The 261,222-nt window shown below is 36.8% G+C and overlaps 7 protein-coding genes across 22 annotated transcripts; all 7 read left to right on the top strand.

Annotated features, from left to right (window-relative positions):
• The first annotated feature begins 19,353 nt into the window (after positions 1-19,353).
• LOC100661029 (natural killer cells antigen CD94-like) lies at positions 19,354-55,152 on the top strand. Of its 3 annotated transcripts, XM_064284618.1 has the most exons (8): positions 19,354-19,712; positions 20,552-20,652; positions 42,159-42,253; positions 43,630-43,722; positions 43,870-43,932; positions 45,135-45,286; positions 47,381-47,484; positions 48,331-51,356. In XM_064284618.1, the coding sequence occupies exons 3-8, from the start codon at positions 42,247-42,249 to the stop codon at positions 48,449-48,451; spliced, it is 540 nt and encodes a 179-aa protein (XP_064140688.1). In that variant the 5' UTR covers positions 19,354-19,712; positions 20,552-20,652; positions 42,159-42,246; the 3' UTR covers positions 48,452-51,356. The 3 variants fall into 3 exon arrangements, with proteins under 3 accessions (XP_064140688.1, XP_064140690.1, XP_064140689.1); XM_064284619.1 differs by lacking the exons at positions 19,354-19,712; positions 20,552-20,652 and adding an exon at positions 42,016-42,081; XM_064284620.1 differs by lacking the exons at positions 19,354-19,712; positions 20,552-20,652; positions 48,331-51,356 and adding an exon at positions 51,363-55,152 and having other exon boundaries at positions 41,969-42,253.
• Positions 55,153-58,327: 3,175 nt separating this feature from the next.
• LOC100661313 (natural killer cells antigen CD94-like) lies at positions 58,328-81,660 on the top strand. 14 transcript variants are annotated; one of them, XM_064284610.1, is made up of 14 exons: positions 58,328-58,485; positions 60,149-60,246; positions 61,609-61,716; positions 61,858-61,893; positions 62,818-62,969; positions 64,725-64,828; positions 66,084-66,184; positions 72,873-73,021; positions 73,868-73,956; positions 75,322-75,414; positions 75,564-75,626; positions 76,836-76,872; positions 79,143-79,246; positions 80,094-81,660. In XM_064284610.1, exons 2-14 carry the CDS (start codon positions 60,240-60,242, stop codon positions 80,212-80,214), a joined length of 1,164 nt encoding a protein of 387 aa, XP_064140680.1. In that variant the 5' UTR covers positions 58,328-58,485; positions 60,149-60,239; the 3' UTR covers positions 80,215-81,660. The 14 variants fall into 14 exon arrangements, 9 of the variants coding, with proteins under 9 accessions (XP_064140680.1, XP_064140687.1, XP_064140686.1 ...); XM_064284609.1 differs by lacking the exon at positions 58,328-58,485 and having other exon boundaries at positions 59,497-60,246; XM_064284612.1 differs by lacking the exon at positions 58,328-58,485 and having other exon boundaries at positions 59,498-60,242.
• Positions 81,661-91,739: 10,079 nt separating this feature from the next.
• LOC100661596 (natural killer cells antigen CD94-like) lies at positions 91,740-102,476 on the top strand. Its single transcript, XM_023542157.2, has 6 exons — positions 91,740-92,041; positions 93,391-93,483; positions 93,627-93,689; positions 94,919-95,070; positions 97,207-97,310; positions 98,154-102,476. The coding sequence occupies exons 1-6, from the start codon at positions 92,035-92,037 to the stop codon at positions 98,260-98,262; spliced, it is 528 nt and encodes a 175-aa protein (XP_023397925.2). The 5' UTR covers positions 91,740-92,034; the 3' UTR covers positions 98,263-102,476.
• A 19,056-nt stretch (positions 102,477-121,532) lies between these two features.
• LOC104847222 (natural killer cells antigen CD94-like) lies at positions 121,533-132,757 on the top strand. Its single transcript, XM_064285176.1, has 6 exons — positions 121,533-121,664; positions 127,892-128,024; positions 128,142-128,201; positions 129,130-129,281; positions 131,041-131,144; positions 132,409-132,757. The coding sequence occupies exons 1-6, from the start codon at positions 121,533-121,535 to the stop codon at positions 132,527-132,529; spliced, it is 702 nt and encodes a 233-aa protein (XP_064141246.1). The 3' UTR covers positions 132,530-132,757.
• A 7,111-nt stretch (positions 132,758-139,868) lies between these two features.
• On the top strand, positions 139,869-146,773 carry LOC104847223 (natural killer cells antigen CD94-like). The gene is made up of 7 exons (XM_023542154.2): positions 139,869-140,143; positions 140,222-140,310; positions 141,676-141,768; positions 141,924-141,986; positions 143,194-143,345; positions 145,451-145,554; positions 146,396-146,773. Exons 2-7 carry the CDS (start codon positions 140,304-140,306, stop codon positions 146,502-146,504), a joined length of 528 nt encoding a protein of 175 aa, XP_023397922.2. The 5' UTR covers positions 139,869-140,143; positions 140,222-140,303; the 3' UTR covers positions 146,505-146,773.
• Positions 146,774-174,376: 27,603 nt separating this feature from the next.
• On the top strand, positions 174,377-180,790 carry LOC135231240 (natural killer cells antigen CD94-like). Its single transcript, XM_064284608.1, has 4 exons — positions 174,377-174,836; positions 176,448-176,483; positions 177,412-177,563; positions 179,318-180,790. The coding sequence occupies exons 1-4, from the start codon at positions 174,830-174,832 to the stop codon at positions 179,423-179,425; spliced, it is 303 nt and encodes a 100-aa protein (XP_064140678.1). The 5' UTR covers positions 174,377-174,829; the 3' UTR covers positions 179,426-180,790.
• On the top strand, positions 179,322-205,782 carry LOC135231239 (natural killer cells antigen CD94-like). The gene is made up of 7 exons (XM_064284606.1): positions 179,322-179,421; positions 187,493-188,582; positions 190,601-190,693; positions 190,849-190,911; positions 192,119-192,270; positions 194,376-194,479; positions 195,321-205,782. The coding sequence occupies exons 2-7, from the start codon at positions 188,576-188,578 to the stop codon at positions 195,427-195,429; spliced, it is 528 nt and encodes a 175-aa protein (XP_064140676.1). The 5' UTR covers positions 179,322-179,421; positions 187,493-188,575; the 3' UTR covers positions 195,430-205,782.
• Positions 205,783-261,222: the final 55,440 nt, after the last annotated feature.

Here is a 261,222-nt window from a genome sequence, read left to right as displayed (position 1 = left end):
GACTGAATACAGAAAGCATAGATCTTCCATATGGAGAGGAAAACAAGGCGATATAGGAAGATACAAGTTAGGTTTTTACTTAGAAAAATAGGGGTAAATATTAAGGTAAACACAAAGAGGTCTAATAATTCCAAAACTCAAAATAAAAACCAAGAAAAACATAACGACTCAGTAAACATAAATTCAACTACTATGAAAATGAGGAACACACAATTTACAAAGAAAAACTTCTCAGCACAAAAAAGTAAGTGGAAAAATGAAATTGTCCACAACACACACAAAAAGGCATCAAAATGACAGCACTAAACTCATACTTATCTATAATTACTCTGAATGTAAATGGACTAAATGCAGCAATAAAGAGACAGAGAGTCTCAGACTGGATAAAGAAACACGATCCGTCAATATACTGCCTACAAGAGACACACCTTAGACTTAGAGACACAAACAAACTAAAACTCAAAGGATGGAAAAAAATATATTTGAAGCAAACAACAATCAAAAAAGAGCAGGAGTGGCAATATCGATTTCTGACAAAATAGACTGTAAAGTTAAATCCACAAAGGGATAAAGAAGGACACTACATAATGATTAAAGGGACAATTGACCAGGAAGATATAACCATATTCAATATTTATGCACCAATGACAGGGCTGCAAGATGCATAAAACAAACTTTAACAGAATTGAAAAGTGAGATAGTCACCTCCACAATTATAGTAGGAGACTTCAACACACCACTTTCGGAGAAGGATAGGACTTCCAGTAAGGAGCTCAATAGAGACACGGAAGACCTAATGGCTAAAATCAACCAACTTGACCTCATAGACTTATACAGAACACTCCACCCAATAGCTGCAAAATATGCTTTTTTTTCTAGTGCACATGGAACATTCTCTAGAATAGACCACATATTAGGTCATAAAACAAACCTTTGCAGAATCCAAAACATCAAAATATTACAAAGCATCTTCTCAGACCACAAGGCCATAAAAATAGAAACCAATAACAGAAAGATCAGGGAAAAGAAATCAAATACTTGGAAACTGAACAATACCCTGCTCAAAAAAGACTGGGTTATAGACGACATTTAGGAAGGAATAAAGAAATTCACAGAATGCAACAAGAATGAAAACACTTCCTACCAAAACCTCTAGGAAACAGCAAAAGCAGCGCTCAGAGGTCAATTTATATGATAAATGCACACATACATAGAGAAGAAAGAGCCAAAAACAGAGAAGTGTCTCTACAACTTGAACAAATAGAAAGCGAGCAACAAAAGAATCCATCAGGCACCAGAAGAAAACAAATAATAAAAATTAGAGCTGAACTAAATGAATTAGAGAACAGAAAAACAATTGACAGAATTAACAAAGCCAAAAGCTGGTTCTTTGAAAAAATTAACAAAATTGTTAAACCGTTGGCCAGACTGATTAAAGAAATACAGGAAAGGAAACAAATAACCTGAATAAGAAACAAGATGGGCCACACCACAACAGACCCAACTGAAATTAAAAGAATCATTTCAGATTATTATGAAAAATTGTACTCTAACAAAGTTGCAAACCTAGAAGAAATGGATGAATTGCTAGAAAAACACTACCTACCTAAACTAACACAATCAGAAGTAAAAAAAAAAAACACAATCAGAAGTAGAACAACGAAATAGACCCAAAACAAAAAAAGAGACTGAAAAGATAATCAAAAAAACCCCAATAAAAAAAAAGCCCTGGCCCAGACGGCTTTACTGCAGAGTTCTACCAAACTTTCAGAGAAGAGTTAACACCACTACTACTAAAGGTATTTCAAAGCATAGAAAATGACGGAATACTGCCTCACTCATTCTATGAAGCCACCATATCCCTGATACCAAAACCAGGTAAAGACATCACAAAAAAAGAAAATTACAGACCTATATCCCTCATGAACATAGATGCAAAAATCCTCAGCAAAATTCTAGCCGGTAGAATTCAACAACGTATCAAAAAAATAATCCAGCACGACCAAGTGGGATTTATACCAGGTATGCAAGGTTGGTTCAATACGAGAAAAACCATTAATGTAATCCACCATATAAATAAAACAAAAGACAAAAACCACATGATCTTATCAGTTGATGCAAAAAAGGCATTTGACAAAGTCCAACACCCGTTCATGATAAAAACTCTCAGCAAAATAAGAATTGAAGGTAAATTCCTCAACATAATAAAGGGTATGTATACAAAGCCAACAGCCAACAGCCAACATCTTTCTAAATGGAGAGAGCCTGAAAGCATTTCCCTTGAGAATGAGAACCAGACAAGGATGCCCTTTATCAACACTCTTATTCAACATTATGCTAGAGGTCCTAGCCAGAGCAATTAGGCTAGACAAAGATATAAAGGGCATCCGATTGCAAGGAAGAAGTGAAATTATTTCTATTTGTAGATGACATGATCTTATACACAGAAAACCCTAAGGAATCCTCCAGAAAACTACTGAAACTAATAGAAGAGTTTGGCAGAGTCTCAGGTTATAAAATAAACATACAAAAATCACTTGGATTCCTCTACATCAACAAAAAGAACATCGAAGAGGAAATCACCAAATCAATGCCATTTACAGTAGCCCCCAAGAAGTTAAAATACTTAGGAATAAATCTTACCAAAGATGTAAAAGACCTACACAAAGAAAACTGCAAAGTACTAGTGCCAGAAACTAAAAGGGACATACATAAGTGGAAAAACATACTTTGCTTATGGATAGGAAGACTAACATAGTAAAAATGTCTATTCTACCAAAAGCCATCTATATATACAATGCACTTTGGATCCAAATTCCAATGACATTTTTTAATGAGATGGAGAAACACATCAGGAACTTCATATGGAAGGGAAAGAAGCCCCGGATAAGTAAAGCATTACTGAAAAGAAGTAAGTGGGAAGTCTCACTGTACCTGAATTTAGAACATATTATACAGCCACAGTAGTCAAAACAGCCTGGTACTGGTAGAACAACAGACACATAGACCAACGGAACAGAATTGAGAATCCAGATATAAATCCATCCAAACATGAGCAGCTGATATTTGACAAAGGCCCAGTGTCAGTTAATTGGGGAAAAGATAGTCTTTTTAACAAATGGTGCTGGCAGAACTGGATATCCATCTGCAAAAAAATGAAACAGGACCCATAACTCACACCATGCACAAAAACTAACTCCAAATGGATCAAAGACCTAAACATAAAGACTAAAACGATAAAGATCATGGAAGAAAAAAAAAGGGACAACCCTAGGAGCCCTAATACAAGGCATAAATAGAATACAAAACATTACTAGAAATGATGAAGAGAAACAAGATAACTGGGAGCTCCTAAAAATCAAACATCTATGCTCATCTAAAGACTTCACCAAAAGAGTAAAAAGACCACCTACAGATTGGGAACAAATTTTCAGCTATGACATCTCCGACTGGCACCTGATCTCTAAAATCTGTATGATTCTGTTAAAACTGAACCACAAAAAGACAAACAACCCATTTAAAATTTGGGCAAAGGATATGAACACACACTTCACTAAAGAAGATATTCAGGCGGCTAACAGATACATGAGAAAATGCTCTCAATCATTAGCCATTAGAGAAATACAAATCAAAACTATGATGAGATTCCATCTCACTCCAACAAGGCTGGCATTAATCCAAAAAACACAAACAATAAATGTTGGCGAGGCTGCGGAGAGATTGGAACTCTTATACACTACTGGTGGGAATGTAAATTGGTACAAACACTTTGGAAATCTATCTGTCGTTTCTTTAAAAAGTTAGAATTAGAACTACCATACAACCCAGCAATCCCACTCCTCAGAATATATCCTAGAGAAATAAGAGCCTTTACACAAACAGATATATGCATACTCATGTTTATTGCAGTGCTGGTTACAATAGCAAAAAGATGGAAGCAACCAAAGTGTCCGTAAATGGATGAATGGATAAATAAATTATGGTATATTCACCCAGTGGAATACTACGCATTGATAAAGAACGGTGACAAATCTGTGAAACATTTCATAACTTGGAGGAATCTGGAAGGCAATATGCTGAGTGAAATTAGTCAGATGCAAAAGGACAAATATTGTATAAGAGCACTATTATAAGATCTTGAGAAATAGTTTAAACTGAGAAGAACACATTCTTTTGTGGTTATGAGATGGAGGAGGGAGGGAGGATGGGAGAGGGCTATTTACTGATTAGATATTAGATAAGAACTACTTAAGGTGAAGGGAAGGACAACACTCAATACAGGGAAGGTCAGCACAACTGGAATGGACCAAAAGCAAAGAAGTTTCCTGGATATACTGAATGCTTCAAAGGTCAGCGGAGCAAGGGCGGGGTTTTGGGGACTATGGCTACAGGGGACATCTAAGTCAATTGGCAAAATAAATTCTATTAAGAAAACATTCTGCATCCCACTTTGAAGTGTGGCGTCTGGGGCCTTAAATGCTAACAAACAGCCATCTAAGATGCATCAATTGGTCTCAACCCACCTGGATCAAAGGAGAATGAAGAACACCAAGGTCACAAGATAATTATGAGCCCAAGAGACAGAAAGCACCACATGAACTAGAGAAGTACATCATCCTGAGACCAGAAGAAGTAGATAGTGCCCGGCCACAATGGATAACTGCCCTGACAGGGAGCACAACAGAGAACCCCTGAGGGAGCAGGAGAACAGTAGGATGCACACCCCAAATTTTCATAAAAAGACCAGACTTAATGGTCTGGCTGAGACTGGAAGAATCCCAGCGGTCATTGTCCCCAAACCTTCTGTTGGCCCAGGACAGGAACCATTCCTGAAGACAACTCATCAGACTTGGATGGGACTGGACAATGGGTTGGAGAGAGATGCTGATGAGGAGTGAGCTACTTGTATCAGGTAGACACTTGAGACTGTGTTGGCATCTCCTGTCTAAAGGGGAGATGGGAGGGTAGAGAGGGTTACAAACTGGCAAAACGGTCACGAAAGGGAAGACTGGAAGGAGGGAGCGGGCTGACTTCTTAGGGGGAGGGTAAATGGGAGTATGTAATAAGGTGTATATAAGTTTATATGTGAGAGACTGACTTGATTTTTAAACTTTCTTTTAGCACAATAAAAATCATTAAAAAAAATACATGTAAAAAAAAAAAAAAAGATTACAGCCAAGAAAATTCTATGGAGTAGTTCTACACTGTAACACATGCGGTTGCCAGTAGTCAAAATTGACTTAATAGCAAGTAACAAGAAAAACTGCATCATAAAAATTGCCCCCTTCTTAACAAAAGGTGGAAATTTCTGTAGCGGTGTGAAGAACTTGTGTGGAGTATAGGTTTAGTAGATTATATCCATATTTACTCCTTAAGATAACTTTTGATTTTCAATCAAACTTCAGTGGTGATCCTCTATGAAGAAAGTGTTCCATGAAAACTCTGACTCCCTTTATAGCATATTTCACTCCAGTGTGAAGTGAGATTTTTTGGTATTGTTTTTTTCTTCATAAAGGTATGTGTCTTTTAAAAGAAATATGAGTCCTGCAACTGCACCTTCTAAATTAGAAGTTAAAAATGAATTTGGTTTGTGTGATTGATAGGCCAAGTCTGATGCATATTAATCCTACGGTTGGTTCAGGTTAGCTTGTTATGTCTGTCTTGTTTCCAAGCAGGATTTTTTGAACTGCCATCAACAGTTTTACTAGCTTGGGATCTCTTTTAATGGAACAAGCGGCACCTGGTTGTGGGAGGACAGTTCTGCTCCCTCCCAGGATCTGTATGTTTCTGTACTCAGATACATTGTCTGTTCTTTGTGATCTTGTGTGTTCTTGTGGATCTCATCAGTGCAGGTACCACCTAGGAGCACTACAAGAAAGGTAAACTGTCTAGGGCACAACATGACTGAAAGGAGAACGGTGCAACTAAATACAATTTTAGCCCAACTCAGAAAATCCAAGTCTTTGCTCAAGTGACATGAAAGTTGGTGTCCTGATGTCAATGAAGAACTTTTAATATATGACTTTTTGTGTTTACAGGCACACAAGCTCACATACACAGCAGAAGCCCACAAAAGTGGTATATTTCTTATTTTGATGGAGTCCAATATTCTCAGCATCCTCTCATGTTTCAAATATCTTGGTCTTGTTGTTACTCTTGTTGTTAGGTGCCACCAAGTCAGTTCTGACTGATAGTGACCCTATATACAACAGAACAAAACACTGCCTGATCCTGTGCCATCCTTACAGTCATTGTTACGCTTGAGCTCATCAATGCAGCCAATGTGTCAATCCATCTCATTTTTGAGTGCCTTCCAACCTGAAGGTCTCATCTTCCAGCACTATATCAGGCAATGTTCCGCTGCTATTAATAAGACTCTCACTGTCCAATTTTTTAGAAGTAAATTTCCAGGTCCTCCTTCATATTCTGTCTTAGTCTAGAAGCTCGCTTGAAACCAGTTCACCATGGGTGACCCTGCTGGTATTTGAAATACGTGTGGCATAGCTTCCAGCATCACAGCAACACGCAAGCCATCACAGTATGACAAACGGACAGATGAGTAGTGGATTCTGGGTTTATCTTCTATATTCATGTAAACTTTGAACATCACTGTTACTTCTAAACATGGGACTTGCAACATCATGCAGTGACAAATTGCTCACTTTGATTTATCCTCCTAGACTAGATTAGCCAATACATCTTTAAACAAAATGTAAGTAAATATATCATACATCAAAACCATTAAAGACAACAGAAATTACAACCAATCAAAAAAATCCCTGGCCTCAATCCTATGATTATGGAGATGACTCCTTTTTATGTAACTTTGTATTCTGAAATCATAAAAATTGTGACTATTAAATGAAAAACATAATAAATGAATACCTTAATATATTAATGTCTCATTCAAATACTTAAAAAATTCTATTGTTTAATCGAAAACAGCATTATCATAAATATTCTCATTTCCTTTTCTTACGTGTCAACATTTTCTTCTTCATTGCAGATTTTCCTTGTTTCAGGCTTTGAACCCCAAGAACTGTATAGTGTATAGTCCAAACAAAGAGTTTTAGATGAACCCTGTGGGGAAAAGAATCCTTATATCTGTAAGCAACAGCTTATTTAGTGTTTCTTGTTTTTTTGAGGGGGGACATGGCAGGGCAAGGGAAGCAGGGAGGTGTAATGCAGATCCAGGATTAACAAAATTAGTATCTCCACTTCCTACATAGATACCAATTTATCTACTTCTGGGGTCTGCAAAATGTTCACATTTATGTCTTTTCATACACTTTACGTGTATTTGAAGCCACATGCTTTAAAATTGTTAAAATGTCTTTGCCTATACCTGAAATTATAATGTAACAAGGTAAAGAATTTTGTGACTATTTTTACATTATGGTATGGGTTTTTGATATTAAATTTTATGTAGTTTTATGTATACATTCCTGTAAATTCCCTCTAAAATTTTAAATAAATTTGACTTAATATGGAATAATATATATCAATCTCATTTTAGTTCTTTGTATGGCATACTATATAGTGAAGTCTCATTCTCACCTCGCTTTCCTGAAAGTTAGTGTTTTGAGCACACACATACATAAATATATACGCACACACATACATACACGCATATATACACACACACACACACACACATATATGGAAACCCTGGTGGCGTAGTGGTTAAGAGCTACAGCTGCTTAACCAAAAGGTCAGTAGTTTGAATCCACCAGACGCTCTTTGGAAACCCTGTGAGGCAGTTCTACTCTGTCCGATAGGGTTGCTGTGAGTCAGAATCGACTTGACAGTAATGGGTTTTAAACATATATGTATGTGTTTGTGCCATATGTCAGTTTTTTCATAGGTATCATTGAGGGGAATACTTTTATACTTAGATGTTTACAGGGTTTTCATGACATTTTCCAGGGTAACATGACCCACAAATCCCTTTTTTTCTCCCATAAACAATCATAGGAAAAGGGTTGGATTACATGTAAAACAATTTGTAGATAAGGACTGTCTATAAAAAACGATTGTTTGCTAATAGGTTTGTTATTGACAGGTATACAAAGACTCTTAACCATGTCACAGTGCTTCTTTCTTTCCTTGAAATCCCTTCCCCAGCCTAAAAGGAGATAATAAACTGCAGCCCAATGCAGACAATTTTCTTTTACTCTGAGAATGCAAAACTTTTCTAAACACTAAGATCAAAATAAATTTCTCATTTGATGCTATTGAAATATTCATTGTTACTATGTTCTGAAAAATGTTGTTATAAATAAGTAGATGGTGAAAAGATACCAGATGTCACTGTACATGTGTTAAGTGGACCTCAGTTTCCTTTCCCCAGGTGTTTGCTCAGGTTTGAATGACGTTGTAGTTATTGGACTCACCATTTGCCTTGAACAAGGGCACTGGATAAGTAGGAAATTTCAGGAAAGAGAGTATGGTGACCTTCAGTGGACACTAGAGGAGGGGAGGACACTTAAGGGGAGATATCTTGCATCTTTGGGAAGGACATAATATTTTAAAAACAAATTTATAAAAGGAATCAAACTTGGTTTGCTGTTTTCAAAGAATCAAAGGAAGAAATAAAAAATAAAAACAATGAAAACAAATATACATAAATATGCCACTGTTGTCAAGTCGATTGCAACTCATAGTGAACCCATAGGGTTTTCAAGGCCCTCTATGAAAGTTGACTGCCACATCTTTCTTCCACAGGGCCACTGGTGGTTTCCAACTGCTGCCATTTCAGTTAGAAGTTGATGACTTTAACCACTGCGCCACCAGGACTCCTTAGATACATAATGTGTACATGTAGGTGTATGTGTGTGTGTGTGTGTCTGTGTAAAACCAAATCCGTTGCCATCAAGTCAACTCTGACTCGTAGTTACCTTATAGGACAGAGTAGAATTGTCTCATAGGGATTCCAAGACTGTAAATCTTCACAGAAACAGATTGCCACATCTTTTTCCTTTGGAGCACAGCTGGCAGGTTAGAACCAGCAACCTTTCATTTAGCAGCCAAGCACTTAATCACTGAACCACCAGGGATTGAGAGAGAGAGAAAGAAAGGGAGAGATCTTGGGTGTGCAATTCTAATCTGATACACATGAGGGCACGATAAGTCAGAACTGACTCAATGGCAAATATTTTTTAAATATGTATACATAATGAGTCGGAATCAACTCGACAGCACTGGGTGGGTTTATACATATATATGTGGTATGTGTTTGTGTGTATGTATATACTTGTAACCTGAGGCTAGAGTTATTCTATTGGGAATGTCTTTGCTGACTTTTTTACTTCTGAGTCAATGAACTAAGAAAAGAATGAATGATTTCAATATCACAAAGCATGGTTCTGGAAAACTAGAATAATTCCCTCAAAATAACTGATCCTGATAGTATTAAAAGTATACTCATGTCATGGATACAATTATGTTCCCCCCCCCCCAGTATTGTATATCAACTTGGTTAGTCCATGTTTCTCAGTATTTTATGGTTGCCCTCCATTTTGTGATTGAAATTTTAGGTTGAGAGCATTAGGGTGGGATTGTAGCAGCACCCTTACACAGGTTAACTCCCTGATCCAAGGTAAAGGCAGTATCCCTGGGGGTGTGGCCTGAACCACCTTTTATCTCTCAAGAGATAAAAGGAAAGGGAAACAAGCAGAGAGTGGGGACCTCATACCACCTAGAAAGCAGCACCTGGAGCAGAGTGCGTCCTTTGGACACGGGGTCCCTGCGCCTGAGAATCTCCTTGACCAGGGGAAGATTGAGGACAACGACCTTTCTCCAGAGCCGACAAAGAGAAAAAGCCTTCCCCTGGAGCTGATGCCTTGAATCTGGACTTTTAGCCTACTTTACTGTGAGGAAATAAATTTCTGTTTGTTAAAGCCATCCACTTGTGGTATTTCTGTTATGGCAGCACTAGGTGGCTAAGACAAGGACTAATCCCTTTCTGTGTCTATTCTGTCACAATTCTCACAAATTTGTTCCATCCAAATACAAAAAAAAAAGCTGTAGGAAAAATCTTAAAAAAAAAAAAAAATCTTAAGCTCCTACCAATTAAGACATTTTCAATATTGGACAAAAAATGAGCAAAATTAGGCAGGTTTCAGCTGATTTGGTGTTGTCCAACACTAAAACCAGGAAAGGGTAGATCTTCTGGTATATAGATACAATGAGACACCATGCAATGATAAAGAATAATGACTAGTGTGTGAAAATTAACGTGGATGAATCTGGAGGGCATTATGCTGAGTGAAATAAATCCATCACAAAAGAGCAAATGTTGCATGGTACCACTTTATAAAAATTCAAGAGTAAGTTGAAGCACAGAAAGCAGTGTTCTTTGATGGCTATCAGCGATGGGAGGGAAGAAAGGGAGAATCACTAAATAGTAGACACATGTTAATTCTGGTAAAGGCAACAGAAAATATTGGAGAAGTCAGCACAATGTGACCAAGGTAAATGAAGACACTGAGGGATAGATATCTACGAGTAAAGGACAACCATGGTAGATGGTATAACATACACAATCCTGCAACAACAGTAATGACAACCAACAATTTGTGAGTGGTTATATAGGTAGTTATGTACGCTACATAGGTGTGGAGGGTGTATGGGGGTACATGTGTGTGCATATATACGTATAGTTGTGAGCCTTTGTATATACATATTTGTATGTGCTGCATGTATATTCATACACGTAATAGAGCACATAGAAGGCACAGTTATGGAAACTTCTTAGACATACGTCCAAACACTTGGTGGGTCTAAGTTACTGGGCTTGAGGCTCAGGACCGTAGTGCTGGGGGACAACTAAGTCAATTGACCTAACATAGTTTATAAGATAATGTTCTACATACTTGTTTGGTGAGGAGTGTCTGGGATCTTAAAAGCTTGCGAGTGATCTTCTAAGATACAACTATGGGTCCCTTCCCATCTGGAGCAAAGGAGAGTGAAGGAAACCAAAGGCTCAAGGAAGCAAATAGTCTATAGGACTAATGGCCCCCATGAACCACAGTCTCCTCTAGCCTGAGACCAGAATGTCATGGAAAAAATTGTGCATAAATTGTTCAATGGGAAACTAATTTGTTGTGTAAAATTTCACCTAAAGCACAATAAGATGTTCAGAAAAAAAGGATGGTAGATTTCAAATTAGGTAAGGAATCATATTTATAAACATCATGTCTTTCAACTTGGATTTGCATAAAAGCTATGAAGCAAATTTCACATTCACATTTTCAGTGAGGATCTAGATTTTAGCAATTATGGTGGTTGAGTAAAGGCAACTTTATAAACACAATGTACACAAATTAAAAAGATGGAAAATTTTTGAATTCATGGAAGCTGAGAAATCAAGTTGTTTTTTGTTGTTGTTGTTTTTGATGAAAAGCTCGTCTTTACAAAAAGGTTCATCTATAGGAATAGTAAAAAAACACCAAATCAGCTTATTGTTGGAGCCCTAGTGGCAAAGCGCTTAAGAGTTACGGCTGTGAACCAAAAGGTCAGCAGTTTAATTCCACCAGCTGCTTCTTGGAAAACCTATGGGGCAGTTCTGCCTTTTCCTGTTGGGTCACTACAAGTCAGAATCAACTTGACATCAATGAGTTTGCTTTTTAGTTTTCGTTAGTTATGGCCAAGGTGATTCTCACTCATGGCAACCCTCTGTGTACCAGGGTAAAACTATGCTCCATCGTGTTTTCAGTGTCTGATTTTTTGGAGTAGATTGCCAGGACTTTCTTCAAAGATGCATCTGGGCAGACTTGAACTTCCAACCTTTCAGTGAACAGCCAATTATGTTAACGTTTTGCACTCCCTAGGAATATTATAATGCTTTTTTTTTTTTAAAAAAAAAAAAAGGCAGCAAAAAACCCATGAAATTATTTTGGATGGAGTTTGCTTTTATATGAGAATGAACGACATATTGTATGTCCAGAGACATTATAGATCAAGGTTCCTGCTCTCAAGACACGCAGTCTACCTATCTATCTTATATTTGAAATTCCCACTAGAGTTCTCTTTTGAAGACATAAAAGTGTTAGTGAAAATAACAGAATATTATCTGAATGAGATAACACAATAAACTACTACAATACTTAACAAACATACTAGTAAAAATAAGGTTTATTAGAAGAGCTACAGTCATGTTCAAAGGATCTTAAGGGACTGGCACATTGGAGAGTAAGGTGTTGAAAGCAAATTATAAGGCAAAGTGAGTGAAGCACTGAAGTTTGGACTTAAGCGGGTGTTTTAGGCTGCGGTCTCTACAGAAGCAAAACCAGTGAAGCATGTATACGTATACATATATATGGAGCCCTGGTGGTGTAGTGGGTAAGTGCTACAGCTGCTAACCAAAAGGTTCTCAGTTTGAAGCCACCAGGTCCTCCTTGGAAACTCTGCAGGGCAGTTCTACTCTGTCCTGTAACCCCACTGTCCTATAGAAAAAACAGAATCAACTTGATGGCAATAAGTTTTTTTGTTTGTTTATATATAGAGAGAGAGAGACAGAGAAACAGATTTATATCAAGGAAATGGTACACATGGCTGTAGAGACTGGAAAGTCCCAAGTCCATGGGTCAGGCTGGAGGCTTCTCCTGCTGAGATCGGCAGGTCAGACAACAGGCTTCTGGCTTACAGGCTGTGGACGCTGACAAATCCCAAGATTGGTAGGTATGTTGCTAGCTCAAGTCCCAAGAACTGGAGGTCAGATGAACAGAACAGGAGGCAGCTGCAGGATTCAGAGTGAGGAAAAGTCAGCCAGCTTGCCAGCAAGTCCACATATATTGAATGCAGGCCACACCTCTGAGGAAATTCCCTTTCAACTCATTGTCTGCTCATAGCAGATCTCACCATGAAGGTGATTACATCATTACATAGGTGTTGAACTATATCATAACTGCCAAACCACCGAGAATCATGGCCCAGCCAGTTGACACACAACTTTAACCATCACATCAGGTAAGGGAGCTTCAAAGCACAGATGTGTATGTGTGTGTGTGTGTGTGTGTGTACAATCACAGTAATGAGAGGTCTGATGTTTAATTGTATGTGTCAACTTGGCTAAGCCATGATGGCTAGTGGTTTTGCCAAATACTAGACTAGTTGCTGCTCTATAACATAATGTAATATAATGTGATGACCTTGTGTAATGTAACCTAATGTAATCAATCAAGCAGTTGAAAGTGGTCTTTCCTTAGGTTATTGTCTGCCTTCAGACTATGAATAGATACCTTGTCAGAACTCTCTCCCTCTTTCTCTCTCAACTCTGTAATTTTCCCTCTTCTGACCTACAGATCTTGGGATGCAAGCCCGCAGTAGTTTCCACCCAGTGCTTGACCTATGGGTTTTGGACTTGCCAGCCCCTACAATCCCGTGAGCCAGCATAAGTCTCCAGCCTGTCACCTGACCTATGAATTTTGAACTTTCGAGCCCCACAATTGTGTGAGCCAGTCTCTTGAAGTAAATCTCTCTCATATATTGCTCGTGTGCCCCCAGGCAAGATTGCTTAAGTTTCAAAATGAAGTAACCTTGGACAAGTTACTTAGGCTTTCTAGGCCTCATTTTTCTCACTGGTAAAATAGGATTTTTATAGTATCTTCCTTACCCAGTCATTTTTATAAACATATGAGTTAATATAAGTAAAAAGATTTAAACTGTGTTTTGTGCAAAGTGAATTTTTATTATTTTTAAAATAGGAAAATTACATGTAGAATTTTATTGCAGTGAGTACATTTAACTTCTGTTTGTTCATTTTTTGAATATTTTCCAAATATATTTTGAAGATGACTTTGATGTTGAAACACTAAAAGTAAAAACAAAAAACACAAACTCCCTCTCATCTTCTTTTCTGCTAATCAAAGGGTTTCTATTGCAAAAATACAGTGAGTATTTCCTGTATTGTGATATCCGGAACATTTTAGAAGCTGGTAGTTTTACTGCTTCTTGCTCAGTACTACACATATGTGGCTCACCAATAGATGATTCAGGAACATCCTGTAAATACATATTTGTTTCTTTTAAGTTTCTTCATGCAGAACTTTTGGATTCCTTTGCTTCCAGCCCAGCTCTGTGATCGAACACCACTCTTCCCCAACGAGCACTCCTCGGGCCTTCCCTGCATCCAACTGGGACATCATCTCTCATGGCAGGTACGTGTGCCTCCAGTCAGAAAATCAACAGATAAAGGGACCCAAAACAGGCATCCCATGGACATGGCTAATTTTAGGGCAGAGCTTTAAGAGAAAGGGATATAACTGACAGTGAATTTTTTAGTCTTTCACTATGTCAGCACCTTCTACATTTACTTTAATTTCTTGATTTTTTTTCTGTAATTTATAAATAGTCTTGAAAGCTTTTCCAACAGAGTTGTTTCTGATACAGATACGTCTAAATTCTGAATGAGAAATGAATTCACCTGATTATATTATGATCAATATAATTCTAACACAGGAATAAATAGAAATGCTAAATATAAATGATACCATTGTGAAAAGTGTTTATTTATTCATTTATTTATAGCACTTGTCTTGCGACTCCCAAATCTCACCCAGATTAACGTTTTGAACATTGTACTGTTGTCAGTGACGTTACTCCTTGGAAGTGTGCTAAAGTCAATGCAGAATCTCCTAAAGTTGAATTGTCCAGGAAAAAGCCTATAACCAAGCAATTTTGGGTAAGAGCAAAAAAATGGGTTGTTTCCACATCATAATTCAATGTGCTGGGAAGTGAACTCAGCTCTCCAGGGAATTACTCTCTACATTGGATTTGGAATCTCTCATCCCCAGTTCCAAAGTGCTCCTCTCTCTTTGTCTTATACTACATCTACAGAGCTATGAGCAGCAAACACTTTTCAAGGCAGAGTCTGTACTGAGATTAGCAGAAAGACATACTACCAAATAGTATTATTGTCAGTGACCATGGTGGAATACGTTACGTGGTAGACACTGAGCTTGGGCTGGATTGAATTTTATGTCTGACTTGCACACTTGCCAGCTTTGATACCTTGAGAAAATGATGTTATTCTTGGACCCTCAGTTTTCTCATCTACCTAGTGGGAACCAGTCTATTTGCCTTGTGATTTTTCCTGAGAGGATAAAAGTAAATGCCTGTAATGTAAGCATATAAAACAGAAGTTGGAGCCCCTTGATCTCTTTTTATGCTAGATCTCTAAGTTTCTTTGCCAGTTAAAAACAAACAAACAAAAACTACTGTTAAATTTACTTTACACCGTTGGTAGAGATGAAAATGTGTGGATAATCTCACTGTGGAAAAATTTACCCCACCAAAAAAAAAAAAAAAAAACAGTTGGTATTGGTTGAAGTTTTAAGTGGACTTTTCCAATTGCTCACTGGTAGGATGATTGTGTTAGCACATAAAAGACCTAAAGGCTCAAATATTTCTCCACCTATCTGTGTGTGGATCCTGACTTCTGGATTTTCTCTCACTGGTTTTACTTTTAAAAAACTACCCAAAAAACCCACTGCTGTCGAGTCTATTCTGACTTATAGTGACCCTAGAGGACAGAGTAGAACTGCCCTATAGAGTTTCCAAGGAGTGCCAGCGGATTTGAACTGCCGACCTCTTGGTTAGCAGCCCTAGTACTTAATCACTACGCAGCCAGGTTTTCCTTGAGAACTATAGTGACTGCGTTTGCTCTTTAAGTCATTGCCTTTTCTCTCTTTTTCTACAGCTTTTCGGAACAATTTATGGAACCTGATTTCTGGAGCCTTGGCAGTAGTGTGCCTTTTGTTGATGGCTACTTTGGGAATTTTACTGAAAAATCGTAAGTTTTTCTAGGCATCTTGTAAAGATCAATGCTATGACAAAACTATTTAATAATATAATAATATACGATGCATTTTGGTAGTGTGTAATATTATATCATGGATACACTTAAACCTGTACTTAATTATATAAATTTCTTAATAATTTCTTTAGAATTTGCCACAGAAAGTACTCAGCCAACGTCCTCTCCAGGATCCACCGTAGAACCCCAGAGAGGTAGGCCCCAATGTCTGAAAATGTTCAGTTTTGTTAGAATTTTAAATTAGACAGTTTCTTGTTTTTCTTTACAAAGAGGAGCATGATGGCATATCACATATGGAAATATTAGTTTACTTCCCTAATTTTCGGACAGTCTCATTCCATTGTTCTCTAATGTAAGAATGATTAAATTACATTGCAAACACATCATTTATATGTAAAAGGAATAAGGATAATATTAGCATGAAATAACGGATTTCTGTCCTCTATAATGAATGCACATTATTAAGTAACAAATTATAAATAAACTACAGTAAATATTACAGTTAACCCTAACTCCCTGCCTGTGTCTGCTCATAGCCCTTACTTTCCTATCTCCATTACAGAAAATCCATCCTCTACGTACCTTTACTTGCATTATTATTTGTCTCAGAATATAGCGCCCAGATTTCTGCAGTTATAAAATCTACTCACACAGTAAGAGCCAGCTTAAAGCACAGTTTCTCAATGAATATACTTTCCCCCAGTGCACTCCAAGTTATCTCTCCTTCTGTGACCACATGGCATTTAATTTCCCTCTTATGCAATTTCACCACTGTTTATTTGGAAAACATTCAAGTATCTACCATGTGTCATGTCTTCTGTTACTGAGGTTAAGGAATGTTGAAGTCATTACCACTGCTAAACCCTATTATCAGACTTCGTACTAATTGTTTTTATTTATCTTCATTTCTGAAAAAAAAAAAAAAAAATCCCAAACATCAGATTCTCATCAGTGCATGGTATTTTTGTTGACTCAGAAAATATGATAAAATGCTTTCCTCTTTTAAATCATCTCTCTTTGATCTGGTTAACTCCTATTTGTACTGCCCAGCTCAGCTTTGGGTCACTTCCTCAAAACAGATTCTTTTAACCTCACTCCATCCCATACCCTGTTATGCGCTCTTTTAATATACTACATTTCCTTTGTATACTTACCGGAATTTCACGAAATATAATTGATAAATGTTTGGTGATTGTATGTCTTCCTCTCTCTAGAATATAATCTCCATGAAGAAACCAATCATGTCTGACTTGCTCACATTTATAATCCTGAACGTAGCACACCACAGCACATGTAGTAGTGTGTGCTCAAAGACTATTTGTAGAGAAAAAAATAAGTAGCAAATGGTGTTTGAATGAATAAGCAGCAATAAAAATAATAGAAATCTCCAATGTCATCAATCATATTTTGTTTTTTATCTTAGGCTCTGGCTGCTGTCCTTGCCAAGAAAAGTGGATTGGGTACCGATGCAATTGTTACTTCTTTTCCGATGAAGAAAAAACTTGGGCAGAAAGTAGGGATTTCTGTGCTTCTCAGAATTCCAGCCTACTTCAGTTGGAAAGAAAAGATGAATTTGTATGTACTCGTTGTTCCACATTTTCTTTGTTCTGGAAAACATAATATCTAAGTAAGCTGAAGATTTGAACCAAGTCTTTAATCAGAGAGTAAATGGTGGTCATATTTAAACAATGATCATTAACTCTCTGTACTTTGAAGCAATCATTATAAAACGTACATAAAATTTCTCAAAGAACTACATCTAGGAATAAAATCAATGTGCCAGATGAAGTCAAAGGAATTTTCTGGATGGCTTCAAAGTAATAGATCATTGTTTAACTCATTTTATTCAAAGAACAAACTAAATGACTTTGGAATATTTAGTTCTTTAAATTGAGTTTATAAATTATTTTATAATTATATAGCTTCTTTCTTGTTTCTGCAATACAACGAAGGGCCAATATAGAGGGTAATGGTCATAAAAATTACCAATTCCTAAGAAAATTCCTATAGCCCCATTCCTAAGAAAAGTGATCCAACAAAATGCAAAACTTGTTGAAAAATATCATTAACATCACATGCAAGTAAAATTTTGCTGAAGATCACTCAAAGGCGGTTTCAGCAGTACATCAACAGAGAACTTCCAGAAATTCAAGCCCAATTCAGAAGAAGATGTGGAATGAAGGATATCATTGCTGATGTCATATTGGTCTTGGCCAAAAACAGAGAATACCAGAAAGATGTTTACCTGTGTTTTTTTTTTTTTTTTTTTGACTGTGCAAAGACATTTGACTGTGTGGATCGTAAGAAATGGTGAATAATATTATGAAGGATGGGAATTCTAGAACACTGAATTGTGCTCATGAGGAACCAGTACATAGACTAAGAGGCAGCTGTTTGAACAGAACAAGGGGATACTGTATAGTTTAAAGTCAGAAAAGGTTGCATTCAGGCTGTATCCTTTCACCATACTTATTCAAGTGTATGTGGAGCAAATAATCTGAGAAGCTGGAATATATGAAGAAGAATGTGGCATTAGGATTGCAGTAAGACTCTTTAACAACTTGTTATATGCAGATGACACAACCTTTCTAGTTGAAAGTGAAGAGGACTTGAAGAATTTAACTGATGAAGATCAAAAACCACATCCTTCAGTATGGATTATACCTCAGTATAAAGAAATCCAAAACCCTCACAACTGGACCAGTAAGCAACATCATAATAAACAGAGAAAATATTGAAGTTATTAAGGATTTCATTTTATTAGGATCCACCATCAACGCTCTTGGAAGCAGCAGACAAGAAATCAAACGACATGTTGCATTGGGCAAATCTTCTGCAAAAGACTTGTTTGAAGTGTTGAAAAAGCACAGGTATCAGTTTGAGGACTAAAGGGTGCCTGACCAATACCGCAATATTTTCATTCTCCTCACATGCACATGAATACAGGACAATGAATAAGGGAGACCCAAGAAGAATTGATGCCTTTGAATTATGATGTTGCTGAAGAACACTGAATATACCAGGGCATCTCAGAAGAACGAACAAATCTGTCTTGGAAGAAGTACAGCCAGAGTGCTCCTCGGAAGCGAGGATGGCAAGACTTGGTCTCACATGCTTTGGACATGTTATCAGGAGGAACCGGTCCCTGGAGAAGAGCATCATGCTTGGTAAAGTAGAGGGTGAGCTAAAAAGAGGAAGACCCTCAGCGTGATGGATTGACTCAGTGGCTGCAACAATGGACTCAAGATTAACAACAATTGTGAAGATGACCCAGGACCGGGCAGTGTTTCGTTGGAACCAACTTGACAGCACCTAACAAAAAAAAAAAAAAAGAAAAAGTATGAATTGCCCTAGATGTATGCAGAGACTGAGCTGAATAAAGGCTGAGTAGGTATTTTTTTTTTTTTTTTTTTTAGGTCATACCCAGGAAATTTACCCCTTGAGATGGTGTTGATTTTACAGGCTTTCAGGCTGTGGTTTCTGAACCCCTGTAAAGGGTACATTCACGAGAACCCTAACTCACGGAATAGATAATGTTTTCTATATAATTATAACAATGCTTTTAGACCTTTGGTGAGATTTTGTGGTATTTTTCCTCCATAAATGAATGGGTGTGTTAAATAAGAAATATGAGCCACAGAGCTTTCCTTCTAAATTAGAAGTCAATAACGAATTCCGTTTGTCCCATTGATAGGCTGATTCTGACGCTCTGACATTAACTTTCTTAAAAGCACACTGTTCCCAGAGTACATTTAAATTAGATTACAGTGTTTGTCTCTGTTTCCAAACAGAACTCTAGGATCTCCGGTGGACTTTATTACTGGATTGGACTCACTTATAACGAAAGACGTGGTGCGTGGCTGTGGGAGGACGGCTCTGCTCTCTCCCGGGATCTGTAAGTTTCTGGCAGCCTGGTGCTGCCTTTTCTATGCTTCCTGAGTTTATGCTTAGACCACATCAGTGCAGGTAACACCCAGGAGCACTGCAGTAATCACATGCCCAGGGCGTGAGGTTACAGAAAGAGAAGAGTGTAGCAGAATACAACTGCAGGCCAATCCAGAAAATTCAAGTTCATGCTCAAGTCACATGAAATTTAGTGTTCTGGGCCCATAAAATAACTTTTGACTTTTTGTTTCCATTTTTCCTTGGAGCAAACACATAGACGTGCCCGTACAGGCACACATACTCACATACTCACATACACACGAGCACTGACTCAGCAGTCCCGGCAGTCCAGATACAGCAGGATATGCCTTCCTTTCTTTTTTCTGGTGGAGCCAAAATTCTCAACATACTTCCAATGTTTCAAACATTCTGAGATTATCTCCTGTACCTTTGTAAACTTTGAATCTTATTTTCATTCCCAAACATGTATTTCCCACATAATACAATGGTGAATTATAAGCTCTGATTTGTTTCTCCAGACTAAATCAAGTAATGCATTTTTAAACAAAATAAAAGTTTATTATGCATCAAAATGATTAACAAAGGCAAGAACAATAACAAAAAGTCTCTAGTCCCAATACTATTTATTTAAGAGGGAGTAACTAAGGTTTGTGCAACAGCGTAATCTCAAATCTGAAAACCATGGTTATTAAAGAAAAAAGGATGATTCAGTATGTTAATATCTCATTGAAATGCTTCTGAAAGTTCTATCATTAATCTGAATCATCATCGCACCTGAGCGTTTTCATACCCTTTTCCCAGATGCAAATTTTTTTGTCTTCATTACAGATTTCCATTGTTTCCACCTCTAAATCCACAGATCTGCATAGTGTATAATCCAAGCGGTACTATTGTGGATCAAGATTGTAAGAAGAAACATGGTTTTATCTGTAAGCATCGGCATATTTAAGTGTTTCTTGGGGTCGGGGAGCAATGCAGGTTCAGGTTTACCTTTTATCTCTTATATTGTTACTAATTATCTACTTCTTAGGTCTAAATATTTTTCAGTTTTTGACTTATCATACAATTTGTACATATTTGAATCCATGTGTTTTAAAATTTGATTAAATTTCTGCGCCTATACTTGAATTTATTAAGCATCGAAATAAAGAACCTTATGAATATTTAGATTTTATTTTATGTGTTAAATATTAAATGTATTGTAATTTCATAGTATCATGCATCTTTTCTTGCAAATTAACTCTGCACAAATTTAAGTAAAACTTACAACACCAAATAATATATATCGACATTATTTCAGTGCTTCACATGGCGTACTAAATTAGGAAGGCCCGTCTTCACCACTCTAAAAGTAAAAATATTTTTAATGCTTTTTGTTAGATCTTTCTGGAAATTAATTAATTAATTAATACGTTTGCTTAGAGCTGAAAGTTTTAGTGCTATATGCTAGATGACAGTTTCCTCACATGTGTTATCCAGATTCAGAGCAAAACAAATTTTGTCTCTTATGCACAATACTCTAAATTCTGAAGAATAATTGAAGTTTTTGGTCATTACTGTGAAAAATGTGTTTTCAATATGATTGCTTCCACATTTTGCAAGGGGAATGAGAATCCAAGTAGTCGAGGGTGCCCAGAACTTTCTTGCCTCGTGCTTATCCATCAGTCAGAGAGTCATTTACACGTGCATTGAAGATCTTATTCTCAAATCAATCAAAAAAGTTTTTTCCTAAAAGTTTTGCATCGAATACTACATAATTCACCTTTTTTTCTTTTCTTTTTTTTTTTCGTGAGTAGATCAAATTACCTTTTGATGGTTGTTTGAGAGAGTCAAAAAAAAAAAAAAAAGGGTGGAAATAATGATCAGGTCTGATGCTGGGACCTGGTTGGTATCTTCCTGATCTAACAGCCACCAAAAGCAATTTCTTTTCATGACTGTTGCATATGCGTTTTAATCAATTTGGATTGACATGCTTTATATTTTTATATTTCAATTAAATGAAAACAATCAGTATCTAATAAATGATCTCAATATAAAAAGGATCAAGTTGTCTTAGTCATCTAGTGCTGGTATAACAGAAATACCACAAAGAGAAGTTTATTCTCTCACAGCCCAGTAGGCTAGAAGTCCAAATGTAGGGCACCAGCTCCAGGGGAAGGATTTCTTGCTCTGTTGGTTCTGGAAGAAGGTCCTTGTCCTCAGTCTTCCCTTGGTCTGGGAGCATCTCAGCACAGGAACCTCAGGTCCAAAGAGGCTCTCTGATCCCGGTGCTGCTTTCTTGGTGGTATGAGAACTCTATGTCTCTCTGCTAGGTTCTTTCCTTTATATCTTCGGAAAAGGTTGGCTTAAGACACTATCTAGTCTTGCAGATCCCTTCAACACCACTGCCACTAATATATCTCACTAACATCATAGTGATAGAATGTACAACATATAGGGAAATCACAGCAGATGACAAAATGCTAGACAATCATACAGTATAGGGAATCAGGACCTAGTCAAGTTGACAGGTATTTTTGAGGGACACAATTCAATCCATGACACAAGGAGAGGAAAGAACCTATTAGATTTTATTTCTTATAGTATAAATAAATAGGACTACAATACTGAACTCCTCATGCTCTTCTATGATGATTTGCTTAGGAAAAATGCACACAAATTGTCTAAAGAAAGATGCGGATTTTAAAATGCTTGACATCTGACTAGAGAAATTATGTATGACACTTTCTGAATATTTACAGCCTTCTGGTTTTATTGCTTATGTGTTTTTAAAGTAATACACTTTTAAAGTAAAAACCAAAAAAATAATATAGAGGCATATAATGAAAATCAATTGCCACATCTCAAGTGTACCATCTTCCTGTCCTCCTCCCATGAGGCGGTGTTTTCTGGTTTGATTTTGCTGTTTATAGTGGTTTTCTCTGTAAGAGCAAGAGAAATATCACTGTTTATATTTAGCCACATCCAAGTATAGGTGCAAGGTTGTTCTCTTTCATGTCATTACTCTGTCAGGTGTTTTAAGCCATATCTGAGAGCTCACAGACATTTATTACAGTTCCAAGAGGAAGGGGCAACAGAAGGTGTTAAATAGGATGGGAGATGTCTCGTTTTAGAGGATAATTCATGCTAAAATTTATCTCCACTGGAAGAAGAAAATTCCTCTTGCCTCCCAGTTACAGTTGAGACGTTTCTTCAGCTTCCACATCACTTCAGGGCACTGATAACAGAAGGTGTTGACTTGAATGTAGACATTGGCCATTAAAGGGAGAGTATCTTTCTCACAGCCTGATCACTTTATATTAGATGCATTCAATCCAGGCCCACTTGAACGCTTCCTCTCATCTTTTATGGTCTTCAGTAAGGGGGGAGGGAGGATTTTTTTATAGGCAGGGCTTTCTATCAGCTGTTTTTTTTTTTTTTTTTCCCCAATGTGACATGAAATCTCTCATATATTCTCTGGGCAAAGGCAGTTTATTTTTTCCTCTTCTTTACAATGGGCTAATGTACATTGTAGTATCTAGTTGTGTAAATATCTCTGTGTTGGGTGTAGGACAAAGCGAAGAGAGGTTAGAAAATGTGGAAAACACACTCACACACCCAAAATAAGATTGCCACATGTCAGGTTACACTGATGTAAGTTAATCCTGTTGTCCCCACTGTGTCTATTTTGTGTTGCCGTATAACAAATTACTGTATATTTAGAAATTTAAAACAGCATGTTTGTTATTACAGCTTCCATTCAGCAGAACCAGGGAACAGCTTATCTGGGTCCTTTGCTCAGGGTCACACAAGGCTCAGCTGGAGGTCTTGTCCAAGCTCATTCAGGTTGTTGGCACAATTTAATTCCTCGTGTTTTGGTCTTACCCGTAGCAACCAGTGGCTACCTCTCTCCATAGGCAATTCACATCATGGCTGCTTGCATCTTCAAAGCCAGAAGAAAAGTATTTCTGATTTCTTCAATCTCTGACCTTTAGAATCTCTTTTAAAATGTTTATCTGATTAGAGCAGGCCCAGCCAGTATTACCTCCCTTTTGATTAAGTCAAAATCAACTTAATTATATCTGAAAAATTTTCTCACCTTTGCCATGTAACCTAATCTCGTTACAGGAGTGACATTCCATCCTATCCACAAGTCCCACCCTCACTCTAGGTGGGGCAGGTGACAGAGGGCGTTTATACCAGGAAGCAGGACTCTTTGGGACCATCTTAGAGTATTTCCTACCACATCAGCTGTCTTATTATCTAGAGCCGCTATAACAGAAATACCGTCAGTGGGTGACATTAACACACAGGAATTTTTTTCCTCACAATTAGGAGGCTAGAAGTCCATATTCAGGATGCTGGCTCTAGGGGAAGTGTTTCTCCGTCATCTCTGGAGAAAGGCTGCTGTTCCTTCAGCTTCTGCTTCCCAGTTCCTTGGAAATCTCCATGTGTCTTGGTGTATATCTTACCCCATCTCTGCTCACTGGTTTGCTTGTTTTATCTCTTAGATCTCAAATGGGATTGACTCAAGGTTCACCTTACACTAATCCTGTGTCATTAACATAGCAAAGAAAAGCCATTCTCAAATGGGATTATAAGCATAGGCATAAAATCCACTGCCGTTGAGTGGATTCTGACTCAAAAGACTCATAAAAAAAAAAAAAATAAGACTCATAGCGACCCTAAAAAAAATAAACCTTTTATTTCTCATTTTATTAAATTTAATCACTGCCTTTTGAATCTTGATAAGATAGCTGAGAATTGAAATCACCTATGCTGCAACAAGTAACTCTATTCAGTTTTTCCAAATATATTAATTCCTAGCTGGTCCACAGTGACATCTACAACCTCACATAGTGTGCCCAAGAAGGATGGAGTTATTTTACCGATATGAACTGCGGCAGTTCTTTGCTTATCTTTAGGGATGCCTAAAATCGTTCTCTGATTCCTGGTCGATACAAGGGCAGTGGACTACTGACTAACCATCTAACTAACTAACTAACTAAGCAATTTATAGTGTGCTATTTTTTTTATTTAAAGGGGCCAATTTGCTTATTGATAGCTTGTACCTGAGACAACTAGTTAGATACCCACTCTTCACCACCTGATTAGATGGGTATAAGAGACTGCTGGACACTGCTGGAGCTCTCCTGAAATCAAGTTTTATCACATAGACATCAGCAGCTCAGTCTAAAGATGAAGCATGTCTTGGTGCAATTAAGAAAGACATTGGGAGCCTATTCCTGAATGTCTCTTGGATCCCCACTGCTTACATAAATTCCCTTTCTCATGTGTATCACTTTTTTTTTTAATTCATTGAAAGTTTATCTGAGTATGTTCTGTTGAGCTTTATGATTCCTTTCAATTATCTTACCCTGAGAAATCTTTGGAACACCTAAACATCTTTTTCCATTTTCATAGTTTTGAGCATTTTCTTTATACCTTAGCGCAAGGATTAAAAACATTTTGTGAAAATGCTGTATAGTAAATATATTCAGCTTTGTTTGCTAGTCTCTGTTTTGACTTCTTAGCTCAGCCATTGCCTTGCTAAAGAGGTCATAGACAATAAGTAACTAAATGGTGTGGTTGTGTTCCAAAAACTTTATATACAAAAACAGATGGTAGGTTGGATTTCACCTATAGTTTGCGGCTTGCCAACCTCTGTCAAAAAGTACAAATGAGGATATAAAACCACAAACCCTATTCTCCACTTTGCCTTACCTTTTTCCAGGTCATTTCTTACCAGTTATAAATGGACCTGTACATTTTTCAGTAAAAAAACCGTTTTGTCTTTGATTATCGGTCTGTGGTTACCAGGCTGCAAGATTTCACCAATAATCCTCACCTTCTGGTGTTTGTGTCTTTCTATAATTTTCTTCCACATGGTATTAGGTTTGACCTGTATGACCAATAGAACAGCAGTAGAAATGATGGCATGTTGCTTTTGAGGCTAGGTCATAAAACCAAGTGTGAATTCTGCCTCTTTTCTTTCTCCCAGATCACTTGATCTGGGGGAAGGCAGTTACCGAGTTGTGAGCAACCCCGTGTAGGGGACTGTGTGATGAGGAATGGAAGCCTCCTATGGAAAGTCACAAGGAAATGAGGCCTCTTGCCAGAAGCCGTGTGAGTGAGCCTTCTTGGAAGCCGAGTCTCCAGCCAGAGTCAAGTCTCCAGGTGACTACAGCCCAGCAGACTTCCTGACAGCAACAAGAGATCCTGAGCCAGATCCATCTCCCTAAACTGTTTAAGGATTCCTGTCCTTTAGAAACAGTGTGAAATAATAAATGCTTGTTGTTTATTTATTTGTATACACTTAGGGAATGACACCTTATGAGTCTCATCCAAACCTGAATCTCATGAGTTTCTGGACTTTAAGCTGATAATATAATAGGTTGATACTTTTGGGGGCCACAGAAGGGGATGAATGTATGTTGCATGTGGGAAGGGCAGAAATAATTGGTGCCCAAGGCTGCACTCCTATATTCAGCCTCCTAGGTGGTCCTTAATTGTTCCCACCTCCTGATATTCACACCCTTTTAAAATAATCAACCATATTCTGTTAAGGTTGATCTGTATGAGAAATACAATATGGCCAAAGTTATGGGATGACACTTACGAGGACAGGTCATAAAAGAGAGTGAAGCTTCTATATTCCAATCTGCTTGGGAAAATTTATAATCTCTCCAGCAGTTTATGTGAGTTCATGTTGCTCCTTTCCTCTTCAACACATACTAAACAAACAGATAAACGAACACACCAGTTGTGGTCAAGTTGATGCCAACCCATAGCAACCTTATAGGGCAGAGTAGAACCGCTCCCTAAGCTTTTCAAGGCTGTAAACTTTACCGAAGCAGACTGCTACTTCTTTCTCCCATGGAGCAAGACCTTTCAGTTTGTAGCTGAGCACTCTATCCACTATGCCACCCAGGCTCCTGTTAGTGAAGCTCTCACACATCACCTTCATCCTTCATCAATGTAAATAACACACTCATCACCCCAGAAAGTCTCTTAGTGACCCCAAGTACTACTTTCCTCCTGCTCCTACCCACGCAGATGACCATTGCATGTCATTTTGTTAGTATAGATTTTCATTTTCTAAAGCTTTTTGTGTATATATATATAAATAATATATAAGTAAAAAACAAAAACAATGAAAACAAATATATATATAACCCACTGCTGTCAAGTTGATTTCAACTCATAGTGACGCCAAAGGTTTTGCAAGGCTCTTTATGAAAGTGGACTACCACATCTTTCTTCCACGGGGCTGCTGGTGGTTTCCAACTGCTGACCTTTCAGTTAGCAGTCGATGATTCTAACCTCTGCACCACCAGGACTCCAGAGATACATAATGTGTATATGTAGATGTATATGAGTGTGTGTGTGTGTGTGTGTGTGTGTGTGTAAAACCAAACACATTGCCGTCAAGTTGACTCTGACTCATAATGACCTTATAGGACAGGTTAGAGCTGTCTCATAGGGTTTCCAAGGCTGTAAATTTTTTATAGAAGCAGACTGCCACATCTTTCTCCTTTGGAGCATGGCTGGTAAGTTAGAACCACCGATCTTTCAGTTAGCAGCCAAGCACTTAATCTCTGCACCACCAGGGCTTGAGACAGAGACAGACACCGAGAGAGGGAGAGACCCTGGGTGTGCAATTCTAATCTGACATGCATGGGGGCACCATAAGTCAGAACTGACTCAATGGCAAATGGTTTTTCACATATGTATACTTATATATGTGGTGTGTGTTTGTGTGTGTATGTATACATTTGTAACTTGAGGTTAGATTTCCTCCACTGGAAATGTCTTTACTGACTTTTTTACTCCTGAGTCAATGAACTAAGAAAAGAATGAATGACTTAAATATCACAAAGCATGGTTCTGAAAAATTAGAATAATTCTCTCAAAATAACTGATGCTGATAATGTTAAAAGTATAGTAATAATCCCTTTTTGTGTTTATTCTGTCACAATTCTCACAAACTTGTTACATCTAAATTAAAAAGCTGTAGGCAAAACTTTAAGCTCCAACCAATTAAGTCAGTTTTAAATCGGACAAAAAATGAGCAAAATCAAGCAGCTTTGTGCTGATTTGGTGTTGTCCAGCACTAAAACCAAGAAAGGGTAATTCTGTGGTATGTGCTTGCAATGAAAAACTTTGTAATGATAAAGAATAATAAAGTGTGTGAAACATAACGTGGATGAACCTAGAGGACATTATGCTGAGTGAAATAAGTCAATCGCAAGAGAGCAAATGTTGCATAGTACCACTGAATAAAAATTCAAAAAGAGTAGGTTTACACACAGAAAGCAACATTCTTTGATGGCTATCAGGGATGGGAGGAGAGGGAGAATCACTTACTAAATAGTAGGCTCAAGTTATTTCTGGTAAAGGCAACATAAAAAATTGGAGAAGCCAGCACGATGTGACCAAGGTAATTGAATACATTGAATGATACTTAAGAACAAAGGACAATTATGGTAGATGCTATAACATATGGAATTCTGCAACAACAGTAATGACAACCAAAAATCTGTGAGTAGTTATACAGGTAGATATGTATGATACTATGTGTGGAGGTTGTATGGGGGTACATGTACATGCATATAGGTATAGTTGTGAGCATTTTTATATACATATCTGTATCTGCCCCCATGTGTCTGTCAGTTTGTCATACTGTGGGGGCTTGTGTGTTGCTGTGATGCTGGAAGCTATGCCACCAGTGTGCAGATGCCGGCAGAGTCACCCATGGAAGACAGGTTTCAGCTAAGCTTCCAGACTAAGACAGACTAGGAAGAAGGACCTGGCAGTCTACTTCTGAAAAGCACTAGCCAGTGAAAACCTTATGAATAGCAGCGGAACATTGTCTGATATAGTGCTGGAAGATGAGCCCTCCAGGTTGGAAGGCACTCAAAAGATGACTGGGGAAGAGCTGCCTCCTCAAAGTAGAATCCACCAAAATGACATGAATGGCGTAAAGCTTTCAGGACCTTCATTTGCTGATGTGGTGCAACTCCAAATGAAAAGAAGCAGCTGCAAACATTCATTAAAATCAGAACCTGGAATGTACAAAGTATGAATATAGGAAAATTGGAAATCTTCAAAAATGAAATGGAACACATAAACATCGATATCCTGGGCATTAGTGAGCTGAAATGGACTGGTACTGGCCATTTTGAATCGGACAATCATATAGTCTACTATGCTGGGAATGACAACTTGAAGAGGAATGGTGTTGCATTTGTCATCAAAAAGAACATTTGAAGATCTATCGTGAAGTACAACGCTGTCAGTGGTAGGATAATACCCATCCATACGCCTACAAGGAAGACCAGTTAATACGACTATTATTCAAATTTACGCACCAACCACTAGGGCCAAAGATGAAGAAATAGAAGATTTTTATCAGCTGCCGCAGTCTGAAATTGATCAAACATGCAATCAAGATGCATTGATAATTACTGGTGATTGGAATGCGAAAGAAACAAAGAAGGATCAGTAGTTGGAAAACAGGGCCTTGGTGATAGAAGCAATGCTGGAGATCGAATGATAGAATTTTGCAAGACCAAAGACTTCATTGCAAATACCTTCTTTCACCAACATTAACGGCAACTGTACACATGGACCTCACCAGAAGGAACACACAGAAATCAAATTGAGTGCATCTGTAGAAAGAGATGAAGGAAAAGCTCAATATCATCAATCAGAACAAGGCCAGGGGCCGACTGCGGAACAGACCACCAATTACTCATTTGCAAGTTAAAGGTGAAACTGAAGAAAATCAGAGCAAGTCCACGAGAGCCAAAATACAACCTTGAATATATCCCACCTGAATTTAGAGACTCTCTGAAGAATAGATTTGACGCATTGAACACTAGCGACCGAAGACCAGATGAGTTGTGAAATGACATCAAGGACATCATCCATGAAGAAAGCAAGAGGTCACTGAAAAGAAAGAAAAGGCCAAGGTGGATGTCAGAGGAGACTCTGAAACTTGCTCTCGAACATTGAGCAGCTAAAGCAAAAGGAAGGATTGATGAACTAAAAGAACTAAACAGAAGATTTCAAAGGGCCTCTTGAGAAGACAAAGTAAAGTGTTATAAAGACGTGCAAAAAGCTGGAGATGGAAAACCAAAAGGGAAGAACACACTTGGGGTTACTCAAGCTGAAAAAAATGAAGAAAAAATTCAAGCCTCCAGTTGCAATCATGAAGGATTCTATGGTGAAAATATTAAATGAGGCCTATAGGGTCACTATGAGTCTTTTTTTTTTTATAGGGTCGCTATGAGTCAGAATCTACTCGACGACACCGGGTTTGGTTTTTTGTTTTTTGTTTTTGAAGCATCAAAAGAAGATAGAAGGAATACATAGAGCCATTATACCAAAAAGAATTAGTCGATGTTCAACCCTTTCATGAGGTGGCATATGATCGGGAACAGGTGGTACTGAAGGAAGAAGTCCAAGCTGCTTTGAAGGCATTAGTGAAAACCAAGGTAACAGGAATTGACGGACTATCAACCGAGATGTTTCGACAACCAGATGCAGCACTGGAGGTGCTCACTCGTCTATGCCAAGAAATATGGAAGACAGCGTCCTGGCCAACTGACTGGAAGAGATCCATATTTATGCCTACTCCCAAGAAAGGTAATCCAACCGATTGTGGAAATTACAGAACAATATCATTAATATCATAGGCAAGCAAAATTTGCTGAGGATCATTCAAAAATGGCTGCAGCAGTATATCGACAGGGAACTGCCAGGAATTAAGGCCAGTCTCAGAAGAGGACATGGAACCGGAGATGCCATTCCTGTTGTCAGATGGATCCTGGCTGAAAGCAGAGAATACCAGCAGGATGTTTACCTGTGTTTTATTGACTATGCAAAGGCATTCGACTGTGTGGATCATAACAAATTATGGATAACATTGCAAAGAATGGGAATTCCAGAACACTTAATTATGCTCATGAGAAAACTTTACTTAGATGAAGAGGCAGTTGTTTGGACAGAATAAGAGGATATTGATTGGTTTAAAGTCAGGAAAGGTGTGCATCAGGGTTGTATTTTTTTTTAATAATTTTTATTGTGCTTTAAGTGAAAGTTTACAAATTAAGTCAGTCTCTCACATAAAAATTATATACAACTTGCTACATACTCCCAATTACTCTCCCCCTAATGATACAGCCTGCTCCATCCCTCCAACCTCTCTTTTCGTATCCATTTCACCAGCTTCTAACCCCCTCTACACTCTCATCTCCCCTCCAGGCAGGAGATAATGACATAGTCTCAAGTGTCCACCTGATCCAAGAAGCTCACCCCTCACCAGCATCCCTCTCCAACACATTGTCCAGTCCAATCCACATGTAAAGAGTTGGCTTCAGGAACGGTTCCTGTCCTGGGCCAAAAGAAAGTCTGGGGCCAATGACCACCGGGGTCCTTCTAGTCTCAGTCAGACCATTAAGTCTGGTCTTTTTATGAGAATTTGGGGTCTGCATCCCACTGTTCTCCTGCTCCCTCAGGGGTTCTCTGTTGTGTTCCCTGTCAGGGCAGTTATTGGTTATAGCTGGGCACCATCTAGTTCTTCTGGTCTCAGGATGATGTAGTCTCTGGTTCATGTGGCCCTTTCTGTCTCTTGAGCTCCTAATTACATTGTGTCCTTGGTGTTCTTCATTCTCCTTTGATCCAGGTGGGTTGAGACTCATTGACGCATCTTAAATGGCTGCCTGCTAGTCTTTAAGACCCCAGATACCACTCTTCAAAGTGGGATTCAGAATGTTTTCTTAATAGATTTTATTATGCCAATTGACTTAGATGTCCCCTGAAACCATGGTCCCCAAACCCCTGCCCCTGCTTTGCTGGCCTTCGAAGCATTCAGTTTATTCAGGAAACTTCTTTGCTTTTGGTTTAGTCCAGCTGTGCTGACTTCCCCTGTATTGCGTGTTGTCTTTCCCTTCACCTAAAGTAGTCCTTACCTACTATCTAATTAGTGAATACCCCTCTGCCACCCTCACTCTCTCCCCCCTCTCATAACCACAAAAGACTGTTTTCTTCTCAGTTTAAACTACTTCTCAAGTTCTTATAATAGTGGTCTTATACAATATTTGTCCTTTTGCAACGGGCTAATTTCACTCAGCATAATGCCTTCCAGGTTCCTCCATGTTATGAAATGTTTCACAGATTCATCACTGTTCTTTATTGATGCGTAGTATTCCAGTGTGTGAATATACCATAATTTATTTACCCATTCATCCGTTGATGGGCACCTTGGTTGCTTCCATGTTTTTGCTATTGTAAACAGTGCTGCAATAAACATGGGTGTGCATATATCTATTCGTGTAAAGGCTCTTATTTCTCTAGGATATATTCCAAGGAGTGGGATTGCTGGGTTGTATGGTAGTTCTATTTCTAGCTTTTTAAGGAAGTGCCAAATCGATTTCCAAAGTAGTTTTACCATTTGACTTTCCCACCAGCAGTGTAGAATTGTTTCAATCTCTCCACAGCCTCTCCAACATTTATTATTTTGTGATTTTTGGATTAATGCCAGCCTTGCTGGAGTGAGATGAAATCTCATTGTAGTTTTGATTTGCATTTCTCTAATGGCTAATGATCGTGAGCATTTCCTCATGTATCTATTGGCTACCTGAATGTCTTCTTTAGTGAAGTGTCTATTCATATCTTTTGCCCATTATTTGATAGGGTTATTTGTCCTTTTGTAGTTGAGTTTTTGCAGTATCATGTAGATTTTAGAGATCAGGTGCTGATCGGAAATGTCATAGCTACAAGCTTTTTCCCAGTCTGTAGGTAGTCTTTTTACTCTTTTGGTGAAGTGTTTGGATGAGCATAGGTATTTGATTTTTAGGAGCTCCCAGTTATCTAGTTTTTCTTCTCCATTGTTAGTAATGTTTTGGATATTTTTATGCCATGTATTATGGCTCCTAAAGTTGTCCCTATTTTTTCTTCCATGATCTTTATCATTTTAGATTTTATATTTAGGTCTTTGATCCATTTTGAGCTCGTTTTTGTGCATGGAGTGAGGTACGGGTCTTGTTTCATTTTTTTGCAGATGAATATACAGTTATGCCAGCACCACTTGTTAAAAAGATCGTCTTTTCCCCATTTAACTGATTTGGGGCCTTTGTAAAATATCAACTGTTCATATGTGGATGGATTGATGTCTGGATTGTCAATTCTGTTCCATTGGTCCATGTATCTGTTGTTGTACCAGTACCAGGCTGTTTTGACTGCTGTAGCGATATAATTGGTTCTAAAATCAGGTAAAGTAAGGCCTCCCACTTTGATCTTCTTTTTCAGTGACGCCTTGCTTATCCGGGGCCTTTTTCCCCTCTGTTTGAAGTTGGTGATTTGTTTCTCCATCTCATTAAAGAATGTCCTTGGGATTTGGATCGGAATTGCGTTTTATGTATAGATCGCTTTTGGTAGAATAGACATTTTTATAATGTTAAGTCTTCTATCCATGAACAAGGTACATTTTTTCACTTGTGTAAATTCCTTTTGTTTTCTTGAGGGTGTGTACCGTAGTTTTCTTCGTATAAGTGTTTTACATCTCTGGTAAGATTTATTCCTAAGAATTTTATCTTCTTGGGAGCTACGGTAAATGGTATTGATTCTGTGATTTCCTCTTTGATGCTCTTTTTGTTGGTGCAGAGGACTCCAACTGATTTTTGTATGTTTATCTTGTGCTGAACTCTTCTACTAGTTTCAGTAGTTTTCTTGAGGATTCTTTAGGGTTTTCTGTGTATAAGATCATGTCATCTGCAAATAGAGATAATTTGACTTCTTTCTTTCCAATCTCGATGCCCTTTATTTCTTTATCTAGCCTAATTGCTCTGGCTAGGACCTCCAAACCAATGTTGAATAAAAGCGGTGATAAACGGCATCCTTGTCTGGTTCCCAATTTCATTGGGAATGCTTTCAGGTTCTTTCCATTTAGGGTGATGTTGGCTGTTGGCTTTGTATAAATGCTCTTTATTATGTTGAGGAATTTTCCTTCTATTCCTATTTTGCTGAGAGTTTTTATCATGAATGGGTGTTGAACTTTATCAAATGCCTGTTCTGCATCAATTGATAAAATCATGTGATTCTTGTCTTTTGTTTTATTTCTGCGGTGGATTACATTAATTGTTTTTCTAATGTTGAACCATCCCTGCATACCTGGTGTGGACCCCACTTGGTCATGATGAATTATTTTTTTGATATGTTGTTGAATTCTATTGGCTAGAATTTTGTTTAGGATTTTTGCATCTACGTTCATGAGGGATACAGGTCTCTAATTTTCTTTTCTTGTGGTGTCTTTACCTGGTTTTGGTGTCAGGGATATGGTGGCTTCATAGAATGAGTTTGGTAGTATTCTGTCCTTTTGTATACTCTGAAATACCTTTAGTAGTAGTGGTGTTAACTGTTCTCTGAAAGTTTGGTAGAATTCTTCAGTGAAGCCTTCCAGACCAGGGCTTTTTTTTATTGGGAGTTTTTTGATTACCTTTTCAATCTCTTCTTTTTTATGGGTCTGTTTAGTTGTTCTTCCACTGTTTGTGTTAGTTTGGGTAGGTAGTGTATTTCTAGGAATTCATCCATTTCTTCTAGGTTTTCAAATTTGTTAGCGTACATTTTTTCATAGTTATCTCATATGATTCTTTTAATTTCAGTTGGATCTATTGTAATATCACCCATCTTATTTCTTAATCAGGTTGTTTGCTTCCTCTCCTGTTTTTCTTTTGTCAGTTTGGCCAGTGGTTTATCAATTTTATTGATTTTTTCAAAGAACTAGATTTTGGTCCTGTTAATTCTTTCAATTGTTTTTCTGTTTTCTATTTCATTTAGTTCTGCTCTAATATTTATTATTTGTTTTCTTCGGGGGCCTGAGGGTTTCTTTTGTTGCTCTCTCTTTATTTGCCCAAAGTGTAGGGATAATTCTTCGATTTTGGCCCTTTCTCCCTTTTGGATGTGTGGATTTATTGATATAAATTGGCCTCTGAGCACTGCTTTTGCTGTGTCGGAAAGGTTCTGATAGGAAACGTTTTCATTCTCATTGGGTTCTCTGAATTTCTTTATTCCATCCTCAATGTCTTCTATAGTCCAGTCTTTTTTGAGCAGGGTATTGCTCTGTTTCCAAGTGCTTGATTTCTTTTCCCTGCTTTTCCTGTTATTGATTTCCACTTTTACGGCCTTATGGTCAGAGAAGATGCTTTGTAATATTTCAATGTTTTGGATTCTGCTAAGGCTTGCTTTAGGACATAATATGTGGTCTATTCTAGAGAATGTTCCACGTGCACTAGAAAAGAAAGTAAACTTGGTTGCTGTTGGGTGGAGTGTTCTGTAGATGTCTATGAGGCCAAGTTGGTTGATTGTGGCATTTAGATCTTCTGTGTCTTTATTGAGCTTCTTTCTGGATGTCTTGTCTTTCACCAAAAGTGGGGTGTTGAAGTCTCCTACTATTATTGTGGACCTGTCTATCTCACTTTTCAATGCTGATAGAGTTTGTTTTATGTATCTTGCAGCCCTGTCATTGGGTGCATAAATATTTAATATGGTTATATCTTCTTGGTGTATTGTCCCTTTAATCATTATATAGTGTCCTTCCTTATCCTTTATGATGGTTTTAATTCTAAAGTTTATTTTGCCAGAAATTAATTTTGCCACTCCTGCTCTTTTTTGATTGTTGTTTGCTTGATATATTTTTTCCCCATCCTTTGAGTTTTAGTTTATTTGTGTCTCTAAGGTGTGTCTCTTGTAGGCAGCATATACACGGATCTTGTTTTTTAATCCATTCTGCCACTCTCTGTCTCTTTTTTGGTGCATTTAGTCCATTTCCATTCAGCGTAATTATGGATAGGTAAGAATTTAGTGCTATAATTTTGATGTCTTTTTTTGTGTGTTGTTGAGAGTTTCTTTTTCCCTCTTAATTTTATGTGCTGAGCAGATTATCTTTATGTATTGTCCTTTCCTCATATTTGTTGTTGTTGATTTTGTTTCTGCTGAGTCTCTACTTTTTTCTTGCACTTTATTTTGAGGAGTGGGATAGTTTGCCTCCTTTCTAGTTACTTTTCTACTTACCCCTATTTTTCTAAATTTAAACCTAACTTTTATTTCTTTGTATCACTATATCGTCCTCTCCATATGGAAGGTTTATGATTGGATTTCTTAGTCCCTCTTTATTATTTTAATGTTGTCTGCTTTTATATAATAACATCGCTGTTACTCTGTCTTGTGCTTTTTATATATGTATTTATGTATGTATATAAAATCTTGCTTTGTTTTTTTGGATTTCCCTATCTGGGTTGATTTCTGGTTGCTCTGCCCAGTGTTCTAGTCTTGGGTTGATACCTGATATTATTGATTTTCTAACCAAAGAACTCCCTTTAGTATTTCTTGTAGTTTTTTTTTGGTTTTTATGAATTCCCTCCACTTGTGTTTATGTGGAAATGTCTTAATTTCACCTTCATATTTAAGAGACACTTTTGCTGGATATATGATTTTTGGTTGGCAATTTTTTCCCTTCAAATTTTTAAATATGTCATCCCATTGCCTTCTTGCCTGCATGGTTTCTGCCGAGTCGTCTGAGCTTATTCTTATTGGCTCTCCTTTCTGGGTGACTTTTCATTTATCCCTCACTGTTCTTATAATTCTCTCTTTATCTTTGATTTTGGCAAGTTTGATTATAATATGTCTTGGTGACTTCCTTTTAAGATCTGCCTTCTGTGGAGTTGGATGAGCATCTTGGATAGCTATCTTCTCATGTTTCACAATATCAGGGAAGTTTTCTACCAACAAATCTTCAACAATTCTCTCTGTATTTTCTGTTATCCCTCCCTGTCCTGGTACTCCAATCACTCGTAGGTCATTTCTCTTGATAGAGTCCCACATGATTCTTAATGTTTCTTCAGTTTTTTTAATTCTTTTATCTGATTTTTCTTCAAATATATTAGTGCCAAGTGATTTATCTCTGAGTTCAGAAATTCTGTCTTCTACATGCCCAATTCTGCTCCTCTGATTTTCTATTGAGTTGTCTACTTCTGTAATTTTATTGTTAATCTTCTGAATTTCTGATTGCTGTCTTTCTATGGATTTTTCCAGCTTCTTAAACTTTTCATTGTTCCTGAATAATCTTTCTAATTTCTTCAATGCTTTATCTATGTGTTCCTTGGCTTGTTCTGCATATTGCCTCATTTCCTTCCTGATGTCTTGAAGGGTTCTGTATATTAAAATTTTGTATTCTGGCTCTGGTAATTCCAGGAATGGACTTTCATCTAGAAGATCCCTGGATTCTTTGTTTTGAGAGTTTGTTGAGGTGATCATGTCTGTTTCTTTATGTGGCTTGATATTGACTGTTTTCTCCAAGCCATCTATAAGTTATTGTGTTAGTTTATGCTTGGTTACTGTGTCTTAGCTTCTTGTTTTGTTTTGTTTTCATATACCCAAATGGGTTGCCTGAGTGAGCTAGCTTGATTTTTTTTGCCTTTGGACCTCTGACGTCCCTTCCCCAGATTGCTAGAGCTGTTTTCAGGTATGTCAACTTAGGAGTGCACTCACTTTTCTGGTATGAATTCAGCTCAGGTTTCCAGGTAGCTCATCATCAAGTGTGTGGTACAGGCTCTGTCCTACAGTCTTAGAGGAGTGTGGGTGATTGGCGTATATACCAGTATCTGATTGCAGCAAGGGGTCATGCTCTGAACAAGGCAGGAGGCTGAAAACTGACCCCTGAGTGCCTCTGAGGAAAGCGCTGCCCTGTTCCCTAGAGCGTGCAGGTGGGTGGGTTCTGCAGATGGACAATGGGCACCCAAAGTTTTTGGTTGTAAGGACTGGGAGGTACCAGTTATCTTTGGACCCCTGTCGCAGGTGGCTAGGTGACCTGAGTAGAGCTACCAGTCCCTTGGTCCCTGATGTGGGTAGGTGAGGACCTTGTTTAATAGGCAGAGCCATGTCAAACATCAAACACCCACCTTTCCATCGCACAGCTGAAACAGTTGGATTCTGCTAACAAGTGCGTATTCTCCCAAAACAGGCCTCACAGGTCCATGCAGAGCGGAAAGGTGCTCAAAATCCATGGTCCATTTATGCCTGGACAGGAGCCGCTTCTGTCCTGAGATCCCCCGGTTAGTGGAGCTAGCAAATTATCTTTTCCCCCAATTGCAATTTTTTTCCTTCCCCAAGACCAGGAGGATGGCTCTAGTTGCTCAACAGTGCCTATCTCAGGTCCAGGGAATTCAGCTGCTGAAGCCGGCTTGGGGATGGGGGGCACATTAAAATATATGTAAGTACTTAGCTTTTGCCTAGAGCATTGTTCTTCTCAGGTTCTGGAGGTGTGAGTAGGCTGAGTGGCTGGCTGCTTCTTCCTGAGGAATCTGCAGCCGAATGCTAGTACTGCCAAAGCTGCCGCTCGGGGAATGGTGCCTGAGGGCTCCCCCCAATTCAGGCTCAGTACTCCTCTCTGCTTCTTAATGATCTCTGCCTCCTCCTGTCCCTCAGTTCATTTTTTAAGCTTGCCTTTGAAGCTCAGGGCTACCAGCTTGCCACAAATATGCTTGTTTCACTTGTTTTCTTGGGGTCTTTGTTGTAAAGAGGGCTCGCTGGAAGAGTCTGTCTATTCTGCCATCTTGGCCCTGCCTCCTGGACAACCTGGATTGTATTCTTTCACCATATCTATTCAATGTGTATGCTGGAATAAATGAAGAAGAACGGGGCATCAGGATTGGAGGAAGACTCATTAACAACCTAGGTTATGCAGATGACACAACCTTGCTTGCTGAAAGTAAAGAGAACTTGAAGCACTTGCTAATGAAGATCAAAGACCACAGCCTTCAATATGGATTGCACCTCAACATACAGAAAACAAAAATCCTCACAACTAGACCAATGAGCAACATCATGATAAACGGAGAAAAGATTGAAGTTGTCGAGGATTTCATTTTCCTTGGATCCACAATCGACAGCCATGGAAGCAGCAGTCAAGAAATCAAAAGACGCATTGCATTGGGTAAATCTGCTGCAAAGGACCTCTTTAAAGTGTTGAAGAGCAAAGATGTCACCTTGAAGACTAAGGTGCGCTTGATCCAAGTCATGGTATTTTCAATCGCATCATATGCATGTGAAAGCTGGACAATGAATAAGGAAGACCAAAGAAGAATAGATGCTTTTGAATTGTGTTAGTTAAGAGTATTGAATATACCATGGACTGCCAAAAGAATGAACAAATCTCTCTTAGAAGAGGCACAACCAAGATACTCCTTAGAAGCAATGATGGCAAGACTGTGTCTTACATACTTTGGATATGTTGTCAGAAGGGATCAGTCTCTGGAGAAGGACATCATGCTTGGCAGAGTACAGGGTCAGTGAAAAAGAGGAAGACCCTCAACAAGGTGGATTGACACAGTGGTTGCAACAATGGGCTCAAGCATAACAACGCTTGTGAGGATGGCTCAGGACCGGGCAGTGTTTCTTTCTTTTGTGCATATGGCCGCTATGAGTTGAAACCTAACAACAACAACAACACACAATTTAAAAAGATGGAAAAATTTTGAATTCATTGAAGCTGAGAAATCAAGCTACAAATCTTGTGTGTCGTTGTTCTTGATGAAAAGCTCATATTTACAAAAAGGTTCATCTATAGGAATACTAAAAAAACTAAAGCAGTTATTGTTGGAGCCCTATTGGCAAAGTGCTTAAGAGCTACGACTGCTAAGCAAAAGGTCAGAAGTTCGAATCTACCAACTGCTCCTTGGAAATCCTGTAGGGCAGTTGTACTCTGTCTTATTGGTTTGCTATGAGTCAGAATCAACTCAGTGGCAATGGGTTTGGTTTTTGGTTTTGGCTAGTTTTCACCAAGGCGATTCTGACTCATGGCGACCCCATGCGTATCAGAGTAAATCTATACTCCGTAGGATTTTCAATGGCTTGTTTTTACGAAGTAGATTTCCAGTCCTTTCTTCCAAGATGCTTCTGGGTAGAGTTGAACTTCCAACCTTTCAGTGAGCAGTGAAGTGTGTTAACATTTTGCACTCCACTGGAATATTACAGTGCTTAAAAAACAAAACAAAAACCCCACAAAACTTATTTTGGAGTTTGCTGTTACATGAGAATGAATGGTAGATGGTATGTCAGAGACTAAGTTATAGGTAAGTTATAGATCAAAGGTTCTGAACTCAAGACACACAATCTATCTATCTATCTTACCTTTGAAATTCACACTAAAGTCCTCTTTTGAAGACATGAGTGTTAATTGAAATAAAAGAATATTATCTGAATGAAATAACACAACAAAAATTACAATAATTTAAATATTAGTAAAAATAGGGTTTATTAGAACAGCTGCAGTCATGTTCAAAGGATCTTAAGGGATTAGAACACTGGAGAGTAAGGTGTTGAAAGAAGATTTCAAGGCAAAATGAGTGAAGTATTGAAGGGTGGCCTTTAACCAGGTGTTTTAGGCTGGGTTCTCTAGAAAAGCAAAACCAGCGAAGCATATATAGACATATATGAAACTCTGGTGGCCTAGTGGCTAAGTGCTATGGCTGCTAACCAAAAGGCCAGCAGTTTGAATCCACCAGGCACTCCTTGGAAACTCTATGCGGCAGTTCTACTCTGTCCTATAGGGTCGCTATGAGTCGGAATTGCTTTGATGGCACCGGTTTGGTTTTTTCGGCTTATATATATAGAGAGAGAGAGATTTATATCATGGAAATGGTTCACATGGTTGTAGAGACCAGCAAGTCCCAAGTCCATGAGTCAGTCTGAAGGCTTCTCCTGACTCATATAGCTGAGGTCTGTGGGTCAGACAACATGCTTCAGGCTCACAGGCTGTGGAGGCTGATGAAATGCAAGATTGGCAGGTAAGCTCCTAGCTCAAGTCCCAGGAACTGAAGGTTAGATGAACAGAACAGGAGCCAACTGCAGGATCCAGAGTGAAGAAAAGTCAGTGAGCTTTGGCAGAAAGTCCACATATATTGAATGCAGGCCACACCTCCAAGGAAATTCCCTTTCAGCTCATTGGTTGCTTATAGCAGATCTCATTATGGAGGTTACTACAACATTACATAGCTGTCGAACTACATCCTAACAGCCAAACCACTGAGATTCATGGCCGATTCAAGTTGACACACAACTTTAACCATCAAATCAGGTGAGAGAGCTTTAGAGCACAGATGTGTGTGTGTGTGTTTGTATACATATAACAGTAATGAGAGATCTGATGTTTAATTGTATGTGTCAACTTGGCTAAGCCACGATTACCAGTGGTTTGGCCAAATACTAGACTAGTTGCTGCTCTATAACATAATGTAATGTACCAACCTTGTGTAATGTAATCTAATGTAATCAATCAACCAGTTGAAAGTGGTCTTTCCTTAGGTTATTGTCTGTCTTTGGACTATTAATAGATACTTTGGCAGAATTCTCTCCCTCTTTTTCTCTCAGCTCTGTACTTTTCCCTCATCTGACCTACAGGTCTTGAGATGCAAGCCTGCGGTAGTGTCCACCTGATGCCTGACCTACAGCTTTGAATTTGTCAGCCCCCACAATCCCATGAGCCATTAGAAGTTTCTAGGCTGTCACCAAACCTATGAATTTTGAACTTTGAAGCCCCATAATTGTGTGAGCCAGTCCCTTGAAGTAAATCTTTCTCATTCTATATATATATAGGTCTCACCAGTTCTGTTTCTCTGGAGAATCCTAAGACAAGAAGATACTCTGGTTCTACATTTTTTCCTTTGCCAGTCCTGGCTGATTTAGTGAAGCTGGAATGGGAAATACAGAAATGAGACATGGTTAGACCAACTACTCTGTGCAAAAGAAAAGAAATAAAAATCTACGGAAAATATAAACACGGAGAGATAGGTTTGATTTAAAATATATTGCTCCTGTGCCCTGGAACAAGATTGCTTGTTTTAAACTTAAGTAACTTTGGCCAGTTACTTAGCCCTACTCAGCCTCATTTTTCTCACTGGTAAAACAGGATATTTATAATATCTTCCTTTTCCAGTGACTTTTATAATCATATGAGTTAGTATATGTAAAAAGATTTAAACTGTGTTTTGTGCAGAGTGAATTTTTATTATTATTAAAATGGGAAAATTATATGTAGAATTTTATTGCAGTAAGTAAATTTACCTTTTGTTTGCCCATTTTTTTAAATATTTTCCAAATATATTTTGAAGACGACTTTGATGTTGAAACACTAAAAGTAAAAACAAAACACAGACTCCCTCTCATCTTCTTTTCTGCTAATCAAAGTGTTTCTATTGCAAAAATACAGTGAGAATTTCCTGTATTGTGATATCCGGAACATTTTAGAAGCTAGTAGTTATACTGCTTCTTGCTCAGTACTACACATATGTGGCTCACCAGTAGATGCTGCAGGAACATATGTAAATACACCTTTTTTTCTTTCTCTTTTTCTTTTATAAGTTCTTCACGCACAACTTTTGGATTCTTTTGCTTCCAGCCCAGCTCTGTGATCGAGATCGAACACCACTCTTCCCCAACAAGCACTCCTCGCAGCTTCCCTGCATCCACCTGGGACATCATCTCTCATGGCAGGTACGTGTGCCTCCAGTCAGAAAATCAACAGATAAAGGGACCCAAAACAGGCATCCCATGGACATGGCTAATTTTAGGGCAGAGCTTTAAGAGAAAGGAATATAACCGACAGAGAATTTTTTAGTCTTTCCCTGTGTCAGCACCTTCTACATTTATTTCAATTTCTTGATTCATCATTCTGTAACTTATAAATAGTCTGGAAAGCTTTTCCAACAGAGGGGCTTCTTATATGGATAAGTCTAAATTCTGAACGAGAAATGAATTCCCCTGGTTATATTATGATCAATATAATTCTAGTATTGGAATAAATAAATTATGCCAGATATAAATGATACAATACTTAAAAGTCTTTGATTTTTTTTTCTTTAGCACTCGTCTTGCGACCCCCAAATCTCAACCAGACTAACAGTTTAAACATTGTTCTATTGTCACTGACATTACTCTTTGGGAGTGTGCTGAAGTCAGTGCAGAACCTCCTAAAGTTGAATTGTTTCAGGAGAAAGGCTATAACCAAGTAATTTTGGGTAAGAGCAAAAAAGAAAAAAAAAAATGGGTTGTTTCTATATCATAATTCAATGTACTGGGAAGTGAACTCAGCACTCCAGAGAATTACTCTCTACATTTGTTTTGGAATCTCTCATCCCTAGTTCCAAAGTGCTCCTCTCTTTGTCTTATACTACGTCTACAGAGCTATGAGCAGCTAAACATTTCTCAAAGCAGAGCCTGTACTGAGATTAGCAGAAAGACATACTACCAAACACTATTATTGTCAGTGATCATGGTAGAATATATTACATGAAAGACACTGGGCTTAGACAGGATTGAATTTTATGTCTGACCTGCACACTTGCTAGCTTTGATACCTTGAGAAAACGATGTTATTCTTGGACTCTCAATTTTCTCATCTACCTGGTGGGAACCAGGCTATTTACCTTGTGATTTTTCCTGAGAGGATAAAAGTAAATGCCTTTAATGTAAGCATATAAAAGAGAAGTTGAAGGCCCTTGATGTCTTTTTTACTCTAGATCTCTAACCTTCTTTGCCAATTAAAAACAAAAACAAACAAAAAAACTAATGTTAAATTTATAGAGTTGGTAGAAGAAAATGTGTGGATAATCTCACTAAGGAATAATGTACCCCACCAAAAAAAAAAAAAAAAAAAATGCTGGTATTGGTTGAAGTTTTAAATGGAATGTCTTCCTTTTGCAGTGGTTCATTGGCAGGGTGATTGTGTTATCACATGAAAGACCTGAAGACTCAAATATCTGTGTGTGGATCCTGAGAGTTCTGGATTTTCTCTCACTGGTTTTGCTTTTAAGAGCTACAGCCACTGCATTTCCTCTTTAAGTCTTTGCCTTTTCTCTCTTTTTCTACAGCTTTTCAGAACAATTTATGGAACCTGATTTCTGGAGCCTTGGCAGTAGTGTGCCTTTTGTTGATGGCTGCTTTGGGAATTTTATTGAAAAATTGTAAGTTTTTCTAGGCATCTTATAAAGATCAATGCTATGATAAAACTATTTAATAATAAATGTTGCATTTGGCTAGGGCATGATATTATCTCATGGATACATTTAAACCTGTACTTAATTATGTGAATTTCCAATAATTTCTTACAGCGTTTGCCACAGAAAATATTCAGCCAATACCCAGTCCAGGATTCACTCTAGAACCCAAGAAAGGTAGGCTCCAATGTTTCGAAATGCTCAGTGTTGGTAGAACATTAAAATAGACAGTTTTTTTTTTTTTTTGCAGAGAGTAGCATGATGGCTTATCATATATGGTAATATAAGTGTAATTCCCTAATTTTAGGACAGTCTCATTCCGTTGTTCTCTAATGTAAGCATGATTAAATTGCCTTGAAAGAGCATCATTTATATGTTACAGGCATAAGGATAATATTAACATGAAATAACAGTTTTCTGTCCTCTATGAATGCACGTTGTTAACTAGCAATTTATAAATAAACTACAGTAAATATTACAGTTAATCCTAATACCCTGCCTGTGTCTACTTTCCTATCTCCATTACAGAAAGTACTTCCTTTAATGTACCTACACTTCCATTAGTAGTTATATCTCAGAATATAGCCCCCAAATTTCTGCAGTTATAAAATCTGCTTATACAGTAAGAACCAGCTTAAAGTACAATTTCTGAATGAATAGATTTTCCCCCAGTGCACTCCAAGTTATCTCTCCTTCTGTGACCCCATGGCATTTGATTTATCTCTTATGTAATTTCAGCAACATTTATTTGGCTAACATTCAAGTATCTACCATGTGTCATGTCTTTTGTTACTGAGGATGAAGAACGTTGACGTCATTACCACTGCTAAACTCTTATCAGACTTCAAACTAATTGTTTTATTTGTTATCATTTTTGAAAAAAAATGAAAACATAAGATCTCATCAGCGCATGGTATTTTTTTGACTCAGAAAATATGATAAAATGCTTTCCTCGTTTAAGTCACCTCTCTTTGATCTGGTTAACTCCTATTTGTACTGCAGAGTTCAGCTTTGGTTCACTTCCTGAAAACAGAATCTTCTAACCTCCCCCCACCCATATCCTGTAATGTGCTCTTTTAATATACTAAATTTCCTTTGTATACGTACTAAAATTATCATGAAATATAATTGATAAATGATTGGTAATTATATGTCTTACTCTATCTCTAGAATATAATCTCCATGAGGAAAAATGATAATGTCTGACTTGTTCACATTTATAATCCTGAGGGTAGCACGCGGCAGTGCATGTAATGGTGTGTGTTCAAAGACTATTTGTAGAGAAAAAAAAAAATAGCAAATCGTGTTTGATGAATAAACAGCAATAAATATATTTGAAATCTCCAATGTCATTAATAATGTTTTATTTTTTATCTTAGGCTCTGGCTGCTGTCCTTGCCAAGAAAAGTGGATTGGGTACCGATGCAATTGTTACTTCTTTTCCAATGAACAAAAAACTTGGGCAGAAAGTAGGGATTTCTGTGCTTCTCACAATTCCAGTCTTCTTCAGCTGGAAAGCAAAGATGAATTTGTATGTACTCGTGTTTCCACATTTTGTTTGTTCTGGAAAACAATATCTAAGTAAGCTGAAGATCTTAAATCAAGTCTTTAATCAGAGAGTAAATGGGTGGCCATATTTGAACAATGATTATTAACTGTCTGTACTTAAGCAATTATTATAAAACCTACATAACATTGTTCAAAGAATTACATCTAGGAATAAAATCAATATGCCAGATGAAGTCAAAGGAATTTTCTGGATGGCTTTAAAGTAATAGATCATTACTTAACCATTTTATTCAAAGAACCAACTGAATGACTTTGGAATATTTAGTTATTTTGATTGAATTTATAAATTATTTTATAATTATGTAGCTTCAGACGTGTTTCTGGAATACACTACGACAATTCCTAAGGTCCCATTCATAAGAAAAGTGATCCAACAGAATGCAAAAAATGTCAAGCAATATCATTTATATCACAAGCAAGTAAAATTTTGCTGAAGATCACTCAAAAACAGTTTCAGCAGTACAGCAACAAAGAACTTCCAGAAATTCAAGCCCAATTCAGGAGAGGATATGGAATGAGGGATATCATTGCTGATGTCAGATTGGTCTTGGACGAAAATAAAGAATACCAGAAAGATGTTTACCTGTGTTTTTTTGACTATGCAAAGGCATTTGACTGTGTGTATCATAACAAATTGTGAATAACATTATGAAGAATGGGAATCCTAGAAGACTGAATGAATTGTGCTCGTGAAAAACATGTACATAGACCAAGAAGCAGTTGTTCGAACAGAGCAAGTGTATACCGCATGATTTAAAGTCAGGAAAGGTTGCATTAAGGTTGTATTTCACCGTACTTATTCAAGTGTATGTAGAGCAAATAATCTCAGAAGCTGGGATATATGAAGAAGAATGTGGCATTAGGATTGGAATAAGGCTCATTAACATACATGCAGCTGACACAACCTTTCTAGTTGAAAGCGAAGAGAATGTGAAGAACTTACTGATGAAGATCAAAGACCACAGCCTTCAGTATGGATTATTTCTCAACCTAAACCAAAAATCCTCACAACCGGACCAGTAAGCAACATCATAATAAACAGAGAAAATATTGAAGTTGCTAAAGATTTCATTTTATTTGTATCCACAATCAACGCCCATGAAAGCAGCAGTCAAGAAATCAAATGACATATTGCATTGGGCAAATCTGCTCTTTGAAGTGTTGAAAAGCACAGGTGTCACTTTGAGGATGAAGGTGTGCCTGACCATGCCACAATATTTTCAGTCGCCCCATATGCATGCAAAAACTGGACAATGAATTAGGAAGACCTAAGAAGAATCGATGCCTTTGAATTACGATGTTGGTGAAGAATACTGAATATACCATGGAGTGAAAGAAAAATGAACAAATCTGTTTCGAACTCACAGCCAGAGTGCTCCTCGGAAGCAAGGATGGCAAGATTTCATCTCACATACTCTGGGCATGTTATCAGGAGGAACCAGTCTCTGGAGAAGGGCATCACGCTTGGTAAAGTAGAGAGAGGGTGAGCTAAAAAGAGGAAGACCCTCAGCAAGATGAATTGACACAGTGGCTGCAACAATGGACTCTAGCTTAACAATGATTGTGAAGATGGCCTAGGACCATCTTTCATCGGAATCAACTTGACAGCAGCTAACAACAACACTGAAAAAGTATAAATTGCCTTAGATGTATGCAGAGACTGAGCTGAATAAAGGCTGAGTAGGTCATACCCAGGAGATTTATCCCTTGAGATAGTGTTGATTCTACAGACTTTCAGGGTGGAATTTCTGATCTGCTGTAAAAGGTACATTCATGAGAACTCTAACTCATAGACTATATTATGTTTTATATATTTTTGTAACAAAGTTTTTACTCCTTTAGTGAGATTTTGTGGTATTTTTCCTACATAAGTGAATGGGTGTGATAAATGAGAAATATGAGCCACAAAGTGGTACCTTCTAAATTAGAAGTCAGGAATGATTTCGGTTCATGCAATTGATAGGCTGATTCTGATGCTCTGACATTTTCTTAAAAGCACACTCTTCCCAGAGTACATTTAAATTAGATTACAGTGTCTGTCTCTGTTTCCAAACAGAGCTTTAGGATCTCCAGTGGACTTTATTACTGGATTGGACTCACTTATAATGAAAGACGTGGTGCGTGGCTGTGGGAGGACGGCTCTGCTCTCTCCCGGGATCTGTAAGTTTCTGGCAGCCTGGTGCTGCCTTTTCTACTCTTCCTGAGTTTATGCTTAGATCACATCAGTGCAGGTAACACCCAGGAGCACTGCAGTAATCGCATGCCCAGGGTGTGAGGTTACAGAAAAGAGAAGAGTGTAGCAGAATACAATTGCAGGCGAATCCAGAAAATTCACGTTCATGCTCAGGTCACATGAAATTTAGTGTTCTTGGGCCCGTAAGATAACTTTTGATATTTTTGTTTCCTTTTTTCATGGAGCAAACACATAGACGTGCACATACAGGCACACATCCTCACATCCTCACATACACCCGAGCGCTGACTCAGCAGTCCCGGCAGTCCAGATACAGCAGGATATGCCTTCCTTTCTTTATTCTGCTGGAGCCAAAATTCTCAACATACTCCCAATGTTTCAAATATTCTGGGTTTATCTTCTGTATGTTCGTAAACTTTGAATGTTATTTTCATTCATAAACATGTATTTCCCACATAATACAATGGTGACTTATAAGCTCTGATTTGATTCTCTAGACTGAATCAGGTAATGCTTTTTTCAACAAAATAAAAGTACGTTATGCGTCAAAATGGTTAACAATTAAGTCAAGAATAATAACAAAAAGTCTCCAGTCCCAAAACTATTTATTTTAGAGGGAGTAACTAAGGTTTGTGCAACAATGTAATCTGAAATCTAAAAACCATGGTTATTAAAGCAAAAAAAAAAAGATTCAATATGTTAATATCTCATTGAAATGCTTCTGAAAGTTCTATCATTAATCTGAATCATCACCATACCTGAGTATTTTCATACACCTTTCCCAGATGCTAATATTTTTGTCTTCATTACAGGTTTCCATTGTTTCAAACTCTAAATCGACAGAACTGCATAGTGTATAAACCAAGCGGTAGTATTTTGGATGAAGACTGTAGGGAGAGATTTCCTTTCATCTGTAGGCATCAGCTTTTTTAAGTGTTTCTTGGGGTTGGGGAGCAATGCAGTTTCAGGTTTACCTTTTATATTATTACTAATTATCTACTTCTTAAGTCTATAATTTTTTCAATTTTTTGTCTTATACAATTTGTGCATATTTGAATCCATATATTTTAAAATTGCTTAAATTTCTGTGCCTATACTTGAATTTTTAAGCATCAAGATAAAGAATGTTACAAATATTTAGATTTTATTTTATGTGTTTAATATTAAATGTATTGTAGTTTTATGCATCATTTCTTGCAAATTATCTCTGTACAAATTTCAGTTAAATTTAAAACACCAAATAATGTATATCAACCTCATTTCAGTGCTTCATATGATGTAACTAAATTGGGAAGAACCATCTTCATCTTCCTAAAAATAAAAAAATATTTTAATGCTTTTCATTAGCTCTTTCTGGAGATATATATATATATATATATTTGCTTTAGAGCTAAAAGTTCCAGTGCTATATGCTACATGACAAAAAAAAATATGTTATCCAGCTTCAGATCAAAACAAATTTTGGCTCTTTTCCTTAATGCTCTAAATTCTGAAGAACAACTGAAGTTTTTGGCCATTACTTCAAAATATGTGTTTCCAATATGATTGCTTCCAGATTTTGCAAGGGGAATGAGAATCCAAGTCGTCCGGGGTGCCCCAGAACTTTCTTACCTCATTTTTATGCATCAGGAAGAGTCATTTACATGTGCATTGAAGATCTTATTCTCAAATTAATAAAAAAAAATTTTTTTTTTCCTAAAAGTCTTGCATCGAATACTACATAATTCACTTTTTATCTTTTGATGGTTTTTTAAGAGAGCCGAAAAAAGGGTGGAGATAATGATAAGTTCTGACACCAGGGACTGGCTGGGATCTTCCTGACCTAACAGCCACCAAAAGCCAATTCCTTTTTATGACTGTTGCATATGTATTTTAAAGAATTTGGATTGACATCCTTATTTCCTTTTTACTTTTATATTTCAATTAAGTGAAAACAATCAATACCTAATAATTGATCTTAATATATAAAAAATCAAGTTGTTGTAGTCATCTAATGCTGTTATAACAGAAATACCACAGGTGGATAGCTTTAACAAAGAGAAGTTTATTCTCTCTCAGTCCAGTAGGCTAGAAGTTCAATTCAGGGTGCCGGCTCCAAGGGGAAGATTTCTCTCTCTGTTGCTTCTGGAGGAAGGTCCTTGTCCTCAGTCTTCCCTTGGTTTGGGAGAATCTCAGCACAGGAACCTCAAGTCCAAAGGATGCTCTCTGCTCCTAGCGCTGCTTTCTTGGTGGTATGCGATCCCCAGGTCTCTCTGCTAGCTTCTTTCATTTATATCTCAAAAGAGATTGGCTTAAGACACTACCTAATCTTGGAGATCCCATCAACATAACTGCCGCTAATCCATCTCACTAACATCATAGTGACAGGATTTACAACACATAGGGAAATCATATCAGATGACAACATGGTAGACAATCACACAGTATTGGGAATCAGGACCTAGCCAAGTTGATAGATATTTTGGGGGGGACACAATTCAACCCATGACACAAGGAGAGAAAAGAACCTACTAGATTTTATTTCTTAAAGAATAAATAAAATAGGGCTACAGTACTGAACTTTTCATGCTCTTCTATGATGATTCACTTAGGAAAAGTGCACATAGATTGTCTGATGGAAGATGCGGATTTTAAAATGCTTGACCTCTGACTAGAGAAATTATCTATGACACTTTCTGAATATTTAAAATATTTTGGTTTTATTGTTCATGTGTTTTTAAAGTAATATACTTTTAGTTAAACTAAAAAACAAATCAATAGAATAGTGGCATATAATGAAAATCAAGTCCCATGTCTCAAGTGTACCATCTGCCTGTCCTCCTCCCGTGAGGCGCTGTTTCTTGGTTTCATTTTGCTGTTTATAGTGGTTTTCTCTGTAAGAACAAGAGAAATATCACTGTTTATATTTAGCCACATCCAAGTAAGTATAGGTTCAAGGTTGTTCTTTTTCATGTCATTGCTCTCTCAGGTGTTTTAAGCCACATCTGAGGGCTCACAGACATTTATTACAGTTCCAAGAGGAGGGAGAAACAGAAGGTGTTAAATATGATGGGAGATGTCTAGTTTTAGAGGGTAATTCATGCTAAAATTTATTTCCACTGGAAGAAGGAAATTCCCCTTGCCTCCCAGTTACAGTTGAGATGTTTCCTCAGCTTGCATATCACTTCAGGGCACTGATAACAGAAGGTATTGACTTGAATGTAGATATTGGTCATCCAAGGGAGAGTATCTTTCTCACAGCATGATCACATTATATTAGATGTGCTCAGTCCAGGCCCACTTGAATGCTTCCTCTCACCTTTTATGGTCTTCAGTAAGGGGGGAGGGAGAATTTTTTTAAAGGCAGGGCTTTCTATCAGCTGTTTTTTTTTTTTTTGCTAATGTGACATGAAATCTCTTATATATTCTCTGGGGAAAGGCACTTTATTTTTTCCTCTTTACAATGGGCTAATGTACATGGAAGTATCCAGTTGAGTAAATATCTCTGTGTTGGGTGTAGAACAAGGAGAAGAGAGGTAAGAAAATGTGGCAAATACACACACACGCAAAATAACAAAATATGATTGCCACATGTCAGTTTATACTAACGTAAGTTAATCCTGTAATCACCACTGTATCTATTTTGTATTGCTATATAACAAATTACTGCGTATTTAGAAATTTAAAACAACAAGGTTGTTACTACAGCTTCCATTGGGCAGAACCCAGGAACAGCTTATCTGGGTCCTTTGCTCAGGGTCACACAAGGCTGTAGTCAAGGTCTTGGTCAGACTGCTTCTCAGCTGGAGCTCTTGTCCAAACTCATTCAGGTTGTTGGCACGCTTTAATTCCTTGTGTTTTTCAGGCAAGGCCCTCCGCAACTAGTGGCTACCCTTCTCCATATGGAATTCACATCATGGCTGCTTGCATCTTCAAAGCCAGAAAGAAAGTGTCTCTGGTTCCTCAATCTCTGACCTCTAGACTCTTTTAAAATGTTCATCTACTTAGATCAGGCCCACCCAGTATTACCTCCTTTTTGATTATGTCAAAATCAACTTAATTGTATCTGAAAAATTTTCTCACCTTTTCCATGTAACCTAATCTCATCACAGGAGTGACATTCCATCCTATTCACAAATCCCACCCTCACTCAAGGTGGGGCAGATTACAGAGGGCATTTATACCAGGAAGCTGGAATCTTAGGGACCATCTTAGAGTATTGCCTATTACACCAATTACCTTAGTTATCTAGTGCCGCTATAACAGAAATACCACAAGTGGGTGACATTAACAGAAAATTTTTTTCTCACAATTAGGAGACTAGAAGTCCATATTCAGGATGCTGGCTTTAGGGGAAAGCTTTCTCTGTCAGCTCTGGAGAACAGCTGCTGTTTCTTCAGATTCTGCTTCCCAGTTCCTTGGAAATTTCCATGTGTCTTGGTATCTATCTTACTCCATCTCTGCTCACTGGTTTGCTTGTTTAATCTCTTAGATCTCAAAAGGGATTGAGTAAAGGTACACCTTAGGCTAACTCTGTTTCATTAACATAGCAAAGAAAAGCCATTCTCAAATGGGATTATAACCATAGGCATAGAGGTTAGAATTTACAGCACATATTTTTGGGGGGCACTTTTCAATCCATAACATGAACATACCCATATAAAATGAAACTTTCATTTCTCATTTTATTAAATTTAATCAATGCCTTTTGAATCTTGATAAGATAGCTGAGAATTTAAATCACACATTCTGCAACAAGTAATTCTATTCAATTTTTCCCAATATACTAATTCTCAGCTCCTCCACAGTGACAAGTAAAACCTCACATAGTATGCCTGAGAAGGATGGAGTTATTTTAGCCATATGAATTGGAGCAGTTCTTTTCTTGTCTTTAGGGATGCCTAAAATCGTTCTCTTATTCTTGGTCAATATGGGGGCAGTGGACTAACTGACTAACCAACTAACTAACCAACCAATTTATAGTGTGCTAGGGGCCAATTTGCTTATTCATAGCTTGTGCCTGAGACAACTAGTTAGATATCCAGTCTTCACTACCTGATTAGATGGTCATAAGAGACTGCTGGAAACTGCTAGAGCTCTCTTGAAATCATATTTTGTCACAGAGACATCAGCAGTCCAATATAAGCATGAAGCATGTTTTGTGCAATTAAAAAAGACATTGGGAGCTTCTTCCTGAACGTCTCTTGGACCCCCACTGCTTACATATATTCTCTTTCTCATATGTATCACATTTTTTTTTACTCATATAAAGCGTTATCTGAGTATGTTCTGTTTCACTTTATTATTCATTTCAATTATCTAACCCTGAGAAATCTTTGGAATACTTAAACCTCCTTTTCCATTTCCATAGTTTTGAGACTTTTTTCTTTATACCTTAGCGCAGGGATTAAAAATATTTTGTGAAAATGTACAGAAATATTTTCAGCTTTGTGTGTTAGTCTGTGTTTCAACTTCTCAGCTCAGCCATTGCCTTGCTAAAGATGTCAGAGACAATAAGTAAGTAAATGGTGCAGCTGTGTTCCAAAAAACTTCACTTACAAAAACAGATGGTAGGTTGGATTTGGCCTATAGGTTGTAGTTTGCCAACCTCTGCCAAAATGTACAAATGAGGATATAAAACACCAATCCTATTCTCTACTTTGCCTTACCTTTTTCCAGTTCAGTTCTGACCAATTGTGAATGGACCTGTACATTTTTCAGGATAAAAAACAGTTTTGTCCTTGATTGTCTGTCTGTGGTAACCATCAATAATCCTCACCTTCTGGTGTTTGTGTCCTTCTATAATTTTCTTTCACATGGTATTAGGGTTGTTATGTATGACCAATAGAACAACAGTAGAAATGATGGGATGTTGCTTCTGAGGCTAGGTCATAAAAGAAAGTGTGAATTCTGCCTCTTTTGTTTCTCCCAGATCAGTTGATCTGGGAGCAGGTAGTTACCAAGTTGTGAGCTACCCTGTGTAGGGGACTGTGTGATGAGGAATGGAAGCCTCCTATGGAAAGTCACAAGGAACTGAGGCCTCTTGGCAGGAGCCATGTCAGTGAGCCTTCTTGGAAGCCAAGTCTCCAGCCAGAGTCAAGCCTTCGGATGACTACAGCCCAGCAGACTTCCTGACAGCAACAAGAGATCCTGAGCCAGATCCATCCCTAAAGCTGTTTAGGATTCCTGTCCTTCAGAAACAGTGTGAAATTATAAATGCTTGTTGTTTATTTATTTGTATAAACTTAGGGAATGACACCTTATGAGCTTCATCCACACCTGGGTCTCATGAGTTTCTGGACTTTGAGCTGATGATGTAATAGGATGATACTTTTGGGGGCCACAGAAGGGGATGAATGTATATTGCAAGTGGGAAGAGCAGAAATAATTGGTGGCCAAAGGGTGGCCTCCTATATTATTCAGCCTCCTAGATGGTCCCTAATGGCCCCCACCTCCTGATATTCTCACCCTTTTCAAATAATCAACCATATTCTGTTAAGGTTGATCTGTATGAGCAATAGAATATGGCCAAAGTTATGGTATGACACTTATGAGGACAGGCCATAAAAGAGAGTGAGGCTTCTATATTCCAAGGTGCTTGGGAAAATTTATAATCTCACCAGCAGTTTATGTGAGTTTGTGTTGCTCCTTTTCCTCTCCAACACATACTAAACAAACAAATAAACCCGTTGTGCTCAAGTTGATGCCAACTCATAGCAACCATATAGGAGAGAGTAGAACTGCCCCTTCGGCTTTCCAAGGCTGTAATCTTTATGGAAGTAGACTGCTACTTTTCTCTTCCATGGAGTGGGAGCTTTCAGTTTGTAGCTGAGCACTTTATTCACTGTGCCACCTGGACTTCTACATTTGTGAAACTCTCACATATCATCTTCATCCTTCATCAATGTAGATAACACACTCATCACCCCGGAAAGTCTCCTAGTGACCCCAAGTACTACTTTCCTCCTGCTCCTACCCACACAGATGACTATAGTACGGATTTTGTTAGCATAGATTTTCATTTTTTAAAGCTTTGTGTATACATATATAAAATATATATAACATAGAACCATGCAGTTTGTACATCTTTTGTTTGGATTTTTTAGCTCAACATAATTATTTTCAGATTGATTTGTGTTGTTATGCGTATCAATAATTGATTTCTTTTTATTGGTGAGTAGCGTTCCATTTTATGGGTAAAACACAATTCATCCATTCCCTGGTTGATAGATATTTGGGTTGTTTCCATTTTGTGGTTATTACTAGTAAAGTTACCATGTGTATTCACTCACAAGACTGTGTTTGGACATAGATCTTCTTTTGGATAAAAATAATTTTCTAGGAGTAGAATGGTTGGATCATACGGTAGGTGCTTGTTTACATTCTTAAAAACCTGTCAAACTGTTTTCCAAAGGGATTGTTCCACTTTATATTCCCACTTGCAGTGTTTGAGAGCTCACTTCCTCCACATCTTGGCCAGCACTGGAATGATCTTTATACTTTTAGCCATTCTAATTAGCATGCAGTATGGAAACCCTGGTGGCGTAGTGGTTAAGTGCTACGGCTGCTTACCAAAGGGTCAGCAGTTCAAATCCGCCAGGCGCTCCTTGGAAACTCTACGGGGCAGTTCTACTCTGTCCTATAGGGTTGCTATGAGTCGGAATCGACCCCATGGCACTGGTTTTTTTTTTTTTTTTGGTCATTCATTGTGTATTTAATTTGCATTTCTCTAATGAATTATGTTTTCAAACATCTAGTTATTTGCTTATTTGCCGTTATTTACCTCTTTCTTGGTAATTTTTCTGTTCAAATAGCTTGCCAATTTTATTGTTTTTACTTATTGAGTTTTGATAATTTTTGTGTATTCTGTATAAAAGTCCTTTATCAGACAGATGTCTTGAAAAATTTTCTCCCAGTCTGAGGTTTGTCTTTTCATTCTCTTAGCAGTGTCTTTCAAAGAGCAGAAGTTTTAAGTCTTGACAAAGTCCACTTTATCAATTTGTTCTTTTATAAATCATGCTTTTCGCACCATTTCTAAGAAAGCTTTGGCTAAATCAAAGCCACAAATTTTTTCTTCTCTGTTTTCTTCTAGAAGATTTATAGTTAGATTGTGCATTTAGATCCATGATTTACTTTGAATTATGGGGATTGGACATATTTGATGTAAGGGGTGAATCAAAGATTTTGTTTGTTTTGTTTTTGTATACCTATTTTTTCCCACGCTATTTGTTAAAAATATTATCCTTGCTCCACTTAAATGCCTACACACCTTTGTCAAGAATCAATTTTCCACATACGTATGGATCTGTTCCGAACTCCCTGTTTTGTTTTATAGATCTGTTTGCCTCATTTTGCATGGAGAGCACACTGTTCTCTTTACTCTAGCTTTATAAAAATCTTGAAGTCTAGTTGTGATCACCCTCCAGCTTTGTTAATATTTAAGTTGTTTTGGTTGTTGTTGTATTTTGCATTCTATATGAATTTTACAATTATCATGTCAATCATCAACAACAACAATTAAACCTGGGATTTTAATTGGAATTGCAATCTATCTATAGATCAGTGTTGGAAAAATTGCCATATCAACAATACTGAGTCTTCTGACTCTTTAAGTGTGTATATATCTTTTGCCTCATTATACTCAGACTTCTCTTAGCAAGATTATGTAGTTTTTAATAATATAATAATATGCAGCCTTTTACATTTTTATGAGGTTTTGCTAAGTACCGAATTGCTTTTGATCCTATAATAGATTATATGTCTTTTATTTCAATTTTTGGTTGCAAGTGTATATACAATTGACTTTTGTATTTATCTTTTATGTTTCAACCTTTTCACTCACTTATTCTAGCAGAATTTCTGTAAATTCCATTTGATTTTCAACACAAACAATTATATTATCTATGAATAAAGACAAATTTCCCTGTTTCTTTTCACAACTAGATGCCTTTATTTCTTTTTCTTGCCTGTTCACAATAACCAGAACATTCAGTACAAACTTGAATACACTAGTGAGAGTAGAGCTCATAGTCTTATTCTTGAACGAAAACAATCACTTTTTTATCTTTATATTTAATCTTAACTGTAGGGTTTTGTAGATGACCTTTACAAGGTTGAGGAAGTTCCCTTTACTCCTGTTTTGCTAAGTTTTTATCAGGAGTCCAAATGTGTTTTTATGAATTTATTTTTCTGCATCTATTTAGATCATATGGTGTTTCTTCATTAATTTGTTGATGTGGTGAATTACATTAATTTATTTGCCAGTGTTAAGTTGATCTTTCATTCCTGGAATAAACTCCACTTGTTCATCATCTTATTTTCAGCAATTACGGGCTACAGCTTTTTTTTTTTTTTTTTTTTAAAGGAAATACATGACACAGAAAGGCTGAAATAAAATATGTTGACAACACAGTCATCTTACATTGATATCTTAGACTACTTATTTTTTGAGAGCTTATAGTAAGTCTTCCTTTTACTGGTTAAGAGCATAAAACAGATTTGAGAGTAAGGATATAAAATAAAGGGAATTAAAAAAAATAACATAGTAGCTAAACCTCTAGCCTCACAGAACAAAAAGGGTCACCTGATTCCAAATATCCCCCTGTTTTCTCTAAAATCCACAAAATCAACAAAGAAAGAAAACAAAATCATTCAGAAATCCTGGCCTTTCAACATTTCTGGGAAACAGAGAGTACCACAAGCTTCAAAATACCTGTAATCAGGACAAAACTCTTGTTCCAGCCTACCACTGCATTCCTGTGGTGAGGGGAAGGACGGTAGTCTTTAGAAAATGTTATTAAAAAAAGAGAATGGAGAGTTAGGTGAAACAGACAAAATTAATCCAGGAAGAGAAAAAAAAAATAAAACAAATATCAAAATACTTAACACAGGTTCAGAGCTGGAATTTCATGCCACTGGGAAAAGGTTTGAGAGGATGTGATATATATTAGGAGTGGCAGCCTCAGAGAAGTATTGCTCTGTAGGAGAATAATGATGCCATGGTGCCCAATAAGTTATGACTGTGTAAGAAAAGAAGTAAGATGGGGAAATTAAGGATCCTACGGACATGAAAGAGAAAAAAAGACCAGCTTTGTGTCATTCCCATCATCAAAATCAACGCTATCCACAAAAGAAATGCACAGTATAGGGAAGAACTAACAGAAGAGGGAACTCTCTAACTAGGAACATTGTTCACAGAATAAATAAAAGGAAGAGAAAAAACAGACCACGTTCATACAAGTTTCTGTTAAAAAAAGAAAAAAAATCAGAGAAAGTGAATAAAAGATTTTTGCCTATGAAAAGTCACCCACTTAAAAAAAAAAAAAAAAGCAGCCACAGAGTGGAAAAATGGCAATGAAATACTGTAAATTGAATTGGATATCTTCACACAATCATAAAAACAAAGAACAAAAATGTCAAAAAAAAAAAAAAAAAAAAAGATTGAACTGAAGCAGGAGTTGATGGAACTCCAGAGTTAATAGATGCTAAAAGTAGAGATGAACAAAATAGGCAAACTGATTTCATCAACAAAAATAAAGCACAAATATACAAAATAAGAAATGAGAAGAAAAAAACTTCATGCTGTTGTGTCGGTTCAGACTTGTATGGGAATAATTATCGCTGTAGAGGAAATTTTGTAAAAAGTTATGAGATTACTTTCTGTTACTTTACTCGAATCCTTTGAAAACCTAGAGAAAATGGATAATTTCTTTTAAATTTTCATTTATTGTACTTGTACTTCAGTAGATATAATATGTTAAATAAAATAATTTCTTTTTTTTTGTAGAAGAAACAGAGAAAGTTACTAACGCACTATTACTACTACACACACGGAAGGAGTCTCTGGGCGGCACAAATGGAGAAGCACTTGGCTACTAACCAAAAAGTTGATGGTTTGAATCCACCCAGAGGGGTCCTGGAAGAAATGCCTGGCAATCTACTTCCAAAAGATCAGAGCCATTGCAAACCCTCTGGAGCTCAGTTCTTATGTAAATAACATGTTCTTATTAAACATATTATATCTACTGACACACATGGGGTCTCCATGAGATGGAATTGACTTGGTTTTTGCTTGGTACACACAAAAAACATGCACATGACCCAGAATTTTACAAAACTTCTGGGGACTGGATACTACATACATTGTTTTAGAGCCTGGATAACAAAGAAAATATTCCAAATTCTCTTCATAATGTAAATAAAACTTTGATATCCAAACGTGATATAAATATCACAAAAAATAACTGTGAATATTGATACAAAAATCTTTAAGTCTTAGCACAGTGACTCCAGCACTGCATTAAGAAAAGATCTTTCTCCCTTTGATTGGCTTCTTGTTCTTGTTGTCACCTTCCATTAAGGTGGCGCCTGGCTCATGGGAACCCATGCACAGTGCAATAAGACCATTATGACTTAGGAGAATACAGCCATTCTTTGGCATTTATAAGTTTTACTTATCTTGGGAGGTTTGCTCAAAATCCATTTGCCATATGAAACTTTTCTTTACTATATGCATACTAAAACTGCCTCTTCTTTCCTGTCTTCATGTAGCACCTCTGTTATAATTCTCTTCAACTTTAGCACCATTCATTTGGCAAACATTTGAGTCTTTACAGTATGCTCTGTCTTATGGGCACTAAGGAGAGAAAAACGAGTAAGATACCATCACTGCTAAAGTCAGTTACCATTCTTTTAGTGGCTTTATTTATCTATCAGTCTTTCAGGGGGAACATCCACTTCCTGTATATCTATTAAAAGTCTTCCAATATACCAGGTTCTTCACTGGCTCAGGAAATAAGTGGTTGAGAGGTATATCTGCTAACCAAAAGGTCACAGTTTGAATCCACCAGTCCCTCCTTGGAAACCCTATGGGGCAGCTCTACTCTGTTGTGTATGGTTACTATGAGTCAGAATCGACTTGGCAGCAATGGGTTTGGTGCGAAGATATTCTGGTTCTAGCTTTTTGACCTTTGCCTCTCCTGGCTGATCTAAATGAGGCAGAGACAGGAAACACAGAAATGAGAGGCGGTAAAACCAACCACTCTGTGCAAAAAAAGAAATAAAAATCTGCGGAAAATACAGACATGTAGCTCTGGGCTTGATTTGAAATATATTGCCCATCTGCTCTGGAGCAGGACTGCCTGAGTTTCAAATTTAAGTGACCTTGGACAAATTACTTGGCCCCACTGGACCTCAGTTTTCTCATCTATCAAGGATCTTTATACCATATTCCTTATTAAGTCATTTTGATAATCATGAATTAGTATGTGAAAAAGGTTTAAATTGTATTTTATACAAAGTGGATATTTATTATGATTAAAATAGAAGTCTGCATAGAAATTATATTATTCTAAATAGATTTACCTTTGTCTATTTTTTCAGTATTTTCCAAATATATTTTGTAGATAACTATGATGTTCAAACATATAAAAAAAGATTCTCACTTCTCTGGTGCTAATCATAGGGTTCGTTTTACAAAAGTGCAGTGATAATTTCCTGTTTTGTGATATCTGGAACATTTTAGAAGCTGGTCATTTTACAGCTCCTTGCTCATATTACACATATGTGGCTCACCAACAGATGATCAAGAACATTATTTAAATATGCACTTTTTCTTTTAAATTTCCTCATATGTGTCTTTGAATTCCATAGCCTCCAGCTCAACTCTCTGATCCAGCGGCGCTCTTCTCCAGACAGCACTCATCTGGGCCGTCCCTGAATCAGCCTTGGAGCATCATTTCTCATGGCAGGTATGCGTTCCCCCAATAAGATTATACAGATATTACATGTCCAGGAAAGATATCTCAGGGACATGACTAGTATCAGGGCAGAGCTTTAAGAGAAATAGGCATAAATGCAGTGGACGTTTTTAGGCTAGCCATGTGGCTGTACTTCCCACATTGATTTTAATTTTCTGATTATAAGCTCTCTAATCTAGAAAACATTTTGTGATGCTCTTTTAACAGGTTTTAAGAGTGGTTTCTGATAGAGGTACCCCTAAATTCTGAAAAAGAACAAAATTTATGTGCTTAAATGGTGATCAACATAATTCTATCACAAAAATAGGGAATGCCAAATATTAATGACACCTTGTTTCAAAGTGTTTATTAAAAAATTGACCATTAGTGTTGTGATATCCAAAGATCGCCCCGATTTAGAATTTGACTCATTATACTGTTGTTAATTAAAACCACAGTCTTTGGGGGTGTGCTGACGTTAATGCAGAATCACCTAAGATTGATTCTGTCTTAACATGGGATGATTTTTTCTGAGGGAAAGTCCATAAGCAAATAAGTTTGGGTATGAGAAAATGTAAAGTGCTTGTAATAAAGGTTGTTTATGTGTCATAATTCAACGTAGTGGAATACATACCCATTCCTGTAGGGTATTTAGCCAAGCATTGGTTGTGGAATGTCTCCAACCAGGTCCAGGGTGCTCCTCTCTCATCTCTTCCCTATAATACCTCCACAGAGCTATGAGCAGGGAGACATTTCTCAAGGCAGAGCCGGCATTAAGATTAGCAGAAGGACACACACCAGATACTGTTATTGTCCGTGACAATGACAGAAAGTGTTGAAGGAAAGACTCTGGGCTTAGACACACTTTACGTTGATATCTTACTCTAGGAATGGATACATACACACTTTGACACTGTGAGAAAATAATGTTCCTCTTGAACCCTCAGTTTTCTCATCTACCTACTGGCAATCATACTTTCCACTTTTTTATTTTGTTGACAGAATAAAACTAAATGTCTGTTACGTAAGGTCATAAAACAGAAGCTGAGCCTATTGATCTCTTCTTACTGTAGAAGCTTCTTTACCAATTAAAAAAAATAGTGGTAAATTTGCTTTACTGTCTTCTAGAGATGGAGAGGATAGCACAGAAAAATGTATGGATAGTCTCACTGAAGAATAAAGTACACCACATAAAAGCCTTGGCATCGGGTGGAGTCCTGAGTTGAATGCCTTTATCTTTTAATATTTCATTGTCAAAAAACAACTGTGTTATAAAATCAAAAAAAATTTGAGAATCTCTAATTGGCTTCTGTTTTTAAAAGCTTTACTCCCTTTCTTTGTTCTTTAAGTCTTTGCCTATCTCTCTTTTTCTAGTTTTTCAGACCACTCCATGGAGGTTGATTTCTGGAATCTTAGGAGGAATAAGTCTTTTGCTGATGGCTATCTTGGCTATTTTATTGAATAATTGGCAAGTTTCTCTAGGCAAGTATTGATATAGATCAAAACCATGATAAAACCATTTAGTAATAAAGATTTTATTTTACCAATGTGTAATATTTTGTTGTCTCATGGCTTCACTTAAGTCTCTACCAAATTAAGTAAATTTCTCATTGTTTCTTATAGCATTCTCTCCAGGACTCATCATAGAACTGCAGGAAGGTAGGCTCCATACTCCACTCATAGCAACTTTATAGGACAGGATAGAACTGCCCCACAGGGTTTCCAAGGCTGTAATCTTTAAGGGAATAGACTGCTACATCTTTGTTTGGCAGACCAGCTGGTAAGTTCAAATGACCAACATTTCACGTTTTAGTTAGCAGCCTAGCACTTTAACCGAACCGCTGCACCACCAGAAAACCTTCAAAGCACTTTATTCTTTTCTGAATCAGGAAATATGTTAAAATGCTTTCTCCATTGAAGACTATCTTTGATCTAGTTACCCTGTTTATACTGCAGAGCTCAGCTTTGGGATCTCTTCTTAAAAAATTTAAAGAAAAGAAAAGACTTTTGTAGTTTTCTCCTATTGCATGCCCTTCTACGTGCTGTCTTAATATAATGAATTTATTTTGTATACTTACCAAAAGTATCATTAAATGTAATTAATAAAGGATTGGAAATTATATAATTCTGACTTCAGCTCTAGAATATAACTCTAGGGAGAAAGAGATCATTTCTGACTTGGTCACATTAACATTCTCTGAACAGAGCATGCTGTGGTGTAAAAATATATCGTAGATTCTCAGAGAATATTTGTGGAAAATGTGAATAAAACACAAATGATTTTTTTTTAACAATTTTTATTGTGTTTTAAGTGAAAGTTTACAAATCAAGTCAGTCTGTCACATATAAGCTTATATACACCTTACTCCATACTCCCACTAATGAGTCAGCCTGCTCCCTTCTTCCAGTCTCTCCCTTTGTGACGATTTTGCCAGTTTCTAACCCTCTCTACCCTCCTATCTCCCCTCCAGACTGGAGATGCCAACACAGTCTCAAGTGTCACAAATGATTTTCGAATGAGTAAATAGCACTGAAGTTTTTAAATGTTCAGAGCCATCAGTCATGTTTTATTTTTTCTCTTAGGCTCTGACTGCTGTTCTTGTCCGGAAAAGTGGATTGGGTATCGGTGTAGCTGTTATCTCATTTTGAATGAAGAAAAAACTTGGGCAGAAAGTAGAAATTTCTGTGCTTCTCAGAATTCCAGTCTGCTTCAGCTGAAAAGCAGAGATGAATTGGCATGTACTTTATTATTTTTTTTAATTTAGAAAAATATAGCATCAAAATGAGCTGAACGCTTTGACTCAAGTCTTTAGTCAGAAAGTCCATGGATGGTTATATTTTGTCAAAAATAAACAACTCAGAACACCATTAACAGATTACTATGTAGGTTTAATGGTAAATTTGCAAATTGGGGCAATACACAACTTACTGTGGAAATGAGTGCTCCGATTAATACAAATTTCAAAGTACTGGTCTACAATTTTATTAGTAACTTTGAGCAAAAAACCTGTGATAGGCTGATGAGTGTGCCAGAGTACATCAATCCTGTAAGAGAGCAGTATGTGCTGCAACGTCATCAAAGCTGAAATAGAAGCCTTGCTAAGACAGTCACAGAATCCGTGAGCCAGAGTTATAAGTCCTGAGGACTCTTGGAAGCAGGACATGTTCATTCATCTTTGTGTGTTTCAGCGAGCCTGATCACCTAGATGCAATTATGTGAAACAAGGCAAGCTGCTTCTAAAGGTTAGTTATAGTTTAAGACATACTATAGGCATGAAAACTATATATATATATATATATATATATATATATATATATATATGATTATACCAAAAAACCCAAACCAAACCCAGTGCCGTCGAGTTGATTGCAACTCATAGCGACCCTATAGGACAGAGTAGAGCTGCCCCATAGAGTTTCCAAGGGGTGCCTGGTGGATTCGAACTGCCGACACTTTGGTTACCAGCCCTAGCGATTAACCACTATGCCAGCAGGGTTTCCTATGATTATATAGCACATAGATTTCTAACATTTAATAAGATGACCTTTAGTGTTGTGGGTAAGAGAACTCTATTCTCATAAAGTAAAATTTATGATTTTCTTTCACAATTTGATAAATGATCTATTAATTCCCTTTACCTTGAAACAATCGTTAAAAACCTCATAAAAATCATCAAAGATTTACATCATGGGGATTAAAATCAGGATGTTAGATAAAGTGCAAAAAACTTTTCAGGGAAAAGTCAAAGAAGAAATGTGAGATCACTACTTTTATTCATCAAGGAACCAACCTAACGACTGTACTCTTTAGTTCTTTTAATTGAGTTTAATTTCTTTTGGAATTTTCTAGCTTTAGTCATATATCTGGGATGTACTGTGGAACCAAAATATTGGCTATTGAATGGTACAAAAGGTTTGAACTCAACTAGTAATCTAAATGTTGGTGTTTCAAAACCAACCAGTGTGGAAGAAAGCCTTGGCAATCTTCTTCCATTAAGATTACAGCCAAAAAAATTCTATGGGGTAGTTCTACACTGTAACACAAGGGGTTGCCATTAGTCAAAATTAACTCAATAGCAACTAGCAGGAAAACAGCATCATAAAAATTCCCCCCTTCTTAACAAAAAGTGAAAATTTCTCTAGCTGTATGCAGAACCTGGGCAGAGTACAGGTTCAGTAGATTATATCCGTATTTACCCCTTAAGGTACTTTTCATTTGCAATCAAACTTCAGTGGTGATCCTCTATGAAGAAAGTGTTCCATGAAAACTCTGACTCCCTTTATAGCATATTGCACTCCACACTGAGTGAGATTTTGTGGTATTGTTTTTTTCTTTGTAAACAAATGGGTCTGATAAAAGAAATATGAACCCTATGACTGTACCTTCTAAATTAGAAGTTAAAAATGAATTTGGTTTGTGTGATTGATAAAAAATTAATCCCAGAGTAGCTTCAAGTTAGCTTAATATCTCTGTCTCTGTTTCCAAGCAGGATTTTTTGAACTACCGTCGACAGTTTTACTGGCTTGGGATCTCTTATAATGAAACGCATGGCACCTGGTTGTGGGAGGATGGCTCTGCTCCCTCCCAAGATCTGTAAGTTTCTGGTAATCAGATACCTTTTCTGTCTTCTGTGAGTTAATACTTGGATCTCATTAGCACAGGTACCACCTAGGTGCACTATAACAAAGGTAAACTCTCCAGGCCACAAGATGACAGAGAAGAGAATGGTGCAACTAAATACGACTTTAGCCCAACTCAGAAATTCCAAGTCCTTGCTCAAGTGATATGAAGGTTGGTGTAGTTATGTCAACGGAGAACTTTTAATATGTGGCTTTTTGGTTTGTTTGTTTTCTTTGGTACAAACACATAGTATGTGCATGCATGCAATCTTGCATACATAGAGGAAGCCCATCAAAGTGGTATATTCTTTATTCTGATGGAGTCCAAATTTGTGAGCTTTCTCCCATATTTCAAATATTCTTACATTGTCGTTGTTGTTGTTAGGTGCTATCGAGTCAGTTCTGACTCAGAGCAACCCTATACACAACAGAAGGAAACACTGCCTGGTCCTGTGCCATCCTCACAATCATTGTTAAGCCTGAGTCCATCAGTGCAACTACTATGTCAAGTCATCTCGTTTTAAAGTGCCTTCCAACCTGAGGGGCTCATCTTCCAGCACTATGTCAGGCCAGTGTTCTGCTGTTATTCATAAGATTTTCACTGGCCAATTTTTTTAGAGGAAATTGCCAGGTCTGTCTTCATAACCTGTCTTAGCCTGGAAGCTCTCTTGAAACCTCTTCACCATGGGTGACCCTGCTGGTATTTGAAAGATGTGTGGCATAGCTTCCAGCATCACAGCAACACGTAAGCCATCACAGTATGACAATCTGACAGAAGAGTAGTGGATCCTGGGCTTATCTTCTATATTCGTGTAATCTTTGCATATCATTGTTACTTCTAAACATGGGACTTGCAACATCATGCAGAGACAAATTGCACACTTTGATTTGTCATCCTAGGCTACATTAGCCAATACATCTTTGAACAAAATATAAGTAAAATATATCATACATCAAAGCCATTAAAGACAACAGAAATTACAAAGAATCAAAAAAATCCCTGGCCTCAATCCTATGATTATTGAGGAGACGACTTATTTTTATGTAACTTTGTACTCTGAAATCATAAAAATTGTGGTTGTTAAATGAAAAACTTAATAAATGAATGCCTTAGTGTATTAACATGTCATTCAAACACTTAAAAATTCTATTGTTTAATCAAAAACAACATTATCCTAAATATTCTCATTTCTTTTTCTTACATGTCAACATTTTCTTCTTCATTGCAGATTTTCATTCTTTCAAACTTTAGACCCAAAGAAGTGCATAGTGCATAGTCCAAACAAAGAGATTTTGGATGAACCCTGTGGGGGAAAAAGGCCTTATATCTGTGAGCAACAGCTTATTTAAGTGTTTCTTGGGATGTGGTGGGGCCAGGGGGGCTGGGAGTTATAATGCAGGTCCAGGATTAATGAGATTAGTATCTTCATCTCTTACATTGGTAGAAATTATCTACTTCTGGGGTCTGTGAAATGTTGACATTTACGTCTTTTCATACATTTTACATGTATTTGAAGCCACGTGCTTTAAAATTGTTAAAATGTCTGTGTCTACACCGGAAATTATAATGCATCAATGTAAAGACTTTTGAAAACATTTTTATTTACATTACTGTGTGAATTTGATGAATTTTTTACATCATTATAAAGATTTTTAATACTAAATTTTATGTACTTTTATTTATATATTCTTGCAAATTCTCTCTGTAAAAATGTAAATAAATTTGACTTAATATTGAATAATACATATCAATCTCATTTTAGTTCTCTGTACTCACCACCCAGTGCCCTCGAGTCGATTCCAATTCATAGCGACCCTATAGGACAGAGTAACATATTAAATTGGGAACTCTCATTCTCACCTCACTTTTCTGAAAGTAAAAATAAGTCTAATGCTCTGTGTTAGTTTTCTCTGAACACATACATACATGTATACACATACACACACAAACATACATATAAATGTGTGTGTACATATGTATGTATATACACACTCACATATATATGGAAACACTGGTGGCATAGTGGTTAAGAGCTATGGCTTCTTAACAGAAGGTTGGTAGTTCAAATCCACCAGATGCATCTTGGAAACCCTATGGGCAGTTCTACTCTGTCCTACAGTTTTGCTATGAGTCAGAACCGATTCAACGGCAAAGGGTTTTATATACACATATGCATATATGTATGTGTGTGTGTGTGCGTGTGTGCGTGTAAATTTAGAGGTGAAAGTGCTATATGTCAGTGTTTTCCTATGTACCACTGAAGGGAACACATTTCCATTTTATACTTAGATGGTTATAGAGTTTACATGACATTTTCCAGGGTAACATGACCCATAAATCCATAGATTCCAGTTTTTTTCTCCCATAATCAATCATAGGCAAAGGATTGGATTGCACGTAAAACAATCTGTAGGTGAGGACTCTGTCTATGAAAAATGAGTGTTTGCTAAGGTTTGTTATTGACAAGTATACAAAGACTCTTAACCAGGTCACAGCGCTTCTTTCTTTCCTAGGAGTCCCTTCCCTAGCCTAAAAGGAGAGAAGAATTTTCAGCCCAATGCAGGCAATATCCTTTTAATCTGCAAATGGGAAACTTTGCCAAACACTGAGATCAAAATAAATTTATCAATTGAGACTATTGAGATAGGTATTATTAATATTTTCTGAAAAATGTTGTTATAAATAGGCAGACAATGAAAAGACACCAGACGTCACTGTAGATGTATTAGGTGGACCTCAATTTCCTTCCCCCAGGTCTTTGTGCAGGCTTGAATGACACTCTAGCTATTGGAGTCACCATTTGCCTTGAACAAGGGCACCAGATAAGTAAGAGATCACAGGAAAGACAGAATATGGTGACCTTCGGTGGACACTAGAGGAGGGGATGAAACTTAAGAGAGATGATCTTGCATCTTTGGGAAGGACACATAACGTTTCAAAAATAAATTTAGATAAGGATTCAAACTTGGCTTGCAGTTTTGAAAGAATTAAAGGAAGAAATAAAAAATGAGAACAAATATATATACAACCCACTGCTGCCAAGTAGGTTCCAACTCACAGTAAACCTATAGGGTTTCCAATTCGCTGTATGAAAGTGGACTGCCACGTCTTTCTTCTGCTGGGCTGCTGGTGGTTTCTAACTGCTGACCTTTCAGTTAGCAGTCAATGGCTTTAACCACTATGCCACCAGGACTTCAGTGATACACAATGTGTATACCTAAATGTGTATGAGTATATGTGTGTGTGGGTATGTAAAACCAAACCCATTGCCATGAAGGTCATTCTGACTCATAGTGACATTATAGGAATGGGTAGAACTGTCTCATAGGGTCTCCAAGACTGTAAATCTTTACAGAAGCAGACTGCCACATCTTTCTCCTTTGGAGCACAGCTGGCAGGTTAGAACCACCAACCTTTCAGTTAGCAGGCAAACACTTAATCACTGCACCACCAGGGCCTGAGAGAGAGAGAGAGAAAGGAGAGGTCCTGGGTGTGCAATTCTAAAATGATACACGTGGGGGCACCATAAGTCAGAATTGACTACATGGCAAATGGTTTTTTACAAATGTATACATATAAATATGTGGTGTGTGTTTGTGTGTGTATGTGTATATATGTAACTTGAGCCTAGAGTTCTTCTACTGGAAATGTCTTTGCTGACTTTTTTACTTCTGAGTCAATGGCCTAAGGAAAGAATGAATGATTTAAATATCACAAAACATGGTTATGAAAAATTAGAATAATGCCCTCAAAATAACTGATCCTGATAATGTTAAAAGTATAGTAAAGTCATGGACTGAATTATGTCCCCCCCTAAAAAGTGTGTATCAACTTGGTTAGGCCATGATTCTCAGTATTTTGTGATTGTCCTCCATTTTGTGATTGAAATTTTATGTTGAGAGGATTAGGTGGGATTGTAACACAACCCTTATGCAGGTCACCTCACTGATTCAAGGTAAAGGGAATTTCCCTGGGGTGTGGACTGCACCACCTTTTATCTCTCAGAAGATGAAAGGGAAACAAACAGAGTGGGGGGACCTCATTCTACCCAGAAAGCAGCACGAGAAGCAGAGCACGTCCTTTGGACATGGGGTCCCTACACCTGAGAAGCTCCTCAACCAGAGGAAGATTGAGGACAAGGAGCTTCCTCCAGAGCCCACAGAGAAAGAATGCTTTCCCCTGGAGCTGATGCCTTGAATTTGGACTTTTAGCCTACTTCACTGTGAGGAAATAATTTTCTCTTTGCTAAAGCCATTCACTTGTGGTATTTCTGTAATCCAGCACTAGATGGCTAAGACAATAGTCCCTTTGTGTGTCTATTTTGTCACAATTCTCACAAATTTGTTACATCCAAATACAAAAGCTATAGGCAAAATCTTAAGCTCCCACTAATTAATACTTTTTTATATTGCCAAAAAATGAGCAAAATTAGGCAGCTTTCTGCTGTTTTGCTGTTGTCCAGCACAAAAACCAAGAACGGGTAGATTTTGGGTATATACATACCATGAAATACCATGCAATGATAAAGAATAATAACTAGCGTCAGAAAGATAACACAGGTGAATCCAGAGGACGTTATGCTGAGTGAAATAACTCAATCACAAAAGAGCAAATGTTGCATGGTACCACTTTATAAAAATTCAAGAATAGGTTTACACACAGAAAGCAGTGTTCTCTGATGGCTATCAGCGATGGGAGGGGAGGAAGGGAGAATCACTAAATAGTAGACACATGTTACTTCTGGTAAAGGCAACAGAAAATATTGGAGAAGTCAGCACGAAGTGACCAAGGTAAATGAAAACACTGAGGGATACTTAAGAGTAAAGGACAACTATGGTAGATGCTATAACATACACAATTCTGCAACAACAATAATGACAACCAACAATTTGTGAGTGGTTATACAGGTAGATATGTATGCTACATAGGTGTGGAGGGTGTATGGGGGTACATGTACGTGCATAAATAGGTACAGTTGTGAGCATTTGTCTATACATATCTGCATCTGCTGCATATATATCCATACATATAATAGAGCACATAGAAGGCACAGTTACAGGAACTTTTTAGACATAAATCCAAACACGTCATGGGACGAAGTTACTGGACTTGAAGGCTAAGGGCCATAGAGTTGGGGGACAACTAGGTCAATTGGCATAACCCAGTTCATAAAGACAATGTTCTACATAGTTGTTTGGTGAGTAGTGTCTGGGATCTTAAAAGCTTGTGAATGATCACCTAAGATACAACTATTGGTCTCTTCCCATCTGGAGCAAAGGAAAGTAAAGGAAACCAAAGACTCTAGGAAGCAATTAGTCCATAGGTCTACTGGCCCACATGAACCACAGCCTCCTCTAGCCTGAGACCAGAAGAACTAATAGTGCCTGGTTACCACCAGCGAATACTCTCACCAGGCACACAATGCAAGATCCTGATTAGAATGGGAGAAAAATGTAGAACAAAACTCAGATTTATAAAAAAAAAAAAAAGACCAAATATACTGAACTGATAAAGACTGGAGGAACCCCTGAGACTATCACCTTAAGACACCCTTTTAACCTGGAACTGAAGCCACTCCCAACATTACCTTTCAGCCATAGTAGATTGGCCTATAAAATAAACAATAATACCAATGAGGAATGTGCTCCTTAGAACAATCAACTATACAAGACCAAACAGGCAACATTTGCCTAAAAGCAAAGATGAAAAGTCAAGGAGGGTCGGGGAAATTGGAGGACTAGAAATGGGGAAGGCAGGGTGGCAATGGGGAGAATGCTGACATGTTGCTGGGATAGCAACCAATGTCATGGAAAAGATTGTGTATAGATTGTGGAATGGGAAACGAATTTGCTGTGTAAATATTCACCTAAAACAATTAAATATTTTTAAAAAGGGGGGTAGATTTCAAATTAGGCAAAGAATCATTTGTAAACATCATGTCTCTCAACTTGGATTTGCATAAAGGCTAGATAAAGGAAATTTCATATTCACGTTCTTCGATAAGGATCTAGATTTTGGCAATTATGGTGGTTGAGTAAAAGCAACTTTATAAACACAATGTACACAAATTAAAAGATGGAAAAACTTTTTATTTCAAGGAGGCTGAGAAATCAAGCCATAAATCTTGTTTTTGTTGTTGTTGTTGAAGGTGAAAAGCTCATCTTTACAAAAAGGTTCATCTATACGAATAGTAAAAAACCAAACCAGTTATTGTTGGAGACTTGGTGACGAAGTGCTTAAGAGTCACGGCTGCTAACCATAAGGTCAGCAGTTCAAATCCACCAGCTGTTCCTTGGAAACCCTATGGGACAGTTCTGCTCTGTCCTATCTGGTCACTATGAGTCAGAATTGACTCAACGATAATGGGCTTGGTGTTTGGTTTTGGTTAGTTATCACTAAGGTGATTCTGACTCATAGCGACCCCATGTGTATCAGAGTAAAATGGTACTCCATAGGATTTTCAATGGCTAATTTTTTGGAAATAGATTGCCAGGCCTTTCTTCCAAGGTTTATGTGGGTAGACTTGAACTTCCAGCCTTTCACTGAGCAACCAAGTGTGTTAACATTTTGCACTCCATAGGACTATTATAATGCTTAAAAAAAAAAAAACTTATTTTGGAGTTTGCTTTTACATGAGAATGAATGGTAGATGGTATGTCAGAGACTAAGTTATAGATCAAAGGTTCCTGCACTCAAGACACACAGTTTACCTACCTATTTTACATTTGAAATTCCCACTAATGTCCTCTTTTGAAGACATGAGTGTTAACTGAAATAACACAATATTATCTGAATGAGATAACACAATAAACAATACAATAACTAACATACTAGTAAAAATATGGTTTATTGGAATAGCTACATTCATGTCCAAAGGATCTTAAGGGGCTGAAACATTGGAGAGTAAGGTGTTGATAGAAGATTTCAAGGAAAAGTGAGTGAAGTATTGAAGTGTGGGCTTAAACCAGGTATTTTAGGCTGGGTTCTCGAGAGAAGCAAAACCAGTGAAGATATTTTATATATATATATATATATATATATATACACACACACGCACACACATATATATATATATATGAAACTCAAGTGGCATAGTGGATAAGTGCTATGGCTGCTAACCAAAAGGTCAGCAGTTTGAATCCACCAAGTGCTCCTTGGAAATTCTATGGGGCAGTTCTACTTTGCCCTATAGGGTCGCTATGAGTCAGAATTACTTCAATGGCAACAGGTTTGGTTCTTTTTGGTTTATATATATATATAGAGAGAGAAATTTATATCAAGGAAATGGTTCACATGGCTGTAGAGACTAGAAAGTCCTAAGCCCATGGGTCAGGCTGGCGGATTCTCCTGACTCATGTAGCTGAGATCTACAGGTCAGAAAACATGCTTCTGGCTCACAGGTTGTGGAGGCTGACAAATCCCAAGGTTGGAAGGTAAGCTGCTAGCTCAAGTCCCAAGAACTGGAGGTTAGATGAACAGAACAGGACTCAGCTGGAGGATCCAGAGTGAGCAAAGGTCAGCAAGCTTTGGCAGAAAGTCCACATATATTGAATGCAGACCACACCTACAAGGAAATTCCCTTTCAATTCATTGGCTGCTCATAGTAGATCTCACCATGAAGGTGATTACATCATTACATAGGTGTTGAACTATATTGTAACTGCCAAACCACCGAGAATCATGGCCCAGCCAAGTTGAGACACAACTGTAACCATCAGGTGAGGGAGCTTTAGAGCACAAATTTCTATGTGTATTTTTGTATACATATAACAGAAATGAGGGGTCTGGTGTTTAATTTTATGTGTCAGCTTGGCTGAGCTATGATTGCCAGTGGCTTGGCCAAAAACTAGACTAGTTGCTCCTCTATAATGTAATGACTTTGTATAATGTTATCAACCAGTTGAAAGTGGTCTTTCCTTAGATTATTGTCTGCCTTCAGACTATGAATAGATACTTTGTCAGATTTCTCTCCCTCTTTGTCTCTCAGCTCTGTACTTTTCCCTCATCTGACCTACAGGTCTTGGGACACCAGCCTGCAGTAGTTTCCACCTGTTGCCTGACCTACAGATTTTGGACTTGCCAGTCCTCCACAATCCCATGAGCCAGCAGAAGACTCCAGCCTGTTGCCTGACCTATGAATTTGGAGCTTTAGAGTCCCACGATTGTGTGAGCCAGTCCCTTGAGTAAATCTCTCCCATTCTAGATACGTAGGTCTCACCAGTTCCATTTCTTTGGAGAACCCTAAGACAAGGAGATACTCTGGTTCTATGTTTTTTTCTTGTGCCAATCCTGGTTGATTTAATGAGGCTGGAATAGGAAATACAGAAATGAGACATGGTTAGAAATCTGCTCAAAAGAAAAGAAATAAAAATCTACAGAAAATACAGACACAGAGAGATGGGTTTAATTTAAAATATATTGCTCGTGCGCCCTGGAGCAAGATTACTTAAGTTTCCAACTTAAGTAACCTTGGACAAGTTACTTAGTCTTACTTGGCCTCATTTTTCTCACTGGTAAAATAGGATATTTATAGTATCTTCCTTATCCAGTCCTTTTTTTAAACATATGAGTTAATATATGTAAAAAGATTTAAACAGTGTTTTGTGCAAACTGATTTTTTATTATTATTAAAATAGGAAAATTGTATGTATAATTTTATTGCAGTAAGTAAATTTACCTTTTGTTTGTCCATTGTTTGGATATTTTCCAAATATATATTGAAGATGACTTTGATGTTGAAACACTAAAAGTAAAAACAAAATACAAACTCCCTCTCATCTTGTTTTCTGCTAATCAAAGGGTTTCTATTGCAAAAATACAGTGAGAATTTCCTGTATTGTGATATCCGGAACATATAAGAAGCTGGTAGTTATACTGCTTCTTGCTCAGTACTACACATACGTGGCTCACCAGTAGGTGCTTCAGGAACATTCTGTAAATACACATTTTTTTTCTTTCTGTTTCTCTCTTATAATTTCTTCATGCACAACTTTTGGATTCTTTTGCTTCCAGCCCAGCTCTGTGATCGAACACCACTTTTCCCCAACAAGCACTCCTCGGGCCTTCCCTGCATCCACCTGGGACATCATCTCTCATGGCAGGTACGTGTGCCTCCACTCAGAAAATCAACAGATAAAGGGACCCAAAACAGGCACCCCATGGACATGGCTAATTTTAGGGCAGAGCTTCAAGAGAAAGGGATATAACCGACAGAGAATTTTTTAGTCTTTCGCTATGTCAGCACCTTCTACATTTATTTCAATTTCTTGATTCATCATTCTGTAATTTATAAATAGTCTGGAAAGCTTTTCCAACAGAGGGGTTTCTTATATGGACAAGTTTAAATTCTGAATGAGAAATGAATTCCCCTGGTTATATTATGATCAATATAATTCTAGCATAGGAATAAATAGATAATGCTAAATATAAATGATACTATTCTCAAAAGCATTTAATTTTTTTTAGCACTTGTCTTGCGACTCCCAAATCTCACCCAGACTAAGGATTTGAACATTGCACTGTTGTAACTGACATTACTCTTTGGGAGCGTGCTAAAGCCAATGCAGAATCTCCTAAAGTTGAATTGTTCAGGAAAAGCCTATAAGCAAGTGATTTTGGGTAAGAGCAAAAAAATGGGTCGTTCTATATCATAATTCAATGTGCTGGGAAGTGAACTCAGCTCACCAGAGAATTACTCTCTACATTGGTTTTGGAATCTCTCATCCCCAGTTGCAAAGTGCTCCTCTCTCTTTGTCTTATACTATGTCTACAGAGCTATGAGCAGGAAAATATTCCTCAAAGCAGAGCCTGTACTGAGATTAGCAGAAAGACATACCACCAATAGTGTTATTGTCAGTAACAATGGTAGAATATGGTACATGAAAGACACTGGGCTTAGACAGGATCGAATCTTATGTCTGACCTGCACACTTGCCAGCTTTGATACCTTGAGAAAACGATGTTATTCTCGGATCCTCAGTTTTCTCATCTACCTAGTTGGAACCAGGCTATTTGCCTTGTGATTTTTTCCTGAGAGAATAAAAGTAAATGCCTGTAATGTAAGTACATAAACAGAAGTCGGAGCCTCTTGACCTCTTTCTGCACTAGATATCTAAGTTTTTTGGCCAATTAAAAACAAAAACAAAAAAAACTACTGTTAAATTTACTTTGCAGAGTTGGTGGAGATGAAAATGAGTGGATAATCTCACTGTGGAATAATTTACTGCACCAAAAAAAAAAAAAAAATGTCGGTATTGAGGTTTTAAATGGAATGTCTTCCTTTTCCGATGGTTCATTGGCAGACTGATTGTGTTAGCACACAGAAGACCTAAAGACTCAAATATTTCTCTACATATCTGTGTGTGGATCCTGACACTTCTGGATTTTCTCTCATTGGTTTTGCTTTTCAGAACTATAGCCACTGCATTTCCTCTTTAAGTCTTTGCCTTTTCTCTCTTTTTCTACAGCTTTTCAGAACAACTTATGGAACCTGATTTCTGGAGCCTTGGCAGTATTGTGCCTTTTGTTGATGGCTACTTTGGGAATTTTATTGAAAAATTGTAAGTTTTTCTAGGCATCATGCAAAGATCAGTGCTATGATAAAACTATTTAATAATATAATATATGATGCATTTTGCTAGTGCGTAATATTTCATGGATACACTTAAAACTGTACTTAATTACATAAATTCCTAATAATTTCTTATAGCATTTGCCACAGAAAGTACTCTGCCAACATCTTCTCCAGGATCCACCCTAGAACCCCAGAGAGGTAGGCTCCAATGTTTGAAAATACTCAGTTTTGGTAGAATTTTAAATTAGACAGTTGTTTGTTGTTTTTTTTTTTTTTTTTTTACAAAGAGGAGCGTGATGGTATCTCATATGGTAATATTAGTTTACTTCCCTAATTTTAGGACAGTCTCGCTCCACTGTTCTCTAATGTAAGAATGATTAAATTACATTCAAAGCACGGCATTTATATGTAAAAGGAATAAAGATAATAGTAGCATGAAATAACAGATTTCTGTCCTCTATGAATGCACATTATTAACTAACAAGTTATAAATAAACTACAGTAAATATCACAGTTAACCCTAACTCCCTGCCTGTGTCTGCCCATAGCCCTTACTTTCCGATGAAAATCCATCCTCTATGCACCTTTTCTTGCGTCATTATTTACGTCTCAGAATATAGCGCCCAGGTTTCTGCAGTTATAAAATCTACTTACACAGTAAGAGCCGGCTTAAAGCACAGTTTCTCAATGAATAGATTTCCCCCCAGTGCACTCCAAGTTCTCTCTCCTTCTGTGGCCACATGGCATTTAATTTATCTCTTATGCAATTTCAGCGCCATTTATTTGGCTAACACGCAAGTATCTACAATGTGTCAGGTCTTCTGTTACTGAGGATAAGGAATGTTGAAGACATTACTAAACTCTATTATCAAACTTCATACCAATTGTTTTATTTCGCTTCATTTTTGGGAAAAAAAAATCCAAAACGTCAAATTCGCATCAGTATTTTTGTTGACTCAGGAAATGTGATGAAATACTTTCCTCTTTTAAATCATCTCCCTTTGATCTGGTTAACTCCTATTTGTACTGCGCAGCTCAGCTTTGGGTCACTTCCTCAAAACAGATTCTTTTAACCTTTCTCTATCCCATACCCTGTTGTGTGTTCTTTTAATATACTATGCTTTTTGTATACTTACCAGAATTATCATAAAATATGATCGATAAATGATGGGTAATTGTATGTCTTACTCTATCTCTAGAATATAATCTCCATGAGGAAAATGATCACATCTGACTTGCTCACATTTACAATCCTGAGCATAGCAAACCGCAGTGTATTTAGTAGTACGTGCTCAAGACTATTTGTAGAGAAAAAAATAAATAGCAAATGGTGTTTGAATGAATAAGCAGCAGTACAAATACTTGAAATCTCCAAAGTCATCAATCATATTTTGTTTTTTTTCTTAGGCTCTGGCTGCTGTCCTTGCCAAGAGAAGTGGATTGGGTACCGATGCAATTGTTACTTCTTTTCCAATGAAGAAAAAACTTGGGCAGAAAGTAGGGATTTCTGTGCTTCTCACAATTCCAGTCTACTTCAGCTGGAAAGCAAAGATGAATTTGTATGTACTCGTGTTTCCACATTTCTTTGTTCCAGAAAACATAATATCTAAGTAAGCTGAAGATTTTGAACCAAGTCTTTAATCAGAGAGTAAATGGTGGTCATATTTGAACAAAGATTATTAACTGTCTGTACTTTGAAGCAATCATTATAAAACCTACATGACATTACTAAAAGAATTACATCTAGGAATAAAATCAATATGCCAAATGAAGTCAAAGGAATTTTCTGGATGGCTTCAAAGTAATAGATCATTGTTTAACTCATTTTATTCAAAGATCCAACTAAATGACTTTGGAATATTTAGTTCTTTGAATTTATAAATTCTTTTATGATTACATAGCTCTGTCAAGTTTCTGGAATACAATGAAGGGCCAATATAGAGGGTATGGTCATAAAAATTACCAAATTCTAAGAAAATTCCTAAGGTCCCATTCCTAAGAAAAGTGATCCAACAGAATGCAAAAATTGTCAAGCAATATCATTAACATCACATGCACGTAAAGTTTTGCTGGAGATCGCTCAAAAATGGCTTCAGCAGTACATCAGCAGAGAACTTCCAGAGATTCAAGCCCAATTCAGAGGAGAATGTGGAATGAGGGATATGATTGCTGATGTCAGATTGGTCTTGGCCGAAAACAGAGAATACCAGAAAAATGTTTGCCTGTGTTTTTTTGACTATGCAAAGGTGCGTGCATCGTAACAAATTGTGAATAACGTTATGAAAAACGGGAATTCTAGAACACTGAATTGTGCTCATGAGGAATCTATACATAGACCAAGAAGCAGCCGTTTGAAGAGAACAAGGGGATATTGTTGGTTTAAAGTCAGGAAAGGAGTGCGTTAAGGCTGTATCCTTTCACCATACGTAGTAAAATGTATGTGGAGAAAACAATCTGAGAAGCTGGAATATATGAAGAAGAATGTGGCATTAGGATTGCAGTAAGACTCTTTAACAACCTGTTATATGCAGATGACACAAACTTTCTAGTTGAAAGTGAAGAGGACTTGAAGAACTTACTGATGAAGATCAAAGACCACAGCCTTCAGTATGGATTATATCTCAACATAAAGAAACCCAAAATCCTCACAACTGGACCAATAAGCAACATCATAATAAACAGAGAAAATAGTGAATTTGCTAAGGATTTCATTTTATTTGGATCCACAATCAACGCCCTTGGAAGCAGCAGTCAAGAAATCAAACAACATATTGTGTTTGGCAAATCTGCTGCAAAAGACTTGTTTGAAGTGTTGAAAAGCCCAGGTGTCACTTTGAGGACTAAGGTGCGCCTGACCCATACCCCAGTATTTTCATGTGCATCATATGCATGCACAATGGACAATGAATAAGGAGGACCTAAGAGGAATTGATGCCTTTGGATTATCATGTTGTTTAAGAATATTGAATATACCATGGCATGTCAGAAGCAAGAACAAATCTGTCTTGGAAGAAGTACAGCCAGAGTGCTCCTTGGAAGTGAGGATGGAGAGACTTGGTTTCACATACTTTGGACATGTTATCAGGAGGGACCGGTCCCTGGAGAAAGACATCATGCTTGGTAAACTAGAGGGTGAGCTAAAAAGAGGAAGACCCTCAGCGAGATGGATTGGCACAGTGGCTGCAACAACGGACTCAAGCTTAACAACAATTGTGAAAATGGCCCAGGACCGGGCAGTGTTTTGTTGGAACCTACTTGACAGCAGCTAACAACAACACAGAAAAAGCATAAATTGCCCTAGATGTATGCAGAGACTGAGCTGAATAAAGGCTGAGTAGGTCATACCCAGGAGATTTATCCCTCGAGATAGTGTTGATTTTACAAATTTTCAGGCCGGGATTTCTGATCCCCTGTAAAGGGTATCTTCATGAGGACTCTAACTCATGGAATATGTAATGTTTTCTATATTTTTGTAACAACGTTTTTAGACCTTTAGAGAGATTTTGTGGTATTTTTCCTCCATAAGTGAATGAGGGTGTTAAAAGAGTAATACGAGCCACAGAGCTGTACCTTCTAAATTAGAAGTCAATGATGAATTCAGTTTGTGCGATTGATAGGCTGATTCTGATGCTCTGACATTAACTTTCGTAAAAGCACACTGTTCCCAGAGTACATTTAAGTTAGATTACAGTGTTTGTCTCTGTTTCCAAACAGAGCTTTAGGATTTCCGGTGGACGTTATTACTGGATTGGACTCACTTACAATGAAAGACGTGGTGCGTGGCTGTGGGAGGACGGCTCTGCCCTCTCCCGGGATCTGTAAGTTTCTGGCAGCCTGGTGCTGCCTTTTCTATGCTTCCTGAGTTTATGCTTAGTTCGCATCAGTGCAGGTAACACCCAGGAGCACTGCAGTAATCGCATGCCCAGGGCGTGAGGTTACAGAAAAGAGAATAGTGTAGCAGAATACAATTGCAGGCCAATCCAGAAAATTCAAGTTCATGCTCAGGTCACATGAACTTTAGTGTTCTTGGGCCCATAAAATAAGTTTTGACATTTTTTTTTTCCATTTTTCCTTGGAGCAAACACATAGACATATACGTACAGGCACACATCCTCACATCCTCACATACACCCGAGCGCTGACTCAGCAGTCCCGGCAGTCCAGATACAGCAGGATATGCCTTCCTTTCTTTATTCTGCTGGAGCCAAAATTCTCAACATACTCCCAATGTTTCAAATATTCTGGGTTTATCATCTGTATGTTTGTCAATTTTAAATCTTTTTTTTTCATTCCTAAACACCTAATTTCCACATAATACAATGATGAATATTAAGCTCTGATTTGTTTCTCTAGATTAAATTAAGTAATGCATTTTTAAGCAAAATAAAAGTATATTATGTATCAAAATGATTAACAACAAAGACAAGAATAGTAACAAAAAATTTCTAGTCAGAATACTATTTATTTTAGAGGGAGTAACTAAGTTTGTGCAACAATGCAATCTGAAATCTGAAAACCATGGTTATTAAAGAAAAAAGAATGATTCAGTATGTTAATATCTCACTGAAATGCTTCTGAAATTTCTATCATTAATCTGAATCATCATTGCACCTGAGCATTTCCATACCCTTTTCTCAGATGCTAATATTTTTGTCTTCATTACAGATTTCCATCGTTTCCACCTCTGAATCCACAGAACTGCACAGTGTATAAGCCACGCGGTACTATTGTAGATCAAGAATGTAAGAACAAATATGGTTTTATCTGCAAGCATCGGCATATTTAAGTGTTTCTTGGGGTTGGGGAGCAATGCAGGGTCAGGTTTACCTTTTATCTCTTCTATTGTTACTAATTATCTACTTAGGTCTATAAATTTTTCAATTTTTTGTCTTTTCATACAATTTGTACATATTTGAATCCATGTATTTTAAAATTGATTAAATTTCTGTGCCTGTACTTGAATTTATTAAGTATCAAAATAATGTTATCAATGTTTTTATTTTATTTTATGTGTTTAATTTTAAATGTATTGTAGTTTCATAGTTTCATGCATCTTTTCTTGCAAGTTATCTCTTCACAAATTTAAGTAAAACTTACAACACCAAATAATGTATATCAACATTATATCGGTGCTTCATACGGCATACTAAATTGGAAAGGCCCGTGTTCACCACTCTAAAAGTAAAAATACTTTTAATGCTTTTTGTTATAACTTTCTGGAAATAAATAAATAAATAAATATTTTTGCTTAAAGCTGAAAGTCCCAGTGCTGTATGCTAGATGACAGTTTCCTCACATGTGTTATCCAGATTCAGAGCAAAACAAATTTTTTCTCTTTTCCACAATACTCTAAATTCTGAAGAACAACTGAAGTTTTTGGTCATTACTTTGAAATACATGTTTTCAATATGATTGCTTCCACATTTTGCAAGGGAAATGAGAATCCAAGTAGTCGAAGGTGCTCAGAACTTTCTTACCCCATTTTTATCCATCAGTAAGAGAGTCAGTTACATGTGCATTGAAGATCTTACCATCAAATCTATCAGAAAAAAATTTTTCCTAAAAGTCTTGCATTGAATACTACATAATTCACCTTCTTCTTTTTTTTTGGTGAGCAGATCAAATTACCATTTGATGGTTGTTTGAAAGAGTCAAAAAAAAAAAAAAGGGCGGAAATAATGATAAGGGCTGATGCCAGGGCTTGGTTCGTATTTTACTGATCTAACAGCCACCAAAAGCCAATCCCTTTTCATGACTGTTGCATATGCGTTTTCATCAATTTGGAACGACTTCCTTATTTGCTTTATAGATTAATATTTCAATTAAATGGAAACAATCGATATCTAATAATTGATCTCAATATATAGAGAGTCAAGTTGTCTTAGTTATCTAGTGCTGCTATAACAGGAATACCACAAGTGGATAGCTTTAACAAAGAGAAGTTTATTCTCTCACAGCCCAGTAGGCTAGAAGTCCAAATGCAGGGCGCCAGCTCCAGGGGAAGGATTTCTTGCTCTGTTGGTTCTGGAAGAAGGTCCTTGTCCTCCGTCTTCCCTTGGTCTGGGAGCATCTCCGCACAGGAACCTTAGGTCCAAAGATGCTCTCTGCTCCCGGTGCTGCTTTCTTGGTGGTATGCAGTCCCCAGGTCTCTCTGCTAGGTTCTTTCCTTTATATCTTCAGAAGAGACTGGCTTAAGACATTATCTAATCTTGGAGATCCCATCAACATAACTGCCACTAATCCATCTCACTAACATCATAGTGACAGGATTTCCCACACATAGGGAAATCACATCAGGTGACAACACGGTAGACAATCATACAGTACAGGAAATCAGGACCTAGCCAAGTTGACAGATATTTTGGGGGCACACAATTCAATCCATGACACAAGAAGAGGAAAGAATCTATTAGATTTTATTTCCTAAAGAATAAATAAAATAGGACTACAATACTGAACTCCTCACACTCTTCTATGATAATTCGCTTAGGAAAAATGCACACAAATTATCTGATGAAAGATATGGAGTTTAAAACACTTGATATCTGACTAGAGAAATTATGTGTGACAGTTTCTGAATATTTACAATCTTCTGGTTTTATTGTTCATGTGTTTTTAAAGTAATACACTTTCAGTTCAACTAAAAACCAAAACAATACTGTAGAGGCATATAATGAAAATCAAGTTCCATGTCTCAAGTGTACCATCTGCCTGTCCTCCTCCCATGAGGCACAGTTTTCTGGTCTGATTTTGCTGTTTATAGTGGTTTTCTCTGTAAGAGCAAGAGTAATCTACCTGTTTATATTTAGCCACATCCAAGTATAGGTTCAAGGTTGTTCTCTTTCATGTCATTACTCTCTCAGGTGTTTTAAGCCACATCTGAGAGATCACAGACATTTATTACAGTTCCAAGAGGAGGGGGAAACAGATGGGGTTAAATATGATGGGAGATGTCTACTTTTAGAGGGCAATTCATGCTAAAATTTATCTCAGCTGGAAGAAGGAAATTCCTCTTGGCTCCTATTTACAGTTGACATGTTTCTTCAACTTCCATATCACTCCAGGGCACTGATAACAGAAGGTGTTGACTTGAATGTAGATATTGGTCATTCAAGGGAGAGTATCTTTCTCACAGCATGACCATATTATATTGAATGAGCTCAGTCCAGGCCTACCTGAGTGCTTTCTCTCGTCTTTTAAAGTTGTCAGCAAGGGGGAAGGAGTGTTTTTTTATAGGCAGGGCTTTCTATCAGCTGTTTTTTTTTTTTTTTTTATGTGACATGAAATCTCTTATACTCTCTGGGGAAAGACACTTTGTTTTTTCCTCTTCTTTGAAACAGGCTAATGTACACGGAAGTATCTAGTTGAGTAAATATCTCTGTGTTGGGTATAGAAAAGAGGTAAGAAAATGTAGAAAACACACACACACACACACACGCAAAATAACAAAATGTGATTGCCACATGTCAGTTTATACTTACGTAAGTTAACCCTGTTATCACCACTGTATCTATTTTGTATTGCTATCTAACCAATTACCATACATTTAGAGATTTGAAACAGCACGCTTTTTATTACAGTTTCCTTTGGGCAGAACAGCTTACCTGGGTCATTTGCTCGGGGTCACACAAGGCTGTAGTCAAGGTCTTGGCCAGACTGCATTCTCAGCTGGAACTCTTATAAAAGCTTATTCAGGTCCTTGGCAGAATTTAATTCCTTGTGTTTTTCTGACAAGGCTCTGAAGAACTAGTGGCTACCCCTCTCCACAGGCAATTCACTTCATGGCTGCTTGCATCTTCAAAGCCAGAAGAAAAGCATTTCTGATTTCTTCAGTCTCTGACCTCTAGAATCAATTTATGTGATTGGATCACGCCCGTCCAGTATTACCTCCCTTTCGATTAACTCAAAATCAACTTAATTATATCCGAACAATTTTCTCACCTTTGCCATGTAACCTAATCTCATCACAGGGTGACATTCCATCCTATTCACAAGTCCCACCCTCACTTAAATGGGGCAGGTTATAGAGGACATTTATACCAGGAAGCAGGACTCTCAGGGACCATCTTAGAGTATTTCCTACCACACCAACTGTCTTAGTTATCTAGTGCCACTATAACAGAAATACCACAAGTGGGTGACGTTAACACACAGAAATTTTTTTTTTTTTTTTCCTCACCGTTAGGAGGCTAGAAGTCCATATTCAGGATGCTGGCTTTAGGGGAAAGCTTTCTCTGTCAGCTCTGGAGAAAGGCTGCTGTTCCTTCAGCTTCTGCTTCCCAGTTCCTTGGAAATCTCCATGTGTCTTGGTATCTATCTCACTCCATCTCTGCTCACTGGCTTGCTTGTTTCATCTCTTAGATCTCAAAAGGGATTGACTCAAAGTACACCCTTTAGGCTAACTCTGTTTCGTTAACATAGCAAAGAAAAGCCATTCTGAAATGGGATTATAACCACAGGCATAGAGGTTAGAATTTACAACACATATTTTTGGGGGACACAATTCAATCCATAACATCAACATACACCTAAGAAAATGAAGCTTTTTTTCATATTTTATTAAATTTAATCATTGCCTTTTGAATCTTGATACCTGAGAATGTAAATCACATATTCTGCAACAAGTAACTCTATTCAATTTTTCCCAATATATTAATTCTTAACTGCTCCATAGTGACATCTACAACCTCACATAGTATACCCGAGAAGGATGGAGTTATTTTAGCCATAGGAACTGGGGCAATTCTTTTCTTATCTTTAGGGATGCCTAACATCATTCTCTTATTCCTGGTGGACACAAGGGTGGTGGACTACTGACTAACCATCTAACTAACTAACTAACCAATTTATAGTGTGCTATTTAAAGGGGACAATTTGCTTACTCGTAGCTTGTACCTGAGACAACTAGTTAGATACCCAGTCTTCACCACCTGAACCTGCTGGAGCTCTCCTAAAATCATGTTTTATCACACAGATATCAGCAGTTCAGTCTGAAGATGAAGCATGTCTTTGTGCAATTAAGAAAGATATTGGGAGGCTATTATTGAATGTCCCTTGGATCCCCACTGCTTACATAAATTCCATTTTTCATGTGTATCACATTTTTCTTTTTAATTCATTGAAAGCACTATCTGAGTACGTTCCATTGAGCTTTATAATTCCTTTCAATTATCTAACCCTGAGAAATCTTTGGGACACCTACACGTTCTTTTCCATTTCCATAGTTTTGAGCATTTTCTTTTTATGCCTTAGTGCAAGGATTAAAAACATTTTGTGAAATGCTGTATAGGAAATATTTTCAGCTTTGTGTGCTAGTCTCTGTTTCGACACCTCGGCTTAGCCATTGCCTTGCTAAAGATGTCATAGACAGTAAGTAAGTAAATGGTGTGGTGGTGTTCCAAAAAACTTTATGGACAAAAACAGATGGTATGTTGGATTTCGCCTATAGTTTGCGGCTTGCCAACCTCTGTCAAAAAGTACAAATGAGGATATAAAAGCACAAACCCTATTCTCTACTTTGCCTTACCTTTTTCCAGGTCATTTCTTAACAGTTGGAAATGGACCTGTACATTTTTCAATATAAAAACAGTTTTGTCTTTGATTATCAGTCTGTGGTTACCAGGCTGCAATATTCCACCAACAATCCTCACCTTCTGGTGTTTGTGTCATTCTATAATTTCCTCCCACATGGTATTAGATTTGATCTGTACGACCAATGGAACAACAGTACAAATGATGGCATGTTTCTTCTGAGACTAGGTCATAAAAGAAAGTGTGAATTCTGCCTCTTTTCTTTCTTCCAGATCACATGATCTGGGGGAAGGCAGTTAGCAAGTTGTGAGCCACCCTGGCTAGGGAACTGTGTGGTGAGGAATGGAAGCCTCCTATGGAAAGTCAGAAGGAACTGAGGCCTCTTGGCAGGAGCCAGGTCAGTGAGCCTTCTTGGAAATCGACCCTCCAGCCAGAGTCAAGCCTTCAGGTGACTACAGCCCAGCAGACATCCTGACAGCAACAAGAGATCCTGAGCTAGATCCACCCCTAAAGCTGTTTAGGATTCCTGTCCTTCAGAAACAGTGTGAAATAACAAATGCTTGTTGTTTATTTATTTGTATAAACTTAGGGAATGACACCTATGAACCTCGTCCACACCTGGATCTCATGAGTTTCTGGACTTAGAGCTGATGATGTAATAGGGTGATACTTTTGGGGGCCACAGAAGGGGATGAATGTATATTGCATGTGAGAAGGGCAGAAAGTTTTGGTGACCAAAGGCTGGACTCCTATATTCAGCCTCCTAGATGGCCCCTAATGGTCCCCACCTCCTGATAGTCACACCCTTTTAAAATAATCAACGATATTCTGTTAAGGTTGATCTGTGTGAGCAATAGAATATGGCCAAAGTTATGGGATAACATTTATGATGACAGGTCATAAAAGACAGTGAGGCTTCTATATTCCAAGGTGCTTGGGAAAATTTAGAATCTCACCAGCAGTTTGTGAGTTGTATTGCTCCTTTTCCTCTTCAATACATACTAAGCAAACAAACAAATAAACAAGCAAACCCGTTGTGGTGAAGTTGATTCCAACTCATAGCAACCATATAGGAGAGCGTAGAACTGCCCCCTAGGCTTTCCAAGGCTGTAAACTTTACGGAAGCAGACTGCTACTTCTTTCTCCCAAGAAGCGAGAGCTTTCAGTTTGTAGCTGAGCACTTTATCCACTATGCCACCCAGGCTCCTGTTAGTGAAGCTCTCACACATCACCTTCATCCTTCATCAATGTAGATAACACACTTATCACCCCAGAAAGTCTCCTAGTCACCCCAAGTACTACTTGGCTCCTGCTCCTATCCACACAGATGACCACTGCATGGCATTTTGTTGGTATAGATTTTCATTTTCTAAAGCTTTGTGTGTGTGTATATATATATATATACACACACACACACATATATAAGTAATATATAAGTAAAAAATTAAAAACAAATATATATATTGCTGTCAATTTGATTCCAACTTATAGTGACCCCAAAAGGTTTTCAAAGCACTTTATGAAAGTGGACTACCACATCTTTTTTCCACAGGGCCACTGGTGGTTTCCAACTGCTGACCTTTCAGTTAGCAGTCAATGGTTTTAACCACTGCACCATCAGGACTCCAGAGATATATAATATGTATATGTAGATGTACATGAGTGTGTGTGTGTGTGTGTATGTAAAACCAAACACATTGCCATCAAGTCAACTCTGACTCATAATGACCTTTTAGGACAGGTTAGAGCTGTCTCATAGAGTTTCCAAGGCTGTAAATTTTTATAGAAGCAGACTGCCACGTCTTTCTCCTTTGGAGCATGGCTGGTAGGTTAGGACCACCAATCTTTCAGTTAGCAGTCAAACATTTAATCACTGCACCACCAGGTCTTGAGAGAGAGACAGAGAGAGAGGGAAAGACCCTGGGTGTGCAATTCTAATCTGATACACATGGGGGCACCATTAGAAATAACTGACTCAATGGCAAATGTGTTTTTCATATGTATACTTATTTATGTGGTGTGTGTTTGTGTGCGTATGCATATATCTGTAACTTGAGGCTGGAGTTCTTCTACTGGGAATGTCTTTATGATTTTTTCACTTCTGAGTCAATGAACTAAGGAAAGAATGAATAATTTAAATATCATAAAACATGGTTCTGAAAAATTAGAATAATTCTCTCAAAATAACTGATCCTGATAGTGTTAAAAGTATAGTAATAACCCCTTTTTCTGTCTATTCTGTCACAATTTTCACAAATTTGTTACATCTGAATAAAAAACCGTAGGCAAAATCTTAAGCTCCCACAAATTAAGTCATTTTTATATTGGACAGAAAATGAGCAAAATTAAGCAGCTTTCTGCTGGTTTGGTTTTGTCCAGCACAAAAACCAAGAAAGGGTAGATTCTGTGGTGTATGTATACAGTGGAATACTTTGCAATGATAAAGAATAATGAAGAGTGTGTGAAACATAATGTGGGTGAATCTAGAGTATGTTATGCTGAGTGAAATAAATCAATCACATAAGAACAAATGTTGCATGATACTACTTTATAAAAATTCAAGAATAGGTTTACACATAGAAAGCAAGATTTTCTGATGGCTACCAGGGGTAGAGTAGACTCGAGTTAATTCTGGTAAAGGCAGCACAAAATATTGGAGAAGTCAGCACAATGTGACCAAGGTAAGTGAAGACACTGAGGGATACCTAAGAAGAAAGGACAACTATGGTAGATGCTATAACATACACAATTCTGCAACAGCAGTAATGACAACCACAAATTTGTGAGTGGTTATACAGGTAGATATGTATGTTACATAGGTGCGGAGGGTGTATGGGAGTACCTGTGCCTGCATATATATGTATAGTTGTGAGAATTTGTATATACATGTCTCTGTCTGCTTCATATATATTCATACATATAATAGAGCACATAGAAGGCACTGTTATAGGAACATTTTAGGCATATACCCAAACACTTGGTGGGACTAAGTTACTGGGCTTGAAGGCTAAGGACCATAGTCTTAGGGGACAACTAGGTCAATTGACATAACACAGTTCATAAAGATAATGTTCTACGTAGTTGTTTGGTGAGTAGTGTCTGGGATCTTAAAAGCTTGCGAGTGATCATCTAAGACACAGCTAAAGGTTTCTTCCCTTCTGGAGCAAAGGAGAGTGAAGGAAACCAAAGATTCAAGGAAGCAAATAGTCCATAGGACTAATGGCCCACATGAACGACAGCCTCCTTTAGCTTGAGTCAGAAGAACTAATAGTGCCTGGCTGCCACTAGCTACCACCCTGACCAGGCATACAATGGAAGATGCTGGTTAGAATGGGAGAAAAATGTCGAACAAAACTCAAATTTATGAATGAAAAGACCAAACTTATTGAACTGATAGAGACTGGAAGAACCCCTGAGACTATCACCTTAAGATGCCTTTTTAACCTGGAACTGAAGCCACTCCCAAGGTCACCTTCCAGCCAAATAGTAGACTGACCTATAAAATAAACAATAACAAGAGTGAAGAATGTGCTCCTTAGAACAATCAACTATATGAGAACAAACAGGCAACATTCGCCCAAAAACAAAGATGAAAGTCAAGCAGGGACACGGGAACTGTAGGACCGGAAATGAGGAAGACATGGCGGAAATGGGGCAAGTGCTGACATGTTGCTGGGGGCAGCAACCAATGTGACGGGAAAAATTGTATATAAATTGTTGAATGGAACACTAATTTGTTCTGTAAACTTTCACCTAAAACAGTATAAAATGTTCCAAAAAAAGGGGTGGGTAGATTTCAAATTAGGCAAAGAATCAGTTATAAACATCATGTCTCTCAACTTGGATTTGCGTGAAAGCTAGATGAAGGAAATTTCATATTCACATTCTTCAGTGAGGATCTAGATTTTAGCAATTATGGTGGTTGAGTAAAAACAACTTTATAAACACAATGTACAGAAATTAAAAAAATGGAAAATTTTTTTATTTCAAGGAGGCTGAGAAATCAAGCCACAAATCTTGTTTTCGCTGTTGTTGAAAAGCTCATCTTTACAAAAAGGTTCATCTATAGGAATAGTAAAAAAAACAAACTAGTTTTTGTTCGAGCATTGGTGGGGAAGTGCTTAAGAGCCATGGTTGCTAAACAAAAGGGGACAGCTCGAATCCAATAGCTGATCCTTAGAAACCCTATGGGGTAGTTCTACTCTGTCCTATTGGTTTGCTAGGAGCCAGAATTGACTCAGTGGCAATGGTTGGTTTTTGGTTTTGGTTAGTTATCACCAAGGTGATTCTGACTCATAGCTACCCTATGTGTATCAGAGTAAAACTATACTCCATAGGATTTTCAATATCTGATATTCTGGAAGTAGATTGCTAGACCTTTCTTCCAAGGTGCATCTGGGTAGAGTTGAACTTCCAACCTTTCAGTGAGCAGCCAAGTCTGTTAACATTTTGCATCCATAGGAATATTATACTGCTTAAAAACAAAACAAAAACCCACAAAACATGTTTTGGAGTTTGCTTTTACATGAGAATGAATGGTAGATGGTATGTCAGACTAAATTATAAATCAAAGGTTCCTGCACTCAAGACACACAGTCTACCTATCTATCTTACATTTGAAAGGCACACTAATGTCCTCTTTTGAAGACATAAGAGTGTTAACTGAAATAAAAGAATATTATCTGAATGAAATGACACAATAAACCATTACAATAATTAACATATTAGTAAAAATAGGGTTTATTAGAACAGCTACAGTCATGTCCAAAGGATCTTAAGGGATTGGAATACTGGAGAGTAAGGTGTTGAAACAAGATTTCAAGGCAAAGTGAGTGAAGTATTGAAGGGTGGCCTTAAACCAGGTTTTTTTTGCTGAGTTAAAAGCTTGCGAGTGATCATCTAAGACACAGCTAAAGGTTTCTTCCCTTCTGGAGCAAAGGAGAGTGAAGGAAACCAAAGATTCAAGGAAGCAAATAGTCCATAGGACTAATGGCCCACATGAACGACAGCAAAACCGGTGAAGCATATATATACATATATATGAAACCCTGGTGGCATAGTGGCTAAGTGCTACAGCTGCTAACCAAAAGGTCAGCAGTGTGAATCCACCAGGCGCTCCTTGGAAGCTCTATGGGGCAGTTCTACTCTGTCCTATAGGGTAGCTATAAGTCGGAATCTCTTTGATGGCAACAGGTTTCATTTCTTCAGCTTACATATAAATATATATAGAGAGAGAGATTTACATCACGGAAATTGTTCACATGGTTGTAGAGGCTACAAAGTCCCAAGTCCATGAGTCAGGCTGGAGGCTTCTCCTGACTCATGTAGCTGAGATCTGCAGGTCAGACAACAGTCTTCTAGCTCATAGGCTGTGGACGCTGATAAATCCCAAGATTGGCAGGTAAGCTCCCGGCTCAAGTCCCAAAAACTGAAGGGTATATGAACAGAACAGGAGTCAACTGCAGGATCCAGAGTGAGGAAAAGTCAGCAGCTTTGGCAGAAAGTCCACATACATGAATCCAGGTCACACCTCCAAGGAAATTCCCTTTCAACTCATCAACCGCTCATGGCGGGTCACATTACGGAGGTGATCACCTCATTACATAGCTATCGAACTACATCATAATGGCAAAACCACTGAGATTCATGGCCCAGCCAAGTAGACACACAACTTTAACCATCAAAACAGGTGAGAGAGCTTTAGAGCACAGATGTGTGTGTGTCTTTGTATGCATACAAAACTAATGAGAGATCTGATGTTTAATTGTATGTGTCAACTTGGCTGAGCTATGATTGCCAGTGGTTTGGCCAAATATTAGACTAGTTGCTGATCTATAATGCAATGTAATACAATGTAAAGGCCTTGTATATTGTAATCTAATGTAATCGATCAACCAGTTGAAAGTGGTCTTTCCTTAGGTTACTCTCTGCCTTCAGACTATGAATAGATACTTTGTCAGAGCTCTCTCCCTCTTTCTCTCTCAGCTCTGTACTTTCCCCTCATCTGACCTACAGGTCTTGGGATACAAACCTGTGGTAGTTTCCACCTGGTGCCTAATCTACAGATTTTGGACTTGCCAGCCACCCACAATCCCGTGAGCCAGCAGAAGCCTCCAGCCTGTCACCTGACTTTCAAGCCCCATAATTGTGTGAACAAGTCCCTTGAAGTAAATCTTTCTCATTCTAGATACATAGGTCTCACCAGTTCTGTTTGTTTGGAGAATCCTGAGACAGGAAGATACACTGGTATTACGTCTTTTTCCTTTGCCAATCCTGGCTGATTTAATGAGGCTGGAATGGGAAGCACAGAAATGAGACATGGTTAGACCAACTACTCTGTGCAAAAGAAAAGAAATAACAATCTACAGAAAATCTAGACACGGAGACATGGGTTTGATTTAAAAGGTATTACTCGTGTACCCCAGAGCAAGATTGCTTAGGTTTCCAACTTAAGTAACCTTGGACAAGTTATTTAGCCCTACTTGGCCTTATTTTTCTCATTGGTAAAATAGGATATTTATAGTGTCTTCCTCATCCAGTCATTTTCATAAACATATGAGTTAATATATGTAAAATGATTTGTTTTAAACAGTGTTTTCTGCACAGTAAATTATTATTATTATTAAAATAGGGAAGTTATATGTAGAATTTTATTGCAGTAAGTAAATTTACCTTTTGTTTGTCCATTTTTTGGATATTTTACAAACGTATTTTGAAGATGACTTTGATGTTGAAACACTAAAAGTAAAAACAAAACACAAACTCCCTCTCATATTCTTTTCTGCTAATCAAAGGGTTTCTATTGCAAAAATACAGTGAGAATTTCCTGTATTGTGATATCCGGAACATTTTAGAAGCTGGTAGTTTTACTGCTTCTTGGTCAGTACTACACATATGTGGCTCACCAATAGATGATTCAGGAACATCCTGTAAATACACATTTGTTTCTTTTAAATTACTTCGCGCACAGCTTTCGGATTCCTTTGCTTCCAGCCCAGCTCTGTGATCGAGCACCACTCTTCCCCAACAAGCACACCTCGGGCCTTCCCTGCATCCACCTGGGACATCACCTCTCATGGCAGGTACGTGTGCCTCCAGTCAGAAAATCAACAGATAAAGGGACCCAAAACAGGCACCCCACGGACATGGCTAATTTTAGGGCAGAGCTTTAAGAGAAAGGGATATAACCGACAGAGAATTTTTTAGTCTTTCCCTGTGTCAGCACCTTCTACATTTATTTCAATTTCTCGATTCATCATTCTGTAATTTATAAACAGTCTGGAAAGCTTTTTCAACAGAGTGCCTTCTGATAGGTCTAAATTCTGAATGAGAAATGAATTCCCCTGGTTATATTATGATCAATATAATTCTAGCATAGGAATAAAAAGATAATGTGAGATGTAAATGATACAATGCTTAAAAGTGTTCAACTCTTTTTCTTTAGCACTTGCCTTGCTTCTCCCAAATCTCACCCAGACTAACGGTTTAAACACTGTACTACTGTCACTGACATTACTCTTTGGGACTATGCTAAAGAAAATGCATCATCTCCTAAAGTTGAATTGTTTCAGGAGAAAGGCTATAACCAAGTAATTTTGGGTAAGGGCAAGAAAAAGGTTTGTTTCTATATCACAGTTCAATGTACCAGGAAGTGAACTCAGCTCACCAGAGAATTACTCTCTACATTGGTTTTAGAATCTCTCATCCCCGGTTCCAAAGTGCTCCTCTCCCTTTGTGTTATACTAGGTCTACAGAGCTATGGGCAGCTAAACATTTCTCAAATCAGAGCCTGTACCGAGATTAGCAGAAAGACATACTACCAAATACTATTATTATCAGTGACAATGGCAGAATACGTTACATGAAAGACACTGGGCTTGGGCAGGATTGAATTTTATGTCTGACTTGCTTACTTGCTGGCTTTGATACCTTGAGAAAATGATGTTTTTCTTGGACCCTCAATTGTCTCATCTACCTAGTGGGAACCAGGCTATTTGCCTTGTGATTTTTCCTGAGAGGATAAAAGTAGATGCCTGTAATGTAAGCATATAAAACAGAAGTTGCAGCCTCTAGATCTCTTTTTTACTCTAGATCTCTAACGCTGTTTGCCAATTAAAAACAAAAAAAAACTAATGTTAAATTTACAGAGTTGGTAGAAGAAAATGTGTGGATAATCTCACTAAGGAATAATGTACCCCACCAGAAAGAAAAAAAAAAAATGCTGGTATTGGTTGAAGTTTTAAGTGGAATGTCTTCCTTTTCCAGTGGTTCATTGGCAGGGTGATTGCGTTATCACATAAAAGACCTGAAGACTCAAATATCTGTGTGTGGATCCTGACAGTTCAGGATTTTCTCTCACTGGTTTTGCTTTTAAGAACTACAGCCACTGCATTTCCTCTTAAGTCTTTGCCTTTTCTCTCTTTTTCTACAGCTTTTCAGAACAATTTATGGAGCCTGATTTCTGGAACTTTGGCAGTAGTGTGCCTTTTGTTGATGGCTACTTTGGGAGTTTTATTGAAAAATTGTAAGTTTTTCTAGGCATCTTATAAAGGTCAATGCTATGATAAAAATAATCGTAAACATTACATTTTGCTCATGTGTAATATTATCTCATGGATGCACTTAAAACAGTACTTAATTATGTAAATTTCTAATAATATCTTACAGCATTTGCCACAGAAAGCATTCAGCCAACACCCTCTCCAGGATCTACCATAGAACCCCAGGAAGGTAGGCTGCAATGTTTGGAAACCCTCAGTGTTGGAAGAACATTAAAATAGACAGTTTTTTTGTTTGTTTGTTTACAGTAAGGAGCATGATGGCTTATCACATATGGTAATATAAATTTACTTCCCTAATTTTAGGGCAGTCTCATTCCATTGTCCTCTAATGAAGGAATGATTAAAGTACATTGAGAGTACATCATTTATACGTTAAAGGAATAAGGATAATATTAGCATGAAATAACAGATTTCTGTCCTCTATGATTTTTAGGTAGTTTATGAATGTACATTATTAACTAATAATTTATAAATAAATTACAGTAAATATTACAGTTAATCCTAATTCCCTGCCTGTCTGTTCATAACCCATACTTTCCTATCTCTATTATAGAATATACTTCCTACAATGTACCTATACTTCAATGAATAGTTATATCTCAGAATTTAGTGCCCAGATTTCTGAAGTTATAAAACCTACTTATACAGTAAGAGCCAGCTTAAAGTACAGTTTCTGAATGAATAGATTTACCCCAGTGCACTCCAAGTTATCTCTCCTTCTGTGACCACATGGCATTGGATTTATCTCTTATGCAATTTTAGCAGCATTTATTTGGCAAACATTTCAAGTATCTACAATACGTCCTGTCTTTCCTTACTGAGGATTAGGAACATTGAAGTCATTACCACTGCAAAACTCTTATCAGACGTCAAACTAATTGTTTTATTTATCTTCATTTTTGAAAAAAAAAAAAAATCCAAAACAACAGATGTCGTCAATGCGTGGTATTTTTCTGACTCAGAATATATGATAAAATGCTTTCCTCTTTTAAGTCACCTCCCTTTGATCTGGTTAACTCCTATTTGTACTTGGTTCACGTCCTCAAAACAGATTCTTCTAACCTCCCCCCATCCCATACCCTGTAATGTGCTCTTTTAATATACTACATTTCCTTTGTATACTTACTAAAATTATCATGAAATAGAATTCATAAATGATTGGTAACTATATGTCTTACTCTATCTCTAGAACATAATCTCCATGAGGAAAATGATCATGTCTCACTTGCTCACATTTATAATCCTGAGCGTAGCACACCGCAGTGCATGTAGTAATGTATGTTCAAAGAGTATTTGTAGAGAAAAAAATAAATACCAAATGGCTTTTGAATGAATAAAGAGCAATAAAAATATTTGAAATCTCCAATGTTATCAATCATGTTTTATTTTTCATCTTAGGCTGTGGCTGCTGTCCTTGCAAAGAGAAGTGGATTGGGTACCGATGCAATTGTTACTTCTTTTCCAATGAAGAAAAAACTTGGGCAGAAAGTAGGGATTTCTGTGCTTCTCACAATTCCAGTCTACTTCGGCTGGAAAGCAAAGATGAATTTGTATGTACTTGTGTTTCCACATTTTCTTTGTTCCAGAAAACATAATATCTATGTAAGCTGAAGATTTTGAATCAAGTCTTTAATCAGAGAGTAAACGGGTGGTCATATGTGAACAAGGATTATTAACCCTCTGTACTTTGAAGCAATCACTACAAAACCTACATAAAATTTCTCAAAGAATTATATCTAGGAATAAAATCAATATGCCAGATGAAATCAAATGAATTTTCTGGATGGCTTCAAAGTAATAGATCATTATTTAACCATTTTATTCAAAGAACCAACTAAATGTTTTTGGAATATTTAGTTCTTTTAATTGAATTTATAAATTCTTTTATAATTAGGTAGCTTCTATCATGTTTCTGGAATACAATGTAGGGCCAATAAAGGGGATATGGTCATAAAAATGACCAATTCCTAAAAAAATTCCTAAGGCCCCATCCCTAAGAAAAGTGATCCAACAGAATGCAAAATCATCTAACAATATCGTTAATATCACACTCAAGGAAAATTTTGCTGAAAATCACTCAAAAATGGTTTCAGCAGTATATCAACAGAGTACTGCCAGAAATTCAAGCCCAGTGCAGAGGAGGATGTGGAATGAGGGATATCATTGCTGATGGCAGATGGATATTGGCCAAAAGCATAGAATGCCAGAAAGATGTTACCTGTGTTTCTTTGACTATGCAAAGGCATTCAACTGTGTGGATCATAACAAATTTTGAATAACATTATGAACGAGCATTCTAGAACACTGAATTCTGCTTGTGAGAAACCTGTGCATAGACCACGAGGCAGTCGTTCAATCAAAACAAGGGGATACCACATGGCTTAAAGTCAGGAAAGGTTGCGTTTAAGTTGTATTCTTTCACCATACTTATTCAACCGTATGTGGAACAAATAATCTGAGAAGCTAGGATATATGAAGAAGAATGTAGCATTAGGATTGGAGTAAGGCTCATTAACAATGTGTTATATGCAGATGACAACCTTTCTAGTTGAAAGCGAAGAGGAGTTGAAGGACTTACTGATGAAGATCAAAGACCACAGCCTTCAGTATGGATTATATCTCAACATAAACTGAAAATCCTCACAACTGGACCAATAAGCAACACGATAATAAACAGAGAAAATATTGAATTTGCTAAAGATTTCATTTTATTTGCGTCCACAATCAATGTCCACGGAAGCCGCAGTCAAGAAATCAAATGACATATTGCATTGGGCAAACTTGCTCTTCGAAGTGTTGAAAAGCACAGGTGTCGCTTTGAGGACGAAGGTGTGCCTGACCATGCTGCAATATTTTCAGTCACCCCATATGCATGTGAAAGCTGGACAATGAATAAGGAAGACCTAAGAAGAATTGATGTCTTTGAATTATGATGTTGGTGAAGAATACTGAATATACAATGGAGTGTCAGAAAATGAACAAATCCGTCTTGAAGTACAGACAGAGTGCTCCTCGGAAGCGAGGATGGCAATATCATCTCACATACTTTGGACATTTTATCAGGAGGAACCGGTCTCTGGAGAAGGGCATCATGCTTGGTAAAGTGGAGGGTGACCTAAAAAGAGGGAGTCCCTCAGCGAGATGGGTTGACAAAATGGCTGCGACAGTGGACTCAAGCTTAACAATAATTGTGAAGATGACCCAGGACCGGGCAGTGTTTCATCAGAACCAACTTGACAGCACCTAACAACAAAAAGAAAAAGTATAAATTGCCCTATATGTATGCAGAGGATGAGCTGAATAAAGGCTAAGTAGGTCATACCCAGGAGATTTATCCCTCGAGATAGTGTTGATTTTACAGACTTTCAGACTGGGGTTTCGGATCCCCTGTACAGGGATATTCAGGAGGACTCTAACTCACGGAATAGAGAATGTTTTCTATATTTTTATAGCAATTTTTTTACACCTTTAGTCAGATTTTATGGTATTTTTCCTGCATAAATGAATGGGTGTGATAAATGAGAAATATGAGCCAGAAAGTGGTACCCTCTAAATTAGAAGTCAGGAATGATTTCAGTTCGTGCAATTGATAGGCTGATTCTGATGCTCTGACATTTTCTTAAAAGCCCACTGTTCCCAGACTACATTTAAATTAGATTACAGTGTCTGTCTCTGTTTCCAAACAGAACTCTAGGATCTCCGATGGACGTTATTACTGGATTGGACTCACTTATAACAAAAGACGTGGTGCGTGGCTGTGGGAGGACGGCTCTGCTCTCTCCCGGGATCTGTAAGTTTCTGGCAGCCTGGTGCTGCCTTTTCTACTCTTTCTGAGTTTATGCTTAGATCACATCAGTGCAGGTAACACCCAGGAGCACTGCAGTAATCTCATGCCCAGGGCGTGAGGTTACAGAAAAGAGAATAGTGTAGCAGAATACAATTGCAGGCCAATCCAGAAAATTCAAGTTCATGCTTGAGTTACATGAACTTTAGTGTTCTGGGCCCATAAGATAACTTTTGACATTTTTGTTTCCATTTTTCCATGGAGCAAACACATAGACGTGCCCGTACAGGCACACATCCTCACATCCTCACATATACACGAGCACTGACTCAGCAGTCCCGGCAGTCCAGATACAGCAGGATATGCCTTCCTTTCTTTTTTCTGGTGGAGCCAAAATTCTCAACATGCTTCCAATGTTTCAAATATTCTGGGTTTATCTTCTGTATGCTTGTAAATCTTGAATCTTATTTTCATCCATAAACATGTAATTTCCACATAATACAATGGTGAATTATAACCTCTGGTGTGTTTCTCTAGGCTAAGTCAGGTAATGCATTTTTCAACAAAATAAAGTATATTACGCATCAGAATGATTAACAACAAAGACAAGAACAATAACAAAAAGTCTCTAGTCCCAATGCTATTTATTTAAGAGGGAGTAACTAAGGTTTGTGCAACAATATAATCTGAAAACTGAAAACCATGGTTATTAAAGAAAAAAGAATGATTCCGTATGTTAATATCTTATTGAAATGCGTCTGAAAGTTCTATCATTAATCTGAATCATCATCGCACCTGAGCATTTCCATACCCTTTTCCCACATGCTAATATTTTTGTCTTCATTACAGATTTCCATTGTTTTCACCTCTAAATCCACAGAATTGCATATTGTATGATAGCGATACTATTTGGGATGAAGATTGTGGGAAGAAACATGGTTTTATCTGTAAGCAATAACTTACTGAAGTGTTTCTTGGGGCCGGGGAACAATGCGGGTTCAGGTTTACCTTTTATCTCATATTATTACTAATTATCTACTTCTTAGGTCCATAAATTTTTTGATTTTTTGTCTTATACAATTTGTATGTATTTGAATCCACGTGTTTTAAAATTGATTAAATTTCTGTACTGATACTTGAATTTATTAAGCATAGAGATAAACAATGTTATGAATATTTAGATTTTATGTGTTTAATATTAAATGTATTGTAGTTTCATGCATCTTTTCTGGCAAATTATCTCTGCACAAATATTTAAGTAAAATTTACAACACCAAATAATATATATCAACATAATTTCAGTGCTTCATGTCCTTGTTGTTGTTGTCAGGTTCCGTCGAGTCGATTCCGACTCATAGCGACCCTATGCACAACAGAAGGAAACACTGCCCAGTCCTGCGCCATCCTTACAATAGTTCTTATGCTTAAGCTCATTGTTGCAGCCACTGTGTCAATCCACCTCATTGAGGGTCTTCGTCTTTTCCGCTGACACTGTACTCTGCCAAGCATGATGTCCTTCTCCAGGGACTGATCCCTCCTAACAACATGTCCAAATTATGTAAGATGCAGTCCCTCCATCCTTGCTTCTAAGGAGCATTCTGGCTGTACTTCTTCTAAGACAGATCTGTTTGTTCTTTTGGCAGTCCATGGGATACTCAATTATCTTCGCCAACACCACAATTCAAAGGCGTCAATTCTTCTTCGGTCTTCCTTATTCATTGTCCAGCTTTCACATGCATATGATGTGATTGAAAATACCATGGCTCGGGTCAGGCACACCTAAGTCTTCAAGGTGACCTCTTTGCTCTTCAACACTTTAAAGAGGTCCTTTGCAGCAGATTTACCCAATGCAATGCGTCTCTTGATTTCTTGGCTGCTGCTTCCATGGCTCTTGATTGTGGATCCAAGGAAAATGAAATCCTTGAAAACTTCAATCTTTTCTCCGTTTATCATAATGTTGCTCATTGGTCCAGTTGTGAGGACTTTTGTTTTCTTTATGTTGAGGTGCAATCCATACTGAAGGCTGTGGTCTTTGATCTTCATTAGTAAGCGCTTCAAGTCCTCTTCACTTTCAGCAAGCAAGGTTGTGTCATCTGCATAACCTAGGTTGTTAATGAGTCTTCCTCCAATCCTGATGCCCTGTTCATCTTCATATAGTCCAGCTTTTCATACTATTTGCTCAGCATACTCATTGAATAATTATTTTGAAAGAATGCAACTCTGACACACACCTTTCCTGACTTTAATCCACTCGTTACCAACTTGTTCTGTCCGAACAACTGCCTTTTCATCTATGTAAAGGTTCCTCATGAGCACAATTAAGTGTTCTGGAATTCCCATTCTTCGCAATGTTATCCATAATTTGCTATGATCCACACAGTTGAATGGCTTTGCATAGTCAATAAAACACAAGTAAACATTCTTCTGGTAGTATCTGCTTTCAGCCAGGATCCATCTGACATCAATGATATCCCTGCTTCCACGTCCTCTTCTGAAACCGGCCTGAATTTCTGGCAGTTTCCTGTCGATATACTGCTGCAACTGTTTTTGGATGATCTTCAGCAAAATTTTTCTTGCGTGTGATATTAATGATATTGTTCTATAATTTCCACATTTGGTTGGATCACCTTTCTTGGGAATAGGCCTAAATATGGATCTCTTCCAGTCAGTTGGCCAGGAAGCTATCTTCTCTATTTCTTGGCATAGACAAGTTAGCACCTCCAGCACTGCATCTGTTTGTTGAAACATCTCAATTGATATTCCATCAGTTCCTGGGGCCTTGTTTTTCACCAATGCCTTCAGAGCAGCTTGGACTTCTTCCTTCAGTACCATAGGTTCCTGATCATATGCCACCTCTTGAAATGGTTAAACATTGACTAATTCTTCTTGGTATAATGACTCTGTATAGTCCTTCCATCTTCCTTTGATACTCCTGCGTTGTTTTATATTTTCCCCATGGAATCTTTCACTATTGCAAGTCGAGGCTTGAATTTTTTGTTCAGTTCTTTCAGCTTGAGAAATGCTGAGCGTGTTCTTCCCTTTTGGTTTTCCATCTCCAGCTCTTTGTACATGTCATTACAACACTTTACTTTGTCTTCTCGAGAGGGCCTCTGAAATCTTCAGTTCTTTTACTTCATCATTCCCTCCTTTTGCTTTAGCTGCTCGATGCTCAATAGCAAGTTTCAGAATCTCCTCTGACATCCATCTTGGTTTTTCTTTGTTTCCTGTCTTTTCAGTGACCTCTTGCTTTTTTCATGTATGATGTCCTTGATGTCATTCCACAACTTGTCTGGTCTTTGGTCACCAATGTTCAATGAATCAAATTTATTCTTCAGATGGTCTCTAAATTCAGGTGGGATGTACTCAGGTTCATATTTTGACTCTCGTGGACTTGCTCTGATGTTCTTCAGTTTCAGCTTGAACTTGCATATGAACAATTGATGGTCTGTTCCACAGTTGGCCTATGGCCTTGTTCCGACGGATAATATTGAGCTTTCTCATGGTTTCTTTCCACAGATGTAGTCAATTTGATTTTTGTGTGTCCATCTGACAAAGTCCAGGTGTATAGTTGCCGTTTATATTGGTGAAAGAAGGTATTTGCAATGAAGAAATCGTTGATCTTGCGAAATTCTATCATTTGACCTCAAGCATTGTTTCTATCACTAAGGGCATATTTTCCAGCTACTCATCCTTCTTGACATCCTTATTTGCTTTAGAGTTTTATATTTAAGTGGAAACAATCAATATCTAATAATTGATCTCAATATATAAAGAATCAAGTTGTCTTAGTCATCCAGTGCTGCTATAACAGAAATACCACAAGTGGATGGCTTTAACAAAGAGAGGATTATCTCTCAAGTCTACAAAGAGAGAAGTCTGAATTCAGTGTGCCAGCTCCAGGCAAAAGGTTTCTCTCTTTGTTGGTTCTGGAGGAAGGTCCTTGTGTGCAGTCTTGACTTGGTCTGGAAGCATCTCAGCACAAGAACCTCAGGTCCAAAGGACACTCTCTGCTCCTGGCGGTGATTTCTTGGTGGTATGAGATCAATCCCCATGGCTCTCTGGTAGTTTCTTTCCTTTATAACTCAAAAGAGATTGGTTTAAGATACTATCTAACCTTCTAGATCCCATTAACATATCTGCCACTAATCCATCTCACTAACATCATAGTCGTAGGATTTACAACGTATAGGGAAATCACATCAGATGACAAAATGGTAGAGAATCATATAGTAGTGGGAAGCGGGACCTAGGGAAGTTGACAGATATTTTGGGGGGACACAATTCAATCCATGATACAAGGAGAGGAAAAAACATTAAATTTTATTTATTAAAGACTAAATAAAATAGGGCTACAATACTGAATTCTTCGTGCTCTTCTATGATGATTCACTTAGGAAAAACGCACACAAATTGTCTGATGAAAGATGCAGATTTTAAAATGCTTGACCTTTGACTAGAGAAATTACATATCACACTTTCTGAATATTTAAAATCTTCTGGTTTTATTGTTCATGTATTTTTAAAGTAATACACTTTTAGCTCGACTAAAAACCAAATCAATAGTATAGAGGCATATAATGAAAATCAAGTTCCATGTCTCAAGTGTACCATCTCCCTGTCCTCCTCCCATGGGGCGCTGTTTCTTGGTTTGATTTTGCTGTTTATAGTGGTTTTCTCTGTAAGAGCAAGAGAAATCTACCTGTTTATATTTAGCCACATCCAAGTATAGGTTCAAGGTTGTTCTCTTTCATGTCATTACTCTCTCAGGTGTTTTAAGCCACATCTGAGAGCTCACAGACATTTATTACAGTTCCAAGAAGAGGGGGCAACAGAAGGTGTTCAATACGATGGGAGATGTCTACTTTTAGAGGGTAATTCATATCAAAAATTATCTCCACTGGAAGAAAAAAATTCTCCTTGCCCTCCAATAACAATTGAGATGTTTCTTCAGCTACTATAACACTTCAGGGCACTGATAACAGAAGGTGTTGACTTGAATGTAGATATTGGTCATCCAAGGGAGAGTATCTTTCTCATAGCATGATCACATTATATTAGATGCACTCAATTCATGCTCACTTGACTGCTTTCTCTCATCTTTTACAGTCTTTAGTAAGGGGGGGAAGAAGCATTTTTTTTTATTGGCAGGGCTTTCTCTCAGCCTTTTTTTTTTTTTTTAATGTGACACAAAATCTCTTATATACTCTCTGGGGAAAGGCACTTTTTTTTTTCTTCTTCTTTGAAATGGGCTAATGTACATGGAAATATCTAGTTGAGTAAATATCTCTGTGTTGGGCATAGAACAAAGGGACGAGAGGTAAGAAAAAGCGCAAAACACACAAACACACCAAATAACAAAACTTGATTGCCACATGTCAGCTTATATTAAGTTAATCCTGTTATCATAAACATATCTATTTTGTGTTGCTATATGTCAAATTCTTGTACATTTAGAGATTTAAAATAGCACCTTTGTTATTACAGCTTCCTTTGGGCAGAATTTGGGAACAGCTTATCTGGGTCCTTTGCTCAGGTTCACACAAAGCTGTTGTCAAGGTCTTGGCCAGACTGCATTCTCAGCTGGAGCTCTTGTCCAAGCTCATTCAGGTTGTTGGCAGAATTTCATTACTTATTTTGTTCAGACTAAGGCCGACAGCAACTAGTGGCTACCCTTCTCCATAGGCAATTCACATCATGGCTGCTTGCATCTTCAAAGCCAGAAAGAAAATGTCTCTGCTATCTTCCATCTCTGATCTCTAGACTCTCTTTTAAAATGTTCATCTGATTAGATCGGGCCCATCCAGTATTACCTCCCTTTTGATTATGTCAAAATCAACTTAATTGTATCTGAAAAATTTTCTCACTTTTGCCATGTAACCTAATCTCATCACAGGAGTGACATTCCATCCTATTCACAAGTCCCACCCTCACTTAAGTGGGGCAGGTTACAGACAGCATTTATACCAGGAAGCTGGAACCTTAGGGACCATCTTAGAGTATTTCCTACCACACCAACTGTCTTAGTTATCTAGTGCCGCTCTAACAGAAATACCACAAGTGGGTGAAATTAACAAACAGAAATATTTTTTCTCACAAATAGGAGGCTAGAAGTCCATATTCAGGATGCTGGCTCCAGGGGAAGTCTTTCTCTGTCAGCTCTGGAGAATGGCTGCTGTTTCTTCAGCTTCTGCTTCCTATTTTCTTGGAAATCTCCATGTGTCTTGGTATCTATCTTACTCCATCTCTGCTCACTGGTTTGCTTGTTTAGTCTTTTAGATCTCAAAAGGGATTGACTCAAGGTACAATTTAACATGAATCCTGTTTCATTAACATAGCAAATAACTGCAGGCATAGAGGTTAGAATTTAAAACACATATTTTGGAGGGACACACTTCAATCCATAACATCAATATACCACTAAAAAAATGAAACTTTCATTTATTTTATTAAATTTAATCTCTGCTTTTGAATCTTGATAAGATAGCTGAGAATTTAAATCACATATTCTGCAACAAGTAATTCTATTCAATTTTTCCCATGTATGAATTCTTAGCTCCTCCATAATGACATCTACAATCTCACATAGAATGCCCGAGAAGGATGGAGCTATTTTAGCCATGTTAACCAGGCTGTTCTTTGCTTATCTTTAGGGATACTTAAAATCATTTTCTTATTCTTGGATTAACTGTGGATTAGCTGACTAACCAACTAACTAACTAACCAATTTATAGTGTGCTGTTTAAAGGGGCCACTTTATTTATTGACAGCTTGTACCTGAGACAACTAGTTAGACATCCACTCTTCATCACCTGATTAGGTGGGCATAAGAGACTGCTGGAAACTGCTGGAGCTCCCCTGAAATCGTGTTTTATCACACAGATATCAGCAGTTCAGTCTAAAGATGAAGCATGTCTTCGTGTAATTAAAAATGACATTTGGAGCTTATTCCTGAATGTCTCTTGGACCCCCACTGTTTACATAAATTCCCTTTCTCATGTGTATCACAGTTTTGTTTTTTTTTTTAATTCATTGAAAGCATTATCTGAGTATGTTTTGTTGAGCTTTATGATTCCTTTCAATTATCTAACACTGAGAAATCTTTGGAACACCTAAACGTCCTTTTCCACTTCCATAGTTTTGAGCCTTTTCTCTTTATACCTCTTTCTCTTTATAGCGCAAGGCTTGAAAACATTTTGTGGCAATGCTGTATAGGAAATATTTTCAGCTTTGTGTGTTAGCCTCTGTTTCAACTTCTCAGCTCAGCCATTGCCTTGCTAAAGATGTCATAGACAATAAGTAAGTAAATGGTGTGGTTGTGTTCCAAAAAACTTTATTTACAAAAACAGATGGTAGGTTGGATTTGGCCTATAGGTTGTAGTTTGCCAACCTCTGTCAAAATGTACAAATAAGGTTACAAAAGCACCAATCTTATTCTCCACTTTGCCTTACCTTTTTCCAGGTCATTTCTTACCCATTGTAAATGGACCTGTACATTTTTCAATATAAAAACAGTTTTGTCTTTGATTATCAGTCTGTGGTAACCAGGCTGCAATATTCCACCAATAATCCGGGCCTTCTGGTGTTTGTTTCTGTCTGTAATTTCCTCCCACATGGTGTTAGGTTTGACCTGTATGACCAATAGAACAGCAGGACAAATGATGGCATGTTGCTTCTGAGACTAGGTCATAAAAGAAAGTGTGAATTCTGCCTCTTTTCTTTTTCCCACATCATATGATCTGGGGGAAGGCAGTTACCAAGTTGTGAGACACCTTGTCTAGGGGACTGTGTGGTGAGGAATGGAAGCCTCCTATGGAAAGTCACAAGGAACTGAGGCCTCTTGCCAGGAGCCATGTGAGCGAGCCTTCTTGAAAGCCGACCCTCCAGCCAGAGCCCAGCAGACATCCTGACAGCAACAAGAGATCCTAGCCAGATCCATCCCTAAAGCTGTTTAGGATTCCTGTCCTTCAGAAACAGTGTGAAATAATAAATGCTTGTTGTTTATCTATTTGTATAAACTTAGGGAATGACACCTTATGAGTTTCATCCACACCTGGATCTCCTGAGTTTCTGGACTTTGAGCTGGTGATGTAATAGGATGATACTTTTGGGTGCCACAGAAGGGGATGAATGTATATTGCATGTGGGAAGGGCAGAATAATTGGTCACCAAAGACTGGCCTCCTATATTATTCAGCCTCCTAGATGGCCCCTAATGGCCCTGATATTCACACTCTTTTAAAATAATCAACCATATTCTGTTAAGGTTGATCTGTATGAGCAATAGAATATGGCCAAAGTTATGGGGTGATGTCTGTGAGGACAGGTCATAAAAGACAGTGAGGCTTCTATATTCCGAGGTGCTTGGGAAAATTTATAATCTCACCAGCAGTTTATGTGATTTTGCGTTGCTCTTTTTCCATTCCAACACAAACTAAAAAAAAAAAAAAAATCCAAACCCATTTTGGTCAAGTTGATTCCAACTCATAGCAACCATATAGGACAGAGTAGAACTGCCCCCTAGGCTTCCCAAGGCTGTAATCTTTCCGGAAGCAGACTGCTACTTCTTTCTCCCGTGGAGCGGGACCTTTCAGTGTGTAGCTGAGCACTTTATCCACTATGCCACCAGGGCTTCTACATTTGTGAAGCTATCACACATCACCTTAATCAATGTAGATAATGTGTATAACCAACCAAACAAACAAACCAAACCCGTTGCCATGGAGTTGATTCTGACTCATAGCGACCCTATAGGCCAGCACAGAATTGCCCTATAGAGTTTCCAAGCAGCGCCTGGCGGATTTGAACTGCCAGCATTTAGGTTTGCAGCCGTAGCTCTTAACCACTATGCCACCAGGGTTTCCTAGATAACATATATATCACCCCAGAAATTCCTAGCAACCCCAAGTAATACTTTCCACCTGCTCCTATGCACACAGATGGCCATTGCATGGCATCTTGTTAGTACAGATTTTAATTTTTTAATGCTTTGTGTATATACATATATATATATAACCATGCAGTTTGTATACCTTTTGACTTTTTTTAGCCAAACATAATTATTTTCAGATTGATTTGTGTTGTTATGCATACCAATAACTGATTCCTTTTTATTGGTGAGTAGCATTCCATTTTATGGGTAAAGCACAATTTATCCATTCCCTGGTTGATAGACATTTGGGTTGTTTCCATTTTGTGGTTATCACTAATAAAGTTACTATGTGTATTCACTCACAAGACTGTGTTTGGACATAGATCTTCTTTCCTTTTGGATAAAAAATAATTTTTTAGGAGTAGAGTGGTTGGACCTTACAGTAGGTGCATGTTTACATTCTTAAAAACCTGTCAAACTGTTTTCCAAAGGGATTGCTCCATTTTATATTCCCACTAGCAGTGTTTGAGAGCTCACTTCCTCCGCATCTTGGCCAGCACTGGAACGATCTTTATACTTTTCGCCATTCTAATAAGTGTGCAGTAGTCATTCATTGTGTATTTAATTTGCATTTCTCTAATGAATTATGTTTTTGAACATCTAGTCATTTGCTTATTTGCCATATTTACATCTTTCTTGGTAATTTTTCTGTTCAAATGAGTTGCCAATTTTAGTGTTTTTACTTTCTTATTGAGTTGTGATAATATTTGTGTATTCTGTATACAAGTCCTTTATCAGACAGATGTTTTGCAAAAATTTTCTCCCAGTCTGAGGTTTGTCTTCATTCCCTTAGCAATGTCTTTCAAAGAGCAGTTTTAAACCTTGACAAAGTCGACTTTATCAATTTGTTCTTTTATAAATCATGCTTTTTATAAATCAAGCTTTGGCTAATCAAAGTCACAAATTTTTTCTTCTTTGTTTTCTTCTAGAAGATTTCTAGTTAGATTGTACATTTAGATCTATGATTTACTTTGAATTATTTGACATATTTCATGTAAGGGGTGAATCAAAGACTTTTTTTTTTTTAAATCTGTTTTTTTCCCATGCCATTTGTTAAAAATATTATCCTTGTTCCACTTAAATGCCTATGCACCTTTGTCAACAATCAAACTTCCATATACGTAGGGATCTGTTTCTGTGCTCCCTATTTTGTTTTCTAGATCTGTTTGTCTCATTTTGCAGGGAGAGCACACTGTTCTGAATACTCTAGCTGTATAAAAATTATAAAGTCTAGTAGTAATCACCCTCCAGCTTTGTTAATTTTTAACTCGTTTTGGCTGTTGTTGTATTTTGTATTCTATATGAATTTTACAATTATCTTGTCAATCAGCAACAACAACAAATAAACCTTCTGGGACTTTAGTTGTAATTGCATTGTATCTACAGATCTGTGTTGGAAAACCTGCCATATCGACAATACTGAGTCTCCTGACTCTTTAAAAATGTATATACCTTTTACCTCATTATTCTCAAATTTTTCTCAGCAATATTATGGAATTTTTGATAATATGCAGCCTTTTACATTTTTATGAGGTTTTGCTAAGTACTGCATTGCTTTTGATCCTATTACAGATTATGTTTTTATTTCAATTTTTGAATTTTTGATTGCGAGTGTATATACAATTTAATTTTTTATATTTATCTTCTATGTTTCAAACTTTTGAAACTCACTTATCAGTTCTAGTAGCATTTCTGTAGATTCCACTCAATTTTCAACATAGATGATTATATTATCTATGAATAAAGACAGCTTTCCCTGTTTCTATTTAAAACTGGATGGCTTTTATTTCTTTTTCTTGCCTGATCACAATGACCTGAATATTCAAAACAAGCTTGAATACAGCAGTGAGAGTAGACCTCGTAGTCTTATCCTTGGACAAAAACAAATCACTTTTTTATCTTTACATTTAATCTTAAGTGTAGGATTTTGTAGATGACCTTTACAAGGTTGAGGCAGTTCCCTTCTACTCCTGTTTTGGTCAGTTTTTATCAGGAGTCCAAATGTGTTTTTGTCAATTTATTTTTCTGCATCTATTTACAGCATATGGTGTCTTCTCTTAACTAATTTGTCGATATGGTAAATTACATTAATTTATTTGTCAATGTTAAAGCAACCTTTCATTCCTGGAAGAAACTCCACTTGTTTATCATATACTATCTTTTTATATATTATTGTATTCAATTTATTAAAATTTTGCTTGGAATTATAAATATATGTGAATAAATATGTACTATTTTTTATGTATTTGTGTATTTGTGTATGTGTATTTTAATCTTTGAGTAATATAAATTAGAGATTTTTAGTTTCTCCACTTCAAATTTATCTATAAATTAGATATAATTTAGACCTGATTTAGATATAAATTTATGTAATTTAATTGCCATACAAACTGACAAAAATATTACTGAGGGTAAATAGAATAAAATGTGGATGGCGTCATGTCATGTCTGTGAGACAAATTTGCATTGTACATAGTGCCATAGATCATCTCCTTAGGGACTACGATAAAACACCTTCAAAAAAAAAAAAAAACTAAACCCATTGCCGTCAAGTCGATTCCAACTCACAGCGACCCTATAGGACAGAGTAGAACTGCCCTATAAGGTTTCCTAGGAGCTCCTAGTGGATTGGAACTGCCAACCTTTTGGTTAGCAGCCATAGTTCTTAACCACTATGCCACCAGGGCTTCCACAAAATACCTTCATATACTACTAACTAGGACTTCCAACATTTTCTAATTGCCTGCTGAGGTTTCTTTAACCATTTTATTGGAGGTCCTGTAGCTATTATAAAGCCTATATGGTAAAACACAATGTTATCCTCTTTCTCACATGTCTTTAGTTGGTCCAGAGTTAAAATTTTTAGACTTGCATTTTTTTCAGCAATTATTGTTACAGTTTTTTTTTTTTAATGAAATATATGACACAGAAAGGTTGCAATAAAACATGTTGAGAACACAATCATGTTAATATTTTAGACTGCTTTTTTGTTGAGAACTTAGGGTAAGTCTTCCTTTTACTGGTTAAGAGTATAAAGCAGATTTTAGAGTAAGATTATAAAAAAAAGGGAATTTAAAAAAATAACATAGTAGCTAAACCTCTAGTCTCATAGGACAAAGAGGGTCACCTAATTCCAAATAACCTCTTCTTTTCTCCAAAATCTATAAAATCAATTAAAAAAGAAAAGAAAACCACACAGAAATCATTGCCTTTCAACATTTCTGGGAGACACACTACCACAGCCTTCAAATTATCTGTAATCAAATCAGAGAGAAAAAAAAAAATTGAACAAAACTCTTGTTCCAGCCTACCACTGCATGCCTGTGGTGTGGGGAAGGAGGATAATCCTTAGAAAATGTCATTAAAAAAGAGAATGGAGGATTTAGGTGAAACACAGACATAATTAAGCCAGGAAGAGAAAAAAAAAATACAACAATGAATATCAAAATACTTAACACAGGTCAGGACCTGGAATTTCATGCCACTGGGAAAGGGTTTGAAAGGATGTAATATCTATCAGAAGTGGCAGCCTCAGAGAAGTATTGTTCCGTAGGAGAATAATGATACCGTGGTACCCGATAAGTTATGACTGTGTAAGAAACAAAGTAAGATGGGGAAATCAAGGATCCTGCAGATGTGAAAAAGAAAAAAAGACCAACTCTTTATCATTCCCATTTTCATAATTAATGCCATCCACAAAAGAAACCGCACAGTACAGGGAAGAACTAACAGAACAGGGAGCTCTCTAACTAGGAACATTGTTCACAAAATACATAGGATTAGAAAAAACAGTTCACATCCCTACAAGCTACTGTAAAAAAAAAAAAAAAAAAGAACAGTCAGAGAATGTGAATAAAAGGTTTTTGCCTACGAAAAGTCACCCACTTTTAAAAAAAAAAAGCCACAGAGTGGAAAAATGGCAATACAATATTGGAAATTGAATTAGATATCTTCATATAATCATAGAAACAAAGGACAAGAAATGCCAAAAAATAAATTAAAAGATTGAACTGAAACAGAAGTTGACTGAACTCAAGGAATTAATAGATGTTAAAAATAGAAATGAACAAAATAGCAACCTATCAACAAAAATGAAGCACAAATACACAAGATAAGAAACAAGAAAAAAAAAAAAACTGTTGCTGTCCAGTGAATTTAGACTCATATGGGAATAATTATTGCTACAGAGGAAATTTTTAAAATATTATGAAATTACTTTCCATTACTTTGTGTGAATTCTTTGAAAATAGAGAAAATGGATAATTTCTTTTAAGTTTTCACTTATTATGCTTGGTCTCAGTAGATCCAGTATGTTAAAAAAAATAATTTTTTATAGAAGAAATAGAGAAAGTTACTCAGGCACTACTCCTGTACACACAAAAGGAGTCTCTGGGCGTCACAAATGGGGAGGCACTTGGCTACTAACCAAAAAGTTGATGGTTTGAATCCACCCAGAGGGGTCCTGGAAGAAATGCCTGGCAATCTACTTCTAAAAGATCAGAGCCATTGCAAACCCTATGGAGCACAGTTCTTACATAAATAATATGTTCTTATTTAACATATTATATCTACTGACACACATGGGGTCTCCATGAGTTGGAATTGGCTTGGTTTTTGGTTTGGTACACGCACAAAAATACATGCACATGAGCCAGAATTTTATAAAACTTCTGGGGACTGGATAGTCGAATGCTACATACGTTGTTTTAGAGCCTAGATAATAAGGAAAATATTCCAAATTCTTTTCATGATATAAATACAACTTTGATATCTAAACATGATATAAATATCACAAAAAATGACTGTGGATATTGATACAAAAATCTTAAAGTCTTAGGACGGTGGCTCCAATACTGCATTAAGGAAAGATATGTCTCCTTTTCATTGGCTTCTTGTTGTTCTTGTTGTCAGATTCAGTCAAGGTGGCGCCTGGCTCATGGCAACCCATGCACAGTGCAAACAGACCATTATGACTCAGGAAAATGCAGCCGTTCTCTGGCATTTATAAGTTTTACTTATCTTGGGAGGTTTATTTCAAAATCCATTTGCCATTTGAAACTTTTCTATATGCTCTCTGAAACTTTCTCTTCTTTCCTATCTTCATGTAGATCCAGTAGGTTAAATAAAATAATTTTTTTTATAGAAGAAATAGAGAAAGTTACTAAGGCACCACTACTACTACATACACAAAAGGAATCTCTGGGTGGCACAAATGGGGAAGCACTTGGCTACTAACCAAGAAGTTGATGGTTTGAATCCACCCAGAGGGATCTTGGAAAAAATGCCTGGCAATCTACTTCCAAAAGATCAGAGTCACTGAGAACTCTCTGTCATAATTATCTTCATCAACTTTAGCACCATTCACTTGGCAAACATTTGAGTCTTTATCATATGCTCTGTCTTATAGGCACTAAGGAGAGAAAAATGAATAAGACACCATCTCTGCTAGAGTCAGTTACCACTCTTTAAGTTAGTGGCTTTATTTACCTGTCCATCTTTCAGGGGCAACATCCACTTCCTGTATATCTATTAAAAGTCTTCTGGTATACCAGGTTCTTCCCTGGCTCAGGAAACAAGTGGTTGAGAGCTACAGCTGCTAACCAAAAGGTCACAGTTTGAATCCACCAGTCCCTTCTTGAAAACCCTATGGGGCTGCTCTACTCTGTCCTATAGAGTCACTATGAGTCAGAATCGACTTGGCAGCAATGGGTTTGGTTTGTGTGCAAAGTTTTTCTCATTTACTTCTTCCTCTCATCTAGTTAACTTCTGTTCGCCCTTAAGAACTCACCTTATGTATTATATCTTAAAAAAAATCCTTCTTTTTCCCCATCCTCTGCTACCCGCTCTTTTAGCATACTGTAGTTCTTTTAATACTTACAATATGAATAATTTATTGTAATTACTAAATGGTTGTAATTCTTTAATTCTATCTTACCCTTTCCAATACGGGATAAAGGTCATGTCTGACTTGTTCACAGTTATATCCCCTGAACGTGCCACACTGTAGTACATATAGTAGGTTCTGAATTAACATTTGTTGAAAGAATGAATAAATACAAATTGTTGTTAGCTGAGTAAACACCAGTGAAAATTGTTGAAAATTCCCATATTATTAATTATTTTCACTCTTGGACTCTGATGATATCTTCATCCAGAAAAGCAGATTGGTATCAATGCAATAGTTACCTTTTTGCTAACCAACAAGTTTCACAGAACTGGATTCTCTGTGCTTCTGAGGTCAGACCCAGCATACTTAGACGGAAAGTGAGAATGATTTAGTAGTACTCGACCCTGACTTCCCACATTTGCCTTTGGAAGGAAGCTTGATCCAGGAAAACAAACTGGCTACGTAAGGTGAATCCTTTGTTCTGGCTCCTCATTCAGATATTAAATGGATAAATATATTTGAAAAAAATTGCCTATTAATTCCCTGTACCTTGAAATACTCATTACAAAACTGGTATAAAATGTCTCAAGGATTTACACGGTAAACATCAAAACCAAATTATCAGATAGAATGTATGCAACATTTTAGGGAAAATTCAACAAGCACTGAAAAATCATCATTAATAGTCAGACACAAAAACAGAACACTGTGATGCAGGTAAGTCAAATGGTCTCATTATCATCAAACCATGCTTATTCAGTGTCTGATGGTATTGTTGGTATGTCCCTTATGGGACTTATTAGCTACATTTTTTTTCCATGGGTGATTATAGCTACAAATGATCACATAAACTAATACCTAGTTTAAACATAAAGTTATATTTCAATGTCTTATCAGTTACTAATTTCAAAGAACCAGCTAAAATGCTTTGTAATAGCTAGGTCTTCTCGTTGCTTTTATCACTTGTTTTAAATTAGTGCAGCTTTTGTTTTCTCTCTGGGGTACAATGTGAAATAAATATGGAGGGCATGGTTCTAAGAGAAAGAAGAGTGTATCATGAGTGGCGGATCAATGGGGTATATCCAGGATATTTAAATCTCAAGATATCCTTGATTCAGGGTGTTATGAGACCAGGACTCTGATTTACTGTGAAGGAAGTATTCTGTTAGAACCCTGTCTATCTTTACAAAGTTCTTCCATTATTTATGCGTCTGCAGGTGGTTACATGAGTGAGATTTTTCTGGTGGTCTTGTCTCTATAAATCAAAATCAAAAACCAAACCCAATGCCCTCAAGTCGATTCTGACTCATAGATAGCAACCTTATGATTTCAACTGATAGCAACCCTATAGGACACACTAAACTAACTGCTCCATAGGGTTTTAAAGAAGCAGCTAGTGGATTCGACCTGCTGAATTTTGGTTATCAGCTGCCTCAACCACTGCACCACCAGGGATCCCAACATCTCATCAAAACCCACCCACTACCATTGTGTTGATTCTGGCTCATGGCGATCCCACAGGATTTCCAAAGCTTGCCAATCTCTATCGAAACAGATTGCCACATCTTTCTCCCCTGGAGCTCCTGGTGGCTTTGAGTTGCAGACGTTTTGTTTAGCAGTCGACTGCTTTAACCACTGTGCAACCAGGGCTTCTTCAACTTCTTATTAGAAGATAAAAATGTTGTGTCATTGACAGGCAGAGTCTGAAGCTGGGCTATTGACTTTCTTAAAGGTGCATGGCTCCCAGAGTGAACTGAATTAATGTGACACGTTTGTCTCCATTTTCAACCAAGATTTTATAACCTCCCTACTCTCTGTATACTGGATTGAGCTCTTTTGTAGTGAAGCCTGGTTGTGGGAAGATGAGTCTGCTCTCCTGGGATGTATAAGTTTCTGGCACTTGGATGCCTTTTCCGTTCTTCATAAGCAGTGGCATCACTAGAGGGGTGCGGAGGCGGGGGAAGGAGAAGGTGTAGACTACACCAGGTAACACTGTCAGAGGGGGGTCAAACCAAAATGACTCTCTAAAAATGTTACGCAGTTTTTCAGCAGAAATTTACTATTCTGTATAAAAAATATCTTTGGAGTTAGTTATAACAAAAATATTTTTCATAAACCCACCTTGTATGTATCAATATAGCTACAAGACTAAAATTCTATGCTAATTTACTTTTTGAATGTTTTCATGCACTCCTGTCAGAGCTGTCATTATTAGTCAATTAAAATGACAGTTCGAATCATGTAGTTTCCTCTGTACACAATACAGGTATGCTCTGTTGTTTTCCTTGCTGCCAGTGTTTCTTACAGTCGCCGATGTTGTCAAATTTTCTGGTGTTTTAGCTGCAATATTGTGGTAAGTCGCATTGGTGGATCTATATCAATAACTTTTTTGAGAATGAAATAATAATTAAAGGAAAAGGAGAAAAATAAAAAAAGTTTTCCTCAGTTACTAATAATTCTTAATAATGTTAGAATTCAATGTAGAAAGACTTTACAAAATAATTCTGTACTTAGTACCCATAGAATGTAAGAAATATTACATTTAATCAATTTATGACTATTTGTCATATGTTATTCTATGACTAAAATTAATAGTAAACTTACATGTATAATAATATTGATTTTATAACTTTGATAACTAAATAGAGAAATTGACTTGCTGTGGGGAAAATGCTAAGTTTCTTCATACATGTGTAGAAATATAACTTAAATCTTAAATTTGGTTTTTAAAAAAAATTTAGTCATTACGTTTTTCTTTAAAAGCATCACTTACTTCCAAATCTGTATCTGTTTTTCATGAAATTTTATGTTCAAAATATGGTCTTAGAAAATAGTGACACATTAAAATTTACATTTGCTATAATTAACATACCCAATAGATTTACATTTTACATTTATTTTTCAAATATTGCCAATTTATTTATTTTTACTTTGCAGGGATATTCTATCATGCCTCATGGAGTACATAAATCAAAGAGGCCAAGTGGTTGCCAGCAGAGAAAAGCAAAAGAGGCAAGAATTAAATCACTGGAAACATGTGCTTGATACATGCTTCAATGTCAAAAGACCAGGTGATGGCCAGGGTTCATCAAAAAACACTGCTCCTCAGTCTCTGAAAAAAAAATGTCTTGAGTCAGGCAGGCATACCTTAGTCCTTAAAGTAATTGTGGTGGGTACAATTGTATGTCAGCTTGGCTGACCCATGATTCTCAGTGTTTTGGCAGTCGTGTAATACTGCGATCACGTCCCTGTTATGAAGTGCGACAGTAGGCCCCATGCTCATGGAATTCACTGGTCTTACCATGTTCCCCATAATCCTGAAGCAACTGGCTTGATAGAAAAATGGAATGGCCTCCTAAAGACACAGTTACTGTGCCAGCTAGGTGGAAATACCTTGCAGGGATGGAAAAATGTTGTCTAGGAGGCTGTATATGCTCTAAACCGGTGTCCAATATATGGTGCTCTTTCTTCTGTAGCCAGGATTCATGGGCCCAGGAATCAAGGGGAGAAAATGGAAGTGTAACCACTCACTATTACCCCATTGGGCCTACTCCTAAGATTTTTGCTTCCTGTCCCTGAGACCTTATGATCTGCAGGCCTAGAGGTCATAGTTCCAAAGCAGTCAGGCTTCAACCTGAAGAAACATCATTGATGCCACTAAACTGGAGGTTAAAAATGAGACCTGGTTACTTTGGGCCCCTTAAACCTCTGGATCAACAGGGGAGCAATCACAACATTACACAATGGTCAAAACACTGAGAATCATGTCTCACCAAGTTGATATGCAGTCTTAACCATCACAGTAACATCTTGCTTTTGAACAGTTTAAAGAGATCTTTTGCAGCAGATTTGACTAATGCAACTCATCTTTTGATTTCTTGACTGCTGCTTCCATGGGCATTGGTTGTGGATCCAAGTAAATTGAAATCCTTGACAACTTCAATCATTCCTCCATTTATCATGATGTTCATTATTGGTCCAGTTATGAAGATTTTTGTTTTCCTTATGTTGAGGCATAATCCATATTGAAGGTTGCAGTCTTTGATCTTTATCAATAAGTGTTTCAAGTCCTCTTCACTTTCAGCAAGCAAGGTTGTGTCATCTTCCTGGTGACAACCCCGATGCCCATTGTTCCTCCAATCTTGATGCCCATTCTTCTTCATATAGTCCAGCTTCTCAGATTATTTGCTCAGCACAGAGATGGAATAAGTATGGTGAAAGAATACAACAATGATGGACACCTTTCCTGACTTTAAATCATGTGGTATCCCCTTTTTCTGTTTGAACAACTGCCTCTTGGTCTATGCACAGTTTCCTCATGAGCACAATTAAGTGTTCTGGAATTCCCATTCCTTGCAGTGTTATTCATAATTTGTTATGATCCACACAGTCGAATGCCTTTGCATAGTCAATAAAACACGGATAAACATCTTTCTGGTATTCTCTGCTTTCAGACAGGATTATCCGACATCGGCAGTGATATCCCTTGTTCTGCATCCTCTTCTGAATTCAGCTCAAATTTCTGGTAGCTTCCTGTCAATGCGGTGCTGCAACTGCTTTTGAATGATCTTCAGCAAAATTTTACCCGTGTGTGGTATTAATGATATTGTTTGATAATTTCCTTAATCTGTTGGATCACCTTTCTTCTGAATAGGCATAAATATGAATGTCGTCCAGTTGGTTGGTATCTTAGTCATCTAGTGCTGCCATAACAGACATACCACAAGTGGATGGCTTTAACAAAGAGAAGTTTATTTTCTCACAGTCTAGTAGGTTACAAGTCCAAATTCAGGGAATCGGCTCCAAGGGAAGGTTTTCTCTCCGTTGGCTCTGGAGGAAGGTCCTTGTCTTCAATCTTTCCCTGGTGTAGTAGCTTCTCAGGCACAGGGACCCCGTGTCCAAAGGTGGTGCTTTCTTGGTGGTATGAGGTTCTCAACTCTCTGTTTCCTTTTCATGTCTTGGGAGATAAAAAGTGGTGCAGGCCACAGCCCAGGGAAACTCTATACTGGATCAGGGAGGTGACCTGAGTAAGGGCAGTGTTACAATCCCACCCTAATCCTTTTAACATAAAGTTACAATCACAAAATAGAGGCCAACCACAAAATACTGGGAATCATGGCCTAATCATGTTGACACACGAGTTTTTGGGGGTCACAATTCAATCAATGACAGTTGGCCAGGTAGCTGTCTTCCAGATTTCTTGGCACAGACAACTGAGCACTTCCAGTGCTGCATCTGTTTGTTGAAACACCTCAACTGTATTCCGCCAATTCCTGGAGACTTGTTTCTCGACAATGCCTTCGGTGCAGCTTGGATCTCTTCCTAGTACCATTGGTTCTGGATCATATGATACCTCCAGAAGTGGTTGAATGTCGACCAATTCTTTTTTGTATAGTGACCATGTGTATTCTTTCCATTCTCTTTTGATGCTTCCTGTGTGGTTTAATATTTTCTCTGTAGAATCCTGCAATATTACAACTCGAGGCTTGAATTTTTTCTTCAGTTCTTTCAGCTTGAGAAATGCTGAGTGTGCTCTTTCCTCTTGGTTTTCTATCTCCAGGTATTTGCACATGTCAGTATAATACTTTGCTTTGTCATCTCAAGCTGCCCTTTGAAATATTCTGTTCAGCTTTTTTGCTTCATCATTTCTTCCATTCACTTTAGCTACTCAGCTTTCAACAGCAACTTTTAAAGTCTCTTCTGACATTCATATTGGTCTTTTCTTTCTTCCCTGTCTTTTTAATGAGTTCTTGCTTTCTTCATGTATGATGTGCTTGATGTCATTCCACAGCACATGTGGTCTTCAGTCATTGGTTGTCAATGTCTCAAGTTTATTTTTGAGATGGTCTCTAAATTACTTTTGCTCTTGTGGACTTGTTCTAATTTTCTTCAGCTTCAACTTGAACTTGCATGTGAGCAATTGATGGTCTGTTCCACAGTTGGTCCCTGGCCTTATTTCGGCTAATGATATTGAGTTTTTTCATCGTGTCTTTCCACAGAAGTAGTCGATATGATTCCTGTGTGTTGCATCTGGACAGCACCCCATGTGTAGTTGCCAATTCTGTTGTTAAGAAAAGTATTTGTAAAGAAGAAGTCATTGGTCTTGCAAAATTCTATCATGAACTCTCCAGCATCGTTTATATCACCAAGGCCATATTTTCCAATCCTTCTTTGTTTCCAACTTCCGTATTCCAATCACAAGTAATTACCAAGGCATTTTAGTTACATGTTGGACCAAATTCAGACCTAGAAGTTGATAAAAATCTTCAATTTCTTCATTTTTGGCCTTGGTGGTTAGTGCATAACTTTGAATAATAGTCATATTAATTGGTCTTCCTTGTAGGCATATGGATATTATCCTATCATTGACAACATTATACTTCAGGATAGATCTTGTAAATTTAATTTCAATAAAGTCTAATTAATTGATACTTTCTATTTTACCTCTCTTTCCCTCCTCTTTTTTTTTTTTTTCCTTTTGGTCTTGATTAGAAAATGTCTTTCAATCCACACAGTCATACAGATATTATATGTTTTCTTTTGGAACTGATGCATTTCAAGTTAATTTTTCTATGCTTATGATGTGAAATGTAAAGATCAAAATTACTTTTATTAAGCATCATTTAAATGAAAAGGTCATTATTTTCCCCACTGAATTTTTTTTCAAAAGCGAGGTTACCATACATTTTCCAGTCTATTTCTGGTCTCTCTTCTGGTCTGTTGTTCTATCCTTGTGCCAGTACTATCCAAAACCTAACCAAACCAATTTCATTGCCATCAAGCTGATTTCAACTCACAGAGATCGTAGAAGACAGAGTAGAACTGTCCCATAGGGTTTCCAAAGAGCAGCTGGTGGATTCATACTGCCGACATTTTGGTTAACAGCCAAGCTCATAATCACTACACCACCAGAGCTCCTACTATACTGTCTTAAAATAGTGTAGTTGTATAGTAAATCTTGATACCTGACTTTATTATTTTTTTGATAAGTGCCTTCAATATTGTAGATCATTTGTATGTATATATAACACATACATATATCATCTTCTTTCTTTACCGACGTACATGTGCATGCACACAAACACACAACAGGAGTTTGTTTTTATTTTTAACTGAAATTGCGTAGACTATAAGCCACTTAGGGAGAACTAACATCTCAACAATATTGACTCTTCCCATCCTTGAACATGAAATAGCTGACATTTATTCATGTTTTCTTCTTTTCTCACAGTGAATTTGTCAGTTTCAGCAGAAAGTCTTATAAAATAGTCAGGAAGTTGAGTTGTACTTAGGAAAACCTTGTAATCCATTCATAGCGATAAATAGCATGACTCTTCTTGATCTGGACCCACTAAACCCACTGTCGTCGAGTCGATTCCAACTCATAGCTACCCTATAGGACAGAGTAGAACTGCCCCGTAGAGTTTCCAAGGAGCAAAAAATGACATCACAAGCATTCCTCTCAAGGCTATAATTTTTAGAATATTAATTGAAAGTAGAATGTGATGTTTGATAATAGACTGCATAGAACTAAAAAATAAAGGGGGTGATCTACTTTTCTGATAGAAAATACCTGTATTTCATGAAATCCAAGAATCCAAGGATAGAGTGAAACTTATTATTACTGAAAATACAAGAGGTATTTTAATGCAATTAAAGGTCAGGCTGATGAAAGGGCCCAGACCTGGTAATACTTTTAGATGTAACTGTCCTGTCTGGTTGCATCCACAGAGCTGTTATTTTTATATTCTTTACTTAACCATTATTTTCTATGGTAGGACTGACAGAAAAAGACATTAGCCTATACATTTATTTCTCTTTATTACCTCCCTTGTGCTTATATTAAGGACCATCAAAAATTCTTAAATTCAGACTTTTGTTCCAAGATTTAAGACCTATTTTTTCCAGGAAAAACACCTTCTACCAAGGCTTGGCATCCTCCTCTAAATAGTAGGCATTTATAATTTTCAAGATATTAATTTATTTTACTTAAGATCTAGCATTTTTAAATTTTCAGTGAAATTGGATGAAAATTAGTTGGATAGAAAGACGTAAAGTTAGATTTATAAATAAGGAGACACGTATTCAAATAGATTGTTTGATTAACCCATAGATAGATGATAGGCAGACTAGAATAAATTCGACCATATTGAACTTTATTATGATAACTACCAGAAATGAGGGCAACAGGACATTTGTGAAGTGAACACTTAACATCTACATAGAGAGAGTTTTGAAGAAAATGATCAAACCAAATATTCCAACAGGAAAACACACAGAATAGCCTTTATTAGACTTACATTTTCAATAATACATGCAATAGCTAAGAACTGTTGAAGTACCAAAATTATTCTCCAAGCCTTGAAATACTTTCAAACTTCCTTTTGATCTAGGATATATTTAAAATATTAAATATTAATTTTGATGTAAAATTCAAGTTTTGGGGATCTTAACAGGTACAAATGAATCTAATAAGTAACTGTAGCAATTACAAAATTATTACTACATGACTTCCACCATCTGGGTTGCCATACTCTGGAAACAATTGCATGAAACAAAGCAGAAGGTGATGACTAGTTAACATAGAAGTGTAAACAGCAAGGAGAGTACATGGGAAGAAGAGATGAATTTTTATCAAAAAGCTAGGGAAGTTTTCATGAAAGAGGTAGAATTTGAGTCATACTTTAAATAATTACCAAGTAATGATGGGGCAATATAGGAGAAAAAACACATACACTAGAAAAAGAGACATGCTTGATTGACAGCATGAAGGTTCTTAAGAATAGGTCACGACTGAAGAGGCAATCTAGGTGTCCTCGTGACCATGGAGGTAGATGTCATGGAATATAAAGGCGTAAAAGAATGTGGATTTTGTGAAACTCAGAGGACTTGCCACAGCAGGCAGAGAATCTGGCTTTTCTTTATTATGCACAAGTATCAAATAATTCAACATGTGCCATAAATTTGCCACTGGAATCTGTAATTTAAAAAAAAAAAAAGTTTGAGTAATAGTTCCAAAATCGTATCCCATAACAACTTATTTTCTAAATCTTTTTTGAGTTCCAATGGTTTTCCGTTTTTAAAGATATTGCCTTATTTGAAGGAAACCCTGGTGGCATAGTGGTTAAAGTACTATGGTTGCTAACCAAGAGGTCCACGGTTGGAATCTGCCAGGCGACCCTTGGAAACTCTATGCGGCAGTTCTACTCTGTTCTATAGTGTCCCTATGAGTTGGAATCGACTAGACGGCAGTGGGTTTTTTGGCCTTATTTGAAATAGGTTCCAAATCATTCAAAGTTTAATTGTAGCTCTATCTCTTTATGCACCATTTATTTCAGTGACGGAATTTTTTTGCTCCACGAATTCATAAAATAACTGTTGCGTTGTCTTCAACATATGTCTGTTTTGCAGCCATGAGAGAAGAAAGTGTGACTTACTCTGAGTTGCGACTTCAAACTTCCTCCCAGCGGCGGCGAAGAACACCTGAAGTATCTGGAACCAAAGGGATCAAGTGTTTTGAACCTATGGGTACATGGCTTTCTCATGTTTGTTTTATTTTACTTCATATTTTCAAACAATGCCTAAAATATGTATTAAACACTAGAACTACACACGTGGACTTTGACACATAAATAAACAAAAATATAATCTTAAAATGCAGATTATGACTTTTAAAAATTACACCACCATCAACATGATCTTTAGATGCAGAAAGTAAATGCTTTTCAAGCGAGTAAATATTTTTGCATAAAGTGATTTTATTTACCACATTTATTCTCTATATCAGAATCCCAATGGGGTGGAATAATGAGTAATTTGAGAAATACAGAAAATTAATCAATCATTGATTCATCCCTTCTATGAATTTGTAGTTATTTGTCTTATTTATTTAGTTTTCAAAAATATACCTGCCATCATCACATGTTCAAATTTTTTTTTTCATTCAGCATTTTACCATTACTCTGTTTCTATTTTACTTCTTTAATTTCATTTTTACCTTTTACTGGCCGTACATGGTTATAGGCATTTTGGGCAATAGCCCTATCATTTGAGGTTATAGACCTTTTGGGCAATAGCCCTATCATTTGAGTTGTTGTTTGCCTCCGTATTTTAACTGATATCAATAGCACAGTGATGAGCACTTTGTACAATCAAACTTTTGAATGTCTAAGTATTGAACTAATTCTGTAGGAGAGATTTCCACTAGTGTAAATACCTAAGTGTATGAACAATATTCTGGTTCTTGTTGCATATTGATAAAATGACTTTTTATGATTGTATATTTATCACAGCAACAAAATAAATAAAATAAATTAATAAAAAAGTTCAAATCTCTAATGCCAGTTGTCTCTGTATTTTCTTTTAATTTTTTTTTTTAACATTAATCCACACATATAGAAACTGGAGTATATGGAATTAAGCATTTTACCTCAAGATGTTGGGGGAAATCAAGAACCTCTCAAGGTCTCAGGTTCAGTTAACTGGCAATAACTGTTGGGTTCCAATAGGTCTCACAGTCCACGCTTGGCAGAGCTGATGACTTATTTTTTAAAATTAGAAAGTTCCAAAAAGGGAAAAAGAATTATATCAATCTTTTGGATTAATTTTCTAACCATTTTTATATTGATTTGTGCGTGTACATATATTATGTATATACTCATATACTCGCTTTCTCTCTCTCTCTATATATATGTATAAAATGAAAACCACACCTATTGCCATCGAGTTGATTCTGACTCATAGCAACTTTATAGGACGGAGTAGCAGTGCCCCACAGGGTTTGCAAGGACTTGTCAATGGATTCAAACTGTCAATGTTTTGGTTAGCAGCCAACCTCTTTACAACTGTGCTTTAATATACGTGTGTGTATACATATATAATATACATATATACACATACACATTTACATACAAATACAAATATACACATATATATCTTTTAACAAGATTAATAACTTTACTTATGAAATTATTTCTGGATTATTCTAAAGTGGCCATTTATTACTGATATATAGAAAAATGTAGATTCATATTTATATATTTATGAAATTAGAATGTTACACATTGTAAATATAAAATGTGAATAATATTTCTCTATATGGTAGGCAGTTTTCAAAAAATAATATTGTTCTGTACACAATTATGTATTCTTGACACTTTCTGAATATAATACACTTGCATTCAATTATGTAACTTTTCTTGTTTTTTGATATATAAGATTTTGCTTTTTCTCTTCATTTTTGTTTATTACAATTATTATCATTTGGTATTGTAAATCACAATGAAAATTCATCCTTGTAAATAATCATACTGCCTTTCTCATTATCTCCTTTGAGTAAATTTGTAGAAAAATTTTGGTTCAAAGAATATACACATAAGGCATGAAAATCAGCATTTTCTTATCTCAAGATTTTTCCCATATTTTAAATTTTATTTCGGTTTTCATTTTAATGGCCACATAATACTCTATAACATGTATCTATTATAATTTATCTAATGCTTTTTAAGTGTTGAATATCTGTTTTTTTAAAATTTTTGCACCTTCACAATTTTGAATAAACAATTTGTTTTGGAAATCTTAGGACAGGAAACTTTGTTCCTATTTATAAATATTAAATTCCATTTCCATAATCGGTAACAATTTATAAACACACATACAGTGTATAATTTATTATGCTTTCAAAGGCAGAGTAGTAAAATTTGTAATCTTTTATAAATGACAAATTACAACTTAACTGTATATTTACTTTTATATAAAAGAAAAATAATTTTTTTTTCCCCTTTGGCCATATGAACTTTCTCTTTGTAGAATAAGGTAGCCAAGCCCAGTATCCGTTTGTTTGTCGGAATTTATCTCAATTTCAAATTCCTATATTTAATTTTTATCTTCTTTTTTTCTGTTTGTTTACTGTGGGAATACTAATACTAACTACTTAACAGCATTACAGGAGGGTTAGAGGAGATAACGATAAGAATTCCAACCAAAAGGGTTTTCAGTCAAGTCACAATAACCTTCACATTGCTAAGTCCCCATTGACCATCTCTCAGACGTAACCTTACTTTACTTGGCTTCCTTGCTGACTACACGTGTTTCTGGTTTAACTGAATGTTTATTGATTATAGTTTTTCATGGTTATTTTTTGCCCCCTACATAGTCCCTATGTACCCTAAGTTCAATTTTTTTTTTTGTAAGTTATTAACAATCTATCATTTTGGTAGGTCTCAAACAATGTCCACTGTCCTTCGAGTCTCTCTTGCTCTTAAAAAATGGACGTAAAAGCAATGAATGAACATAACTGTAGGGTAAATTCCAAGTCTCGATAACATTGTTCAGACTGGTAATTTCTCAAAAAAAAAAAAAAAAAAACTCCAATATCATGTTTTGTACCATTCTTTCATGTATTCATTCACATACCAAGTAGTTATTGAGTGTTGACCAGGTGCCAGATACTCTTCTATCTCTTTGGTATAAAACAGTGAAAAAAAAAAAAAAGTACATACCTGAACTGATCCTGATTCCCCTCCAGAGAAAGGAGACAGAAAACAAACATGGGCATAATGAATAAGTAAATTGTAAGCATGGCCATGGAAATTCTGAAAGCATATTGTAGGATAATATAAAAACTCCCAGAATTTTCTATATCTGCCCTGGTGGCATAGTGGTCAAGAGCTATCTATGGCTGCTAACCATAACGGTCAGCAGCTCAAACCCCCCTGGTGCTCCTTGGAAACTATGGGGCAGTTCTACTCTGTCCGATAGGGTCGCTATGAGTTGGAATTGACTCGATGGCAATGCGTTTTGGTTTGGGCCTGTGGTTCTGGAGATTTTCAGCTCACTTCATCTGTGAATAATTATTTTTTCCCCCTTCAGCTCCTGAGGGAGCTGAGATAATTTCTTTCTGGCTTGTAGCAGGGATGGGCAATTGCAAATATGGTTTTTTGTTGCTTAACCCTCACCTTTCCTCAGTATAGTACACCTCAATGCTTAAAAAAAATGTCCTGGGGTTTGAAGGACAAATCCATTTGGTTTTGGTTCTAATCTTCAGATACTTGGGTTTCATTTTTTCTTATTCTGCACAATAAGAGCGAACATTTGCTGAGTATTTACATTCTAAGACACAAATATCTGTTGTCACTATTCTGTTCTTGTCTCTTCCATTCTTTGATACTTTGTTTTATACCATTTTACTCCCTTAAAGCCAAAAAAAGAAAAAGGCCTTTGCTGTCAAGGGGATTGTGACTCATGGGCACTGCATGTGTTGCACAGTAGAAGTACTCCACAGGGTTTTCTTGGCCGTAGTATTTATGCCAGGCCTTTCTTCCACGGTGCTGCTGGCAGCTGTGAACTGCCAACATTTAGGTTACTAGTTGAGCACTAACCATTCATGCCATCCAGAGACTTACCATTAGTTTAGAGAGGTTTTGTGACGAGAAAGTCACAAGAGGTTTGGGTATTAAAAATCCCGAGCGGATTTTTAAATCTTTTCTTCTTAGTGAATTCTAATAAGAAATAAATAAATAAATTCATAAATTGGAAGATACTCTGATTCTAAACTTTCTGACCTCCGAGTATGTGTATGCGTCTGTGTGTGTGTGTCTGTTTGTGGTATATGAGTGTGAACCTATAACAGAAATGGGAAGATATTCTGGTTCTAGCTTTTTGACCTTTGCCTCTCCTGGCTGATCTAAATGAGGCAGAGACAGGAAACACAGAAATGAGAGGCAGTAAAACCAACCACTTTGTGCAAAAAAAAAAAGAAAAAAAAATCTGTGGAAAATACAGACATGTAGCTCTGGGCTTGATTTGAAATATATTGCCCATCTGCTCTGGAGCAGGACTGCCTGAGTTTCAAATTTAAGTGACCTTGGACAAATTATTTGGCCCCACTGGACCTCAGTTTTCTCATCTATCAAGGATCTTCATAGCATATTCCTTATGAAGTCATTTTGATAATCATGAATTAGTATGTGAAAAAGGTTTAAATTGTATTTTACACAAAGTGAATATTTATCATTAAAATAGAAGTCTGCATAGAAAATATATTATTCTAAATCGATTTACCTTTGTCTATTTTTTCAGTATTTTCCAAATATATTTTGTAGATAAGTATGATGTTCAAACATATAAAAAAAGATTCTCACTTCTCTGATGCTAATCATAGGGTTCGTTTTACAAAAGTGCAGTGAGAATTTCCTGTTTTGTGATATCCGGAACATTTTAGAAGCTGGTCATTTTACAGCTCCTTGCTCATACTACACATATGTGGCTCACCAACAGGTGATCAAGAACATTATTTAAATATGCAATTTTTCTTTTAAATTTCCTCATCTGCGTCTTTGAATTCCATAGCCTCCAGCTCAACTCTGATCCAGCGGCGCTCTTCTCCAAACAGCACTCATCTGGGCCTTCCCTGAATCAGCCTTGAGCATCATTTCTCATGGCAGGTATGCATTTCCCCAATAAGATTATACAGATATTACATGTCCAGGAAAGATATCTCGGGGACATGACTAGTATCAGGGCAGAGCTTTAAGAGAAATAAGCATAAATGCACTGGACGTTTTTAGGCTAGCCATGTGGCTGTACTTCCCACATTGATTTTAATTTTCTGATTATAAGCTCTCTAATCTAGAAAACATTTTGTGATGCTCTTTTAACAGGTTTTAAGAGTGGTTTCTGTTAGAGGTACCCCTAGATTCTGAACAAGAACTAAATTTATGTGTTTAAATGGTGATCAACATAATTCTATCACAAAAATAGAGAATGCCAAATATTAATGACACCTTGTTTCAAAGTGTTTATTAAAAAACTGACCATTAGTGTGTGATATCCAAAGATCACCCCAATTTAGAATTTGACTCATTATACTGTTGTTAATTAAAACCACAGTCTTTGGGGGTGTGCTGACGTTAATGCAGGATCACCTAAGATTGATTCTGTATTAACATGGGATGATTTGTTCTAGGGGAAAGTCCGTAAGCAAATAATTTTGGGTTGTAAAGTTCTTGTAACAAAGGTTGTTTATGTGTCAAACTCAACGTAGTGGAATACAAATCCAGCCCTGCAGGGTATTTAGCCACGCATTGGCTGTGGAACGTCTCCAACCAGGTCCAGGGGGCTCCTGTCTCATCTCTTTGCTATAATATCTCCACAGAGCTAGGAGCAGGAAGACATTTCTCAGAGCAGAGCCTGCATTAAGATTAGCAGAAGGACACACTCCAGATAGTGTTATTGTCCGTGACAATGACAGAAAGTGTTAAAGGAAAGACTCTGGGCCTAGACACACATTACTTTGATATCTTAGTCAAAGAATGGATACATACCCACTTTGACACTGTGAGAAAATAATGTTCCTCTTGAACCCTCAGTTTTCTCATCTACCTACTGGCAATCATACTTTCCACTTTTTTATTTTGTTGACAGAATAAAACTAAATGTCTGTTATGTAAGGTCATAAAACAAAAGCTGAGCCTATTGATCTCTTCTTACTATAGAAGCTTCTTTACCAATTAAAAAAAAATAGTGGTAAATTTGCTTTACTGTCTTTTAGAGATGGAGAGGATAGCACAGAAAACGTATGGATAGTCTCACTGAAGAATAAAGTACACCACATAAAAGCCTTGGCCTCAGATGGAGTCCTGAGTTGAATGCCTTTATCTTTCAATATTTCATTGTCAAAAAACAACTGTGTTATAAAATCAAAAAATTTTTGAGAATCTCTCTAATTGGCTTCTGTTTTTAAAAGCTTTACTCCCTTTCTTTGTTCTTTAAGTCTTTGTCTATCTCTCTTTTTCTAGTTTTTCAGACCACTCCATGGAGGTTGATTTCTGGAATCTTAGGAGGAATATGTCTTTTGCTGATGGCTATCTTGGCTATTTTATTGAATAATTGGCAAGTTTCTCTAGGCAAGTATTGATATAGATCAAAACGATGATAAAACCATTTAGTAATAAAGATTTTATTTTACTAATGTGTAATATTTTGTTATCTCATGGCTTCACTTAAGTCTGTACCAAATTAAGTAAATTTGTCATTGTTTCTTATAGCATTTTCTCCAGGACTCATCATAGAACTCCAGGAAGGTAGGCTCCAAACTACACTCATAGCAACTTTATAGGACAGGGTAGAACTGCGCCACAGGGTTTCCAAGGCTGTAATCTTTATGGGAACAGACTGCCACATCTTTGTTTGGCAGAGCAGCTGGTAGGTTCAAATGACCAACATTTCATGTTTTAGTTAGCAGCCTAGCACTTTAACCGCTGCACCACCAGAAAACCTTCAAAGCACTTTATTCTTTTCTGAATCAGGAAATATGTTAAAATGCTTTCTCCATTGAAGACTATCTTTGATCTTGTGACCCTGTTTATACTGCAGAGCTCAGCTTTGGGATCTCTTCTTAAAAAATTTAAAAAAAAGAAAAGACTTTTGCAGTTTTCTCCTATTGCATGTCCTTCTACATGCTGCCTTAATGTAATGAATTTATTTTGTATACTTACCAAAGGTATCATTAAATGTAATTAATAAATGATTGGAAATTACATAATTCTGACTCCAGCTCTAGAATATAACTCTAGGGAGAAAGAGATCATTTCTCACTTGGTCACATTAACATTCTCTGAACATAGCATGCTGTGGTGTAAAAGTATATAGTAGATTCTCAGGGAATATTTGTGGAAAATATGAATAAAGCACAAATGATTTTCTTAATAATTTTTATTGTGCTTTAAGTGAAAGTTTACAAATCAAGTCAGTCTGTCACATATAAGCTTATATACACCTTACTCCATACTCCCACTTACTCTCCCCCTAATGAGTCAGCCTGCTCCCTCCTTCCAGTCTCTCCTTTTGTGACGATTTTGCCAGTTTCTAACCCTCTCTACCCTCCTATCTCCCCTCCAGACAGGAGATGCCAACGCAGTCTCAAGTGTCACAAATGATTTTTGAATGAGAAAATAGCACTGAAATTTTTAAATGTTCAGAGCCATCAATCATGTTTTATTTTTCTCTTAGACTCCGACTGCTGTTCTTGTCCAGAAAAGTGGATTGGGTATCGATGCAGCTGTTATCTTATTTTGAATGAAGAAAAAACTTGGGCAGAAAGTAGAAATTTCTGTGCTTCTCAGAATTCCAGTCTGCTTCAGCTGAAAAGCAGAGATGAATTGGCATGTACTTTATTTTTGTTTCCCACATTTTTTTTAACTTAGAAAAATATAGCATCAAAATGAGCTGAACACTTTGACTCAAGTCTTTAGTCAGAAAGTCCATGGATGGTTACATTTTGTCGAAAATAAACAACTCAGAACACCATTAACAGATTACTATGTAGGTTTAATGGTAAATTTGCAAATTGGGGCAATACACAACTTACTGTGGAAATGAGTGCTCCGATTAATACAAATTTCAAAGTACTGGTCTACAATTTTATTAGTAACTTTGAGCAAAAAACCTCTGATAGGCTGATGAGTGTGCCAGAGTACATCAATCCTGTAAGAGAGCAGTATGTGCTGCAACGTCATCAAAGCTGAAATAGAAGCCTTGCTAAGACAGTCACAGAATCAGTGAGCCAGAGTTACAAGTCCTGTGGACTCTTGGAAGCAGGCCATGTTCATTCATCTTTGTGTGTTTCAGCGAGCCTGATCACCTAGATGCAATTATGTGAAACAAGGCAAGCTGCTTCTAAAGGTTAGTTATAGTTTAAGACATACTATAGGCATGAAAACTATATATATATATATATATATATGATTATACCAAAAAACCCAAACCAAACCCAGTGCCGTCGAGTTGAGGCAACTCATAGCGACCCTATAGGACAGAGTAGAACTGCCCCATAGAGTTTCCAAGGAGTGCCTGGTGGATTCGAACTACCGACACTTTGGTTACCAGCCCTAGCGATTAACCACTATGCCAGCAGGGTTTCCTATGATTATATAGCACATAGATTTCTAACATTTAATAAGATGACCTTTAGTCTTGTGGGTAAGAGAACTCTATTCTCATAAAGTAAAATTTATGATTTCCTTTCACAATTTGATAAATGATCTATTAATTCCCTTTACCTTGAAACAATCATTAAAAACCTGATAAAAATCCTCAAAGATTTACATCATGGGGATAAAAATCAGGATGTTAGATAAAGTGCAAAAAACTTTTCAGGGAAAAGTCAAAGAAGAAATGTGAGATCACGACTTTTATTCATCAAGGAACCAACCTAACGACTGTACTCTTTAGTTCTTTTAATTGAGTTTAATTTCTTTTGGAATTTTCTAGCTTTAGTCATATATCTGGGATGTACTGTGGAACCAAAATATTGGCTATTGAATGGTACAAAAGGTTTGAACTCAACTAGTAAACTAAATGTTGGTGTTTCAAAACCAACCAGTGTGGAAGAAAGCCTTGGCAATCTTCTTCCATTAAGATTCCAGCCAAAAAAATTCTATGGAGTAGTTCTACACTGTAACACATGGGGTTGCCATTAGTTAAAATTGACTCAATAGCAACTAGCAGGAAAACAGCATCATAAAAATTCCCCCTTTCTTAACAAAAAGTGAAAATTTCTCTAGCTGTATGCAGAACCTGGGCAGAGTATAGGTTCAGTAGATTATATCCATATTTATCCCTTAAGGTACTTTTCATTTGCAATCAAACTTCAGTGGTGATCCTCTATGAAGAAAGTGTTCCATGAAAACTCTGACTCCCATTATAGCATATTGCAGTCCACAGTGAAGTGAGATTTTGTGGTATTGTTTTTTTCTTTGTAAACAAATAGATCTGATAAAAGAAATATGAACCCTATGACTGTACCTTCTAAATTAGAAGTTAAAAATGAATTTGGTTTGTGTGATTGATAGGCCATGTCTATTAATTAATCCCAGAGTAGCTTCAAGTTAGCTTAATATGTCTGTCTCTGTTTCCAAGCAGGATTTTTTGAACTACCATCGACAGTTTTACTGGCTTGGGATCTCTTATAATGAAACACATGGCACCTGGTTGTGGGAGGACGGCTCTGCTCCCTCTCAGGATCTGTAAGTTTCTGGTAGTCAGATACCTTTTCTGTTCTCTGTGAGTTAATACTTGGATCTCATCAGCACAGTTACCACCTAGGTGCACTACAACAAAGGTAAACTGTCCAGGCCACAAGATGACAGAAAAGAGAATGGTGCAACTAAATACGACTTTAGCCCAACTCAGAAATTCCAAGTCCTTGCTCAAGTAATATGAAAGGTGGTGTAGTTATGTCAATGAAGAACTTTTAATATATGACTTTTTGGTTTTTTTGTTTGTTTGTTTTGCTTTGGTACAAACACATAGTATGTGCATGCATACAATCTTGCATACATAGAGGAAACCCATGAAAGTGGTATATGCTTTATTCTGTTGGTGTCCAAATTTGTGAGCTTTCTCCCATATTTCAAATATTCTCACATTGTCATTGTTGTTGTTAGGTGCTATTGAGTTAGTTCTGACTCAGAACAACCCTATATACAACAGAAGGAAACACTGCCCGGTCCCGTGCCATCCTCACAATCATGGTTAAGCCTGAGTCCATCATTACAGCTACTGTGTCAATTCATCTCGTTTTTAAGTGCCTTCCAACCTGAGGGGCTCATCTTCCAGCACCATGTCAGGCCAGTGTTCTGCTATTATTCATAAGATTTTCACTGGCCAATTTTTTTAGAGGAAATTGCCAGGTCCGTCTTCATAACCTGTCTTAGCCTGGAAGCTCTCTTGAAACCTCTTCACCATGGGTGACCCTGCTGGTATTTGAAAGATGTGTGGCATAGCTTCCAGCATCACAGAAACACACAAGCCATCACAGTATGACAATCTGACAGATGAGTAGTGGATCCTGGGCTTATCTTCTATATTCGTGTAATCTTTGCATATCATTGTTACTTCTAAACATGGGACTTGCAACATCACGCAGAGACAAATTGCACACTTTGATTTGTCTTCCTAGGCTAGATTAGCCAATACATCTTTGAACAAAATATAAGTAAAATATATCATACATCAAAGCCATTAAAGACAACAGAAATTACAAAGAATCAAAAAAATCCCTGGCCTCGATCCTATGATTATTGAGGAGACGACTCATTTTTATGTAACTTTGTACTCTGAAATCATAAAAATTGTGGTTGTTAAATGAAAAACATAATAAATGAATGCCTTAGTGTATTATTATGTCATTCCAACACTTAAAAATTCTATTGTTTAATCAAAAACAACATTATCCTAAGCATTCTCATTTCTTTTTCTTACATGTCAACATTTTCTTCTTCATTGCAGATTTTCATTCTTTCAAACTTTAGACCCAAAGAAGTGCATAGTGCATAGTCCAAACAAAGAGATATTGGATGAACCCTGTGGGGGGAAAAGGCCTTATATCTGTGAGCAACAGCTTATGTAAGTGTTTCTTGGGATGTGGTGGGGCCAGGGGGGCTGGGAGTTATAATGCAGGTCCAGGATTAATGAGATTAGTATCTTCATCTCTTACATTGGTAGAAATTATTTACTTCTGGGGTCTGTAAAATGTTGACATTTACTTCTTTTCATACATTTTACATGTATTTGAAGCCACGTGCTTTAAAATTGTTAAAATGTCTGTGCCTACACCTGAAATTATAATGCATCAATGTAAAGACTTTTGAAAACATTTTTATTTACATTATTGTGTGAATTTGATGAATTTTTTACATTATTGTATGGATATTTAATACTAAATTTTATGTACTTTTATTTATATATTCTTGCAAATTCTCTCTGTAAAAATGTAAATAAATTTGACTTAGTATTGAGTAATATATATCAATCTCATTTTAGTTCTCTGTACTCACCACCCAGTGCCCTCGAGTCGATTCCAATTCATAGCGACCCTATAGGACAGAGTAACATATTAAATTGGGAACTCTCATTCTCACCTCACTTTTCTGAAAGTAAAAATAAGTCTAATGCTCTGTGTTAGTTTTTTCTGAACACATACATACATGTATACATATACACACACAAACATACATATATATATATATATATACACACTCACATATATATGCAAATGCTGGTGGCATAGAGGTTAAGAGCTACGGCTTCTTAACAGAAGGTTGGTAGTTCAAATCCACCAGATGCATCTTGGAAACCCTATGGGCAGTTCTACTCTGTCCTACAGTTTTGCTATGAGTCAGAACCGATTCAACGGCAAAGGGTTTTATATATACATATGTATATATGTATGTGTGTGTGTGTGCGTGTGCGTGTGTAAATTTAGAGATGAAAGTGCTATATGTCAGCGTTTTGATATGTACCACTGAAGGGAACACGTTTCCATTTTATACTTAGATGGTTATGGAGTTTACATGACATTTTCCAGGGTAACATGACCCATAAATCCACAGATTCCAGTATATTTCTCCCATAATCAATCACAGGCAAAGGGTTGGACTGCACATAAAACAATCTGTAGGTGAGGACTCTGTCTGTGAAAAACGAGTGTTTGCTGAGGTTTGTTATCGACAAGTATACAAAGACTCTTAACCAGGTCACAGCACTTCTTTCTTTCCTAGGAGTCCCTTCCCTAGCCTAAAAGGAGAGAAGAATTTTCAGCCCAATGCAGGCAATATCCTTTTAATCTGCAAATGGGAAACTTTGCCAAACACTGAGATCAAAATAAATTTATCATTTGAGACTACTGAGATACGTATTGTTAATATTTTCTGAAAAATGTTGTTATAAATAGGCAGACAATGAAAAGACACCAGATGTCACCGTAGATGTATTAGGTGGACCTCAATTTCCTTCCCCCAGGTCTTTGTGCAGGCTTGAATGACACTCTAGTTATTGGAGTCACCATTTGTCTTGAACAAGGGCACTAGATAAGTAAGAGATCACAGGAAAGACAGAATATGGTGACCTTCGGTGGACACTAGAGGAGGGGATGAAACTTAAGAGAGATGATCTTGCATCTTTGGGAAGGACACATAACGTTTCAAAAATAAATTTAGATAAGGATTCAAACTTGGCTTGCAGTTTTGAAAGAATTAAAGGAAGAAATAAAAAATGAGAACAAATATATACATAACCCACTGCTGCCAAGTAGGTTCCAACTCACAGTAAACCTATAGGGTTTCCAATGCGCTGTATGAAAGTGGATTGCCACATCTTTCTTCTCCTGGGCTGCTGGTGGTTTCTAACTGCTGACATTTCAGTTAGCAATCAATGGCTTTAACCACTATGCCACCAGGACTTCAGAGATACACAATGTGTATACTTAAATGTGTATGAGTATATGTGTGTGTGGGTATATAAAACCAAACCCATTGCCATGAAGGTCATTCTGACTCATAGTGACATTATAGGAATGGGTAGAACTGTCTCATAGGGTCTCCAAGACTGTAAATCTTTACAGAAGCAGACTGCCACATCTTTCTCCTTTGGAGCACAGCTGGCAGAACCACCAACCTTTCAGTTAGCAGGCAAACACTTAATCACTGCACCACCAGGGCCTGAGAGAGAGAGAGAGAGAGAAAGGCAGTGAGAAAGGAGAGGTCCTGGGTGTGCAATTCTAAAATGATACACGTGGGGACACCATAAGTCAGAATTGACTACATGGCAAATGGTTTTTTACATATGCACACATATATATATGTGGTGTGTGTTTGTGTGTGTATGTGTATATATGTAACTTGAGCCTAGAATTCTTCTACTGGAAATGTCTTTGCTGACTTTTTTACTTCTGAGTCAATGGCCTACGGAAAGAATGAATGATTTAAATATCACAAAGCATGGTTCTGAAAAATTGGAATAATGCCCTCAGAATAACTGATCATGATAGTGTTAAAAGTATAGTAAAGTCATGGACTGAATTATGTCCCCCCCTAAAAAGTGTGTATCAACTTGTTTAGGCCATGATTCTCAGTATTTTGTGATTGTCCTCCATTTTGTGATTGAAATTTTATGTTGAGAGGATTAGGTGGGATTGTAACACAACCCTTATGCAGGTCACCTCACTCATTCAAGGTAAAGGGAATTTCCCTGAGGTGTGGCCTGCACCACCTTTTATCTCTCAGGAGATGAAAGGGAAACAAACAGAGAGGGGGGACCTCATTCATTCTACCTAGAAAGCAGCACCTGAAGCAGAGCACGTCCTTTGGACATGGGGTCCCTGCACCTGAAAAGCTCCTGGACCAGAGGAAGATTGAGGACAAGGACCTTCCTCCAGAGCCCACAGAGAAAGAATGCTTTCCCCTGGAGCTGATGCCTTGAATTTGGACTTTTAGCCTACTTCACTGTGAGGAAATAATTTTCTTTTTGCTAAAGCCATCCACTTGTGGTATTTCTGTAATCCAGCACTAGATGACTAAGACAAGTAATAGTCCCTCTGTGTGTCTGTTCTGTCACAATTCTCACAAATTTGTTACATCCAAATACAAAAGCTATAGGCAAAATCTTAAGCTCCTACTAATTAATACTTTTTTATATTGCCAAAAAAAATGAGCAAAATTAGGCAGCTTTTTGCTGTTTTGCTGTTGTCCAGCACAAAAACAAAGAACGGGTAGATTTTGGGTATATACATACCATGAAATACCATGCAATGATAAAGAATAATAACTAGGGTCAGAAAGATAACATGGGTAAATCTGGAGGACATTTTGCTGAGTGAAATAAATCAATCACAAAAAAGCAAATGTTGCACGGTACCACTTCGTAAAAATTCAAGAATAGGTTTACACAGAGAAAGCAGTGTTCTTTGATGGCTATCAGTGAAGGGAGGGGAGAAAGGGAGAATCACTAAATAGTAGACACATGTTAATTCTGGTAAAGGCAACAGAAAATATTGGAGAAGTCAGCACGAAGTGACCAAGGTAAGTGAAGACACTGAGGGATACTTAAGAGGAAAGGACAACTGTGGTAGATGCTATAACATACACAATTCTGCAACAACAGTAATGACAACCAACAATTTGTGAGTGGTTATACAGGTAGATATGTATGCTACATAGGTGTGGAGGGTGTATGGGGGTACATGTACATGCATAAATAGGTACAGTTGTGAGCATTTGTCTATACATATCTGCATCTGCTGCATATATATTCATACATATAATAGAGCACATAGAAGGCACAGTTACAGGAACTTTTTAGACATAAATCCAAACACGTCATGGGACGAAGTTACTGGACTTGAAGGCTAAGGGCCATAGACTTGGGGGACAACTAGGTCAATTGGCATAACCCAGTTCATAAAGATAATGTTCTACATAGTTGTTTGGTGAGTAGTGTCTGGGATCTTAAAAGCTTGCAAATGATCACCTAAGATACAGCTATTGGTCTCTTCCCATCTGGAGCAAAGGAGAGTAAAGGAAACCAAAGACTCCAGGAAGGAATTAGTCCATAGGACTAATGGCCCACATGAACCACAGCCTCCTCTAGCCTGAGACCAGAAGAACTAATAGTGCCTGGCTACCACCAGTGAATACTCTCCCCAGGCATACAATGCAAGATCCTGATTAGAATGGGAGAAAAATGTAGAACAAAACTCAGATTTTCAAAAAAAAAAAAAAAAAAGACCAAATATACTGAACTGATAGAGACTGGAGGAACCCCTGAGACTATCACCTTAAGACACCCTTTTAACCTGGAACTGAAGCCACTCCCAACATTACCTTTCAGCCAAATAGTAGATTGGCCTATAAAATAAACAATAATACCAATGAGGAATGTGCTCCTTAGAACAATCAACCATACAAGACCAAACAGGCATCATTTGCCTAAAAGCAAAGATGAAAAGTCAAGGAGGGTCAGGGAAATTGGAGGACTAGAAATGGGGAAGGCAGGATGGCAATGGGGAGAATGCTGACATGTTGCTGGGATAGCAACCAATGTCATGGAAAAGATTGTATATAGATTGTTGAATGGGAAACGAATTTGCTGTGTAAATATTCACCTAAAACAATAAAATATTTTTAAAAAGGGGGGTAGATTTCAAATTAGGCAAAGAATCATTAGTAAACATCATGTGTCTCAGCTTGGATTTGCATAAAAGCTAGATAAAGGAAATTTCATATTCACGTTCTTCGATAAGGATCTAGATTTTGGCAATTATGGTGGTTGAGTAAAAGGAACTTTATAAACACAATGTACACAAATTAAAAGATGTAAAAACTTTTTATTTCAAGGAGGCTGAGAAATCAAGCCACAAATCTTGTTTTTGTTGTTGTTGTTGTTGAAGGTGAAAAGCTCATCTTTACAAAAAGGTTCATCTATAGGAATAGTAAAAAACCAAACCAGTTATTGTTGGAGACTTGGTGACGAAGTGCTTAAGAGTCACTGCTGCTAACCATAAGGTCAGCAGTTCAAATCCACCAACTGTTCCTTGGAAACCCTATGGGGCAGTTCTACTCTGTCCTATCGGGTCACTATGAGTCAGAATTGACTCAACGATAATGGGTTTGGTGTTTGGTTTTGGTTAGTTATCACCAAGGTGATTCTGACTCATAGCGATCCCATGTGTATCAGAGTAAAACGGTACTCCATAGGATTTTCAATGGTTAATTTTTTGGAAATAGATTGCCAGGCCTTTCTTCCAAGGTTTATGTGGGCAGACTTGAACTTCCAGCCTTTCACTGAGCAACCAAGTGTGTTAACATTTTGCACTCCATAGGACTATTATAATGCTTAAAAAAAAACACAAAATTTATCTTGGAGTTTGCTTTTACATGAGAATGAATGGTAGATGGTATGTCAGAGACTAAGTTATAGATCAAAGGTTCCTGCACTCAAGACACACAGTTTACCTACCTATTTTACATTTGAAATTCCCACTAATGTCCTCTTTGAAAGACACGAGTGTTAACTGAAATAACAGAATATTATCTGAATGAGATAACACAATAAACAATACAATAACGAACATACTAGTAAAAATATGGTTTATTAGAACAGCTACATTCATGTCCAAAGGATCTTAAGAGGCTGAAACATTGGAGAGTAAGGTGTTGATAGAAGATTTCAAGCCAAAGTGAGTGAAGTATTGAAGTGTGGGCTTAAACCAGGTATTTTAGGCTGGGTTCTCGAGAGAAGCAAAACCAGTGAAGATATTTTATATATATATATATATATATATATATATACACATACACACACACACACACATATATATATATGAAACTCTAGTGGCACAGTGGATAAGTGCTATGGCTGCTAACCAAAAAGTCAGCAGTTTGAATCCACCAGGTGCTCCTTGGAAATTCTATGGGGCAGTTCTACTTTGTCCTATAGGGTCGCTATGAGTCAGAATTACTTCAATGGCAACAGGTTTGGTTCTTTTTGGTTTATATATAGAGAGAGAGAGAGAGAAATTTATATCAAGGAAATGGTTCACATGGCTGTAGAGACTAGAAAGTCCTAAGCCCATGGGTCAGGCTGGAGGATTCTCCTGACTCATGTAGCTGAGATCTACAGGTCAGAAAACATGCTTCCGGCTCACAGATTGTGGAGGCTGACAAATCCCAAGATTGGAAGGTAAGCTGCTAGCTCAAGTCCCAAGAACTGGAGGTTAGATGAACAGAACAGGACTCAGCTGGAGGATCCAGAGTGAGCAAAGGTCAGCAAGCTTTGGCAGAAAATCCACATATATTGAATGCAGGCCACACCTCCAAGGAAATTCCCTTTCAACTCATTGGCTGCTCATAGTAGATCTCACCATGAAGGTGATTACATCATTACATAGGTGTTGAACTATATTGTAACTGCCAAACCACCGAGAATCATGGCCCAGCCAAGTTGAGACACAACTGTAACCATCAGGTGAGGGAGCTTTAGAGCACAAATTTCTATGTGTATTTTTGTATACATATAACAGAAATGAGGGGTCTGGTGTTTAATTTTATGTGTCAGCTTGGCTGAGCTATGATTGCCAGTGGCTTGGCCAAAAACTACACTAGTTGCTGCTCTATAATGTAATGACTTTGTATAATGTTATCAACCAGTTGAACATGGTCTTTCCTTAGATTATTGTCTGCCTTCAGACTATGAATAGATACTTTGTCAGATCTCACTCCCTCTTTCTCTCTCAGCTCTGTACTTTTCTCTCATCTGACCTACAGGTCTTGGGACACCAGCCTGTGGTAGTTTCCACCTGGTGCCTGACCTACAGATTTTGGACTTGCCAGTCCTCCACAATCCCGTGAGCCAGCTGAAGACTCCAGCCTGTTGCCTGATCTATGAATTTGGAGCTTTAGAGCCCCACAATTGTGTGAGCCAGTCTCTTGAAGTAAATCTCTCTCACTCTGTATACATAGGTCTCATGAGTTCCATTTCTTTGAAGAACCCTAAGACAAGGAGATACTCTGGTTCTATGTTTTTTCTTTTGCCAATCCTGGTTGATTTAATGAGGCTGGAATAGGAAATACAGAAATGAGACATGGTTAGACCAACTAGTCTGCTCAAAAGAAAAGAAATAAAAATCTACAAAAAATACAGACACAGAGAGATGGGTTTAATTTAAAATATATTGCTAGTGTGCCCTGGATCAAGATTACTTAAGTTTCTAACTTAAGTAACCTTGGACAAGTTACTTAGTCTTACTTGGCCTCATTTTTCTCACTGGTAAAGTAGGATATTTATAGTATATTCCTTATCCAGTCCTTTTTTAAAACATATGAGTTAATATATGTAAAAAGATTTAAACTGTGTTTTGTGCAAAATGATTTTTTATTATTATTAAAATAGGAAAATTAAGTGTAGAATTTTATTGCAGTAAGTAAATTTACCTTTTGTTTGTCCATTTTTTGGATATTTTCCAAATATATATTGAAGATGACTTTGAGGTTGAAACACTAAAAGTAAAAACAAAATACAAACTCCCTCTCATCTTGTTTTCTGCTAATCAAAGGGTTTCTATTGCAAAAATACAGTGAGAATTTCCTGTATTGTGATATCCGGAACATATAAGAAGCTGGTAGTTATACTGCTTCTTGCTCAGTACTACACATATGTGGCTCACCAGTAGGTGCTTCAGGAACATTCTGTAAGTACACATTTTTTTTCTTTCTGTTTCTCTCTTATAATTTCTTCATGCACAACTTTTGGATTCTTTTGCTTCCAGCCCAGCTCTGTGATCGAACACCACTCTTCCCCAACAAGCACTCCTCGGGCCTTCCCTGCATCCACCTGGGACATCATCTCTCATGGCAGGTACGTGTGCCTCCACTCAGAAAATCAACAGATAAAGGGACCCAAAACAGGCACCCCACGGACATGGCTAATTTTAGGGCAGAGCTTCAAGAGAAAGGGATAAAACCGACAGAGAATTTTTTAGTCTTTCCCTATGTAAGCACCTTCTACATTTATTTCAATTTCTTGATTCATCATTCTGTAATTTATAAATAGTCTGGAAAGCTTTTCCAACAGAGGGGTTTCTTATATGGACAAGTCTAAATTCTGAATGAGAAATGAATTCCCCTGGTTATATTATGATCAATATAATACTAGCATAGGAATAAATAGATAATGCTAAATATAAATGATACAATTCTCAAAAGCATTTAATTTTTTTTAGCACTTGTCTTGCGACTCCCAAATCTCACCCAGACTAAGGATTTGAACATTGCACTGTTGTAACTGACATTACTCTTTGGGAGTGTGCTAAAGCCAATGCAGAATCTCCTAAAGTTGAATTGTTCAGGAAAAAGCCTATAAGCAAGTGATTTTGGGTAAGAGCAAAAAAATGGGTCATTCTATATCATAATTCAATGTGCTGGGAAGTGAACTCAGCTTACCAGAGAATTACTGGCTACATTGGTTTTGGAATCTCTCATCCCCAGTTCCAAAGTGCTCCTCTCTCTTTGTCTTATACTATGTCTACAGAGCTATGAGCAGGAAAATATTCCTCAAAGCAGAGTCTGTACTGAGATTAGCAGAAAGACATACCACCAATAGTGTTATTGCCAGTGACAATGGTAGAATATGGTACATGAAAGACACTGGGCTTAGACAGGATTGAATCTTATGTCTGACCTGCACACTTGCCAGCTTTGATACCTTGAGAAAACGATGTTATTCTCGGATCCTCAATTTTCTCATCTACCTAGTTGGAACCAGGCTATTTGCCTTGTGATTTTTTCCTGAGAGAATAAAAGTAAATGCCTGTAATGTAAGTACATAAACAGAAGTCGGAGCCTCTTGACCTCTTTCTGCACTAGATATCTAAGTTTTTTGGCCAATTAAAAACAAAAACAAAAAAAACTACTGTTAAATTTACTTTGCAGAGTTGGTGGAGATGAAAATGAGTGGATAATCTCACTGTGGAATAATTTACTGCACCAAAAAAAAAAAAAAATGTTGGTATTGTAGTTTTAAATGGAATGTCTTCCTTTCCCAATGGTTCATTGGCAGACTGATTGTGTTAGCACACAGAAGACCTAAAGGCTCAAATATTTCTCTACATATCTGTGTGTGGATCCTGACACTTCTGGATTTTCTCTCATTGGTTTTGCTTTTCAGAACTACAGCCAATGCATTTCGTCTTTAAGTCTTTGCCTTTTCTCTCTTTTTCTACAGCTTTTCAGAACAATTTATGGAGCCTGATTTCTGGAGCCTTGGCAGTAGTGTGCCTTTTGTTGATGGCTACTTTGGGAATTTTATTGAAAAATTGTAAGTTTTTCTAGGCATCATGTAAAGATCAATGCTATGATAAAACTATTTAATAATATAATAATATATGATGCATTTTGCTAGTGTGTAATATTATATCATGGATACACTTAAAACTGTACTTAATTACATAAATTCCTAATAATTTCTTATAGCATTTGCCACAGAAAGTACTCTGCCAACATCTTCTCCAGGATCCACCCTAGAACCCCAGAGAGGTAGGCTCCAATGTTTGAAAATACTCAGTTTGGTAGAATTTTAAATTAGACAGTTTCTTGTGTTTTTTTTTTTTTACAAAGAGGAGCGTGATGGCATATCACATATAGTAATATTAGTTTATTTCCCTAATTTTAGGACAGTCTCGCTCCACAGTTCTCTAATGTAAGAATGATTCAATTACATTCAAAGCACGGCATTTATATGTAAAAGGAATAAAGATAATAATAGCGTGAAATAAAAGATTTCTGTCCTCTATGAATGCACATTATTAACTAACAAGTTATAAATAAACTACAGTAAATATCACAGTTAACCCTAACTCCCTGCCTGTGTCTGCTCATAGCCCTTACTTTCCGATGAAAATCCATCCTCTACGCACCTTTCCTTGCGTCATTATTTACGTCTCAGAATACAGCGCCCAGGTTTCTGCAGTTATAAAATCTACTTACACAGTAAGAGCCAGCTTAAAGCACAGTTTCCGAATGAATATACTTTCTCCCAGTGCACTCCAAGTTATCTCTCCTTCTGTGACCACATGGCATTTAATTTATCTCTTATGCAATTTCAGCGCCATTTATTTGGCTAACACGCAAGTATCTACAATATGTCATGTCTTTTGTTACCGAGGATAAGGAATTTTGAGGACATTATCACTGCTAAACTCTATTATCAAACTTCATACCAATTGTTTTGTTTCTCTTCATTTTTGGGAAAAAAAAAATCCAAAACATCAGATTCTCATCAGTATTTTTGTTGACTCAGGAAATATGATAAAATGCTTTCCTCTTTTAAATCATCTCCCTTTGATCTGGTTAACTCCTGTTTGTACTGCGTAGCTCAGCTTTTGGTCACTTCCTCAAAACAGATTCTTTTAACCTTCCTCTAGCTCACACCCTGTTGTGTGTTCTTTTAATATACTACACTTTTTGTATACTTACCAGAATTATCATGAAATATGATAGATAAATGATGGGTAATTGTATGTCTTACTCTATCTCTAGAATATAATCTCCATGAGGAAAATGATCACATCTGACTTGCTCACATTTACAATCCTGAGCATAGCAAACTGCAGTGTATTTAGTAGTGTGTGCTCAAAGACTATTTGTAGAGGAAAAAATAAAGAGCAAATGGTGTTTGAATGAATAAGCATTCATTCTTGAAATCTCCAAAGTCATCAATCATATTTTGTTTTTTTTTTCTTAGGCTCTGGCTGCTGTACTTGCCAAGAGAAGTGGATTGGCTACCGATGCAATTGTTACTTCTTTTCCAATGAAGTAAAAACTTGGGCAGAAAGTAGGGATTTCTGTGCTTCTCACAATTCCAGTCTACTTCGGCTGGAAAGCAAAGATGAATTTGTATGTACTCGTGTTTCCACATTTTCTTTGTTCCAGAAAACATAATATCTAAGTAAGCTGAAGATTTTGAACCCAGTCTTTAATCAGAGAGTAAATGGTGGTCATATTTGAACAAAGATTATTAACAGTCTGTACTTTGAAGTAATCATTATAAAACCTACATAACATTACTCAAAGAATTACATCTAGGAATAAAATCAATATGCCAGATGAAGTCAAAGGAATTTTCTGGATGGCTTCAAAGTAATAGATCATTGTTTAACTCATTTTATTCAAAGAACCAACTAAATGTTTTTGGAATATTTAGTTCTTTTAATTGAATTTATAAATTCTTTTATAATTAGGTAAATGTAGAGGGTATGGTCATAAAAATGACCAATTCCTAAACAATTCCTAAGGTCCCATCCCTAAGAAAAGTGATCCAACAGAATGCAAAATCATCTAACAATATCGTTAATATCACACTCAAGGAAAATTTTGCTGAAAATCACTCAAAAATGGTTTCAGTAGTATATCAACAGAGTACTGCCAGAAATTCAAGCCCAATTCAGAATAGGATGTGGAATGAGGGATATCATTGCTGATGTCAGATGGATATTGGCCAAAAGCAGAGAATGCCAGAAAGATGTTTACCTGTGTTTCTTTGACTATGCAAAGGCATTCAACTGTGTGGATCATAACAAATTTTGAATAACATTATGAAGAATGAATATTCTAGAACACTGAATTCTGCTTATGAGAAACCTGTGCATAGACCAAGAGGCAGTCGTTCAAACAAAACAAGGGGATACCACATGGCTTAAAGTCAGGAAAGGTTGCGTTTAAGTTGTATTCTTTCACCATACTTATTCAACCGTATGTGGAACAAATAATCTGAGAAGCTAGGATATATGAAGAAGAATGTAGCATTAGGATTGGAGTAAGGCTCATTAACAATGTTTTATATGCAGATGACAACCTTTCTAGTTGAAAGCGAAGAGGAGTTGAAGAACTTACTGATGAAGATCAAAGACCAGAGTCTTCAGTATGGATTATATCTCAACATAAACTGAAAATCCTCACAACTGGACCAATAAGGAACATGACAATAAACAGAGAAAATATTGAATTTGCTGAGGATTTCATTTTATTTGCATCCACAATCAATGCCCATGGAAGCAGCAGTCAGGAAATCAAATGACATATTGCATTGGGCAAACCTGCTCTTTGAAGTGTTGAAAAGCACACGTGTCGCTTTGAGGACGAAGGTGTGCCTGACCATGCTGCAATATTTTCAGTCACCCCATATGCATGTGAAAGCTGGACAATGAATAAGGAAGACCTAAGAAGAATTGATGTCTTTGAATTATGATGTTGGTGAAGAATACTGAATATACAATGGACTGTCAGAAAACGAACAAATCTGTCTTGAAGTACAGCCAGAGTGCTCCTTGGAAGCGAGGATGGCAACATCATCTCACATACTTTGGACATTTTATCAGGAGGAACCGGTCTCTGGAGAAGGGAATCATGCTTGGTAAAGTGGAGGGTGAGCTAAAAAGAGGGAGACCCTCAGTGAGATGGGTTGACAAAATGGCTGCGACAGTGGACTCAAGCTTAACAATAATTGTGAAGATGACCCAGGACGGGGCAGTGTTTCATCAGAACCAACTTGACAGTACCTATCAACAAAAAGAAAAAGTATAAATTGCCCTAGATGTATGCAGAGACTGAGCTGAATAAAGGCTAAGTAGGTCATACCCAGGAGATTTTTCCCTCGAGATAGTGTTGATTTTACAGACTTTCCGGCTGGGGTTTCGGATCCCCTGTACAGGGATATTCAGGAGGACTCTAACTCACGGAATAGAGAATGTTTTCTATATTTTTATAACAATTTTTCTACACCTTTCGTCAGATTTTGTGGTACTTTTCCTGCATAAATGAATGGGTGTGTTAAATGAGAAATATAAGCCAAAAAGTACCTTCTAAATTAGAAGTCAGGAATGATTTCAGTTTGTGCGTTTGATAGGCTGATTCTGATGCTCTGACATTAACTTTCTTAAAAGCACACTGTTCCCAGGGTACATTTAAGTTAGATTACAGTGTTTGTCTCTGTTTACAAACAGAGCTTTAGGATCTCCGATGACCGTTATTACTGGATTGGACCCACTTACAATGAAAGACGTGGTGCGTGGCTGTGGGAGGACGGCTCTGCTCTCTCCCGGGATCTGTAAGTTTCTGGCAGCCTGGTGCTGCCCTTTCTACTCTTTCTGAGTTTATGCTTAGATCTCATCAGTGCAGGTAACACCCAGGAGCACTGCAGTAATCGCATGCCCAGGGCGTGAGGTTACAGAAAAGAGAATAGTGTAGCAGAATACAATTGCAGGCCAATCCAGAAAATTCAAGTTCATGCTCAGGTCACATGAACTTTAGTGTTCTGGGCCCATAAGATAACTTTTGACTTTTTTGCTTCCGTTTTTCCTTGGAGCAAACACATAGACGTGCACGTACAGGCACACATCCTCACATCCTCACATACACACGAGCACTGACTCAGTAGTCCCGGCAGTCCAGATACAGCAGGATACGCCTTCCTTTCTTTATTCTGGTGGAGCCAAAATTCTCAACATGCTCCCAATGTTTCAAATATTCTGGGTTTATCTTCTGTATGCTTGTAAATCTTGAATCTTATTTTCATCCATAAACATGTAATTTCCACATAATACAATGGTGAATTATAAGCTCTGGTTTGTTTCTCTAGACTAAGTCAGGTAATGCATTTTTCAACAAAATAAAGTATATTACGCATCAGAATGATTAACAACAAAGACAAGAACAATAATAAAAAATCTCTAGTCCCAATGCTATTTATTTAAGAGGGAGTAACTAAGGTTTGTGCAACAATGTAATCTGAAAACTGAAAACCATAGTTTAAAAAGAAAAGAATGATTCCGTGTGTTAATATTTAATTGAAATGCGTCTGAAAGTTCTATCATTAATCTGAATCATCATCGCACCTGAGCATTTCCATACCCTTTTCCCAGATGCTAATATTTTTGTCTTCATTACAGATTTCCATTGTTTGCAGCTCTAAATCCACAGAAATGCATATTGTATGATAGCGATATTATTTTGGATGAAGATTGTGGGAAGAAACATGGTTTTATCTGTAAGGAATAACTTACTGAAGTGTTTCTTGGGGCCGGGGAACAATGCGGGTTCAGGTTTACCTTTTATCTCATATTGTTACTAATTATCTACTTCTTAGGTCTGCAAATTTTTCAGTTTTTTGTCTTATACAATTTTGTATGTATTTGAATCCATGTGTTTTAAAATTGATTAAATTTCTGTGCCTATACTTGAATTTATTAAGCATGGAGATGAAGAATGGTACGAATATTTAGATTTTATGTGTTTAATATTAAATATATTGTAGTTTCACGCATCTTTTCTCGCAAATTATCTCTGCAGAAATATTTAAGTAAAATTTACAACACCAAATAATATATATAAACATAATTTCAGTGCTTCATGTCCTTGTTGTTGTTGTCAGGTTCCGTCGAGTCGGTTCCGACTCATAGCGACCCTATGCACAACAGAACGAAGCACTGCCCAGTCCTGCGCCATCCTTACAATAGTTCTCATGCTTAAGCTCATTGTTGCAGCCACTGTGTCAGTCCACCTCATTGAGGGTCTTCCTCTTTTCCACCGACTCTGTACTCTGCCAAGCATGATGTCCTTCTCCAGGGACTGATACTTCCTAACAACATGTCCAAATTATGTAAGACGCAGTCCCGCCATCCTTGCTTCTAAGGAGCATTCTGGCTGTACTTCTTCTAAGACAGATCTGTTTGTTCTTTTGGCAGTCCATGGGATATTCAATTATCTTCGCCAACACCACAATTCAAAGGTGTCAATTCTTCTTCGGTCTTCCTTATTCATTGTCCAGCTTTCACATGCATGTGATGCGATTGAAAATACCATGGCTTGGGTCAGGCACACCTAAGTCTTCAAGGTGACATCTTTGCTCTTCAACACTTTAAAGAGGTCCTTTGCAGCAGATTTACCCAATGCAATGCGTCTCTTGATTTCTTGACTGCTGCTTCCATGGCTGTTGATTGTGGATCCAAGGAAAATGAAATCCTTGACAACTTCAGTCTTTTCTCTGTTTATCATCATGTTGCTCATTGGTCCACTTGAGAAGATCTTTGTTTTCTTTATGTTGAGGTGCAATCCATACTGAAGGCTGTGGTCTTTGATCTTCATTAGTAAGTGCTTCAAGTCCTCTTCACTTTCAGCAAGCAAGGTTGTGTCATCTGCATAACCTAGGTTGTTAATGAGTCTTCCTCCAATCCTGATGCCCTGTTCATCTTCATATAGTCCAGCTTTTTGGATTATTTGCTCAGCATACTCATTGAATACTTATTTTGAAAGAATACAACTCTGACACACACCTTTCCTGACTTTAATCCACTCATTACCAACTTGTTCTGTCAGACTACTGCCTGTTGATCTGTGTAAAGGTTCCTCATGAGCACAATTAAGTGTTCTGGAATTCCCATTCTTCGCAATGTTATCCATAATTTGCTATGATCCACACAGTTGAATGGCTTTGCATAGTCAATAAAACACAAGTAAACATCCTTCTGGTATTCTCTGCTTTCAACCAGGATCCATCTGACATCAGCAATGATATCCCTGGTTCCATGTCCTCTTCTGAAACCGGCCTGAATTTCTGGCAGTTCCCTGTCAATATACTGCTGCAACTGTTTTTGGAGGATCTTCAGCAAAATTTTTCTTGAGTGTGATGTTAGTGATATTGTTCTATAATTTCCACATTTGGTTGGATCACCTTTCTTGGGAATAGGCCTAAATATGGATCTCTTCCAGTCAGTTGGCCAGGAAGCTATCTTCTATATTTCTTGGCATAGACAAGTTAGCACCTCCAGCACTGCATCTGTTTGTTGAAACATCTCAATTGATATTCCATCAATTCGTGGAGCCTTGTTTTTCGCCAATGCCTTCAGAGCAGCTTGGACTTCTTCCTTCAGTACCATCGCTTCATGATCATATGCCACCTCTTGAAATGGTTAAACATTGACTAATTCTTTTTGGTATAATGACTCTGTATAGTCCTTCCATCTTCCTTTGATATGCCTGCGTTGTTTTATCTTTTCCCCATGGAATCCTTCACTATTGCAACTCGAGGCTTGAAGTTTTTCTTTAGTTCTTTCAGCCTGAGAAATGCTGAGCGTGTTCTTTCCTTTTGGTTTTCCATCTCCAGCTCTTTGCACATGTCATTACAATACTTTACTTTGTCTTCTCAAGAGGGCCTCTGAAGTCTTCTGTTCAGTTCTTTTACTTCATCATTCCCTCCTTTTGCTTTAGCTCCTCGATGCTCAAGAGCAAGTTTCAGGGTCTCCTCTGACATCCATCTTGGTTTTTCTTTGTTTCCTGTCTTTTCAGTGACCTCTTGCTTTCTTCATGTATGATGTCCTTGATGTCATTCCACAACTTGTCTGGTCTTTGGTCACCAATGTTCAATGAATCAAATTTATTCTTCAGATGGTCTCTAAATTCAGGTGGGATGTACTGAAGGTCATATTTTAGCTCTCATGGACTTGCTCTGATTTTCTTCAGCTTCAGCTTGAACTTGCATATGAGCAGTTGATGGTCTGTTCCACAGTTGGCCTATGGCCTTCTTCTGACTGACAATATTGAGCTTTCCCACGATCTCTTTCCACAGATGTAGTCAATTTGATTTTTGTGTGTCCATCTGACAAAGTCCAGGTGTATAGTCGCCGTTTATATTGGTGAAAGAAGGTATTTGCGATGAAGAAGTCATTGATCTTGCGAAATTCTATCATTCGACCTCCAGCATTGTTTCTATCACCAGGGGCATATTTTCCAACTATTGATCCTTCTTGACATCCTTATTTGCTTCATAGTTTTATATTTAAATGGAAACAATCAATATGTAATAATTGATCTCAATATATAAAGAATCAAGTTGTCTTAGTCATCCAGTGCTGCTATAACAGGAACACCACAAGTGTATAGCTTTAACAAAGAAAAGTTTATCTCTCAAGTCCAGAAATATAGAAGTCCGAATTCATTGCGCCTGCTCCAGGGGAAGGGTTTCTCTCTTTGTTGGTTCTGGAGGAAGGTCCTTGTGTGCAGTCTTGACTTGGTCTGGGAGCATCTCAGCACAAGAACCTCAGGTCCAAAGGACACTCTCTGCTCCTGGCGGTGATTTCTTGGTGGTATGAGATCAATTCCCATGTCTCTCTGGTAGTTTCTTTCCTTTATAACTCAAAAGAGATTGGTTTAAGATACTATCTAACCTTCTAGATCCCATTAACATATCTGCCACTAATCCATCTCATTAACATCATAGTGGTAGGATTTATAACACATAGGGAAATCACATCAGATGACAAAATGGTAGAGAATCATATAGTAGTGGGAAGCAGGACCTAGGGAAGTTGACAGATATTTTGGGAGGACACAATTCAATCCATGATACAAGGAGAGGAAAAAACCTATTAGATTTTATTTATTAAAGAATAAATAAAATAGGACTACAGTACTGAACGCTTCGTGCTCTTCTATGATGATTCACTTAGGAAAAATGCACACAAATTGATTAAAGATGCAGATTTTAAAATGCTTGACCTTTGACTAGAGAAATTACATATCACACTTTCTGAATATTTAAAATCTTCTGGTTTTATTGTTCATGTGTTTTTAAAGTAATACACTTTTAGTTTGACTAAAAACCAAAACAATATAGAGGCATGTAATGAAAATCAAGTTCCATGTCTCAAGTGTACCATCTCCCTGTCCTCCTCCCATGAGGTGCTGTTTCTTGGTTTGATTTTGCTGTTTATAGTCGTTTTCTCTGTAAGAGCAAGAGAAATCTATCTGTTTATATTTAGCCACATCCAAGCATAGGTTACGGTTGTTCTCTTTCATGTCATTACTCTCTCAGGTGTTTCAAGCCCCATCTGAGAGCTCACAGACATTTATTACAGTTCCAAGAGGAGTGGGCAACAGATGGTGTTAAATATGATGGGAGATGTCTACTTTTAGAGGGTAATTCATGCCAAAAATTATCTCCACTGGAAGAAGAAAATTCCCCTTGCCCTCCAATAACAGTTGAGATGTTTCTTCAGCTACCATAACGCTTCAGGGCACTGATAACAGAAGGTGTTGACTTGAATGTAGATATTGGTCATCCAAGGGAGAGTATCTTTTTCACAGCATGATCACATTATATTAGATGCACTCGATCCATGCTCACTTGACTGCTTTCTCTCATCTTTTATAGTCTTCAATAAGGGGGGAAGAAGCATTTTTTTTATTGGTAGGGCTTTCTCTCAGCCTTTTTTTTTTTTTTAATGTGACACAAAATCTCTTATATACTCTCTGGGGAAAGGCACTTTTTTCTTTTTCTTCTTCTTTGAAATGGGCTAATGTACATGGAAGTATCTAGTTGAGTAAATATCTCTGTGTTGGGCATAGAACAAAGGGACGAGAGGTAAGAAAATGTGCAAAACACACAAACACACCAAATAACAAAACATGATTACCACATGTCAGTTTATATTAAGTTAATCCTGTTATCATAAGCATATCTATTTTGTGTTGCTATATGTCAAGTTATTGTACATTTAGAGATTTAAAATAGCACCTTTGTTATTACAGCTTCCATTGGGCAGAATTTGGGAACAGCTTATCTGGGTCCTTTGCTCAGGTTCACACAAAGCTGTTGTCAAGGTCTTGGCCAGACTGCATTCTTAGCTGGAGCTCTTGTCCAAGCTCATTCAGGTTGTTGGCAGAATTTCATTACTTATTTTGTTCAGACTAAGTCTGACAGCAACTAGTGGCTACCCTTCTCCATAGGCAATTCACATCATGGCTGCTTGCATCTTCAAAGCCAGAAAAAAAATGTCTCTGATTTCGTCCATCTCTGACCTCTAGACTCTTTTAAAATGTTCATCTGATTAGATCGGGCCCATCCAGTATTACCTCCCTTTTGATTATGTCAAAATCAACTTAATTGTATCTGAAAAATTTTCTCACTTTTGCCATGTAACCTAATCTCATCACAGGAGTGACATTCCATCCTATTCACAAGTCCCACCCTCACTTAAGTGGGGCAGGTTACAGAGGGCATTTATACCAGGAAGCTGGAACCTTAGGGACCATCTTAGAGTATTTCCTACCACACCAACTGTCTTAGTTATCTAATGCCGCTATAACAGAAATACCACAAGTGGGTGAAATTAACAAACAGAAATATTTTTTCTCACAAATCGGAGGCTAGAAGTCCTTATTCAGGATGCTGGCTCCAGGGGAAGTCTTTCTCTGTCAGCTCTGGAGAAAGGCTGCTGTTTCTTCAGCTTCTGCTTCCTATTTCCTTGGAAATCTCCATGTGTCTTGGTATCTATCTTACTCCATCTCTGCTCACTGGTTTGGTTGTTTAATCTTTTAGATCTCAAAATGGATCGACTGAAGGTACAATTTAACATGAATCCTGTTTCATTAACATAGCAAATAACTACAGGCATAGAGGTTAGAATTTAAAACACATATTTTTGGGGGACACACTTCAATCCATAACATCAATATACCGCTAAAAAAATGAAACTTGTATTTCTTATTTTATTAAATTTAATCTCTGCTTTTGAATCTTGATAAGATAGCTGAGAATTTAAATCACATATTCTGCAACAAGTAATTCTATTCAATTTTTCCCATGTATGAATTCTTAGCTCCTCCATAATGACATCTACAATCTCACATAGTATGCCCGAGAAGGATGGAGTTATTTTAGCCATGTTAACCGGGCAGTTCTTTGCTTATCTTTAGGGATACTTAAAATCATTTTCTTATTCTCGGATTAACTGTGGATTAGCTGACTAACCAACTAACTAACTAACCAATTTATAGTGTGCTGTTTAAAGGGGCCATTTTATTTATTGACAGCTTGTACCTGAGACAACTAGTTAGACATCCACTCTTCATCACCTGATTAGGTGGGCATAAGAGACTGCTGGAAACTGCTGGAGCTCCCCTGAAATCGTGTTTTGTCACACAGATATCAGCAGTTCAGTCTAAAGATGAAGCATGTCTTCGTGTAATTAAAAATGACATTTGGAGCTTATTCCTGAATGTCTCTTGGGCCCCCACTGTTTACATAAATTCCCTTTCTCATGTGTATCACAGTTTTTAGTTTTTTTTAATTCATTGAAAGCATTATCTGAGTATGTTTTGTTGAGCTTTATGATTCCTTTCAATTATCTAACACTGAGAAATCTTTGGAACACCTAAACGTCCTTTTCCACTTCCATAGTTTTGAGCCTTTTCTCTTTATACCTTAGCGCAAGGCTTGAAAACATTTTGTGGCAATGCTGTAGAGGAAATATTTTCAGCTTTGTGTGTTAGCCTCTGTTTCAACTTCTCAGCTCAGCCATTGCCTTGCTAAAGATGTCATAGACAATAAGTAAGTAAATGGTGTGGTTGTGTTCCAAAAAACTTTATTTACAAAAACAGATGGTAGGTTGGATTTGGCCTATAGGTTGTAGTTTGCCAACCTCTGTCAAAATGTACAAATAAGGTTACAAAAGCACCAATCTTATTCTCCACTTTGCCTTACCTTTTTCCAGGTCATTTCTTACCCTTTGTAAATTGACCTGTACATTTTTCAATATAAAAACAGTTTTGTCTTTGATTATCAGTCTGTGGTAACCAGGCTGCAATATTCCACCAATAATCCGGGCCTTCTGGTGTTTGTTTCTGTCTATAATTTCCTCCCACATGGTGTTAGGTTTGACCTGTATGACCAATAGAACAGCAGGACAAATGATGGCATGTTGCTTCTGAGACTAGGTCATAAAAGAAAGTGTGAATTCTGCCTCTTTTCTTTTTCCCACATCATATGATCTGGGGGAAGGCAGTTACCAAGTTGTGAGACACCTTGTCTAGGGGACTGTGTGGTGAGGAATGGAAGCCTCCTATGGAAAGTCACAAGGAACTGAGGCCTCTTGCCAGGAGCCATGTGAGCGAGCCTTCTTGAAAGCCAACCCTCCAGCCAGAGCCCAGCAGACATCCTGACAGCAACAAGAGATCCTGAGCCAGATCCATCCCTAAAGCTGTTTAGGATTCCTGTCCTTCAGAAACAGTGTGAAATAATAAATGCTTGTTGTTTATTTATTTGTATAAACTTAGGGAATGACACCTTATGAGTTTCATCCACACCTGGATCTCCTGAGTTTCTGGACTTTGAGCTGATGATGTAATAGGATGATACTTTTGGGGGCCACAGAAGGGGATGAATGTATATTGCATGTGGGAAGGGCAGAATAATTGGTCACCAAAGACTGGCCTCCTATATTATTCAGCCTCCTAGATGGCCCCTAATGGCCCTGATATTCACAGTCTTTTAAAATAATCAACCATATTCTGTTAAGGTTGATCTGTATGAGCAATAGAATATGGCCAAAGTTATGGGGTGATGTCTGTGAGGACAGGTCATAAAAGACAGTGAGGCTTCTATATTCCAAGGTGCTTGGGAAAATTTATAATCTCACCAGCAGTTTATGTGATTTTGCGTTGCTCTTTTTCCATTCCAACACAAACTAAAAAAAAAAAAAATCCAAACCCGTTTTGGTCAAGTTGATTCCAAGTCATAGCAACCATATAGGACAGAGTAGAACTGCCCTCTAGGCTTCCCAAGGCTGTAATCTTTCCGGAAGCAGACTGCTACTTCTTTCTCCTATGGACCGGGAACTTTCAGTGTGTAGCTGAGCACTTTATCCACTATGCCACCAGGGCTTCTACATTTGTGAAACTATCACACATCACCTTAATCAACGTAGATAACATATATAACCAACCAACCAAACAAACCAAACCCATTGCCATGGAGTTGATTCTGACTCATTGGGACCCTATAGGCCAACATAGAATTGCCCTTTAGAGTTTCCAAGGAGTGCCTGGGGGATTGGAACTGCCCACATTTACGTTTGCAGCCGTAGCTCTTAACCACTATGCCACCAGGGTTTCCTAGATAACATATGTATCACCCCAGAAATTCCTAGCAACCCCAAGTAATACTTTCCTCCTGCTCCTATGCGCACAGATGACCATTGCATGCCTTCTTATTAGTATAGATTTTAATTTTTTAATGCTTTGTATATATACATATATATATAACCATGCAGTTAGTACACATTTTGTTTGACTTTTTTTAGCCAAACATAATTATTTTCAGATTGATTTGTGTTGTTATGCATACCAATAACTGATTCCTTTTTATTGGTGAGTAGCATTCCATTTTATGGGTAAAGCACAATTTATCCATTCCCTGGTTGATAGACATTTGGGTTGTTTCCGTTTTGTGGTTATCACTAATAAAGTTACTATGTGTATTCACTCACAAGACTGTGTTTGGACATAGATCTTCTTTTCTTTTGGATAAAAAATAATTTTTTAGGAGTAGAATGGTTGGACCTTACAGTAGGTGCATGTTTACATTCTTAAAAACCTGTCAAACTGTTTTCCAAAGGGATTGCTCCATTTTATATTCCCACTAGCAGTGTCTGAGAGCTCACTTCCTCCGCATCTTGGCCAGCACTGGAATGATCTTTATACTTTTCGCCATTCTAATAAGTGTGCAGTAGTCATTCATTGTGTATTTAATTTGCATTTCTCTAATGAATTATGTTTTTGAACATCTAGTCATTTGCTTCTTTGCCATATTTACATCTTTCTTGGTAATTTTTCTGTTCAAATGAGTTGCCAATTTTATTGTTTTTACTTTCTTAATGAGTTGTGATAATATTTGTGTATTCTGTATACAAGTCCTTTATCAGACAGATGTTTTGCAAAAATTTTCTCCCAGTCTGAGGTTTGTCTTTTCATTCCCTTAGCAATGTCTTTCAAAGAGCAGTTTTAAACCTTGACAAAGTCGACTTTATCAATTTGTTCTTTTATAAATCATGCTTTTTATAAATCAAGCTTTGGCTAATCAAAGTCACAAATTTTTTCTTCTTTGTTTTCTTCTAGAAGATTTCTAGTTAGATTGTACATTTAGATCTATGATTTACTTTGAATTATTTGACATATTTCATGTAAGGGGTGAATCAAAGACTTTTTTTTTTGTTTGTATATCTGTTTTTTTCCCATGCCATTTGTTAAAAATATTATCCTTGTTCCACTTAAATGCCTATGCACCTTTGTCAACAATCAAACTTCCATATACGTAGGAATCTGTTTCTGTGCTCCCTATTTTGTTTTATAGATCTGTTTGTCTCATTTTGCAGGGAGAGCACACTGTTCTGAATACTCTAGCTGTATAAAAATCATAAAGTCTAGTAGTAATCACCCTCCAGCTTTGTTAATTTTTAACTCGTTTTGGCTGTTGTTGTATTTTGTATTCTATATGAATTTTACAATTATCTTGTCAATCAGCAACAACAACAAATAAACCTTCTGGGACTTTAGTTGTAATTGCATTGTATCTACAGATCTGTGTTGGAAAACCTGCCATATTGACAATACTGAGTCTCCTGACTCTTTAAAAATGTATATACCTTTTACCTCATTATTCTCAAATTTTTCTCAGCAATATTATGGAATTTTTGATAATATGCAGCCTTTTACATTTTTATGAGGTTTTGCTAAGTACTGCATTGCTTTTGATCCTATTACAGATTATGTTTTTATTTCAATTTTTGAATTTTTGATTGTGAGTGTATATACAATTTAATTTTTTATATTTATCTTCTTTGTTTCAAACTTTTGAAACTCACTTATTAGTTCTAGTAGCATTTCTGTAGATTCCACTCGATTTTCAACATAGATGATTATATTATCTATGAATAAAGACAGCTTTCCCTGTTTCTATTTAAAACTGGATGGCTTTTATTTCTTTTTCTTGCCTGATCACAATGACCTGAATATTCAAAACAAGCTTGAATACAGCAGTGAGAGTAGACCTTGTAGTCTTATTCTTGAACAAAAACAAATCACTTTTTTATCTTTACATTTAATCTTAAGTGTAGGATTTTGTAGATGACCTTTACAAGGTTGAGGCAGTTCCCTTCTACTCTTGTTTTGGTCAGTTTTTATCAGGAGTCCAAATGTGTTTTTGTCAATTTATTTTTCTGCATCTATTTACAGCATATGGTGTCTTCTCTTAACTAATTTGTCGATATGGTAAATTACATTAATTTATTTGTCAATGTTAAAGCAACCTTTCATTCCTGGAAGAAACTCCACTTGTTTATCATATACTATCTTTTTATATATTATTGTATTCAATTTATTAAAATTTTGCTTGGAATTATAAATATATGTGAATAAATATGTACTATTTTTTGTGTATTTGTGTATGTGTATTTTAATCTTTGAGTAATATAAATTAGAGATTTTTAGTTTCTCCACTTCAAATTTATCTATAAATTAGATATAATTTAGACCTGATTTAGATATAAATTTATGTAATTTAATTGCCATACAAACTGACAAAAATATTACTGAGGGTAAATAGAATAAAATGTGGATGGTGTCACGTCATGTCTGTGAGACAAATTTGCATTGTACATAGTGCCATAGATCATCTCCTTAGGGACTACGATAAAACACCTTCAAAAAAAAAAAAAAACTAAACCCGTTGCCGTCAAGTCGATTCCAACTCACAGCGACCCTATAGGACAGAGTAGAACTGCCCTATAAGGTTTCCTAGAAGCTCCTAGTGGATTGGAACTGCCAACCTTTTGGTTAGCAGCCATAGTTCTTAACCACTATGCCACCAGGGCTTCCACAAAATACCTTCATATACTACTAACTAGGACTTCCAACATTTTCTAATTGCCTGCTGAGGTTTCTTTAACCATTTTATTGGAGGTCCTGTAGCTACTATAAAGCCTATATTGTAAAACACAATGTTATCCTCTTTCTCACATGTCTTTAGTTGGTCCAGAGTTAATATTTTTAGACTTGCATTTTTTTCAGCAATTATTGTTACAGTTTTTTTTTTTTAATGAAATATATGACACAGAAAGGTTGCAATAAAACATGTTGAGAAAACAATCATGTTAATATTTTAGACTGCTTTTTTGTTGAGAACTTACGGTAAGTCTTCCTTTTACTGGTTAAGAGTATAAAGCAGATTTTAGAGTAAGATTATAAAAAAAAGGGAATTTAAAAAAATAACATAGTAGCTAAACCTCTAGTCTCATAGGACAAAGAGGGTCACCTAATTCCAAATATCCTCTTCTTTTCTCCAAAATCTATAAAATCAATTAAAAAAGAAAAGAAAACCACACAGAAATCATTGCCTTTCAACATTTCTGGGAGACACACTACCACAGCCTTCAAATTATCTGTAATCAAATCAGAGAGAAAAAAAAAAAATTGAACAAAACTCTTGTTCCAGCCTATCACTGCATGCCTGTGGTGTGGGGAAGGAGGATAATCCTTAGAAAATGTCATTAAAAAAGAGAATGGAGGATTTAGATGAAACACAGACATAATTAAGCCAGGAAGAGAAAAAAAAATACAACAATGAATATCAAAATACTTAACACAGGTCAGGACCTGGAATTTCATGCCACTGGGAAAGGGTTTGAAAGGATGTGATATCTATCAGAAGTGGCAGCCTCAGAGAAGTATTGTTCCGTAGGAGAATAATGATACCGTGGTACCCGATAAGTTATGACTGTGTAAGAAACAAAGTAAGATGGGGAAATCAAGGATCCTGCAGATGTGAAAGAGAAAAAAAGACCAACTCTTTATCATTCCCATTTTCATAATTAATGCCATCCACAAAAGAAACCGCACAGTACAGGGAAGAACTAACAGAACAGGGAGCTCTCTAACTAGGAACATTGTTCACAAAATACATAGGATTAGAAAAAACAGTTCACATCCCTACAAGCTACTGTAAAAAAAAAAAAAAAAAAGAACAGTCAGAGAATGTGAATAAAAGGTTTTTGCCTATGAAAAATCACCCACTTTAAAAAAAAAAAGCCACAGAGTGGAAAAATGGCAATACAATATTGCAAATTGAATTAGATATCTTCATATAATCATAGAAACAAAGGACAAGAAATGCCAAAAAATAAATTAAAAGATTGAACTGAAACAGAAGTTGACTGAACTCAAGGAATTAATAGATGTTAAAAATAGAAATGAACAAAATAGCAACCTATCAACAAAAATGAAGCACAAATACATAAGATAAGAAACAAGAAAAAAAAAACAAAACTGTTGCTGTCCAGTGAATTCAGACTCATATGGGAATAATTATTGCTACAGAGGAAATTTTTTAAATATTATGAGATTACTTCCCATTACTTTGTGTGAATTCTTTGAAAATAGAGAAAATGGATAATTTCTTTTAAATTTTCACTTATTATGCTTGGCCTCAGTAGATCCAGTATGTTAAAAAAAATAATTTTTTATAGAAGAAATAGAGAAAGTTACTCAGGCACTACTCCTGTACACACAAAAGGAGTCTCTGGACGTCACAAATGGGGAAGCACTTGGCTACTAACCAAAAAGTTGATGGTTTGAATCCACCCAGAGGGGTCCTGGAAGAAATGCCTGGCAATCTACTTCCAAAAGATCAGAGCCATTGCAAACCCTATGGAGCACAGTTCTTACATAAATAATATGTTCTTATTTAACATATTATATCTCCTGACACACATGGGGTCTCCATGAGTTGGAATTGGCTTGGTTTTTGGTTTGGTACACGCACAAAAGTACATGCACATGAGCCAGAATTTTATAAAACTTCTGGGGACTGGATAGTCGAATGCTACATACACTGTTTTAAAAAAAAAAAAAAGCCTAGATAATAAGGAAAATATTCCAAATTCTTTTCATGATATAAATACAACTTTGATATCTAAACATGATATAAATATCACAAAATATAACTGTGGATATTGATACAAAAATCTTAAAGTCTTAGGACGGTGGCTCCAATACTGCATTAAGGAAAGATATGTCTCCTTTTCATTGGCTTCTTGTTGTTCTTGTTGTCAGATTCAGTCAAGGTGGTGCCTGGCTCATGGCAACCCATGCACAGTGCAAACAGACCGTTATGACTCAGGAAAATGCAGCCGTTCTCTGGCATTTATAAATTTTACTTATCTTGGGAGGTTTATTTCAAAATCCATTTGCCGTTTGAAACTTTTCTATATGCTCTCTGAAACTTTCTCTTCTTTCCTATCTTCATGTAGACCCAGTAGGTTAAATAAAATAATTTTTTTTATAGAAGAAATAGAGAAAGTTACTAAGGCACCACTACTACTACATACACAAAAGGAGTCTCTGGGTGGCACAAACGGGGAAGCACTTGGCTACTAACCAAGAAGTTGATGGTTTGAATCCACCCAGAGGGATCTTGGAAAAAATGCCTGGCAATCTACTTCCAAAAGATCAGGGCCACTGAGAACCCTCTGTCATGATTATCTTCATCAACTTTAGCACCATTCACTTGGCAAACATTTGAGTCTTTATCATATGCTCTGTCTTATAGGCACTAAGGAGAGAAAAATGAATAAGACACCATCTCTGCTAGAGTCAGTTACCACTCTTTGAGTTAGTGGCTTTATTTATCTGTCCATCTTTCAGGGGCAACATCCACTTCCTGTATATCTATTAAAAGTCTTCTGGTATACCAGGTTCTTCCCTGGCTCAGGAAATAAGTGGTTGAGAGCTACAGCTGCTAACCAAAAGGTCACAGTTTGTATCCACCAGTCCCTCCTTGAAAACCCTATGGGGCAGCTCTACTCTGTCCTATAGGGTCACTATGAGTCAGAATCGACTTGGCAGCAATGGGTTTGGTTTGTGTGCAAAGTTTTTCTCATTTACTTCTTCCTCTCATCTAGTTACCTTCTGTTTGCCCTTAAGAACTCACCTTATGTATCATATCTTAAAAAAAATCCTTCTTTTTCCCCATCCTCTGCTACCCGCTCTTTTAGCATACTGTAGTTCCTTTAATACTTACAATATGAATAATTTATTGTAATTACTAAATGGTTGTAATTCTTTAATTCTATCTTACCCTTTCCAATACGGGATAAAGGTCATGTCTGACTTGTTCACAGTTATATCCCCTGAACGTGCCACACTGTAGTACATATAGTAGGTTCTGAATTAACATTTGTTGAAAGAATGAATAAATACAAATTGTTGTTAGCTGAGTAAACACCAGTGAAAATTGTTGAAAATTCCCATATTATTAATTATTTTCACTCTTGGACTCTGATGATATCTTCATCCAGAAAAGCAGATTGGTATCAATGCAGTAGTAACCTTTTTGCTAACCAACAAGTTTCACAGAACTGGATTCTCTGTGCTTCTGAGGTCAGACCCAGCATACTTCAGACGGAAAGTGAGAATGATTTAGTAGTACTCGACCCTGACTTCCCACATTTGCCTTTGGAAGGAAGCTTGATCCAGGAAAACAAACTGGCTACTTAAGGTGAATCTTTTGTTCTGGCTCCTCATTCAGACATTAAATGGATAAATATATTTGAAAAAAATTGCCTATTAATTCCCTGTACCTTGAAATACTCATTACAAAACTGGTATAAAATGTCTCAAGGATTTACACGGTAAACATCAAAACCAAATTATCAGATAGAATGTATGCAACATTTTAGGGAAAATTCAACAAGCACTGAAAAATCATCATTAATACTCAGACACAAAAACAGAACACTGTGATGCAGGAAAGTCAAATGGTCTCATTATCATCAAACCATGCTTATTCAGTGTCTGATGGTATTGTTGGTATGTCCCTTATGGGACTTATTAGCTACATTTTTTTTCCATGGGTGATTATAGCTACAAATGATCACATAATCTAATACCTAGTTTAAACATAAAGTTATATTTCAATGTCTTAACAGTTACTAATTTCAAAGAACCAGCTAAAATGCTTTGTAATAGCTAGGTCTTCTCGTTGCTTTTATCACTTGTTTTAAATTAGTGCAGCTTTTGTTTTCTCTCTGGGGTACAATGTGAAATAAATATGGAGGGCATGGTTCTAAGAGAAAGAAGAGTGTATCATGAGTGGCGGATCAATGGGGTATATCCAGGATATTTAAATCTCAGGATATCCTTGATTCAGGGTGTTATGAGACCAGGACTCTGATTTACTGTGAAGGAAGTATTCTGTTAGAACCCTGTCTATCTTTACAAAGTTCTTCCATTATTTATGTGTCTGCAGATGGTTACATGAGCGAGATTTTTCTGGTGGTCTTGTCTCTATAAATCAAAATAAAAAACCAAACCCAATGCCCTCAAGTCGATTCTGACTCATAGATAGCAACCTTATGATTTCAACTCATAGCAACCCTATAGGACACACTAAACTAACTGCTCCATAGGGTTTCAAAGAAGCAGCTAGTGGATTCGACCTGCTGAATTTTGGTTATCAGCTGCCTCAACCACTGCACCACCAGGGATCCCAACATCTCATCAAAACCCACCCACTACCATTGTGTTGATTCTGGCTTATAGCGACCCCACAGGATTTCCAAAGCTTGCCAATCTCTATCGAAACAGATTGCCACATCTTTCTCCCCTGGAGCTCCTGGTGGCTTTGAATTGCAGACGTTTTGTTTAGCAGTTGACTGCTTTAACCACTGTGCAACCAGGGCTTCTTCAACTTCTTATTAGAAGATAAAAATGTTGTGTCATTGACTGGCAGAGTCTGAAGCTGGGCTATTGACTTTCTTAAAGGCGCATGGCTCCCAGAGTGAACTGAATTAATGTGACACGTTTGTCTCCATTTTCAACCAAGATTTTATAACCTCCCTACTCTCTGTATACTGGATTGAGCTCTTTTGTAGTGAAGCCTGGTTGTGGGAAGATGAGTCTGCTCTCCTGGGATGTATAAGTTTCTGGCACTTGGATGCCTTTTCCATTCTTCATAAGCAGTGGCATCACTAGAGGGGTGCGGAGGCGGGGGAGGGAGAAGGTGCAGACTACACCAGGTAACACTGTCAGAGGGGGGTCAAACCAAAATGACTCTCTAAAAATGTTATGCAGTTTTTCAGCAGAAATTTACTATTTTGTATAAAAAATATCTTTGGAGTTAGTTATAACAAAAATATTTTTCATAAACCCAGCTTGTATGTACCAATATAGCTACAAGACTAAAATTCTATGCTAATTTACTTTTTGAATGTTTTCATGCACTCCTGTCAGAGCTGTCATTATTAGTCAATTAAAATGACAGTTCGAATCATGTAGTTTCCTCTGTACACAATACAGGTATGCTCTGTTGTTTTCCTTGCTGCCAGTGTTTCTTACAGTCGCCGATGTTGTCAAATTTTCTGGTGTTTTAGCTACAATATTGTGGTAAGTCGCATTGCTGGATCTATATCAATAACTTTTTTGAGAATGAAATAATAATTAAAGGAAAAGGAGAAAAATAAAAAAAGTTTTCCTCAGTTACTAATAATTCTTAATAATGTTAGAATTCAATGTAGAAAGACTTTACAAAATAATTCTGTACTTAGTACCCATAGAATGTAAGAAATATTACATTTAATCAATTTATGACTATATTTGTCATATGTTATTCTATGACTAAAATTAATAGTAAACTTACATGTATAATAATATTGATTTTATAACTTTGATAACTAAATAGAGAAATTGACTTGCTGTGGGGAAAATGCTAAGTTTCTTCATACATGTGTAGAAATATAACTTAAATCTTAAATTTGGTTTTTAAAAAAAATTTAGTCATTACATTTTTCTTTAAAAGCATCACTTACTTCCAAATCTGTATCTGTTTTTCATGAAATTTTATGTTCAAAATATGGTCTTAGAAAATAGTGACACATTAAAATTTACATTTGCTATAATTAACATACCCAATAGATTTACATTTTACATTTATTTTTCAAATATTGCTAATTAATTTATTTTTACTTTGCAGGGATATTCTATCATGCCTCATGGAGTACATAAATCAAAGAGGCCAAGTGGGTGCCAGCAGAGGAAAGCAAAAGAGGCAAGAATTAAATCACTGGAAACATGTGCTTGATACATGCTTCAATGTCAAAAGACCAGGTGATGGCCAGGGTTCATCAAAAAACACTGCTCCTCAGTCTCTGAAAAAAAAATGTCTTGAGTCAGGCAGGCATACCTTAGTCCTTAAAGTAATTGTGGTGGGTACAATTGTATGTCAGCTTGGCTGACCCATGATTCTCAGTGTTTTGGCAGTCGTGTAATACTGCGATCACGTCCCTGATATGAAGTGCGACAGTAGGCCCCATGCTCATGGAATTCACTGGTCTTACCATGTTCCCCATAATCCTGAAGCAACTGGCTTGACAGAAAAATGGAATGGCCTCCTAAAGACACAGTTACTGTGCCAGCTAGGTGGAAATACCTTGCAGGAATGGAAAAATGTTGTCTAGGAGGCTGTATATGCTCTAAACTGGTGTCCAATATATGGTGCTCTTTCTTCTGTAGCCAGGATTCATGGGCCCAGGAATCAAGGGGAGAAAATGGAAGTGTAACCACTCACTATTACCCCATTGGGCCTACTCCTAAGATTTTTGCTTCCTGTCCCTGAGACCTTATGATCTGCAGGCCTAGAGGTCATAGTTCCAAAAGCAGTCAGGCTTCAACCTGAAGAAACATCATTGATGCCACTAAACTGGAGGTTAAAAATGAGACCTGGTTACTTTGGGCCCCTTAAACCTCTGGATCAACAGGGGAGCAATCACAACATTACACAATGGTCAAAACACTGAGAATCATGTCTCACCAAGTTGATAAGCAATCTTAACCATCACAGTAACATCTTGCTTTTGAACAGTTTAAAGAGATCTTTTGCAGCAGATTTGCCTAATGCAACTCATCTTTTGATTTCTTGACTGCTGCTTCCATGGGCATTGGTTGTGGATCCAAGTAAATTGAAATCCTTGACAACTTCAATCATTCCTCCATTTATCATGATGTTCATTATTGGTCCAGTTATGAAGATTTTTGTTTTCCTTATGTTGAGGCATAATCCATATTGAAGGTTGCAGTCTTTGATCTTTATCAATAAGTGTTTCAAGTCCTCTTCACTTTCAGCAAGCAAGGTTGTGTCATCTTCCTGGTGACAACCCCGATGCCCATTGTTCCTCCAATCTTGATGCCCATTCTTCTTCATATAGTCCAGCTTCTCAGATTATTTGCTCAGCACAGAGATGGAATAAGTATGGTGAAAGAATACAACAATGATGGACACCTTTCCTGACTTTAAATCATATGGTATCCCCTTTTTCTGTTTGAACAACTGCCTCTTGGTCTATGCACAGTTTCCTCATGAGCACAATTAAGTGTTCTGGAATTCCCATTCCTTGTAGTGTTATTCATAATTTGTTATGATCCACACAGTCGAATGCCTTTGCATAGTCAATAAAACACGGATAAACATCTTTCTGGTATTCTCTGCTTTCAGACAGGATTATCCGACTTCGGCAATGATATCCCTTGTTCTGCATCCTCTTCTGAATTCAGCTCAAATTTCTGGTAGCTCCCTGTCAATGTACTGCTGCAACTGCTTTTGAATGATCTTCAGCAAAATTTTACCCGTGTGTGGTATTAATGATATTGTTTGATAATTTCCTTAATCTGTTGGATCACCTTTCTTCTGAATAGGCATAAATATGAATGTCGTCCAGTTAGTTGGTATCTTAGTCATCTAGTGCTGCCATAACAGACATACCACAAGTGGATGGCTTTAACAAAGAGAAATTTATTTTCTCACAGTCTAGTAGGTTACAAGTCCAAATTCAGGGAATCGGCTCCAAGGGAAGGTTTTCTCTCCGTTGGCTCTGGAGGAAGGTCCTTGTCTTCAATCTTTCGCTGGTGTAGTAGCTTCTCAGGCACAGGGACCCCGTGTCCAAAGGTGGTGCTTTCTTGGTGGTATGAGGTTCTCAACTCTCTGTTTCCTTTTCATGTCTTGGGAGATAAAAAGTGGTGCAGGCCACAGCCCAGGGAAACTCTATACTGGATCAGGGAGGTGACCTGAGTAAGGGCAGTGTTACAATCCCACCCTAATCCTTTTAACATAAAGTTACAATCACAAAATAGAGGCCAACCACAAAATACTGGGAATCATGGCCTAATCATGTTGACACATGAGTTTTTGGGGGTCACAATTCAATCAATGACAGTTGGCCAGGTAGCTGTCTTCCAGATTTCTTGGCACAGACAACTGAGCACTTCCAGTGCTGCATCTGTTTGTTGAAACACCTCAACTGTATTCCGCCAATTCCTGGAGACTTGTTTCTCGACAATGCCTTCGGTGCAGCTTGGATCTCTTCCTAGTACCATTGGTTCTGGATCATATGATACCTCCAGAAGTGGTTGAATGTCGACCAATTCTTTTTCGTATAGTGACCATGTGTATTCTTTCCATTCTCTTTTGATGCTTCCTGTGTGGTTTAATATTTTCTCTGTAGAATCCTGCAATATTACAACTCGAGGCTTGAATTTTTTCTTCAGTTCTTTCAGCTTGAGAAATGCTGAGTGTGCTCTTTCCTCTTGGTTTTCTATCTCCAGGTATTTGCACATGTCAGTATAATACTTTGCTTTGTCATCTCAAGCTGCCCTTTGAAATATTCTGTTCAGCTTTTTTGCTTCATCATTTCTTCCATTCACTTTAGCTACTCAGCTTTCAACAGCAACTTTTAAAGTCTCTTCTGACATTCATATTGGTCTTTTCTTTCTTCCCTGTCTTTTTAATGAGTTCTTGCTTTCTTCATGTATGATGTGCTTGATGTCATTCCACAGCACATGTGGTCTTCAGTCATTAGTTGTCAATGTCTCAAGTTTATTTTTGAGATGGTCTCTAAATTACTTTTGCTCTTGTGGACTTGTTCTAATTTTCTTCAGCTTCAACTTGAACTTGCATGTGAGCAATTGATGGTCTGTTCCACAGTTGGTCCCTGGCCTTATTTCGGCTAATGATATTGAGTTTTTTCATCGTGTCTTTCCACAGATGTAGTCGATATGATTCCTGTGTGTTGCATCTGGACAGCTCCCCATGTGTAGTTGCCAATTCTGTTGTTAAGAAAAGTATTTGTAAAGAAGAAGTCATTGGTCTTGCAAAATTCTATCATGAACTCTCCAGCATCGTTTATATCACCAAGGCCATATTTTCCAATCCTTCTTTGTTTCCAACTTCCGTATTCCAATCACAAGTAATTACCAAGGCATTTTAGTTACATGTTGGACCAAATTCAGACCTAGAAGTTGATAAAAATCTTCAATTTCTTCATTTTTGGCCTTGGTGGTTAGTGCATAACTTTGAATAATAGTCATATTAATTGGTCTTCCTTGTAGGCATATGGATATTATCCTATCATTGACAACATTATACTTCAGGATAGATCTTGTAAATTTAATTTCAATAAAGTCTAATTAATTGATACTTTCTGTTTTACCTCTCTTTCCCTCCTCTTTTTTTTTTTTTTTTCCTTTTGGTCTTGATTAGAAAATGTCTTTCAATCCACACAGTCATACAGATATTATATGTTTTCTTTTGGAACTGATGCATTTCAAGTTAATTTTTCTATGCTTATGATGTGAAATGTAAAGATCAAAATTACTTTTATTAAGCATCATTTAAATGAAAAGGTCATTATTTTCCCCACTGAATTGCAGTGATTTTTTTTTTCAAAAGCGAGGTTACCATACATTTTGCAGTCTATTTCTGGTCTCTCTTCTGGTCTGTTGTTCTATCCTTGTGCCAGTACTATCCAAAACCTAACCAAACCAATTTCATTGCCATCAAGCTGATTTCAACTCACAGAGATCGTAGAAGACAGAGTAGAACTGTCTCATAGGGTTTCCAAGGAGCAGCTGGTGGATTCATACTGCCGACATTTTGGTTAACAGCCAAGCTCATAATCACTACACCACCAGAGCTCCTACTATACTGTCTTAAAATAGTGTAGTTGTATAGTAAATCTTGATACCTGACTTTATTATTTTTTTGATAATTGCCTTGAATATTGTAGATCATTTGTATGTATATATAACACATACATATATCATCTTTCTTTACCGACGTACATGTGCATGCACACAAACACACAACAGGAGTTTGTTTTTATTTTTAACTGAAATTGCGTAGACTATAAGCCACTTAGGGAGAACTAACATCTCAACAATATTGACTCTTCCCATCCTTGAACATGAAATAGCTGACATTTATTCATGTTTTCTTCTTTTCTCACAGTGAATTTGTCAGTTTCAGCAGAAAGTCTTATAAAATAGTCAGGAAGTTGAGTTGTACTTAGGAAAACCTTGTAATGCATTCATAGCGATAAATAGCATGACTCTTCTTGATCTGGACCCACTAAAACCACTGTCGTCGAGTCGATTCCAACTCATAGCTACCCTATAGGACAGAGTAGAACTGCCCCGTAGAGTTTCCAAGGAGCAAAAAATGACATCATAAGCATTCCTCTCAAGGCTATAATTTTTAGAATATTAATTGAAAGTAGAATGTGATGTTTGATAATAGACTGCATAGAACTAAAAAATAAAGGGGGTGGGCTACTTTTCTGATAGAAAATACCTGTATTTCATGAAATCCAAGAATCCAAGGATAAAGTGAAACTTATTATTACTGAAAATACAAGAGGTATTTTAATGCAATTAAAGGTCAGGCTGATGAAAGGGCCCAGACCTGGTAATACTTTTAGATGTAACTGTCCTGTCTGGTTGCATCCACAGAGCTGTTATTTTTATATTCTTTACTTAACCATTATTTTCTATGGTAGGACTGACAGAAAAAGACATTAGCCTATACATTTATTTCTCTTTATTACCTCCCTTGTGCTTATATTAAGGACCATCAAAAATTCTTAAATTCAGACTTTTGTTCCAAGATTTAAGACCTATTTTTTCCAGGAAAAACACCTTCTACCAAGGCTTGGCATCCTCCTCTAAATAGTAGGCATTTATAATTTTCAAGATATTAATTTATTTTACTTAAGATCTAGCATTTTTAAATTTTCAGTGAAATTGGATGAAAATTAGTTGGATAGAAAGACGTGAAGTTAGATTTATAAATAAGGAGACACGTATTCAAATAGATTGTTTGATTAACCCATAGATAGATGATAGGCAGACTAGAATAAATTTGACCATATTGAAATTTTATTATGATAACTACCAGAAATGAGGGCAACAGGACATTTGTGAAGTGAACACCTAACATCTACATAGAAAGAGTTTTGAAGAAAATGATCAAACCAAATATTCCAACAGGAAAACACACAGAATAGCCTTTATTAGACTTACATTTTCAATAATACATGCAATAGCTAAGAACTGTTGAAGTACCAAAATTATTCTCCAAGCCTTGAAATACTTTCAACCTTCCTTTTGATCTAGGATATATTTAAAATATTAAATATTAATTTTGATGTAAAATTCAAGTTTTGGGGATCTTAACAGGTACAAAGGAATCTAATAAGTAACTGTAGCAATTACAAAATTATTACTACATGACTTCCACCATCTGGGTTGCCATACTCTGGAGACAATTGCATGAAACAAAGCAGAAGGTGATGACTAGTTAACATAGAAGTGTAAACAGCAAGGAGAGTACATGGGAAGAAGAGATGAATTTTTATCAAAAAGCTAGGGAAGTTTTCACAAAAGAGGTAGAATTTGAGTCATACTTTAAATAATTACCAAGTAATGATGGGGCAATATAGGAGAAAAAACACATACACTAGAAAAAGAGACATGCTTGATTGACAGCATGAAGGTTCTTAAGAATAGGTCACGATTGAAGAGGCAATCTAGGTGTCCTCGTGAACATGGAGGTAGATGTCATGGAATATAAAGGCGTAAAAGAATGTGGATTTTGTGAAACTCAGAGGACTTGCCACAGCAGGCAGAGAATTTGGCTTTTCTTTATTATGCACAAGTATCAAATAATTCAACATGTGCCATAAATTTGTCACTGGAATCTGTAATTTAAAAAAAAAAAAAGTTTGAGTAATAGTTCCAAAATCGTGTCCCATAACAACTTATTTTCTAAATCTTTTTTGAGTTCCAATGGTTTTCCGTTTTTAAAGATATTGCCTTATTTGAAGGAAACCCTGGTGGCATAGTGGTTAAAGTACTATGGTTGCTAACCAAGAGGTCCACGGTTGGAATCTGCCAGGCGACCCTTGGAAACTCTATGGGGCAGTTCTACTCTGTTCTATAGTGTCCCTATGAGTTGGAATCGACTAGACGGCAGTGGGTTTTTTGGCCTTATTTGAAATAGTTTCCAAATCATTCAAAGTTTAATTGTAGCTCTATCTCTTTATGCACCATTTATTTCAGTGACGGAATTTTTTTGCTCCACGAATTCATAAAATAACTTTTGCGTTGTCTTCAACATATGTCTGTTTTGCAGCCATGAGAGAAGAAAGTGTGACTTACTCTGAGTTGCGACTTCAAACTTCCTCCCAGCGGCGGCGAAGAACACCTGAAGTATCTGGAACCAAAGGGATCAAGTGTTTTGAACCTATGGGTACATGGCTTTCTCATGTTTGTTTTATTTTACTTCATATTTTCAAACAATGCCTAAAATATGTATTAAACACTAGAACTACACACGTGGACTCTGACACATAAATAAACAAAAATATAATCTTAAAATGCAGATTATGACTTTTAAAAATTACACCACCATCAACATGATCTTTAGATGCAGAAAGTAAATGCTTTTCAAGCGAGTAAATATTTTTGCATAAAGTGATTTTATTTACCACATTTATTCTCTATATCAGAATCCCAATGGGGTGGAATAATGAGTAATTTGAGAAATACAGAAAATTAATCAATCATTGATTCATCCCTTCTATGAATTTGTAGTTATTTGTCTTATTTATTTAGTTTTCAAAAATATACCTGCCATCATCACATGTTCAAATTTTTTTTTTCATTCAGCATTTTACCATTACTCTGTTTCTATTTTACTTCTTTAATTTCATTTTTACCTTTTACCGGCCGTACATGGTTATAGGCATTTTGGGCAATAGCCCTATCATTTGAGGTTATAGACCTTTTGGGCAATAGCCCTATCATTTGAGTTGTTGTTTGCCTCCGTATTTTAACTGATATCAATAGCACAGTGATGAGCTCTTTGTACAACCAACCTTTTGAATGTCTAAGTATTGAACTAATTCTGTAGGAGAGATTTCCACTAGTGTAAATACCTAAGTGTATGAACAATATTCTGGTTCTTGTTGCATATTGATAAAATGACTTTTTATGATTGTATATTTATCACAGCAACAAAATAAATAAAATAAATTAATAAAAAAGTTCAAATCTCTAATGCCAGTTGTCTCTGTATTTTCTTTTAATTTTTTTTTTTAACATTAATCCACACATATAGAAACTGGAGTATATGGAATTAAGCATTTTACCTCAAGATGTTGGGGGAAATCAAGAACCTCTCAAGGTCTCAGGTTCAGTTAACTGGCAATAACTGTTGGGTTCCAATAGGTCTCACAGTCCACGCTTGGCAGAGCTGATGACTTATTTTTTAAAGTTAGAAAGTTCCAAAAAGGGAAAAAGAATTATATCAATAGACCTATCAAAAATAATATTTGGATTAATTTTCTAACCATTTTTATATTGATTTGTGCGTGTACATATATTATGTATATATTCATATACTCGCTTTCTCTCTCTTTCTATATATATGTATAAAATGAAAACCACACCTATTGCCATCGAGTTGATTCTGACTCATAGCAACTTTATAGGACGGAGTAGCAGTGCCCCACAGGGTTTTCAAGGACTTGTCAATGGATTCAAACTGTCAATGTTTTGGTTAGCAGCCAACCTCTTTACAACTGTGCTTTAATATACGTGTGTGTATACATATATAATATACATATATACACATACACATTTACATACAAATACAAATATACACATATATATCTTTTAACAAGATTAATAACTTTACTTATGAAATTATTTCTGGATTATTCTAAAGTGGCCATTTATTACTGATATATAGAAAAATGTAGATTCATATTTATATATTTATGAAATTAGAATGTTACACATTGTAAATATAAAATGTGAATAATATTTCTCTATATGGTAGGCAGTTTTCAAAAAATAATATTGTTCTGTACACAATTATGTATTCTTGACACTTTCTGAATATAATACACTTGCATTCAATTATGTTACTTTTCTTGTTTTTTGATATATAAGATTTTGCTTTTTCTCTTCATTTTTGTTTATTACAATTATTATCATTTGGTATTGTAAATCACAATGAAAATTCATCCTTGTAAATAATCATACTGTCTTTCTCATTATCTCCTTTGAGTAAATTTGTAGAAAAATTTTGGTTCAAAGAATACACACATAAGGCATGAAAATCAGCATTTTCTTATCTCAAGATTTTTCCCATATTTTAAATTTTATTTCGGTTTTCATTTTAATGGCCACATAATACTCTATAACATGTATCTATTATAATTTATCTAATGCTTTTTAAGTGTTGAATATCTGTTTTTTTTAAATTTTTGCACCTTCACAATTTTGAATAAACAATTTGTTTTGGAAATCTTAGGACAGGAAACTTTGTTCCTATTTATAAATATTAAATTCCATTTCCATAATCGGTAACAATTTATAAACACACATACAGTGTATAATTTATTATGCTTTCAAAGGCAGAGTAGTAAAATTTGTAATCTTTTATAAATGACAAATTACAACTTAACTGTATATTTACTTTTATATAAAAGAAAAATAATTTTTTTTCCCCTTTGGCCATATGAACTTTCTCTTTGTAGAATAAGGTAGCCAAGCCCAGTATCCGTTTGTTTGTCGGAATTTATCTCAATTTCAAATTCCTATATTTAATTTTTATCTTCTTTTTTTCTGTTTGTTTACTGTGGGAATACTAATACTAACTACTTAACAGCATTACAGGAGGGTTAGAGGAGATAACGATAAGAATTCCAACCAAAAGAGTTTTCAGTCAAGTCATAATAACCTTCACATTGCTAAGTCCCCATTGACCATTTCTCAGACGTAACCTTACTTTACTTGGCTTCCTTGCTGACTACACGTGTTTCTGGTTTAACTGAATGTTTATTGATTATAGTTTTTCATGGTTATTTTTTGCCCCCTACATAGTCCCTGTGTACCCTAAGTTCAATTTTTTTTTTGTAAGTTATTAACAATCTATCATTTTGGTAGGTCTCAAACAATGTCCACTGTCCTTCGAGTCTCTCTTGCTCTTAAAAAATGGACGTAAAAGCAATGAATGAACTTAACTGTAGGGTAAATTCCAAGTCTCGATAACATTGTTCAGACTGGTCATTTCTCAAAAAAAAAAAAAAAAAACTCCAATATCATGTTTTGTACCATTCTTTCATGTATTCATTCACATACCAAGTAGTTATTGAGTGTTGACCAGGTGCCAGATACTCTTCTATCTCTTTGGTATAAAACAGTGAAAAAAAAAAAAAAGTACATACCTGAACTGATCCTGATTCCCCTCCAGAGAAAGGAGACAGAAAACAAACATGGGCATAATGAATAAGTAAATTGTAAGCATGGCCATGGAAATTCTGAAAGCATATTGTAGGATAATATAAAAACTCCCAGAATTTTCTATATCTGCCCTGGTGGCATAGTGGTCAAGAGCTATCTATGGCTGCTAACCATAACGGTCAGCAGCTCAAACCCCCCTGGTGCTCCTTGGAAACTATGGGGCAGTTCTACTCTGTCCGATAGGGTCGCTATGAGTTGGAATTGACTCGATGGCAATGCGTTTTGGTTTGGGCCTGTGGTTCTGGAGATTTTCAGCTCACTTCATCTGTGAATAATTATTTTTTCCCCCTTCAGCTCCTGAGGGAGCTGAGATAATTTCTTTCTGGCTTGTAGCAGGGATGGGCAATTGCAAATATGGTTTTTTGTTGCTTAACCCTCACCTTTCCTCAGTATAGTACACCTCAATGCTTTAAAAAAATGACCTGGGGTTTGAAGGACAAATCCATTTGGTTTTGGTTCTAATCTTCAGATACTTGGGTTTCATTTTTTCTTATTCTGCACAATAAGAGCGAACATTTGCTGAGTATTTACATTCTAAGACACAAATATCTGTTGTCACTATTCTGTTCTTGTCTCTTCCATTCTTTGATACTTTGTTTTATACCATTTTACTCCCTTAAAGCCAAAAAAAGAAAAAGGCCTTTGCTGTCAAGGGGATTGTGACTCATGGGCACTGCATGTGTTGCACAGTAGAAGTACTCCACAGGGTTTTCTTGGCCGTAGTATTTATGCCAGGCCTTTCTTCCACAGTGCTGCTGGCAGCTGTGAACTGCCAACATTTAGGTTACTAGTTGAGCACTAACCATTCATGCCATCCAGAGACTTACCATTAGTTTAGAGAGGTTTTGTGACGAGAAAATCACAAGAGGTTTGGGTATTAAAAATCCTGAGGGGATTTTTAAATCTTTTCTTCTTAGTGAATTCTAATAAGAAATAAATAAATAAATTCATAAATTGGAAGATACTCTGATTCTAAACTTTCTGACCTCCGAGTATGTGTATGTGTCTGTGTGTGTGTGTCTGTTTGTGGTATATGAGTGTGAACCTATAACAGAAATGGGAAGATATTCTGGTTCTAGCTTTTTGAGCTTTGCCTCTCCTGGCTGATCTAAATGAGGCAGAGACAGGAAACACAGAAATGAGAGGCAGTAAAACCAACCACTTTGTGCAAAAAAAAAAAAGAAAAAAAATCTGCGGAAAATACAGACATGTAGCTCTGGGCTTGATTTGAAATATATTGCCCATCTGCTCTGGAGCAGGACTGCCTGAGTTTCAAATTTAAGTGACCTTGGACAAATTACTTGGCCCCACTGGACCTCAGTTTTCTCATCTATCAAGGATCTTCATAGCATATTCCTTATGAAGTCATTTTGATAATCATGAATTAGTATGTGAAAAAGGTTTAAATTGTATTTTACACAAAGTGAATATTTATCATTAAAATAGAAGTCTGCATAGAAAATATATTATTCTAAATAGATTTACCTTTGTCTATTTTTTTGGTATTTTCCAAATATATTTTGTAGATAACTATGATGTTCAAACATATAAAAAAAGATTCTCACTTCTCTGGTGCTAATCATAGGGTTCGTTTTACAAAAGTGCAGTGAGAATTTCCTGTTTTGTGATATCCGGAACATTTTAGAAGCTGGTCATTTTACAGCTCCTTGCTCATACTACACATATGTGGCTCACCAACAGGTGATCAAGAACATTATTTAAATATGCAATTTTTCTTTTAAATTTCCTCATCTGCGTCTTTGAATTCCATAGCCTCCAGCTCAACTCTGATCCAGCGGCGCTCTTCTCCAGACAGCACTCATCTGGGCCTTCCCTGAATCAGCCTTGGAGCATCATTTCTCATGGCAGGTATGCATTTCCCCAATAAGATTATACAGATATTACATGTCCAGGAAAGATATCTCGGGGACATGACTAGTATCAGGGCAGAGCTTTAAGAGAAATAGGCATAAATGCAGTGGACGTTTTTAGGCTAGCCATGTGGCTGTACTTCCCACATTGATTTTAATTTTCTGATTATAAGCTCTCTAATCTAGAAAACATTTTGTGATGCTCTTTTAACAGGTTTTAAGAGTGGTTTCTGTTAGAGGTACCCCTAGATTCTGAAAAAGAACTAAATTTGTGTGTTTAAATGGTGATCAACATAATTCTATCACAAAAATAGAGAATGCCAAATATTAATGACACCTTGTTTCAAAGTGTTTATTAAAAAACTGACCATTAGTGTGTGATATCCAAAGATCACCCCAATTTAGAATTTGACTCATTATACTGTTGTTAATTAAAACCACAGTCTTTGGGGGTGTGCTGACGTTAATGCAGGATCACCTAAGATTGATTCTGTATTAACATGGGATGATTTGTTCTAGGGGAAAGTCCGTAAGCAAATAATTTTGGGTATTAGAAAATGTAAAGTTCTTGTAACGAAGGTTGTTTATGTGTCAAACTCAACGTAGTGGAATACAAATCCAGCCCTGCAGGGTATTTAGCCACGCATTGGTTGTGGAACGTCTCCAACCAGGTCCAGGGGGCTCCTGTCTCATCTCTTTGCTATAATATCTCCACAGAGCTATGAGCAGGGAGACATTTCTCAGGGCAGAGCCTGCATTAAGATTAGCAGAAGGACACACTCCAGATAGTGTTATTGTCCGTGACAATGACAGAAAGTGTTAAAGGAAAGACTCTGGGCCTAGACACACATTACTTTGATATCTTAGTCAAAGAATGGATACATACCCACTTTGACACTGTGAGAAAATAATGTTCCTCTTGAACCCTCAGTTTTCTCATCTACCTAATGGCAATCATACTTTCCACTTTTTTATTTTGTTGACAGAATAAAACTAAATGTCTGTTATGTAAGGTCATAAAACAGAAGCTGAGCCTATTGATCTCTTCTTACTATAGAAGCTTCTTTACCAATTTAAAAAAAATAGTGGTAAATTTGCTTTACTGTCTTTTAGAGATGGAGAGGATAGCACAGAAAACGTATGGATAGTCTCACTGAAGAATAAAGTACACCGCATAAAAGCCTTGGCCTCAGATGGAGTCCTGAGTTGAATGCCTTTATCTTTCAATATTTCATTGTCAAAAAACAACTGTGTTATAAAATCAAAAAAATTTTGAGAATCTCTCTAATTGGCTTCTGTTTTTAAAAGCTTTACTCCCTTTCTTTGTTCTTTAAGTCTTTGCCTATCTCTCTTTTTCTAGTTTTTCAGACCACTCCATGGAGGTTGATTTCTGGAATCTTAGGAGGAATATGTCTTTTGCTGATGGCTATCTTGGCTATTTTATTGAATAATTGGCAAGTTTCTCTAGACAAGTATTGATATAGATCAGAACCATGATAAAACCGTTTAGTAATAAAGATTTTATTTTACTAATGTGTAATATTTTGTTATCTCATGGCTTCACTTAAGTCTCTACCAAATTAAGTAAATTTCTCATTGTTTCTTATAGCATTTTCTCCAGGACTCATCATAGAACTCCAGGAAGGTAGGCTCCAAACTACACTCATAGCAACTTTATAGGACAGGGTAGAACTGCGCCACAGGGTTTCCAAGGCTGTAATCTTTATGGGAACAGACTGCCACATCTTTGTTTGGCAGAGCATCTGGTAGGTTCAAATGACCAACATTTCAGGTTTTAGTTAGCACCTTGCACTTTAACCGCTGCACCACCAGAAAACCTTCAAAGCACTTTATTCTTTTCTGAATCAGGAAATATGTTAAAATGCTTTCTCCATTGAAGACTATCTTTGATCTTGTTACCCTGTTTATACTGCAGAGCTCAGCTTTGGGATCTCTTCTTAAAAAATTTAAAAAAAAGAAAAGACTTTTGTAGTTTTCTCCTATTGCATGTCCTTCTACATGCTGTCTTAATGTAATGAATTTATTTTGTATACTTACCAAAGGTATCATTAAATGTAATTAATAAATGATTGGAAATTACATAATTCTGACTCCAGCTCTAGAATATAACTCTAGGGAGAAAGAGATCATTTCTCACTTGGTCACATTAACTTTCTTTGAACATAGCATGCTGTGGTGTAAAAATATATAGTAGATTCTCAGGGAATATTTGTGGAAAATATGAATAAAGCACAAATGATTTTTTTAATAATTTTTATTGTGCTTTAAGTGAAAGTTTACAAATCAAGTCAGTCTGTCACATATAAGCTTATATACACCTTACTCCATACTCCCACTTACTCTCCCCCTAATGAGTCAGCCTGCTCCCTCCTTCCAGTCTCTCCTTTTGTGACGATTTTGCCAGTTTCTAACCCTCTCTACCCTCCTATCTCCCGTCCAGACAGGAGATGCCAACACAGTCTCAAGTGCCACAAATGATTTTTGAATGAGAAAATAGCACTGAAATTTTTAAATGTTCAGAGCCGTCAATCATGTTTTATTTTTTCTCTTAGACTCCGACTGCTGTTCTTGTCCAGAAAAGTGGATTGGGTATCGATGCAGCTGTTATCTTATTTTGAATGAAGAAAAAACTTGGGCAGAAAGTAGAAATTTCTGTGCTTCTCAGAATTCCAGTCTGCTTCAGCTGAAAAGCAGAGATGAATTGGCATGTACTTTATTTTTGTTTCCCACATTTTTTTTTTAACTTAGAAAAATATAGCATCAAAATGAGCTGAACGCTTTGACTCAAGTCTTTAGTCAGAAAGTCCATGGATGGTTACATTTTGTCAAAAATAAACAACTCAGAACACCATTAACAGATTACTATGTAGGTTTAATGGTAAATTTGCAAATTGGGGCAATACACAACTTACTGTGGAAATGAGTGCTCCGATTAATACAAATTTCAAAGTGCTTATCTACAATTTTATTAGTAACTTTGAGCAAAAAACCTGTGATAAGCTGATGAGTGTGCCAGAGTACATCAATCCTGTAAGAGAGCAGTATGTGCTGCAACGTCATCAAAGCTGAAATAGAAGCCTTGCTAAGACAGTCACAGAATCAGTGAGCCAGAGTTATAAGTCCTGTGGACTCTTGGAAGCAGGCCATGTTCATTCATCTTTGTGTGTTTCAGTGAGCCTGATCACCTAGGTGCAATTATGTGAAACAAGGCAAGCTGCTTCTAAAGGGGAGTTATAGTTTAAGACATACTATAGGCATGAAAACTATATATATATATATGATTATATCAAAAAACCCAAATCAAACCCAGTGCCGTCGAGTTGATTGCAACTCATAGCGACCCTATAGGACAGAGTAGAACTGCCCCATAGAGTTTCCAAGGAGTGCCTGGTGGATTCGAACTGCCGACACTTTGGTTACTAGCCCTAGCGATTAACCACTATGCCACCAGGGTTTCCTATGATTATATAGCACATAGATTTCTAACATTTAATAAGATGACCTTTAGTGTTGTGGGTAAGAGAACTCTATTCTCATAAAGTAAAATTTATGATTTTCTTTCACAATTTGATAAATGATCTATTAATTCCCTTTACCTTGAAACAATCATTAAAAACCTGATAAAAATCCTCAAAGATTTATATCATGGGGATAAAAATCAGGATGGTAGATAAAGTGCAAAAAACTTTTCAGGGAAAAGTCAAAGAAGAAATGTGAGATCACGACTTTTACTCATCAAGGAACCAACCTAACGACTGTACTCTTTAGTTCTTTTAATTGAGTTTAATTTCTTTTGGAATTTTCTAGCTTTAGTCATATATCTGGGATGTACTGTGGAACCAAAATATTGGCTATTGAATGGTACAAAAGGTTTGAACTCAACTAGTAATCTAAATGTTGGTGTTTCAAAACCAACCAGTGTGGAAGAAAGCCTTGGCAATCTTCTTCCATTAAGATTACAGCCAAAAAAATTCTATGGAGTAGTTCTACACTGTAACACAAGGGGTTGCCATTACTTAAAATTGACTCAATAGCAACTAGCAGGAAAACAGCATCATAAAAATTCCCCCTTTCTTAACAAAAAGTGAAAATTTCTCTAGCTGTATGCAGAACCTGGGCAGAGTATAGGTTCAGTAGATTATATCCATATTTATCCCTTAAGGTACTTTTCATTTGCAATCAAACTTCAGTGGTGATCCTCTATGAAGAAAGTGTTCCATGAAAACTCTGACTCCCGTTATAGCATATTGCAGTCCACAGTGAAGTGAGATTTTGTGGTATTGTTTTTTTCTTTGTAAACAAATAGATCTGATAAAAGAAATATGAACCCTATGACTGTACCTTCTAAATTAGAAGTTAAAAATGAATTTGGTTTGTGTGATTGATAGGCCATGTCTATTAATTAATCCCAGAGTAGCTTCAAGTTAGCTTAATATGTCTGTCTCTGTTTCCAAGCAGGATTTTTTGAACTACCATCGACAGTTTTACCGGCTTGGGATCTCTTATAATGAAACACATGGCACTTGGTTGTGGGAGGACGGCTCTACTCCCTCTCAGGATCTGTAAGTTTCTGGTAGTCAGATACCTTTTCTGTTCTCTGTGACTTAATACTTGGATCTCATCAGCACAGGTACCACCTAGGTGCACTACAACAAAGGTAAACTGTCCAGGCCACAAGATGACAGAAAAGAGAATGGTGCAACTAAATACAATTTTAGCCCAACTCAGAAATTCCAAGTCCTTGCTCAAGTGATATGAAAGTTGATGTAGTTATGTCAATGAAGAACTTTTAATATATGACTTTTTGGTTTTTTTGTTTGTTTGTTTTGCTTTGGTACAAACACATAGTATGTGCATGCATACAATCTTGCATACATAGAGGAAACCCATGAAAGTGGTATATGCTTTATTCTGATGGTGTCCAAATTTGTGAGCCTTCTCCCATATTTCAAATATTCTCACATTGTCATTGTTGTTGTTAGGTGCTATCGAGTTAGTTCTGACTCAGAGCAACCCTATATACAACAGAAGGAAACACTGCCCAGTCCCGTGCCATCCTCACAATCATGGTTAAGCCTGAGTCCATCATTACAGCTACTGTGTCAATTCATCTCGTTTTTAAGTGCCTTCCAACCTGAGGGGCTCATCTTCCAGCACCATGTCAGGCCAGTGTTCTGCTATTATTCATAAGATTTTCACTGGCCAATTTTTTTAGAGGAAATTGCCAGGTCCGTCTTCATAACCTGTCTTAGCCTGGAAGCTCTCTTGAAACCTCTTCACCATGGGTGACCCTGCTGGTATTTGAAAGATGTGTGGCATAGCTTCCAGCATCACAGAAACACACAAGCCATCACAGTATGACAATCTGACAGATGAGTAGTGGATCCTGGGCTTATCTTCTATATTCGTGTAGTCTTTTCATATCATTGTTACTTCTAAACATGGGACTTGCAACATCACGCAGAGACAAATTGCACACTTTGATTTGTCTTCCTAGGCTAGATTAGCCAATACATCTTTGAACAAAATATAAGTAAAATATATCATACATAAAAGCCATTAAAGACAACAGAAATTACAAAGAATCAAAAAAATCCCTGGCCTCGATCCTATGATTATTGAGGAGATGACTCATTTTTATGTAACTTTGTACTCTGAAATCATAAAAATTGTGGTTGTTAAATGAAAAACATAATAAATGAATGCCTTAGTGTATTATTATGTCATTCCAACACTTAAAAATTCTATTGTTTAATCAAAAACAACATTATCCTAAGCATTCTCATTTCTTTTTCTTACATGTCAACATTTTCTTCTTCGTTGCAGATTTTCATTCTTTCAAACTTTAGACCCAAAGAAGTGCATAGTGCATAGTCCAAACAAAGAGATATTGGATGAACCCTGTGGGGGGAAAAGGCCTTATATCTGTGAGCAACAGCTTCTTTAAGTGTTTCTTGGGATGTGGTGGGGCCAGGGGGGCTGGGAGTTATAATGCAGGTCCAGGATTAATGAGATTAGTATCTTCATCTCTTACATTGGTAGAGATTATTTACTTCTGGGGTCTGTAAAATGTTGACATTTACTTCTTTTCATACATTTTACATGTATTTGAAGCCACGTGCTTTAAAATTGTTAAAATGTCTGTGCCTACACCTGAAATTATAATGCATCAATGTAAAGACTTTTGAAAACATTTTTATTTACATTATTGTGTGAATTTGATGAATTTTTTACATTATTGTATGGATTTTTAATACTAAATTTTATGTACTTTTATTTATATATTCTTGCAAATTCTCTCTGTAAAAATGTAAATAAATTTGACTTAATATTGAATAATATATATCAATCTCATTTTAGTTCTCTGTACTCACCACCCAGTGCCCTCGAGTCGATTCCAATTCATAGCGACCCTATAGGACAGAGTAACATATTAAATTGGGAACTCTCATTCTCACCTCACTTTTCTGAAAGTAAAAATAAGTCTAACGCTCTGTGTTAGTTTTTTCTGAACACATACATACATGTATACATATACACACACAAACATACATATATAGGTGTGTGTACATATATATATATATATATATACACACTCAGATATATATGCAAATGCTGGTGGCATAGAGGTTAAGAGCTACGGCTTCTTAACAGAAGGTTGGTAGTTCAAATCCACCAGATGCATCTTGGAAACCCTATGGGCAGTTCTACTCTGTCCTACAGTTTTGCTATGAGTCAGAACCGATTCAACGGCAAAGGGTTTTATATATACATATATATATGTATGTGTGTGTGTGTGCGTGTGCGTGTGTAAATTTAGAGATGAAAGTGCTATATGTCAGCGTTTTCATATGTACCACTGAAGGGAACACGTTTCCATTTTATACTTAGATGGTTATGGAGTTTACAAGACATTTTCCAGGGTAACATGACCCATAAATCCACAGATTCCAGTATATTTATCCCATAATCAATCACAGGCAAAGGGTTGGACTGCACGTAAAACAATCTGTAGGTGAGGACTCTGTCTGTGAAAAATGAGTGTTTGCTGAGGTTTGTTATTGACAAGTATACAAAGACTCTTAACCAGGTCACAGCACTTCTTTCTTTCCTAGGAGTCCCTTCCCTAGCCTAAAAGGAGAGAAGAATTTTCAGCCCAATGCAGGCAATATCCTTTTAATCTGCAAATGGGAAACTTTGCCAAACACTGAGATCAAAATAAATTTATCATTTGAGACTATTGAGATAAGTATTGTTAATATTTTCTGAAAAATGTTGTTATAAATAGGCAGACAATGAAAAGACACCAGATGTCACCGTAGATGTATTAGGTGGACCTCAATTTCCTTCCCCCAGGTCTTTGTGCAGGCTTGAATGACACTCTAGTTATTGGAGTCACCATTTGTCTTGAACAAGGGCACCAGATAAGTAAGAGATCACAGGAAAGACAGAATATGGTGACCTTCGGTGGACACTAGAGGAGGGGATGAAACTTAAGAGAGATGATCTTGCATCTTTGGGAAGGACACATAAAGTTTCAAAAATAAATTTAGATAAGGATTCAAACTTGGCTTGCAGTTTTGAAAGAATTAAAGGAAGAAATAAAAAATGAGAACAAATATATACATAACCCACTGCTGCCAAGTAGGTTCCAACTCACAGTAAACCTATAGGGTTTCCAATGCGCTGTATGAAAGTGGATTGCCACATCTTTCTTCTGCTGGGCTGCTGGTAGTTTCTAACTGCTGACCTTTCAGTTAGCAGTCAATGGCTTTAACCACTATGCCACCAGGACTTCAGAGATACACAATGTGTATACTTAAATGTGTATGAGTATATGTGTGTGTGGGTATGTAAAACCAAACCCATTGCCATGAAGGTCATTCTGACTCATAGTGACATTATAGGAATGGGTAGAACTGTCTCATAGGGTCTCCAAGACTGTAAATCTTTACAGAAGCAGACTGCCACATCTTTCTCCTTTGGAGCACAGCTGGCAGAACCACCAACCTTTCAGTTAGCAGGCAAACGCTTAATCACTGCACCACCAGGGCCTGAGAGAGAGAGAGAGAGAGAGAAAGGCAGTGAGAAAGGAGAGGTCCTGGGTGTGCAATTCTAAAATGATACACGTGGGGACACCATAAGTCAGAATTGACTACATGGCAAATGGTTTTTTACATATGTATACATATATATATGTGGGGTGTGTTTGTGTGTGTATGTGTATATATGTAACATGAGCCTAGAATTCTTCTACTGGAAATGTCTTTGCTGACTTTTTTACTTCTGAGTCAATGGCCTACAGAAAGAATGAATGATTTAAATATCACAAAGCATGGTTCTGAAAAATTGGAATAATGCCCTCAAAATAACTGATCATGATAGTGTTAAAAGTATAGTAAAGTCATGGACTGAATTATGTCCCCCCCTAAAAAGTGTGTATCAACTTGGTTAGGCCATGATTCTCAATATTTTGTGATTGTCCTCCATTTTGTGATTGAAATTTTATGTTGAGAGGATTAGGTGGGATTGTAACACAACCCTTATGCAGGTCACCTCACTCATTCAAGGTAAAGGGAATTTCCCTGGGGTGTGGCCTGCACCACCTTTTATCTCTCAGGAGATGAAAGGAAAACAAACAGAGAGGGGGGACCTCATTCATTCTACCTAGAAAGCAGCACCTGAAGCAGAGCACATCCTTTGGACATGGGGTCCCTGCACCTGAAAAGCTCCTCGACCAGAGGAAGATTGAGGACAAGGAGCTTCCTCCAGAGCCCACAGAGAAAGAATGCTTTCCCCTGGAGCTGATGCCTTGAATTTGGACTTCTAGCCTACTTCACTGTGAGGAAATAATTTTCTTTTTGCTAAAGCCATCCACTTGTGGTATTTCTGTAATCCAGCACTAGATGACTAAGACAAGTAATAGTCCCTCTGTGTGTCTGTTCTGTCACAATTCTCACAAATTTGTTACATCCAAATACAAAAGCTATAGGCAAAATCTTAAGCTCCTACTAATTAATACTTTTTTATATTGCCAAGAAAAATGAGCAAAATTAGGCAGCTTTTTGCTGTTTTGCTGTTGTCCAGCACAAAAACCAAGAAAGGGTAGATTTTGGGTATATACATACCATGAAATACTATGCAATGATAAAGAATAATAACTAGGGTCAGAAAGATAACATGGGTAAATCTGGAGGACATTTTGCTGAGTGAAATAAATCAATCACAAAAAAGCAAATGTTGCATGGTACCACTTTGTAAAAATTCAAGAATAGGTTTACACACAGAAAGCAGTGTTCTTTCATGGCTATCAGTGAAGGGAGGGGAGAAAGGGAGAATCACTAAATAGTAGACACATGTTAATTCTGGTAAAGGCAACAGAAAATATTGGAGAAGTCAGCACGAAGTGACCAAGGTAAGTGAAGACACTGAGGGATACTTAAGAGGAAAGGACAACTATGGTAGATGCTATAACATACACAATTCTGCAACAACAGTAATGACAACCAACAACTTGTGAGTGGTTATACAGGTAGATATGTATGCTACATAGGTGTGGAGGGTGTATGGGGGTACATGTACATGCATAAATAGGTACAGTTGTGAGCATTTGTCTATACATATCTGCATCTGCTGCATATACATTCATACATATAATAGAGCACATAGAAGGCACAGTTACAGGAACTTTTTAGACATAAATCCAAACACGTCATGGGACTAAGTTACTGGACTTGAAGGCTAAGGACCATAGACTTGGGGGACAACTAGGTCAATTGGCATAACCCAGTTCATAAAGATAATGTTCTACATAGTTGTTTGGTGAGTAGTGTCTGGGATCTTAAAAGCTTGCAAATGATCACCTAAGATACAGCTGTTGGTCTGTTCCCATCTGGAGCAAAGGAGAGTAAAGGAAACAAAAGACTCCAGGAAGCAATTAGTCCATAGGACTAATGGCCCACATGAACCACAGCCTCCTCTAGCCTGAGACCAGAAGAACTAATAGTGCCTGGCTACCACCAGTGAATACTCTCCCCAGGCATACAATGCAAGATCCTGATTAGAATGGGAGAAAAATGTAGAACAAAACTCAGATTTTCAAAAAAAAAAAAAAAAAAAGACCAAATATACTGAACTGATAGAGACTGGAGGAACCCCTGAGACTATCACCTTAAGACACCCTTTTAACCTGGAACTGAAGCCACTCCCAACATTACCTTTCAGCCAAATAGTAGATTGGCCTATAAAATAAACAATAATACCAATGAGGAATGTGCTCCTTAGAACAATCAACCATACAAGACCAAACAGGCATCATTTGCCTAAAAGCAAAGATGAAAAGTCAAGGAGGGTCAGGGAAATTGGAGGACTAGAAATGGGGAAGGCAGGATGGCAATGGGGAGAATGCTGACATGTTGCTGGGATAGCAACCAATGTCATGGAAAAGATTGTATATAGATTGTTGAATGGGAAACGAATTTGCTGTGTAAATATTCACCTAAAACAATAAAATATTTTTAAAAAGGGGGGTAGATTTCAGATTAGGCAAAGAATCATTAGTAAACATCATGTGTCTCAACTTGGATTTGCATAAAGGCTAGATAAAGGAAATTTCATATTCACGTTCTTCGATAAGAATCTAGATTTTGGCAATTATGGTGGTTGAGTAAAAGGATCTTTATAAACACAATGTACACAAATTAAAAGATGGAAAAACTTTTTATTTCAAGGAGGCTGAGAAATCAAGCCACAAATCTTGTTTTTGTTGTTGTTGTTGTTGAAGGTGAAAAGCTCATCTTTACAAAAAGGTTCATCTATACGAATAGTAAAAAACCAAACCAGTTATTGTTGGAGACTTGGTGACGAAGTGCTTAAGAGTCACGGCTGCTAACCATAAGGTCAGCAGTTCAAATCCACCAGCTGTTCCTTGGAAACCCTATGGGGCAGTTCTACTCTGTCCTATCGGGTCACTATGAGTCAGAATTGACTCAACGATAATGGGTTTGGTGTTTGGTTTTGGTTAGTTATCACCAAGGTGATTCTGACTCATAGCGATCCCATGTGTATCAGAGTAAAACGGTACTCCATAAGATTTTCAATGGCTAATTTTTTGGAAATAGATTGCCAGGCCTTTCTTCCAAGGTTTACGTGGGTAGACTTGAACTTCCAGGCTTTCACTGAGCAACCAAGTGTGTTAACATTTTGCACTCCATAGGACTATTATAATGCTTAAAAAAAAAAAAAAACTTATTTTGAGAATGAATGGTAGATGGTATGTCAGAGACTAAGTTATAGATCAAAGGTTCCTGCACTCAAGACACACAGTTTACCTACCTATTTTACATTTGAAATTCCCACTAATGTCCTCTTTGAAAGACATTAGTGTTAACTGAAATAACAGAATATTATCTGAATGAGATAACACAATAAACAATACAATAACGAACATACTAGTAAAAATATGGTTTATTAGAACAGCTACATTCATGTCCAAAGGATCTTAAGAGGCTGAAACATTGGAGAGTAAGGTGTTGATAGAAGATTTCAAGCCAAAGTGAGTGAAGTATTGAAGTGTGGGCTTAAACCAGGTATTTTAGGCTGGGTTCTAGAGAGAAGCAAAACCAGTGAAGATATTTTATATATATATATATATATATACATACACACACACACACACACATATATATATATGAAATTCTAGTGGCACAGTGGATAAGTGCTATGGCTGCTAACCAAAAGGTCAGCAGTTTGAATCCACCAGGTGCTCCTTGGAAATTCTATGGGGCAGTTCTACTTTGTCCTATAGGGTCGCTATGAGTCAGAATTACTTCAATGGCAACAGGTTTGGTTCTTTTTGGTTTATATATATAGAGAGAGAGAGAGAAATTTATATCAAGGAAATGGTTCACATGGCTGTAGAGACTAGAAAGTCCTAAGCCCATGGGTCAGGCTGGAGGATTCTCCTGACTCATGTAGCTGAGATCTACAGGTCAGAAAACATGCTTCCGGCTCACAGATTGTGGAGGCTGACAAATCCCAAGATTGGAAGGTAAGCTGCTAGCTCAAGTCCCAAGAACTGGAGGTTAGATGAACAGAACAGGACTCAGCTGGAGGATCCAGAGTGAGCAAAGGTCAGCAAGCTTTGGCAGAAAGTCCACATATATTGAATGCAGGCCACACCTCCAAGGAAATTCCCTTTCAACTCATTGGCTGCTCATAGTAGATCTCACCATGAAGGTGATTACATCATTACATAGGTGTTGAACTATATTGTAACTGCCAAACCACCGAGAATCATGGCCCAGCCAAGTTGAGACACAACTGTAACCATCAGGTGAGGGAGCTTTAGAGCACAAATTTCTATGTGTATTTTTGTATACATATAACAGAAATGAGGGGTCTGGTGTTTAATTTTATGTGTCAGCTTGGCTGAGCTATGATTGCCAGTGGCTTGGCCAAAAACTAGACTAGTTGCTGCTCTATAATGTAATGACTTTGTATAATGTTATCAACCAGTTGAACGTGGTCTTTCCTTAGATTATTGTCTGCCTTCAGACTATGAATAGATACTTTGTCAGATCTCACTCCCTCTTTCTCTCTCAGCTCTGTACTTTTCTCTCATCTGACCTACAGGTCTTGGGACACCAGCCTGCAGTAGTTTCCACCTGTTGCCTGACCTACAGATTTTGGACTTGCCAGCCCTCCACAATCCCGTGAGCCAGCAGAAGACTCCAGCCTGTTGCCTGATCTATGAATTTGGAGCTTTAGAGCCCCACAATTGTGTGAGCCAGTCTCTTGAAGTAAATCTCTCTCACTCTGTATACATAGGTCTCATCAGTTCCATTTCTTTGAAGAACCCTAAGACAAGGAGATACTCTGGTTCTATGTTTTTTCTTTTGCCAATCCTGGTTGATTTAATGAGGCTGGAATAGGAAATACAGAAATGAGACATGGTTAGACCAACTAGTCTGCTCAAAAGAAAAGAAATAAAAATCTACAGAAAATACAGACACAGAGAGATGGGTTTAATTTAAAATATATTGCTCGTGTGCCCTGGATCAAGATTACTTAAGTTTCTAACTTAAGTAACCTTGGACAAGTTACTTAGTCTTACTTGGCCTCATTTTTCTCACTGGTAAAGTAGGATATTTGTAGTATATTCCTTATCCAGTCCTTTTTTAAAACATATGAGTTAATATATGTAAAAAGATTTAAACTGTGTTTTGTGCAAAATGATTTTTGATTATTATTAAAATAGGAAAATTAAGTGTAGAATTTTATTGCAGTAAGTAAATTTACCTTTTGTTTGTCCATTTTTTGGATATTTTCCAAATATATATTGAAGATGACTTTGAGGTTGAAACACTAAAAGTAAAAACAAAATACAAACTCCCTCTCATCTTGTTTTCTGCTAATCAAAGGGTTTCTATTGCAAAAATACAGTGAGAATTTCCTGTATTGTGATATCTGGAACATATAAGAAGCTGGTAGTTATACTGCTTCTTGCTCAGTACTACACATATGTGGCTCACCAGTAGGTGCTTCAGGAACATTATGTAAGTACACATTTTTTTTCTTTCTGTTTCTCTCTTATAATTTCTTCATGCACAACTTTTGGATTGTTTTGCTTCCAGCCCAGCTCTGTGATCGAACACCACTCTTCCCCAACAAGCACTCCTCGCAGCTTCCCTGCATCCACCTGGGACATCATCTCTCATGGCAGGTACGTGTGCCTCCACTCAGAAAATCAACAGATAAAGGGACCCAAAACAGGCACCCCATGGACATGGCTAATTTTAGGGCAGAGCTTCAAGAGAAAGGGATATAACCGGCAGAGAATTTTTTAGTCTTTCCCTATGTCAGCACCTTCTACATTTATTTCAATTTCTTGATTCATCATTCTGTAATTTATAAATAGTCTGGAAAGCTTTTCCAACAGAGGGGTTTCTTATATGGACAAGTCTAAATTCTGAATGAGAAATGAATTCCCCGGGTTATATAATGATCAATATAATACTAGCATAGGAATAAAAAGATAATGCTAAATATAAATGATACAATTCTCAAAAGCATTTAATTTTTTTTAGCACTTGTCTTGCGACTCCCAAATCTCACCCAAACTAAGGATTTGAACATTGCACTGTTGTAACTGACATTACTCTTTGGGAGTGTGCTAAAGCCAATGCAGAATCTCCTAAAGTTGAATTGTTCAGGAAAAAGCCTATAAGCAAGTGATTTTGGGTAAGAGCAAAAAAATGGGTCGTTCTATATCATAACTCAATGTGCTGGGAAGTGAACTCAGCTCACCAGAGAATTACTGTCTACATTGGTTTTGGAATCTCTCATCCCCAGTTCCAAAGTGCTCCTCTCTCTTTGTCTTATACTAGGTCTACAGAGCTATGAGCAGGAAAATATTCCTCAAAGCAGAGCCTGTACTGAGATTAGCAGAAAGACATACCACCAATAGTGTTATTGTCAGTGACAATGGTAGAATATGGTACATGAAAGACACTGGGCTTAGACAGGATCGAATCTTATGTCTGACCTGCACACTTGCCAGCTTTGATACCTTGAGAAAACGATGTTATTCTCGGATCCTCAATTTTCTCATCTACCTAGTTGGAACCAGGCTATTTACCTTGTGATTTTTTCCAGAGAGAATAAAAGTAAATGCCTGTAATGTAAGTACATAAACAGAAGTCGGAGCCTCTTGACCTCTTTCTGCACTAGATATCTAAGTTTTTTGGCCAATTAAAAACAAAAACAAAAAAAAACTACTGTTAAATTTACTTTGCAGAGTTGGTGGAGATGAAAATGAGTGGATAATCTCACTGTGGAATAATTTACTGCACCAAAAAAAAAAAAAAAATGTTCGTATTGTAGTTTTTTTTTTTTTTAAATAACTTTTATTAAGCTTCAAGTGAACGTTTACAAATCCAATCAGTCTGTCACATATAAGTTTACATACATCTCACTCCCTACTCCCACTTGCTCTCCCCCTCTTGAGTCAGCCCTTTCAGTCTCTCCTTTCTTGACAATTTTGCCTGCTTCCCTCTCTCTCTGTCCTCCCATCCCCCCTCCAGACAAGAGTTGCCAACACAGTCTCAAGTGTCCACCTGATATAATTAGCTCACTCTTCATCAGCGTCTCTCTCCCACCCGCTGACCAGTCCCTTTCATTTCTGATGAGTTGTCTTCGGGGATGGTTCCTGTCCTATGTCAACTGAAGGTCTGGGGAGCATGGCCGCCGGGATTCCTCTAGTCTCAGTCAGACCATTAAGTTTGGTCTTTTTATGAGAATTTGGGGTCTGTATCCCACTGATCTCCTGCTCCCTCAGGGGTCCTCTGCTGTGCTCCCTGTCAGGGCAGTCATCGATTGTGGCCGGGCACCAACTAGTTCTTCTGGTCTCAGGATGATGTAGATCTCTGGTTCATGTGGCCCTTTCTGTCTTTGGGCTCTTAGTTGTCGTGTGGCCTTGGTGTTCTTCATTTTCCTTTGCTCCAGGTGGATTGAGACCAATTGATCGTATTGTAGTTTTAAATGGAATGTCTTCCTTTCCCAATGGTTCATTGGCAGACTGATTATTTTAGCACACAGAAGACCTAAAGGCTCAAATATTTCTCTACATATCTGTGTGTGGATCCTGACACTTCTGGATTTTCTCTCAGTGGTTTTGCTTTTCAGAACTACAGCCAATGCATTTCGTCTTTAAGTCTTTGCCTTTTCTCTCTTTTTCTACAGCTTTTCAGAACAATTTATGGAGCCTGATTTCTGGAGCCTTGGCAGTAGTGTGCCTTTTGTTGATGGCTACTTTGGGAATTTTATTGAAAAATTGTAAGTTTTTCTAGGCATCATGTAAAGATCAATGCTATGATAAAACTATTTAATAATATAATAATATATGATGCATTTTGCTAGTGTGTAATATTATATCATGGATACACTTAAAACTGTACTTAATTACATAAATTCCTAATAATTTCTTATAGCATTTGCCACAGAAAGTACTCTGCCAACATCTTCTCCAGGATCCACCCTAGAACCCCAGAGAGGTAGGCTCCAATGTTTGAAAATACTCAGTTTGGTAGAATTTTAAATTAGACAGTTTCTTGTGTTTTTTTTTTTTTACAAAGAGGAGCGTGATGGCATATCACATATAGTAATATTAGTTTATTTCCCTAATTTTAGGACAGTCTCGCTCCACAGTTCTCTAATGTAAGAATGATTCAATTACATTCAAAGCACGGCATTTATATGTAAAAGGAATAAAGATAATAATAGCGTGAAATAAAAGATTTCTGTCCTCTATGAATGCACATTATTAACTAACAAGTTATAAATAAACTACAGTAAATATCACAGTTAACCCTAACTCCCTGCCTGTGTCTGCTCATAGCCCTTACTTTCCGATGAAAATCCATCCTCTACGCACCTTTCCTTGCGTCATTATTTACGTCTCAGAATACAGCGCCCAGGTTTCTGCAGTTATAAAATCTACTTACACAGTAAGAGCCAGCTTAAAGCACAGTTTCCGAATGAATATACTTTCTCCCAGTGCACTCCAAGTTATCTCTCCTTCTGTGACCACATGGCATTTAATTTATCTCTTATGCAATTTCAGCGCCATTTATTTGGCTAACACGCAAGTATCTACAATATGTCATGTCTTTTGTTACCGAGGATAAGGAATTTTGAGGACATTATCACTGCTAAACTCTATTATCAAACTTCATACCAATTGTTTTGTTTCTCTTCATTTTTGGGAAAAAAAAAATCCAAAACATCAGATTCTCATCAGTATTTTTGTTGACTCAGGAAATATGATAAAATGCTTTCCTCTTTTAAATCATCTCCCTTTGATCTGGTTAACTCCTGTTTGTACTGCGTAGCTCAGCTTTTGGTCACTTCCTCAAAACAGATTCTTTTAACCTTCCTCTAGCTCACACCCTGTTGTGTGTTCTTTTAATATACTACACTTTTTGTATACTTACCAGAATTATCATGAAATATGATAGATAAATGATGGGTAATTGTATGTCTTACTCTATCTCTAGAATATAATCTCCATGAGGAAAATGATCACATCTGACTTGCTCACATTTACAATCCTGAGCATAGCAAACTGCAGTGTATTTAGTAGTGTGTGCTCAAAGACTATTTGTAGAGGAAAAAATAAAGAGCAAATGGTGTTTGAATGAATAAGCATTCATTCTTGAAATCTCCAAAGTCATCAATCATATTTTGTTTTTTTTTTCTTAGGCTCTGGCTGCTGTACTTGCCAAGAGAAGTGGATTGGCTACCGATGCAATTGTTACTTCTTTTCCAATGAAGTAAAAACTTGGGCAGAAAGTAGGGATTTCTGTGCTTCTCACAATTCCAGTCTACTTCGGCTGGAAAGCAAAGATGAATTTGTATGTACTCGTGTTTCCACATTTTCTTTGTTCCAGAAAACATAATATCTAAGTAAGCTGAAGATTTTGAACCCAGTCTTTAATCAGAGAGTAAATGGTGGTCATATTTGAACAAAGATTATTAACAGTCTGTACTTTGAAGTAATCATTATAAAACCTACATAACATTACTCAAAGAATTACATCTAGGAATAAAATCAATATGCCAGATGAAGTCAAAGGAATTTTCTGGATGGCTTCAAAGTAATAGATCATTGTTTAACTCATTTTATTCAAAGAACCAACTAAATGTTTTTGGAATATTTAGTTCTTTTAATTGAATTTATAAATTCTTTTATAATTAGGTAAATGTAGAGGGTATGGTCATAAAAATGACCAATTCCTAAACAATTCCTAAGGTCCCATCCCTAAGAAAAGTGATCCAACAGAATGCAAAATCATCTAACAATATCGTTAATATCACACTCAAGGAAAATTTTGCTGAAAATCACTCAAAAATGGTTTCAGTAGTATATCAACAGAGTACTGCCAGAAATTCAAGCCCAATTCAGAATAGGATGTGGAATGAGGGATATCATTGCTGATGTCAGATGGATATTGGCCAAAAGCAGAGAATGCCAGAAAGATGTTTACCTGTGTTTCTTTGACTATGCAAAGGCATTCAACTGTGTGGATCATAACAAATTTTGAATAACATTATGAAGAATGAATATTCTAGAACACTGAATTCTGCTTATGAGAAACCTGTGCATAGACCAAGAGGCAGTCGTTCAAACAAAACAAGGGGATACCACATGGCTTAAAGTCAGGAAAGGTTGCGTTTAAGTTGTATTCTTTCACCATACTTATTCAACCGTATGTGGAACAAATAATCTGAGAAGCTAGGATATATGAAGAAGAATGTAGCATTAGGATTGGAGTAAGGCTCATTAACAATGTTTTATATGCAGATGACAACCTTTCTAGTTGAAAGCGAAGAGGAGTTGAAGAACTTACTGATGAAGATCAAAGACCAGAGTCTTCAGTATGGATTATATCTCAACATAAACTGAAAATCCTCACAACTGGACCAATAAGGAACATGACAATAAACAGAGAAAATATTGAATTTGCTGAGGATTTCATTTTATTTGCATCCACAATCAATGCCCATGGAAGCAGCAGTCAGGAAATCAAATGACATATTGCATTGGGCAAACCTGCTCTTTGAAGTGTTGAAAAGCACACGTGTCGCTTTGAGGACGAAGGTGTGCCTGACCATGCTGCAATATTTTCAGTCACCCCATATGCATGTGAAAGCTGGACAATGAATAAGGAAGACCTAAGAAGAATTGATGTCTTTGAATTATGATGTTGGTGAAGAATACTGAATATACAATGGACTGTCAGAAAACGAACAAATCTGTCTTGAAGTACAGCCAGAGTGCTCCTTGGAAGCGAGGATGGCAACATCATCTCACATACTTTGGACATTTTATCAGGAGGAACCGGTCTCTGGAGAAGGGAATCATGCTTGGTAAAGTGGAGGGTGAGCTAAAAAGAGGGAGACCCTCAGTGAGATGGGTTGACAAAATGGCTGCGACAGTGGACTCAAGCTTAACAATAATTGTGAAGATGACCCAGGACGGGGCAGTGTTTCATCAGAACCAACTTGACAGTACCTATCAACAAAAAGAAAAAGTATAAATTGCCCTAGATGTATGCAGAGACTGAGCTGAATAAAGGCTAAGTAGGTCATACCCAGGAGATTTTTCCCTCGAGATAGTGTTGATTTTACAGACTTTCCGGCTGGGGTTTCGGATCCCCTGTACAGGGATATTCAGGAGGACTCTAACTCACGGAATAGAGAATGTTTTCTATATTTTTATAACAATTTTTCTACACCTTTCGTCAGATTTTGTGGTACTTTTCCTGCATAAATGAATGGGTGTGTTAAATGAGAAATATAAGCCAAAAAGTACCTTCTAAATTAGAAGTCAGGAATGATTTCAGTTTGTGCGTTTGATAGGCTGATTCTGATGCTCTGACATTAACTTTCTTAAAAGCACACTGTTCCCAGGGTACATTTAAGTTAGATTACAGTGTTTGTCTCTGTTTACAAACAGAGCTTTAGGATCTCCGATGACCGTTATTACTGGATTGGACCCACTTACAATGAAAGACGTGGTGCGTGGCTGTGGGAGGACGGCTCTGCTCTCTCCCGGGATCTGTAAGTTTCTGGCAGCCTGGTGCTGCCCTTTCTACTCTTTCTGAGTTTATGCTTAGATCTCATCAGTGCAGGTAACACCCAGGAGCACTGCAGTAATCGCATGCCCAGGGCGTGAGGTTACAGAAAAGAGAATAGTGTAGCAGAATACAATTGCAGGCCAATCCAGAAAATTCAAGTTCATGCTCAGGTCACATGAACTTTAGTGTTCTGGGCCCATAAGATAACTTTTGACTTTTTTGCTTCCGTTTTTCCTTGGAGCAAACACATAGACGTGCACGTACAGGCACACATCCTCACATCCTCACATACACACGAGCACTGACTCAGTAGTCCCGGCAGTCCAGATACAGCAGGATACGCCTTCCTTTCTTTATTCTGGTGGAGCCAAAATTCTCAACATGCTCCCAATGTTTCAAATATTCTGGGTTTATCTTCTGTATGCTTGTAAATCTTGAATCTTATTTTCATCCATAAACATGTAATTTCCACATAATACAATGGTGAATTATAAGCTCTGGTTTGTTTCTCTAGACTAAGTCAGGTAATGCATTTTTCAACAAAATAAAGTATATTACGCATCAGAATGATTAACAACAAAGACAAGAACAATAATAAAAAATCTCTAGTCCCAATGCTATTTATTTAAGAGGGAGTAACTAAGGTTTGTGCAACAATGTAATCTGAAAACTGAAAACCATAGTTTAAAAAGAAAAGAATGATTCCGTGTGTTAATATTTAATTGAAATGCGTCTGAAAGTTCTATCATTAATCTGAATCATCATCGCACCTGAGCATTTCCATACCCTTTTCCCAGATGCTAATATTTTTGTCTTCATTACAGATTTCCATTGTTTGCAGCTCTAAATCCACAGAAATGCATATTGTATGATAGCGATATTATTTTGGATGAAGATTGTGGGAAGAAACATGGTTTTATCTGTAAGGAATAACTTACTGAAGTGTTTCTTGGGGCCGGGGAACAATGCGGGTTCAGGTTTACCTTTTATCTCATATTGTTACTAATTATCTACTTCTTAGGTCTGCAAATTTTTCAGTTTTTTGTCTTATACAATTTTGTATGTATTTGAATCCATGTGTTTTAAAATTGATTAAATTTCTGTGCCTATACTTGAATTTATTAAGCATGGAGATGAAGAATGGTACGAATATTTAGATTTTATGTGTTTAATATTAAATATATTGTAGTTTCACGCATCTTTTCTCGCAAATTATCTCTGCAGAAATATTTAAGTAAAATTTACAACACCAAATAATATATATCAACATAATTTCAGTGCTTCATGTCCTTGTTGTTGTTGTCAGGTTCCGTCGAGTCGGTTCCGACTCATAGCGACCCTATGCACAACAGAACGAAGCACTGCCCAGTCCTGCGCCATCCTTACAATAGTTCTCATGCTTAAGCTCATTGTTGCAGCCACTGTGTCAGTCCACCTCATTGAGGGTCTTCCTCTTTTCCACCGACTCTGTACTCTGCCAAGCATGATGTCCTTCTCCAGGGACTGATACTTCCTAACAACATGTCCAAATTATGTAAGACGCAGTCCCGCCATCCTTGCTTCTAAGGAGCATTCTGGCTGTACTTCTTCTAAGACAGATCTGTTTGTTCTTTTGGCAGTCCATGGGATATTCAATTATCTTCGCCAACACCACAATTCAAAGGTGTCAATTCTTCTTCGGTCTTCCTTATTCATTGTCCAGCTTTCACATGCATGTGATGCGATTGAAAATACCATGGCTTGGGTCAGGCACACCTAAGTCTTCAAGGTGACATCTTTGCTCTTCAACACTTTAAAGAGGTCCTTTGCAGCAGATTTACCCAATGCAATGCGTCTCTTGATTTCTTGACTGCTGCTTCCATGGCTGTTGATTGTGGATCCAAGGAAAATGAAATCCTTGACAACTTCAGTCTTTTCTCTGTTTATCATCATGTTGCTCATTGGTCCACTTGAGAAGATCTTTGTTTTCTTTATGTTGAGGTGCAATCCATACTGAAGGCTGTGGTCTTTGATCTTCATTAGTAAGTGCTTCAAGTCCTCTTCACTTTCAGCAAGCAAGGTTGTGTCATCTGCATAACCTAGGTTGTTAATGAGTCTTCCTCCAATCCTGATGCCCTGTTCATCTTCATATAGTCCAGCTTTTTGGATTATTTGCTCAGCATACTCATTGAATACTTATTTTGAAAGAATACAACTCTGACACACACCTTTCCTGACTTTAATCCACTCATTACCAACTTGTTCTGTCAGACTACTGCCTGTTGATCTGTGTAAAGGTTCCTCATGAGCACAATTAAGTGTTCTGGAATTCCCATTCTTCGCAATGTTATCCATAATTTGCTATGATCCACACAGTTGAATGGCTTTGCATAGTCAATAAAACACAAGTAAACATCCTTCTGGTATTCTCTGCTTTCAACCAGGATCCATCTGACATCAGCAATGATATCCCTGGTTCCATGTCCTCTTCTGAAACCGGCCTGAATTTCTGGCAGTTCCCTGTCAATATACTGCTGCAACTGTTTTTGGAGGATCTTCAGCAAAATTTTTCTTGAGTGTGATGTTAGTGATATTGTTCTATAATTTCCACATTTGGTTGGATCACCTTTCTTGGGAATAGGCCTAAATATGGATCTCTTCCAGTCAGTTGGCCAGGAAGCTATCTTCTATATTTCTTGGCATAGACAAGTTAGCACCTCCAGCACTGCATTTATTTGTTGAAACATCTCAATTGATATTCCATCAATTTCTGGAGCCTTGTTTTTCGCCAATGCCTTCAGAGCAGCTTGGACTTCTTCCTTCAGTACCATCGCTTCGTGATCATATGCCACCTCTTGAAATGGTTAAACATTGACTAATTCTTTTTGGTATAATGACTCTGTATATTCCTTCCATCTTCCTTTGATATGCCTGCGTTGTTTTATCTTTTCCCCATGGAATCCTTCACTATTGCAACTCGAGGCTTGAATTTTTTCTTTAGTTCTTTCAGCCTGAGAAATGCTGAGCGTGTTCTTTCCTTTTGGTTTTCCATCTCCAGCTCTTTGCACATGTCATTACAATACTTTACTTTGTCTTTTCAAGAGGGCCTCTGAAGTCTTCTGTTCAGTTCTTTTACTTCATCATTCCCTCCTTTTGCTTTAGCTCCTCGATGCTCAAGAGCAAGTTTCAGAGTCTCCTCTGACATCCATCTTGGTTTTTCTTTGTTTCCTGTCTTTTCAGTGAGCTCTTGCTTTCTTCTTGTATGATGTCCTTGATGTCATTCCACAACTTGTCTGGTCTTTGGTCACTAGTGTTCAATGAATCAAATTTATTCTTCAGATGGTCTCTAAATTCAGGTGGGATGTACTGAAGGTCATTTTTTAGCTCTCATGGACTTGCTCTGATTTTCTTCAGCTTCAGCTTGAACTTGCATATGAGCAGTTGATGGTCTGTTCCACAGTTGGCCTATGGCCTTCTTCTGACTGACAATATTGAGCTTTCCCACGATCTCTTTCCACAGATGTAGTCAATTTGATTTTTGTGTGTCCATCTGACAAAGTCCAGGTGTATAGTCACCGTTTATATTGGTGAAAGAAGGTATTTGCGATGAAGAAGTCATTGATCTTGCGAAATTCTATCATTCGACCTCCAGCATTGTTTCTATCACCAGGGGCATATTTTCCAACTATTGATCCTTCTTGACATCCTTATTTGCTTCATAGTTTTATATTTAAATGGAAACAATCAATATGTAATAATTGATCTCAATATATAAAGAATCAAGTTGTCTTAGTCATCCAGTGCTGCTATAACAGGAACACCACAAGTGTATAGCTTTAACAAAGAAAAGTTTATCTCTCAAGTCCAGAAATATAGAAGTCCGAATTCATTGCGCCTGCTCCAGGGGAAGGGTTTCTCTCTTTGTTGGTTCTGGAGGAAGGTCCTTGTGTGCAGTCTTGACTTGGTCTGGGAGCATCTCAGCACAAGAACCTCAGGTCCAAAGGACACTCTCTGCTCCTGGCGGTGATTTCTTGGTGGTATGAGATCAATTCCCATGTCTCTCTGGTAGTTTCTTTCCTTTATAACTCAAAAGAGATTGGTTTAAGATACTATCTAACCTTCTAGATCCCATTAACATATCTGCCACTAATCCATCTCATTAACATCATAGTGGTAGGATTTATAACACATAGGGAAATCACATCAGATGACAAAATGGTAGAGAATCATATAGTAGTGGGAAGCAGGACCTAGGGAAGTTGACAGATATTTTGGGAGGACACAATTCAATCCATGATACAAGGAGAGGAAAAAACCTATTAGATTTTATTTATTAAAGAATAAATAAAATAGGACTACAGTACTGAACGCTTCGTGCTCTTCTATGATGATTCACTTAGGAAAAATGCACACAAATTGATTAAAGATGCAGATTTTAAAATGCTTGACCTTTGACTAGAGAAATTACATATCACACTTTCTGAATATTTAAAATCTTCTGGTTTTATTGTTCATGTGTTTCTAAAGTAATACACTTTTAGTTTGACTAAAAACCAAAACAATATAGAGGCATATAATGAAAATCAAGTTCCATGTCTCAAGTGTACCATCTCCCTGTCCTCCTCCCATGAGGTGCTGTTTCTTGGTTTGATTTTGCTGTTTATAGTCGTTTTCTCTGTAAGAGCAAGAGAAATCTATCTGTTTATATTTAGCCACATCCAAGCATAGGTTACGGTTGTTCTCTTTCATGTCATTACTCTCTCAGGTGTTTCAAGCCCCATCTGAGAGCTCACAGACATTTATTACAGTTCCAAGAGGAGTGGGCAACAGATGGTGTTAAATATGATGGGAGATGTCTACTTTTAGAGGGTAATTCATGCCAAAAATTATCTCCACTGGAAGAAGAAAATTCCCCTTGCCCTCCAATAACAGTTGAGATGTTTCTTCAGCTACCATAACGCTTCAGGGCACTGATAACAGAAGGTGTTGACTTGAATGTAGATATTGGTCATCCAAGGGAGAGTATCTTTTTCACAGCATGATCACATTATATTAGATGCACTCGATCCATGCTCACTTGACTGCTTTCTCTCATCTTTTATAGTCTTCAATAAGGGGGGAAGAAGCATTTTTTTTATTGGTAGGGCTTTCTCTCAGCCTTTTTTTTTTTTTTAATGTGACACAAAATCTCTTATATACTCTCTGGGGAAAGGCACTTTTTTCTTTTTCTTCTTCTTTGAAATGGGCTAATGTACATGGAAGTATCTAGTTGAGTAAATATCTCTGTGTTGGGCATAGAACAAAGGGACGAGAGGTAAGAAAATGTGCAAAACACACAAACACACCAAATAACAAAACATGATTACCACATGTCAGTTTATATTAAGTTAATCCTGTTATCATAAGCATATCTATTTTGTGTTGCTATATGTCAAATTATTGTACATTTAGAGATTTAAAATAGCACCTTTGTTATTACAGCTTCCATTGGGCAGAATTTGGGAACAGCTTATCTGGGTCCTTTGCTCAGGTTCACACAAAGCTGTTGTCAAGGTCTTGGCCAGACTGCATTCTCAGCTGGAGCTCTTGTCCAAGCTCATTCAGGTTGTTGGCAGAATTTCATTACTTATTTTGTTCAGACTAAGGCTGACAGCAACTAGTGGCTACCCTTCTCCATAGGCAATTCACATCATGGCTGCTTGCATCTTCAAAGCCAGAAAAAAAATGTCTCTGATTTCGTCCATCTCTGACCTCTAGACTCTCTTTTAAAATGTTCATCTGATTAGATCAGGCCCATCCAGTATTACCTCCCTTTTGATTATGTCAAAATCAACTTAATTGTATCTGAAAATTTTTCTCACCTTTGCCATGTAACCTAATCTCATCACAGGAGTGACATTCCATCCTATTCACAAGTCCCACTCTCACTCAAGGTGGAGCATTTATACCAGGAAGCTGGAACCTTAGGGACGATCTTAGAGTGTTTCCTACCACACCAACTGTCTTAGTTATCTAGTGCCGCTCTAACAGAAATACCACAAGTGGGTGAAATTAACAAACAGAAATATTTTTTCTCACAAATAGGAAGCTAGAAGTCCATATTCAGGATGCTGGCTCCAGGGGAAGTCTTTCTCTGTCAGCTCTGGAGAATGGCTGCTGTTTCTTCAGCTTCTGCTTCCTATTTCCTTGGAAATCTCCATGTGTCTTGGTATCTATCTTATTCCATCTCTGCTCACTGGTTTGCTTGTTTAATGTTTTGGATCTCAAAAGGGATTGACTCAAGGTACAATTTAACATGAATCCTATTTCATTAACATAGCAAATAACTGCAGGCATAGAGGTTAGAATTTACAACACATATTTTTGAGGGACACAATTCAATCCATAACATCAATATACCGGTAAAAAAATGAAACTTTTATTTCTTATTTTATTAAATTTAATCTCTGCTTTTGAATCTTGATAAGATAGCTGAGAATTTAAATCACATATTCTGCAACAAGTAATTCTATTCAATTTTTCCCATGTATTAATTCTTAGCTCCTCCATAATGACATCTACAATCTCACATAGAATGCCCGAGAAGGATGGAGTTATTTTAGCCATGTTAACCGGGCAGTTCTTTGCTTATCTTTAGGGATACTTAAAATCATTTTCTTATTCTCGGATTAACTGTGGATTAGCTGACTAACCAACTAACTAACTAACCAATTTATAGTGTGCTGTTTAAAGGGGCCACTTTGCTTATTGACAGCTTGTACCTGAGACAACTAGTTAGACATCCATTCTTCATCACCTGATTAGGTGGGCATAAGAGACTGCTGGAAACTGCTGGAGCTCCCCTGAAATCGTGTTTTATCACACAGATATCAGCAGTTCAGTCTAAAGATGAAGCATGTCTTTGTGCAATTAAGAATGACATTTGGAATTTGTTCCTGAATGTCTCTTGGGCCCCGACTGTTTACATAAATTCCCTTTCTCATGTGTATCACAGTTTTTAGTTTTTTTTATTTTTTTTAATTCATTGAAAGCATTATGTGAGTATGTTCTGTTGAGCTTTATGATTCCGTTCAATTATCTAACACTGAGAAATCTTTGGAACACCTAAACGTCCTTTTCCACTTCCATAGTTTTGAGCCTTTTCTCTTTATACCTTAGCGCAAGGCTTGAAAACATTTTGTGGCAATGCTGTAGAGGAAATATTTTCAGCTTTGTGTGTTAGCCTGTGTTTCAACTTCTCAGCTCAGCCATTGCCTTGCTAAAGATGTCATAGACAATAAGTAAGTAAATGGTGTGGTTGTATTCCAAAAAACTTTATTTACAAAAACAGATGGTAGGTTGGATTTGGCCTATAGGTTGTAGTTTGCCAACCTCTGTCAAAATGTACAAATAAGGTTACAAAAGCACCAATCTTATTCTCCACTTTGCCTTACCTTTTTCCAAATCATTTCTTACCCGTTGTAAATGGACCTGTACATTTTTCAATATAAAAACTGTTTTGTCTTTGATTATCAGTCTGTGGTAACCAGGCTGCAATATTCCACCAATAATCCGCACATTCTGGTGTTTGTTTCTGTCTATAATTTCCTCCCACATAGTATTAGGTTTGACCTGTATGACCAATAGAACAACAGGACAAATGATGGCATGTTGCTTTTGAGACTAGGTCATAAAAGAAAGTGTGAATTCTGCCTCTTTTCTTTCTCCCAGATCGCTTGATCTGGGGAAAGGCAGTTACCAAGTTGTGAGACACCCTGTGTAGGGGACTGTGTGGTGAGGAATGGAAGCCTCCTATGGAAAGTCACAAGAACTGAGGCCTCTTGGCAGGAGCCATGTCAGTGAGCCTTCCTGGAAACCGACCCTCCAGCCAGAGTCAAGCCTTCAGATGACTATAGCCCAGCAGACATCCTGACAGCAACAAGAGATCCTGAGCCAGATCCATCCCTAAAGCTGTTTAGGATTCCTGTCCTTCAGAAACAGTGTGAAATAATAAATGCTTGTTGTTTATTTATTTGTATAAACTTAGGGAATGACACCTTATGAGTCTCATCCACACCTGGATCTCCTGAGTTTCTGGACTTTGAGCTGGTGATGTAATAGGATGATACTTTTGGGGGCCACAGAAGGGGATGAATGTATATTGCATGTGGGAAGGGCAGAAATAATTGGTGCCCAAGGCTGGACTCCTATATTATTCAGCCTCCTAGATGGCCCCTAATGGCCCCCACCTCCTGATATTCACACCCTTTTGAAATAATCAACCATATTCTGTTAAGGTTGATCTGTATGAGCAATGGAATATGGCCAAAGTTATGGGGTGATGTCTGTGAGGACAGGTCATAAAAGACAGTGAGGCTTCTATATTCCAAGGTGCTTAGGAAAATTTATAATCTCACCAGCACTGTATGTGAGTTTGCATTGCTCTTTTTCCTTTCCAACACATACCAAAAAAAAAAAAAAAATCCAAACCTTTTTTGGTCAAGTTGATTCCAACTCATAGCAACCATATAGGACAGAGTAGAACTGCCCCTAGGGTTTCTAAGACTGTAATCTTTACGGAAGCAGACTGTTACTTCTTTCTCCCATGGAGCGGGACCTTTCAGTGTGTAGCTGAGCACTTTATCCACTATGCCACCAGGGCTTCTACATTTGTGAAGCTATCACACATCACCTTAATCAATGTAGATAACGTGTATAACCAACCAACCAAACAAACCAAACCCGTTGCCATGGAGTTGATTCTGACTCATAGCGACCCTATAGGCCAGCACAGAATTGCCCTATAGAGTTTCCAAGCAGCGCCTGGCAGATTTGAACTGCCAGTATTTAGGTTTGCAGCCGTAGCTCTTAACCACTATGCCACCAGGGTTTCCTAGATAACATATATATCACCCCAGAAATTCCTAGCAACCCCAAGTAATACTTTCCACCTGCTCCTATGCACACAGATGACCATTGCATGGCATCTTGTTAGTACAGATTTTAATTTTTTAATGCTTTGTGTATATACATATATATATATAACCATGCAGTTTGTACACCTTTTGACTTTTTTTAGCCAAACATAATTATTTTCAGATTGATTTATGTTGTTATGCATATCAGTAATTGATTTCTTTTTATTGGTGAGTAGCATTCCATTTTATGGGTGAAGCACAATTTATCCATTCCCTGGTTGATAGACATTTGGGTTGTTTCCGTTTTGTGGTTATCACTAATAAAGTTACTATGTGTATTCACTCACAAGACTGTGTTTGGACATAGATCTTCTTTTCTTTTGGATAAAAAATAATTTTTTAGGAGTAGAATGGTTGGACCTTACAGTAGGTGCATGTTTACATTCTTAAAAACCTGTCAAACTGTTTTCCAAAGGGATTGCTCCATTTTATATTCCCACTAGCAGTGTCTGAGAGCTCACTTCCTCCGCATCTTGGCCAGCACTGGAATGATCTTTATACTTTTCGCCATTCTAATAAGTGTGCAGTAGTCATTCATTGTGTATTTAATTTGCATTTCTCTAATGAATTATGTTTTTGAACATCTAGTCATTTGCTTCTTTGCCATATTTACATCTTTCTTGGTAATTTTTCTGTTCAAATAAGTTGCCAGTTTTAGTGTTTTTACTTTCTTATTAAGTTGTGATAATTTTTGTGTATTCTGTGTACATGTCCTTTATCAGACAGATGTTTTTCAAAAATTTTCTCCCAGTCTGAGGCTTGTCTTTTCATTCCCTCAGCAGTGTCTTTCAATGAGCTGTTTTAAACCTTGACAAAGTCGACTTTATCAATTTGTTCTTTTATAAATCATGCTTTTTATAAATCAAGCTTTGGCTAATCAAAGTCACAAATTTTTTCTTGTTTTCTTCTAGAAGATTTCTAGTTAGATTGTACATTTAGATCTATGATTTACTTTGAATTATTTGACATATTTCATGTAAGGGGTGAATCAAAGACTTTTTTTTTTTAAATCTGTTTTTTTCCCATGCCATTTGTTAAAAATATTATCGTTGTTCCACTTAAATGCCTATGCACCTTTGTCAACAATCAAGTTTCCATATATGTATGGATCTGTTTCTGTGCTCCCTATTTTGTTTTATAGATCTGTTTGTCTCATTTTGCAGGGAGAGCACACTGTTCTGAATACTCTAGCTGTATAAAAATCATAAAGTCTAGTAGTAATCACCCTCCAGCTTTGTTAATGTTTAAGTCGTTTTGGCTGTTGTATTTTGCATCCTATATGAATTTTACAATTATCTTGTCAATCAGCAACAACAAATAAATCTTCTGGGATTTTAGTTGTAATTGCATTGTATCTAGAGATCTGTGTTGGAAAAACTGCCATATCGACAATACTGAGTCTCCTGACTCTTTAACAATGTATATACCTTTTACCTCATTATTCTCAAATTTTTCTCAGCAATATTATGGAATTTTTGATAATATGCAGCCTTTTACATTCTTATGAGGTTTTGCTAAGTACTGCATTGCTTTTAATCCTATTACAGATTATATGTTTTTTATTTCAATTTTTGATTGTGAGTGTATATACAATTTGATTTTTTATATTTATCTTCTATGTTTCAAACTTTTGAAACTCACTTTTTAGTTCTAGTAGCATTTCTGTAGATTCCATTCGATTTTCAACATAGATGATTATATTATCTATGAATAAAGACAGCTTTCCCTGTTTCTACTTAAAATTGGATGGCTTTTATTTCTTTTTCTTGCCTGATCACAGTGACCTGAACACTCAAAACAAGCTTGAATACAGTAGTGAGAGTAGACCTCGTAGTCTTATTCTTGGACAAAAACAAATCACTTTTTTATCTTTACATTTAATCTTAAGTGTAGGATTTTGTAGATGACTTTTACAAGGTTGAGGCAGTTCCCTTCTACTCCTGTTTTGGTCAGTTTTTATCAGGAGTCCAAATGTGTTTTTGTCAATTTATTTTTCTGCATCTATTTACAGCATATGGTGTCTTTTTTTAACTAATTTGTTGATATGGTAAATTACATTAATTTATTTGCCAATGGTAAAGCAACCTTTCATTCCTGGAAGAAACTCCACTTGTTTATCATATACTATCTTTTTATATATTATTGTATTCATTTTTTAAAATTTTGCTTGGAATTATAAAAAATGTGAATAAATATGTACTAGGTATTTGTGTATTTGTGTATGTGTATTTTAATCTTTGAGTAATATAAATTAGAGATTTTTAGTTTCTCCACTTCAAATTTATCTATAAATTAGATATAATGTAGACCTGATTTAGATATAAATTTATGTAATTTAATTGCCATACAAACTGACAAAAATATTACTGAGGGTAAATAGAATAAAGTGTGGATGGTGTCACGTCATGTCTGTGAGAGAAATTTGCATTGTACATAGTGCCATAGATCATCTCCTTAGGGACTATGATAAAACACCTTCAAAAAAAAAAAACTAAACCCATTGCCGTCAAGTTGATTCCAACTGACAGCGACCCTATCGGACAGAGTAGAACTGCTCTATAAGGTTTCCTAGGAGCTCCTAGTGGATTGGAACTGCCAACCTTTTGGTTAGCAGCCATAGTTCTTAACCACTATGCCACCAGGGCTTCCACAAAATACCTTCATATACTACTAACTAGGACTTCCAACATTTTCTAATTGCCTGCTGAGGTTTCTTTAACCATTATATTGGAGGTCCTCTAGCTACTATAAAGCATATATTGTAAAACACAATGTGATCCTCTTTCTCACATGTCTTTAGTTGGTCCAGAGTTAAAATTTTTAGACTTGCATTTTTTTTCAGCAATTATTGCTATAGTTTTTTTTTTTTTAATGAAATATATGACACAGAAAGGTTGCAATAAAACATGCTGAGAACACAATCATCTCATGTTAATATTTTAGACTGCTTTTTTGTTGAGAACTTAGAGTAAGTCTTCCTTTTACTGGTTAAGAGTATAAAACAGATTTTAGAGTAAGATTATAAAAGAAAGGGTATTTAAAAAAATAACATAGTAGCTAAACCTCTAGTCTCATAGGACAAAGAGGGTTACCTATTTCCAAATATCCTCTTTTCTCCAAAATCTATAAAATCAATAAAAAAAGAAAATAAAACTGCTTTAGGTGAAGGGATGGACAATACTCAATACATGGAAGGTTAGCTCAACTGGACTGGACCAAAAGCAAAGAAGTTTCCAGGATAAACTGAAGGCTTCAAAGGTCAGCGGAGCAAGGGCAGGGGTTTGGGGACCATGGTTTAAGGAGACTTCTAAGTCAAATGGCAAAATAATTCTATTATGAAAACATTCTGCATCCCACTTTGAAATGTGGCGTCTGGGGTCTTAAAGGCTAACAAGCGGCCATCTAAGATGCATCAATTGGTCTCAACCCACCTGGAGCAAAGGAGAATGAAGAACACCAAGGTCACACGATAACTAAGAGCCCAAGAGACAGAAAGGGCCGCATGAACCAGAGACCTACACCATCCTGAGACCAGAAGAACTAGTTGGTGACCGGCGACAATCGATGACTGCCCTGACAGGGAGCACAACAGAGAACCCCTGAGGGAGCAGGAGGTCAGTGGGATGCAGACCCCAAATTCTTATAAAAAGACCATACTTAATGGTCTGACTGAGACTAGAGGAATCCCGGCGGTCATGATCCCCAAACCTTCTGTTGGCCCAGGATAGGAACCATTCCCGAAGACAACTCATCAGACATGAAAGGGACTGGAGAGTGGGTAGGAGAGAGATGCTGATGAAGAGTGAGATAATTATATCAGGTGGACACTTGAGAGTGTGTTGGCAGCTCTTGTCTGGAGGGGGGATGGGAGGATAGAGTGAGTTGGAAGCTGGCAAAATTGTCACGAAAGGAGAAACTGGACGGGCTGACTCATTGGGGGAGAGCAAGTGGTAGTACGGAGTAAGGTGTATATAAACTTATATGTGACTGTCTGACTTGATTTGTAATCGTTCACTTAAGCTCAATAAAAGTTAATAAAAAAAAAAGAGAAAGAAAAGAAAACCACAGAGAAATCATGGCCTTTCAACATTTCTGGGAGACAGAGTACCACAGCCTTCAAATTATCTGTAATCAGAGAAAAAAAAAAAATTGAACAAAACTGTTGTTCCAGCCTACTGCTGCATGCCTGTGGTGTGGGGAAGGAGGACAATCCTCAGAAAATGTCATTAAAAAAGAGAATGGAGGATTTAGGTGAAACACAGACATAATTAATCCAGGAAGAGAAAAAAAAAATACAACAATGAATGTCAAAATACTTAACACAGGTCAGGATCTGGAATTTCATGCCACTGGGAAAGGATTTGAAAGGATGTGATATCTATCAGAAGTGGCAGCCTCAGAGAAGTATTGCTCTGTAGGAGAATAATGATGCCGTGCTGCCTGATAAGTTGTGACTGTGTAAGAAACAAAGTAAGATGGGGAAATCAAGGATCCTGCAGACATGAAAGAGAAAAAAAAGACCAACTTTGTGTCATTCCCATAATCAAAATCAACGTTATTCACAAAAGAAACTGCTCAGTATAGGGAAGAACTAACAGAACAGGGAGCTCTCTAACTAGGAACATTTTTCACAAAATACATAAAAAAAAAAAAAAAGAAAAGAAAAGAAAATAGGACTAGAAAAAACAGACCACATCCCTACAAGCTACTGTAAAAAAAAAAAAAAAAATCAGAGAATGTGAATAAAAGGTTTTTCCTATGAAAAGTCACCCACTAAAAAAAAAAAAAAGCCACAGAGTGGAAAAATGGCAATACAATATTGCAAATTGAATTAGATATCTTCATATAATCATAGAAACAAAGAACAAAAAAAGCCAAAAAATAAAATAAGATTGAACTGAAACAGGAGTTGACTGAACTCAAGGAATTAATAGATGTTAAAAGTAGAAATGAACAAAATAGCAACCTATCAAGAAAAATGAAGCACAAATATACAAGATAAGAAACAAGGAAAAAAAAAAAAAAAAAAAACCCTGTTGCTGTCCAGTGAATTCAGACTCATATGGGAATAATTATTGCTACAGAGGAAATTTTTAAACATTATGAGATTACTTCCCATTAAAAAAAAAAAAAAATCCCATTACTTTGTGCAAATTCTTCGAAAATAGAGAAAATGGATAATTTCTTTTAAATTTTCACTTATTATGCTTGGTCTCAGTAGATCCAGTATGTTAAATAGAATCATTTTTTTATAGAAGAAATAGAGAAAGTTACTCAGGCACTACTCCTATACACACAAAAGGAGTCTCTGGGCGTCACAAATGGGGAAGCGCTTGGCTACTAACCAAAAAGTTGATGGTTTGAATCCACCCAGAGGGGTCCTGGAAGAAATGCCTGGCAATCTACTTCCAAAAGATCAGAGCCATTGCAAACCCTATGGAGCACAGTTCTTACATAAATAATATGTTCTTAGTTAACATATTATATCTACTGACACACATGGGGTCTCCATGAGTTGGAATTGGCTTGGTTTTTGGTTTGGTACACGCACAAAAGTACATGCACATGAGCCAGAATTTTATAAAACTTCTGGGGACTGGATAGCCGAATGCTACATACATTGTTTTAAAAAAAAAAAAAAAGCCTAGATAATAAGGAAAATATTCCAAATTCTTTTCATGATATAAATACAACTTTGATATCTAAACATGATATAAATATCACAAAAAATAACTGTGGATATTGATACAAAAATCTTAAAGTCTTAGGACGGTGGCTCCAATACTGCATTAAGGAAAGATATGTCTCCTTTTCATTGGCTTCTTGTTGTTCTTGTTGTCAGATTCAGTCAAGGTGGTGCCTGGCTCATGGCAACCCATGCACAGTGCAAACAGACCGTTATGACTCAGGAAAATGCAGCCGTTCTCTGGCATTTATAAGTTTTACTTATCTTGGGGGGTTTACTTCAAAATCCATTTGTCATTTGAAATTTTTCTATATGCTCTCTGAAACTTTCTCTTCTTTCCTATCATCATGTTGATCCAGTAGGTTAAATAAAATAATTTTTTTTATAGAAGAAATAGAGAAAGTTACTAAGGCACCACTACTACTACATACACAAAAGGAGTCTCTGGGTGGCACAAATGGGGAAGCACTTGGCTACTAACCAAGAAGTTGATGGTTTGAATCCACCCAGAGGGATCTTGGAAAAAATGCCTGGCAATCTACTTCCAAAAGATCAGAGTCACTGAGAACCTTCTGTCATGATTATCTTCATCAACTTTAGCACCATTCATTTGGCAAACATTTGAATCTTTATCATATGCTCTGTCTTATAGGCACTAAGGAGAGAAAAATAATAAGACACCATCTCTGCTAAAGTCAGTTACCACTCTTTAAGTTAGTGGCTTTATTTATCTGTCCATCTTTCAGGGGCAACATCCACTTCCTGTATATCTATTAAAAGTCTTCTGATATACCAGGTTCTTCCCTGGCTCAGGAAATAAGTGATTGAGAGCTACAGCTGCTAACCAAAAGGTCACGGTTTGAATCCACCAGTCCCTCCTTGAAAACCCTATGGGGCTGCTCTACTCTGTCCTATAGGGTCATTATGAGTCAGAATCGACTTGGCAGCAATGGGTTTGGTTTGTGTGCAAAGTTTTTCTCATTTACTTCTTCCTCTCATCTAGTTAACTTCTGTTCACCCTTGAGAACTCACCTTATGTATCATATCTTTAAAAAAAAAAATCCTTTTTTTCCCCATCCTCTGCTACACGCTCTTTTAACATACTGTAGTTCCTTTAATACTTACAACATGAATAATTTATTGTAATTACTAAATGGTTGTAATTCTTTAATTCTATCTTACCCTTTCCAATACGGGATAAAGGTCATGTCTGACTTGGTCACAGATATATCCCCTGAATGTGCCACACTGTAGTGCATATAGTAGGTTCTGAATTAACATTTGTTGAAAGAATGAATAAATACAAATTGTTGTTAGCTGGGTAAACACCAGTGAAAATTGCTGAAAATTCCCATATTATTAATCATTTTAACTCTTGGACTCTGATGATATCTTCATCCAGAAAGGCAGATTGGTATCAATGCAACAGTTACCTTTTTGCTAACCAACAAGTTTAACAGAACTGGATTCTCTGTGCTTCTCAGATCAGATCCAGCATACTTCAGACAGAAAGTGAGAATGATTTAGTAGTACTCGACCCTGACTTCCCACATTTGTCTTTGGAAGGAAGCTTGATCCAGGAAAACAAACTAGCTACGTAGGGTGAATCCTTTGATCTGGCTCCTCACTCATATATTAAATGGATAGTTATTTTTGGAAAAAATTGCCTATTAATTCCCTTTATCTCAAAATACTACAAAACCGGTATAAAATGTCTCAAGGATTTATGTGATAAATATCGATATCAAATTATCAGATAGAATGTATGTAGGGTTTTAGGGAAAATTCAACAGGCACTGAAAAATCATCATTAATATGCAGACACAAAAACAGAACACTGCGATCCAAGAAAGTCAAATGATCTCACTGTCATCAAACCATGTTTATTCAGTGTCTGACAGTATTGTTGATATGTCCTTTAGGGAACTTACTAGCTATGTTTTTGTTCCTTTGGTGATTATAGACACAAAAGATCACATAATCTAATACCCAGTTTAAAAATAAAGTTAAATTTCCATGTCTTATCATTTACTAATTTCAAAGAACCAGCTAAACTGCTTTGTAATAGCTAGCTCTTCACATTGATTTTATCATTTACTTTTAATTAGTGTAGTGTTTGTATTCTCTCTGAGGTACAATGTGAAATAAATATGGAGGACATGGTTCTAAGAGAAAGAAGAGCCTGTGTTGAGTGCAAGATCAATGGGGTATACCCAGGATATTTCAATCTCAAGATGTCGTTGATTCAGGGTGTTGTGAGGCCAGGATTTCTGATTTACTGTGAAGAAAGTGTTCTGTTAGAAAGCTATCTGTCTTTACAAGTTCTTCCATCATTTATGCAACTACAGAAATTTAGAGGAGGGAGGTTTTTCTGATGGTCTTGTTTCTATAAATGAAAATCAAAATAAAAAACCAAATCCACTGCCGTCAAGTTGTCTTTGACTTATAGCAACCCTATAGGACAAAGTAGAACTGCCCCTTAGGGTTGCCGAGGAGCGGCTGATGGATTCAACCTGCTAACTTTTGATTAGCTGCTGAGCTCTTAACCATACCCCCACCAGGATTCCCAACTTCTCATTAAAATCCACCCACTGCCATAGAGTTGATTCCAGCTCATAGTGACCCCACAGGGTTTCCAAGGCTTGTCAATCTCTGTAGAAGCAGATTGCCACATCTTTCTCCCATGGAGTCACTGGTAGTTTTGAACCACTGACTTTTTGTTTAGCAGTCAATCACTTTAACCACTGTGCAACCAGGGCTTCTTCAACTTCTTATAAGAAGATAAAAATGTTTTGTGATTGACTGGCCAAGTCTGAAGCGGGGCTATTGACTTTCTTAAAAGTACGTGGTTCCCAGAGTGGATTTTATTAATATGACACATTTGTGTCCGTTTTCAACCGAGATTTTATAACCTACCTACTCTCTGTATATTGGATTGAGCACTTTTGTAGTGAAGCCTGGTTGTGGGATGGTGAGTCTGCTCTTCCATCATGTATAATTTTCTGGCAGTTGGATGCCTTTTCTGTTCTTCATAAGCAGTCGCGTCTCTAGAAGGGTGCAGGGGAGGGGTGAGGACTGCATCACGGGACACTGTCAGAGGGGATGAAACCAAAAAGGGTGTCTATAAAAAATTGTATGCAGTTTTTCAACAGAAATGTTTTATTTTTTTATAAAAATATCCCTGTAGTTATAACAAAAAACATTTTTCATAAACCCAGCTTGTATGTATCACTATACATGCAATGCTAAAATTCTATGCTAATTTATTTTTTAATGTTCTAATAATGTGCTCCAATCAGAGCTGTCATTATTACTCAATCTCAATGATGCTTCGAATCACGGGCCCTTATCTACATGTGCAACAAGCATGCGCTGTTGTTTTCATCCTGCGCTGTTTCTTACAGTTGCTGATTTTGTCAAAGTTCCTGGTGCTTTAGCTACAATAGTCTGATAAGTAGTATTTCGGAATCTATATCAATAGCTTTTTTGAGAATAATTAAAGGAAAAGGAGAAAAAAAGTTTTCCACACAGTTACTAAAAATGTTTTAACTAATAATGTTATAATTCAATATAAAAAGATTTTACAAAATAATTTTGTTGTTAGTATTCATATAATCTAAGAAATATTACATTTAAGCAATTTACTACTATATATGTCACATTATTCTATGATTAAAATGGATAGTAAATTTATATGTATAATAATATTGATTATATAACTTTGATAACTAAATACAGAAATTGACAGTATAAAACATGGTGTGGTGGAAATGCTATGTTTCTCTATACATGTTTAGAAATATAGCTTAGGTCTTAAATTCAGTTTTTTTTTAATTAATCTTTAAATTTTTCTTTTAAAACATCACTTTCTTGCAAATATATGTTTTTAATGAACTTTTCAGAATTTACGTTCGAGGTGTGGTCTTAGGACATACTGACACATTAAAATTTGCATTTTCTAAAACTAATATATCCAATAGGTTTACATTTTCTTATTTTTTCAAAAACAATTGTTAATTTATCTTTTTTCTTTTTTTAATTGTGCAGGGTTATTCTATCATGCCACATGGAGTGCATGAATCAAAGAGCCCAAGTGGATGCCAGTAAAGAAAATTGAAAGAGGCAAGAATTAAATCACTGAAAACTCTTGCTGGATCCATGCTTCAACATGTCAAAAGACCAGAGGATGGCCAGGGTTGATCAAAAGACACTGCTCGTCAGTCTCCAATGGATAAAGCTGATTCTTCTGTTGCTAGCATCTGTTCTGCAGAAGAGCAAAGGGTGGAAATGGCAGAATATGAAGCAGAAAAGAATGCTGAAAGAGACTGTAGCCATGATACTGTAAATGAGATGAGTGACTTTAGGAAGGAAGATTTGCAAATTTTGTGTGATGTTTCTTTCTGGGAGATACCAGTTCCAAGTAATATTTGGGTTGAAATCATCAAAAGCAGTAGTGTTTTTTTCCAGAACAGAGATAGGCCTTTCAGTGTTAAGAACCATGCAAGATGCAAAAGCAAAAGGAAATTTGTGTGAGATTTCAAAGAGTGGTTTTCAAAGGTGATGCTAAATGGGGATAAAATTCTGCAGTCATGGATGGTTTACTCACTCCTCAGCAAGAATTTATATTGTTTTTGCCGCCGATTGTTTGCCATTAGTGCTATAGATGTGACATCCAAATTCGTGACTGGGTTTCAGAGGTGATGAAAATTGAAACTGAAAGTACACAACCATGAGACATCTGAAGAACACCTATGTTGCCTGAAGAGTGGAAAATATAGGCAGCAGGACTGAGGCTTCACAAAACCATTGACCCTGGAACTATTGCTTTGGTAGAAATGGACAAGAAAAGGAGGGGCATCTTGCACACATTGCTTGATATCACATTGTTTCTTGCCAAGCAGAATGTGACATTCTATACCACAAGGAAGATGAATCTGTATTGAATAAAGGGAACTTTCTTGGGATGGTGGAAATGCTTTCAAAATATGAATCAGTGCTGAAAGAACACCTAATGAGATTAAAGCAAAGCACGTATAAACTTAAGTATCAGTCTCTTATGAACCAATTCAGAATGAGTTCATAAGTCCCTGAGCTCTGATGGCATAATGGTTAAGTCATGATTAGCAAACTTTTTCTCTTAAAGCTTTCTTCTTCTTTTTTTTTTTTAGGTACAAGAGATGAGGGAGCCAAGATACACAGACGCTTCCAGCTAGCCCTCTTTACAACAAAGACCTGAAAAAAATAAGTGAAATGAGTATATTTATTACAAGCTAGGAGCCCTAAACATCAAAGGCAAGCTGAGAAAATGAACTGAGGGGCAGGGGGAGGAAGAGATGGTACAGAAGCAGAGAAAAGTTATCGGACCCGAATCGCGGGGAGCCCTCAGGCACCATTCCTGGAGCCGTGGTGGCGGGCTGGTACTAGTGTTCAGCCACAGTGTCCTCAGGTAGAAGCAGCCAGCCACACAGCCTACTCACACCTCCAGCAGCAGAGAAGAACGGTGTTCTCAGCAAAACTTAAGTAAAAAGAAAAACTTAAGTACTTGGGTATATTTTAATGGGCCACCCTCCCCCAAGCCAGCTTCAAAGTCAGTTGATATCTCTGGGACTAAGATAGGCCTTGTTGAGCACCTACAGCCAATCACCTGGCCTTGGAGAAACAATAAATTTACAACTGCGGAAAAGATAATTTGCTAGCTCCACTTACGGGGGTAGCTCAGGACAGAAGTGGCTTCTGTCTAGGCATAAAAGACCCGTGGACTTTGAGTACTTTTCCCTTCTGCATGGATCTGTGTGGACCTATTTCAGAGGAATAGGCCCTTGCTGGCGGACTTCAACTATTTCAGCTGTGCAGTGGAGAGGTGGGTGGTTGATATTTGACATTGCTTTGCCTATTAAACAGGGTCCTCACCTACCCACATCAGGGGCCTAAGGACTGGTGGCTCCACTCAGGTCACCCAGCCACCCACGACAGGGGTCCAAGGATAAATGTTACCACCCATTCCTTGCAACCAAAAATATTTGGTGCCCACAGTCTGTCTGCAGAACACACCCACCTGCACACTCTAGGGAACAGGGACATACTTTCCTCAGAGACACTAGGAGGAAGATTCTCAGCTCCCTGCATGGTTAAGAGTGTGACCCCTTGCTGCAACCAGATAACGGTACCTACACCAATCACCTTGCCTCTCTAAGACTGTAGGACAGAGCCTGTACCACACACTTCTTGATTAGCTATCTGGACACCTGAGCTGAATTCATACAAGAAAAGCAAATGGACTCCTAGGCTGATATACCTGATAACAGCTCTAGCCATCTGGGGACAGGATATCAGAGCTCCAAAGGTGAAAATAGTCAAGCTAGCTCACTCAAGCGAACCATCTGGGCATATCAAAACAAAAAAAAGCAAGAAGCTGTGACACAGTAAGCAAGCATAAACTAACACAATAACTTATTGATGGCTCGGAGACAACAGTCAATATCAAGTCACATAAAGAAACAGACCACGATCACCTCAACAAACTCTCAAAACAAAGAATCCAGGGATCTTCTAGATGAAAGTGCATTCCTGGAATTACCAGAGCCAGAATACAAAAGATTAATATATAGAACCCTTCAAAACATCCGGAAGGAAATGAGGCAATATGCAGAGCAAGCGAAAAACACACAGATAAAGCAACTGAAGAAATTAGAAAGATTATTCAGGAACATAATGAAAAGTTTAATAAGCTGGAAAAATCCATAGACGGACAGCAATCAGAAATTCAGAAGATTAATAATCAAATTACAGAAGTAGACAACTCGATAGAAATCAGAGAAGCAGATATGAGCAAGTCAAAGGCAGAATTTCTGAACCTGAAGATAAAGAACTTAGCACTAACATATTTGAATAAAAATCAGATAAAAGAATTAAAAAAAAAAGAAGAAACCTTAAGAATCATGTGGGATTCTATTAAGAGAAATAACTTATGACTGATTGGAGTACTAGAACAGGGAGGGATAACAGAAAATACACAGAGAATTGTTGAAAATTTGTTGGCAGAAAATTTCCCTGATAACGTGAAAGATGAGAAGATATCTATCCAAGATGCTCATTGAACTCCACATAAGGTAGATGTCAAAAGAAAGTCACCAAGACATATTATAATCAAACTTGCCAAAACCAAATATAAACAGAGAATTTTATGAGGAGCTAGGGATAAATGAGAAGGCACCTCAAAGGAGAGCCAATGAGAATAAACTCAGACTAGTTGGCAGAAACCATTCAGGCAAGAAGGTAATGGGATGACTTATATAAAAAACTGAAGGAAAAAAAAAATTGCCAGCGAAGAATCATATATCCAGCAAAACTGTCTCTGAAATATGAAGGAGAAATTAGGACATTTCCAGATAAACAAAAGTTTAGAGAATTCGTAAAAACCAAACCAAAACTACAAGAAATATTAAAGGGAGTTCTGTGGTTAGAAAATCAGTAATATCGGGTTTCCACTGAGGACTTGAAAAGTGGGCAGAAAGATACCCCCCCAAAAAAAATCAAATTAAAAAAAAAAGCTCAAAACAGGATAACAGTGATTATGTAAAAGAAGACAACATTAAAACAATAAAGAGGGACTAAGTAATGCAGTCATACATCTTCCATATGGAGAGGAAGATAAGGCGATACAAAGAAATAAAAGCTAGGTTTAAATTTAGAAAAATAGGGGTAAATAATAAGGTAACCACAAAGGAGACAAAGTATCCTACACATCAAAATAAAATATAAGGAAAAAATAGAGACTCAGCAGAAACAAAATCAACAAGAACGAAAATGAGGAAAGGACAATATATAAAGATAATCTACTCAGCACATAAAATTAAGTGGAAAAAAGAAACTGTCAACAACACACAAAAAAAGACATCAAAATGATAGCACTAAATTCATACCTATCCATAATTATGCTGAACGGAAACAGACTAAATGCACCAATAAAGAGACAGAGAGTGGCAGAGTGGATGAAAACACACGATCCATCTATATGCTGAATACAAGACACGGACCTTAGACTTAGAGATACAAACAAACTAAAACTCAAAGGACGGAAAAAATTATGTCAAGCAAACAAAAAGAGCAGGAGTGGCAATATTAATTTCTGACAAAACAGACTTTAAAGTTAAATTCATCAAGGAAGGACACTATATAATGATTAAAGGGACAATATACCAAGAAGCACTGTTTTTTTTTTTTTTTTTAATACCAAGAAGATATAACCATATTAAATATTTATGCACCCAATGACAGGGCTGCAAGATACATAAAACAAACTCTATCCAGAGTTGTAAAGTGAGATAGACAGCTCCACCATAATAGTAGGAGACTTCTACACACCACATTTCTTGAAAGACAGGACATTCAGAAAGAAGCTCAATAAAAACATGGAAGATCTAAATGCCACAATAAACCAACTTCACCTGAGAACACTCCACCAAACAGCAACCAGGTATACTTTCTTGTCTAGCGCACATGGAACATTCTCTAGAATAGACCACATATTAGGTCATAAAGAAAGCCTTAGCAGAATCCAAAACATTGAAATATTACAAAGCATCTTCTCTGACTATAAGGCCATAAAAGTGGAAATCAATAACAGAAAAAGCAGGGAAAAGAAATCAAACACTTGGAAACTGAACGATACCCTGCTCAAAAAAGACTGGGTTATAGAAGACATTAAGGATGGAATAAAGAAATTTACAGAATTCAATGAGAATGAAAACAATTCCTATCAGAACCTTTGGGACACAGTGAAAGCAGTGCTCAGAGGTCAATTTACATCAATAAATGCACACATCCAAAAAGAAGAAAGGGCCAAAATCAAAGAATTATCCCTACGACTTGAACAGATAGAAAAAGAACAACAAAAGAAACCCTCAGGCACCAGAAGAAAACAAATAATAAAAATTAGAGCAGAACTAAATGAAAAAGAAAACAGAATAACAATAAAAAGAATGAACAAGTCCAAAGCTGGTTCTTTGAAAAAATCAACAAAATTCATAAACCGCTGGCCAAACTGACAAAAGAAAAACAGGAGAGGAAGAAAATAACCCAAATAAGAAATGAGATGGGCGATATTACAACAGACCCAACTGAAATTAAAAGAATCTTATCAGATTACTACAAAAAATTGTACTCTAACAAATTTGAAAACCTAGAAGAAATAGATGAACTCCTAGAAACACACTATCTACCTAAACTAACACAAACATGGGTAGATCAAGTAAATAGAATCATAGCAAGAGATTGAAAAGGTAATCAAAAAACTCCCAACAACAACAACAAAAAAGCCTTGGCCCAGACGGCTTCACTGCAGAGTTCTACCAAACTTTCAGAGAAGAGTTAACTCCACTACTACAAAAAGTATTTCAGAGCATAGAAAAGGATGTAATACTCCCAAAAACATTCTATGAAGCCACCATATCCCAGATACCAAAATCAGGTAAAGACACCACAAAAAAAGAAAATTACAGACCTATATCCCTCATGAACATAGATGCAAAAATCCTCAACAAAATTCTAGCCAATAGAATTCAACAACATAACAGAAAAAAAAATTCACCATGGCCAAGTGGGATTCATACCAGGTATGCAGGGATGGTCCAACATTAGAAAAATAATTAATGTAATCCATCATAAAAATAAAACAAAAGACAAGAATCACGTGACTTTATCAATTGATGAAGAAAAGGCATTTGACAAAGTTCAACACCCATTCATGATAAAAACTCTCAGCAAAACAGGAATAGAAGGAAAATTCCTCAGCATAATAAAGGGCATTTATACAAAGCCAATAGCCAACATCATCCTAAATGGAGAAAGCCTAAAAGTATTCCCCTTGTGATCAGGAACCAGACAAGGATGTCCTTTATCACTGTTATTCAACATTGTGCTGGAAGTCCTAGCCAGAGCAATTAGGCAAAATAAAGAAATAAAGGGCATTCAGATTGGCAAGGAAGAAGTAAGAGTATATCTTTTTGCAGATGACTTGATCTTATAGACAGATAACCCTAAGGAATCCTCAAGAAAGCTACTGAAACCGATAGAAGAGTTCAACAGAGTATCACGATACAAGATAAACTCACAAAAATCAGTTGGATTCCTCTACACAAACAAAAAGAACATCGAAGAAGAGATCACCAAACCTATACCATTTACAGTAGCCCCCAAGAAGATAAAATACTTAGGAATCAATCTTACCAGAGATGTAAAAACTTATACAAAGAAAACTACAAAACACTTCTGCAAGAAACCAAAAGAGACCTACATAAGTGGAAAAACTCACCTTGCTCATGGATAGGAAGATTTAACATTGTAAAAATGTCTCTTCTACCAAAAGCAGTCTATAGATTTAATGCAATTCTGATCCAAATTCCAATGATATTTTTTAATGAGATGGAGAAACAAATCACCAACTTCATATGGAAGGGAAAGATACCCTGGATAAGTAAAGCATTACTGAAAAAGAAGAACAAAGTGGGAGGCCTTACTATGTATACCTGATTTTAGAATCTATTATACTGCCACAGTAGTCAAAACAGCCTGGTACTGTACAACAGATACATAGACCAATGGAATAGAATTGAGAATCCAGTCATAAATCCATCCACATATGAGCAGCTGATATTTAACAAAGGCCCCAAAACAATGAAATGGGGAAAGACAGTCTTTTTAAAAAATGGTGCTGGCATAACTGGATATTCATCTGCAAAAAAATGAAACAAGACCCATACCTCAGTCCATGCACAAAAACTGACTCAAAATGGATCAAAGACCTAAATTAAAATCTAAAATGATAAAGATCTTGGAAGAAAAAATAGGGACAACATTAGGAGCCCTAATCCATGGCGTAAACAGTACAGAAAACATCACTAACCATGGTGGAGAAAAACTAGATAACTGGGAGCTCCTAAAAATCAAACACCTATGCTCATCCAAAGACTTCACCAAAAGAGTAAAAAGATTACCACAGACTGGGAAAAAGTTTTTAGCCATGCCATTTCCGATTAGTGACTGCTCTCTAAAATGTACATTATAATGCAAAAACTCAACTACAAAAAGACAATAACCCAATTTAAAAATGGGCAAAAGATATGAACAGATACTTCACTAAAGAAGACATTCAGGTAGCTAACAGATACATGAGAAATACTCACTATCATTAGCCATTACAGAAATCCAAATCAAAACTACAATGAGATTTCATCTCACTCCAACAAGGCTGCCATTAATCCCCAAAACACAAAATAATAAATATTGGAGAGGCTGTGGGGAGATTGGAAGATGTATGCATTGCTGGTATTGGGTTATACATTGCTGGTGGGAATGTAAAATGGTACAGCCACTTTGGAAATCTATTTAGTGTTTCCTTAAAATGCTGGCAATAGAAATACCATTCGATGCAGGAATCCCACTTCTTGGAAAATATCCTAGAGAAATAAGTGCCTCTACACGAACAGATATATGCACACCCATGTTTATTGCAGCACTGTTTACAATAGCAAAAAGATGGAAGCAACCAAGGTGTCCATCAATAGATGAATGGTTAAATAAATTATGGTGCATTCACACAATGGAATACTACGCATCGATAAAGAACAGTGAAGAACCTGTGAAACAGTTCCTAACATGGAGGAATCTGGAAGGCATTATGCTGAGTGAAATTAGTCAGTTGCAAAAGGACAAATACTGTATAAGACCACTATTATAAGAACTTGAGAAATAGTTTAAACAGAGAAGAAAATATTCTTTGATGGTTATGATAGGGTGGAGTGAGGGAGGGTGGGAGGGGGTATTCACTAATTAGACAGTAGATAAGAACTACTTTAGGTGATGGGAAAGACAGCACACAATACAGGAGAGGTCAGCACAAGTGAACTAAACCATAAGCAAGGAAGCTTCCTGAATAAAGTGAATGCTTCGAAGGCCAGTGTAGCAGGGTCATGGGCTTGGGGACCATGGTTTCAGGGAACATCTAAGTCAATTGGCATAAATAAATCTATTAAGAAAACATTCTACATCCCTCTTTGGAGAGTGATGTCTGGGGTCTGAAATGCTAGCAAGTGGCCATCGAAGATTCATCAACTGGTCTCAACCTACCTGGAGCAGAGGAGAATGAAGAACACCAAGGACACAAGGTAATTACGAGCCCAAGAGACAGAAAGGGCGACATAAACCAGAAACTACATCATCCTGAGACCAGAAGAACTAGATGTGCCTGGCTACAACCGATGACTGCCCTGACAGAGAAAACAACTGAGGGAGGAGGAAAGCAGTGGGATGCAGACCCCAAATTCTCATAAAAAGGCCAGGCTTAATGGTGTGACTGAGACTAGAAGGACCCTGGTGGTCATGGCACCCAGACCTTTTGTTGACCCTGGGTAGGAACCATTCCCCAAACCAACTTTTCAGACAGGGATTGGACCAGACAATGGGTTGGAGAAAAATGCTGTGAGGATTGAGCTTCTTGGATCAGGTGGGCACTTGAGATTATTTCGCATCTCCTTCCTGGAGCTGAGATGAGTGGGTAGAGGGGGTTAGAAGCTGGTGAAACGGACAGGTAAATAGAGAGAGGAGGATGGAGTGGGATGTCTCATTAGGGGGAGTGCAATTAGGAGTATGTAAGAAGGTGTATATAAGTTTTTGTGTGAGATACTGCCTTGATTTGTAAACTTTTACTTAAGGCACAATAAAATTAAAAAAAAAAATTAGAACGTGGACTGTCCAAAGTATGAATCTAGGAAAATTAGAAGTAGTCAAAAATGAAATGGGACACATAAACATCAATATCTGAGACATTAGTGAACTGAAATTGACTGATATTGGCCATTTTGAATCATCAACCATTATTCTTCTATGCCAGGAAGAAGAATGGTGTTGCATTTATCATCCAAAAGAACATTTCAAGATCTATACTGACATACAATGCTGTCAGTGGCAGGAAAATATCTGTAAGTCTACAAGGAAGACCAGCTAATAATATCATTATTCAAATTTACACACCAACCACTAAGGCCAAAGATGAAGAAATTGAAGATTTTTACCAAATTCTGCAGTCTGATATTGATCAAACATGCAATCAAGATGCATTGATAATTACTGGTAATTGGAATGGTGAAAGCTGGAAACAAGGAAGAACGATTGGTAATTGGAAAATATGGCCTTGGTGATATAAACAACTCTGGCGATCCCATGATAGAATTTTGCAAGACCAACAACTTCTTCATTGTAATGCCTTTTTTCAACAACATAAATGGCAGCTATACACATGAACTCACCAGATAGAATACACATGAACCAAATTTATGATGGAAAATCTCAGTATCATCAGCCAGAACAAGACCAGGGACCGACTGTGGAACAGACCCTCAGTTGCTCATATGCAAGTTCAAGTTGAAGTGGAAGAAATTTAGAACAATTCCATGACAGCCAACGTAAAAGCTTTAGTATATTAACCTAAATTTAGAAACTATCTCAAGAATAGATTTGATGCATTGAACCCTAATGACCGAAGGCCAGATGAGCTGTGGAATGACATCAAGGATATCATACATGAAGAAAGCAAAAGAGAAGTCATTAAAAAGACAGAAAAGATCAAAATGGATGTCGGAAAAGGCTCTGAAAGTTGCTTTTGATTGTAGAGTACCTAAAGCAAAAAGAAGAATTGATGAAGTAAAAGAGCTGAACAGAAGATTTCAAAGGGTGGCTCGAGAAGACAAAGTAAAGTATCATACTGAATTGAGTTAGAACCTGGAAATAGAAACCCAAAAGGGAAGAACACATTCAACATTTCTCATGCTGAAAGGACTGAAGAAAAAATTCAAGCCTTGAGTTCCAATACTGAAGGACTCTACAGGGAAAATATTAAAAAACCCAGGAGGCATCAAAAGAGGATGGAAGGAATACACAGTCACTGTACCAAAAAGAATTGGTTAATGTTCAACCATGTCAGGAGGTACCATATGACCAAGAACCAACAGTACTGAAGGAAGAAGTCCAAGCTATACTGAAAGCATTGGCAAAAAAAAAAACAACACTCCAGGAATTGACAGAACATTAACTGAGACGTTTCCACAAATTGATGCTGTGCTGGAGGTGCTCACTTACCTATGGCAAGAAATTTGGAAGACAACTACTTGGCAAACCAACTGGAAGAGATCCATATTTGTATACATTCCAAAGAAAGGTGATCCAGCAAAAAATGTAAATTATTGAACAATACCATTAATAACACACACAAGTAAAATTTTGCTGAAGATCATTTAAAAGCAATTGCAGCAGTACATCAACAGGGAACTGCCAGAAATTCAAGGTGGATTCTAAAGAGGATATGGATCCAGGGGTATCATTGCTGATGTCAGATGTATCCTGGCTGAAAGCAGAGAATACTAGAAAGATGTTTACCTGTGTTTTATTAACTATGCAAAGGCATTCGACTGTGTGATCATAACAAATTATGGATAACATTGCAAAGAATGGGAATTCAAGAATACTTAATTGTGCCCATGAGGAACCTGTACATAGACCAAGAGGCAGTTATTCAAACAGAACAAAGAGATACTGTGTGGCTTAAAGTCAGGAAAATTTTGCATCCGGGTTGTACCTTTCACCACACTTATTCGACCTGTATGCTGAGCAAATAATTCAAGAAGCTGGACTATGTGAAGAAGAATGTGGCAACAGGATTTGTGGAAGACTCATTAACGATCTGCAATATGCAGATGACACAGCCTTCCTTGCTGAAAATGAAGAGGACTTGGAGCACTTACTGATGAAGATCAAAGACCACAGCCTTTGGTATGGATTGTACCTCAACATAAAGAAAACAAAAATCCTCACAACTGGACAATTAAGCAACATCACAGTAAACGAAGAAAAGATTGACGTCGTCAAGGATTTCATTTTACTTGGATCCACAATCAATGCTCAAGGGAGTATCAGTCAAGGAATCAAAGGACGCATTGCACTGGGCACATCTGCTGCAAAAGATCCATTTAAAATGTTAAAAAGCAAAGATGTCACTGCAAGGACTAAGGTGCACCTGACCCAAGCCACTGTGTTTTCAATTGTCTCATATGCATGTGAAAGCTGGAAAATGAATAAGGAAGACAGAAGTATAAATGATGCCTTTGAATTACGGTGTTGGCAAAGAACATTGAATATACCATGGAATTTCAGAAGAATGAATAAATTTATCTTGGAAGAAGTACCGCCAGAATGCTCCTTAGAAGACTTCATCTCAATACTTTGGACATGTTATCAGAAGGGACCAGTTCCTGGAGAAGGACATCATGCTTGGTAGAGGAGAGAGTCAGAGAAAAAGATGAAAACCTTCAACAAGATGGGTTGACACAGTGGCTGCAACAATGGGCTCAAGCATAACAATGATTGTGAGGATAGCGCTGGATAGGGCCGTGTTTTCTTCTGTTGTACATAGGGTCGCTATGAAGACATGTAACAGCATAGCAGGATCTTACCATATCCAGCAATAATTTGGCAAATGTCTTGAACCTGATACCAGCCGTGTATTTAAGTTCTCTCCATTTTCCAATTTTGTCACTTTTTCTTTTTGTGAACAACAACAACAAAATTTCCACTGTTTTTTCTGTCCTAAAGCAATGCCTTTCTGTCAAGGTCAGCCTTGGCTTTTTTGATTCTAACTATATCCAGAATCAGTTATTGTCACCAGGTGTAACTGCACTGTAGATAACCTGTACCAGTTAAGTACTCTGGGTTTTGTCTACCATGTGTTTTGTTTATACCCCTTTCTTCGGGCCAGTATTTGTTTTTTCATTCTTTATTTTCTTTTAAGAAGACTTTAGGATATTTTGTTTTCTTTCAGAATTTTTTGGCTTTTCTTTATAATTCCTATTTTGGCTTAGAATTTAGCAAATGGCTTGTGGAAAAATTGAAGGTTTGAGGGCATTCAGATTTCTAGTACAGTTACTCTAGTCCATGTTACTACTAAAAGCTTTGTCATTTTCTCTTTCCTCAAATGTATTTCTCTACCAAGGCCAATTCTGATCTATGAAAACCACCACCACCATAGTGGCGGGTTGCTGAATTGTCCCCCCACCTCTGGAATTTAAGCTCATTTGATTGTTATTGCAGGGATCTCTGATGCCTCAAATAGTGCTTTTTAAAGACTTTTTTTTTTTTTTTTTTGGTGATTCTTTTCTTGTTGATTCTTCTGACATTGCTGTATCTACTGCATTTTATTTGAGAAAAGAAATGCCATCCATTGTGTCTCTCTTTTTGTTACAAATATTCTCCTTTATCCCACCGATAACTTATAGTATGCTTATTTTAAATTTTTATTAAACCTATGCTATCTATTCAAATTTTAATAAGAAATTCAAATTTTGTTTTGCTATATTTCTTTTTCAAGAGCTGTGCTCCTCAGCTATCTGGTAATTTTTGCCTGTGACTCAGCGCCAGCTGGTAGTTTCAGCAACCCCTTTGGGGATTGTGTATGAGGGAAGAAGATGGCTACTTCGTCTTAGCTTTTATTATTTAGGATGAGTTTACGGATTCAGAGTACCTTGAAAAATACTGTAAAGTGGCCTTAAGTCTCTTCAACCCTGGTGGCTTGGTGGTTAAGCAATACAGCTGCTAACCAAAGGGTCAGCAGTTCGAATCTGCCAGGCGGTCCTTGGAAACTCTAGAGGGCAGTTCTACTCTGTCCTATAGGGTCGCTATGAGTCGGAATTGACTCAGTGGCACTGGGTTTGGTGTGTTTTTGGAAGTCTCTTTCAAAGTTCAAGGATCTGCATTTTCTAGCTTTTTTTTCCTCTTGGGATTATATCACATAATTTTACTTTTCCGACTCTGGAATCCAGCTGCCTTCACCTTTATTCCAGCACAGGTCCTTTCCATGTGCTGCTTGTCTGGTTGTTCTTTCTGAAACACTTTTACCTCTGCTTTCCTTCCCTCTGTTGCTAGTAAGATCCATTTTTCAGATCTCTCCATATACGTTATTTCATCAGGAGTTTTCACCGACTCTTCAGTTTAAATCAGGTTCTTGGTCATAATCTGATAACCATCTCGCCTCCATTTCTGTGACAACTTACCTTATTTGTAATAGTGCATTTATTAATGTGCTTACTATATTAATGTCTGCCTTCCTTTCTAGTTAGTAAAGTTCCATGGAAGCACAGATAGCTCTTGGTTTTGTATAATTTTGTGTTTCCAGCTATGAAAACCAAGTTCCTAAAAAATAGCCTACAAAATCCTATAATATTTGTTGAATTAATTGAATTCTTTCCTTTGTTTACTTTCTGTGGATGCTATCCATTCTCACACTCTTTGCACCTTGTGGAGTTAATACAATTTCGTATCTCCTGTCTCTCTCTATGTGGAGCCCTGGTGGTGCAGTAGTTAAAAGCTAATACCGTTAATCAAAAAGTGGGCAGTTTGAATCCACTGGCCACTCCTTGGAAACCTATGGAGCAGTTCTACTCTGTCCTGAGGGTCACTATGAGTCAGAATCAACTCAGTGGCAATGGGTTGTTTAGTTTGGCTCTCTCTATGATCACTTTTTAGCCATTATTTTCTATCTTACTTAAAATGTAAATTTTTTTAGGTTTATTTGTCAAGCAATTTTATCTTCTTACCTGACCATTTTCTGTCAGCAAGGCCCATAATCATGCAAAGATAGACAGAATACACACACACACACTTAGACACGGATATGAAACTATAGTGACAAAATCTATTTTAAAAGTACTAGAAGATTTGGAAGTCTTAAAACTGGATTCACAAGGTGTTAATACCTCTGTCCCAGTTATGTTCGTTCTTTGTATTACTTATCGTCACTAAAGGAGCCCTGGTGGCACAGTGGTTAAAGCCTCTGGACTGCTAACCAGAAGTCAGTGGTTCTAGCCCACCAGTCACTCCTTGGGAGAAAGGTGTGACAGTCTGCTTCCATAAAGATTACAGTCTTGGAAATCTTATGGAGGCAGCTCTGCACTGTCCTATACGGTTGCTATGAGTCAGAATCAACTCCAAGGCAATTGTTTAGGGTTTTTTTTTTTTTTTGGTATTTTTACTAATACATTGTATACTTCATTTATTTTGTTACATATTTAGAATTACAGTTAAAGTACAAAGAATAATATACAGACCTCCATATTAAAAGATATTTATTTTTAGCTAAATAAATATTGTACATAATTGAAGTCATTACCCATGGCAAATGTCAGGTGTTCATCTTTTATTCTTTCTGATTTATTGTATTTGGTCTGTATGTATTGTCTTCTTACAGATACAATAGCCATCTAGGCAATAATCATCAAATATCTGGCCATTTTTTACATACATGCATTTATTACTGGCATTTTCACGTCCTGGAAGCCTAGAAGAGAAAATACTTTATATATCAATTGTTTTCAAACAAATCCATGATGTTTTGATATAGTAGCAGAAATGCTATTTCATCAGTTCTCTAGCAATACAAATAATGAGGAATATTTTATGTCAAATCCAAAATTCAATATTAAAGGTAGAATTGTAATGATAAAAGTGCCTTTAATTCTGGCTATCATCTTTGTGACTCGGGCAATTTAAGGATATCTTTCATTTTTCACTGGGGTTTATTGAGCTCTCTTATACATTAGGATTTCAGAGTAGAGTTCTGATTAAATTTTCTATTTTTAAAGATTTATTTGACATTAGTTTACTGCTAAGATTTGGGGTGAGAAGGGGGAAAGGGAGAGAAAGGTAGGATAATACTTTTATTGAGTTACTATTTGCCAGATACTTTCTAGAGCTTAAAATATCAATTAATGTATTTTAACAACCAATCTATGAAATTGGTACTATTATTCACATTTTGTAGATGAAGGAACAGAAAACTGGACACAGAGTAGTGGAATAGCTAAACAAAGATTACTTAATTGACGCTCAGAACTCCAATCCAGGCAGTGTATGTTCAGAGATTGTATTATTAATTACTACACTAAACTGGGAAAGTTAAAATTGGAAAATTAGAGTATTGATATATCAGTATTTCCCAGAGTATTTCTAACCTTGCTTTAAAATATATAGTGATTTATCTGAGCACATCAGAAATCACCTAAGGAATTACATTAGCAATATGTTGCAAGGGAAGACAAGACTAACAATCTGCTTCCAAAGGGTCACAGCCTTGAAAACCCTATAGAGCTGTTGTATTCTGCACACATGTGGTCTCCATGGGTTAGAACTGACTTCATGGCAACTGTTATGAATTGAATTGTGCCCCCCCCAAAAAACATGTATCAACTTGGCTAGGCCATGATTCCCAGTATTGTGTGATTGTCCACCATTTTGTCATCTGATATGATTTTCCTGTGTGTTATAAATCCTGCTTCTACGATGTTAATGAGGTGGAATTAGCAGCAACTACTTTTTTTATGTTAATGAGGGTGGCTCAATCTACAAGATTGGTTATGTCTTAAATCAGTCTCTTCTGAGATAATAAAAGGGAGAAGCAAGCAGAGAGACATGGGGACCTTATACCACCAGGAGACAAGAGCCAAGAGAATAGCATATCTTTTGGACCCAAGGTCCCTCTGCTGAGAAGCTCCTCAACTGGCGAAGATTGATAAGGACCTTCCCCCAGAGTCAACACAGAGAGAAAGCCTTCCCCTGGGGCTGGCACCCTGATTTGGACTCCTAGCCTCCTAGACTAAGAGAATAAATTTCTCTTTGTTAAAGCCATCCACTTGTTGTATTTCTGTTATAGCAGCACTAGATAACCAAGACAGCAATTAACAATAACATGTCGGTAGGAAAAAAAAAAAAAAATGAAGAAATAGAAATTTAGACTAGAAAGAGGCAGTGTCAAACATAAAAAATGAAAAGTGGAAATGAAAGATAAATGATAGAGGCAGGGACTCAGAGCATACTTACTTCGTAAACCACAGGATAACAGTTTCATCAGTTTTATAGATCAACATATAAAAATATTTTTTTAATATATTTGAGTATGTATATATGTGTGTATTGTATCTACAGGTGTCTGAAAGCAACATTTAAATTAGTAGACTGGAAAGACAGGAGCCTGTAAAATATAACTCACCAAATTAGCCCATGAAAAAATTCTGATTTTCAGAATCAATTTTTGTTTTTTACTGTGGATTTCTTGCTAAGTTTCAAACTGTATTGACCATACATTAGAGTACAAAATAGACTAAGTGTATGAGCACCTGGTGTAGAGATATTTGCTCCATAATGATTCAGAATTATTGCATGTCTCTAAATCTCAGGCCCTATTGTCTCCGCAATCTGACAATAGGATGCCTGAATGACTACATAATTCAGTTTAGACAATGGTAATCTCTTTGCTAGGGGAGGTTTGTAGGGATATTTGGTCTCTCAAAATCTATTAGTAGGGGAATTTCACTTTTAATATTTGAGCCATTTATTTTGTCGGATTCAGTCAGTAGTAATCAGAGCTTTCTTTTCTCCCCCACCCCATTCAATTGTTGATAGTTTATTTACACTGCATATTAGGTTGCTCAGGGAATATGTTTCTAGTCCATGGTCAAAATATTTGTGATGTTGAGTTGAGGTGAATTATAGAGCAATGAATCACTGAATTCTTTTTTTAGAATGCAAGTATTATACATTCTAATTCCAGATAGTTTAATAAAGTCATCTGAGATTGGGTCTAGAAATCTTTAATTTTAGCAAGTATGTAGTGAGCTGGATAGCATCCTTTAAAATTCGTGTCCACTTGGAACCTCAGAACGAAACCTTATTTGGAAATAGGGTCTTTGACAATGTAATTAAGGTAAGGATAGAGGTGAGATCATATTGGATTAGAGTGGGCATGCGATCCAATAAGAGTGCCCTTACAAGACAGAAAATGACACAGAGACACAGAGAAGAAGGTGATGTGAAGATGGAGGGAGATCTTGGGGAATGTGTACAAGCCAAGGAACACTAAGGATTTCCAGCAACAATCAGAAGCCAGGGGAGAAGCATGGGATGGTTTCTCCCTCAGAGCCTCCAGAAAAAACCAACTCTGCCAACACCTAGATTTTGAATATCTGGTCTCCTGAACTGTGAACAAGTTAATTTCTGTTTACCTAGTTTGTGGTCATTTGTTATGGAAGCCCTAGGAAACTAATACAAAGTACACTGGGTAATTTTGATCCATAAGTCCTGGAGAGGTAGAAAGCATACTTTAGGGAAATCTCATGGGTCAAAACAAAGGACATAAAAATTAAAATGACAAATCTGATATGGGCTCATTTTGTCATTGTGTACAAGTTTACTTATTCAATTACTTTATTACTAAAATGTGAAATCATAATATCTCAATCATAGAACTGACAAACAGTATACATGAGATACATAAGTAAACTCTAGCTTAATACAACAACGATTTTACTGTCCTCTTTCCCATTCATCCTGCCTTTTCCTTGTTGGTTTATTATGTACACATCTGTCATGAAATCTAATATCTGTCCATATCCAGGCTAAATATTTAAGTCTGGACGATAATAATGTTTTAATTCTGCACTAAAATTTTTAAACAGCAAGAGACTTACTCATTCAGGATAAGAGTTGTGCCATCTAGCCAAACCCATTTCAGTTGGCTACTGTTGTAAAATGAACCGATCCAAAACTTTTCCTGTTTCATAGTACATTGCATTTTTGACAATTGTTTTATGAATTTCTGCAGAAAGTGAGAGAGAAAAAATCAGAAATTAGAACTTTTCCTAAGAAAAAGTAATATAATGATTGAAATATGTATATTTTATTTATAAACTTCCCTTTGGAGTCTCTGTTTTATAATATCAAAAGAATCTGGAGGGTTTAATCATAGGCTTTTTTAGCCACATGCTGGATATCAGTAACTAGTGATTTATTTATTCACTAAGCAATATATATATATATATATATATTGAAGTCCACATTATATTCTAGATATTGCCTTAGATATGGCCTCTAAAGCGAACAAACATGCCTGATGGCTGCAGCCATTTAGACAAGATACAGAAAAATAACAAGAACATTGAGCCTATGCGTTAAATAGTGGTATGTGCTACAAGAAAAGAAAAACAAAACCAAATGAGAAGACATGGTAGCATTGCAGGGAATTCTAACAGATTTTGATGTACCAAAAAATGTTTCTAAGGGGATTGTTTCATAAGATAAATTCTTAAAGATGATAATGCATTAACACGGAGAAGACATTTGGCATTGAGAGGTGGAGAAGATAAAATTTTTCACAGGCAAATGAATTTGAAAATTACAGACAAGAAAGAGCAAAGAGGGAACATGGTGACTTTAAAGAAGTTGAGCACGTCCGGAAGCACCGCATGCTTCTCTGAGATCAGAGTGGTGGAGACGCATTAACGTCAGAGGAGACCAGAGAAATGGGTAGGATCAGGGTTATGCAGGACATTATACACATATTAACTTATTTGACTTTATCCTAAGTGCTGAGGAAAACCACTTGAATACTGAATTACATATCCAAAAATTACAGTCAAAATGTAAAGATCATTGAGCATTATACAAGGTGTTTTAGAAGAATGCAAGATTTGAGCGATTGTTACAATTCTTAACATTTTATCATAGTAACTCTCACTGAAACAAACTCTTTTCTTTACCATCTCTTCTGCAGTATCCCACTTAACAAATCTTGAACTGGAATTCATGCAATAAAGATTACATTCTTTCCAAGGACGCCTGTCTCTTGAAAAATAGTAGCAGCTTTCTCCATGTTGATGCCATTGGCTTGAACAAGAAGGACATTTCCAAACTATGTAAAATAAAAGCAGAATGTAATTGAGTACCTTTCATCAGTGCAAGTTTACAGAACAAATCTACTCTATATATAACCAAAAATTCATTTGAGTTTCATATTGTAGACTTCATGTGCTTAAATTTGATGTTAGATTTATCATAAATTATTAACTTCTTTGGAAATATTTTGACCTTTAAGATTATTAAGATACATATAGGCAAATCAAATTTTTTTTTTAAATCACAAAATTGTAAAATTAGAAATGTACCTGGAAACATATCAGATATATATATAAGCTTTAATTGTAAATATAATGCTTGGTGTTCTAAATGAAAAAGAACCATGCATACATGTATAAAAGGAAAAGATGTTTTTAAGCTTCAAGAGTTAAATAATGAAGAATACGTACATAAAATCACAAATAAGTACCCATCAAGACTTTCAAAAAAATTTTTTTTTTAATTTTTCTTGGGTCAACTTGATAGTGCCATGATGTGGGTACTATAGGGTTGCTATGAGTTGGAATCAACTCGATGGCAATAGGTTTTGTTTTGTTTTAATTATGATTTATATGGCTGCAAAAGAAATATTCTTTCACATACATGTAGATTTGACTGAAAGCCACTTATATGCACCCAGTTATATGTATCAAGCATGATAGTTGATATATAAATTTTCCTCTCTCTTCTGTAAATAAAGTTATGACTCTGGGACTGTATTCCAAAATTACCTGTTTTATTTGCTTCCCTGCTGAAGGAGAGATTTCCTGGATAATCTTCTGCTTGAAATGACTTCTGATTCACTGCAGAGAATTCAGAAACATCAGTTTCAAGCTAACAAATAAAAATAATTGAGTATTCCTATATGCAACAACTCGTACTAAGTTTGAAGACACAGGGATGACTTGCTTCAAAGAACTCAAACTAAATAAGAGAGTCATAAACATAAAAATCAAATTACAGTACAAGTATGACAAATTCATAAAGCAATTGATCGCAGAAGAAGAAAAAATTTAATCCTGATAAGTATAAGCAGGTTTTTCACAGACAGGGGAAAAAAGAGGCATTACTAGCAAAGGAAATTTGAGAAAGATACTAAGCCATTAAGGTTCATCATATATTTAGAAAATGGGCAATAATTTGATATGTCTATTAAAAAAAAAAAAAAAAAAACTCCAGTTCTGTGTGTAGAACATTATACCTGGTCCAGTAATTGAATGAATTTAAAAATGTATTACCTTAATATCCACTATGTGAGCAGTGAAAAAACAGAATAAATTCTATAGAGACTTACACTTTGTGGCCAAGATTCCAACGAACAGAAGAAGCACCAGGCAAATGAGCCAGAGAATCACTGCAGTGAATTTCCAAAAAGAAGATGGTGCAGAAAGATCTAAAGAAAGGGATGAAAAAGTCTTGTGACATCAGCTTCTAAATGTTTGTTCAGAGTTCCGTTTCTGTTTAGATGTGGAAAGAGAGCAAGTCTTGTATCCTAAAAATGGAAAAGGTAAGATGTTCTATAAAATCCTCACTCTTTTTGAGCAAGTCAGACAACGGAATTCAAAAGGCAACCAGGTGAACTTCTGTGGAGAGATGGGACACATACCCTCCTTTACCTTTGGCAAAGCGTAGGAAGAAGAGGTTGCAACCATAAAAGCAGGTTAAAAAAACACAAACAACTGATTTTTTAACATATTCTTCAAGACTGAAGTTAAAGGCAAGCTATCATGAGACTTTAGTTCACACCCACTTTACTATTTTCTGTGGCTTCCAACTGGATGCTCAAGGAAAGATGTGGGGAGAGCAGAATACATGAGAGACCCTTCTCTGTGGCACAGGTCTAAAGAATATGCCAAGATTTGAGGGTTTAGTAGGCACACCTGGAGAGAACCATTCATGCTTGGGACCTTGGCTGAGTAAAATGTGGTAAGTCAGCTGCTTTTGAGGGACAGACACAAAACCCATGCAGTGCCCTGGATGTTCTGACTATTGGACCCCAACAAAGAAGACAAGCTTCCACAGGGGAAAACCAAAAACCAAATCAGTAGCCATCAAGTCAATTCCAAATCATGGCAATCCCATGTGTTGCAAAGTAAAACTGTGCTCCATAAGGATTTCAGGTCTGTAGCCTTTCAGAAGTAGACCAGCAAGTCTTATTTCCAAAGTGTCTCTGGGTTGGTTTGCACCACCAGCCTTTTGGTTAGTAGTCCAATGAATTAGCCAGTGCAGCAACCGCATACGGGTTAAAAAAATAAAACACTGGATTGGAGTCTACTTACTAGCTATGTGACCAAGAAAATTTACTTAATTTCTCTTAGATTTAGTTTTCCTCTCTGTAAAATAATGATAGTAGTGCCTACCCACAGGGTTACTATGAGGGTTAAATTGTTATATTTTAAATGCTTGGAAGAGCTCCCGGCTTATAGTAAATGACCAACAAGAATTGGTTTATTATTATTTAAAAAATGGGAAAACATAAAATCCACATGCCTGAGAGCAGGTACAGAAACCTAAGGGTATTCAAAAAAAAAAAAAAAGAAGAAGAAGAAGAAGAATTTACCTAAGGGAATTAAAAAAAAAAAAAAAGAGCCGTGGTGGTACAGCGGCTAAGAGCTTGCCTGCTAACTGAAAGGTTTGCAGTTCCAATCCACCAGCACTCTTTGGAAACCATATGGGGCAGTTCTACTCTATCCTATAGGGTTTGCTGTGAGTCCGAATCAACTTGTCAGCAACAGGTTTGTTTGTTTTTTGGCTTTTTTTTTTTTTTTTTTTTGGTAAATTCTTTAGATGTAATAATTTAATGGAAAAGGTGATTTTTTTTTTTTTTTCATTTACACCAGTGCAAAGTGAAACATTGATCATCATTTATGTCAATCCTTAGTTGTGGGTGCCTGGGTTTAGATAAATGTCAGGAATTTATTTTAAGTCTTTTAATTAAAGTTAGAAAATGCAGGAAAACATGGAACTCCTTGTTAGTAAAAACAGTTATTTGAAAGTCATTTGAGTACTCTGGGAAGAGAAAAGTCTTTGAACTCCATAAGTTCCACAAAGTACTAAATTTGATATCTTGAACATGCCATTAAACCGCCATGAATCTCTTTTTATTAATTTGTACACTAGGAATAAAAATAAAAACCACCTGGTGGAGTTCTTCTTGTTATTGATTTACAGGCGTGAAAGCCTTTTATAAACTGTGAAAAAACTAAACAGATATGGTTAGGTAAAAACAAATTAAGAAGACTTAGATGATGTCTCTAGACCATTTCATTTTGGCATGGAAAAAAAAAGAATAAATGGTGAAGTACGTTATTTTACATACACATACTCACAAATAATAATTTCATTAATAAAAATTTTCTATATAAGTCTAAAGGGAACTGCATCGATAGTCATCAAAAAAAAAGGAAAACAATTTCTGAATACATTTTAGTCAGTATAGGGGAAAGTTTTCTTTTTCTTTTTTAATTGTGGACAGTATATTGTAAAATTTGAAGATAGTTGCCCTTTAATCACATGGAAATTACACACAAATTACATCATAAATAATACTGTAGTAATAATCTAAAAAATTGATACATAATTAATTGAGGCACTATTTAAAAACAATGACACATCCTAGTGCAAACAGTAAATATCCATTTAATATAAGACAAAATGAACTACTAAATCAATATGTAGTATACTTTTTAATTATTTCATATATTGGTTTACATTTGGATAACGCAAATTAACAATAAAAATACCTAGTAAAGTGAATTCCAAACTATAGGAAAATTGTTAAACACCATTAAAAGATACAGTTCATTAAAATGATAACATTGTACCATGTGTATCAAACTAGAAGTATAGTACTTTTAAAGAGATCCATTTTTACACATTATGTTGGCAATATATATAAGCTGTTATTTAATTTTGAAAATAGAAAACAAGGATAATCCTCAAATCACAGCAAATGTGTTAGAATAGTGAGATTATCTGTAAATTTTTTCACTTCTCTATTTTCCAAATATTCTAGTATATGGTATTGCTATTTTACAAGGACAGAATATGGTCAATAACATAATTAGACCCCTATTAACTCACTTATTCAAAAACACTAATACAGTGCTTACAACATAGTTAAAATGATTAAACCTCAAAGAAAAAAAGTCATAATTCACCCTCAAAAGTGTTAATTTTCCTTCTTTGGCACAAGATACATATTTAAATTGTGTGTGTGTAAACATGGTGAATGCATTTTTTAATATTTTTAATGCAATTTAAAATCAGAAAATTTAGGACTTGCACATACCTAAATGTGGAAAACACGATGGAGATTTGCCTTTAGATATTTCAGGTCTTGGCCTTCTCTGTAGATGGGATGAACGCTGACATCGCAACTCAGAATAGGTTACATATACTTCACTCATTACTGAAGAACAGAGATACAATAAAAATGAGCAGAACAAATAGATTAGAATTCATGGAAATTGTGAAATTGGATAATAAAATTAACATAAAATAGTGTTTTGAAGGAACTCAAATCAAAAGATTCAAAAATTAAAAACATGGTGTTTTTTTAAGTTAATTAATGAATTGTATCATCATTGGTCTCTTTGATATTGCCTATGCACAATTACAAATCTATAAATATCATCACAGATAAATAAAAAAGCTGAAGAATAATCGATGAGTTGGTAACTTTAGAATTCAGTACACTGAAAGCTGTATTTTCAACCTAGAATTCAAATTCTCCCACAACTTCACCTGACCTTAGCTTTTTACACTCTTTGATTCCATTTCCATTGTGTCCCCATAATTCCACTGAGGATTTTTTTTCCCCCAAAATAGCAAGCACTCTCCAACCTTTATCTTTTTGCTTAAGTTCTCCATTCTCTGGTGTATTTTTCTCCTACATTACCTCCCAATAATCTTACATTATTTAATCTGTTACTCAAATTCTACCCTTTTTCTTTTTTAACAAAACCCATGTCTTCCAATAAAATTAATCTCCTTTTTATTTTCTTTTTTGTTATTCTTTGTTTGCCACTGTTCTATCAATTACTACCTCCTAATTTGCCTTCATTGGTGATTCTCCCCTTTATTATGAGCTTCTCGATAGCAAAGAATGTGTTTTATATTTGCATCTTAATCTTTGCTACTATCATAATTCTTAGATTTCCTTATACAATGTTAACAAAAAAAAATTGAATTTAATGCTAAAACTAAGTTTTGTGTGTTAAATAAATTCTAGTTCAGAACAAATTTTAAGAAAAAATTTTTCTGATAAAAATACTTTAGAAAAGTTTAAATGTGAGAGAATGTAGTAGGTTTAGTTTTTTTACTGTCTTCCTAGAGGATAATATCCTAAAACTCATCATGATTAAAATATATCTCCTATGGAACGCTGTCTTTATTCCAGTTGAATTTTGCATTTTCTTGTTTTCTTTATGCTCCCATTTCATAAAACTGAAAAAACTCATTTCATAATTCCCAAATGTCAAAAAAAATCATATCAATATATAACAACAATAATAATAATAATATTAATAAATAATTAGAATTTATTTAGGGCTACTCAAGCTTACATGCCTGTTTATAGCTTCTCTCCTTTTCTTTTATTCTTACCGTCCCTCCTTCCTTCCCTGTTCTCCTCCTTCACCCAGTAACCCACACTTTTTTTTTCTTCCAAACAACATATATATCTGCGTATTCATATATCAATCTGTCTTTGAATCTATCATTTTAGTTTCTTTCAATTCAATCCTTCCAAATTCTAAAAAATATATCCTGAAGAATATAATAAATATCTAGGAAACTGCAAATATCTGGGTTTTTTTAAGAAGAAATTGAATTTTTGCAGGAAAGAACAGATCTTAACTCTGACTACAGAAGCTTGAATTTAAGTGTTTTGATGGCCCTTAGTATACAGCAAGAGTCAGAATAAGAAGAGAAGAAAACAAAGAAATACAGAGGCTAACAATACCTTCGTTTGTCCTATGAGAGACTCTAATAGGTGAGGGCAGAATATGAGAGAAATAGTTTTCTGGAAGCAATCACACAGGAAATTCTTTTACTGATGCTCAGTTTAGCTCATTGTCATCCCTAGGCTGGGCTTTTCATCAGGGAAAGTAAGTTACATTAAGGTACCTAATATATTTGCACTAATGACCAATCTGTTTTACTCAACATTTGGTTTCTCACAGCCACAATTTAAGTTCAGCACTGATCAAGAGAGTATCCTCAGTTTTTTTTTTTAATTTTCTGCAATGTTATTTAAACATTACATTTTGCATTCAGTTTATATTCTAGGAATACCATTCATTATAGTCATTTTGTCAGTTTTTAATGTTTCTTTTAGAACTCTTTCAATTTTGAAGTAGGTATTATTTTTGCTCACTAGGTGGTGCATTTATGATTTTTCTCAGTAAACTTCAACGTTTATTTTAAGAAGGCTCACCAACACTCCTAAAAACCATTATCAATCACAATGACACACACACACAAACTAATAAATACACTATTTAGATTCATTTAAAATTAAATTTCTCAGAATGATTTCTTTTTTACGTAATAGAAATTATTTTAAATCTTTTGAAAATTTTACATTGCTTTACCTTAGTTTAGTTTATGTTTTTATTCATTTTGCACCCCCATTTAACATTTCATAGATGTTAAACTAATTAATCTGGGGTCATTTCTTTATAACCTTAGGAAAATTAAAAAAGAAAAATTAAGCTATGGAGTAAAAGGAAAAGATTGTTGGGTAGCTCAATAATATATAGAAAAAGGGGCAATAACTCCTCTATGAATGCAGAAAAAAATTAGAAAAAATATAATAAAGTATTGAATATCAGCAGACAGGAGGACTTCATAAACTTAATAAAATAAATGGAGAAGGAAAATGAGCATATTTGACCACTTCAGATATTTAACTTACTATTCAATTTTTAAATTCAATACTGAAAGTAAGCAGGAAGTAAAATAAAACATACCCATGTTATAAATAATTATCAAATGTTTATAAATAGTAATTCTTAATATACAAGAAGATAAAGGACAGAAAATTCATAGACCATTACTGTTAATATTCAAAGTGCTTATCAGTCAATTAAGGCAGCCAAAAAGAAAGAAGGGAAGCTCTAACTATAACAAGATGCAACAATTCACTTAATCAGATCGGCACATACAGTTTAAAAGAGATAACCTGAGCTAATGAGATGTTCAATGCTGTTAGACCAATATTAAAAAAAAAAGTATCTAGTATTTATTCTCTTTTATTAAGAATTCTACTGGTCAAAATCAAAGTAATGAAAGTAAACCTTTAAAAAAATTATATTCAAACTTACTTACTGCAAGAGATTTTATAAAGTGGAAGTAAAAACACTTGCCTGTGGAAAAAATGTGAAGTGATTTAAATATGACTATTTAACTTAATATAAAGCCTGGTGGCATAGCTGTTAAAAGCTACAGCTCCTAACCAAAAGGTCGGCAGTTCAAATTCACCAGGCACACTTGGAAACTCTATGGGTATACGGTCTTTTCATGAAAGAAAAAATCTATCAAGTTTGAATAATGTAAAATATTTGTATTGCTTCTTAGTCTTTCAGCTAAGATCAAGTGTACTAAAAATATAAATGCTCATTTGTTCATTTAGTTAAAACAGTAATGACAAAAATTGTAATGAGAGTCTTGATGTCAGTTAAATCAAAAAGTTTGTTCCTCCATAAAAAAATAGAAACATTGAAAATTAAACAAAACTGGTCAGAATCAACTTTGTTAGAACTCTGGAAAATAGTCAAAGGTTTCGAGCAACCAAGTAAGGGCTGAATCAAGGGAAAAATAAAACAATTTAGAAACGTAGAAAATCTTTGTTGACTTTTTATTTGCCTTTGTCCCACCTCCCTCCTTGGCCCAGCAGTGGTCCTGAAGACAGCAACCCATGTTTTCAGTGTGGGATCATAATGGCTCCTTTTGGACAAAGCAGAGAGAAAAGTCCTGCCTGGATGCAGAAAAGCAGTTATGCAAAGGACATGCCTCAAAATCAACCTGTTGTCACCTGGGGCAAAAAATTACAGTTCATGCACACAACAGAGACATTAAAAGCATGGGAAAAAAAATTCTGCGAAGTTTCTTTGGGAAATTACGGCATTGAAAAGTACCTAAATAGCCAGGAAATTTAGAATGTAATGCACATGTTCAGTTCAATATGTATGCTCAGAAAAGATTTAAAAAGACCCTAACTTTTTACCCTTGGCTGATTCTTAGGCTTAGTACACGCAGGAAGTGAAGGCTATGAAAGAATTATAAATGACCTGGCTAAGCACTGAAGGAGTACCCCAACACAGAAGCAATCTGTAAAGATTGGGAGAGTTTATTTTTCTTCTTTTTTTTATCCTCTCCTATTTTTTAATTAAAGCTTTTTTTTTTTTTTCTGTGCTCAAGAGAATCAGGGAAATGTCTGCCAACACAATAGCTAATGACATGCTAAAGGAACAGACACTTCAGAAAGCATAACAACAAAGAAGAAGAACAAAAGCAACAAAGAATACACACTTAAAAAAATTTAAAAAGTCATTAAATAAAAATATAACTATATTCCACAGCAAGCAATAAAAACAAACCCCAAAGACATAGAAGAAACTGATTTTCAGTTACCACACTAAAATATTCAAATGTTCAGTTTTCAACAAAAATTTACAAGGCATGCAAAGACAAAAAAAAGGATGTCCCATTCATAAGAAAAATGAACATAAACTGTCCTTGAGGGAGCACAGCCATTGGCTTTACTAGATAACAACTTTAAATCAACTGTACTAAATATGCTCAAAAAGTCAAAGGAAACATTGGACAAAGAACAAATGGAAATCATGAGAATGATGTCTCAACAAATGTAGACCCTCTATGAAGAGACAGAAATAAAAAAAATGAACCACGTAAAAATCCAAGTCCTAAAAAGTACAATAACTGAAATGAAAAATTCACTACAGTCTCTCAACAGCAGATCGAGCAGGCAAAAGAAAAATATCAGCAAACTTGAAGATAAAACCAAAAACAACAACAACAAAAAAAAAAAACCCGTTGCTTTCAAGTCAATTCCTACTCATAAAAAAAAAAAAAAAACATAGTGACCTTATATGACAGAATAGAACTGCCACATGAGGTTTCCAAGAAGCACTTTCGGTTAGCAGCTGTAGTTCTTAACCACTATGCCACGAGGATAGGTCAATTAAAATTATTCAGTTTAATGAGCGAAAAGAAAAAAAAAAATAAGAAAAATGAACAAAACCTAAGAGGCCTGTGGGACACTATTCAGTATACCAACATAGGTCTATTGGGAGTCCCCAAAGGAGAGGAGAGAGTGAAAGAGGCAGAAATAATATTTGAAGATATAACTGCTGAAAAATTTCCAAATTTGATTAAAAAAAAGAAACCTTTAACCAGGATAATCAGAAAGTGATCCACATTGACACATAATAATGAGAGAAATACAAAAACAAAGAGAATCTTGAGAACAGCAAGAGAGAAGCAACTTGTCACATATAAGAGAGCCTTTGTAAGATTAACAGTCAACTTCTTATCAGAAATCACGTAGGCCAAACAACAGTGGGGTGACGTGTTTAAATTGTTGAAGAAAAAAGAAAAAGAAAAAGCTGTCAAGCTAGAACTCTATATCCAGCAAAAACCAGCCATCAAAACCGTGATGATTAATTATGTCAACTTGACTAGATTGGTGTCCAGTTATTTTGTCAAATGCTAGTCTAGATATTACTACAAAGTATTTACATTTGACCTACCAATTTTGGGACACAAGACTGCCAAAATTTTCAGCCTGTCACATGACACACAGATTTTGGACTTGCCAGACTTCCCAATCACATGAGACAAGTCGTCAAAATCCATTCGTCTATCGATCTATTGATCTATCAATTTATCACCTATCTTACAGGCTCTGTTTCTTTATTGAACCCTGACAGGCTTTGGTACTGAGTGTTTACAAAAAGATAAAATTTGATAATTGGTTTTGGAGATTCTGGAATTTTTTTTTCTTAAATCTGGTTAGATTTAAAGGAACCAATTACTCTATTTCCAGTAGTAAAGAGAGTGCTGATTCTCCATAGCATGATATGGTAATGAGATATCCAAAATATCACAATTGGATACACCTAATGAAATACATACATACAGGATACAAGATTCTGGGTGGTCATACATTTGCTTCCTTAGAATGTTTTTATGAAACTGATGAGAATAATAACATTGGTTGGTTGCTCTTAATTTTACCAGACAAAATGAAAGAGAGGATGAGCTCGGGGCTTCAAATTTCTACTTTAAATGTCACATAAAGCACCAAAAAGTTTCTATGTGTGCCCTGAAAGAAAACCTTACATCCTGTTGCCACAGAACTGAGATTACTGAAAACCAAATCCAGAGTTTCATCCTATGAATGGCTGAATTACAAACTAAATCGAATTTCCAAATTTGCAAAGTGAGAGCACTGATTGGGAAGATATGGAATCATGGAGTCCCTACGTAGTCTGCCTTCGTTTTTCCACCTTTCAGGGTATTCCTATGTTCATTAGTGTTGTGTCCACTGTGTAAGAGAAAGGAGCTTGAAGAAATGGTTCTACTCCATCTTTGTAAAATTAGAAGTCCTCACCTTATTTTTTGAACAAAATTTTTCATATGGAATTCTAAGTTGTCTCAGGTTTTTTTTTCCTTCTTTATCACTTTAAAGATTTTCTTCCTCTGTTTTTATTTGTTTGTTTATTTGTTATGTCTAGTCAGCCTTGATAAAACTTTTTTTTTCTGTATGGAATAGGTTATTTTTCTCTGGCTACATCTAAATACATTCTCTTTATCTTTCGTTTACATTACTGTTTCTCTGATTACCTTAGAGGCGTGTGCGTGTGTGTGTTTGTGAGTGTGTGTGTGTGTGTGTGTGTATGATCAATTTATTCTGATTTAGCTGAACATTTTGGGACTAAGATTTTGTTTCTCATCAAATTAAAAACATTTTTATCAACATTTCTTATGGTATTTTTGTATTTTCTCTCTACTTTTTCTGGGACGTCAATCAAGTATCTTTTACTCTGCTTGATACTTCTTCATAGGGCACTTATGATCTATTCATTTTAATCATTTCTTGTTGTTATTGTTAGGTGCCATCTAACTGGTTCCAACTTGTAGTAACCATGTGTACAACAGAATCAAATACTCCCTGATCCTGACCATCCTCACAATCACTGTTATGCTTGAGCCCATTGTTTCAGTCACAGCATCAATCCATCTCATTGAAGGTTTCCTCTTTGTCACTGACTTTATACTTTATCAAGCATGATGTCCTTCTCCAGGGACTGATCCCTCTAGATAGCATGTCAAAAGTATGTGAGACACAGTCTCACCATCTTTGCTTCTAAAGAACCTTCTGGTTGTACTCCTTCCAAGACAGATTTGTTCATTCTTTTGGCAGTCCTCTGTATATTCAGTATTCTTCACCAACGCCACAATTCAAAAGTGTCAATTTTTCTTCAGCCTTCCTTATTCACTATCCAGCTTTCATATACATGTAAGACGAATGAAAACACCATGGCTTGGTGAGGTGCACCTTAGTCTCCAAGATGACATCTTTGCTTTTCAACACTTTAAAGAGGTCTTTTGCGTCATATTTACCCAATGCAATGTGTCTTTTGATTTCTTGACTGCTGCTTCCATGGGCATTGATTGTGGATCTAAGTAAAATTAAATTCTTGAAAACTTCAATCTTTTCTCCATTTATCATGATGTTGCTCACTGGTCCACTTGAGAGGATTTTTGTTTTCTTTATGTTGAGGTGCAATCGATACTGAAGGCTGTGGTCTTTGATCTTCCTCAGGAAGTACTTCAAGTCCTCTTCACTTTCAGCAAGCAAGGTGTCATCTGTATAAGGCAGCTTGTTGATGAGTCTCCCTCCAATCCTGATGCCCTGTTCTTCTTCACATATTTCAGTTTATTGGATTATTTGCTCAGCATACACATTGAATAGGTATAGTAAAAGGATATAGTCCTGACACACAACTTTCCTGACTTTAAACCATGGAATATCCCCTCGTTCTGTTTGAATGGCTACCTCTTGATCCATGTACAGTTTCCTCATGAGTACAATTGAGTGTTCTGGAATTCCCATTCTTCTCAATGTTATCCATAATTTATTATGATCCACCTGGTCAAGTGTCTCTGCACAGTCAATAAAACACTGCTAAACATCTTTCTGGTATTACCTGCTTTCAACCAGGATCCATCTGACATCAGCAATGATATCCCTGGTTCCATACCCTCTTCTGAATCCAGATTGAATTTCTGGCAGTTACCTGTGGATATACTGTTGCAGCCACTTTTGAATGATCTTCAGCAAAATGTTACTTGCTTGTGATATCAATGATATTGTACGATAATTTCCACATTTGGTTGGATCACCTTTCTTGGGAATAGGCATAAAGATAGACCATTTGCAGTCAGCTGGCCAGGTAGCTGTCTTCCACATTTGTTGGCATAGACGAGTGAGCACTTCCAGCACTGCATTCATTTGTCGAAACATCGCAAATGGTATTCCACCAATTCCTGGAGCCTTGTTTTTCACCAATGCCTTCAGTACAGCTTGGACTTATTCCTTCTGTGCTATCGGTTCCTGATCATATGGTACCTCTTGAAATGACTGAACATTGACCAATTCTTTTTGATATAATGACTGTGTATTCCTTCCATCTTCTTTTGATGTTTCCGGTGTTTTATAATATTTTCCCCAGAAAATTCAACATTGCAACTAGAGGCTTGAATTTCATTTCATTTCAGCTTGAAAAATGCTGAGCAAGTTCTTCCCTTTTGGTTTTCTATCTGCACGTCTTTGCACATGTCATTATAATACTTTGTTTTCTCGAGCCACTCTTTGAAATCTGTTCAGCTCTTTTACTTCATCATTTCTTCTTTTGCTTTAGGTACTTGACGTTCAACAGCAAGTTTCAGAGTTTCTTTTGACATTCATTTTGATCTTTTCTTTCTTTCCTGTCTTTTTAAAAACCTCTTGGTTTCTTTACATATGATGTCCTTGATCTCATTCCACAACTCATCTGGTCTTTGGTCACTAGTGTTCAACACATCAAATCTATTCTTAACATGGTCTCTAAATTTAGGTGGAATACACTCAATGTTGTACTTTGGCTCTCATGGACTTGTTCTAATTTTCTTCAGCTTCAACTTGAACTTGCACGTGAAAAATTGACATTCTTTTCCACAGGCACCCCGTGGCCTTGTTCTGACTGATGATATTGAGCTTTTCCATTGTCTCTTTCTCCAGATGTAGTCAATTTGATTCCTGTGTATTCCATCTGTCAATGTCCACTTGTATAGCTGTCATTTGTGTTGGTAAAAAAGGTATTTTCAATGAAGAAGTCATTGGCCTTGCAAAATTCTCTCATGCAATCTCCGGCATCTTTTCTGTCACCAAGGCCATATTTTCCAACTACCAATCCTTCTCTTTTGTTTCCAACTTTCACATCCCAATCATCAGTAATTACCAATGCATCTTGATTGCAAGGTTGATCAATTTTAGACTGCAGAAGCTGGTGAAAATCTTTAATTTCTTCATCTTTGGCATTAGTGGTTGATGTGTAAACTTGAAAAATATTTGTATTAACTGGTCTTTCTAGTAGGCATATAGATATTATCCTATCACTGGCAGCGTTGTACTTCAGGATAGATCTTGAAATGTTCTTTTTGATGATGATTCTAATGCCATTCCTCTTCAAGTTGTCATCCCTGGCATAGTAGACCATTGTATTGTCTGATTCAAAATGGCCAATGCCAGTCCATTTCAGATTACTAATGCCTAGGATATCAATGTTTATGCATTCTATTTCATTTTTGACAATTTAAATTTTCCTAGATTCATACTTTGCACGTTCTGGTTATTAATGGGTGTTTGCAGATGTTTCTTCTCATTTTTTGTCATACCACATCAGTAAATGAAGGTCTCAAAAGCTTGACTCCAACCATGTCATTAAGTTTGACTCTACTTTGAGGAGGCAGCCCTTCCGCAGTTATATTCTGAGTGACTTCCAACCTGAGGGGCTCATCTTCCAACACCACATCAGACAATGTTCTACTGCTATTCATTAGGGTTTCACTGGCTAATTCTTTTCAGAAGTAGACTTCCGGGTCCTTTTTCCTGGTCTGTTTTAGCTTGAAAGATCAGCTGAAACCTGTCCACCATGGGTGACCCTGCTGGTATTTGAATACTGGTGGTATAATTTCCAGCATCACAGCAACTCACAAGTCCCCACAGTAGGACAGACTGACAGATGCATGGGGGAATCATTTTTTATCTGGTCTTAAATATGTATAATTTCAATGGACCTGTTTATAAGCTTACTCATCTTTTTATTTGCAATTTCCAATGTGCTGTTAAAACCACAAGACTGTGTTTTGTTTCAGATCCTGTAATTTTCTGCTCTAGAATTTCCATTTCATCTGCAATTATCTCTTCATACATTATGCGTTTTATGTTCTCTAAATTTTATCTTACTAAAATATTCGTTTTGAAATACCTTTGAGTTAATTTCAATATTTGCATCATCTTGGGATGCACCTAGTCACTCTTTTTGTAGTGATTATGAGCTATGTTTGCTACTTCTTTACAAGCTCATTTTTTTAAAAATTGTATTCTGATGTGAAAATACCTTGAGGGTATTGTCTGACTTCCTCCAACCACATGAGGGAGAAAAGAGCCAAGATCAACAGCGCAAGGCTAACTTCTGTGAGGGGGAGGCCAGACAAGCCTCCTCTCTTGCCATCTTTACTAATTCTGACACCAACCATCCCTCCCACAGAATGCTTTGCTTGGTTCAATAATTCATTGTAATGGCCACAGAGAACTCACAGACCATACTAGTGATTAATGAACTTATTAGGGAAGTAACAGAATTCAGGATCAGGAACACTCAGGATATAGTTCTTCCATGGGGACAGTTTCTCCCCAGCTGTGCTATAAAGCATACCTATCCCTGGTCTTTGACCCCTGCCCAAAAGCACCCAGCTTTCTCTCTCCATAAGCCAGGTAGCACATCATGCCACCTCCTACTGTTGGGACTCTGCCATTGTCTCTCTTCTGCCACTACTTCTCAACATCTTCAATGTTACAGCTCACTCTCTATTTCAGCCTCCTACTTCCAGGAGCTTAGTGCAGCAATCCTAAGTCCAAAGGACAAGCTCTCCAATCCTGGCTGTTCTTCCTTAGTAGTGTAGAATCCTCTCTCTGCTCTGGAATGACCCTGTTTTAAGGCAAAAATGACCAGTCCTTTTAGTGGGTCACAATTATCTAATTTGTACAGTCCCACCCAGTCACCTGGGTGGGAGTTACAAGACCATGATGAGAAAGGTCATACTAGGTAATTCATCACACCATATCTGGACACTGTATAAAAGAAAACTGAAGAGCAAAATACAATATTGACTGATTTATTAATTTTTTTCTATTGAGAAATTACAAGCGCTTTCCTCTCTGGAAATTAGAGAAGGACTGATCATTCAGATTTTACCAAAAGCAGAGTTAAGCTGGGGCTGGACTAAGCTTTAATTACATTGAATTCTCCTCTGTTTATCCTTAACTGAAATCCCGGTGGTACAGTGGTTAACTGTGCGGTTGCTAACCTAAAGTTAGGCTGTTCGAATCCTCCAGCTGCTCCGTGGCAACAGATTTTTTTTTTTTTTTATCCTTAACTTGCCACATTACCACATCACCAAAGGGACAAAGTTTTCATCTCCTTGATCTTGACAGAGTTTGACCTGATAGGGAGTCAGCTGAGTTTCAGAAAGTGTTGGTTTGTCCTTGGATTCAGTCCCAACAGAATCTAAGCATCACGGAAATGTTTGATATCATGGAAATTTCATTCTTCCTTCCCATTCCACCTCAGTGTTGCATTCTCAGAAAAATTTATTTAGGTGGAGAGTGGGAAGAATTGTTAGGAAAAATGATTTCTTTTTGTATTTAGGGATCTTACATATTCTAAATTATACCAACTGTACACATTGGCATTAAAATCTCTGTCCATAAAAATATCTTGACTACAGTAGGCCTGCTCTTTTGCTCAACATCACCAAGCCAGTACTTCCCCCAGTGTTTTAGTCACCTGTTGCTGCTGTGGGTGAGTTTTATTGTTGCTGTAATACATATACAAGTTGGGAATGGGGAAATGTAAAGAAAAGAAATTTATTTTCTCAGTGTTTTAGAGACTAAAAATCCAAGTCAGGGCCTTGGTCCTGTAGATTCCTGTCTTGTCCATATCCCTGGTGTTCTTTGGTTCCTTGGCATTCTGTGACTTGTAGACAATCTTCACATTGCCTGTTCCCCCATGTGTTTGTCTCTATGACCATTCTGCTCTTTTTGTAACTCAGAAGTGATTAAGTTGAGGATCCGCCCTACGCTAATATGAACACATTAACATAACAAAAGAAAAATCCATTTCCAAACAGGATAACTTCCACAGGTAAAAGGTGTAGAAATTTAAAATGTATTTTGGGGGGATACAATTTAATCTATAACACCCAAGAATGTAAGTTGCAATGATTCTCTCCTCATCAATAGCAATCCCTTCTTTGATAAAATTCAGATCGTACAGACTTCTATAGATCTATAAAAAATTATAAATTTCATATATTTTTTCCTTATGGTACCATTAAGCAGAGATTTTTCAGTATATTTTGACTAGACATTATTCTAGATATTTTTAAATTTCTGTTTAAATTTCCTGTTTGATCAAAGAATTATTTAGAATAATATTTTTTAATTTGTATTTGTTGTTGTTAGGCGCCATCAAGTCAGTTCCATAGTGACCCTATGTACAACAGAAGGAAATACTACCCAGCCCTGTGCCATCCTCACAATTCTTGCTGTGTTTGAGTCCCTTGTTACAGCCACTGTGACAATCCATCTTGTTGAAGGTCTTCCTCTTTTTTGTTGACCCTCGTCTTTACCATGCATGATGTCCTTCTCCAGGGACTAGTCCCTTCTTACAGCATCCCCAAAGTATGTGAAATGAAGTCTCACCACCTTCACTTCTAAGGAGTATTCTGGCTGTATTCTTTCAAGACAGATTTATGCTTTCTTCTGGAAGTCCATGGTATATGCAATATTATTCTCCAACATCATGATTCAAAGGCATATTTTTCTTTGATCTTCCTTATTCATTGTTCAGATTTTGCATGCATATGTGAATATTGAAAATACCATGGCTTGTCAGATGCACCTTAGTTCTCAGAGTGATACCTTTTGTTTTGTACAATTTAAATAGTTATTTTCCAGAAGATTTGCCCAATACAAAGCATCATTTGATTTCTTGACTTCTGCTTCTGATTGTGGATCCAAGTAAAATGAAATCCTTAGCAACTTCAATATTTTCTCCATTTACCTTTATGTTGCTTATTAGTCCACTTGTGAGGATTTTTGTTTCTTTTATATTGAGGTGTAATCCATACTGAAGGCTGCAGTCTTTGGTCTTCATCAGTAAGTGCATCAGGACCTCTTCACTTTCAGCAAGCTAGGCTGCGTCATCTGCATATCACAGGTTGTTAATGAGTCTTCCTTCAATCCTGATGCCATGTTCTTCTTAATATACTCCAGCTTCTCGAAATATCAGCAGCATACAGATTGAATATGTGTGGTGAAAGTCTAGAACCCTGATGCACACCCTTCCAGATTTAAACCATGCCAGTATCCCCCTGTTCTTTTGGAATGACTGTCTCTTGGTCTATGCACAGGTTCTGCATGAGCACAATTAAGTGTTCTGGAATTCCCATTCTTTGCAATGTTATCCAGAATTTGTTATGATACACACAGTTGAATGTCTTTGCATAGATAATTAAACACAGGTAAACTTTTTTTGTATTTTCTGCTTTGAGCCGAGATCCATCTGACATCAGTAATGATGTCTCTCGTTCCACATCCTCTTCTGAATCTGGCTTGAATTTCTGGCAGATCCCTGTTGATGTACTGCTGGAATTGTTTTTGAATTATCTTCAGCAAAATTTTACTTGCATGTGATATTAATGATATTGTTTAGTCATTTGAATTTGTATTTAGAAAAAAATTATTTGGTCCTTTTTTATTATGTCTTAAAGCATAAAATTATTATCAAAGAATGCATCTGTAAAATCATTACCTTAGAGAATTTCTAAAGTTTTATATGGATGTAAACTACAATAGTCAATTTCATAAGTTTGACAAATATATGTAAGGGATGTATGTTTCACGTAGTAAATCATGCTTATTCGGTGTGATATTTAAATCACCTCTGTTTTTAATACCTACTTTATCTTTGAATCAATGTTATATTTGTCTTGTAGAGTTATTTTGAAAGTACCCCTTTTTGTTTTATAGAATAGTTTTTATAAAATTAAAAAAAAAGTATAGTCCATGAAAATTTCAGGAAAATCATTTTAAACCCTCTGATATTCTTTATGGAAAGAATTTAAACCATTAAACTAGTAATTTCATGTTTTTAACTACTCAAGTTTTGAGTAAGTTACATTTTCCTAGATATTTCTCTATTTTATTGACAAGTCCAGATTCATTTGCACTGAATATATTCAGCATTCTTTTTAAAGAAAACTTTCTAAACTCTTTTAGCTTTGGTTTATACCACTTGTGGTATTTCTGCTATAGCAGCACTAGATGACTAAGACAGTAGTCTTTACAAAGAACCAACTTATTCTTTTGTATGTTCTCTCGATGGTCCCTTCATTTATTAATATCATCACCGCCATTTAGTTCATCCCTGCTACTATTTATTATTTATTTCCTTTTCTTTGATGTGAGGTTGTTTCCTCAATTAGTTATCAACATTTTAAATTGGACACATATTTTGGTATGTAATAATTTCATTGTTATACTTCTCTATATGTTTTATATTTCCATGTTAAATAATTCTTTAAAGAATGGATGATTTAGGAATTTGCTCTTAATTACTGTATACAGAGCTATTTAAATTTTTATCTTTTTTATTAATACTAAATTAATTTTATTGTTATGAAAGTAACCCAAAGACACTTAATCTTCCAAATTTGTTGAGATATGTCTTGGGGTCATCTACTTGAAAATATATATATATCTACCTATACCTATCTATATATATTTTTTTCTGTGATGCTCAGGGAAAAAATGATATTCTCTGTTTGGGCCAGAATTCTATATTTGTCAATAAAGCCATCAATTTTTTTTTTTTTGTTAAAATCTTATTTGTTTAATTTTTATTTTCTTATATCCCAGTAGTTTAGAGAGACATTTTGAAATATCTTACTATGAAAATGGTTTCATTTTTCCCCCCATTTTTCCCGTAGTTCCCTCAACTTGTTCTTTATGCATTTTAAGGCTATATCATTAGGATTATGCATACTGAGAATGTTACACATGGTGAGTTAAATATTTTCTCAAATTTTAGTTAATTCTATGATCCCTGGTAATGTTTTAGCCTTGTTGACTATTTTATCTAATATTGATAGAGAAGCAAATTTTTTGTTGTTGTTGATCAATTTCTTCAAACTATATGTTTTCCTCTACTTGTAATTTCAAGCTTAGTGCTTTCTCATGATTTATTTCTTCTAAACTGCATACAAATGTCTAAATATTCTATGTTGATTAAGCTAAACTGTTGTTTGGTTTAAAGAGACTTCAGGGGACATTTTTTGTTTAAAGATTATCACTAGGTAATATTTTCAGGATTCATCCAGCCTCCATGGCTCCAGAAAATCTGAATTCTAGAAAAATTTTAAATTATCTTCTGCATTTTTCACCCTTTGATCAGGATATTTCTATAGAGTCTTGGATCAAAATGTTCAGCAATGGTAGCCATGAACCATCCCGTATCTATTCTCATGACAAAAGAATCAGTTTGTGGAGGCAATTAACCAGACATCCCATTTTCTCCTCTTATTCCTGATTCTCCTTCTTCCTCTATTACTCCAGGCAAATAGAGATCAATTGTTGTATCTTGAATGGCTGCTTGCAAGTTTTAAGATCCTAGGCACAGTTCAATGAACTAGGAGATAAAACAGAAGCACTAAAAATGATATTAGGCCAATTAACTGTAATGTCCCATGAAACCATGACCCTAAACCTCCAAACCATGAAGCCAAATCCCATGAGGTGTTTGGTTGTATACATGCAGCCTCAGCAGGTACTCTTTTGTAGTTATTATGAAAATATATGTTACACAGCATTTGCCAATTCAGCTTTTACTAAGTGTACAACTTAGTGGCATCAATTACATCGATTGATTCTAAAATCCCTAAAATCTTCTTGAAAGTAAACAGCAGTTCAGCTTTATTAGTAAAGAACGTCTCCCTTGAGCATTGCGGTCTTTTAAAGAGCTATCGATATGTGATCAAGTTGGCATCAGCAACTAGAAAGGCTAGATAGAAAGCTTAGGGAGTAGTGAATTTATGACACTGGGAAGGAGCAGTTCAGAAAAGGAGGGTGAGAATGTTTGCATACTTGAACAATGTAATCAATATCACTGAACTGTACCAGTAGAAATTGTTGAACTGGTGTGTTTTGCTGTGCATATTTTCAGTAACAAAAAAAAAACTTGTAAAAAATGTATTGTCTAAATTTTCTTTTCAAAGATGTAGATTACCAATTGTTTCATCAATTTGTTTTTAATTAGGAAATTCAGATAATTTTTAAAATTTCAATTATTGATATGGATTTGGAAATTTTCTACCGTAATGCTTCTTTTAATTTTCATTATCTTAAAAAAATGAGTTTATATGTATATACTATATATTTCATGACAGATCCTTATAATTACAGTCATTTTACATTTTTTTCTGTTATACTTCACAATAATCTTCAAAAAATTTTTTTTCTTAATGTATATCTTTTAGGTGTTCCTTTAGCAGAAGGTGTTTTAACAGGAAACTCTCTCAAGTTCTTGTTCATCTCTTTATTTTACATCTTGTCCCCATTCTTTGTCAATACCTTTGATTTTCTACTTTTTTAAATTTTTGTTTAAATTTTCAAACATGCATAAAAGTAGAGAAAATTAACAAATATAGTAAGTCCCGACATTCTTGGGAGGCGGGGCCAAGATGGCTGACTAGGTAGAAGCTACCTCGGATCCCTCTTGAAACAAAGACTCAGAAAAACAAGTGAATTGATCACATACATGACAATCTATGAACCCTGACCATCAAACACAGATCTAAAGAGTAGACCTGAGTGACAGGTGAGAGAAAAGCTGCGTCCTGAAGCAGCAACTGCCTCTGGAGCCAGCATCCAGTGCCACAGCCTTGAGCCCTCACGGTTCCCTGGTGCTAAGTGGTGGTGCTGATTGCGGCTTGCTGAGGCATGGGACACAACCCTAACCCCTAGCCCCTTGGGGTAACCTCTGTAAAGACTCAGCCAGCACAAGCAGGCTGCACACTGAAGCAGCTAATGAGAGAATGAGCAACCACGGGGAAGCAGCAACTGTTTTCAGAGCCTGGAGCCAGCATCCCAGTCAGAAAACCTTGGTGCCAGGCTTTGGACTGGGTGCAGGGACGCTGAGCAGGGCATCCTAAGATGGCACAAAAACACAGAACGCAGGCCTAGCTCCCTGAAGTGAACTCAGGGGAAGCCCAGCCAGCACATGCAGGTAGTGCAACAACATGGATGACAGGAGGAGAAGTCACTGGGAGGCAGCGACCGGTTTTGGAGCCTGGAATGTGGCGTCCCAACTTGGGAACCTAAGCACTGGGCTTTGGACTGGGAGTGGAGGAACTGACCACAGCTTCTGAAACAGCACAAGCACAGGACACAGGCCCGACCCTCTGGGGCAATCTCAACCTAGTCAGCGCACACAGGCTACACGCCCCTCGGGAATCTCAGATAACACAGTCATCACCAAGCAAGATAAGTAACTTTGCCTATATTCCTGGGTGCTACTCTCTCCTATCTATCTGATTCCTCCACTCCCTTCCCAGGTGGCTTCCTTAACATTGGAATTTCCCGGGCCAGGGGGTGAAGTGCTCTACAGTTTTTTTTTGTTTTTGTCTTTTCCTAACGCATTCTCCTGGCCTGAGAGAAGCAGCTACAAAAAATCCAGGGACCAAAAATCTTTCCCTGACTTCCCGAAATTGGAATAAAAGTACAGAACCAGCTCCAGCCAAGCATATGAGATCCAAAGTCTTGTGCTTTCATCCCTACAGGGAACAAGGTGGCTATTATAATGCAAAGGCAATTCTGATAGAGATCTGACTGTAATTGCTTTAGTGGATCACTGGAAAGACAAGTTTTCCAGGTCTGATATCACTACCTATTAAGCAGAGCCCTCAGTTATCCACAAAGAGAAACTGAAGTCTGAAGCTCCACCCAAACCACCTAGCCATCTGCCAAAGGGGTCTGAGGATAGTAACACCTACCAATCTGTAGAGGTACAGGCATTGGGTTCATAAGGTACAGCTACAGAGCCCACCCACCAAAGTGCTTTAGGAATAGAGACACACCTACCTCACTGGCACTTGGGGGAAGCCTGTCAGCATCCTGCCCCCCCCCTGGAGTGTGACACACTGCTCCTACTAGAATCTGGTGCACACAACTATCAATACTACTCCTCTAAGTGAATAGGTCACAGTCTACACCACACACTTGGTGACTCAAAATCAGATTCTACTCAAGAATAGTGAATGGACTCTTAGGCTTATATACCTGGCAACAGCCCAAAACAGCTGGTACTAGGACATAAGTGATTCAAAGGCTACAACAATCAAGACAGCACAATCTAGTAGCTCATCTACGTATATTGAAAGAAAACAAAACAAGATAAGACTCAGTGAGCAAATATAAAATGCATCATTACAATATCTTATAGATGGTTCGGAGACAGCAGTCAATATCAAACCATGTAAAGAAGCAGACCATGATTGCTTCTACAAATCCCCAAATTAAAGAATCAAAATCTTCCCCAAATGAAGATACAATCCTGGAATTGCCAGATACAGAATATAAAAAACTAATTTACGAAAGCTTCAAGACATCAGGGATGCCCTCAGAAATGAAATAAGGCAAACTACAGAAAAAGCCAAGGAACACACTGATAAAGCAGTTGAAGAAATCACAAAGATTATTCAAAAACATACTGGAAAAATTAAAAAGCTGCAAGAATCCATACAGAGACAGCGTTCAGAAATCCAAAATACTAACAGTAAAATTATAGAATTAGACAACTCAATAGGAAGTCAGAGAAGCAGAATCGAGAAATTGGAATGCAGAGTGGGGAAGGTGGAGGCTAAGGCAATTGACACCAATATAGTTGAAGAAAAATCAGATAAAAGAATTTTAAAAAATGAAGAAACCCTAAGAATCATGTGGGACTCTATCAAGAAGAATAACTTGCATGTGATTGGAGTTCCAGAACAGGGAGAGATAACAGAAAATACAGAGAGAATAGCTGAAGATCTAGCAGCAGAAATCTTCCCTGACATCATGAAAGACGAAAGGATATCTATCCAAGATGCTCATCGAACCCCATTTAAGATTGATCCAAAAAGAAAATCACCAAGACATATTATCATCAAACTTGCCAAAACCAAACATAAAGAGAAAATTTTAAAAGGAGCCAGGGATAAAAGAAAGGTCTCCTACAAAGGAGAATCAATAAGTTCAGACTATTCAGCAGAAACAATGCAGGCAAGAAGGCAATGGGATGACATATAGAGAGCACAGAAGGAGAAAAACTGCCAACCAAGGATCATATATCCAGCAAAACTCTCTCTCAAATATAAGAGTGAAATTAAAACATTTACACATAAACACAAGCTTAGAGAATTTGCAAAAACCAAACCAAAGCTACAAGAAATACTAAAGGAAATTGGTCAGAAAATCAATAATATCAGATACCAACACAGCACAAGGTCACAGAACAGAACATCCTGATATCAACTCAAACAGGGAAATCACAAAAACAAATTAAGATTAATTTTAAAAAGAAAAAAAATGCTTAAAACAGGGAATCATTGAATTCATTATGTAAAAGATCACAATAATCAAAAAGAGGAACTAAATACAGGAGGCATAGAACTGCCATATGGAAAGGAAAAAAATTCAATATAGGATGATACAAGTTAGGTTTTTACTTAGAAAAATAAGGGTAAATATTAAGGTAACCACAAAGAGGTATAACAATCCCATAACTCAAAATAAAAACCAAGAAAAACATAACAACTCAGCAAACATAAATTCAACTACTATGAAAATGAGGAACACACAATTTACAAAGAAAAATGTCTCAGCACAAAAAAGTAAGTGGAAAAATGAAATTGTCAACCACACACAAAAAGGCATCAAAATGACAGCACTGAACACATACTTATCTATAATTATGCTGAATGTAAATGGACTAAACTCACCAATAAAGAGACAGAGAATCTCAGACTGAATAAAGAAATACGATCCTTCTATATGCTGCCTACAAGAGACACACCTTAGACTTAGAGATGCAAATGAACTAAAACTCAAAGGATGGAAAAAAATATATCAAGCAAACAACAAGCAAAAAAGAGAAGGAGCAGCAATATTAATTTCTGACAAAATAGACTTTAAAGTTAAATCTACCACAAACGATAAAGAAGGACAGTACAAAATGATTAAAGGGACAATAGACCAGGAAGATACAACCATATTAAATATTTATGCCCCCAATGACAGGGCTGCAAGATACATAAATCAAATTTTAACAGAACTGAAAAGTGAGATAGACACCTCCACAATTATAGTAGGAGATTTCAACACACCACTTTCGGAGAAGGACAGGACTTCCAGTAAGAAGCTCAATAGAGACATGGAAGATCTAATTGCTACAATCAACCAACTTGACCTCCTAGACTTATACAGAACACTCCACCCAACAGCTGCAAAATATACTTTTTTTCTAGTGCACATGGAACACTCTCTAGAATAGGTCACATATTAGGTCATAAAAAAAACCTTTGCAGAATCCAAAACATCAAAATATTACAAAGCATCTTCTCAGACCACAAGGCCATAAAATGGAAATCAATAACAGGAAAATAAATCAAATACTTGGAAAATGAACAATACTGTGCTGAAAAAAGACTGGGTTATAGAAAACATTAAGGAGGGAATAAATAAATTCATAGAATGCAATGACACTGAAAACACTTCCTATCAAAACCTCTGGGACACAGCAAAAGCAGTGCTCAGAGGTCAATTTATATCCATGCTTGCACACATACATAAAGAAGAAAGAGCCAAAATCGGAGAACTGTCCCCACAACTTGAACAAATAGAAAGCGAGCAAGAAAAGAATCCATCAGGCACCAGAAGAAAACAAATAATAAAAATTAGAGCCAAACTAAATGAATTAGAGAACAGAAAAACAATTGAAAGAATTAACAAAGCCAAAAGCTGGTTCTTTGAAAAAATTAACAAATTTGATAAACCATTGGCCAGACTGATTAAAGAAATACAGGAAAGGAAACAAATAACCCGAATAAGAAATGAGAAGGACCACATCACAACAGAACCAAATGAAATTAAAAGAATCATTTCAGATTACTACGAAAAATTGTACTCTAACAAATTTGCAAACCTAGAAGAAATGGATGAATTCCTAGAAAAACACCATCTACCTAAACTAGCATAATCAGAAGTAGAACAACTAAATAGACCCATAACAAAAAAAGGGATTGAAAAGGTAATCAAAAAACTCCCAACAAAAAAAAGCCCTGGCCCGGACGGCTTCACTGCAGAGTTCTACCAAAGAGTTAACACCACTACTACTAAAGGTATTTCACAGCATAGAAAATGACAGAATACTACCTAACTCATTCTATGAAGCCACCATATCCTTGATACCAAAACCAGGTAAAGACACCACAAAAAAAGAAAATTACAACTTATATCCCTCATGAACATAGATGCAAAAATCCTCAATAAAATCCCAGCCAATAGAATTCAACAACATATCAAAAAAATAATCCACCATGACCAAGTGGGATTTATACCAGGTATGCAAGGTTGGTTCAATATTAGAAAAACCATTAATGTAATCCACCATTTTTTTTAATTAATTTTTATTAAGCTTCAAGTGAACATTTACCATTCCAATCAGTCTGTCACATGTAGGTTTACATACATCTTACTCCCTTCTCCCACTTGCTCTCCCCCTATTAAGTCAGCCCTTTCAGTCTCTCGTTTCATGCCAATTTTGCCATCTTCCCTCTCTCTCTATCTTCCCATCCCCCCTCCAGTCAAGAGTTGCCTACACACTCTCCAGTGTCCACCTGATTTAATTAGCTCACTCTTCATCAGCTTCTCTCTCCCCTCCACTGACCAGTCCTTTTCATGCCTGATGAGTTGTCTTCGGGGATGGTTCCTGTCCTGTGCCATCAGAAGTTCTGGGGAGCATTGTCTCTGGGATTCCTCTAGTCGCAGTCATACCATTAGGTACGGTCTTTTTATGAGAATTTGGGGTCTGTATCCCATTGGTCTCCTGCTCCCTCAGGAGTTGTCTGTTGTGCTCCCTGACAGGCCAGACATCGATTGTGGCCGGGTACCAACTAGTTCTTCTGGTCTCAGGATAATGTAGGTCTCTGGTTCATGTGGCCCTTTCTGTTTCTTGGGTTCTTAGTTGTCCTGTGACCTTGGTGTTCTTCCTTTGCCTTTGCTCCAGGTGAGTTGAGACCAATTGATGTATCTTAGATGGCCGCTTGTTGGCATTTAGGACCCCAGGCGCCGCAATTCAAAGTAGGATGCAGAATGTTTTCGTAATAGAATTATTTTGCCCATTGACTTAGAAGTCCCCTCAAACCAAGTTCCCCAGACCCCAGTCCCTGCTCCGCTGACCTTTGAAGCTTTCATTTTATCCCGGAAACCTCTTTGCTTTTAGTCCAGTCCAATTAGGCTGACCTTCCTTGTATTGAGTGTTGTCTTTCCCTTCACCCAAAGCAGTTCTTATCTACTGATTGATCAATAAAAAGCCCTCTCCCTCCCTCCCTCCGTCCCCCCTTTGTAACCACAAAAGTATGTGTTCTTCTCAGTTTTTACTATTTCTCAAGATCTTATAATAGTGGTCTTATACAATATTTGTCCTTTTGCCTCTGACTCCTTTTGCTCAGCATAAAGCCTTCCAGATTCCTCCATGTTATGAAATGTTTCAGAGATTCGTCACTGTTCTTTATCGATGCATAGTATTCCATTATGTGAATATACCACAATTTATTTACCCCTTCATCCGTTGACGGACATCTTGGTTGCTTCCAGCTTTTTGCTATTGTAAACAGGGCTGCAATAAACATGGGTGAGCATATATCTGTTTGTGTGAAGGCTCGTATCTCTAGGGTATATTCCGAGGAGCGGGATTTCTGGGTTGTATGGTAGTTCTATTTCTAACTGTTTAAGAAAAAGCCAGATGGATTTCCAAAGTGGTTGTACCATTTTACAATCCCACCAGCAGTGTATGAGAGTTCCAATCTCTCCGCAGCCTCTCCAACATTTATTATTTTCTGTTTTTTGGATTAATGCCAGTCTAGTTGGTGTGAGATGGCATCTCATCGTAGTTTTAATTTGCATTTCTCTAATGGCTAATGATCGAGAGCATTTTCTCATGTATCTGTTAGCTGCCTGAATATCTTCTTTAGTGAAATGTGTGTTCATATCCTTTGCCCACTTCTTGATTGGGTTGCTTGTCTTTTTGTGGTTGAGTTTTGACAGAATCATGTAGATTTTAGAGATCAGGCGCTGGTCTGAGATGTCATAGCTGAAAATTCTTTCCCAGTCTGTAGGTGATCTTTTTACTCTTTTGGTGAAGTCTTTAGATGAGCATAGGTGTTTGATTTTGAGGAGCTCCCAGTTATCTGGTTTCTCTTCATCATTTTTGGTAATGTTTTGTGTTCTGTTTATGCCCTGTATTAGGGCTCCTAGGGTTGTCCCTATTTTTCCTTCCATGATCTTTATCGTTTTAGTCTTTATGCTTAGGTCTTTGATCCACTTGGAGTTAGTTTTTGTGCATGGCGTGAGATATGGATCCTGTTTCATTCTTTTGCAAATCGATATCCAGTTATGCCAGCACCATTTGTTAAAAAGACTATCTTTTCCCCAATTGACTGACACTGGTCCTTTGTCAAATATCAGCTGCTCATACGTGGATGGATTTATATCTGGGTTCTCAATTCTGTTCCATTGGTCTATGTGCCTGTTGTTGTACCAGTACCAGGCTGTTTTGACTACTGTGGCTGTATAATAGGTTCTGAAATCAGGTAGAGTGAGGCCTCCCACTTTCTTCTTCTTTTTCAGTAATGCTTTGCTTATCCAGGGGTTCTTTCCCTTCCAGATGAAATTGGTGATTTGTTTCTCTATCCCCTTAAAATATGACATTGGAATTTGGATCGGAAGTGCATTGTATGTATAGATGGCTTTTGGTAGAATGGACATTTTTACTATGTTAAGTCTTCCTATCCATGAGCAAGGTATGTTTTTCCACTTAAGTATGTCCTTTTGAATTTCTTGTAGCAGAGCGTTGTAGTTTTCTTTGTATAGGTCTTTTACATCCTTGGTAAGATTTATTCCTAAGTGTTTTATCTTCTTGGGGGCTACTGTGAATGGTATTGATTTGGTTATTTCCTCTTCGGTGTTCTTTTTCTGGATGTAGAGGAATGCAAGTGATTTTTGTATGCTTATTTTATAACCTGAGACTCTGCCAAACTGTTCTATTAGTTTCAGTAGTTTTCTGGAGGATTCCTTAGGGTTTTCCATGTATATGATCATGTCATCTGCAAATAGTGATAGCTTTACTTACTCCTTGCCAATCTGGATACCCTTTATTTCTTTGTCTAGCCTAATTGCCTTGGCTAGGACTTCAAGTATGATGTTGAATAAGAGCAGTGATAAAGGGCATCCTTGTCTGGTTCCCTATCTCAAGGGAAATGCTTTCAGGTTCTCTCCATTTAGAATGATGATGGCTGTTGGCTTTGCATAGATGCCCTTTGTTATGTTGAGGAATTTTCCTTCAATTCCTATTTTGGTAAGAGTTTTTATCATAAATGGGTGTTGAACTTTGTCAAATGCCTTTTCTGCATCTATTGATAAGATCATGTGGTTTTTATCTTTTGTTTTATTTATGTGATGGATTACATTAATGGTTTTTCTGATATTAAACCAGCCTTGCATACCTGCTATAAATCCCACTTGATCAGGGTGAATTATTTTTTTGATGTGTTGTTGGATTCTATTGGCTAGAATTTTGTTGAGGATTTTTGCATCTATGTTCATGAGGGATATAGGTCTAAAATTTTCTTTTTTTGTAATGTCTTTACCTGGTTTTGGTATTAGGG

This window comes from Loxodonta africana, chromosome 4, assembly GCF_030014295.1.
Source record: "Loxodonta africana isolate mLoxAfr1 chromosome 4, mLoxAfr1.hap2, whole genome shotgun sequence".
NCBI classification, from domain to species: Eukaryota; Metazoa; Chordata; class Mammalia; order Proboscidea; family Elephantidae; genus Loxodonta; species Loxodonta africana.
Note: the sequence above shows the minus strand (reverse complement) of the source record. Positions and strands in the feature narration are given on the sequence as shown.

What these genes read in the sequence shown, in the direction of transcription:
- LOC100661029 (XM_064284618.1), top strand. An exon ending in CACTCTAGAACCCAAGAAAG is followed by an intron (nt 43,933 to 45,134) that starts GTAGGCTCCAAT and finishes TTTTTATCTTAG; the next exon opens with GCTCTGGCTGCTGTCCTTGC. An exon ending in TCTGCTCTCTCCCGGGATCT is followed by an intron (nt 47,485 to 48,330) that starts GTAAGTTTCTGG and finishes TCTTCATTACAG; the next exon opens with GTTTCCATTGTTTCAAACTC.
- LOC100661313 (XM_064284610.1), top strand. An exon ending in TAATTGGCAAGTTTCTCTAG is followed by an intron (nt 61,717 to 61,857) that starts GCAAGTATTGAT and finishes TGTTTCTTATAG; the next exon opens with CATTCTCTCCAGGACTCATC. An exon ending in TCTGCTCCCTCCCAAGATCT is followed by an intron (nt 64,829 to 66,083) that starts GTAAGTTTCTGG and finishes TCTTCATTGCAG; the next exon opens with ATTTTCATTCTTTCAAACTT.
- LOC100661596 (XM_023542157.2), top strand. An exon ending in GGGAGTTTTATTGAAAAATT is followed by an intron (nt 93,484 to 93,626) that starts GTAAGTTTTTCT and finishes AATATCTTACAG; the next exon opens with CATTTGCCACAGAAAGCATT. An exon ending in TACCATAGAACCCCAGGAAG is followed by an intron (nt 93,690 to 94,918) that starts GTAGGCTGCAAT and finishes TTTTCATCTTAG; the next exon opens with GCTGTGGCTGCTGTCCTTGC.
- LOC104847222 (XM_064285176.1), top strand. Translation starts at nt 121,533, where the DNA reads ATGAGAGAAGAAAGTGTGACTTACTCTGAGTTGCGACTTCAAACTTCC. An exon ending in TGGGTACATGGCTTTCTCAT is followed by an intron (nt 121,665 to 127,891) that starts GTTTGTTTTATT and finishes TTGTTCTTTAAG; the next exon opens with TCTTTGTCTATCTCTCTTTT. An exon ending in CATCATAGAACTCCAGGAAG is followed by an intron (nt 128,202 to 129,129) that starts GTAGGCTCCAAA and finishes TTTTTCTCTTAG; the next exon opens with ACTCCGACTGCTGTTCTTGT.
- LOC104847223 (XM_023542154.2), top strand. An exon ending in CACCCTAGAACCCCAGAGAG is followed by an intron (nt 141,987 to 143,193) that starts GTAGGCTCCAAT and finishes TTTTTTTCTTAG; the next exon opens with GCTCTGGCTGCTGTACTTGC. An exon ending in TGGAAAGCAAAGATGAATTT is followed by an intron (nt 143,346 to 145,450) that starts GTATGTACTCGT and finishes GTTTACAAACAG; the next exon opens with AGCTTTAGGATCTCCGATGA.
- LOC135231240 (XM_064284608.1), top strand. An exon ending in CATCATAGAACTCCAGGAAG is followed by an intron (nt 176,484 to 177,411) that starts GTAGGCTCCAAA and finishes TTTTTCTCTTAG; the next exon opens with ACTCCGACTGCTGTTCTTGT. An exon ending in TGAAAAGCAGAGATGAATTG is followed by an intron (nt 177,564 to 179,317) that starts GCATGTACTTTA and finishes GTTTCCAAGCAG; the next exon opens with GATTTTTTGAACTACCATCG.
- LOC135231239 (XM_064284606.1), top strand. An exon ending in CACCCTAGAACCCCAGAGAG is followed by an intron (nt 190,912 to 192,118) that starts GTAGGCTCCAAT and finishes TTTTTTTCTTAG; the next exon opens with GCTCTGGCTGCTGTACTTGC. An exon ending in TCTGCTCTCTCCCGGGATCT is followed by an intron (nt 194,480 to 195,320) that starts GTAAGTTTCTGG and finishes TCTTCATTACAG; the next exon opens with ATTTCCATTGTTTGCAGCTC.